General features: G+C 48.5%; 3 protein-coding genes, 1 long non-coding RNA gene and 2 pseudogenes across 11 annotated transcripts; 2 read left to right on the top strand and 4 right to left on the bottom strand.

Moving 5' to 3' along the window:
* Nucleotides 1–4,429: 4,429 nt before the first annotated feature.
* Nucleotides 4,430–11,164, bottom strand: EFCAB9 (EF-hand calcium binding domain 9; the record flags this gene model as incomplete). Its single annotated transcript, XM_079770293.1, has 4 exons — nucleotides 4,430–4,555; nucleotides 5,765–5,941; nucleotides 6,541–6,689; nucleotides 11,029–11,164. The coding sequence occupies 4 exons, from the start codon at nucleotides 11,162–11,164 to the stop codon at nucleotides 4,430–4,432; spliced, it is 588 nt and encodes a 195-aa protein (XP_079626419.1).
* A 4,723-nt stretch (nucleotides 11,165–15,887) lies between these two features.
* Nucleotides 15,888–99,247, top strand: STK10 (serine/threonine kinase 10). Its single transcript, XM_079771009.1, has 19 exons — nucleotides 15,888–16,370; nucleotides 38,082–38,246; nucleotides 57,890–57,938; nucleotides 59,195–59,344; nucleotides 65,139–65,211; nucleotides 66,158–66,352; nucleotides 66,833–66,914; nucleotides 69,646–69,780; nucleotides 71,571–72,110; nucleotides 74,337–74,467; nucleotides 77,955–78,078; nucleotides 78,532–78,711; nucleotides 82,544–82,636; nucleotides 85,673–85,802; nucleotides 87,724–87,848; nucleotides 88,791–88,979; nucleotides 89,507–89,632; nucleotides 93,358–93,471; nucleotides 96,966–99,247. Exons 1-19 carry the CDS (start codon nucleotides 16,215–16,217, stop codon nucleotides 97,104–97,106), a joined length of 2,898 nt encoding a protein of 965 aa, XP_079627135.1. The 5' UTR covers nucleotides 15,888–16,214; the 3' UTR covers nucleotides 97,107–99,247.
* On the bottom strand, nucleotides 93,454–103,932 carry LOC307099450. The gene is made up of 3 exons (XR_013813525.1): nucleotides 103,830–103,932; nucleotides 100,249–100,374; nucleotides 93,454–93,537 (listed from the first exon to the last, which is right to left on the bottom strand). It is a non-coding gene; the product is annotated as an uncharacterized lncRNA (long non-coding RNA).
* A 217-nt stretch (nucleotides 103,933–104,149) lies between these two features.
* Nucleotides 104,150–208,688, top strand: FBXW11 (F-box and WD repeat domain containing 11). Of its 6 annotated transcripts, none has more exons than XM_079771010.1 (14): nucleotides 104,150–104,469; nucleotides 144,476–144,577; nucleotides 169,510–169,572; nucleotides 172,963–173,188; nucleotides 181,658–181,844; nucleotides 182,751–182,841; nucleotides 188,920–189,057; nucleotides 191,672–191,790; nucleotides 193,433–193,682; nucleotides 198,080–198,198; nucleotides 200,376–200,486; nucleotides 201,306–201,384; nucleotides 202,405–202,590; nucleotides 206,221–208,688. In XM_079771010.1, exons 1-13 carry the CDS (start codon nucleotides 104,425–104,427, stop codon nucleotides 202,564–202,566), a joined length of 1,692 nt encoding a protein of 563 aa, XP_079627136.1. In that variant the 5' UTR covers nucleotides 104,150–104,424; the 3' UTR covers nucleotides 202,567–202,590; nucleotides 206,221–208,688. The 6 variants fall into 6 exon arrangements, with proteins under 6 accessions (XP_079627136.1, XP_079627137.1, XP_079627138.1 ...); XM_079771013.1 differs by lacking the exon at nucleotides 144,476–144,577 and adding an exon at nucleotides 114,551–114,711 and having other exon boundaries at nucleotides 104,154–104,469; XM_079771011.1 differs by lacking the exon at nucleotides 169,510–169,572 and having other exon boundaries at nucleotides 104,151–104,469.
* LOC307100276 (H/ACA ribonucleoprotein complex subunit 3-like) lies at nucleotides 173,220–175,649 on the bottom strand (annotated as a pseudogene). The gene is made up of 2 exons: nucleotides 175,639–175,649; nucleotides 173,220–174,485 (listed from the first exon to the last, which is right to left on the bottom strand). The product of its transcript is annotated as an H/ACA ribonucleoprotein complex subunit 3-like (transcript).
* LOC307099447 (homer protein homolog 3-like) lies at nucleotides 193,794–198,071 on the bottom strand (annotated as a pseudogene). The gene has a single exon. The product of its transcript is annotated as a homer protein homolog 3-like (transcript).
* Nucleotides 208,689–216,116: the final 7,428 nt, after the last annotated feature.

Raw genomic sequence — 216,116 nt, 5'->3', positions numbered from 1 at the left:
AACTTATTCTAATATCTCCCTGTATACCACATTAAGAGTAAAAACACTCTTAATACATTCTGTTGACACCGGCTTCTTTTGGCTTCAGGGGTACATTGTGCCAATAGTTGGTCTGTCAGTGATGACACAGCTTTCTTTCAGCTTCAGAACGTCATCAAAAACAACCAAATTCACTATCGACAATCACAGATCAAAACACACACTAGCAATTGGTGCCAGCAAGAGCTTTCTATGTATCTCGCATGTGCAAGTCGACGTTTATTTTTAAATTGCCAGTGCTGGGCAGTCAGACATGCATACGGTCAGTCAGCCTTTTATATATATACTAGAGGCCCGGTGCACGAGATTCGTGCACGGGAGTGTGTCCCTCAGCCCAGCCTGCACCCTCTCCAATCTGGGACATCCCTCACACAATCCAGGACTGCTGGCTCCCAACTGCTTGCCTGCCTGCCTTCCTGATTGCCCCTAACCACTTCTGCCTGCCAGCCTGATGACCCCCTAACCACTCCCCTGCCAGCCTGATTGATGCCTAACTTCCCTCCCTTGCAGGCCTGGTCCCTCCCAACTGCCCTCCCCTGCTGGCCTGACCCCTCCCAACTGCCCTCCCTTGCAGGCCTGGTCCCTCCCAACTGCCCTCCCCTGCTGGCCTGACCCCTCCCAACTGCCCTCCCTTGCTGGCCATCTTGTGGCGGCCATCATGTGTCCCACATGGGGGCAGCCATCTTGTGTGTGGGAGTGATGGTCAATTTGCATATTACTCTTTTATTAGATAGGATAGATAGGTGATACATAGGCATGGGGGAAAAATCCAAACACCAAAATGAGGAGTCTCTCACTTCTGCTCCTCTCCTATTTATTCTCCCAGAGGTAACACCTGTTACCAGTTTTCTGGGTATCTTTATTTTATTTTTTAATATATTTTATTGATTTTTTTATAGAGAGGGATATAGAGTTGGAAACATCGATGAGAGAGAAACATCGATCAGCCGCCTCCTGCACACCGCTACTGGGGATGTTCCCGCAACCAAGGTACATGCCCTTGACCGGAATCGAACCTGGGACCTTTCAGTCCGAAGGCCGACGCTCTATCCACTGATTCAAACCAGTTTCAGCTTTCTGGGTATCTTTAAAGATCCTCTAGCACTATGGTTCTGAAACTTGAGCATGCATTAGAATTACCTGGAAGGCTATTAAAACAGATTGCTCGACTCGTCCCCCAGACACTCAAGTCAGTAGGTCTGAAAGTTCCCAGTTGCTGCTGCTGCTGGTGTGATATGTATGAGTATATTCATCCACCTTACCCTGTTTTCTTCCATAAATACATGTCTGACTGCACCTTTGATTTTTTTTTTTAATGGTGACTAGTAGGTTGTCCATATAAGTAGAGTTAGATTTGCTCCGTTCCTCTCACAGCTGCAGTAGGGTTCCATTGTGGGGTACCATGGTGATTTCAGACACTTGGTTCTGGTGAGTGTGGCTGTTTCCAGTCGTTGGTCACTGCACTGTCTGCCATGAAAGTCCTTTTCTACACTACGTGTTTGTGACTGTACATCTTACTCCTGAGGAAGTTGAATGGCTAGATCAACGAGTATATACCTACAGGGAGTAGATGCTGACTTGCCCCCCAAATAGATTTGACCAATTTAATACTATAGCAGTATGACTGCTCTTATTTCCCTGACTGATCTTTTGGTCTTTGACAATCTAAGTGAAAACCTATGTCCTCTAGTTTTTAATTTGTGTTTTTTCCTTGGGTAAAGGTTAGCATTTTACTGTAAATTTTAAGGCCATTGGTATTTTTTCCTGTGAATTTCTCTTTTTGTTTGCCCATTTGCTAGTGCATTTTGGTCTTTATTCTCCTGATTTGCAAGAACTCTTTTTATATTAATGAAATTAGTCATTTTCTATCACATTGTTTTTTATTTTTATGTAATTTATCATGTGCAAATATTAAGTTTTTCATGGTCAGATCTATTAGTCTTACGTTTTATGACTTCTGGGTTTTCATACTTCTGGGTTTTCATAACTTCCAAAGGTCTTACCTGCTCTGAGATTATAACAGTTTTATTCCCATGTATTTATTTTATGGTTTTATTCTGGTGCAAGGAAGGAAGTAGCAACCCAGGTTTACTTTTTTTCCAGCTGCCTACCCTGCTTTTCCTGACACTACTTATTGAATAATGTTCATCTCTTTTTCCCATTGATGTTTAAAAAAATCACTCTTTATGCCAATTATTAAGACTACTATTTCAGTAGTCTTTTCTTGTTAATTAGTATATAAGTAAAATTAGTAATAGGACAAATTAGTAAATAATACCTGTGTCCACCTCCAACTCTCAAATGCTATGATTTGGTATTTTTACTTATGGAAAAAGAGAAGGGAAGAGCGCGGCTGTAGCCAGTCTCCCGTGATTTCTGTCCCCTGGCTCCGTCCGAGCTGCTCACCGTGGTGACTGCCCGTCTCAGCAGGGGTCAGCATAGTTGATTGGGCCTTTTCTAGTCTTTGTTTTTGGCATGGGCCACCCAACTGAGGACTAATCGAAGAGAAGTGATTTCACTTGGCTTAATTAGCTACCTCTAAAATGCTTTCCTTTTTGGGGCTGGTCCTGGGCTGAAACTAGTCATCTCCTCAGTCAAGCCTGCCATCCACCTGCCCCTGCAACTGCTGCCCCTTGCCACCCACTGCTCAGGCCCCTGAGCAAACTTGCTTTGTCGACCAAGGAATTCTAATGTAACTATAACATAGTCATAATACAGTATCACTACCCCCCAAAGCGTGTTAAAGGTACTTAGTCTGATAAGCTCTATCCTTAAAAGCACAGTGAGTTGACTCAATGTGAAAATAATGAAACTTATTTTAAGTATATCTACAAATACATTAAAAAAATTTTTTTTCATAGGTTGATACTCCGTGGTTGAGTGTTGCTGGCTCAATCCCCAGTGTGGGGTGTGCAGGAGGCAGCTGATCGGTGATTCTCATCATTGATGTTTCTATTTCTCTCTGTCCCTTCCTTTCTGAAATTAATAAAAATACCCTATGTAATAAAAGCCTAATATGCTAAGTGTCTGGTCATCCAGTCAGCCGTTCAACCAGTCAAAGCGTAATATGCTAATGATATGCTAAGGACACTCAACTGCTCGCCTAGAGGGCAGACGCTCTGACCAGTAGGTTAGCTTGCTGCTGTGGTCTGGCCGATCGGGACTGAACGAGACTGGCCGGACACACCCCGGAGCCTTCCCTCGGTCCCTCCCTGGCTGGCCAACCTCCCACGTCCTTCCCTGGCCCCGATCGTGCACCGATGGGGTCCCTCCACCTAGTCGGCACTCTCTCACAATCTAGGACCCCTCGGGGGATGTCACAGAGCCAGTTTGGGCCAGACGCTGGAACGACCAGTCACTGTGATGCACACTGACCACCAGGGGGCAGATGCTCAACACAGGAGTTGTCCCCTGGTGGTCAGTGCACTCACACAGGGGGAGCGCTGCTCAGCCAGAAGCCAGGCTCACAGCTGGTGAGTGCAGCAATGGGGTGGGAGCCTCTCCTGCCTCCGCAGCAGCACTAAGGATGTCTGACTGCCAGCTTAGGCACGCTCCCCACAGGGAGTGGGCCTAAGCCGTCATTTAGACATCCCCCAAGGGCTCCCGGACTGTGAGAGGGTGCAGGCTGGGCTGAGGGACCCCCCTCTCCCGAGTGCAAGAATTTCGTGCACCGGGCCTCTAGTATTTAAAAAATAAAAGAGAAACATCAACCATAAGCCTGCAACCCAGGCATGTGCCCCAACTGGGAATGGAGTTGTGAACTGGTTCAGTCGACATTCAACTACTGAGCCACACCAGCCGGGCTACCCAAGCAGATGTGATCCATTTGCTTAAGCACCTGACTCGGAGAGTAATTCAGATTCTAGGAAGAACACAGCCCCAGGATCCTTAAAAGTCAGTTCCCTTGTGGTTGGAGGCACTTCAACCATTTGCCATTTTGAAGTGTTGCATCCCGGTAGTTTTAGCCTAAGGATTGGGAGACTAGACAGGGTCTGGAAGTGTTGGACCACTAGGGCCTAATACTGGGGAAGCACGGCCTTCTTTCAACTGCTGAGCCCCAGGAAGTGTTGGTAATTATTTGGATACACAGAGACCTAATGAACAGGGTTGATCTGAAAAGCAGCAGCAGAATTGAGACATGTGGATGGACAAAGAGAGTGGTTGCTTCACATGACAGTCTTGTAGCGTATGTGAGGTCCATAGGTTATCAAAGTTATGAACTTTCTGTTTGAGGAACACTCATTTGGACCCTTCATATAACAAAGTGAATGTGGAGATACCACTTTGGTGTTCACATTTATTTTTAAACATGCTAACAGTCTTAATTACTTATATTGTATTTTCAGATTAATTTCTTTCAAGAAGTTTCTCTCTTGCCTTCCCATTAACTTTATGTGGCATGTTCTTCTGTGAGCAGAGCCTTCCGTTCCTCGTTCTCATTCTCTGCTTTCTGCCTCTCCTGGTACTTGTCCATGGTGGAGATAGTAAACAGCTTAAATTCCTTGTAATTCAGGTGCTTTTGTTGGGGGATAAAAAGAAAAATTATTTCAGGAAGGACTTGATACTTTGTTTCAGATGACAGCAGGATTATAAGCATTTGTCATTTGAAAACTTGGAAACTTAAAGAGGCTCGTAATTAGGACAAAATTATCGTCAGGTTGTAGTCTAGGAGCCAGGGACAGAGCGTCTATTGTAGACGCTAAAGTAACCGAGAGTCACTTTCTTTTACTTCAAGTCCAGATGCTTCAGGCTGGCATCTGAGGTTCAGATGTGATCCACCTTTCTCAGCCTCCCCTCCCCCTTGCTTCCCCATGGACTTCCTCGCTAAATAGGCAGAATTCACGGTCTTCACCACAGTGGTCTCTTAGGATTTTGCTCCTGTGTTCCCATCACAGAATTTCTTCTTTCTACTTACTTAGCTCTCTATGCCCTTCCCCAACACCAACTCCTGCCATATCCTATATAATAAAAGCCTAATATGCAAATAGACCGAACAGCGGAACGACCGGTTGCTATGACATTCACTGACCACCAGGGGGCAGATACTCAGCGCAGAAGCTGCCCCCAGCCCACAGGCCCCAGGCTGGCCAAGGCGGGTGCCAGCAGGGGGGGACCCGATCACCCTGCCAGTTGCCCCACAGATCAACCCTGATTGCTGGCCAGGCCTAGGGACCCTACCCGTGCACTAATTTCGTGCACCGGGCCTCTAGTTAATAAATATCCTTCTCTAAGCTTCTGTAATTTTATATCCATATTCTCCTATGTAGCACTTATTCAGTCCTCTCTCTCCCATGGGCCTATGAATCTCCAGTTTTTCTGATCCCAGTACCATGGCATGCTGGAGCAGGTTTTATTTATTTATTTATTTATTTATTTATTTATTTATTTTAATCTTCACCTGAGGATATTTTTCCCCTTGATTTTCAGAGAGAGGGAAAGACAGAAACACCAATGTGAGAGAAATACATCGATTGGTTGCCTCCTGCATGCACCCTGACCAGGACCCTGGCCAGGGAGGAGCCTGCAACCTAGGTATGTGCCCTTGACTGGAATCAAACCCGGGACCTTTCGGACCTCAGGCCAATGTTCTATCGACTGAGCCAAACCGGCTAGGTCTGGAGCAGGTTTTCTCACCTCCTCCTCACCTGTCTACTGGGTAGAAGGACATTGTCCTCCGCCTCAGGACAGGGAGGCGCCAGGCCACCCCTCAGGGATCTGCACTCACACAGTCACCGGTGATGTCAAAGTCGCGGTAGAACTCTCGGAGTTCGTGTTTTTTAATGTTGAAGAGAAAGTCGTACTTTTGGAAGCTCTCCGCCCCAATTCTCAGCTCCCCATCCAGGTCCAGCAGCTCAAACACCGGCCGGGAATGGCGGAAGATAAACTGCTCTTCCAAGTGGTTCTGTGCGGAGAGAAATGGGCCCGCCAAGTGAGAGCATTGTTGGTGCCGCTTCCGAAACTTGCCACGTCAAGACTCCTCCTCCGCTCCCTCGTCCATTCCCCAGAGAGCTACAGGCAAAAGGCGAGACCACAGGCGCTCAGGGCGGAAAGCTGCTGCGGTCAGTGCTTCAGGTCCAGCTTCGGCATCTGTCGTCAGGGGAACCGAGCCGCCTGTCCTGATCATTCCGGCTAGACAGACCCCTGGCCACTAGAACGCATTTCCTCACCTTGACCGAAGATAATGGAGGCACCGGTCCCTTTCCGCATGCAGTGGGAGGTGAACACACACCAGCAGTGTGTGCCGGTCAGGAGGGACCCCTCTCCATCCCCCATCCCTCCAGGAGATTCTCTGAGGAAGGGAGGTGGCAGGGGAGAGGCTGGGTAGCTGCTGGGAGTGCCTAGGTTATGGATGGGCCACTTGGGAGCCAGAAGGAGTTCTTCCCCACATTTCTTTCCTTCCCGTTTTGCGTGAAAGGGAAGAAAATGTTGGGTGTACTCTTAATTCAGGGCCTCATTTAGCAAGATGGTGGGAGCTGCCCCAGGGCCCGGCCCGCTACTTGCCTCGTGTGCCAGCAGTATGCACACCAGCATGTAGAACTGGTCAAAACCGATCTCGCCCACCGCCTCCCAGTCCAGCATGTTGAACACACTCATGATCTGTTTCCTCTTCCAGTTAGTCACGTGGTGAAGGAAGTGGTAGAACAGCACATCTGGTGGGGGGGGGGGGGTGAGAGGAGGAGATGGATTATTCAGAAACCGCTCCAAAGGCTAACGCACTGGGAGCCGCCTGGGTGGTACTGATGTTGGAAGCCTGTGACCTGGGAAAAGCAACGATTTTCTTTTTTTCAAAATTTTTTTAAAAAAAAACATATATATATATATATATTGATTTCAGAGGGGAAGGGAGAGGGAGAGAGAGATGGAAACATCAATGATGAGAGAAAATCACTGATCGGCTGCCTCCTGCACGCCCCCAATTGGGATCGAGCTCGCAACCCAGGCAAGTGCCCTTGACCAGAATCGAACCCAGGACCCTTCAGTCTGCAGGTGGACGACGCTCTATCCACTGAGCCAAACCAGCTAGGGCTCAAGATCTTTTTTTTCTTTTTCTTTTTTTAACGTTTTATTGATTTCAGAGAGGAAGAGAGAGAAACATCAATGATGTGAGAGAATCATTCACCGGCTGCCTCCTGCACGCCCCACACTGGGGATGGAACCCGCAACCTGGGCATGTGCCCTGACCAGGAACTGAACTGTGACCTCCTGGTTCAGAGGTCAACGCTCAACCACTGAGCCACGCCGGCAGGGCTAACAATGATACTATTTTGTTTCTGGCTTTGCCACCGCACCTCCCACGATTTCTTAAACCTTAATTGCCCTGAGCCGTGTGGAAAAGGATGCATCCGGAGGCTGGAGAGCGAGGGCGGAGGACTTGGTTCCTGACCCAGCTCACGCACTCCACGTGCGGACAGGCGTGTGGAGGTAACCAAAGGCACACGCTCCCCGTACGTGGAAGGAAGAGCTGATTCTCACTGGGGACCTCGGACACGTCCTTGGAGAAGCTGGCATTTCACCTGGGCCTTTCACTTGAGGAGACAATTAAAACAGGAGAAATTAAAAAATCATTCCTCTTCTGTGCCGCGCCAGCACGGCCAAGGGTGAGCCTGAGAGGGGGTGGTGAAGGATTGATGACAGACAGACAAGAGAAGAAAGCTGGGTCTCGGTGGGACGCTGCCTCTCTGATGGAGAGACAGCGCCAGCGCCCACAAGCCGTGTCTTTATTTTACAGCCGATGCCACCAGGCAAAGGAAGGGCGTGGTCAAGATGTTTACAACATTCTCATGGATTTCGATCCCACTCAACTACATGCACCTGAACTCTATCAAGCCCACATCACTCAGGCACGTGGGGCCACGTGTTCGGACCACAGGTTCAAGCTGACAACTCCAGCTGTTGGCTATCATTGTGCTGGGAGGGCTCTGCCCTCCAAGCTGGGACTTGCACGTGGCCACGAGACGACTGTGCCCTCTCATCAGTCCGAGGCTTGAACCTGTCCAAACGCTGTAGCCGCTCTCCACACTCTTCTACAAAAGCATCGACATGCCTTGTGCTCCTAGGAAAGCGAGTGCATTTGGCCACGAGGGGAAGGCGCAGCTGCTGGCGAAGCTCTTAGGGCTCAGCGCTGAAAGGCCGCCTCTCCTGGAAGGCTCAGCCCTGCGGGGAGAGTGGCATCACGCGCTTCCACAGGAGCCTCGGAGAGGAGCTGTCTATTTCAGCGCTGCTCGGACGGTGGTAACACCCTTCGCCAGAGGGTCTTGTGAAGCACAGACTCTGATGGGGAAACCGGTGTGGGACCCGGCGTGCCTTTCTGACCGGCTCCAGGTGATGCCGCGGCTGCTGACCACCCATAGGGGCCGCGCTGGGATCCGAACGGGGCCTGAGGCCACAGCCTGGCCGGTTCCAGGGTGGAGCCGTCGCCTTTGTACATTAGTTAAGGATATTCGGTCCTACAATCAGAGACAACAATCCTGTAATTTAAAGAACAGGGAAGGTTTGTGCTGAAATCCCACTCACTAATCATCCGTCTCGGCATCGAAGATGAAAGGAACAAGCCTGGGGATACGTTTATCCAGTGCCGGGCGGCTCTGCCGATCGCGGACACTCACCGCCCAGGGTCACGGAGGGAGTCACGGGTCGCTGTCTGCGTGCGGTTTCCCCGGGGCCACTGGCTACAGAGGCGTTCTCCTGCAGAAGACGGGGCTTCGCTACACCCACAGCACCTCCACTTTGGAGTCCAGTGCAAGCTCGCTACGGGCTCAGTGAGCCAGTCACACGTCCTGGTTCGGGGGCTCCTGATGGTCTCTTGATGATCCTTCCCAGGCCCCTCCAGGTATGAGCATGTGGGAGCAGCACACTATATACATGATCCTATATAAGAAAAGGCTAATATGCAAATAGAACGAATGGTGGAACAACCGAACAACCGGTCGCTATGACGTGTGCTGACCACCAGGGGGGCACGCGTGGAACATGGCAGGCGTCGGCCATGGTGGGATGGTGGAGCAGGTGAGCGGGGGCGCCAGGCCAAGGCAGGGTGCCAGTCATTGTCATCAGGGCGAGCCTCTGGTGGTAACTGAAAATTCTTTGCTCCCGTGCGCCGCAGTCCCACCCAGTGCTCGCACCTGCTTCTGGCGCCTGCTGCGGGCCCCACTCACTCAGTGCCATCAGCAGGTGAGTGGCGGCTGCCAGCCCCTGAGGGCTTCTCCACTTCCCCCTGCTCCTGAGGGGCAATCAGGGCAGCAGCTGACACTCGCACCTGCTGATGGCACTGGCCCCGATCTCTCTGCACTGTCAGCAGGTGTGAGTGGCAGCGGCAGGAACAGGGCAACCAGCAGACAGGGGACCAGGGGCTACGGTGGGAGGGGCCGGGCAGGGGTGCGGCCCACAGTTCCTTTCAAGGTGCACGAATTCATGCACTGGGCCCCTAGTATATATACTGTATATATCTCCAGTGATGTTTTGGTATGGGACTTAGTAGCTACTTAACAAATACTATTTTTCTTTCTTTTTAAAAAATATATTTTTTATTGATTTCAAAGAGAAAGGGAGAGAGAGAGAGATAGAAACATCATTGATGAGAGAGAATCTGATCAGCTGCCTGTTGCACACCCACTACCAGGGATTGAGCCCACAACCTGGCATGTGCCCTGACTGGGAATTCAATTGGGGATCTCTTGGTTCATGGGTTGATGCTCAACCGCAGAGCCACACTGACTAGGCAACAAATGCTGTTTTTACAGCAGCTGGCTCTGGCCCACTCAAGTCTCCAGGGCCTTAAGTCACACCTCCGGCCTGGAAGGCAGTGTCAGGGCTGTGTTGCACGCTTTCAGGTCACTACCCAATCCCCTGGTGACCAGAAGACACAGCCTGCCCCTCTCGGGTATTGCATCATCAGGGAGGGAGGGAGTTGCCAGGGAGACCAGACTCAGCAGACATTCCCGTGAGACTAAGAGTGGGCTTTGGAGTCAGAACCCCACGGGTTTCAGTGCCGGGCTTTCTGTTTACAGCTCGGTGCCCTGCAGCTGCGTTATCACGGACTGGGTTCTTGGGAAGAGTTGGTGACATACCCTGTGAAAACCTATGCGTAACGAGAGACACGGAGGCAGGAAATGATGAGAAAATGAAGGTGTCCTTTTATTATACTTTAAAGATTGAATGAACTCTTAAAAATCTTTATGGAAGAAACCCCTTATTCACAAAGGACCTTAATCTCTCTCAGGTCACAATGGATGGATAGGAAACCTTATTTATACTCAGTCCTCTAAAAACCCCTAAAGTCTTGTAACTAATCTTCTATTAGTTTGCGCACTCAAAGGCACGTGAGGATTGTCACTACTTGTTGGTCACTCACAATTACCAAGAATTAGAAGGAACCTTGTATATCATTTTTTTGACACAAACATCCCATTTGACAGATGAGAAGTCTTGCTGAGGGGGGCTTGACCCCCAGGAATAGTTACAATGACAGTGACACCAAGTCCTCACCAGGTGCTGTGCATTTTCCATACATCACCTGTTTAATTATCCTCTCCCCAACCACGACATGGACTCCATTATTAGAATCCTCATTTACAGACGAGGAAAGTGAGACTTAAACAGGGTGTTGAGCCCAGCCGCTGTGGCTCAGTGGTTGAGCGTTGACCTATGAACCAGGAGGTCCTGGTTCCATCCCCGGTCAGGGCGCAGGCCTGGATTGCGGGCTCGATCCCCGGTAGGGGATGTGCAGGAGGCAGCTGATGGATGATCCTCTCTCATCATTGATGCTTCTCTCTCTCTCTCCCTCTCCCTTCCTCTCTGAAATGGAAGAAAAAATAAATAATAAAGAGGGTGACGACGCCTCCAGATCTCCAAGGAGTCAGGGGTGGAGCTAGGATTTGAACCCAGAGCCTGCAGTCGTGACCTCCTCACTGAGCTGCCACCAGGCTTCAGGGTAAGTTGGTGACTAGACACCAGGGCACGACCCCAGGAGCCGGTTCTGACAGCACTGACCGTTCAGGGTGTGGTTGCGGTGTGCGTCCAGGAGGCGGAAGTACTCCACCAGGGCCTTGACGTTCCTCACGGACAGCAGGCAGTAGAGCTTGTCCAGGTACAGGCACCACAGAAACGACCCCGTCTTCAGCTTCATGGTGGAGCTCCTCATGCCCATGGCTCGGCAACCGGCACGGGAGCCGAGAACGCAGCCTCGGAACTAGAATGTTGGGCCCCGAGAAGCTCTGGTAGGAGAGTTCTTTCTGGATAAAACTATCAGAAACAGTCTAACCAGCCCGGCCGGCCTGGCTCAGTGGCTGAGCGTCGACCTAGGAACCAGGAGGTCACGGTTCGATTCCCGGCCAGGGCACAGGCCTGGGTTGCGGGCTCGATCCCCAGTGAGGGGCGTGCAGGAGGCAGCCAATCGATGATTCGCTCCCTCTCCTTCCTCTCTGAATTCAATAAAAATATATAGAATATTTAATGTCAACTGTAATTGGAAGAAAATAATTATGGCCCTAGCTGGTTTGGCTCAAGTATCCAGCATCTGCCTGCGGACTGAAGGATCCCAGGTTCGATTCCGGTCAAGGGCACATGCCCTGGTTGCTGGCTCGATCCCCAGTAGGGAGCCTGCAGGAGGCAGCTGATTAATGATCCTCTCTCATCATTTATGTTTCTATCTCTCTCTCCCTCTCCCTTCCTCTCTGAAATCAATAAAAATATATTTAAAAAAGAAAAATAAATTATGATGGCTTCCTCCCAGTTTTCCAGCCTTGCCCTCGCCTCCTGTTAACCTGATTATTCCTCCTTCACTAAAACATGACCAGTTCTAAACGGAAACCACACACTGGAGACGAACGAGAGATTGCACACATATGAAAACATGTTACACGGCCAGGGTGATTCTCAGAGGAATATTTATAGCCTAAATGTGTTCATTAGAAAACAAGGAGTGAAAAATACACATAATTCTAAAAGAATCTAGAAAAGTAAGTAAAATAAAACCCGAGAGAAGGAAATGTTTACAGAACAAAACACACATAAGTGAACCAGAAGACAAAGCAGTAAACTTGATTAGTATAATCGGGATCTTTCTTCTCCATGTTCTTTATAACAAAACATGTCCACCCTGTCCCGAAGCGGGTTAGTGTGATAAACCTACATGTAACCACCCGGCTTCAACAACCATCAACGCAGGGCCAATCTTGTTTCATCTATACCCCACCCACCCACTACCACCATCTCTGTGTTATTTGGAAGCAAATCTCAGCTATGACTTCTCATCTGTAAAAATTTGATTATTTCAGAAAGAGTGACTTTTGAAAAAGTATAACCATATACTTTTATACCTAAAAAGAAACAATGACCATTTCTTAATGTTATCAAATATCCAGTCAGCATGCAAATGTCCCTGTTTTTTAAAATGTTAAAATTTGTTTTTTGAAATATGATTGACATATAATATTAGATTCAGGTGCAGAACAGAGACTAGGTATTAATATACCTTTAAAAGATTTTTTTTTTATTGTTTAAAGTATTACATATGTCTCCTTTTTCCCCGATTGACACCCCTCTCCCCCCCCCCCCCCCCCCGCTTTTAAATTTTTAACCGATGAATTATTCAAGTCAGGACTCCAAACAGGTCTACACCTTACATTTAGACCGCTTCATCTTCATAAGTATCGTGAACTTCCCCTTTCTATCTTTCTTACTCTTTCTGAAATTTATTTGTTGGAGAATCCAGATTGTCATGTGGAGGAAAACACTCTGATTTTTGCAGGTTTTATCTCCAATGTGTTAACATGTCGTCCTGTCTCCCTATTTTCTATAAACTAGTAGTTAAAAAGCTGGTTTTAGGAAAAGATCAATAAGAACAGACAATTTTTTTGGCAAGTATGACAAGGAGGAAAAAGATTTAAAAAAAGTAAGAATGAAACCCTAGCCGGTTTTGCTCAATGGATAGAGCATCAGCCTGCTTTGGTCCCGGGTTCGATTCCAGTCAAGAACATGTACCTCGGTTGCAGGCTCCGCCCTGGCCCAGGCCTTTGGTCGGGGCTCATGCAGGAGGCAACCAATTGATGTGTTTTTCTCACATAGATATTTCTCTGAGTCTTTCCCTCTCTCTTCTACTCTTCCTAAAAATCAATGGAAAAATATCCTCGGGTGAGGATTAACAAAAACAAACAAACAACAAAAAAGTAATGAGAAAGGAAGCTATTGATAAGGAAGAGATTAAAAATATATATAAGAATACTATATACAACTCTATACCAATACTTTGAAAATCTAAATTAGCTCTACCCAATAAATATGTAACACAAGCTACAAATACATCACGTATGTAGTTTTCAATTTTCTGGTGTATACATTTAAAAAATGAAACCAGTTTTGATAATTTTATTTAATCCAATGTATCCAAAATATTTCAATTTGTAATCAATATATTTTAAAATTCGTTTACAATCCTTTTTTCCCAGCTTTATTGGGATATGATTGACATATAACATTGTGCAAGTTTAAGGTGTACAATGGGATCATTTGACATAGGTTCATATTGTGAAATGCTTGCCACAGTAAGGTTATGAACTGGTGAGAACTTTCCAGATCTATTCTTTTAGCATCTTTCGTGTGTACAATACAGTATTGTTAAGTGTAGTCACCATGCTGTATATTAGATGCCCAGAACTTATTCATCTTATAACTGGAAGTTGTACCTTTGACCACCTTCACCATTTCCCCAACCCTGGAAAGCAGTCTACTCTCTGAGTTCAGGTTTTTGCTTTTTTTTAAAGATTCCATAGATAAGTGAAATCATACAATCCATTTTATAGTAACTCTGAAACCCAGTGTATATTTTATACTTACAGCACATCTCTACGTATTTGGGCTAGTTACATATTGGGTGCTTTATTTTTTTTTAATTTTTAGTTTTTGTTAATCCTCACCCGAGGATATTTTTCCATTGATTTTTACAGAGAGTGGAAGGAGGGGGGGAGACAGAGAGAAACATGGATATTGATTGGTTGTCTCCTGCCAGGGATGGAGCCTGAAACCGAGGTAGGAGGTAGGTGCCCTTGACCGGAATCAAACCCAGGACCCTTGTCTGCTGGCCCTGGCTCTATCCACTGAACCAAACTGTCTAGAGCCATTTTGAATGCTTAAAGCCACACCTGGCTAGTGGTTACCATATTGGACAGCACAGACTTAGATAAATAGAATAATAATTTCATGAAAATTGACTTATGAAGGAGTTAAAAATGTGAATCAATCAATAACCATAACCAATAACCAGAAAGTAATCAATGATGAAACGCTAAGAAAAGATATCTGGCTCAGGTGGTTTTATGGGGAGGTTTCTCAAAACCATTAAGGAACAAGTCATTCTATGTTATATAAATGGTTTCAAAGCAGTTCTAATTTAGTAATACCGTAGGCAGCGTTATATGGATAAACTTCCTTACAACTGACGCATTCAGGGATACAATCATTGCAGCTCTGAAGAGCTGACCAAGGGGTCAGGCAGGAACCTGGAGGAATAACTGGTTTGCACTGAAGGTTGGGGGACAAGAGACCGCCTATGAGTGGAGTGGTTACCAGAGGGAGCGGGGGAGGGGGCAGGTAGCAGAGGGTGCGGGGGGATAAACGGTGACGGAAGGAGACCTGACTGGGGGTGGTAAACACACAGTACAATACAGATGGCGTATGATAGAACTGTACCCCTGAAGCACATCATTTTACTAGCCAATGTCACCCCACTAAATTCAACAAAGAGGCTAAAAAAAGATTGAGAACTTCTCCAAACTCACTTTCAAAGTACACATTTTTATTCACATTAACAAGGTATGAGCATGGCACTGAGCATTATCATTAAAAGAGAGAGGCCCTCGCAGGTGTGGCTCAGTGGATAGAGCCTCGTCCTGGGCACTGAAGGGTCCCAGGTTCAATTCCAGTCAAGGGCACATTTGCGGGCTCGATCCCCAGTAGGGGGCGTGCAGGAGGCAGCAGATGAGTGATTCTTTCGCATCATTGATATTTCTATCTCCCTCTCCTTTCCTCTCTGAAATCAATAAAATATGTTGAGAGAGAGAGAGAGAGAGTGAGTGAGAGAGAGAGAGAGAGAGAGAGAGAGAGAGAAGAAAATAGCCCAGTAAAAGCGGGGAGTGTAACGGAAAGCTCCCATGGAAGGAGCTGCATACAGGACACTTTATTTAAATCGGGAAATTAAGAACCAGAAGCTTTTAACTTAATATGCAAACACATCTGGAGGTCCACCATGAAGCCTGTGATGAGTCCCGGGGGGCTCTTTCTCCCAGGCTCCGACGCTGGCCGGCTCGGGGTCTGGGCCGGGAGCGCCTGGGAAGCAGGAAACGATCCGGGAAGCCGGGGCCTCCAGGGACCGGCCGCGGCCGCAGGGGCGCAGCATTGCGCGCGGCAGGAGGCAGCACCGCGCCGCGGAACCCGCCCCGCACCCGCCGGCGGACGTGCAGCCCCGGGCTGGTGCTTCCCCCGCCGGGCGCCGCCACCTGAACAGTGGGCGCGAGCAGCGCATCCAGGAGGGCGAGCTGGGGGCGGGTTCACCTTCTGGCCCTCGGACAGCAATCGGTGCGCGCTCACGAAAAGCCAGTTCGCTTCCCGTCTCGTTCGCAAAGAAATGTGGGGAGCCCCAGGGCGCGGCTGGTCTCCCCGACTCAGGACGATTCCGGCGACGGGGTCCCCAGGACCTCCCCAGTCCCCAGCCCTGAGCGCGCGGGCGGGCGGCGGACTACAGTCTCCAGAGTGCCCTGCGGCGACGGGCGGAGCCGGGAACGCCCGCAGCCAATTAGGGGGTCTGCGGGCGCAGCCGGGAGCGGCAGGTGGAGCCGGGCCGGTGGGCGGGCGCGGGCCGGGTCCCAGACCGCGTCCCACGGCTCGCGGGCAGGGTGTGGGCGCGGCGCGAGCGGGGCCGGCACGCGGGAGGCGTCCCCGGAGGCGGGAGCGAACGGGGCGGGGTCCGCGGCCGCCCGAGAGGTTCCGGGTGCTCCCGCCGCGCGCAGCCCCGGGCGCACTTGACCGGGATCGGGCTGCGGGGAAGGGCGGGTCTGGGGAGAACCCCCGAGCGCCGCGGCGTCCTCCAGCCCCTCCTCCTCGCGGCCGCCGAGCCACAGCCCGAGCCGGAGCCGGAGCCGGAGCCGGCGCCACCTCGCCCCCTGGCTCGCGCGCCCCGAGCCATGGCTTTCGCCAATTTCCGCCGCATCCTGCGCCTGTCTACCTTCGAGAAGAGAAAGTCCCGCGAATATGAGCACGTCCGGCGGGACCTGGATCCCAACGAAGTGTGGGAGATCGTGGGCGAGCTGGGCGACGGTGCCTTCGGCAAGGTCTACAAGGTGAGGGCGCGGGGGGCGGGGGGCCCGGGGACGAAGGGGCGCGGGCTCCGCTCAGCCGGCGTCACGGCTCGGGAGGGCGCAGCGAGGCTGCCCCGACATAAACTCGGGGTTCGGGGCTCCTGTCGTCGTCACCCTGGTTCTTTGGAGGGACCTTCGCTCAGCCCCGCCGAGTCCCTGCGCGCTGGGCGCCCCCTCTGGACACGGATCCCGCTCCCTCCCGGTTCAGTGAGCACTTCCTGTGCGTCTGGCACTGCGCTCGGCGCCGAAGGGGGAGACAAAGGGGCGCTTATGGGACCTCAGCATCCGAGGGGCCTCCCGCGGCGGATCGCAATGCTGTGAAGCGGGGAGACGTTAAGGAGCGCCCACACATGCTGTGGGAGTGAACGCCTGGGCGATGGGTTAGAGACTCGGCTGCGTCTGGAAGGGTTAGGACCCTGGAATTGGGGACACACCTGAGAGAGAGGAAACGGCGCGCGGGACGGGGCTGGGGGGGGGGGCGGTCTAGAGTGAGAGGTTAGGCTGGGAACAGCGAGCTGGGGCTGCCCTGCGGGGTCAAGTTGGATTCTGTGGATGAGTCACAGCCTCAGTCACCTTTCCCTTGGAGGGATACGGCGCCCAGAGCGTGTGCGCACCGTATGGGGGTTGGGGCCGAGCTGATTAATTCTAGACATGTTTGCAGCGGGACAGGGTCTGGTTCCCGCTCCCGTGAACCAGTTCCGAGTGGCCGAGTTGTATTGGGACCCAAACACTTAGGGCTTGAGGACCCCCTTTCCCTGCCGGGTCTCCCTTCCTCCAGGAAACTGGAGAGAATCCTCCAGGACGCGCCTCCTGTCAGCCGCCAGCCCCCTCCTCTGTAGCTTGTAGACCACTCGGACCCAGGACTGCCCTTTAGGAGGCTGGACCTCAGGAGGGGCCTCTCTTACCGCCCCCCTTCTCACCCAGATCCCCCTCAGAACCTGCTCTCTTTGCTTTGAAAGTGGCCTGGTTACCAAAGGGCGGTGCCTGGACCGGCAGCATGAGCATCGCCTGGGAGCCCGTGAGAGCCGCAGAAGCTCACCCTGCACCCACTAAATTAGCTCTTTTCAGGAGAACCCCAGGGGAGCCCTGCCGGGTACCTCTGTTGGTTAGGGTGTCGTCGGGATATGCCAAGGTTTCGGGTTCAGTCTCTTGTAGGCACAGGCAAGAATCAACCAATGAAGGTGTAAGTAAGTGGAACAACAAATCGATGTTTCTCTCTTCCTTCTCTCTCGAAAATCAATTAAAAAAAATCCCAGGTGGTAGCTAAGCACATCCGAGTTTGACAAGCACCGCTCTGGAGGCAGTTTTGAGGCCAGCGGGCCCATCTGGGCGCCTGTTTTGTTACCTCCCCAGTGGGCCGCACTTCCTGTTACAGGGTGGAACCCCCGTGGAGCAGGGGTTCTGTGGTTGCAGAGGCGGGCCTCTGTGCTGTCACTCACACTCCAGGCAGCCTTTGCTGCCCTCCGCTGCCCTCCCGCATTGTGTTTGAGGGCGGTGGGCACCTTCTCTGCTGGCAGGCACCCCTTTCCTTGACCCGTCTCAGAGCTGCATCTTCCTCCTAGTGGCACCAGCAAACTGTCCCGAGCCTGTGGCTCCCCCCCACCCCCCCGGCCCCCTGCCATCGTCCTGTCTTCAAATGCCCCCTGACGGCCAGGAGAGCAGCTGGACCCTCGGTCAGCGTGCCACACCCTTCACTTGCTCCCGAAGGCTGAAGGCTCCATTGGCGCTCTGGGCGCTTGCTGTCGGCTGTCAAGGATGTTCTTTTTTTTTTTTTTTTTTAATATTTTATTGATTTTTCACAGAGAAGAAGGGAGAGGGATAGAGAGCTAGAAACATCGATGAGAGAGAGACATCGACCAGCTGCCTCCTGCACACCCCCAACCGGGGGATGTGCCCGCAACCAAGGTACATGCCCTTGACCGGAATCGAACCTGGGACCTTCCAGTCCGCAGACCGACGCTCTATCCATTGAGCCACACCGGTTTCAGCAAGGATGTTCTTTTTCTCCGGGAGGGGCTGGCTGTCCACTGCCGTCTTGGCCCTCTCCCCCAGTGCACCCTGGCTTCCCAGCCTGGTTCATTTTCTTTCAAACCTAAATGCAGAACTTTGCTTTTGAGCCGCTAAGATTTCCCCTTGTGAGTTTCAGTTGTCATTTCCTCCTGCTTCCGCCCTGAGAAACTCCCCTGCTCCTCCGGAAGTTTCATACCAAGGGGCTCCTCTGACTGAGGGGTTCTTTTACCTCCTCCTGGCTCTTCAGAGCCCCTGGACCCCTTTCCAAGTGAGTCCAGTTCTCCAAGCTGTGCGCTGGCTGCAGCACCCCCCCCCCCCCCCCCCCCCATGATTTGCTCATCATTAAGACAAGGGAAAGCTAGACCATATGGGCTGTGTGATGGCTGACATACCCGGGCGATTTATCATATTACCTGCCGGACATGAGAGTGTGACCCTCTGATCTAACCCCACCTGGTGTTGTATGTGGGGATAGAGGGTCCAGAGAGAGGAAGGGACGAGAGCCCATGGCTCTGGGCTTCAGTTGAACACTGCCCTTGGTTGCCCGCTAAGGAAGACCCATCCTGGATCAGCAGTCCCCGTCCCTCGGGCCCCCAACCCTGGAAAGGTGCTGCTGGCTGAGCCCCTGGGAGCTGAGGTGGAAGCAGGTGCTGCTTTGCTAAGGGCGAACCCGGGGTCACAATTCCTTCCCACTTGGTTCTTTCCTGGCGTGGCCACCAGGGCGGCGCTGGGGAGAGGTTCCAGCTAGGAGTTAGGGCTGGGACCAGAACTTGCATTTTGACGTGGTGCCTGGGGAACCAGTTGGCCGGGAGCTGGGGAAGTGGTGGCTGGCACCATTTCTCTCCCTGGCATTGGCAGTCTGCACCCCCTTTTCTCCTCTTCTCCGGCGGCCTCGGGAGGACAAAGATGAGGGCAGCACTGATTTTTGAGCAAAGTCAAGCTCATTCTTACCTAATCCTCATGCAATTGCAAGCTAATTTCCAAAGAAAGTCATGTTCTAGTTCATTACTAGATACAAAGTAAAGGTCACAAGCTACAGGGTTTCAACATTCTTGCTCTTCAAAGTAGTCTTTCTTCTGAAGACATGAAAGGGGAGAGGAAAGTGTTTGGTGCTTGCTGTCATAGCAGCGGATGAAACAGATACACGCTCCCGTGCTGAACCCAGGCAGAGTGGGCCCACTCTAAGCTGGGTGAGCAGGCTGAGGTGACCTTTCTGCTTCTTGGAAATTGCTTGGGTTTGGGCCTCATGTTGTCTTTAAGATTTGAAAAGGTTTTTGAGTTAGCAATGTTGCGGGTGTACGAAAATAACAACCACTCCCTTCAATTGCTATGGACACGTTGGTTTATTTCCTTCCAGGCTTTATAGGTTTTTATGGTGATAAACATGTGAATGCAGGGTTGTAAGCATACACACCTAGGGTGTTTTATGCCATCCTTCATTCCTGAAGTCTCTTCCTGTATCCTAAGTGCTCACACATCCCTTCTGGGATGGCTCAGGGCCCTAGATCCTAATCTCATGAGATGTTTAAGTAAACCCTCTCGCTCGCTCTCGTTCTCCTTTTCAGTGTTAACAGGTTCAGGTTGATTCAGTGCTTATCACGGGCCAGGCGCTGTGCTGAGCACTTGACGTAACACAGTCACGTCTGCTGTAATCCTCACTTGTGCTCCTACGACTCCTGAGCTGTGCAGAGCCCCGCAGTGGAAACAGGGGCCTTGTTAGAAAATAGGGCTAAGGACACAACACCCAGGAGCCTCACGGGAGCATGTTTGATGTTTTTGTTTTTAAGAGTTTAAAATAAAAAATTTAATTTATTGATTTAAGAGAGAGAGTAAGGCCGAGAGACAGAGAGAGGGAAACATCGATGGGTTGTTCCACTTATTTATGCAGTCATTGCTTGATCCTTGTATGTGCCCTGACCTGGGGTCGAACCTGAACCTGAAACCTTGGCGTATCAGGACGATGCTCTAACCCCGTGGTCGGCAAACTGCGGCTCGCGAGCCACATGCGGCTCTTTAGCCCCTTGAGTGTGGCTCTTCCACAAAATACCACGGCCTGGGCGAGTCTATGTTGAAGAAGTGGCGTTAGAAGAAGTTTAAGTTTAAAGAATTTGGCTCTCCAAAGAAATTTCAATCGTTGTACTGTTGGTATTTGGCTCTGTTGACTAATGAGTTTGCCGACCACTGCTCTAACCAACGGAGCTACCTACCTGGCCAGGGTGAAGCACATTTGAAAAAAAAAAAGATAGGAACCTTAACAAACAGTTCTACAAGTGTTGTGGATAAGAAATTTAAAAAAATTACAACGAATACAGTTCCTGCGTACTGTGAGAAAGCCTGCAGGGTGCGTGTGGCGGTGGGCGAGGGGGGGTGCCGGGAGGAAGGAGGGAGGCAGGTGTGGATGGGTGTGGCCGGAGCGGCACCGGTGTGGGAGGTGCGCGTCCGCCTTTTGGGCCTCCTTCGCCGCTAGGTTCCGCTGAGCGCAGTTGTCCGCGTCCACCTTGTGTTTCTGGAAGACAGAACTGCACACCAGCAAGTGCCCGTTTAGTATTTGGGTGGCATTGTCCCCACCCCATCTTTCCCCCCCCCTCCCCCCCCCGTACACCCGTGGTGCTGGAGGGAACTGGGGTTTGCAGAGTTCGTGTTCTGGCCCCGGTGGCTGCCCTCCCGTGGGGGCCTCAGGTGCCCTCCAGCTGCTGTGAGTAACCCACATCCTGCCCCTTCAGACAAAGCAGAAGTGCAGCGCGGGGGAGGCCTCCCTCCCTGCAGGGCCCTCCCTCCACCTCCTCTCCTGCCTCCGAGCTTTCAAGGCCGGTTTCAGCCCAGGGCGCCCCCCCCCCTCCTCCGGAAAGAGATCTGGCCCCAGCCCGTAACCTTATTTCCGCTCAGCCTGGTGTTTTTAAACAGAAGTCCGTGCTATTGTGAGGGGGTTCCTGGCTCGGTCCTGAGACCAAGGTGGCCCGAGCTTCCTGGCGATGCCGCCTGCCAGGGGCTGGGCTTGGGTGCCAACAGGCTGCTCGGGCACTCGCCGCCCCAGACTGTCTGGCTGGCTCCGGGGCAGCCAGGGTGGAGGGAGTTACACTGCTCACGGGAGTCCCAGCCACACGCTCACCAGGGTGCCCCGGCCTCCTGAGTGCCCTGGGCTGGGGGAAATCCCCCGGGAACCTGGGCCAGGGAGAGATGGGCCCCAGGAAAAGCCCTGAGGGGCGCCCCCAGGCCCAGGCGAGGGCAGTGGAGCAGCAGAGTTAAGGGAAGGAATTTGGGGCTTAGTAAGATCTGGGTTTCAACCGCAAGCAAGTGGCCTCCCGCTCTGAGCCTCAGTCTCTTGACTAAATGGAGGAGAGACTTGGGAGGATCAGGGAGGGCTGAGGGGAGCTGGGGAGGTGATACACGGAGCACCTGACCTGCACCAAGAGGTGGGCAGGAGAGGAAGGCTTTAGGACCGTTGATGCGCTTGGTATCAAAAGGAGAAGGCCCCGGCCAGTTACTGCTAACGGGGCCAGGCACGAAGACTGATGTTTGTAGCTTGTTCCTTATCCCAGGCCTTCCCCACCTCGGCACTGTTTGGGGCAGGTGACCCTGACCCTGACCCTGACCCTAACTCTAACCCTGACCCTGACCCTGACCCTGACCCTAATCCTGTGCAATGTAGGATGTTAGCAGCATCCCTCCCTCTACCCACTAGAAGTACCACCAGTGCCAGCACCCCCTCTCCCTCCTCCTCTCCTGAGACAGCCAGGAATGTCTCCAGCGTGGCCACGTGTCCCCTGGGGGGCAACATCGCACCGGCCAGCGCCACAGCCTCAGACACATGAACGTGCCTCGATTCAGTTCAGCAGACCATGCTTGCTCACCTGTGTGTTGGTCCCTGGCTGTACGATCAGACTCGGGCCTGTGGCCAGACAGACCAGGGTTCGAATCCCCGCGGTCCCTCTCCGCAGCTCCGCGTGATGGCAGGCGAGTGGCTTGTCTCTGAGCCTCAGGGTCCTGGTGGGGGCGAGACTGCTGCTCACCCCACAGAGATGCTGTGAGAGTTAACCCAGCAACTCACACCAAGGGGGTAGAGATGGCCATAGGAGGTGTCGGGGTGCTCTGGCTGGGCCATCGGCCCCCCCCCCCCTGCTGCTCTCAGGGCCACGTCAGGGAGGACAGAGGAAGGTCAAAGTCAGCCGGGATGAGGGGTGTGTCGGACAGAGACAGGGCTTGCGGGGCAGGGGAGGCTTCCACTTGGCAGGGCGCGTGGGCTGGTGACAGAGCTGGGGAGAAGGAAGCCTGGCCAAGAGGGAGACGGGACGTGAGGCCGGAGGTTGCCGGTGGGTGGCCCTGGAGCGGGTGTGACCTGTGGCGGGTTTGGGTGGCTCCCAGGTGGCGGAACCAGGTTTGAAGGGACTGCCAGCATTTTGACATCAGGGGATTGCACATCCAGGCCCAGGTCTCTGTCTTCCCTGCAAAGGCCAGACCAGCTGGTACCCCCGGCCCGCGTGGCTGCGGCTGCCTCTGCCGGGACCAAGGAGCCGCCTTCCGGGCCGGCACTGTCCAGCGAAACAGAACACGAGCCTCACACACGTGCAGTTCACAGTTTTCTGTAGCCTCATGCCAGCCAGGAAAGGCACAGGAGAGACGGATTTCAGTGTATGCTGAGGTTAACTCAGGATGTCTCCAACAGTATCATTTTAGTATGTGACCGATACGGAATGCCAGAAATGTTGAATATTCTTGTTTTGTAGTAAGTCTTTGAAATCCGGCTGTGTGTTGCTGTTACGATACATCTTGGTCTGGACAAACCACTTTTCAGGGGCTCAAAAGGGACAGGTGGCCACTGTACCGGGCAGTGCAGATCCGGCCTCTACTGGTCGCCCCCACCTGTGCCCGCCCCCAAGCCCACTCTACACATTTCTGTTGCCTCCTCAAGCCCAGTGGTCAATGGGTGTGGGGCTGGGCTTGGCCTGGGGGGCTGGCCAGGTGCGGCCAGATCTAGAATAGTATTTGAGGGCCGAATGCCATCCGGGCATTTAGATGTAATAGTTTTAAGCTCCGCTAATGGCCTGCCTGCCCCAAGCCCCAGGCCTGATCAGGCTCTCTGCCGTCCCCCCCCCCCCCTCCCGGCCCCGTGGTGTTGGAGAGGAGCTCTCTTTGGGTGCTCACCAGAGGGAGGAGTGGCTTGCCCACATAACTGGAGGATGCCCAGGTTTCCTGGCTGCTCCAAGCATGGATGCGTGCGGCTGGGTCAGAGCGGATGTCCTGGTGGCTGGGGCGGACAGCGGTGGGGGGAAAGGCCGGAGCTGTGGTGGGGGCCCGAGTCTGAGCCCAGGGAGGGGAGGTGACTGATGGAAGGCCACCCGCCCGAGAGATGTGGTATGTGGGTGGGAGGCATGGGAGATTCTAGAGAGCTAGGCATGATACTCGGGGGAGGAAAGAAAGCGGAGAAGGTGAGGCGGGAAGGGAAGCTCACGGTGGTCAGGGTGGGATTGTGAGAAAACAGCTTACCCGTGCCTCAGTTTCCTCAGCTGTAAAATGGCTTTAGGGATGGTGCTGCTCATTGGGTTGTTGGAGGGTGAAATGACCCAGGTAAACCACTGGGTCCAAGGTGTTGGGAAAGCTCATGTAAGTGTTGGTCATTAGAATCACTAGTTGAGCACCTACTATGTGCCAGGCGCTGTGGGTTCCAGGGTGAGTGAGATACAGGAATAGGCAGTTGACTTTTGCTCCGTTCTCATCTGTTCACCGTTTTAAGTTCTCCCAGCCCCAGGAAAGGTAGGGGTGATAGTTCTCCCAGCCCCAGGAAAGGTAGGGGTGATAGTTCTCCCAGCCCCAGGAAAGGTAGGGGTGATAGTTCTCCCAGCCCCAGGAAAGGTAGGGGTGATAGTTCTCCCAGCCCCAGGAAAGGTAGGGGTGATAGTTCTCCCAGCCCCAGGAAGGGTAGGGGTGATAGGTCTCCCAGCCCCAGGAAGGGTAGGGGTTCGATCCTCACTTCCCGCCTGATGAAGCAGAGGTCCAGAGAGGGGCTGTGACTTGCAGAGGGACACACAGCTGTTCTGTGGCGAGGCTCGGACTTGAGCCAGATGTCTGTAGCCAGGAGCCCGGGCCTTTTCTATGGACAGAAGGGAGGGAAAGTCCTGCTGGGGCAGCTCAGTTGGTTGGAGCATCGTCCCCATACACCAAGGTTACAGGTTCGATCCCCCGTCTGGGCACATACAAGAATCAACCAAGGAATCCATAAATAAGTGGAACAACAAATGGACATCTCTCTCTCTCCCATAATAATAATAATAATAATAATAATAATAACACAGAGCGGAGGGAAGACGAAGGGCTTAGTGTGAGGAGAGGGTCCAGGTGGCTTCGCGTGGCGCCCCTCAGCGTGGTGTTGGTGTGCCCAGGATTGCACCCTTCCTGCCAGGCCGCGTGTGACAGCTCAGCCTGCTGAGCCCCTGGTGGCCAGGCGGCCTCTCAGGCGGAGGAAGTGGTGACAGTGCAGGCGGGCAGAGGAAGTGGCAGCGGGAGGGGCGGGCGCCCGGTGGGGACCTGGGTGCTCCTGGGGCCCTGGGGGGCGTGGGGCTGCTGGTGCTGCAGCCTCTGGGTGCTGAGCACTCCTGGGTGTGCCCGCAGGGCAGGGAGGAACAGACCCCACACAGCCTCCTCCTGCCTCCCCTTCCCACCCCTTCTCCATCCCTCCCTGCCCTCACCCTCCACTTCCTCCCTCTCGTCTTTCTCTTCTCCTTTCTCTCTGCTTTCCCCTTGGCTACATTTTCTTCTTCCTTCCTCCATAGCTCAGTATTTCTTCCTTACTAACAGGCTCTCCCAGAGACTCGAGGGTTAACCACTGTGCTGGTGACTGAAGAGTTAACTCTAACCAGCCTCGTCTGGTGGGGAAGGAGGAGAAGGGGGAAGAGGAGGGGGAGGAGGGGTCAAGGAAGCCCCGCCCCCTTCTGCCTGTCTTCTACCTGCCACTCTCTTCCTTCCGGTGACTCTGCACAGCTGGGGCTCAGCCCACAGGTCCCCTCCCCAGAGAGGCCTGCCCTGACCCTTTCCTGACCAGGGACAGCTCCGAGCGCATTTCCTTCGGAGCTCCTGTGCAGCCGGGGTTTCCTTGTGGGTCTCCTTGTTTATTTTCTTGCCTCTGTGCAGGAGGTAGGCCCCCCAGGGCGGCGAGGTATCAGCCTCCCATCTTTTGTGAATGAGGCCCTGCTCCTGGTGAAGCCCAGCGTTTCTGCTGAATGAGTAGAACGACGACTGAGTACATGCCAGACCCAGCTTCCTCCATGTGCCCAGTGCTGGTGCCCAGTGCTGCGTGCGGTCATGGGCCCCGGCCCTGGAGTCAGTTCTGAGCTTTCCCCTGGCTTCCCCGCTTACTTCCTGTGTGACCTTGGGGAAGTCACCTCACCTCTCTGAGCCACAGGATCTTTAGCTGTAAAATGAAGAGCAAAACGGTGTTTTCCTGCCCTGGCTGGTGTGCTCAGTGGTTAGAGCGCCGGCCCTGGCACCGGTGGGTCTCGGATTCGATTCCAGGTCAAGGGCACACACCTGGGTTGCAGGTTCAATCCCCAGCACCCATCAGGGTGCGTGCAGGAGGCAGCTGGTGGTTATATCTCTCTCACAGGGATAGTTTTTTTCTCTCTCCCTCCCCCCACTCCCACCCTCCTTCCTTCCCTCCCTTCCACTCTCTCTTAAAAATCAATGGAAAAATATCCTGGGGGAGGATTAACAAAAAAACAAACAATAAACAAAACAAAAACCCCCAGTGTTTTGTAAAGACAGGCCTGCAGGCAGCCTGGACGGGGCCCAGCACAGGGGAGGCCAAGGGATGTGACCGTGTCCTCGGTGACGGTGACGACTGATTTCGTCTGGGGCTTCCCGAGGGGTGGCAGGCAGGTCCCCAGGGCTGCTCCAGGGTAGGTGGGTAGATGCCTGTGTGTCTGTCGGGTTCCTGTGGGTCAGCCGAAGCTTCTCGAAGCTTCTCCCTCTCGCTGTGTGAGGGTGACCGTGATGGAGCCTGGGGAGGGCGGTCTCAGCTCTGTGCCCGCCCGCGGACGGCCAGTCCGGGGGTAGCCGGGCCCTGGAGGGAGACAGCTGGGGGTCTCGCTCCCCTCGCCCTTCCCTTCATCCTCCCTTCCCCTCACCCTTCCCTTCACTACCTCTCTTCCCTTCCCTCATCCTCCCTTCCCTTCTCCTTTCCCTTCCCTTCTCCTTTCCCTTCCCTCATCCTCCCTTCCCTTCATCCTCCTTTCCCTTCGCCCTTCCCTTCCCTTCATCCTCCCTCCCCTCCCCTCCCCTCCCCTCCCCTCCCCTCCCCTCCCCTCCCCTCCCCTCCCCTCCCCTCCCCTCCCCTCCCCTCCCCCCTTCCCTCCCCTTCATCCTCCCTTCCCTTTGCCCTTCCCTTCTCCACCTCCCTGGAAAGCTCCGGCCTGACTGTCTGGCAGCCCCGGCCCAGCCCTGGGTCCTTGCGGCCACCGCGTGAGCTGGCTTTGTCCCGCTGAGCGTGACCCTGAGCGTGACCCTGAGCGTGACCCTGAGCGTGACCCTGAGCGTGACCCGGCAGAGCTGGCAGGTGCCCCGTTGGTCCTGAGATGCCTCTGGCCCCGACTGGCCCCTCGGGGCGGGGGGGGGGGGGGGCGGGCCGGGGCCGCGCAGGGACGCCTGAGCTCTTTCAAGCCTCCCCCTTCCTCGGCACCCCACTAACCACCCCCATTTTGAGGTGATAGGAAACCCATCGCTGGGGAGGAGAGGCGACTGGTGTGCCTCCGTTCCTGAGGGACATGGGCCTGTGCCACTCTGACCTGCCGGGCCCGCCCTCCGTGGCCAGCACGGCGCCCTCAGCAGGTCCCCAAAGCGCCACACTGCCCACAGGCGTGTCCCCCCCGCCCCCCTCCCCCCCCCTGGCTCGGCGATGCTCAGCCGCGGTCTCTGCCGCATGGCCTTGGGCACGGGACGTCCCCCTTCTAGAGGGGCCTCGGTTTCCTCTTCTGCAAAATGGGGTAACAATAGCTCCCACAAGCGGGACATCAGTGTCTTTTTAAAAATTTTATTGTTTTAAAATTGAGTTTAGAGAGAGAGAGAGAGAGAGAGAGGGGAACATCGATCCATTGCTCCCCCTGTCCACGCACTCACTGGTTGCTTCTTGTGTGTGTCCTGACTGGGGATCGAACCCGCAACCTTGGTATATGGAGGCAACACTGCAACCAGCTGAGCTCCCGGGCCAGGGCCAGACCCCGGTGGCTTTCTCCTGCGGTCCCAGGAGGCCAGTGCCGCGGACACACAGCGGGGAGGCGGGAACAGGCCAGCGCAGCATCACCTCTAACTCACAGGCGCCAGCGAGGGCCCAGGGAGAGGGGACCCGCCCCATGACCCGCCAGGAGAGCCGTCTGGCACAGGCCAGTCAAGGTCCAGGCTTCTGGGCGCAGAACCACGTGACCAGTGTCGGGGCCCCACAGTGGGGCCCGGGGAGCTCCGTGGCGGACCCGCCGGTCGGGGCTCGGTCCGCGGCTGCGGCAGGCGGTGCTGCGGAGGTGCTGTGCCACAACTGCTGAGTAAAGGAAAACAAATCGGTGTGCACAGGTGATCCCCATTTTTAGCGTTTGGAGAGGACAAGAGTGAGCGAGCGATGGGGGGGCGCTCACTCTGGCCCAGCCCTGTTCTGGCATCTTCCACAGGTTCACTCAGCGAGGTTTTGCACCAGCCCTCGATGCAGCAACTGCTTGGGTCTTCATCGCACAAGGGAGGAAAGTCAGGGCCTGAGAGGTAACGTAGGTCCCCCTCGGTCAGACAGCTGGGACACGTAGGGCGGGGTTCCTGTACAGGTCTGGGTACGTCCACAGGAGGAATATTGGGAGCATTTACCTACCCATCATCCCACCCATCCATCCCCCATCCCCCCCACCCCACCTGTCCACCTATCCATCTGTCTATCCACCATCCTCCCACCCATCCATCCCCCCATCCCCCCACCCCACCTGTCCACCTATCCATCTGTCTATCCACCATCATCCCATCCCCCCATCCTCATATCCCCACGTGTCCACCTATCCATCTGTCTATCCACCATCCTCCCACCCACCCATCCCCCCATCCCCCACCCCACCTGTCCACCTATCCATCTGTCTATCCACCATCATCCATCCCCCCATCCTCATATCCCCACGTGTCCACCTATCCATCTGTCTATCCACCATCATCCCATCTACCATCCCCCCACCCCACCTGTCCACCTATCCATCTGTCTATCCACCATCCTCCCACCCATCCATCCCCCATCTCACCCACCCCACCTGTCCACCTATCCATCTATCCATCAGTCTATCCACCATCCTCCCACCCATCCATCCACCCATCCCCCCACCCCCACCTATCCATCTATCTGCCCACCATCATCCCATCCCCCCATCTACCCATCCTCCCACCCCACCTGTCCACCTATCCATCTGTCTACCCACCATCCTCCCACCATCCATCCACCCATCCCCCACCCCACCTGTCCACCTATCCATCTGTCTATCCACCATCATCCCATCCCCCCATCCTCACATCCTCACCTGTCCACCTATCCATCTGTCTATCCACCCATCATCCCATCCCCCCATCCTCATATCCCCACGTGTCCACCTATCCATCTGTCTATCCACCATGCTCCCACCCACCCATCCCCCCATCCCCCACCCCACCTGTCCACCTATCCATCTGTCTATCCACCATCATCCCATCCCCCCATCCTCATATCCCCACGTGTCCACCTATCCATCTGTCTATCCACCATCATCCCATCTACCCATCCCCCCACCCCACCTGTCCACCTATCTGTCTATCCACCATCATCCTATCCCCCCATCCCCACCTGTCCACCTATCCATCTGTCTATCCACCATCCTCCCACCCACCCATCCATTCCCCCATCCCCCACCCTACTGTCCACCTATCTATCTGTCTATCCACCATCATCCCATCCCCCCATCCTCACATCCCCACCTATCCATCTATCCATCTGTCTATCCACCATGCTCCCACCCACCCATCCACCCCACCTGTCCACCTATCCATCTGTCTATCCACCATCCTCCCACCCATCCCCCCATCCCCACCTATCCATCTATCCATCAGTCTATCCACCATCCTCTCACCCACCCACCCACCCCATCCCCACCTCCCCACCTGTCCACCTATCCATCTGTCTATCCACCGTCCTCCCACACATCCATCCTCCAACATGCAGACTCTTTTAATGAGTACATGTTGTTTTGTAGAACAATAAAAAACAGGACAGAAAGTACTGTTGATGGAAACACTGAGTAACCGTAATCCCTGAGGTCGGGACGGTCTGCGAGCAGGGCTGCCGAGATCCCTGCCCCAGTGGTGGGGAGGACTGGGGTGAGGCCCAGAGGTGCCTGGATGGTGCGGGGAGCAGAGGAGGCCTGGACCTGGGTGCTTCCTCCTCTCTGCCCTGGACCCCAGGCCGCCCTCCTGCCGCGATGACTGGGCGCCTTCCTCCGGCTGGGGGGCGCCTGGGGAAGGTGGGAGTGCGCTCTCACCTCCGTTATCAGGGATACGCAGGCTCGGGTTCCTCTCACTCTGGAAGAGCTGAGATCTGAGGCTCCCACGTCCCCGGCCAAGTTGCACAGGTTGTCCGGTTTTTCAGCCAAGGCCGGGACGCTATCTTTGGGGCCGGTCCTGCTTGGGTGTTCGTTTTTAGTTGCTGGCCCGAAGGTTCTGAGGCTGGCGTGTCCCCGCTGGGCCAGCGGGCGGGCAGGCTCCTCCCCGGGGAGAGAGTATTAAATGCCTGTCTTTGGAAGCCCCGTCACTCCTCTGCTTTTGTGCTTGGTCATCTCTGTCATCCTTAAGTGTCGCTTGTTCTGAAACTCAGCCTTCTCCTTTGTCCTGAGCTGAAACTTGGCCCTGGGGGTTCTTATCGGGTGGTTTCGTCCCTGGGCAGGCTGTTAACTGTGTGTGTCCTGGCCCGGCAAAGCCTTTGGCTTCTCCAAGATAAAGAGGGCCCGTCTTCCCAGGCTGGACAGCAGCTGGGGATGCAGGAACCCAGTGTGCTGCGGAGAAACAGACTTCGTGTCACGTTTCTTCCTCATCTCATGTGGAGGGCCTCGTTTCTCTCTGTCTGCAAGGAGGGACAAACCACTTCATTCATCCACTCACTATCTATCCACCCTCATCCACCCACCCATCGTCCCATCCCTCATCCACCATCCACCCACCTGTCTATCCCCCTCCCACCCTCTCATCCATCCATCTGCTTACCCAGCTGCCTGTCTGCCCACCCATTCTCCCATCTCCCCCTAGACCCCCCTCCCATGCCCCCCTCTACCCACTGGCTCTGTGCCGGGCTCTGTGGGGTACCCTAAAGTGAATGGGACATGGGCTTAGCCTTTCTGAGCTCACAGCCAGGTCAGAGAGAAAAATCTGAACTCAAAGGACCGTGGCCCCAGGTGGTCTGTGATAAAGGTGTGAAGCTAATGAAGTGTGAGGAAGTTCTGGTGGGGGTGGGGGGTGGGAAGGAGTGTGGGACCGACTCCTGGGGTCGGCTCTGTGGGTTAGACTCTGGGGGGGTGTTGAGCACAGGTGTGGGGTGGCAGTGCAGGTGGGGAGGGGGCATAAGGAAAGGCGGGAAGGAGGGCGCAGGAGGGCACACGTGGAGCGGGGAGGGGTGATGGTGGGGCGGGGGGCGTGGAGTCCCGGAAAGGTAGAGGTGGGCAGGGCGCCAGGCTGGGAGCTTGGTCTTTGCCGTGTCGGCAGCTGCGAACCGCTGGAAGCCAGTGCTCCTGGTGGGAGGCAGTGGAGGGAGAGCTGGGAGGGAGGACAGGCACGCGCAGCGTGTGGTGGGCAGGGGGCCCCTGGAGACACGCAGCGTGTGGAGGGCAGGGGGCCCCTGGAGACACGCAGCGTGTGGTGGGCAGGGGGCCCCTGAGATGCTTGTTCTCATGGGCTGCTGAGAGGAAGGAGCACGGGGCAGAGAGCCAGGCCTGAGTTCGAGGCCCGGCAGCCGCTTTTCAGCTGTGGGACGTGGGACAGGCCGCCTTCTCTGCCCGGGCCCTCGGTTTCCCTTCAGGAGGAGGAGATGGCAGGCGGTGCCTCGGCACGCCATGGATGGTGCTGGGTAAAGGCAGGTGCTCCTTGCTCTGCCCCAGAGGCCGCAGCGGCCCGGCAGGCCTGCGGGTCCTTGGCCCACAGGACTCGGGCCCGCGGAGGCCGGGCTGCGGCGCACACGCGGCTCCCTCCGTGCCTGCGGCGCCTGCCTGCCAGGGCGCCCCGGGGATCTGGGAATCTGAACCCCAGCCACATGGCCGCCCGCCCCGCTCTGTGCTGCCCTCACGCCACCCCGGGCGGTCAGTCTGTGTCGGTCTGCTGTGACCCGGTTCCCTCTGGGGCCAGATTTCCTCCTTCCTCAACAGTCCAAGCCTTTCCCGCAATTGTCACGGTGCGGGGACACCACCTCTGTATGTTTGGGGCGCAGACCAAGCCCCTGCCTGGTTCCAGTGGCCCGAACCGCACTTGACACATGCCTGGCACAGCCGCCCAGCGTCAAGAGGACGGGAAAACGGAAACCTTTAGCCCTGAAGGCTCCATTCTTTGGCTCCGACCCACACGCCCAGGCTGTGCAGCTGACAGGTCAGCTGGGAGCCGTCCCTCACGCGGGGTTGCTAGGAGACGTCCCTAGCAAGTGAACCCGCCTGAGCCTCCTCCTCCTCTCTGTCCCCAGTCTTTGCTTTTTCCCTGGAAAAGCAAGTCCTGGGGCTGGGGCTGGGGCTGGGGCTGGGGCTGGGGCTGGGGCTGAGGCTGTGGCTGTGGCTGTGGCTGTGGCTGTGGCTGAGGCTGGGGCTGGGGCTGGGGCTGGGGCTGGGGCTGGGGCTGGGGCTGGGGCTGAGGCTGAGGCTGGGGCTGGGGCTGAGGCTGAGGCTGTGGCTGTGGCTGAGGCTGAGGCTGAGGCTAGGGCTGGGGCTGGGGCTGGGGCTGGGGCTGGGGCTGGGGCTGGGGCACAGGAGCGGGTTCCAGACGCCCCCTTACCCTGTGAGAATGCGATTTCTGGCAGGTGCAGCTCGTGTGCAGAGCCTCCTCCCAGAGCTTCCGCAGGATGGAGGGTTCCGTCCCGGCTCTCTTCAGTGTGGTCGCCACCAACCACTCACGGGTGGTAAGCACTTGAAATGTGGCTGATGCAGCCGGGGAAGTCCGATGTTCACTTCAGGAGATTTAACGGCCACCGTGTGGCCTGTAGCTACCCCACTGGACAGCACGACTCAAGTGGGTTCCCGAGGGGACAGACGAGGTCAGGGTGAAGGGGCCACTTTCTGGGCACCAACCCAGTGTGTCCTCACGGGGACCCTGTGGGTACCGGCCAGATGGCACTGGGTGAAATGAACTCCTAAAAACACTCGCATTCCTGAGGCTGTGTTTTCAGCTCGTCCCTGTCCGTAGACGCAGGCGTTTTCTCAAAGTCGTAACGTAGCCGTAGTTTGATTGCCCCGCTTTGTTGACTTATTATTCTGGCTGAGTTATTTTTTCTCATTCCTGTGTCATCTTCCTGTTCATCATTTTAAGGGGTTGCTCCAGCACCCACCAAGTCAGTCCCACCCGTGTCTCACAGTGGAACATGAAGGTTCTTTCCACTTTTTTGCCATCATTACGGACGTGCGTGAACACGGCCCTAGTCCATGTCCTTTGTTGCCCTTTTTGCAGTCGTGTCCTGGCCTGAAATGATCAGGAATGAGGGCCAGATAACAGGCCTCAGAGGTATTTTCAAGCCTCTTACAGCCTATTTCCGTCTTGGAGCGATAATCGGTTTACACCCCTGCTGAGCACGGAGGTTGTCGCTGTTCCTTACGTTGTCGATTTAATAGGTGTAAAACGATCCCCTCTTTTCGGGAGGAAGATTCTTTTGTGGCCCGTTAGGGAGCGTCCTGGATTTTCACTCAGGCCCTCTGAGAGGCCCCAGGGGAGGGCACGTCCTAGGCCACGGCCCACATGGGAGGGAAGGAGCCCTTGTCACACCTTCTGCCCCGTGCTTCCGTAGAGAAGTACTTTTGTGGGTAATTGCAGAACACCGCCAAAGACGGGGAGTCATTTCCGTGTTGGTGGGCAGTGATCCGAGTCCAGAAAGGGGTTGATGGGCTCACATGACTGAGAAGTCCAAGGGCAGAGCGGCCTTCAGGAACAGCTGGCTCCAGGCGTTGGCAGACTCTCGGCATCTGCCCTCGTCCACGTGGGGGCTCTGCTCCCCTGTCCTGGCCTCGTCTTCAGGCAGGATCTCTGAAGGAGTGGCGGGACGGGCTGCATGACCCTCCGGCCTTCATCCTAATAGTGTAGCAACCCAAGAGAGAGAAAGCCTCTTTCCTGATAACTTCAGCAAAACCCCCCAGCTCCCCCAAACAAACCAAAGGACTAACAGGTGCAACAAGCCTGCTTGCCTGCCGTGCGTCACATGGCACGTCTGAGCCGCTGGCGGTGACCGAGAGGGTCCAGATTCAGTGGTTGGGCCTGGGCCGTGCACCTGGGCCAGGTGAGCTCAGCCCCTCAGGAATCCCTTGCACCCAGAGGGCGGGAGAGGTGGTTCCCTGAGGAACCTGGAGTGTGAGTCATCGAGGGGGATGGATGCTGCCCAGTCCCCCTGCGGCTTTCTTTGGACTCATCTCGGGGCGCCTCCACCAGCTCCCAGGACTGAAGTGCCCTGGGATCTGCCCCTGCGGGCTCTGGGCTCCTGTGTGCTAACTGCTTGGGCAGGTGGTGTTCTGTCCTGCAGATAAGACGGCCGCCACTGCTTGGACCCTGGTCCCTGCGTTCACCTTTGTGGACTCTGATTCCTCATCTGCAGAGCCGGGGTGGGGAGTTGGGCCTTAGGGGTGTGGCCAGTGTTCTTTCTGGCCCCTGAGTTCTGTGATCTCAGCTCTTTCCTTGGGGGAGGAGGCAGGGGACACGGTGATCAGCCTGCAGCCCGGAGGGGAGGGGAGGGGAGGGGAGGGGTGGGAGGGTCTGGGGCTGGCCCCTACCGTCTGCCTGCCTGCCACTGCTCTGCCTGCCCCTGCGGGTGACTTTCAGGAAGCCTCCAGCCCCTGGCTGGCTGGGCCCCTGGGTGGGGCAGGGCTCCCCGCAGGCAGGCTGTCCCCACCTCCTCCAGGCGGGGCCCCGAGCAGCACAGGGGGCGGATTGTTCCCACCGAGGTGCCTGGGCCAGAAAACACAAGTGGCCACTGTGTGTGCCCTCGAGGGTGTGGGCCGAGGCGCTCGTCACCGCTGGCCGGCAGTGGAGGGCTGGGTGCGAGCCCCCCCATCCTCCCCTGGACCCCAGCCCTGCCTCAGCCGGTGGGCGAGATGGACGTCAGAGGGCACAGACAGCCACTTGTTCTTTGGGCCTGTCCCCTCCCACGGGGCCCTGCCCACTCGGACCACCCTTAGCTCTCCAGGCCCACCCAGCCTCCACGATGCCCTCACATCAGACCGCGGAGGGCTTGGGCGTCACTTCCCCACCCCGTGCAGAGAGGGACACTGAGGCCCAGGGAGGACAGAGCAGTCAGGAATATGGGCTTGGAAGCCACACCGGCCTGAATTCAACCCCCAGTCCTGTGTGACCTCGGGCAAGTGACTTGACCTCTCTGAGCATCAGTTTTGTTAGGTGTTAGCTCTTAACAGCGGTACCTCCTTGGTGTGAAAACGAGGGGAAGGGCTCGGTGACCTCCCTGGGCTCCGTGGCTTCAGTTCATTCCCAGGCCCCCCTGGGGACCATCTCGGCCGGCCATCTCAGCCATCGTTCTAGGTTGCATTTCATTGGCTGACTTGATCACATCCCTGTCCCTGAGCCAGTCCCTGTGTTCTGATTGGCTGAGTCAGCCACCCACTTCCAGAGATAGGGGTGGAATTCCCTCTTCCCTCCCTTGCATCTTGGGGCCTGGGAATGTGGGCGGGTTCTCTCTGCTGCGGAAAAATCCGGGAAGGGCGAGTCCTGTTGTGGGAGGCCATGACTCTGACCCACAGAGACCCCTCAGGCAGACACTGCCTTGTTCACTAGCAAAGCCTCACACCAGCACGGGCTCAGTAAATCACGGCTGAGAGAGGGAATAGGGAATGAGCGAGCGCGGCAGTCTGATGCAGAGAGGACACGGGGCGGGGGCGGGGGGCAGGGGGCTGGGGCTCTGCATTAGGTCCATCCTGGGCGGGTCCGGTACCTCTCTGAGCCTTGGCCAGATGGCTCACACCTGCCCTAATGGCCTGTGGGCAGCTGCGTTCTGGCAGCCTGGTAGTCCCCAGCTGCCAGCTTGCTATTGGCCGTGGTTGTCATTTATCTTTAGCAAACGGAGCCGGAGCGGGAACTGGGCGCTGGCCAAGCAGGGCCTGTTGGGAAGTGATTCAGAGCTCAGGCAGCCTGTGTTTGGATCCAGCCGTCACCTCCCACTTGCTGGGTGACCTCCGGCCAATCTCCGTGCGTCTCTGAATCACAGTTGCCCCTCTGTCCGTGGGGAATGCCAGTGTTAGTCTCCGAGCACTGGACGACGGGGCGAGAGAGCCCGTGTCAGGCCTGCCCTGGCGCCCGGTGAGAGCGCAGAGGTAGCTGTGTTCACCACCAGCCGCGATTCCGTCCTCGGTGGCCTCGGGGGATGGATCGCTGCCTCAGCCAGGCTTTAAAAGACGTTCATTTGGGCCAGGCGCTGTGTGCCGTGGCTGCTGCTAACCCCTTCTTGGCAGGCGCCGGCCTCTGGAATCTGAGCCAGGTGCCGGGCAGCGCGGTCCCCCTGTGTGGACACAGCAGCCCTGGTGGCCCTGTGGTCAGTGCTGCCTTTCAGGGTGGCGGGTGAGCGGGTTTTGTGCAATCCTGGCCCCCCCCCCCCCCAGGAGAAAACTCCCCTTTAAGGAAACCCAGAAAAAGGAGGCAGGCGGCTTCCCGCACCAGGCCAGCCCTCGGGAGTGAAAGGTGATGGTGGAGGGTGGCCTTTGCCCAGCTCAGCCCGTGCTGCCCTCTGGCTGGAGGCTGGAGGCTGGAGGCTGGAGGCTGGAGGCTGGGAGAGCCTGGGAGAGCCTGGTCAGGGCCACCGCTGAGCCCTCCGCCTTCCTCTCTGAGAAGGAGCGTGTCTTACTGCTCCTCTGGGTTCGGAGAGGACTATGAACGTTGTGGAGGGATGTTTTGATGGTCCTCTGGAGGGAGGAGAAAATCAGAAAGAGATGAAAGGGCGGGTACATAATCAGTTAAGGGTGTGTGAGTGTGAGAGAGAGAGAGAGAGGGGGGGGGGGAATCTGACTGCTTAACTGATGGGGGTTTAAGGTGTTCTGAACAAGTTTTTAAAATCTGAATTAGGGGCGAGGACGCCACCCAGGTTGGGCCCAGGGAGCAGGGTGGGTGAATCTAGGACTAGGACTGAGCCCGGGGAGTGGCCCCACATGACATGCCAGTCCCTGAGCTGGGCGCCTGGCCAGGTGGGGAGGGTTCGGAGACTCTGTGACGGTCCCTGAGCTGGGCGCCTGGCCAGGTGGGGAGGGTTCGGGGACTCTGTGACGGAGGAGCACGGTGCCGCAGACCCAGGAGCAGGCCGGCCAGCATTCCAGGCTCGGCTTTGTCGCCAGGCGGTGTCCGCCTGCACGCGAGAGAGGAACAGCACCCATCGTAGGGCCGTGGAGGCGATACATGAAGTAGCCTGTGTTGAGGTGTAGACGAGGCCCGACGAGGCCCACGCAGAGTGGGTCCGTGATACATGTGGATTTTGCAGCTCGGTGAGCAGAAACACGCACCTAAACGGAGAATAAACTTACAGACGAGTGTAAGATTCGCCTATTGGCAGGACCCCCTTCTAGGAGGCTCCCTGGCGGGATTCAGCACCCCCGCCCAGGGCCCACTCCACCCCAGAAGTGCGCTGTCTCCCCGCTGGCCGAGAGGGTGGGCCTCTCTCCAGCTGGCCCCTGGGCTCCGGCTCTGAGCCTCGGGGGCCCCGTGCAGGGCTGGCCTGGGGCCGCTCGGAAGTGTCTGTCGGCGTCTGGTCCTGGAGAGGACGGAGCCCTCGTCTGGCAGGGAAAGTGCACAGCATCTTGGAAGCCAGAGGACCCAGATTCAAATTCTGATGCCTCTGCCTGGTTCCAGCCATGCCGCCTCGGCCTGGACTTGCCCGTCTGTAGAATGGGGACACTGCGGCGCTGGTTACCGTGGGGAGCACACGAGGTGACGTGCGTGCCGTCGTTGTCCTGGGGGCGCCAGGTGCACAGGGGGGCGTTGCCGGTGGATGGGGCTGCACAGCATCTGTCCGGCCAGAGAGAGCGAGAGCCCTCGGCCTCTCCCGCCGGGCTGCTCCCCGCCAGCTGTCAGGCAGCACCGTTCCAGGCCTTGACATGCGTGTGAGCGTTGATGAAAGTGTCTCTTTCTCCTTTTTCTTTGTATAAAAGCATCTGACCACATGTGTTCAGTGGCTTGGAGTTTTTACGGAACACTCACCCGTCTTCCACGTTGGTATTTGCAGAGCGATGCCAATCTGGCATTTTTATTGGTCTCATATGTGTTGGGCTTTTAAAATACACACGGTATGATTACGCTTAGAACACTGTTTCTCACGCATGCCGTGAGCCCTGGCCAAGGTCAAGGACGGCGTGGCTCCCGCTCCTGCCCTCCGTGCGCCCCGGACACCCGGCCTCTGTTTCCACGCCACGCGGCCTCGGAGCCGGCGGCCGGGGGTCGGTGTCCGCCGGGCACGCCTCGCTCACCTTCTGTGTCCCTGCTCTGCAGGCCAAGAACAAGGAGACGGGCGCCTTAGCCGCCGCCAAAGTCATCGAGACCAAGAGCGAGGAGGAGCTGGAGGACTACATCGTGGAGATTGAGATCCTGGCCACCTGCGACCACCCCTACATCGTGAAGCTCCTGGGCGCCTACTACTACGACGGCATGCTGTGGGTAAGCCGCCACCCGCACGGCCGCTCCGGAGGCCTCAGCGTGTTCTCAGCATCTGCCTGGAGGGCAAGGGCCAGGTGAAGGAGAAAGGGCAGTAGGGGGGTCTGGGTCCCCGGCCCCCCCCTTCTGCACAGCCTCCCCACTTTTCAGGGTGGCAACAGTAGTTCAGAGCAAGAAGGAACTATAGCCCTGGCCAGTGTGCTCAGTGGTTAGAGCGTTGGCCCCCCCCAGACTGAAGGGGCTCAGGTTCGATTCTTATTTTTTTTAAAATATATATTTCATTGATTTCAGAGAGGAAGGGAGAGGAAGAGAGAGGCAGAAACATCAACGATGAGAGGGAATCATTGATTGGCTGCCCCCTGCATGTTGGACCAAGCCCGCAACCCAGGCACGTGCCCCCGACTGGAATCGAACCCGGGACCCTTCCGTCGCAGGCCAACGCTCTATCCACTGAGCCAAACCGGCGAGGGCTCGGGTTCGATTCTTGGTCAAGGGCATGTACCTGGGTTGCAGGTTTGATCCCCGGCCCCGGTCAGGGTACGTGCAGGAGGCAGCCGGTCGATATGCCTCTCTCACATCAATGTTTCTCTCTCTCTCTCTCTCCCCTCCCTTCTCTCTCTCTCTCAAATCAATTTTTAAAAATGAGTCAACTGTGATATATATGATCATCAGAAAAAAATGAGAGTATGTAGAAAAGCAAAAGAGAAGAAAAGGTTAATACCATCCACATTGTTTATGCTAGAGGTAACCGCCAATAATGCTTGGAATGTGTTTTTCCTGGTTTTTTGTATATAAACACTCCCATTCCCACAGTTTTTTTTAAAAAGAGGAATTTGTACATACCTGTTCCTTTTTTTTTTTTTTTTTACCTTTACTCTACTTTTTCCATGTAAGCTAAAGTAAGAGGGGAATTCCTGCATCCTGGTGTTCTGTTCTGTAGAGCCCATCTTCTGACGGCTGTGCTCTGCTGATGAGTAGGTAGGCGTTCCTTGTGACTGTTCTGGTTATAAACACTCTGATGGACATCCCTGGATTTTTGTGTTATTGCCTGAGAACCTCTTTAGAAGGCTTTTAACCTTTTGCACTCGGATGTCGAGTGTGACCTGACATGGTTAGCATCGGTAGCAGGAATCGAGAAAAAAGCAAGCGAGTGCAAAGGGTTAAAGATTTTTAAGTGTCTGTTGCCAAACCGGCCTCACAGAGGCACGTTTGGTCATATACGGAGGTGTTTTCCCATGCATTGACCTGTCCATCCGTCCTGCTGTCCATCCACACAGTCTGGACGGGACTGCGGATCATGCACCCATTAAGGAAAACATCTTCTATGTGTCTGAGCCCATTGCTGATGGTGGCTGGGTCCCAAGTTCACTGCTTTCTCAGGGCAAAGACAATACAAGAACAGCCAGCCTTCACGGAGGGCGTCCTGTGTGCTAGGCCTTGGTGGGTCGTACTTGCATTGTGTCGTTGCTTGTTCAGGCTGCGGGGTTGTCCTCCGCACCTCACCGATGAAAATGAGACACGAAGAGGCTCAGGGCCTCGGCCCCCAAGGCCACGCTGCTGGGGAGGGGCGGAGCCGGAAACCCAGATGGAGAGAAAGCACGTTTCGTGACGAGGCTGTGGCTGTCTGAGGTTGTCCGAGTAGATACAGCAGAACTTTCTGTCCCCAAGTTGTCACTCTAGGCGGGTGTTTCTCATCCCGGGCTGCTGCTCTCGCCGCCCACCCGTTTCCTACCCTCCTGCTTTGTAGCCGCCCCACAGCCTACATTCTGCTACTTTGTAAACCTTGAAAGGTGCATCTCCTCATTTTGGGGACTTGGGTTTTAGACATGAACTCCAGGAGGAGGCTCTAGAACCGGGTGGATCGACGGGGACAGGGTTTCAGGCAGAAAGGACAGCAGGGGCGGTGGCGTGGAGGCAGGGGAGGATGAGGTGTTTGGGTGATGGGGGGTGGGGTAGGGTTCGGGCCGCATGTGGTGGAAGGCGAGGGCAGTGAAGGAAGTGGAGGCGGTGCTGTGCAGGGCCTCCTACCTGTTCTCCAAGTGCAGCCCGGACAGCAGCAGCACCTGGGGCCTTAGTAGAAATACAGAGTACCAGGCCCCAGCCCAGACCTGCTGCGTCAGGACCTCTGGGTGGGGCCCAGCCCTCCGAGGTCCAAGGCGCCTTCTGAGTGACTCTGATGCTTGCTTAGGTTTGAGAGCTACTGTTTCAGGGGGTGGGGACCCAGTGGCGCTTTTCCCAGGGGAGAGACACGCATTGTGTGTTTTAGAAAGAAATCACATTGGCGGGGGCAAGAGGAAAAGCATTGAGGCTGACAAGGAAGTGGTAAGGATGGACGGCCAGAAGCCCAGGGATGTGGGAACGTCAGTGGGTCAGGAGAGGCTCCAGAGGAAGGGTCATTTGAACTGGGTCTTGAAGGATGCATAGGAGTTCTCCCGAGGGAAAAGCGAAGGAAGAGAGGGCTAAGGAGAGGGACAGACGGCTGCCCAGCGTCCTGGGCCCCTCCCCAGCCATGGCATCCAGGACAGACTTTACCCCTGGATGGGCGAGGGCACTCACCGCCCCAAGGATTAAGTCCTTTTCCTCTAGGATTTGTAATCTTAGCACAGTCCTTCAGTGGTTTCTTGGGACCACTTCTGCTTCGGAATATCAAATGGTACAAAGGCGGGGGGGCCCCCAAATTATTCTAGACCATGTCACCCCATTGACACATAATGTGAGCCACATATGTAATTATACATGTTCTAATGGCCACATTAAAAAGAGCAAAAATAAACCGATGAAGTTAATTTAAATAATATATTTACTTAACCCAGTGTATAGAAATGTCATTGGCATGTAAAAATTATGAATGACATAATTTACTTTTTTTTTTTTCATTCTAAGCCTTCAAATCCAGTGTGTGTTTTACACTAACAGCACATCTCAATGCAGGAGCTAAATTTTCATCAGAAATCTTTGTTTATTCATTCATCCATTCCTTACCCAAGGACATGCTTAGAGAGAGAAAGGGGGAGGGGAGAGAGAGAAACATCGGTCGGTTGCCTCCCATACGTGCCCTGCCCAGGAATCGAACTGGCAACCTTTTGGTGCCCAAGATGACGTTCAACCCACGGAGCCACTCCGGCCGGGCAGAAATCTATATTTAGATGCCACGAAATTTACAGTGGTCATAAAATTGATCTATAATTAGATGTCATAAAATTTATAGTTGACAAAAGTGATTCATCTCCCCAGTGGTTCCAACATTCTTAACCGTTTCCCAGCAACAGAAGCTCGTGTCAGGTTTCAAGTAAGTTAATTAAACGTGAATAAAATGATCAATTTTCGACGCAGGCCCATTTCAAGGGCTCAGGAGCCACAGGTGGTTCGTGGCTGCTGTAGGGGCAGGGCCGGCAGGGCAGCTCGGGATGCGCACCCAGGCCCGGGAAGGGAGCGAGCGCTGAAACCCCGGCTGACCTCGCAGATCTGCCCCCAGCACCCCCCGGCCCCCGGCCCCCAGCCCCGAGCCCGACTCTGGTCTCTGGGAAAGTCTGGCAAGGGCTGGTGCCTTGTCCTACATGTGTGTGGGAGTGAGAGTAGCATGTATGGTACATGTTTCACAGTCCGCCCTCTGAGGACAGCCCTGGGTGATAGCATCTGCCAGTTTCTGAGCTGTAAGTGTCCCTCAGGCTGCAGAGGCGACGTCGCTCAGAGTGGGAAGGGGGTACCCTCCTTGATGGCCTGTTTCAGAAACGGTAGGTGTAAGTCACTCCAAGGGTATCCGTGACAGGGGACTGTGGTAAGTCATTAGGAGAGCGATGTGGTTTTGAGTATTGATCATCTTGGTATTTAATATGATTTTAAAAACGAAACTTCATTTGTAATAATGGCTGTATTTAACAACCGGCTTACAAAAATCCCTGAGGATTTCACATTGGCTCTCACAGGCCGGGGACCGATGTTTCCGGAGGCCAGGGAGCCAGACGGGGTGGGGGGGTGGGGGGGGTGGGGGGGGGAGCGTGGGCTGGCCCAGAGGGCTGCTGCTGGGTGTCACACAGCCAGCCCCGCGTTTGCAAAATGAGCCAGCTGGGTTCCAGAGAGGGTCTGGGGTTTACCCAAGGCCACACAGCAAATTCGTCACAAGGCCAGGGGCACAGAGGTCCTCAGCGACCGTGCAGGACAGACCTACTCGTGTCCACCGCCCGAAGGACGCCCCTCCACAGCTCGCTGCTGTTAGGAAAGAACGTCCAAGCCTGCAGGAAGTTCTTACTTATTGTTTTCTTGGTTAATCCTCACCCGAGAATGTGTTTTCCACTTACTTTTAGAGAGAGTAGAAGGGAGGGGGGCGGGGAGAGAGAGACAGAGACACAGAGACAGGCACAGGGATATCAATTGGTTGCCTCCCGGACACACCTGGATTGAACCTGCAACCCAGGGACGTGCCCTTGACCAGGAACTGAACCCAAGACCCTTCATGTGCGGGCCGATGCCCTACCACTGAGCCACACTGGCCAGTGCCCTACAGAAAGTTTTTATAAGAACTTATCTGAGCCAGCCCAGGCTGAGGGCGCCGGAGCCACCAGGCCTTTTGCTCAGTTTTTCCTCTTGCCCCCCTGCTCCCCGGTCTGTGCTTTCAAAGGGGACTCCATGCTGAGGTTGGGGACTCGGTGCTGAGGTTGGGGACTCCACACTGATATTACCTAAAAGCAGGGGCGGGGACCCTTTTTTCTGCCAACGGCCATTTGGATATTTATGACACCATTCGAGGGCCATGCAAAATTGTCACCTTAAAAATTAGCCGGCTATAGTTGGTCAAACATTTCATTCACTCATGCCTTAAGCCTTGGCAGGGCCAGACCAAATGATGTCCTGGGCCCTAGATGGCCCGAGGGCCGGACGTCCCCCACCCCTGGAAGCCGCAGGGAAAATGGTGGAAAATCCACCGAGTCCATTGCCGGAAAGAGCAATTTATGGCTTTGTTCATTTCTGAAGGTCCCAAGTTGGCTTCATACCGTATCTCGCGTGGGCAGTCTATCCCTGAGTCTTGGCTAAACTCCTGAGGCTTAACCTATTGGCCTCACAAGTATTGGGCAGTTGCATCGCCCGTCCGCCCTCACTAGGATAGTCTTCGGTGTGTCCTCTTATGTGGAGTGAACATGAAGGGGAAGGACCTCACCACCCAGCTCCATTCATCCAATCACAGGAACCGTGCTGAGCTTCAGCAGCAGCGGAAATGCCAAGCGGCCATGCCGGCATTAGCAGGTGGCCCTTCAGTGCAGTAACCAATGTTCCTGCTTACCGCCGGAGCCTCTGCTCCCAGAACGGAGCTGTGTGTAGACTGCCACCAAACATCCAGTGTGTGTCTTGACATCGTAAGTTTGGCCATAATTATCTCTCTTGTTAATACCCAGTGTTGAACCATTTTGAAAAATGTTAAGTTGAACATCTCTTAGATTAAGTTCTATTAATATTGTAAATGTCCTCAAATATTGGTCATCATGGACAGAATAAATAAAACACGGCATTACCATAAAAAAGAGATTTGCCCTGGCCAGTGTTGCTTAGTGGTTAGAGTGTTGCCCCCGCACACACAAAAGGGTCATGGGTTCAATTCCTGGTCAAGGGCATGCACCTGGGTTGCAGGCCCAATTCCTAGCTCTGGTTGGGAGGCAACCAATTCATGTGTGTCTCTCACATCAATGTTTTCTCTCTCCCATCTCTCCTTCCCCTGTACTCTCTCTAAAAAATATATATATAAAAATCAATAGAAAAAATACCCTCAGGTGAGGATTAACCAAAACAAAAAAAATCAACAAACAAAAAAGGAATTTATCTGAGCCAAAATTGTGAGGACATGCCCCAAAGCAAGAGATGAAGGGATTGAGAAAAATGCTGGGGAGAAGGGCAGGTTTATAGCTTATTTTATCTGTTAGAATCCAAGGAGAGAACCTCAGGAAGGTGCACGCAATCCATTGGTCGTAGAGTAAGGAGGCAGGAGAAAGCCAAGCGGGGGAACCTCTAGGCCTGGACATAAAGCGAATTGGAGGAACGCGTTCTTCTTGTACCTTGGTGGGTGCAGATGGCTAATAATGAACAGTCACCACCCCTAGCGATGGTGTGCGGGGAACAAGGCGACACTGAGGGGTTCTGTGGTCTCCTGCCCTGAGCCTTCCAGGGGCCTAGAAAAGAAAATCGCTCTGACATTCCCCGGATGTCATCCTAGATGCACAAGAACAATGGACAGAGCTCACCGAAGGTGAGACTGACCTTTGCTAAGGGACGTGACTAAGGCCTGGGACGTGACTGCCGCCAGGACCTGCCCCGCTGGGAATCTGTGGCCGGGCCCTCCCGTGTGGTCTGAGCGTGTGAGGCCTGCCGCGTAGCCTGCTGAGCCTGTGGCCTGCTCTGGCGCCCCTTTTGCTCCCGTGTCCTAGACCCGGTCCCTGGCACCAGGCTGGTCACCGCCTGCCGTCCTCACCTCCGGCCTCTTCTCCAGCTCTCCTGGGTCACGTGCGGGGACACCCCCAGGCAGCCCTCCCTGCTGGCATCTCCGCCTTTCCCCAGGCTTCGCTGTGAGCAGGGCACCCCCACAGGAAGACAGGTGACAGCAGGGGGGTGAGTGAGGGAAGGCCTGCCCTGGAGATGTGCACAGGTCAAAGGTCCCACCTTCAGGAAGTTTCTCTGCCCAGGAATCTCTTTGTTGGCGACCAAACAACAGCAAAGCAGGGACTCCATGGAATGCCCTCCCGCCACCCCCCCTCCCCCATGAATGTGCTGGTTTTGGTGCTGAATAGCCACCGTCTTCATTAATATAAAGACGCTGCCTCTCCCAAACCTCATTCATTCTGCTATCTCTCTCATAGTTAATATACTTCCTTTTAAATAAAGAAATTATGTATTTATTTAATCCTCACCTGAGGGTATTTTTCCGTCAATTTTTAGAGAAAGTGGAAGAGAGAGGGAAAGACAGAGAGAAATATCGATGTGAGAGAAACACATCGATTGGTTGCCTGGACCAGGGCCTCCTGGGCTGGGGAGGAGCCTGCAACCAAGGTACGTGCCCTTGACCAGAATCGAACCCGGGACCTTTCGGTCCACAGGCTGATGCTCTATCCACTGAGCCAAACTGGCTAGGGCAAGAAATGTTTTATTTAAAAGAGAACTATTTTTAATTAAAAGAAAACGTTAGTCTGACAACCCTAAATGGAAAACTAGGACCCACTGCCCTACAAAGAAATAAAATAAAAGACACCAGTCCGGTTAGTTCTAGCCCCGCCCCTCTGCCTTCAGCCTGAGCACCGCGCTCGCCCGCCTCCGCCCACCAGGTGCCAGTAGATGCCGCCTCCCCGCTCAGTGTGACAGCCAAAGCTGTCTCCAGGTGTTGCCAGGTGTCCCCGGAGGGGGGGGCGCGAGGAGGCGGGGGCAGAATTGCCCCGGGGTGGGAACCGCAGGTCTCTGCCACTCAGCCGTTGCTGTTGGGGGTGGGAGGGCGTCTCTCAGTCCAGGGCCAGCCCCCCCCCTCGCGCCCCCCCTCCTCCCCCGTGCAGTGAACCTGAGAGCAGGGCGCAGACTGGTGATCTCGGGCCAGGTTGGGCCCATGGACACGTTTTGTGGGCGTGTGTGATGCTTTTATAAATTTGTCGCTAGCGTTTGCCAGGAGATGCCACACAGAGTTCTGGCCTCTGCCTGTTCTTGAACAGCCAGGCTGCCTTCCTGCGTGGCCACAGTTGCCTGGCCTGAGCTGCAGCCGCCCCTCGACGTGTGCCCCCCTCGAGCCTCAGGCCTCACCACGCCCTATCGCACCCTGAGACGGGGGCTGCGTGCCATTGGCGGGTGGCGCTGCTTTTCTTAAAGGAGAATTGCGAGCAAGTGTTTCCCATCCCAGGTCTCTATCAGAACTGAAGAAAGTAAAGGTAACCGAGTTCCCGAAGTGTGTGAGGGGACACTGTTTCCATCAGCACAGCCTGCTTCGCTGCCCCGACGCTGCGGGCCTGTGACGCCAGGCCACCTGGCCCAGGGAGTCGAAAAATAGGCTTGTGGGGGGTCTGTGAGCTTCCTGGACACGTGTACCAAGCTGCGTGTGTGCGCGCGCGCGCGCGCGCGCGCGCGCGCGCGTGTGTGTGTGTGTGTGTGTGTGTGTGTGTGTGCGTGTGTGTGTGTGCGTGTGTGTGAGACCCTGACGGAGTGACCGAGGGCCTTTCGGGGTGTGGCTTCTTATCGGAAAGTGAACATTTAGGAAAGAGGAAGAGCAGGTCCCGGGTCACAGCAGGGTGTGGGCGGGCGGCCCGCTGGCCACACATGTCCATGTGACCGCATGTCACCCCCCAGGGTTTCTGTTGTCCCCGTGGGCTCGGAAGCCAGCTCTGGGCCACTGACAGAGATTGCATCTCCGCCCGGAAGAGGCCAGCGCTGGGAAGAGACTGGCGGTAGAAAGCAGCCGGCAAGCCTGGCCGGTGCGGCTCCGTGGGTGAGCGTCAGCCTATGAGCCAGGAGGTCACGGTTTGATTCCCGGTCAGGGCACGTGCCCGAGTTGTGGGCTTGATCCCTGGTGGGCAGCCCATCAATGATTCTCTCTTTCCCTTCTTCTCTTTGAAATCAATTAAAAACATTTAAAAAAAAAAAAAAGTAGCCGGCAACACGATGTGCGTTGTGAAAGCCCCCGTGTGCAGATGGGGCGCTGGGCGGGAGCCAGGAGACCCGTGCTCTCCCCGGATCTGGGGCTCACTGGCTGGGTGACCCCGGGCACAGTGACCCCGCCTGGTGCAGATGGTGGCCCCGGCTGGGAGCAGGCGGAGACCCACAGATGTGACAGGCAGGCTGGGTGAGCTGGGGTGTGCCTGGGACCTTGCCGTCGGAGTGGCCGCACTGGGGTCTCCGTGTCACGTTTACAGGAGCAGGGTGACTCTGTGGTCCGGCCACGTTCCCAAGCATCTCCGCGTGGGTTTAGTGAGCCTCCTGACCCCGTCCCCAGTGTCACCTGGCACACTCCTCCTGCTGTCACTCACATCCCAGTTGCTCACCACCTAGGAGGCAGGCCCTGCAGGTACACCCACTTGACGGGTGGGTAGACTGAGGCTCGGATCTCTGAGCGTGTCTCAGAGTTGTTCCGTTCGTGTCAGGAGAATGGGAGCCAGGCTGAGTGAATGCCTTATTTACGCAGATGTATTGGTCCCTTGGAGGCCTGTGCCCTCAGGGAATGAGTCGAGCTGTGCTGGGGGCTGCCCTAGGGGTGCAAAGGGCACGAACACCCACCCTGAGCCCCTTCCTGGCCCCGCTGCCACGCCCGTATCTCCACAGCGTCACCCCCTCCGTCTCTTCCCCATCAAATCCCGCTCGTCCCTCAGGGACCCTGTTAGCTGCCACAAACCTGGAACCGCTGAAGCTGAAAACGCCGCCTTGTTGCAGCGTGTGCATGCAGTTCCGTGACCCTGCTCATCCCTATGGATCCGCGTCCATCTCCCTGCCCCCTCCCTGGGTCCTGTCCCTCAGGGCAGCAGAGGGGCCAGCTCGAGCCTCGGCACAGCTGGCTGTGGGGAATGGTGGCTGGACAGACACGCGCAAACCGATCAAAAATGTGCGGCTACAGAGCTGCCCGGGGTCGAAAGGTCAGTCTGCATCTCCCTGGAGTCTGGTCTCAACCCTGACCGTGGTGTTGGCTGGGAGGTGGCGCGGTGAGGACACGGGGGGTGGCAGTGAGGACACGGGGATGGCGGCGAGGACACGGGCGTGGCGGTGAGGACACGGGGATGGTGGCGATTGCCAGGATGATGGCAGCGACTCTGCCTGTCCTGCTCAGGCTCAGTGTCCCCTCTGGCTAGGGGTCCCCTCTGGCTAGGAGTGTCTGTTGTGTTTACACACGCTGTCCCCCGAGACCCTCAGGATAGGAATGTGTTGTCCCCAGGTCACAGGTGAGGACATGGAGGCTCAGAGGTTAAGCACGTGCCCACAGTCACCAGGGGCAGCATTTGGACATGAGGTAGGCCAGTGGTCGGCAAACTCATTAGTCAGCAGAGCCAAATATCAACAGGACAACGATTGAAATTTCTTTTGAGAGCCACATTTTTTAAACTTAAACTTCTTCTAACACCACTTCTTCAAAATAGACTCGCCCAGGCCGTGGTATTTTGTGGAAGAGCCACACTCAAGGGGCCAAAGAGCCGCATGTGGCTCGTGAGCCGCAGTTTGCCGACCACGGAGGTAGGGAATGCTGACCCAGAGCCAGCGCTCCTGCCTCTGGGGAGACAGTGTCAGAGGAGGCAGGCAGCGGAATGTGAATCGCCTCAGGGCCACCCCAGAGATGCCCTGGGACTTGGGCCCTCCTTTCCCGTGGTGGGTGCTCAGCTCACACAGGCCCAGGGGAGCCCAGTGCCTGCCCCAGGCTTTCTGTGCCCATGTGGGCAGGGGGGGCGGGTGATGCGGAACCAGGCCAGCGTTCCTGGGCAGCCGGTGGGTGTGGGCAGCCCTCAATGGCCACATTGTTGGGACTGGAGCTCGGAGGCACGGAGGTCCAGGACTCCTCCTCCAGGGAAGGCTGCTGAGAGGCGGGGGCATTTCGGTGCTGACCGCTGTGTGTTTTGGTGGCTGGCTCCGACTCCTTCCTGCGGGCCTCTGTTGAGTAGCCCGGAGCCTGTCTCCCGGGCTGATGGGGGGGGCAGTGCTCTCTGGGGGCAGGCCTGCGGCGGACTGCAGCAGGTGCGGGCTCCCCCAGGAAGAAGCAGGCCCAGAGGGAAGGACTCTGCTCCAGGCTGCACGCCTGTGTCCTCGTGCCTTGGAGCCAGGCTGACCTGGGTGACCTGGGTTTGTCGCTTAGAAGCTGAGCGGCTTTGGGGGAGCCCTTTCCCCACCAAACCTGAGTTTGCCCCACAACGGCTCACAGGGGTGCGGAAGGAAGCGCTCAGAGAGTGCTGAGCACGGGGCCAGGCCTGCTTCAGTGCTCAGCGATGGCAGCCACGGTCTGTCTCGTGGGGGACGAGGAGGCGGGGCAGGCTTGCCGTGCCTGGCTGTCTGCAGAATCTGACCGTCAGCTCTGTGAGTCAGCTTCTGGCTGTTTTGCCCTGATTTCTGAGCATCTTAAGGTCACTGAAACGTTGCATTCATATTCATTCATTCATTCATTCATTCATTCATTCATCCACCCGTCCATCACACACTTATTGGTCATGTCCTGGGTCCCAGGCTCTGAGAGTGGGTGTGAATGGACTTTTATAAATATAAACTGCCCAGTCAGTGATAAAGTGACTTCAGTCACCTGGAACCCTCCAATGTCCTTGTTGCAAATGACTTTACAGCCGTGGGAAGCTTCCTGTTCCAGGTGGGGAAACTGAGGCTCCAGCAGGAAAGGGGCTGTGACCGGCCCGCAGAAGGACGGTGGCAGATCCGGGACCTTGTCCAGACCCCCCGGCTGCGCTTACTTCATTTAGTGCCAGGAGCGCTGCCCGCGTTGACTTACTGAGCACCTTCCGGTCCCCAGTGCCCCTGCGGCTTCAGGAAAGGCGGGGAGGGAGGGACCCGCCCCGGAGCACACGCGGGTCGCCAGGATGCTGACGCCTCACCGCCGGCTTGGCCGTGCCTCAGTGGCCTCTCGGGGACCGTGGCTGTGGCATTGGCTGACCCAGTTCTGCCGCGTGGCCCTGCGGCCTGTGGCCCGGAAAGCTTCTTGTCTGGATCCTGTGGGTGGCCGCAGGGCGCTGTTATCTGGGCCCGGACATCCCAGCTCCCTTATCTCCGGGCGAGCCAGCTCCCTTGGTATGTGTGAGCTGAGCAGGGCCCGGCGGGGTTGCAGGAAGGGGGCGGAGGGGCCCTCGCCGTCACCACCCCGGGGCTGTGTGCGACTCCAGCACTCTGCTTCCTCCTTGAGCCACAAGGAAGGCACGAGGGGGTCACTAGGTCCCTTTCATCAGGCAGAGGCCGGAGCCCGGGCTTGGCACCCAGATAGGCCCAGGTCAGATCCCGGCTCTGCCGTGTAGCGTTTGTGTAACCTTTTGAGCCTCAGTTTCCCCGTCTGTAAAATAGGAGCAAGGTGTCACCAAAAGCTGACAGTAATCTGTGACGTTTCTCAAGCAGTGACTTCCTGTGTGCCGGGTGCTGTCCTCATGCCCGGAACACATTATCCTGTTTCATCCTCACACCAAACCCCACGGGGTACAGGCAGTTTTTTAGGATACCCACCTCACATGGTGCGTGTGGGAGAATCCATGCAAAGCATGTGGTGTGGGGCCTGGCCCAGGGTTAAATGTCATGGGTGGGGAAACGGAGGCTGACCCTGGCGAAGCCACCTGGCCACTGCTTACCACGTGAGGAGGAGGAGGGCCTGGAGTGAGGCCAGAGGCGGAAAGCTGCCGCGTGGGGCTCTGTGTGTGACTGAGAAGGTGGATGCCAGCCGGGCGCAGCACCGGGGAGTCAGTGTTCAGTCCTGCGGGGTCCATCTGGTAGAGAGGAGAGACGTGACGTTCTGGGGCGTTGAGCTGGGTCCTCCTTTGCACAGTTCCAAAGGAGGGTTAGAGGGACCTGTCCCAGGGCCCGGGGCAGAGAGCGTGCTTCGTGAATGGAGCTGTGTGCTCAGTGCTTAGTCCCCATGGCTACTGCAGTGCAGGTCCGGGCAGGTGCGTGGGGAACCCACAAACGAATGAATGAATGAATGAATGAATGAATGAAGGAATGATCGGAGTGGTGATGTGGCCGCCAGGATCACACGCCAGGCCCTGTCCCTCAGGCTGCACTGACAGCTGCTTAGTCTAAACGGGCGGGCGGGGCTGGAGGCAAACACAGGTTTCCAGTTTCCTTTGGCCTCCAGCCGAGAGGAAAGCCAGGGAGTGCGGGCTGCCGCCTGTCTGCCGTCCGTCCCCGTCCGTCCCCCGTCCGGCACGTAAGAGCGTGTCTGTGGGCCGGGGTCTCCAGGGACACAGAGCTCCGAGGGCCGTGGTCTGACCAGGGGGCCGGGGAAAAGCCAGCCTCCCTTACCGAAACGCGCTTCCTGAGCCCGAGCTCAGGCCGACCCGCCTTGTTGTTTCTTCTAAGTTGCTTCTTGAAAAGCTCCATCTGTTGCAATCTGCCGTGTTTCCTAATGCAAATCCCTAAAGCCTCTTTGCCGCTGCCCAGGGCTTCTCGAACCACCGCTGCGGAAGGCTCAGTGGGGTGATCGCGGCTCTTGCCCCGGCCCCTCGCTCTTGGGTCAGCGGCGAGAAGTGAGGGGAGCAGCGATGAGGAAGTTGAGCTGTTTAATAAGGAGCACGAGAGACAGTCATCCGCCAGTGTGTCTCCAGGAGTCCTCTCTGCCCGCTGCATTGTGTTGTGTTAGCGGGAGGAGGGGTGTGCCCGGGCCAGGCCTTTGTGAATTCCTGTGAGCGGTGGTTCTCAAAGTGTGGTCCGGGGACCAGCAGCAGCACCCCTGGGTCATGGTTAGAAACACAGATTCGTGGGCTCCCCTCCAGACCCACCATAGCAGAAACCCTGGGGTGGGACCCATCTGTGTGTGTGTTTTTTAAAATTTATTTAATATTTTCATTGATTTCAGATTGGAAGTGCGGGGGCGGGGGGGAGAGACAGAGAGAGACAGAGAGAGACAGAGAGAGACACATCAGTGATGAGACAGAATCATTGATCGGCGGCCTCCTGCATGCCCCACACTAGGGATCAAGCCTGCAACCCGGGCAGGTGCCCTGACTAGGAATCGAATAGTGACCTCCTGGTTCACAGGTCGATGCTCGGCCACTGAGCCACGCGGGCCGGCCCGTCTGTGGTTTAACAAGCCCCCCAGGTGGTCCTGATGCCGGCCCAGGTTCAGAGCCCCTGGTGCAGTGCCTTCAGCGGGTCCCACCTAGAGGTTCCTGGGAAAGTCGCACTTGCCCCACGGGAGGGCGTCCTTGTCCTCCTCTCAGTGCCCTGATTCAGCCTCAGGATCTCTTGCCAAATGTGCGCGACTGGATACTTTCCCTAACGAGTACCAGGAAAGTGTCAGCTCAGACTAACTTGAACAACAGGAGACATTCACTGGCGTGCTGTCCTATTTGAAAAGTCCGGAGGGAGGTCAGGTTTGGGGGGAGCTGGAGCAGGGCCGTCACCCCGTGATTCTCTCTGCCCGCCTCTTTGTACCAGCTGTGTCTTCACACCGGCTTCCCTCTGGTTGCAAGGTGGCTGCCTGCACCCATCAGGGCCATGCGCTTCCTAGTCTCCTCCAGAGGGAGACATCACGGCATCCCACAACACCACGCAGAACTCGCCAGCTCGGCCCTGGCTGGTGTGGCTCAGTGGATAGAGCATCAGCCTGGGGGTTTGATTCTGGTCAAGGGCACATGCCTGGGTTGTGGGCTCGATCCCCAGTGTGGGGGTGTGCAGGAGGCAGCCGATCAATGATTCTCTCTCATCATTGATGTTTCTGTCTCTCTCCCTCTCCCTGCCTCTCCGAAATCAATAAAAATATATTTAACAAAACAAACAAACAAACAAACAAACCAAAAACCTCACCAGCTTTGCTGTGATCAGCCAGCCCCAAACCAGCCATCAGGGCAAAGGCTGAGAACCCCCCTGATGGGGGTGAGGGGCGGCCCATCCCGCTCTCATGGCTGTTTCAGGAAGGGAAAGTGTTGCTGTTTGCCCCAAACCCACTGCCCCCTGCTTTCCCAGCTCCCAGGTAGCACATCCGGGGTCTCCCTGCAGCAGGAACCGGCCTGCAGCACCCCTTGTTCGAACCCTTCGGTGCCTCTCCCCAGCCACACACACAGGGCTCTCGGGTACGGTTCGCGCCCTGGGATGTTCCAGTTCCAGGTCACCTTTGCAGCCTGCTCCCTTCCCATCCTTCCAGCCCCGTGGGACACTTCCCCCTCCCCCTTCCCTCACTCCACCCCCCTCCCCCTTCTACACGCCTCCAGGCGGCCCTGCCTCTGCACTTGCTGTGTTCTGCCTGGAATGTTGTTGTCTTTCTTCACCTGGTACATTTGCCCTTCAGAAACCAGCCCGGTGTCTCCTCCTCCGGGCAGCCCTCCAGGGTAGCTCCAGGCCTGGTTACCACTTCACCCATGGGCTTCTGTGAAATGCATCACCGCGTGCCTGTGCCATGCCTGTGCTGCTCCCCTCTGTGTCTGCCTCTGCCGGTGGCCTTGGGGCAGGGACCTGTCTGATTTGTCCGAGGTCCCCAGTCCCCAGGTTTGTCACAGACTAGCAGCGCAGATAGTGTTTGTTGACTGAATACTACTTTTATGGCCCCGCTGAGCCTAGCAATCCAGGGCCCCGGGTAGGCCCTGAGGGATAATTGTCCGTGGGTTGAGCTGCTCACAAGCCTCCCTTCTCCAGGTCCCGAGAAAACCCAGAGCCACACGCTACTGGCCGCCCTCTTGAGGGAGCAGGAAGCACCAGCCTCCGTGGGGTCGAGGAGTCGGTCCTTGGTACCGGGAGCCGTTGGAGTTGGGGCTTGCGGAGGGCTCGGAGGCCTGAGCTTTGCACCCAGGCACCCTGGATCCCCCGGAGCCTCTTTTCATCCCAGGACGCGGCGGGCACTGCGGCCGGGCTTTGATTACAGACGGCACAGGCACCCCGGCCCTCAGATGAATACACGCATCGGCAACCTGGGGTTATGTTAGGCGTGTTCTTTCCGAGTTTAAAAAAAAAAAAGTACACTTCTAATATAAAATTTTATTTTTTAAAAATAATATATTTTTCATTGATTTCAGAGAGGAAGGGAGAGGGAGAGAGAATCATTGATCGGCTGCCTCCTGCACGCCCCCTACTGGGGATGGAGCCCACAAGCTGGGCACGTGCCCTTGACCGGAATCGAACCCAGGACCCTTCAATCCACAGGCCGACACTCCATCCACTGAGCCAAACTGGCCGGGGCTCTAATATAAAAATTTATAACATGTTCATTGACTAAAATGTGGAGAATACAAGTACAGACCCCTTGTAATCCTTCCCTGGGTATTGATGTGTGTGCTTTCTCTCTCTTTTCTAAGCATGCATATTGAGTAACTTCCCAAGGCATTAAGATGACTATTTTATTTATTATTACTTATTGCGGTTATTATTTTGCTCATCAAATCCCTTGCATTTCTTTTCTTTTTTTAAAATATATTTTATTGATTTTTTACAGAGAGGAAGGGAGAGGGATAGAGAGTTAGAAACATCGATCAGCTGCCTCCTGCACACCTCCTACTGGGGAGGTGCCCGCAACCAAGGTACATGCCCTTGACTGGAATCGAACCTGGGACCTTTCAGTCCGCAGGCTGACGCTCTATCCACTGAGCCAAACCGGTTTCGGCAAATCCCCTGCATTTCTGAGAGTCCTGTCCCTGAGGAGCTGAGAGGTAGGTGTTAAGACCCATGTAACGGGCCTGGCCAGTGGCTCAGTTGGTTGAGCGTCGTCCTGTGCACCGAAGGGGTTGCTGGTGTGGTTCCTGGTCAGGGCACATGCCTGGGTTGGGGGCTAGATCCCCGGTGCGGTGTGTGTGGGGAGGGGGCAGCCTATCGTGCTTCACTCTCGCTTCGATGTTTCCCTTTCCCTTCCACTCTCTCTAAAAAAAAAAAAAAATTTTTTTTTTTTTAAAGATTCATCTAATGGTACTCAGTGAGAACAAAGTCATGAAAGGGTCATTTTTTTGTGCATCACTACAAAAGGCATGAAGCCTTGAAACATTTAAAGCTAACAGGAGGAACAAAAACCACTTTCCAAAAATGAAGAGCCCTAGCCGGTTTGGCTCAGTGGATAGAGCGTCAGCCTGTGGACTGAAAGGTCCCAGGTTCGATTCTGGTCAAGGGCATGTACCTTGGTTGTGAGCACATCCCCAGGAGGGGGTGTGCAGGAGGCAGCTGATGGATGTTTCTCTCTCATCGATGTTTCTAACTCTCTATCCCTCTCCTTTCCTCTGTGTGAAAAATCAATAAAATAAAAAAGAAAAGAAAGAAAGTATAACTTATAAAAAAGAAGAAGAAAAAGCGACCCATTTTGCTGGCAATGTTTACGAAAAGGTTGACAGAACGTGACTCTGACACATGCCCTGGTTCCGAGCGGGACTGCTGGGTCAGAAAGCTTCGAACTTTGTACGTGCGGGTGAGAGGGCAGCGATTTCCTAAAAGCATTGTGTCGCGGTCCGCACACAAGTTGCGGAATAGCGTGGGTTCAGCCCTGGCACACGGCCGAGAGCTGGTGCCTTTGTTTGTGGGAATAAAACAAAGCTAAGCGCAGGGCGTCCCAGCAGCCCAGGCGCAGAAGTGAAAGAAGAAAAGGGAAGCGGCAGGGGTCACGGAGCGCCGAAGAGGAAGCGAACCAGGCCGGTGGGAGCTGGGCTTTCCTGGCGGCACCCGGGGGAGGGCTGGTGTGCCGGCGGTTCCCCTGAACCAGGGGGAACCGCTGGGGTTGCCACGTCTCCCGCAGACTCGGGGGTAACTGGGTGTGTGGAGGAGCTCGTTCTCGGAGCATGTTTTTGTGGGAAGCTAAGGGACGTGTCTGAGTGTGACCCGTGAGGTGCTTCCTGGTGCCTCCGTTTGCTGGAGGTTTAACAAGTGCATGTGGCTGGTGTGTTGTTCACTTAGTCTTGGTGCTACTGGAGGTGGAGGTGATGAGGGAATTAGGCTCGGGGAGAGGCTGTGATGAGGGAATTAGGCTTGGGGAGAGGCTGTGGATTACCCAAGGGCACATTGCCCGTTAAGTGGCACTGCCAGGACGGGGCTCGTCTACCGCCTTTTCCTTTTCGACTGCGTCCTGTTAGACTCGGAGCTGTCGGCCCTTCTGACCGCCCCTCGGGCCGTGCGCCTGCCTCTGGGGTGGAGGGACTTCCCAACAGCAGGGCCAGGAGCCGCAGGTGGGAGAGATGCTGAGAGCGTCTTGACGTTTGGGTCACTTTCCACCCTTCCCACCACCTGAATCTGCACTGAAGCAACAAGAGAAAGCATGCTGGCACATCTGAGCCCAGAGGGGGTGAGAGTGAAGACGGGAGGAACCCAGAGGGGGAGCCTGTGTGGGTGCTCACGGCACTTTTTACTCTAATTGCCCTTTTCCGTTTCCTGCACTGGGCTGGAGCCCCTTGAGGGCTTGGGCCTCGTGGTTCTCCCAGGGCCTGCTCCCAGGGGGGTGTGTTGAATGAATGAAGGAAGGAAGGAAGGAATGAGTGAGTGAGTGAAGGAATGAGTGAAGGAATGAGTGAGTGAATGAGTGAGTGAATGAGTGAGTGAATGAGTGAGTGAATGAATGAGTGAATGAGTGAGTGAATGAGTGAATAAGTGAGTGAGTGAGTGAATGAGTGAGTGAGTGAGTGAATGAGTGAGTGAGTGAAGGAATGAGTGAGTGAATGAGTGAGTGAATGAGTGAATAAGTGAGTGAATAAATGAATGAGTGAGTGAATGAGTGAGTGAGTGAGTGAGTGAAGGAATGAGTGAGTGAATGAGTGAGTGAGTGAGTGAGTGAAGGAATGAGTGAGTGAATGAGTGAGTGAGTGAGTTAGTGAGTGAAGGAATGAGTGAGTGAGTGAGTGAGTGAAGGAATGAGTGAGTGAGTGAGTGAGTGAGTGAAGGAATGAGTGAGTGAGTGAGTGAGTGAGTGAAGGAATGAGTGAGTGAGTGAGTGAGTGAAGGAATGAGTGAGTGAATGAGTGAGTGAGTGAAGGAATGAGTGAGTGAGTGAGTGAAGGAATGAGTGAGTGAGTGAGTGAGTGAGTGAAGGAATGAGTGAGTGAGTGAGTGAATGAGTGAGTGAAGGAATGAGTGAGTGAGTGAGTGAGTGAGTGAGTGAGTGAAGGAATGAGTGAGTGAATGAGTGAGTGAGTGAGTGAGTGAGTGAAGGAATGAGTGAGTGAGTGAAGGAATGAGTGAGTGAGTGAGTGAGTGAGTGAGTGAGTGAGTGAAGGAATGAGTGAGTGAGTGAGTGAGTGAGTGAGTGAAGGAATGAGTGAGTGAATGAGTGAGTGAGTGAATGAGTGAGTGAGTGAGTGAAGGAATGAGTGAGTGAGTGAGTGAATGAGTGAGTGAGTGAGTGAGTGAGTGAATGAGTGAGTGAATGAGTGAATGAATGAGTGAGTGAGTGAGTGAAGGAATGAGTGAGTGAGTGAGTGAGTGAGTGAAGGAATGAGTGGATGAGTGAGTGAATGAGTGAGTGAGTGAATGAGTGAGTGAGTGAGTGAGTGAGTGAGTGAAGGAATGCTTGCCTGAGTAACCTGAGGGTTAGAAACCTGCTTTCCAGTCGGGGACCTGCCACTAACCGTCTGTGTCCTTGGTCAGCACATCCCCGTCCTGGGCCTTGGTTTCTCCCCGAGCTGCCCCTCCAGGCCCGAGGCAGCCGGAGCCCTGCTCTGGGAGATGAAGAGGCCGAGAGACAGGTGCTGGGGTCCCAGGGGGACGTGCACAGCTTGCCTGTGGGCTGGAGGTGTTCTCTGATACCCTGCTGTCACGCACAGAAAGTGGGGCAGCTGGGAGGCGGGAAGAGCGAGCCCCACAGGCTGGAGGGCGAAGGGAGGGTGTGGGCTTGGCGGGACCTGGGGTGCGCATGGCAACCTGGCTTTCCTTTTTCTGATAAATGAGGTGCCCCGCAGCTCCTCTGGGTGTGAGGGTTTGGGGTGGGGGTGGGGGTGGTACAGATGCACAGTCCCTGGGCAGGAGGAGGAGAGGCGGGAGCTGGGACCTCCCCGTCTTGTCAGCTGTGCGCCCTGCCCGCCCTGTTCACCCTGGCCTTGCTGTGTTCTCTGCAGATCATGATCGAGTTCTGTCCGGGGGGAGCTGTGGATGCCATCATGCTGGGTGAGTCTTCCTCGGTGCAGTGTGTGTGGGGGAGTCGGCTCTGTCCAGGGCAGGCGTTCTTCACGCCCACCTCCGTGATCACCTGACCTGTGAGCACCGCCCGCTCTGTCCCCTTTCGGGGCAGGGGTTAGGTTCACGGAGCGAAGCTGACACTGGTGGGAAGACCAAGCCATTCTGTTCCCTCGCCCCTGAGCCTTCTCGGCCATAAGACGGATGCGACGACTCCTTTGCCCAACCCCATAGCGCTCAGGAGGTGACAAGGGACGCCTGAGGGAAGTTCTTTGAGAAGTGGGGCTCCCCACCCGTTTTGTAAAAGCTGAATGGGGATGTTGTCTCTTTTTAAAATTTAAATTAAAAGATTTTTCTTACATGAGGATATGCTTTTTATTGATTTAGAGAGAGGAACGGAGGGAGAGAAAGAGGGAGAGGGAGGGGGAGGGAGAGAAACGTCAATGTGTGAGAGAAACACTGATTGGTTGCCTTCCGTATGCTCTCCATACCTGCCCCAGCCGACCAGGGATCAGACCTGCAACCCAGGCATGTATGTGCCCTGACTGGGAAGCGAACCCTCCACCTGTCAGTGAACGGGATGACGCTCCAACCCAGCCACGCCGGCCAGGGCTGTTGTCAAGTCTCTGTCTCTCTTTTTTTATGATTCTCCCTTGAGACTATTTTTCCATTGATTTTTAGAGAGAATGGAAGGGAGGGAGGGAGAGGGGAGAGAGAGAGAGAGACAGAGAGAGAGAGAAAGAGAGAGAGAGAGAGAGAAACATCAATGTGAGAGAGGCACATTTATTGGTTGGCCTCCTACACTCACCCAGACTGGGGCCAAGGATCGAACCCAGGTATGTGTTCTTGACCAGGAGTTGAACCCCTGAGCCTTCAGTGCGTGGGTCGACACTCTAACCACTGAGCCACCGGCCAGGGCTGTTGTCAAGTCTTGATGTCCCCAGCAAGCTTGGGCAATCACAAAAAAAAAATACAGTAGTAATCACCGCTGTTTTGAGACAGTGGTGTGACCTTGAGCAAGTGACCTGACCTCTCTGAGCCTCAGTTTCCTCCTCTGCAGAATGGGGAAATAACTGTGCCCGCTCCATAAGGGCACAGGTCACAGGGGGGGTGCTTAGAGGTGAGCCCGGCACACGGTGACTGCTCAGCAGTGCTGACGGCGTTTGATTTCTTGTGCCTGCTGTGGCCTGACCTGAGCCGCCCACCACGAGCGCTTGCTGAGCTGACCGCAGGCGTCTCTGTTCCAGAGCTGGACCGAGGCCTCACCGAGCCCCAGATTCAGGTGGTTTGTCGCCAGATGCTGGAAGCCCTCCGCTTCCTGCACGGCAAGAAGATCATCCACCGGGACCTGAAGGCCGGCAACGTGCTGATGACCCTGGAGGGCGACATCCGGCTGGGTAAGGGCGGCCGCGGGCGGGGTGGGGGCCGAGCCCCACGGCGTCGGCCTGGCCTCTGCGGGCAGGAGGGGCGAGTGTGGGCGCCTCGCTGCCAGGGCCAGCAGGAAGGGACAGCCCTCCTCCGCCGGCTCTGGACCCCAGGCACCTACCGTTCCCGTGGTTCTCGGGTGACGGTGATGTTGTCCCCCGGGGACGTCTGTGGTTGTCACACCAGGAGAGGGACCGGGCATCTGGTGTGTAGCGGTGGGGACGCTCCGCATCCTGGAGCGCACGGACGGCCCTCGGCCCCTCCAGACGGAGAGCGGCCCTGCCCCCAGGCCCACAGCGGGTGGGGGCTGGTCTCGCCCTTTGCTGTTGCGTCCAATGGCGAGAATTCCAGTGAGAGTGACCGGTGGAGGCCGGGCCTGCGTCCCTCCCAGAGAGAAAGGGGTACATCAGGCACATGTGTCGGACCTTGTTTGTTTATGTCTATTCTCTCACTGGATTTTTTAAACTGTGTATTTTATTGTTGATAGTATTACAGCTTTCTCCCATTTCCCCCCTTTACTCCCCTCCTCTCAGCCCTAGTCACCCCCCTCCCCAGGTCTCCACCCCCTTATTGCCCGTGTCCATGGGCAATATAGATGAGGACGTAAGTTCCTTGTTTATCTCCCCTCATCCCCCCAACCCCAGTCGAGCTGTGTCAGTCTGTTCCAGGCGTCTCTGCTTCGGGCCTTATTTTTGTTGGTCAGTTCATTCTGTTCATTAGATTCCACAAATAAGTGAGATCATGTGATATTAATCTTTCTCAGATTGGCTTGTTTCACTTGTCATAATACTACATTACACAAATAATGTAAATGCAAATAATGTACATAATTTAAATAATGTAAATAAGTACATCTGAGCCGTGGGCAGCAAACTCCTAAGTGTTTTATTTCCACCAGATTATGAAGACTTTGTAATCAGTTGAACATTGGAGTTTTCATAAGCGGTATTGCCTTGCCAATTAGGGAAAAATGTCTGTATAAGTGAGTATAGAGATGGCGTTTGGAATGGGTGGACCACCGAGAAGGAAGAGCTGGTTACAAGTTAGTCCCTAACTTCAGTTTTCTCATCTGTAAATTGGGTATAATAATTTTCCCTGCCCACAGTTCCCTAGATAGGATTGATATGCATAGGAATACATATGCAGATGTATGCAAATGACACACAGAGGCAGATATAAATGAGATGCATGAATCTCTTTGCATGGCACTGTACACCTAGTAAGGTCTCAATAAATACTAGCTTTTATTAGATAAATATGTATTTTTTTAGAAGTTGGGATTGTAGTGCATATTTAGTTTTTCAGTCTTTTTTTTTTCTAATTGAAGAATATCAGGATGTTTTCCCCTACACCTTAAATATTTCTCAGAAACAGATTCATGTTTTCCTTGCATTCGATCACACGCGTAAACCGTGATTTACCTATGATCACACGCGTAAACCGTGATTTACCTATGAAGCCCCTCACGTTGGATTTGTAGGTCTCTGCCCTCCTGTCTCCTCTAACAAATGCGGCGAGGAACGTGTCTGCTCGGGTCTGAGTCTTCGTGCGAACACCTTTAGGCGTTCTCAGAAGCCAATGTGGGTTTTGTGCGGCGTTTCAGGCTTTTGTTAAAACCTGGGCCGGGTGCCCTGCACACTGGTGGTACCAGTCAGTCCCTCCTCCTCCCCACCCCTCCCGGATGGAGGACTTCTTTCACCACATCCTGGCCCCCACTGGTTTTAAAAAAAGAAAAAACCAAAGTAAAGACCCATAAACTCCAAAATCTTGGCCATACGCATTTCAGCTTTTGAAACCATAAAAGTGATGTGTCCTCATTAAAGAGCCCAGCCGGTGTGGCTCAGTGGTTGAGAACTCGTGAACCAGGAGGTCCCTGGTCAAATCCTGGTCAGGACACATGCCCGGGTTGCAGGCTCGATCCCCAGTAGGGGTGTGCAGGAGGCAGCTGATCAATGGTTTCTCTCTCAGTGTTTCTATTTATCCCTTACCCTTCCTCTTTCTCTAAAAATCAATAAAAACACATTAAAAAGAAAAAAAATATAAAAGTTGATGAAGTAAAAATGTAAGGCCTCTCAGTGCACTCCCGGGGAGGTGTCACTATTGAGTGTTCGGTGCAACCTCAGACCCGTTTGCGGGTGCGTGGGCACTGGGCACATACGACATGCATGTGCCGTTCCTGGGGGTCCTTCTGGAACCGTGTGTCCATTGCGATGAGCGTTGGTCGGGCAGCAGCTTGTCAAGGAGAAACGCCCAGTTAGTATGTGCGGTCACGGCCTCATTCTTTTTCAGGGCTGCGTACCACTCCCCGGTCTGGGGCACCACAGTTTATCTTCCTGTTCCCAAACTGGTTCCAGAAGCGGCTGAGTTTATTTTCGGTTTTCCACTCTCTTGAATATTGCTTCGTATTATAAATCTGGTTTGGGGGATCTGTTTCTAGAAATAGAATTGCTGTCAAACTTGCTTAAGCCCAGTGCGTGGCCATGTTTTCCTGAAGGTTCGTGAGTAAAGGCATTCTAGCCAAGCCTGCGTTCCCTAACCCTGGCGTGCGGCACGGGCCAGCTGCATGCCCGGGCGCTGCCGACAGAGCGGGACTGGCCTCTTTCTTTGTTAAAATATATTTTTATTGATTTCAGGGAGGAAGGGAGAGGGAGGGAGAGAGAGAGAGAGAGAGAGAGAGAGAGAGAGAGAGAGAGAGAGAGAGAAACATCAATGATGAGAGCGAATCATGGATCGCTGGGAATCGAACCGTGATCTCCTGGTTCATAGGGCGACACGCAGCCGCTGAGTCACGCCGGCCGGCCGGCCGGCGGGCTGCTCTCTTCCTGCGGAAATGTTCGTTTATGAGGAGGGTCCCTCCCTGCCCGCTGCCTGTCTCTGATGCTTGTTTCCCGGTGGGAGGGGGAGGCGGTTTCATCAGAAGAGACTGCCTGGTGAACCCCCTTGGATTGTCCGAGGGCAGCCAGCCACCCAGCAGAGAGCAAACTGCATTCAGGGCGCAGACGGCTGGGGCCACCCTGGCTGCAGGGGGTGTGGGGGGGGCGCCCCACCTTCCTGCCTGGCCCCATCTTGTGGGACCGAAGGGGAAGTAGCAGCTACCCAAAAGCCAGAGGCACTTTTCTCTCGGGCTCTGGGGACCAAGTGGGTGTCATTGCGAAAGGTGGTTGGTGGTTTCTGCTTTTCTGTCCCTTCTTTGGAAGGGACTGGCAGGGCGTGTGTGTGTGTTGGGGTGTGTGTGTGTGTGTGTGTGTGTGTGTGTGTGTGTGTTGGTGTGTGTGTGTGTGTGTCGGGGGAGGGGGATGGCAGCTCCTCCAGGGGCCTCAGTCGTCTGCGAGAAAGATTTCCCGGGATGACGTGCCATCCATTGCGGTGTTTGCAGGGGAGCTGGGCCCGGGTGCACCCGGCGGGAAGGTGAGCCCCCTGCCCATTCCTCCCCAGGAGCCCCGAGGGGCAGTGAGTCACCGGGGCCACGGGGCGGGGAGCAGCAGAGCTGGGTCCTCGCCTGGGTTTGTACCTCCCCCTGCAGCAGCTGGGTGGTGACAGGGCCCAGCCCTGCTCCCTCTCATGCCAGACTGTCCCTGCCAGGGTCAAGGGTGGTCATCAGCTGAGCCACGACTGTCGGAGCAGCTGGGGTCAGAGACCAGCTCTCCTAACCTCAGCCTTGCCCCAGCCTACCAATCTCAGGCTCCTGGCTCGGGTGCCGGAGGCTACCAAGGGCTGGGCTTGGCGCCAAGTGCTTTCCCCGCGTCATCTCATCCTCACGACAACCTGACAGAGTAGTTCCACGGTGCCCAGTGTCACCTTCCCCGTCACAGGCCGAGAGACTGCGGGCCGCGGTTGGTAACTGCCCTGCTCCCTGCCCCCTGCCCCCTCCCGCTGTACCTGCTGCCCCGTGAAATGCAAGAGCCAAGCCCGGAGCCCCGCTGCCTCGTGCTCCGGCCCCCTCGGCATCATGCTCCCTCCTGGTTTGGAATGGTGGGGACTGAACGCAGCGGCTGTCACCTGCTGGGGTCAGGGGCCTGCTCACTCTGAGACTCAGGCGGAGGCCCCAGGAGCCGCTGCGGTTGTAACAACTTAGCAGTTTCTTGCGACAAAGCTACGCCGACCATGGCCCGCCCTCTCAGGGTGTTGCTTCCTCCTGAGGTTATTTTTTAATTGAGATGACACTTTGTCCCAAGGACCAGGGCGCTGGAGAAGACTCCCTGTGGCACTGGATTCTTCTCTGCACTGCGTGGCGTTGGGTGTGTGCTTAAAGAAAAACAGTTTTGCCCTGGCTGGTAGCTCAGTGGGTTAGACTAGGGCAGTGGTCGGCAAACTGCGGCTCTTGAGCCACATGCGGCTCTTTTGGCCCCTTGAGTGTGGCTCTTCCACAAAATACCACGTGCGGGCGCGCACATACGGTGCGATTGAAACTTCGTGGCCCATGCGCAGAAGTCGGTTTTCGGCTCTCAAAAGAAATTTCAATCATTGTGCTGTTGATATTTGGCTCTGTTGACTAATGAGTTTGCCGACCATTGGACTAGAGCATCTTCCCAATACACCAAGGTTTCAGGTTTGATCCCTGGTCAGGGTGCATATAAGAATCAACCAATGACTGCTTAATAGATGCTCCTCTCTTTCTCTCTCTCTTTCTCAAATCAATAAAAAACAAAACAAAAAGGTAAGTTATATTTATTTTTTGTTAGTCCTGAAAGTCATACATGTTCACCATAGCAGATGTAAGGAATTCAGAAAGATAGAAGAAACCTTGTCTAGTCTCACCACCTACAGACAACCATGTACACAGTTGGTTATTTCCTCCAAGTCAGTTCAATGTACATTTTGCCCTTTTTTGGGAGTTGGGGCATAATTTTGACCATACAATATATTCAACTGTGCACCTCCCCTTCCCCACCTAACTTATAAGTATGTACATAAAATATCTTCATGTTGTTAAATATTAAAGTATTTAACTACATGGCAAATATTAATATTAAATACATAGTAAATGTTTAGTATTGATATGTATTAATATATATAATTTATTATTAAAGTATGGAATAAAATACTTAAATACTAATTTTAAAGACTATAAAACACTCCATCATATGGGGTTTGTAATACTTTTCTTAACCTGATTGTTTACCATTTACCTTATATTACCTCTCCTAATTTCTCCATTTACACACGCTCATGTGTGTGTGTGTGTGTGTGTGTGTGTGTGAGAGAGAGAGAGAGAGAGAGAGAGACCATCTTAAATCCTTGTGGAAAACACAGCGTGTGTTCTATAGTGTATGTAAGACATTTAAAATTACTACCTAAGCTTGCTTAGTGACAGCACCATAGCTGTTGAGGTATACGCAAGGTGCTATCATCGCTAATTAAAACTGCTCCCTGAAAGCTATGCTTGCTTTTAATTTGTCCGCAACAGTAGCACTTTGATGGACATCAGTATGCACAGTTTTTGTTTTATGTAGGATGATTTCATTAGGGTAGATGTCGCGATTTGGAATTCATGGCTCAGAAGAGTCTGGGTATTTTGAAGATTCTTGTGATTTATTGTCAGACTGCTTTTCTGGAAGAAGGCTCTTCAGTTTACACTCTCATTAGCAAGTAGGAAGTTCACGTCGCTGTACATCCTGACGGGAGATGCATTTTAGTGATCGCTAGTTTGCGAGATAGAAGTTGGCATTTGGTGGCTGGTCAGGAGCGGCTGTCTGCGAATCCACACCCGGGCTGTGGGTGGAGGCACGCGCGCCGAACGCTCCATTGGAGGTTTTTGTCTTGCAGCCGACTTTGGTGTGTCTGCCAAGAATCTGAAAACCCTGCAGAAACGAGATTCCTTCATCGGAACGCCTTACTGGTGAGTCTGGTGGCTTCCGGAAAGGGAATGGTGGGCACAGTGTTCACCCTCAGACTCCCCAAGGTGACCTCTGGCTGGTGACCTCGGGACAGGAGGTCTGAGCCCAGTCCCCACCACGTACCCCTGCTGTGACCTTGGTCAGGTCGCTTAGCATCCCTGTGCCTCCGTTTGCTGATCTGTAAAATCGGACACACAACAGCACCCGCTTATTGAGTAATTGTGAGGATTAAATGGGACGGTGCACACAGGACATGCTCCATTAGTAGCACTGTGACTGGAATTCCTAAAAAAAAATGGCTCAGTTTGTGATTCGTTCAGCAAGTAGCGATTGAGTGCCAGGGCTGGGGCCAGAGGTGAATGATCCAGCTCATTTCCTGCCCCCGCGTGAAGTCTCCCTGGACTCCTCTAGTCCTTGGCGTTTCCTGCTTTTCCAAAACTATCCCTTTGGAAAAAACAGCACAGCTAACTACTTTCTGCTCTTCATGTGCGTGAATTCCCATGTGGAGTTAGGTTCCTTCTTGCTGGCTTATTACTCACCCTTTTATTCTCTCTCTCTCTGCCCTGTCATTCCTCTTCCTCCTTTTGTCTCCTGCCCCTTCTCTCCGGGCTGTTGTATTCTCTCCACTGCCCTTCCTGTCCTGTCTTTTCTTGGGCCCCTTCCCCTCTGCCCACCCCCCCCCCCCGCCCCGCCCCTCCCCTAACCCTCCCCAGGACTGTGTTCTGGATTGTTGCTGCCACCTTGTGGTAGGCATCGGGAACTGCAGCAGGCCGTGGCCGAGGAGCCGCTTGGAGGGCGTCTTTCTGTCTGAAGACATCTCAACAAGACAGTGGGCTGGACAATAATGCAAACTGTGACCCGGGAAGTGCTGGTCCTTGACCCCGAGTCTCCGAGAAGCGCCTGCGGAGGCCAGGTTCTTAGCCCCCTGTTGTCGCTTGGTTGGTTCAGGATGGCCCCCGAGGTGGTGATGTGTGAGACCATGAAGGACACCCCGTACGACTACAAAGCCGACATCTGGTCCTTGGGCATCACCCTGATCGAGATGGCCCAGATCGAGCCCCCGCACCACGAGCTCAACCCCATGCGGGTCCTGCTCAAGATCGCCAAGTCGGACCCCCCCACGCTGCTCACGCCCTCCAAGTGGTAAGGGGCAGGGGTGTGTGCTAGAGAGGCCAGCGGCCGGGAGCGGGGCAGCGGGGTGCGGGGAGGTGAGGGCCTGGGCCCCCGGGCCTCCTGGCCTCTTGCTTCCCTCTGTGCTCTCCCCACGGGCACAGAGCAGACTGTGACTCAGCGACACGGGTCCCACGGTGGGAAGAAGAGCCCAGCCCGGCCCAGCAGCCACCGGGCACGACCTTGGGCCAGGATGTGGGGCTCGGGCTTGAACCGAGTACGGCTGTGCCTTGCTCTGTGGCCTGAGGCAAGTCCCTGCGCCTCTGGTTCCCACGTCCCGTCTGCACAGTGACGTCCATGACGACAAGGTCATCGCGACGGCCCCGCCGCCTCCGCCCGATAGCCATGAAGGCGCCCTTTGTCCCTGGACGGGCGTGTTGGGGAAGCGCAGGACCCCGGGAGTGAGTCTGACACGGGGAGTCGCTCTGAGCTTACTGCTGCCCCTGCCCCCAGGTCCGCGGAGTTCCGAGACTTCCTGAAGACGGCGCTGGACAAGAACCCCGAGACCCGGCCCAGCGCTGCGCAGCTCCTGGAGGTGAGGCCTCTTCCCGGGGGGTGCCCTGCTGCCTGGCCTTCCTTTGGAGGCGACGGCAGAGACCGGCCATGACCTGGAAGCCGATGTCTTCCTCACCAGCCCAGGTGGCAGCGTGCACGCCACTCACTCGTCACCCCACGTTCCTGGGCGCCCCCTAAACGCCGGCTCCCGTGCGGGGAGGGCTTCCGGGAAGGGGGCCCCCAGCCCGGTCCTCACGGACCTGGTGTCCTGTGGGGGCGCCGGGCAGATGAGCAGAGATGTGCACTTGGCGGGGAGAAGGCTCTGGGGAAACAGCACAGGCGGAGGCGGCCCGGGGGTGGCTCCTGTGAAGGGAGGACACAGGGCTTTCTGTGTGAGCAGCACCAGACGCGGCGAGGGCCAGGCCAGCCGGAGGCCAAGGTCGGGGGGTGAGCACGCGTGGCACGAGCCGGGAAGAGCCAGGAGGCCTGGCGAGGGGCCGGGTGAGCGCGGGGGATTGGAGATGAGATTGGAGGGGGGTGTCCACCCGGGATCCGATGGTTCGTAAGAGGCCGCGCAGGACTCAGGGCGGCGTGCTCACCACCGCGACCTGTCACAGCAGAGGGAGGCGGAGAGAAGGCACGAGGGCGACCCCAGGCTCAGGCTGTCGGTCACACGGACACGCTGAGGTCCAGCGCACGCGTCTGGGTGGGCAGCGCCGTGAGAGTGTGTGCAGCGGAGGGGGAAGTCCTGGTTCACATCCCTTCCTGCTGTGCCTCCCGGGGCGAGTGGCCTGCCCTCTCTGACTTGGTTCTTGCTCTGAGCTGGGGATTGCAGCAATGTCCCCTTTGCCAGGTGGCTGTGAGGGTTAAGGGAGAAGGTTCTAGAAAGAGTGTGGCCTCACAATGAGGCACTAGGCTCGTGAATGTTTGCCGTGTTGAGTAGAATTACTAACAAAACGGAGAGACCAGGTGGGACACTGGGGCCTGTCTGTGGGAGGGTCTGCTGTCCCCGTGGGTCCCTGTGGGGTGTCTGAAGCGATGCCTGGGGACCCAGGGGCCTCCTTCCTGGTCCCGTGGGTCAGGGGGGGCAGTGCCGGGAGGAGGCGGGCGGTCCGGCCACAGGGGGTGGGCGGGCCTGTGTCACTCCAGCACAGGCGCTCCCGGCCGCTGGTGGCCAGTCGTGTCCTGTGAGCGGCACCCCCTGGCCCGCACCTCGGGCCTCCGGGACATGCCTCCGGGAAGGGCCAGCTGTCCTCCAGCCCCGCCGGGCAGACGCGGAGCCCGGACCCGAGCCGGGAATTTCCGTGCCACAGCGGGAAAGGGTCCTGCCAGAGGGACTCAGCGGGAGACGGAAAGGGCTGCGGGAGAAATGAGCGATCCTTGAGATAAACGAGACACCGTCGGAGCTTAGGCCGCCGTCGGCTCGCTGCCTGTGCCCGAGCGAGGGAGGGTGGGCACGTTCCCTGCCCCCGGGTGAGGACGCCCAGGGGCAGAGCAGGTGCGGAGGTCACCTGCCGTGGAGACTCAGAGGTAGTCTGTCCCGTGGCTTCCCAGCACCCCCTGCGGAGCTGGTGGTGCCCGCCCGCCCGCCCGCCTCGGGATTGAACGGCTGCTGAGGCCCAACAGCTCTGGTGTTTTGCACGGCCCGTGAGACGTGGCATTTCCGCGAGCGCCTCGGGGAGAAGGCACACGCTGCTCACGCTTTTGCAAACACACACGCCCCCCGCAGACATGTGCCAGCGTGTGCTCGGCAGCTTTACTCACAGGCACCCCAGACAGGAAGCAACGCCCACGCCCACCCGCAGCGGGACGCCTGCACGAACGAGCTGACATTCACGCAGTAAAAACACCGCACAGGCTACGAAAGGGACAGTTCGCCAGTACCCGCGACAAGGAGGGGAACCCGCGTTTCCGCCACAGGGGATGGCGTTCTGTCGGATGCTGTTCACGTGACGCTAAAGAGTGGGCGGGCAGGGCGCCCCTGAGCTGGGCAGGGGGTCTGGTGTTGACTGCCGGGGGGCACAGGGACCTTTTCCAGGTGATGGGCGTGTTCTCTCTGGGGCGGTGGTTACTCCAGGTCTTATGTATATGAATAATATGGGAAATATTGGCGATTTGTGAACCTAGCCCCTCTTTTTATTTATTTATTTATTTTATAAAAGATATAGATTGTTCTTTTTTTAAAAAATATATATTTTATTGATTTTTTTATAGAGAGAAAGGGAGAGGGATAGAGAGTTAGAAACATCGATGAGAGAGAAACATCGATCAGCTGCCTCCTGCACACCCCCCACTGGGGATGTGCCCGCAACCAAGGTACATGCCCTTGACCGGAATCGAACCTGGGACCCTTCAGTCTGCAGGCCGACGCTCTATCCACTGAGCCAAACCGGTTAGGGCCCTAGCCCCTCTTTTTAAAAGAAAATAAGCAATGTGCAGACAGACCGCCCCACGCATTGCTTCAGCTCCTGTTTCGGCCCCGCACCTCTGCAGGCGTTATCTTTTTAATCGTCATGACCTCCCGGTGGGTTTGGCATCATCGTCTCTGCCTCAGAGGTGAGGTGCCTGCAGCCCAGAGGGGGTGAGTGACACGCTCAGTGTCACAGCTGGTGATGGGCCGAGTCGGATTTGCCTCTTTCCGTCACACACAGGACTTTCCGAGCTTCCTCTGGGTCTCCCGTACCCAGGTCATGCCAGCCCAGCCTTTGCCTGCCCTCTCCCCCCCACCCCCCCCGCCAAGGTGTCTCTAATCCCGTGCCTTCTCCCCTCAGCATCCCTTCGTCAGCGGTGTCACCAGTAATAAGGCTCTGCGGGAGCTGGTGGCCGAGGCCAAGGCCGAGGTGATGGAGGAGATTGAAGACGGCCGGGATGAGGGGGAAGAGGAGGACGCTGTGGATGCCACCTCTGTAAGGCCCGGAAGAGTGGGTGCTGGGGAGGGACAGGCCCCCGCAGGCCTGGGCTCCTGTGAGGGGGCGCCCAGGGGAGCAGGAAGGGTTCCTTTCTGTGTCTCCCCAGCTTGGAGGTCGCAGGCTCCCATGCCACAGGTTACCTGAGCTGGCACGGGGCCAGGGCGTGCTGGCCGGATCCCGTACGTTTTCAGGGAAGACTGGGAATCTGCATTTTCACGTGGTCCCAATCTGTAGAAGCTGGTGGCTGGCTCTTTGCTTCCCAGCCTTTCCCCCGTCGTGGCTCGCACACACGACGAGCCTGTCTCGAGTGCCTGTGGGAGGAATCGGGTACAGGCTGCAGGCGATCAGAGGCGACAGGCCCGACAGGCCCGACAGGCCGAAGGGCTCCGGTCACCCAGGCCCAGCCCGGCTTCCCCGAGTGCCCAGGGGACCCGTGTCTGGGCACGTTGGTAACCCACCTGCAGCTTCAGCATTTGGCTGGATTTAAATGGAAAGGAAAGCTAATTGAAAAAAAACGTTAAAACCACGTGAGCCAGTGACGCATGCCTGTGGACTGCTGGTCTCGTCGGCTGGGGAGGGCCTCTCTGGGAGGGACGTTCGCTTCCCGGTCCAGACGGCGCCTCGGACTCGTGAGGCAGGGGCTGGGCCTTGGTGTGGGATGACAGGATCAGATCTGAGCTTCCGAGCCTTTGCTCTGGGTGTTGAAGAAGTTGGGTCAGAGTTGCTTCTGGAAGCTTCCATATCCAAGGTCAAAACAGCGGTTGTCAGGGCCCAAGGGAATCGTGAGTGCATCAATATCAAGTTTAAAAACAGGCCAACCGACCGACGGCACTTAGAGACTGAAGTCGGGACAGTGATTATGTCAGGGGAGGTGGACCCGGGCGGGCGGGGGGGTGTCTCTGGGTTGGGGCACGGATCCACCCCTGGCCTGGACGGTGGCTACGTGGTGCTCACTTGACTCATTAGGCTGAACATTTAGGTTTTATCTAGATAAATGAGTGTTCTGCTTCTGAATAGCAAAATCTCCAATACTTTCCACCCCCCAAAGTTCTAGAAATGAAACAAAACTTTAGTGGCTGGCCCGGCCAGTGTAGCTCAGTGGTTGAGCGTCAGCCCAGGAACCAAGAGGTCACAGGTTTGATTCCCAGTCAGGGCACATGCCTGGGTTGGGGGCTTGATCCCCAGTTGGGAGTGTGCAAGAGGCAGCCAATCTATGATTCTCATGGATGTTTCTATCACTCTCTCCCTCTCCCTTCCTCTCTCTGAAATCAAAAGGAAAAAAAAAAAAAAGTTAGTGGCTGGTAGGTGGAATCTAGTCTAGGGTCAGTTTATTTTGGATTTTATGCAATTGAAAAAAAGCCTTTAATGAGTTGCCATCTAAAAATCAGGAGGTGTCATGTAAAAGTCCAGATTCTGGCTTGTCCTGAAACACTTGGAGGGTCTGGCCATAGCGGCCCCATTTCCCCACATTGTCACGTTGGCGGGAGCCGAGTAGCCGCTGGCCACAGTTGCCTGCACTCCTAGGAAGAATAACAGGCATTAAACTAAGCTAAGATCAGAGACAACCAGGAGATTCCTATTCCTCAAAACAAGTAGTGATTTGGTTGCTGGTTAGGCAGTAGGGAGTGGTGAGGACTGTGGCTTGCTGGAAAGCGATACCTACTCTGTCTCCTTGGCCTTGGCCCACGCCACCCTGTCGGCGCCTGACTTCCCAGCCCCACCGTGTTTCTGGCTGTGGCCTTGTCCATGCAGTGGCATGGCCTTGACTCTCTTTTCTTTCCCCCCAGCCTCTGGCGAACCACACTCCCAACTCCTCTGACGTGAGTCAGGTGAGCCTCGATGCCAGCAAGCCTCTCAAGGAACCATCTGTCACTCCGGTGCCCCCCAGCCAGCCTCCGGACAGGGAGAATGGGCCCAGCCTGCCCTCGGGGGACAGTTCCCCCCAAACCACCAGGCCCCCGGATGTGGCCGCCGGGAATGAGAATGGCCTCCCGGTGCCTGTGCCTCTGCGCAAGTCCCGGCCAGTGTCGATGGGCGCCAGAATTCAGGTGTCTGAGGAGCAGCAGCTGGCCGACCAGCCTGGGGACCTCAGTCCGACAGCCAACCGGCCCCGGAAGACGAGCCAGAGCCGTCCCGTCAGCAGCGCTCTGGAGACCTTGGGCAGCGAGAAGCTGGCCAACGGCAGCCTGGAGCTCCCCGCCCCGGCCTCTCCTTCCAAGAGGGACTCGGACTATGGCAGCCTGTCCACCTCTGAGAGCATGGACTACGGCACCTCCCTGTCCGCTGACCTGTCCCTGAACAGAGAGACGGGCTCTCTGTCCATCAAGGTAACGCCCCGTGTTGCGCACAGGCTGGGAGCAGGGTGTTCGGCTCAGTTTGGGTGTCTGAAAGGAGTTGGTGGCTGCCTTTCGGTTCTAAGCTCACAAGGATTGCTCTCTTTTTTTAAAAATATATTTTTATTGCCTGGCTGGTGTGGCTCAGTGGTTGAGCGTCAACCTATGAACCAGGATTTCACAGTTCGATTCCGGGCAGGGCACGTGCCTGGGTTGCGGGCTCGATCCTCAGTGTGGGGTGTGCAGGAGGCAGCCGAGCGATGATTCTCTCTCGTCGTCGATGTTTGTCTCTCTCCCTGGAATGGGGCTTTTAGTTCGACTCAGTTTAATCTTCAGAATATCCAAGTTTATCTGGGGTTTAGTCATGGCAAACAGTTCGTTTGGGCTTACATTTCACTTTGGTTTTCCATTTAAATTGGGTTTGGTTAGAGGCCCTGGTGAAACTTGGGAGAGGATTCTACAAGTGGGAGTTCTCTCACTTGTGGGTCCGTCATGGGTCCCTCTGGTGGCGGTGGAGTCAGTGAGAGGGAGTGGGCTCGAGGCTGCCCCCAGCTCTGTGGCCTCTCTGGGAGGAACGCTGTGAAGGACGGGACCTCTGTGCCTGAGGGCCTGGCCCTGCAAAGTGCTTTTAAAAACCACAATACAGTGAAGGAGGCCCGTCATCAATGTACAGATGAGCAAACGGAGGCTTCGGTGGGCGCTGGGGAGCTGGGGAGTCCCCGCACTCTGGGCTCTGAGCCCCGCGTGCCATTCTGCCTTCCCAGTTGGGGCTGTGGCCTCGTCCTTGTCCTCCGGAGGCCGGAGGGCGGCTGCTCTGACAGCTCGGGGTGCTCTCGCCGTCACCGTCACCGCGGGTCACTTACCTGCCGGGCCACACTGAGGGCCCCACTCCCCACCGAGGCCGAGGTTCGGGAAGTTACCGTGTCTTTCTGGTTGTTCCTTTCGTTGTTCACTTGGGGAAAAACACACAGGAGGACGGGAAAAGCACTTGCTGATCGGAAGGGCCTGGAGCCGCCACTGGCACACGGGCCCTGCGCAGGGCTGAGGCCGCAGGACAATGGCCGGCGGCAGCCTGACGGGTAACTGCCTCGGGCCCGTCCTGGGACGGGGGCCTGTCTCTCCTCTTACAGGGACTGGGAGAGTGAAAAGAGCCATCCCCCAGAGGGGCCGCCCCTTCCCGCCGGCTGATGGCAGCGAGTCAGGGACACGGCTGCTCTGATGAGAGTCCACGGCTGCGCCAGCACCCGGCTGCCTTGCCTCAGACGGGCGGCCCTGTGGCCATCAGGAATGGAGTCCTAGGCCACGTGGGCTGGACACTGGGGAGAGGAGGGGGTGGCTGTTCAGTGTGATCATGGCCAGAGCCCATGGGCACCGGGACGGACCGAGGGGAACCACCCGGCCCTCCACTCCCCCTCTGGGCGGGGAGGCCCAGGGCAGGTTGGAAAGGCAGGGCTGGGCTGCCCCAGGAGGGGGCAGAAGCCCGCTGAGAGGTTAGAGGGGGCTGCCTTTCGGACTCCAGGGCAGGCGCAGGTCCTCACGGGACTCGGGGAGAGCTCGCCCAGGGCACCGAACAGCTCCCGGAGTCTGGGCTCTGGGCGGTGCTCTGCCTGCCTGTGAAATGCCGGTGATTCACAGGAAGAGATAAAGACTATGAATAGTTGGTGCCTCCAGACGGGTGTGGGCCAGTGGAGTGCAGGTCAGATCGGGCGTGGCTGCCAAATCACTATGAACTTGGTTTTCCGGGCTCTTGGGATTTTGGTGGTGAACACAGTGTGGCCTGCGATAATGTGTCAGAAACAAACACCGAGTGTTGCCCAGTTGCCAAGAGCCGGGCGCTGTGCTGTGTGCTGCCCCCGCATTTTCTCACTGAACCGCCCTGGGAGGCAAGCACTGTTTTTCTCCTCCGACGAGACGAGGAAGCTGAGGCTGAAGGGACAAGGGACCTGCCCAGGGTCATAGAGCCAGTAGGTGGTAGAGGATTAGAAACGTCCTGTGTCGGGGAGAGTGCTGGCCGCTAGGTGGGGACGGCATGGGGCAGTGTCTGAAGGCCAAGATCAGGGAGGGGAAGGGGGGTAATACGTTCAGACACACCCCCCTGGGTTGAGAAGCTTGAAGCAAAGGGGCCGTGGGCAGCCGCGTCCTCCCTGGGCGTGCAGCCACACCGCGTCCCATGGACTCTTAGCTGAAAGGCTGAGCTTTGCCTAATGATTCCCCCGCCAGGACTCCAGGCTGCACAACAAAACCCTCAAGAGGACACGCAAGTTTGTGGTGGACGGCGTGGAGGTGAGCATCACCACCTCCAAGATCATCAGCGAAGACGAGAAGAAGGATGAGGAGATGAGATTTCTCAGGCAAGCTTGGGAAGGAACGCTGCCGGAGCGAACTGGGTGGGGTGGGGCGGAGGGGTGGGCCTGGGGTGGGTCTTTTGGTGAGAGAGCTGTCTGCCGCATGAAGTCCAGGATCAACGAGACGAAAGGAAACTGCTGTTGCTTGAGATCTTGCACTCCCCAGCCCACCCATTCACTCACCCGTCTATCTATTCCACCCATCCACCCTCCTATCCATTCATCCATCCATCATCCGTCCACCCATCCACGTATCCACCCACCCACCAGGTTGGGGGACATGGAGATCCATATAGTTGAGGCTGTTGGCCAACACCCAACACACAAGGTAATTCCCAGTTGTGGTTCACGTGAAGGAAGTAACGGGTGAGGATAGTGAGCCGCCTGGGTTGGGGGAGGCTGCTCCGAGGGAACCCCCTGAACAGATCCTGAAGGGTGAGAGGAGCTGGCCACCAGCAGCCCGAGGACTGACCGCTCGGCTTGCTTGGGAGCTGAGAGGACAGGGCTGGGGTGTAGTCCCCGGAGTCCTCGGGGCCTGCGGGTCAGGGTGGGAGGGTGTGGCTGTGACCCCAGCTGGAGTGAAACAGCTGGAGAGTGACAGGTCTAATGCCCCTTTGGAAGGTGGCTCTGGCTGGGCGGTGAGGCTGGGCTGTAGAGGAGACCCCCTCAGGACAGCGGCCCGGAAGAGGTGGTCAGACTTCACATACGTTTTGGAGCAAAACCCATGGAACTGGTGTGGGGAGGAGGGTGTGCGGCAGAGCTGTCTGCTGGGAGCCACTTGGCACTTCTGAGGTGCTCCGGCCCTGAACAGCCTTCCTCCGGGAGACCCCGTTCTCACCGTTTTGTAAATGAGGAGGCTGCTTCTGGGCAGGTCAGTCACTGACCCCGGGCACCCAGGCGGGAGGGGCCGAGCTGAGGCTGCGGCCAGGCCTGTCGGAGGAGGACTCTGTAGGCTTCCGCTGGCTGCTGAGCAGGGGCCTAGCAGGCAGGTCCTGGAGCCCTCTTGGGGCCAGGCCTTTGTAGGTAAATTCACTTTAGATTTAGAGAACATTTCTAGACCATCAAACACATTCATATTTTTTAAAAGCACAAACAGCCCAAAGCCACACCCGAGCAGTTTGGGCTGCCTGGAGTCCCTTGTCCCTTGTAGGAAGCAGGAGACAGGAGGGGGGGGTGGGTGGGCAGACTTCACTGGGGCGTTTCTGTGGACACGCGCACACACACTTTGGTGTCATCTGTGTGGGCTGGGCCAGTGGGAGGGACCGGTTGCTGTCGGGATGCCACCACCTGTTAGAATGGTCCCTGGGAGGTGACTTGCACTCCTCCGGCTTCAGACCTCAGGGGCTGGCTTTCCGTCTCCCCTCCGGGAACTGTAGGTTTCTGGGGTTGAAATTGCAGACTCACCACCCCCATCTAGAAGCGATGCCGTGTGGCCCCCTGAGCAGAGGAGCTGTGTGCCGCTCAGGCTCGGAAGGGGAGGCTTGGCCGCGGCGGAGGAGCGGTGCTCACGGGCAACAAGGCTTTCCTGTTTGCCTGTGGTCCTGAGGTCTGAGCATCCTGCAAGCCCGGCCAGGCCGCCCGGCCCAGGGGTGAAGGCGCTGGTCATCCCCAGCTGGCCACAGCCCTCGTCACACCTGGGCCCTAGCGTTTCCAGGGGAACCGGGTCAGGCAGGCGTCAGAACCCTGGGACTGACTCACTCTCTCCCAGAATGAGGCTTCGAGGCCCGAGTTCTTTCTGTTTTCCCCGAAAACTGCGGGTGCTGGTTATTTCCTTCCCACGCCACCTGCCCGTCTGCCCCCTTCCCTGTGAGAGGGCGGGGCAGGAGCTAAGTAGAAGCTGCCTGTTGATCCCTTTGTCTTTTGGTCGGTTGTTCTGGAAGCCTGTTCTCTTGAGGCAAGGTTTCCATTTCTTCGCTAACACTCTCCAAGCTGCCTCCCGCCTTCTCCCTTCCCAGAGGGCAGAGGCTCAGCGGGCAGCTCCTTTACGGGGCTGTACAAAGTGCCTCTGCTTTTCCCAGAGACCAGGATGCCTTTGGCTCTGCTTCCTCATTGTCATTCCAGAAGTTACCACTTAGGAAGTGTTTGCTGTGTGCCAGGCAGGCAGTACAGGTGTTCCCCTCAGTTAACCCTCCAAGAACCTGAGAGGTAGACTATCTGCCCCATTTTACAGCCGCCTGCCGAGACTGAGTGAGCCTGAGGGTGTCCAGCTGCAGAGTCGGCAGAGCTGAGATTCAAACACGGTCCCTCTGGCCCCAGATGTGGCCTCTCCTCCTGCAGCTGTTGGCGGGCTCCCTGAGCAGCTCTACCCTCTCCGAGCTGCGAGGAAGGCAGCACGGTGGGGACCCCGGGGAGCAGCCTGCAGACCCTGGGCGAGAACAGGACACAGCTGCCGGAGAGCCCCATTCAGTCGCAGGCCCAAGCTCTTCCCCGTCATTTTAATTTCTTCTTCTTTTCTGATGATATAAACGACACCTACCAGTTTTCAATGGACTTGCTCAGAAAGAGCCACAGCAAACATTTTGGGGTTTATCCTGCCAGTGTTTTCTGTGAATATATACATTGGCAATATACAGGTTACAAATTAAGGTATCCATTGCAAATAGGAAATAAGATATGGTTCAAAACTCAAAAAAGAAAAAGAGGATCAACAGTGAAAAGGCTCCCTCGTTCACTTTTCTGCCAGGCACCCAGTCCCCTCCTGGTGTTACTGTTTTTTGCCCTAATTCTTCCAGAAACAGTGTTTAGATCGGAGAGTAAACACACACACACACCTGTGCACACACAGACGCTCTCTCTCCCCCACCCAGATGGTAGGGTTGCCTAATAGATCCACCTGTCAACGGAGAGACCATCCCATATCTGTCATAAAGAATTGTTGCATTTTTAATAGATGTTTTTCCACGTCATCATCTTCTAAAACCTGATTTTTAATTACATCCGATGGATACGTTTCCATTTAATTAGACCTATACTGATGGACTGTTACTGATATCCTTGTTCAATTTTATGGTGCATCTGTGAATGCTGCTTTAGAATATTATCCACAAGTGAAACTGTTATCCCAAAGGGCATAAACTTATGGCCAAATTGTCCTCCAGGAATGTTGTACCAATTTATACGTCAGCAGGTTACAAAAGCACCAATTTCCCCTATAATCTAACCTGTTTAATCAGAATGGTATTCCTTTTTAATTTACACTTCCTATCTATATCCGTTACTTAAAAATTTCTTGTCTTTTGTTTCATGTCTGTCCATGTTCGGTGTCACTTTTTGACTTTAGGATGTTCCTGTGTTACTGATTTGTAAGTACTCTTTACACATTAAGATTGTGAATGTTGTGCCCGCCCATGAATGTCAAATGGAGCCTGAGTTCTAACCCTGCCTCCGCCCCAGTGCGATGCTGCTCCACGCTCCGGCCTCCGGTGCCCCTCGCTGAGTTATGGGGTCTCGGAGGCCACTTTCTGACCGAGGTGTCACATCTTCCCACCCTCAGGCGCCAGGAACTCCGAGAGCTCCGGCTGCTCCAGAAGGAAGAGCATCGGAACCAGAACCAGCTGAGCAGGAAGCACGAGCTGCAGCTGGAGCAGATGCACAAACGCTTTGAACAAGAAGTCAACGTGAGTGCGGGGAAAGATGGGCCCCGATAGGGCTTCCTGCCTCCGTTTTTCTTTGAGCAGACGCTGCGGAGGGGGGGCGATTGCGCAGCAGAGAGCAACTCACAGCTGTGCAGTTCCTGGTTTCCTATCTCACGAGGCTTTAACTTGGGTAATAGCATTACATGCAGGCCACAGTGCTTCTGGGTCACACCGGAGCATCTCCAGAGGGAAACAATCGGTGCTGAGCACCATCCAAAACCTGCAAGGTGGATGGTCTGTCCTCCCTTTTGCACATGAGGAAATAGAGACTCAGAGAGGTGAGGTGACTTGTCTCAGCGCACACGGTGAAGAGGTGATGGAGCTGGGACTTAAGCCCAGGCCCGAGGACAAGTTCTGGGCTCTTCCCATCCGGCTCCCCGTCCTCCTCCCAGTGACTTGTAAAGTGACTTGGCTGAATTCTTCTGCTCCTTGCAGGCCAAGAAGAAGTTCTTTGACACGGAGCTGGAGAACCTGGAGCGTCAGCAAAAGCAGCAAGTAGAGAAGATGGAGCAAGACCACGCCGTGCGCCGCCGGGAGGAGGCCAAGCGGATCCGCCTGGAGCAGGAGCGGGACTACACCAAGTTCCAGGAGCAGCTCAAACTGATGAAGAAGGAGGTGAGTGTTGGGCAGAGGCCGGTTGTCTAGGCATACGAGGACCCTCTCAGTTACAAGCAATCGAAACCTTAGCTCAGCCTCACCTCAGCAACAGGGAATTTGGGGGAGCTCGTTTTCCTCAAAGCTCCCATCCAGGGATGTCTGGATCGACATGCTCCGGCTGCACCACGAGAAGCCACTCCTGTGTCACCGGGCTCTGCTCTCCTGTGTGTGGACTCGGCTCCCAGGCAGGCCCTCGCCTTGTGGTCTCGGGCAGTTTCCTATGCACCTCCAGCTTCCCAACTCCCAGCTGAAAGAGAGCAGGGGAGAAGGAAGGATGGTGGGCCCAGGGAATTTGAGATGCTGTCACCAGACGGGGGAGTGGGTGCTGGGTGGGCAAACACACGTGTCCTCCATGCCCGATGCTCTTTCCTCCCAGAATAGCAGTTCCTGAGTTTGGACCCATGCAACCTTCTCCCTTTCCCCCCACCCAACTGGAAGGGGGAGGTGGCCAAGAGGGAGATGGTCCTGAGACAAGGGGAGGGAGGAGGCTTTCAGCCTGCCCCGGGGTCCCAAAGAACAGCCCACCCCCCCACTCCCCTGGGTAAGCCAGACACCGGGAGCCTGGGACACTTGTGCTTTCCTAGACTCTCAGGAGGGGGGAGGGAGACAGGAGGTGGAAGCCACTGGGGTGGGCACACCAGTCCAGGCCATTCCCAATCTCCAGATGGGTGCAGTGGACAGCCTCTAGGGGAGGTCTACGGTGCGGGGGGCCTCAGAGCCCAGCTCCCAGACTTCACTGGGATGGGCATGGCATCTGGTGTTGCCAAGGGGCCTGTGGGAGCAGGGCTGGGCTGGGGTAACACCAGTGAGGCACTCACCGCAGGCACAACAGCTAAGAGGGTGCCAAAAAAACTCGGTAATCAAGGCATAATATTCTAATGCAATGGTTTAAAATAAAAATTCAAGCAACACATTCATAATGAACAGAATATCGACTATTTAAACTAAAAACAGGATTGGACAGGACCAGGATTAAGGTGAGGCAGTGAGGCTGAGTCCTACGAGTGTAGGGCTAGATCTTGTCTGCACTTAAAATTTTGACATGGTTTTTTGTCATGGATGTTGTTCATGGTTTTTTTGTCATGGATGTTGTTTGTAAAATGTTACTTACCTTGCTTACTGAGTGTTTTGGCGTTCCCTTCTGTGCCCGAGGCGAGTACCTTAGTCTCCTTACCCTGGAACGTGGGGGGTGGAGGGAGAAGCTGAGGCTAAGCATGTCCTCAGCTCCAGTGCTGGGGGCACAGGCTTGGCTTTAGTGAAAGCTTTGATAGCTTCTTTCAAGGAATTTGTCTATTTCATCTAAGTGGTTAAATTTATTGGCATAAAGCTATTCATAGTATTCCTTAGTATCCTTTTAATAGCTGTAGGATCTGTAGTGATGTTCTCTCTTTCATCCCCTTGCTGATAATTTGTGACCTAGTCTCTTCTTCCTCCTTCTCCTCCTCCCTCTTCTCTTTCTGTCCATCTGGCTAAAGGTTTATTTGTTTTATTGACCTTTTCCAAGAACCAGCTTTTAGTTTCATTGATTTTCTGTTTGCACTGTTACAGATTTCTGCTTTTATATCTGGTTTGGGTTTAAATTGCTCTTCTTTTTATAGTTTCTTAATGTTGAAGCTTAGATCATTGGTTTGAGACTATTCTTTTCTAATGTCAGCATGTAATGCTATATGTCCCTTTAAGCACTGCCTTAACCTCGTTCCACAAATTTTGATATGTTGCATCTTTTTTTATTCAATTTGATTAATATCTTAATTCCTATGTAACTTCCTCTTTGATCTGTGGGTTATTTAAAGGTTTGCTTCAAAGTTTAATTTTGAAATGTTTTTGGATTTTCCTATCTTTCTATTAATTATTTCTAGTTTAATTCCATTATCCTATATAATAAAGGGCTAATATGCAAATGGTCATCACACCATCACTCTGTAAAGGCTCAGACACTTAACACTGGGGAGAGAGGAATGGGGACCAGCCAGGCACAAATGAGCTCACGAGAGAGGGATGGGGACCAGTCAGGCTGCGGCCCAGGAGAGGGACAAGCCGCCTGCTCCGCGGTCCCGGGTGCCAGAGGCTGCGCCTGCGGCCCAGGAGAGGGACAAGCCGCCTGCCCCGCGGTCCCGGGTGCCAGAGGCTGTGGCCCATGCAAAGCCGCCCAGCCATGGTCCCCTGCGGCTGTGGCCGGCCCGGGCGAAGCCAGCCCGGGTCCTGGGTGCCTGTGGCCAGCCAGAGGGAGGGAAGCTTGGGTCTCGGGTGCCTGCGATCAGCTGGAGGAGGGAATCCTGGGTCCTGGTTGCGGGGTGATGAAGAGGTGGTTAGGGTTGATCAGGCCAGCAGGGGAGCAGTTAGGGGCGATCAGGCTGGTAGGGGAGCAGTTAGGGGTGATCAGGCAGGCAGGCAGAGGTGGTTAGGGGCGATCAGGCAGGCAGGCAGGCAGGCGAGCGGTTAGGAGCCAGTGGTCCCAGATTGCGAGAAGCAGTTGAACATCCCCCGAGGGGTTCCGGATTGGAGAGGGTGCAGGCCGGGCTGAGGGCCCCCTTCCCCTGCACAAATTTTGTGCACCAGGCCTCTAGTGATTAAATATTTTTTAAAATTTCAGTTTTTAAAAATGTACTCAGATTTGTTTTATGGCCCAGGGTGTGGTCTATGTCAATGAATATTCCATGTGCATTTGAGAAGGATGTATAGTCTGTTGCTGCTGGGTGGAGTGCTCCATAAATGTCCAGTAGGTCCAGCTGATTGACAGTGCTGTTCAGGCCTTCTACAGCCTTACTCATTTTCCATCCATCTGTTCTGATGGCTACTGAGGAAGGAGTGTAATGTCTCCCAACTATAATTGGGGATTTATCTATTTCTCCTTCAGTTTGGCCCTTTTTGTTTTTGAAGTTCTTTTGTTACTTAAAATTGTCTCTTTTGTTACTTAAAATTTTGTTACTGCTTAGTGAACTGACCTGTCCTTTTTATGTAATGTCCCTCTTTATTGCTGATAATACTCCATGTTCTGAAGTCTACTTTGTCTGATAGCCAGTCCTGCTTTCTGTTGATTGGTGTTTCAGTAGAATCTTTTCCCCGTCCTTTTAATTGAATCTGCCTATATGTTTAATGCCGGTTTCTTAGAGACAGCATATAGTTGGCATTGTTTCCTGGGGTTAATTTTTTCAGGCAGACCCCATCCAGGCCTACCTTGGCCTCCATCCTCCCAGCTTAGCAGTCCCAGAGGCCAGAGAGCAAGCAGCTTTCCTCTGATGGTTCCAGCAAACATCTTGAATCTCTCACTGGCCCAGAGAGGGCCACATGTTCACTCTGCACCATGCTGACTGACAGCTTAGATCGTATACCCAGCCTAGAGCCAGATGGGATGGGGTGTCAGCGCCACCTGCACCTGAGAGACTGAGGAGGGGGTACCTAAAGCATGCACTCTGCTGGGGTGATACCACTACCAAGGGAGTTAAAAACAGCTTCAGTATTATAATGGTTTAAGAGGTGGACAGTATATCTGTGGGGTTCGTATTTTGGGGGGTGGGTGTTTAGGAACAAGATGTCTAAAAGGGAAAAGGGTTGAGAAACGCTGCCCTCACGGAATCTGAGGTGCCCTCATCAGAAGGGGGATGAATACCAAGCAGCAAAAACAGCACCTGTCGACCCCGAGGGAGTCTGGAAACTGAGTCAGCAGTCAGGAATGTGAGTGGCTTGCAGGAGGGGGTGGGCAGTGCCTAGAAGGCTGAGCCTACTCTTCGGTGTCCCTGGCCCAGGTTAGGGAGTGTGAGGCGGTACCCTGACCCGCCACTCTCTGCAGGTCAAGAACGAGGTGGAGAAGCTCCCCAGGCAGCAGCGGAAGGAGAGCATGAAGCAGAAGATGGAGGAGCATGCGCAGAAAAAGCAGCATCTCGTGAGTCCTTGCCCCTCACTCAGGGAGTGGAGGGGCTCGGGAGTCCCAAGTTGAGACTCTGGACGGTGACCAGGTCCTCTCTGTTATGCCTATACCCTACCCCTCAAATACCCTCTATTATTCTGAATACCTATATGCAGCCCATCCTATTGCCATCCCTGTTATCACCTCTCCCCTGCAGTCTTCCTTAATTGCTGGACACGAGTTCTCCCATCTCTTGATACCCCAGCCCTTCACATCCATCTCTCCCAAAGCCTTAAGTGCCTCCTGCCTTGTTGTAGGGTTGTTTGTATGTCATAGCTCCTTGATCAACCCAGTACATCCTTCTGTCCACTTGGCATCTTGGAGTCTCAAAGACATCAAACCCACGATCTCCCGGACCTGGTCCTATTCTCATCTTTTGAGAGCGTACCATCCTGCACCTGGTTGTCAGGCCAGAAACCTGTAACTCCTGGCACCTCCTTTTCCTCCAGTCCCTCATCACCTCCTGAAACATGGTTTTCTTTTTTCAATCTCCAAACTCTGTCTGGAACCATCAACTTGTCCACATCTCTGCGACGCCCTAGCCATTGTCACCTTTTGCCTGAACTGCTACAGCCTCCTCCCAGCCAGTGTCCCTGCTTCCTCTCTGTCCCTCTGCAGCTTTGTCACCAGCAAGTGTGATCGTGTCACCCTCCCCCCACAGCCCTGTGCCTTGGGAACCTTCAGTGGCTCAGCCTTTGTCTGTAAGACCATGTGCTTACGAGGCCCTGCAGGTCTGGCCGCCCCCTGCCAGCCTCTCCCCCTTGACTCCATCCCTCGGCCCCAGCCTCACCAGCCTGTCGGTCATGCTCTCATTTTCTTTCTACATCCTGTCTCCTCTGCCCCCAAATGCAGAGAAAACTTAGTCAACATTGACAAAGGCTTTGTACATGGTCCGGTTTAGCTTCATCCTCCCTTTGCAGAAAAGGAATTAGAGGTGACACTGAAGAGTTAACAGTGGGGGCCGAGGCCCCAAACTCAGTCCGACTCCAGACTTCATGTTCTCTCCAGGACACCCTCACTTTCCCACAGCTGGGCCCCTGACGCCATGATGAGAAGAAATGCAGGGCTGGGGAGGGTGAGAGAGGCCTGTCCACAAAGGGACAGCAGATTGGCCCTTTCTTTGGGAGGACAATCTGGCCATTGTATCAAGAGCCTTGAAAATGTGCACATATCTGGCCTGGATTTTCTGCTTCCAGAGACTCATCCTGAGGATTAATCGTCAGAGGCTCACATTTAGCTACCAGTGTGAAGAGCAGCCCTAGCTAAAGTAGAGAAACCTGGAAACAGCCTGCTATATATTGGGCAAATAAGTTAGGGTATAGCCTTACCATAAAGTATTTCCAGCCACTAAAACTCATTTGAAAGAATAACATAGGTCTTCTAAAATTTTTTTGTGTGTGTTAAAATGAAATTTAAAAAAATTCTTTATCGTTTAAAGTATTACTTATGTCTCCTTTTTCCCGCATTGATCTCTCCCCGGCCACTCCCACCCCCCAGCACATGCCCTCACCCCCCTACTGTCTGTGTCCATGGGGTATGCTCTTATGCATGCATACAAGTCCTTTGGTTGATCTCTTGCCCCCTCCCCTCCTGTCTTCCCTCTGAGGTTGGATGGTCTGTTTGATGCTTCTTGTCTCTGGATCTATTTTTGTTCATCAGTTTATGTTGTTCATTATATTCCACAAATGAGTGAGATCATGTGATATTTATCTTTCTCCCACTGGCTTATTTCGCTTAGCTTAATGCTCTCCAGGTCCATCCATGCTGTTGCAAATGGTAAGAGTTCCTTCTTTTTTTACAGCAGTGTAGTATTCCATTGTGTAGATGTATCACAGTTTTTTTAATCCACTTGTCTGCTAATGGGCACTTAGGCTGTTTCCAAATCTTAGCTATTGTAAATTGTGCTGCTATGAACACAGGGTGCATATATCCTTTCTGATTGGTGTTTCTGATTCCTTGGGATATATTCCTAGAAGTGGGATTACTGGGTCAAATGAGAGTTCCATTTTCAGTTTTTTGAGGAAACTCCATACTGTTCTCCATAGTGGCTGCACCAGTCTGCATTCCCACCAGCAGTGCATGAGGGTTCCTTTTTCTTCCTGCCAGCATCCCCGCCAGCACTTGTCGTTTGTTGATGATAGCCATTCTGACAGGTGTGAGATGGTACCTCATTGTTGTTTTGATTTGCATCTCTCAGATGATTAGTGACTTTGAGCATTTTTTCATTAAAATTTTTTTAAAAACTCTGGTACAATAGACATAATGTATAGTTGCCATCTTAACTCTTTTCAAGTGTAGAGTTCATTGGCATTAAGCACATTCACACTGTTGTGCAACCAGCACCATCCTCTGCAGAACTCTCTCATCTTACAAAACTGAAACTCTGTACCCGTGAAACACTAACTTCCCATCCCGCCTCCCCAGCCTGGGCACCCACCACTCTACCTTCTCTCTCTACAAATTTAACCTCATCTAAGTGGAATGATACAGTATTTGTTCTTTTGTGACTGGCTTGTTTCACTTAACACAGTGTCCTCAAGATTCATTTATGTGGTAGCATGTGTCAGAATTTCCTTCCTTTCTAAAACTGAATAATAGTCCACATTTTATCCATTCATCTGTCTAAGGACACTAGAGATGTTTCCATCCATGGCTATTGTGAATAATGCTGCTACGAATATAAATCTCGTGTATCTCTAAAAAAAATAACCACAATACCATAAACACCCCCCAAATTTAAATATTTCACAAAAGTTGCTTAACATCCTTTGCAGTCAAGTCAGTATTCACATTCCCAGTTGTCTCAAACGCCCCTTTTCTTACTTGTTGTTTGAACCAGGGTCCATACAAAGCCCACACATCACCATTGGTTGCCCTGCTTCTAAGTCTAATTTCCCTGCTGCACATTCCCTAAGTTTTCTCTGGGGTCACGCTGACATTTCTCCTGTAATAAGAATAAAAGTTGAGGCACCAAAGCCGCTGAACGGAGGTCTGTCCGCCCCACGCCCACAGGACCGGGACTTCCTAGCCAAGCAGAAGGAGGACCTGGAGCTGGCGATGAAGAAGATCACGGCCGACAACAGGCGGGAGATCTGTGACAAGGAGCGCGAGTGCCTCACTCGGAAGCAGGAGCTCCTTCGAGGTGGGTGCAGGGAGCGGGAGGGGCCAGGGTGGCCCGGAATCTGTCAGTGGACATCCAGCCTTGGGTCTTCTCCATCCCAAAACTAACATCATGGTGAAGCGTGAGGAAAACCCCCACTGAAGTCAGGCGCGAGGCAGAGATACCAGTTATCATCAGCACTACTTGAAGGGTTCCAGAGGTCAAGGGGAAAACAAGGGGGTGATGTAGATGGGTGGAAACTAAGTGAGCTGGGTGCCTGGGGTGGCAGGGGGCGCGGACAGCACTGAGAACCTCCCAGGCCAGCCAGCCCATTTTCATACCTTACTCTCGCTGAATCCTCCCCTTACCCCCTACAAGGCACACAGGCAGGCCCACTTGCTCCCGTTTCATAGATGAGGAAATGGGCTGAGCGAGTGACTGTTCTTTGGCCGAGGGTGCAGCTCATGAGGGGTAGGGTTGGCCTTGAATGCAGATCTCACCTGGAAGCCAGCTCTTTACTGCTGTGCGCTGGCGTTTTGACAGGTTTGCATGCTGACAAATCCCTCGTAGCACGAGACCTTCCAGGGACAACTGTGTGGGTCCCAGACAGAGGGAGGGGGCAGGAGGACACCTTGGGAAGAGGGGTCCGGGACAGTGCGTGTGCTGGCTGATGCACTCAGCTCAGAGGGGGCGTCTGGTGTAGGGAGCTCTGAAGGGCAACAGGGCTCTTTCAGAACCATGGGTCTTACCTTTTCTTTCCGTGAGCAGAGGCTGGGTGCAGTTCTGTGGGGTATGCAAAGCAAGTGAGCTCTAAACGGCTAGAAATCTGTTATGTGAACTAATTTAAACAACTGGGGGATAAAAGTACGTTTGGAGCCTGTGGGCTTTTGTGAAGAAGCGCGCACAGTGCCATCTCTGGCTCATTTGCAGCGGGTGCCACAGCCGGGGCTCTGAGGGCTCGGCACTTGGTGTGGACCAGAAAGATGGTCCTTGATGTTCCGACATTCTGAGAGCCGCGGGTGTCTCCGGAAGCCCCACTTCCTTTGTTTGCCCCGTGATGGGCATGAGAACCGTGTTACCTGTGGGACAGCGGGCTGGACTGTTCCCATGTGCCCGTGCAGATTGGTTTCCCATGACAGGAGGGCAGTGAGCGGACGTCCATTTGCCGTGGGCTGAGCGCCACACGAAGTGCTCTGTTTGACACCAGCTCCCCGCCCTGTGGCTGAGCACAGTGTTGATGAACAGACTTCAGGGATAAAATGCCATGTTATTGCCCTCGTCATGCATATAATGGACAGGGAGGTCTCACCCATTTTCCCATGGAGGCCGTCCTCCAAGGGTTTTCTGTTTGCCTGTTAGGAGAGCAGAGGTGCTGTGCAGATGGAACATAAATGTCTCCCAAAGACAATTCTCCCTCTGTGGTATGGTTGTGCCCATTTGGCAGAGGGGGAAGCTGAGGCCTGGGGCAGTCTTTTTAAAAAATACTTATTTATTGATTTTTTTATAGAGAGGAAGGGAGAGGGATAGAGAGCTAGAAACATCGATGAGAGAGAAACATCGATCAGCTGCCTCCTGCACACCTCCCACTGGGGATGTGCCCGCAACCAAGGTACATGCCCTTGACCGAAATCGAACCTGGGACCTTTCAGTCCGCAGGCTGACGCTCTATCCACTGAGCCAAACCGGTTTCGTCCAGTCTTTTTACCTGTACTAAATCCCCGTGATGGAGCTGGGTTTCAGCCCACGTCTCGGTTTCTCAGGCTCCTGACTCCGAACACATCTTGCTGTAGCGAGCTCTCACCCCGTAGGTATTAAGGAAGTTTCCAGGAGTTGGCCCATCAACTCTCCCACGTAGTCTAATGAGGTGGCACAGTCTTCAGCTGGGCTGTGGGGAGGGGAGGGGAGGGCAGGGCACGGTGGGGCTCTGCCCTCAGCAGCTCACCAGGCAGCGTGTCCCCCGCAGACCGGGAGGCGGCCCTGTGGGACATGGAGGAGCATCACCTGCAGGAGAGGCACCAGCTGGTCAAGCAGCAGCTCAAGGACCAGTACTTCCTCCAGCGGCACGAGCTGGTGCGCAAGCACGAGAAGGTGAGGCTCCGGGTGGGCCGGGGACTGCCGCCAGGAGACCTGGCAGAGGGTGAGCCCGCACCGTGATGGGCACCACTCAGGTACCATCTGCTCTCAGGAGGAGTGAGGCTGGCCACGGGGAGGCCTGGGGAGGTTCTGGGAGAGGTCGTGCCTTGGCTCAAGGGGCCAGAAATGGGGGAGACCATGCAGGGCAGCGCTGGTCCAGGCAGCTCCCTCGCTGACTCTTGACACCCCATGTCCTTTTCATGCCCTTTTCTCTTTCCTCTCTCCTTTTGTCCCGCCTTTTTTCCTTTGTCTCTTCCCACGGATCCTTCAGAAAACTTTCAGGTATCAGCTTAAACATGTCCTCTGCCAGGAAGCCTTCCCTAACCTCCCCAGCCCCGGTGAGACCCAGCTCTGTGTGGCCAGTGCACCCTCTACGCCTGGGTCATCGTCTGTCTCGGTTTAGTCCCCTTAGTGGGGACACACACAGATAACAGGTCTGGCTGCACAGCTGGCGTGGGTAATTCCTAACCCACTGTGGCGGCTCCGAATAGGGGTGTTCAATCTGGCTAGAAGTCAGGGAGGCTTCTTGCAGGAGGTGACACTGATACCAAGTTTTGAAATACAAATACGTGTTAGGTGAAGGAATTTATCAAGACTTTTAAAAATAAGAATTGACACCTGCCATCAAAATGATAAACCATCTGTTTCAGTGTATGTTTTGCTTTGAGGTACGAGCTTTGACGGCAAGCTAGCATTGATTAGATGGCAGGGCATTTAGAAGAACCCACGTTATTAACCATTTTTAAAGTGAGAACAGAAAATGTTACTTAGCAGCAGATATAAAATGGTACAGCTTTGCTCTGCTGAGCATTCTGGGCCCGGTGGGCCCTGGGCTCCTGATGACACCCCGTGCCCGGAGCGCAGCTGACCCCGGCCCCCCTGCCTGTCCCCCTCCAGGAGCGGGAGCAGATGCAGCGCTACAACCAGCGCATGGTGGAGCAGCTGAAGGTGCGGCAGCAGCAGGAGAAGGCGCGGCTGCCCAAGATCCAGAGGAGCGAGGGCAAGACGCGCATGGCCATGTACAAGAAGAGCCTGCACATCAGTGGGGCGGGCAGCGCCGCCGAGCAGCGCGAGAAGATCAAGCAGGTAGGCCCCGGTGTAGCACAGGCAGGGTTACCTTACAGGGTTGGGGAACATAAAACAGAAGGTGCAGCAGAGGGTCCTGGAAAGAGGTGTGCAAGTCATACAGCTCGGAAGCCTCATAACCGCCCCGTGACCCCTCTGGTAGACAGAGGAAGCTTGGCAAGACTTGCTCCTGTTCCCTCACACTGCAGTGCTTCTGTCCGCAGCTTCCTCTGCTGCTAAACCCCTTCTTCTCATCCACCACGACCCCACTCGCATGTCACCGGTGTGGCTCAGAGACTGGGAGTCGCTCCTGTGGCTCCTGCGTGTACACACGCTGTCCTAGCACACGTCACGGCAGTGTCCTGTCCCCACCAGCCTCGAGGGCAGGGGCTGGGTCTCAGCTCAGAGGGAGAGCTTAAGACAGGAGGGGGCACAGCCTGAGTGGTGTGGGGTACTAGTCCCTCTGACAGGGCCTCCCTGGAATGGCCCGAGGTGGGCCCCCAGCCCAGCCTGAGATCTCTGAGGCACCCACCCTCTCTCTGTTGCAGTTTTCCCAGCAAGAGGAGAAGAGGCAGAAGGCAGAGCGGCTGCAGCAGCAGCAAAAACACGAGAACCAGATGCGGGACATGGCGGCACAGTGCGAGAGTAACATGAGTGAGCTGCAGCAGCTGCAGGTACCGACCTTCCGCTGCCCCCCACTGACTCAGACTCCCCCAAGGCAGTCAGCTCAGGGACAAAGACTCTGCTAAGAGGGAAGGCTTCTCATCTGATGACCCAGGGTGCTACATGTGTGGCCAAATCACTTCACCTTCCCAAGCCATAGTTCCCACATCCATAAAACGGGCGTGGGTGATAAGTCCTATTTTGCAGGATTGGAGTAAGCTTTGAAACGAGCTGAAAGTGCCTTGCCCAGGGCCTCACAGTGGGCATGCTGCTGGATTTCTCAGTCATCACTGTGTTTTGGGAAAGGGTGTCCTAATTACCTTAATACCAAAACCAGATACAGACAAGAAAGGAAAACGATAGACCGGTATCTCTCATGAACACAGATGCACAAATCCTCAACAAAATATTAGCAAACTGAATCCCAGAATTATACACCAGGCTGGTTCAACATCTGAAAATCAATTCATGTAATCCTTGACACCAACAGCCTAAAAACGAAAATTCACACGATCAGATGCAGGAAAAGCATTTGACAAACGCCAACACCTGTTCATGATAAATACACGCAGCAAACTAGGAATCAGAGGGACTTCCTCAGCCTGACCAAGAACATCTACAAAACCCTCCAGCTTGTCATCATCCTTATGGGGAGAAGCTCAGAGCTCTCCCACTAAGAACAGCACCAGGTGTCCTGGTCCTGCCAAGCCCTTTGGTGGCCCCTTTCCCTAGGGAGATCCCTGACACCCCCCACCCCCGGCTCCTGAGTTTACCCCACCCCAGGAGCTGGTACTTGGAGTCCCGTGTGTTGGAAGGAGGCATTGTTAGAGAGAGGGATGGGCCAATCCAAACCTCTGTGACCTCAGGACATTGCCCAGGCTATTGGCTCCATCTGGCAATTTCTGGAGAGCCAAGGAGGCATGGAGAAACATTATAGGCACTGAGGCTGCCGGGTTGGGGCTTTGCCCTTTGCTTCTATGTGAAGTTTAGCCAAGCCACCCACCTGCGTCTCTTTTCCCATCCCTGCCTCATGGGGTTACCGTGAGGACTAACTTGGAAAACCTATAGAGAATGCTGGAAGCCCGGATCCCAATAGGTCACAGTACTCAATGCTGCTGTGCGTATGATTCCCAACTAAACCAATTTCTAAACTCCTAGAACCCTTGAGCTTGAAACTTCAAAATAAAAATCCCCTCTAGGGAGACTTCTTAAATGTTGTGCTCACCTCCTTCCATGACCACATCAAAATTACAACTGAATTCTAGAACTATGATGGAAAACCACCTGAGGAGAGGCTGAACAGAAGTCCTAAAACTAGGATATAAAGAAGCCACATCGAGACTGTAGCATGGGTAGAGACATGGAGCAGGCAGGTCCCACACCCATGGTTTGGCAGTTAAGAATCAGAAGGGATGTCTCAGCTACAGAGGTCCCCCTGAGGAGAGAGGGGTTCTAGCTCCATAATGGGCTCCCAGCCCAGGCTTCAGTGCTGGGAAGAGGAGTCGGCATAATATCTGGCTGTGAAAACCAGCAGGGAGTGCATCTGAGTGTGGCGGAGGGCTGCTGAACACCAAAAAAAGCAACAACCCAATTAAAAAACGGGCAGAGGACCTGAATAAACATCTCCCTCCAGAGGACATACAGATGGCCACCAGACATATGAATACATGGCCACCATCACTAATCAGCAGGGAAATGCAAATCAAAACCACAATGAGATACCACATCACACCTGTAAGAATGGCTATCACCAATAAATCAATAGACAATAAGTTGTGGCGAGGATGTGGAGAAAAGGAAACCCTCGTGCACTGTTGGTGGAAAACAGTATGGAAGCTCCTAAAAATATTAAAAATTGAATGACCATATGACCAGCAATTGCACTTCTGGGTATTTAGCCAAAGAATCCCAAAACGCCAATTTGAAGATATATGCATCCCCATGTTCATTGCAGCATTACTTACAATAGCTAAGAATAGAAGCAATCTAAGTGTCCATCACCAGATGAATGGATAAAGAAGATGTAGTACACTTATATAATGGAATATGACTCAGCCATAATGAAGAATGAAATCTTACCATTTGTGACAACATGGTTGGACCTAAGAATATTATGCTAAGTGAAATAAGTCAGAGAAAGACAATACCATATGATTTCACTTATATGTGGAATCCAAAAAATCAAAAGAAATGAACAAGAAACAAACTCATAGATACAGAGAACTGATGGCTGCAAGACAAGAGGGGATGAGTGAAAAAGGTGAAGGGATTAAAAAGTGCAAATTAGCAGTTATAAAAATAGTCACAGCGATTTAAAGTACAGCACAGAAAATTAATCAGTCATAGTCTAATAACTATGGTATCAGGTGGGTGCAATACTTATGGAATGATCACTTCATAAGTTATGAATGTCTAATCACTATATTGTACACCTGAAACGAATATAATATTGTATGTCAACTCTAACTGAAAATTAAAAAAAAATATTTTTAAATCCCCCAACGGGTTCTACTCTTCCACCCTAATAGGGTTGAGGTATCTGTATTAAAGGCACTGTCCCCTGCTTTATAAGCTCCTTATAAACCACAAGATTGATTCCCTGTGAGGAATCAGACAACTTACTTCAGAGTGAAACAGTGAGGCTGGGAGAGCCTCAGCCAGGTCCATGGCCCTCACCCCTTGCCACAAAAATCTAACCTGAGGAAATAATATCCGATGCAGAAAAATATGTAATTTATGGAAATATAACTATCTGTGCATATTATCTTATCCAGTTATTGGCTCAGGCTGCTAAACAGAAGTTGTGTTTTCTTCCTGTTCTAGAGCCCGGAAGTCCAAGGCCAGCCTGCCAGCATGGCTGGAGTCTAGGGAAGCCTCTCTTCCTGGCTTGCAGATGGCCGCCTTCTTGCTGCATCCTGATAGGGAGGGAGAGAATGAGCAAGCCCTCTGGTGTCTCATCAGCAGGGCCCCATCCTCACAAACTCATGTAAACCTATCTCCCAATGGCCCCACTCCAAATACAATCACATTGAGGACTAGTGCTTCAACATCTGAATTTTGGGGACACACAACTCAGTCCCTAGATAGATGTTTAACACAATGCTAAAAAGTGAAAATTAAGAGCAACCTAAGTGGCCAAAAATAGGGAATGTTTAAGTTAATTTGATGGATCCATACTGTGGGAGAGTCTGTGGGCACTAAAAATGATGATTATGAAAACTTACTTCTTTTTAGAAACCTTTACATTATAATATTAAGTGGGGAGGGAAGTAGGTTTCAGAACTGTATATATAAGGTAAGCTAAACAATATACAGGATAGGGCCTGACAGGAAATAATAGATAATTTTTTGTAGTGGTTGCCTCAATTTCTTGACAATGACATTAGGGCACATGATCATATTGTTAGCTTTATTGTTTTGTTAAAATGACATGTTTGTGTTGAAAAATTCAAACAATGCACAACGTAGAAAGTTGCAAAATTACTGTAGATCCCACTACACAATAAGAAATATTAACATTCTGAAATATCCCTCCCCCCCCCCCCCCCCCCCCCCGCCGGCACCTCTTGGTGCATTATGTATTTACTTTTATGGAGTTTTCTAGAAAAGGGATTTATAATCAAGAAGAAACGAGGGGAGTGTGCTGGTGTCCCCGTGGCTACAGCACGAGGTATGTCTCAGCCCTCTGTCTCTGCCTTCTGAGTTTCTTACCTGTTCTGCCTGGAATTTGTTCCAGAATGAAAAGTGTCACCTCCTGGTAGAACATGAAACCCAGAAGCTGAAGGCCCTGGACGAGAGCCATAACCAGAACCTGAAGGAATGGCGGGACAGGCTTCGGCCACGCAAAAAGGTAACCACGTCTGGGCTGGTGGGCTCAGTAGGAGGCTGTGCTCCATGTTGTGCCACAGATGTCTGCCTAGGAGGTAGATACAGATAAGATACACATTTACAGATTTATTCTAAGGAACCGGTTCACACAGTTGTAGGGGCTGGTAAGTCTGAAGTCTGCAGGGCAGGTCGCATCAACCTAGGGAAGAGCTGATGTTGCAGACTTGAGCCCTAGAGTAGTCTGGAGGCAGAACTTCTTTTTCCTTATGGGGCCCTCAACTGATTGGATGAGGCCCATCCACGATATAGAGGGTAATCTGCTTTACTCAGATCTATGGAGTTAAATGTTAATCACATCTAAATAATTCCTTCACAACGACATCTAACCTGGTGTTTGACCAAACAACTGGGTACCATGGCCTCACCAGGTTGGCAAATAGATTAACCATGAGAGCCTCAGTGTGGTCACTTTAGATGTACGAAGTGAATACTGTACAGTGTTATGTGAAAAGTCACCAACCCATGGTACAGGCCAAGGATATACACATTTCCTTATACTCGCCTCATCTCTCTGAGGAGAGCGCTGCCCTGATTCTTTTTGGTGCCGTGTCCGGAAGCCCTGAGGTTTGTTCTGCCATCACACATCAACTCCGCTTGCTGTAACTGTGGTCTGGACAGGAGGCGGCTGCTCACCTCAGCTATGTAATGGCCTTGGAAGTCCTTGAGTGGAGGCCTCCCTCCCTGTGCTAATGGAGCTTTCTGGCTGGAAGCTGGCCAGGGTCCCAGCACTTGCTTTTAGCAGGCCCACGTGCATCAGTTTCTGTAACTACACCTGCTGAGACTTTCCATACTTGACACTCAAATCAGTAATGCTCCTGCATAGCTTGACTCTGGAAAGGAAATACATATTAACCTGCTTTCTTACCTGCGGGTTCTATATACCCTTGGCACATCCTGAGAAAGTTAGAAAAGGAATGGGTTACGTTGCCTCTAGCAACTGCCTCATATCCCAGATTGCTCCATGGGGATAGCTGGGCTTAGGGGAGACATTACAAGTGTGTTTGGGGAGCTGGCATTGCATTTTGCTGAGGGGGCTGCCTCTCCAGAATTCCCTCTAGAATTGTTCTGTCATTAGCGACCTGGGTTGCTGCTGGAACACTGACCCAGAGGTGATTTCCATTCTGGAATAAATGTTCTTTAACTCTCTTGCATTATAGTCAGTAGCCTTGAGATGCTGTCTGTGTATGGGTTCAGGGGGGATGATTGTGCATTGTGGAATATTTTTAAAAATTTAGATTTCTTTTGGTAAATACAGAATATCTTGTAGGGTCAATGAAGTGTTGCTTAGGTCCTAGTTAGAATGCGGCCTCAGACAAGTCAGGTCTTCCCTCCCGAACCCTGCTTTTTGGGGCTGTAAATGTGAATGACGTGTAGTTCCTAAAAGCAGGTGTTCATAAACTACTGCTCATGGGCCAAATCTAACCTACCACCTGTATTTGAAAGTAAGACTGTATTGGAACATAGCTATGCATGTTCATTGATATATTGTCTGTGGCTGATTTTGCATTATAACTGCAGTGAAGTTGTGCCAGAGAACTCACAGCCTGCCTACAACAAAGCCAAAAATATTTACAGTTTGGCCCCTTACAGATAGAGGGCTGACATCTCCCGCCTTAGGTTACATAGAGGAATAGATGTGGTTGGTAGAATAGAGTATTATGTAAGAGGCCTTGAAGTAAGAGCGACGTAGATAGAATAAAGTCCTGGCTCTCCCATTACTACCTGTGAGACCCTGGGTAAGTTACTTAACTCTCTGTGGTAGTTATTAGAATTAAGTTGGTATTCCTATAGCAGAGGTCCCAAACTGATGGCCTGTGGGCTAAAATTGGCTTACAGATGTCAGATTTGGCCAATACATAGCAGTTTAAATTTTTTTGAAAGTTACCAACTAAATTTTACATTAAAATCTGGATTTTGCCCTGAGTAGCTCAGTGGGATGGAGCAGTGGTCGGCAAACGGCGGCTCGCGAGCCACATGCGTCTCTTTGGCCCCTTGAGTGTGGCTCTTCCACAAAATACCACGGCCTGGGCGAGTCTATTTTGAAGAAGTGGCATTAGAAGAAGTTTAAGTTTAAAAAATTTGGCTCTCAAAAGAAATTTCAATCGTTGTCCTGTTGATATTTGGCTCTGCTGACTAATGAGTTTGCCGACCACTGGGTTAGAGCACTGACCCACTACGCCAAAGTTGTGGTTTCAATCCCTGGTCAGATACAAGAATCAACCAATGAATACATAAATAAGTGGAACAACAGATTGATGTTTCTCTCTTTCATCCCCCTTCCTCTTTCTCTAAAATCAATAAATAAAAATAAAAATCTGGACTTCCAGTTTCTTTTGAAAACCTAGGAGCTCTGGTAACACTGGATCCATCAAACCACATGACAGCCATCAGCTAGAACTGAAGACTGCCATTGTCAGACCCGGCTGGTGCTCTTCACCACAACACAGTCCCGGTTACTCCCTACTGTCTCACAGCCAGCTCTCCACTCATTTACTCATCTGGCTGGCTCCCGTGGGCACTGCGTTTTGTAACTTCTGTTACAGGAGCTTAAACAGTACTACTTTTATCTTGCATATATATTTGCTTGCCACAAACACTTTGATATTAATACATTCAGCAAAGGAGAACTTGAGCCAAGAGTCTGTGTGAATTACCAGAAATTTCAAATCACTCATGTCTGTAGCAGTTTTAACACGTGCGGGCCCATGTTCCCAAGTGAGCTAAGCCACGCCCCAGCTAAGTGCATTTGTTTACTTGCAGTGACTGGTGAATGCACACATTTACTAGACCTGTTTAGTATATGTAAAATTTCAGAAATACATATAGAAAACTTTCCTGTGAATTAAACTCTTCATACATGCTTAATTTTAATTATACATATGTGTCTACGTAAGTAAAAACAGGTAAACTAATTTGTCAATTTTTTTAACACGCATTCAGAAAACCTGCTTTATTATATAATGGATTTCTGGCTTTAACAGACACCCCTTCCCCTGAATTAGTTCACTATATCAAGGTTTTACTGTGTTTTGAAAACAACTCCTGGTGATTTCTGTGGGACAGGGCCCTGGCTAGGAACACTGTATAACGCAGACATTTCTGCTCCCCTGTTAAATCTCTCTCCCCATCTGTACCTCGGGCTTTTCTCCACTCCTTTGGCTGTTTGCCTGCCAGCAGATTTGCACCTGCTTTTCCCACACCCCATGTAGATGGGCACTGCCCCAAACTGTAGCCCTTAGCTCACAGGAAACTCCTATATGGCTGTGGCAGGAGGATGGAGGAGGTGGTGCTTGCTTTCTGGGTGATAAGCTCTAGGGAAGGAAAGAGGGAAGACCAAGTTACCCAGGCACCAAGGCCCAGGAGGGAAATTTCCAGAGAAGGCCACTTTGGTGGGGTTCCTGAGGTTGGAAGACCTGTGTCCTATGGAATCTGAGCTCCATCTACCCTCTCTCTTAGGCTCTGGAAGAAGATCTGAACCAGAAGAAGCGGGAGCAGGAGATGTTCTTCAAACTGAACGAGGAGACTGAATGCCCGAACCCCACCACCCCAAACAAGGCCACCAAGTTCTTTCCCTATAGCTCTGCTGATGCTTCCTAACAGCCGCTCGGGGCTGTGGCTGGCAGGCTGGTGGGCCTCTGGGCCCTCCCATTCTCTGTGAACAAGTAACTCAGGACCCCTTCCCTCTTGCTTCCACACCAGCTCGAATCCAGCCCCTTGCCCGAGTGACCCGTGTTCCTGACTTCTCGCTCATTCATGGAGGTTCGCCTAATTTTAATATATGTTCTCTTTGAACCCCAGGCCCCTTCAAGCAGTCAGTGATTTGGGTTGTGGGTGTGGTCAGGGTCTAAGAGGAATGAGTGTGCTGTAGCCTCGAGGCCCCTCCTGTTTGCCAAAACACCAGTTTTTGCTGTCTGTGGGTGCAGTGCTGCCACTGAAGTCACCATGGGCTCGTCCATATGCTGTAATTCTTGGTGGCTTTTCAGCCATGTCTGCAGTGTCAGACAAGAATCATGGCTCCTAACAGCCAGCTGCTCAGCGGGTGCCCTCATTTCTCCACTTCCCCAATTTGCTTTTCTCTTGAGGCCATGTCTACAATGGGAGAGAGCCAGAATTGTTCATTCTCCTGGTCCCAGGTCTTTCATGCCATCTTGTGTCCCCCACTTCCTGCACCCACACTCACACACACAAAGGGCTTGGGTCCCTGGGCCTCTTGTACCAGGTGGGTTGGAACACATTTGCTGCCTGAGCCACTGAGTATGTTAGGTGGAGCCACTGGTATGGGGCATGTTGGCACCAGAGGCACAAGATGGCACAGGGTGAACAGTCTGTGATTCCTTTTGGCCCCCATGTGGTACTGTAGTGTACCACATGGTACATTCAGGGACAAATGGGTGTGTTCACCACCCAACACTTTCACAGCCCAGTCTGTTTCCACCTCACATTTGCCCAGGTGAAATGGGAAGGCTGTTTCCCTCTGCCCTAGTTTAGGAGTCTGGCCTCACACTTCAGAGGTCTGGCAGTCTTCAGGAAGCAAAAGCATCAGAGAGAAACTAATGCTTTTTGCATCCCCCCCCACCCCCCCCGGAACATGGCAGAAGCAAAGCTTCTGTAGCTCAGACAGAATCCTGAACCTTTGGGTCATCAGTTGGCCTTCCAGATTCTGATCCCCAAGGCTGCAGTGTCCATAACCCAATGAAGGCAAATGCTCAAACTGGCGTTCGGCTTATTTACAAAGAAAACTTTTTTCACCATGATTTCTAACTTGAAACAAATATAAATGAATGGCTTCTTCAGGAAGATACCTGCTTTAAAGAAACAAGACAGAAAACTGAAGGTGATTTTGAGAAATCATATGGGCACATTGAGTCTGGGTGCTAATCGGCTAGTGATAGAGTTAATGCCGCGCCCCAGGAGGACTTTCTCCTTCTTGATTCTTTATGGTTAGGCTCGAAGCTTTGTCTTTCTAAAGCAAAGTCTTCTTAGCACTGACTGTAATCCTCCTCTCCTGGATCTTGCAAAGGGAGAGTCGCCATTCGAAAGAAGGGACTTGGGGTGCCCAAGTCTTACAGATGCATTAAAGATGCTCTGGAGGCCGTGGGAAGGCGATGGTTCTCTTAGGTTAGTGAGCATTCAGCTTGCCTGCTTCGGTATTTGACCCACATGGGACACTGGTCAGGTATCAACAAATGAGACAATTGTCCCTTTTGATTCTCTTGGTGCACAGGTGCTGGAAAGTGTGAGCCAGCAGCAGTGTAACTACAGAACGCAGACCCAGTTCTGCCAGAGGCCAGTACTGGCGAATGGTCAGGTAGGGCTGATTTGGGCTTTGTTTACAACACATTGCCTTTTACAGCCTGGGGTGTGAGAATGAGTATTAGGTTTTATGGCTCAGGCAAGTCTTTGGTCCTTCCCTTACGTGACTTGTCATTCATGTTGGAATCGTGTTCGAGTTGCTGTTTCCCTGCTCAGTGCCACCTGAGCCCTAACAGGTCGCTGTTCTTTCTGGACGGGGCCTGGTCGGGCCTTCCAGCCTCACAGTTGAGCCAGTGTGCACTGCCCGTCAGGGAGAAGGCCCCACACAGTGTTCCTCAGGCCTGAGCTAACGTTTCCTCTGAGGGACAGATGAAACTGTCCCTCATTTTCAGTCAACTTATGGCAGAGTATATATAACTAACTTATATGTTCCCTTTATGAAGGATAGAAGTTATTTTTATGTAGTTTACAAACTTTATACAAGGCTTTTGTAAAATGTTCTCTGCAAAGTTAACTGCAAGAATGTAAATATGCTTCTAATAAAATAACAAAGGGAGAAACTATTTGCCTTTGGGGTGTTCTCTTGGGCTGGAGTGGGAAAAGCAGGGCACACTTCTCCACATTTGCCAGACAAGAAAGGGCTTACCAGCTTCTGAGTGCACTGGTCATACAGCAGGTCTAACTTTAGGGTATTTGTTCTGAAAGTTACGCCTGGCTCTGTGTGTGCGTGTGTGTGTTTTCTCTCTACAGACATTAACTATTCTCATTCAACAACAACATTCAACCACCAAGAGTTTTCACATATTAACTTAATTGAATCCTTTCAACAAACCATGAGGAAGACACCGTCATTCCCATTTTATAGATGAGGAAATGGGAACTCAATCCAATCAACTTTGTTAAGAACAAAATATTGGGAACCACCTGACTACTAAAAGGATTTTTTATATTGTCACTGGAGAAACTCAGTTTCTCGGAGCATACCAAAGACTTTACCGAGATTTAAAAAATGAATATTAATCATACCTGTGTAGCAGAGATCATCCTATTTGTTCAGCGAATTCTACTTCGTTTCTTTTTTTAGTCACACAGGAGAGCACATCCTTTGGCAGCCCTTCCAGCCTCAGGACGGAGTGGTTGGGCACTGGCCAACAGCGAGCAGGAATGACTTTCTGAGATAAGGCAGTTAATAGTTAGTGAGCCTCCCCCTTTCCCATTAATACTGGAGACCACGCATTCTAGGTGGTCTAACTCAGATTGAGAGCTGGCTGACACTTTGGACTTCCCACGAACAGATACGTGTATTAAGGTGTGAAAACGTAGTAATGGGTCAGCTTGGCGAGGAAACTACATTTCCCTGAATTTCGTTCTTGTCTGTTTCTGATTAGGGTGGGCCACAGGCAGATTCCTGAGGGATTTGGGGGGTGGAAGTGAAACTGCAGTCATCTTGTGGCCCAAATACATCTCTGTTGCTCAGCTCACTCACCTCCGTGGTGTGAGGAGTGGCTGGTTCTGCAATGGCTCCACATTCCCTTAGACTAGAGCCTCCTTTCAGCTACTCTGAGTCCTGGGCCAGGTGTGGGTGTTCAGCTCTGTGACAGGGCTTCAGCCTCTGCAGGACATCCATAGCACCAAGGTCAGGGGCAATAAGCACTGACAGGTTTCAGTCTGACCCCAGTTCACCTATGCTTGCTCTCCCCAACCTTCCACCCATCTCCCCTTCCTGACTTGCTTGCCCCGTGGACTTTTAAGATCCACTATTACCCAGGAAGACAAGAGCCTTAGAGATTGCTTAAATAGTTTTGACAATTACATAACATCAACTCTTAGTAAAATATTCCTTAATTCACTCTTAGTGGTTCTGTTTACTTGATACACAGGATAATCTGCTCATATGGCATAGTGTATTCTATTCTGACTAACACAACTTTACTTTTTCAATTGCAGGTGTCTTATTTAACCTAAGTTTAAAAAGGGTAGGGGAAAATACAAATATTAATTTCAATACACTTGCCAATAAATGAATTGATGAATGTTTGTACTTATGTGCTTTAAATATATTTTCCACACAATCAGGGTACTAAAGAATTAACTAACCTAACAGCCCATTATTGGCAATGCCAATCCTATCGAACCAGTCAATCAAATTAGGCTGTCAGAAAGTCTGGCTTTTTCAATCCAAATAAATGTGCGAATATATAGTTCATACCTTTTTTTCCCGATAGATAGATAAGGCAGGAAGCCTGGTCATGTGGATAAAGTACAGAGCTGCTACCTTCAATACATCTTACTGACACTCTTATGATTTCGCAAGATTCTCCCTCAAAAGACCTGCCTTTTTTTGACATTAGTGGAAATGAGTTGCCACAATTTCCATGCGCTATCCTCCTAATGTATCTGAATGCAGGAAACTCATCATCACAGGTGAGAATACATCAATTGAAATGCCACAGGTGGGGGCTGGCAGCAGGAAATGCCTGCTGAGGTGCCACTGAACTCACAGGGAAGCCACCCTCTGGACATCCCAGCCACCGGTGTATGCGTGTCAGATACAGTTCTGCAAACTACTGCTGCTGCTGTGTGCCACTAAGGCAAGAAGGAAAAGGAAGTGTCCTCAAGCCACGAAGAGAAGTCCTTTCACTCAGCGGTGTCTCCTATGGTGCTCTATTGACAGTTAATCCCTGTGCCAGCTGGCAGAGCAGAAATAGTTACAGGGTCCCACTCCAGTCTTTTTTTTCCACAAGAGATTCTTTTATTTTCATCAATGTTTATTTTGTTGTTAATCCTCACCCAAGGATATTTGCCCATTGATTTTTAGGGAGAGTGGAGGAAGAGAGGGAAAGACAGAGAGAAGTATCAATGTGAGAGAAACACATTGATTGGTTGCCTCCTGCACGAGCCCCGACCAGGGCCTGGGCCAGGGAGGACCCTGCAACCAAAGTATGTGCCCTTGATTGGAATCAAACCCGGGACCCTTTGGTCCACAGGCCGACGCTCTATTCACTGAGCCAAACTGGCTAGGGCTCCCACTCCAGTCTTTAAAAAAAAAAAAAAATGTTTCCATTAATTTTAGAGAGAGGAAGGGAGAGGGAGAGAAACATTGATATGAGAGATAAACTTGGATCGGTTGCCTCCCGTACACACCCTGACTGGGGATCAAACCTGCAACCTGGGTATGCGCCCTGACCAAGAATCTGAACACTGACACTAACCGCCGGCCAGAACAGAGGGTTTAATTTTTGAGAGAAGCTGGAAATTCAGATTTTAAAATGTGAAAGTGTCAAATTTTAAAACAATAGAAAAGACAGTGTGATAAACATACATATTGAGGGGACATATTCAGCTTGTGACTCCTACCCTAACCCTACGTGCTAGGCCCTGTGGAAAGTGCCGGGACCTCAGAAGTCTGGCTGGCTGATACACTGGTGGCTCCCAATGAACCAGGACTCTGTCCCTTCCCACACTGACTCTGGGCTGAGCCATATGACATGCTTTGGCCAATGGGACATTAGCAAAGGCTTAATAAGCATTTGCTCATTGGGGTCATGTCCTCTAGAACAGCAGTCGCCAACCAATGAGGACCGAAAGGTTGGTGACTGCTGCTCTAGAATCTAGAGTCCAGATTCTAGAAAGCTAATTATCCTGCAGAGGCCTGATTGATGATAGCCCAGGTAGAAAGGCCCTAGAGGCTGTTTTGATGAGCTCCCAACTGATATCAGTCCCCCAAGTAATTGCAGCTTATACTATGTGGGCTCAGCTGAATCCAGTCAACCCACACAATGGTGAAAAATAATATAACATTTTAAGCTACTAAGTCTTGAGGGTGTTTTATTATGATGCAATAGGTCACTGAAACACGGGTCATTTATTGTAACCAATTTGTTTTACTAATGAATGTCCCATGGCCCAGACAGGGGAAGGGGTCCGATGAAATTCAGATAGCAGGTTAATGGCAATCACTTTCCAATCCTGTGCACTTTCTTCCTGTCGCTTTTCTTTCCGTTCCCTTGGTGGAAAGCATGAGGTAAGGATCATGGAACTTTAAACGCCAACGGCGAGGAGCTTACACGGTGTCCTGCGTGCACAAAAACAACTAATAACCTGGACCTTAGACATGGGGTTTCTAGCTCATTTAGTCAACTCACTGTACACGTGCAGAGATAGCCTCGCCTTCTTAGCTCGGCCTCGTGCTCCTGTGGAATCCAGTAATTTCACAGAGCACAGACACCTGACTAGGCCATTCTGTGACCATGCCAGATCAAGACAAAAACAAGACCGCTCCACCCTCACTAAAATGCGGGGCGGCTGCTTATGTGCCAATAATAGCTTTACCCTCAGTGTCCTAGCCCTCCCTTCCAGGTAAGATGTACTGAGATACCCAATCACAGAATCCCTCTTGCTTCCCGGCACCATCTAATCCAGGGAAAGCCTCACTTCCTCAAAGCCTCTCCCAGGTCACCTAACAGCTCTCACTGAGAGGTCCCAGCACACCTCATGGTGAGTGTCGTTCCTCACGGGGACCAGCAAAAAAACCAACTGGTTCAGCTACTGCTGTGTCCCTGGCGGTTTCTGATCGGAAGGCACTGACAAAGTTCACAGGGCCGGTGACAGGGTTCCCGAGGAGTCTCCAGGTCTCCAGCCGTGTTCTTCCTTAGCGCCTGGCACTCCTTTGGTTAAGGACACCCCCCCCGCCCCAGAATTAAGCTCCACGAGAACAGAGACCTTGTGTGTGATGTTCAGAGCTGACTCCCAGTGTCTAGAATGGTAACCGGAGGTGGCTGGAAGTTTAAAAAGTACTTTCTGAACGAATAAGTGAGTAAGAGGGCTCAGTATACACAGATTCCCTTTCATCTCTCGGCTCCTCCCAGGTCGTGGTGCATAGAGACAGCACCACGGCTCATCTCCACAAACCTCCTCTTCCCCACCTAAACCTCCAAACGCCTCACCGGATGCCCGAGAGGGATGCCCCTCGTCGACCCTGCTCCCTAGCCGAGCTTCTCTCGCCGGCCGGCCCTTTCCCCCACCTGAGCCCTAAGCCCATCCCCTTCTAAAGTACCTAGAACCCACCTGTCTCCAACACGTGTCCCTACCACCACACGCTCGCTGACCAGCCTAGCCGCTACCTAGGCGTCGAATGGGCGCCGCGGCCACTGACTGCGCATGTGCGGAAATGGGTCGCCTACGCAGAATCTCTGACAAGTGCATAGTGGCCTCGGACTTTCCGTTCCGGTCTGAGCGGCCTGTAGCTCCCAGGAAGTTAGGAGGAAGTAGCGGAAGGAGAACCCGCGCGCAGGGCTTTCTGGGACATGTAGTCATGGAACTCCCGAGGCTCTATCTGGAGGGAACCCTTAAGTCTGCACTTTTCGCAGTCACTACCCAGTGCTACTTCCGGCTCAGAATTCAGCTGCGAGCTGCCAGGAGAGGTCGGCTTCTCGTTCCCACAGCGCTCTGCGGAGCACGCGGCGCCTGTTGGGAGCTGTAGTTCTCGCTCTGCGTACTGCGTCCACCGAGGGGGAGGGCGGAGCTGCCGGCGGCCCGGGCGGGCTGGCAGCTAGTGTGGGTGCGATTACCGCCTCCGCCTCTGCCGCCTCCGCCGTCGCCTCCTCCGCACGGGCGGTTCGCTGCTGCGCGGGGAGAGCGAGGCGGGGCCGCCGGGGCCGCCATGGAGCCCGACTCGGTGATTGAGGACAAGACCATCGAGCTCATGGTGAGTGCGGCCCGCTGGACCGTCTGTTCTTCCGTCCGCCCGGCCCCGGGCGGGCCTGCCCATCTCAGCGTCCGGCCCCGGCCCTTCCCCGCCGCCTCGGCCCCCATTCCCCCTCCTCCCCCCCGCCTTCCCTGGCCTCGGGCCCGGCGCGGTTCCGTCGGATCCCTCGAGATCTCTGGCCGGAGGTGGCCCGGCCCCCTCCTGCCCCTCGGTTCTCCTCCCTCCCCCAGTCCTGTCTCCGGGCCCATCTCTCGAACGACCCTCGCTCGCTAATGCTGTGGCCTTAGCTCACACTCGCTCTGGCATCTCCTTCTCTTTGAGAAGTGGATTTATTTTTTCTCCTGTTTCTTCGGTCCAGGCCTGCACCGCTCTTGCAAGCCCCACTTAGGCCGAGTGAGATGGAGATGGGAGGGGGGACAGAGGAGATCGGTCCGGGCCTCGGGCCTCCGCGTCCGAGCAGGGGTCTCGGCACCTTCTCCCCAGCCTGGAGCTGTGTGGGTGCCGGGAGAGGCCCCACGGGGTGGAGGTGGGAAGCGCTGGGGTGTGAGGCTGGGACGGATTAAGGGCCTCTTTCCCGGACCTCAGTGATGTCCGGCTTCTTGGACAAAGGGCTTCCTACTGGGCCGAGAGGGATGTTTGCATAGCAAGGCCCCAGGTACTCCGGATTCCATCTCCCCGGAGTAACTTCACGTTTCCAGAGCTGCTTTAGGAAATTGGGGAGGAGGGGGGAAGGGTTGTCCTCATGACTGCCGCCCGCCAGTTCTTTCTTCTCCAAAAAAAAAAAAAAAAAAAAGAATCTTCAGTCCCTGGGGGAGCGATCACTCTTCTGTTAGAAACCATTTCTAGCCAGAGCAGACTTCCTCGTCCCCGCGGACACCCCAATCCCTTTCCCCCTTAGGACTTGGAGCCAGAAGGGTGTTTTGTGGTGTTTTTTTTTTAGAAACGGGACCATGAGAGATTGGCTACTTGGTGGATGATTGGGTGGGAGAAATAAAACATGGCAGCTATTACCTGCCAATTTGAACGTTAGGGAAACCACACTGGGCTGTGGAGGAAGTCAGAGCCTCAGCAAATGGACAAGCCCAGGGTTTCTTCCTGTGGAAATCTTGACAGTTTCTTTGTATCTCTCCTGACACGGTAACAGCTTCTGCCCAGGGTGGAGGGGAAAGGTGAGAGAGAATCTACTTCACCCAGCAAAATGTTTTCCCAGCCAGATTTTCTCCAGTGTGAAACATGTTTATTGAGTCAGTGATTCCACTGGGTAGGGTCGGTGACATCAGAGCCACTTCCCCCATTTAATGCTATAAATAATGAATGGTGACACTGAAAGTCTGATGGATAGCCGCATGGTTTCTGTGGACGATGGTATCTGGGGAGTCGAGAAGCATGTTTTAAAAATGGAAGTACAGTAGCGTAAATAGGGAGGCCGCTTAATATCTGCTGTCCTTTGCATAATTCACAGGGCTAGACTTCTCCAGCATTCTTGAGTACAGTACTATATATTAAAAAAAAAAAAAAGCTCTAGTAGTTTCTAATTTGTGTGTGTGTGCCCACACGTGTGGTTGCTTTTTAAGGGATCCTGTCAGTTGTGGATTTTTATTTGATTTTCATTTGTTAAGTAATTTTTTTCCTCCTCAGTATAATTTATTGAGCTATTGTAGTCAAGCCTTTGGCATTCTGCAACTTTGTAGATTACTTTGGTAAAATGTCTTAGTTAGAATTACAAATAGAGTACATATTCTTATGGGTGTCTTTACAGTACTTCATAATAGAAAACGTGGATCTTGGTACCTCTTTGACATTGGCTGTTCTGCGCTCCTTTCATTTCTAATGATTTGAAAAATAACTAAATGTCTTTCTTTTCAAAAGAATTATAAGAAACACAGTGTAATCTACTTAGTGTTTTCGGGTGTATGGTTAAAAAAGTCTCCAGCCTACATTTACTGTCTTTTTATGCTCATAACTTAAAAACGTTTTGATTTTACATGATTGTGCTTGTCTCTGCTCAGAAAAGATGTTTCAGCCTTTTAAAGACATTATAACCTGGGACTCTTAGAAAATTTAATAAAGAATTTAGTAGTTATCTAGATCAATTTTAAAATGGCTTTTTATACACAGATTTTGATATTCCCTCAAAGGGATAGCCGTTAAGATTTTTAGGCAATGCTTTTCATAAACATATATGTATATATTTCAGTGTAGTAGACAGCACAGCTACTTAACTGATTTAGTAAATCCAGGATCAGATGTAGGAATGATAAAGCCTTAAAATCTAATTGCATGTGGCTTTCTGTGTTCACCACATTTTAATTACCGTTTTCAGAAGTAGGTTCAAAATATTTTTTACATTGGGCCGAAACCGGTTTGGCTCAGTGGATAGAGCGTCGGCCTGCGGACTGAAAGGTCCCGGGTTCGATTCCGGTCAAGGGCATGTACCTTGGTTGTGGGCACATCCCCAGTGGGGGGTGTGCAGGAGGCAGCTGATCGATGTCTCTCTCTCATCAATGTTTCTAGCTCTCTGTCCCTCTCTCTTCCTCTCTGTGAAAAATCAATAAAATATATTAAAAAAATATTTTTTACATTGGCTTCAAAAGAACATGATTAAAGGAGGGGAAGGGGTTAAACTTACGCTATTTTGAAAGCCTAAAGTATGAAATATTTTTAGATTTTTATGAGTCAGCTTCAGTACTCAAATATTTGTGATTGTGCTGCCTGTACCAGTTTGGCACTTAATGGTTAACAGGATAACTTTCATTTGGTATTTCAGAGCGTGCTATATTAAAGTGAGGAAACAGACTTCTTGGGTATCTCCAACTTCTTAATCTTCATCCCTCTACTTTCTTTCTTTGTGACTCTCCTTTTTTTCTTGCACTTTTATTTATTTATTTATTTATTTATTTATTTATTTATTTTTAAAGAAATATATTATTATTGATTTCAGAGAGGAGGGGAGAGGGAGAGAGAGATAGAAACATCAATGATAAGAGAGAATCATTGATCGGCTGCCTCCTACACACCCCCTACTGGGGATTGAGCCTGCAATCCAGGCATGTTTCCTTGACTGTAATCGAACCCGGGACCCTTCAGTCCGTGGGCCAGTGCTCTATCCACTGGGCCAAACTGGCTAGGGCTCTTGCACTTTGTTGTTTACTCTGGTGACAGGGTAATTAAAATCTCCCAAATATAGCCCTGTTGCGATTTCCACCCCTGCCTGAGGCTGGGTCCACAAAGAATGCTTCTCCAACATACCTACCTCTTCAGGTTCAGTCTTTAATATTGACTATATACTCCTTTTTAAAAAAACGTTTTTAAAAAAATTGATTCTGGAGAGAGGAAGGGAGAGGGGGAGAGAGAAACATCAATGAGAGAAACATTGATTGGCTGCCTCCTGCACACCCCCTAGTGGAGATTGAGCCTGCAACCCGGGCATGTGCCCTGATCAGAATGGACCTGGAGACCTTTTGGTGCACAGGATGGCCCTCAACCAACTGAGTCGCACCGGCCAGGGCTCAACTATATACTCTTGAGACAATTGTATTTACAATTGCTGATGGTGAATAATTTAACCACCAAATAACTTTTATGACCTTATATTGGCCCAATACTATACCTTGTTTATGGGACTGTTTTTCAAACTTACAGATTTGGTAAAATCAGATTTATTATTATTAACTAGAGGCCCCATTGGTAGGGTCCCTAGCGGCTGCCTGCTGCCACCGGGGCCTCCCCCCCCCCCCCCCCCCCCCCGTCGCTGCCACTGCCAGCCTGGGCCTCCCTCCCTTCCCCTGGCCGGCCCCGCCCCCTGGCCGAACTCCCAGATGAACTCCTGGTCGAGGGGACAATTTGCATATTACACTTTTATTATATAGGACTAGAGGCCTGGTGCACGACATTCGTGCACTGGAGCGGGGGGTGGGGTCCTTCAGCCCGGCCTGCACCCTCTCCCAGTCCAGGACCCCCGGCAGTCAGACATCCCTCTCCTAGTCTGGGGCTCCTGCAGTCCGGGACCCCTTGCTCCTTACCACCCGCCTGCAGCAGAGGCGGGAGAGGCTCCCACTACCACCACTGCACTCACCAGCCATGAGCCCTGCTTCTGGCTGAGCGGTGCTCCTCCTGTGAGCATACTGACTAGCAGGGGCAGCTCCTACGTTGAGTGTCTGCCCCCTGGTGGTCAGTGCACGTCATAGTGACTGGTCGTGCCGCTGTTCGGTCGATTTGCATATTAGGGTTTTATTATATAGGATGAGGTAGAAAAATAGTAACCATTTTAAAATATAACAAATTCACCAGGCTATGTCTAGCACAGTGGACGTCACTGGAAAAAATGAGAGTTGTGTATTATGTATCACATGGTATTTATTATCGCTTGAGTTAGGATATGAGGCCCTCATTACTAGAAAGCACTCACAGAGCTGCTAACTGGAAGAGAAAGATGGATAATCTTCTATTAGAAGATGGCGGAAGTTGATGCTAAAAGATTAGGAAAGGTAATTTTGCCTCCTCTGTGGGTGTGAACTCATCCCTTCCCCAACCTTTACATCAATAACGGGCAGTTTTACTCTATTGTTAGCTGTTGAATGGTTCTCCTCTGTGCTAAGTGACCTTAAGTGAGCCATTTTCCTGTTATCGCTTGAATGTAGTAATATAAGTAAAATACATTGGTGTGGTATCAGTGCTATTTTTAGAGCTGTTGAAGAAAGGCCACAAGGCCATGGAGATGAAAGAAACAAGTGAAGATACTGGAAAATTTTTTTTTTCTTTTTGGATTTTCCCCCTTCCTATCATTGGCTTTCTAAGTAGAGTAAGTGGGTTGTTTAGTAACTCCTTTAAGGAATTGTATCCTAAGTCTAGCTGTGTGCTGATTTCCCAAATGCAGATTAAATAGACGAAGCAATGTTTAAGTAGGGTCCAAATGAAATAAACAATATACGCATTCCTAGACCTCATTGACCTGCCTCACGAGGCTATCGCTCAAATATATCATTTTTTGCCCCCGATTTTGAAGTAGGTAAGATGTCCATTCAGATTTGACAAAAACAAACCAACCAACCAACCATGATCCTGCACACAAGTCTTGGCACTGTTGACCCCTGATGCTATACCCTGAAAACTGAGAGCGCTGGCACAGGAGCGCATTACATAGGTTCACAGAATAGCACGTATGTCCCTCTGAGTCGTGCTGTTTGATTCTATGAATTCTAGAAACAAACTCTCTGTGCTGGGAGGTGTCTGGGATCCTGAGTTCCATCTGGTGATATTTCCACTTTTAAGGGAAAGAAAGCATTTCAAGTCCTATTAATTCCAGTTCCAGCTCCCTGCTGGCTTTTCTTCCCACATCCCTCACTCAGTCTATTTTCCAGCCAAAGCATGAAGGACTCTAGTTCTGATTGTGCTCACACTCTTTCCTTCGTCGGCACCAGTATGAACTGACCTAAGCCCATGTATTGACGGCTGCTATTATGGGAAGGACCTGATAGTTGGCTCTCTGGCGAAATGGGCTTAGGCCAGATGTCAGCAGTCCTCTCTTTTACCTATGCTAATAAAGTCCTGTCCCTTCAAAACAATTCAGATGTCACCTCTGATGTCAGTGTGTTATGGTGGCCGATACCACTTTGGTTTTTTACCTATAGCACTGCCTACATCAGCGGTCGCCAGCCTTTCGGACCTCCCAGACCACCAGTGGTCCGGTTGGCGACCGCTGGCCTACATGATAGTCATTATTAAATGGAATGAATAAATTCTGGTTCTGCATTTATTTTGTGGGACTTCACATATTCTGGGCTTGTATTATAGATTCCTGTTTGTGTCCTCTATTAAATGATAAACTCCCCACAGTGCCTTCTTGTAGTAGGTGTTTGGTAAATGTTACATTGAATTTTTGGTTGATTGTTTACATGCATTATTGCTGTCTGCCTATATCTTAACCGTTTTCTTTTCTGAAAATTCTCATCTATATCACTAATTCTCATAATAATCTGTTCCTAACTCTTACAATACTTATCATACCTTCCTGTTTATTATAAAAGCCTGTGATTGTGTTCGGCGCCTCTGTCCTATTGTCCTTTGAATACTTCATAATGCTTAGAACTTAGGGGTGTAGATGTTTTTTAATTTGAATTGTTAGGTGTGTTTTTTTAAAATATATTTTTATTGATTTTAGAGAGGAAGGGAGAGGGAGAGAGAGAAACATCAATGATGAGAGAGAATCATTGATTGGCTGCCTCCTGCACGCCCCACACTGGGGATCAAGCCTGCAACCCAGGCATGTGCCCTGACCTGGAATCAAACCGTGACCTCCTGCTTAATAGGTCAACACTCAACCACTGAGCCACGGGCAAGGTTAGGTTTTTGTTTGTTTTCTTCCTGTTGTGAAAGCTTTTTAAGATTTCCTTTTGATAACCTTAAGCCAAGGGTGGAGATGAATAGAGGAGAAAAGACGAAAGGGGAAGAGGAGGGTGTGTCACAGACTTCCATAGACATTTCACCATATTTACAGAATTGACACAGACACACATTGCTATCTGCACATCCCGAGTGTGATTGATAGCAGAGTATTGAGGAAACTCAGATTCCTTTCATATCTGTTGACGTGAACTCGCCCAACAGTCGATAAGTTCTAAGGGTTCTGTGACCTTAGGGAAGCGTGCTGTAGCAGAAAGGGTGTGGGCTTGAGAGTGAAACACTGATTTGTAGCCTGGCTCTTCTCTTGCCAGCTGTGTGACCTGAAGAACCTTAACCTCTCTGAGGTGTGATTTTATTATCTGGAAAAATAAGAAAATGTAGGCATTGTTTCGACTTATTGGGAGGATTGTATGAGATATGTGTGTGAGGCTTGTTTCTCAGCACCTGCCTGCCACACTAACATTCCCCACAAGTACAGGGACTGTATTTTGTAAAGGACAGTCAAGATAGTTGGTGTGCAGAGGTTTTCACCCCTCCCACCCCCCTCCCGCCGAGTTGTGCATCTTTTTATTTGTGAAGCTTTACAGAGGCCTAAAATTCAGTTGTTTTTAGCTATTTTTTGGGGGAAATGATGAAATCATACAGAATCAGTATTATCTCGGAAATCTGGGAAGCACTGTTGAAATTACTAAGAACTACCAATTAGACACAATTAGACCTGTACTCTAACTACAGAGAAATCCTGTTGGGTTTTCAGGTAGAAAGAGACTGGTGATTAGTCACATTGACAGCGAACATTGTGATTTACGTTTGAATGGTTTAGGATTTTTGATTCTTGTTTTAGCAAAGCTGATGATTTGACCTTTAGCAGACTAAGCAGTGAGTATCATACAAGGTTTCCTCCCGAGTTGCATTTGAGTTGTTCATTGAATTAGTTGACAAAGGGGGAAAACCTGTTGGTCAAGAACGTGCTTGTTTCCCTCAGTTAAGTTTCTGCTAATCACAATTGCCTAACAGGAAGTTTGTCTTTGTAGGCAAATGAGAGACACACCAGGGGCCTGACAGTCCAGTAGGGTATCTCTAACCTGGATCTTACTATTATTTTAACAAAATTCAAAGATTGCAGAGTTCTGTGATGTCTGCAGGAAGCATTTTCAGGACATTCCCTCTCGGGGTTAGTTAACAATGAACACTTTCGAGCTGTGAAGTAGAAACCGTGGGGCATTAACATGTAAAAGTCTCTGTGAGTAGAGAGATGTGCAAATATAAGTATAATGAATATAGGAACCATTCTCTTAATAGCAATCTTCTGATTCACAGAAGCAAAAGAAGAATTAAATGAGATTTCTACTGAGAAAAAAGGAACTTGAGTATTTTACATTTTTAAGAGTTAAATTGAGAACACCCACTTAGGAGAACTAATAATAAAATATATTTGGTTCTGTGAAATGGTCACTTGGGGACTTAAAGAGGAAGGGGCAGAGGACAGGGGACCCCAGTCTTTACACTCCTGGTCTGGCATCTGTTGATCTTTATGTCTCTAGCATAAGGTCTTCCCCCACTTAGGCATTCAGTAAATGTTCATTTGAAGGGAAGAGGGGAAAATGAACTCACTAACACAGGGAAAAGGCCTGACAATTCTAGAGGTTCAGAAATGGGTTCGTTAGTCAAATTGTTCTGGTTGTGTTTTGCTACAGTTGTTCAGCATTTTTTGTTGTAGCACTAAGTTATACTTTGAAAAGCAGACTCTTATTATATTGCCTTAGTTGTTAGTTGCTAACCATATCTCACTATAGCTGCTCTTATCAAAACTGGGTTGCTATTATATTCTTTGGCTCCAGGGTAATGTCACTTAATGGGAAAAACTTGAGCACTCATTCTCTACTTGAGATTTTACTTACTAGTATGTGATATCTTTTAAGTTTTGGGTATTAAGGTATTTCCATCTGATTATTCTGGGGAGGTTAATCATTGACTGGTATTTCAGTCACTTCAGTTGCTTTGCCTACAATCTGAAAAATCCAAACATCTTTAGTCATTGCCTATGATTTATTAAAAACCTGGGAATTTAAAAATTCTTCAGTTTCAACTAGATTTGAGATTCTCGGTCAGAGACACAGCCTTTGCTTATAAACAAAGACTAGTTGGGCAGCATTGCACTGTTTTATTTTAACATTAATATTGTAGGCCTTAGAATTACATGGCTCTTTCCTAATGAAATGCTTTCTTAAGTGGCAAGATCTAGGGAATTAGCTGTTCAGGATGGCTCATCTGGTTCAGTTGTATTTTTGTTCAGCTACCAGTGGTCGGCAAACTGCGGCTCGCGAGCCACATGCAGCTCTTTGGCCCCTTGAGTGTGGCTCTTCCACAAAATACCACGTACCCTAATTAAGTTAATAACCATGTACCTACCTATATAGTTTAAGTGTAAAAAATTTGGCTCTCAAAAGACATTTCAATCGTTGTACTGTTGATATTTGGCTCTGTTGACTAATGAGTTTGCCGACCACTGAGCTAGGCTGAAATATTTCCTCTTCTATACTGTTTTAGTTCTCCATTGATGTTGATTAACGTAGGGACCGTTGAGAGTAAATCTTGGTTTCATCTGCTCCGGAATCTTGGCCTTTCTAATCCTTGGACTTGGGTGCAGCTGTGCTCTGTGAAAAGGGCTTCGGCCATACTACCTGGTAGATATGGGAGTTTGGGCAACTTATTTCTTCTCATCTTTTTTGAGAATTAAATGAGTAATGACTGTAAAGGGCTTGGCCCATTAGTAGTCCTTCCATAAAGCTAGGTATTTTAATTACTGCACGGATATTTTGGCAATAGTGTGGCAATTGAAGACGAAGAAAACTTATGTGCAATAAGTTCACAGTCTTTGATTTTTAAGTGTTTATCTATGTCCTTCTGTTGAATGCCTTTCTCTTTCTCCCTTACAGTTTGTTTAGAATTTCCAGTCTAATGGAAAAGTTGGTGTGGTAGTAAAAGAATGTTCATAAAATGTGGACTGGGCTTATGTTTTGAAAGGTGTCAGCTAGTAAATTATTTATTAGTGTTCTTTACTGTTTCCCTTAGTTTACTCAATGACTGGCTATTGTAGGGATTGACCTTTATTGAATCAAAAGTACACTCTTAAAATTATGCCATGTGTTTTAAAAAGTCCATATTTTATTTGAGGGTTGAAGATTTGGGTAATGTGTAGATTTGATGTCTTATATGTAGCAAACCAAAAGATTTCTTGTTAGGTTCTTAAATACGTATCTTTAATGGGAGGCATTTGAGCCCTCCCTGATCGTTAGTTTTGGCTGACAAACTTTGTAATGGTGGAGGCGCTGTCTTAGAAAATGGAGAAAGAAGTTCATTGTAGCTGAATGGTCTGGAACAATTTCTGTGGATAAGAGTGTAACCTGTTAGCTGCTCTCATTTGGAAATTGCATGCTATTTATGGGAGTGAATATTAATATTAGGGATGTAAGCCTTTGGCATGTAGAATTTCTTACCCTTCTCTCAGCAGAGGCGAGGGATGCTACTGCAGACCTTTTATACCAAACAGCTTACTCAGGGGTTGTAACTGAGCCTCAGATCCACCACTCCATTACCCTTCCTTCCATTTCCTGGTGGCTGTCCTTTGCCACTGGTGCCATGGTGGGTGTATGGATTGCTTTCTGTCTTTCAACAGTTACCGAAGTGCATGTTTGGGATTTTGTTGAAGAAAGCTGGATACAGTAAACGGAAAGAATCTTGGAAGCTGCTTGACTGCTGTCTTTTCTCAGACTAGTCTGAAAGGGAACCCCCCATTCATTCTGGATTGGTGGATCTGAAGTACAAAATATTGTCCAGGTAAGCCATTACCCTGTATTGTTTTGTTTTGTGGAACTCAACTTCCTGAAAGAAACTTAAAAACAAAAGTTTTTACTTTTTGCATTCCTAGGGAAAGGAAGAAATGTTAGCTACGTGTGCTTAGTGCCCGTGTTTGGATGTGGATTAGTGAAGGTGCATGTGGCAGAAGCGCTAGTAAAAACTCTGCAGTGTAAGAAGTGCAGTTATTTTTATTATAGGCTTGAATGTTTATGGTAATGGTCCTACAGGGAATTTTGTTTGAGGAATAGCTTGTATAATATGGACAAGAAGTAATAATTTTGAGGCATTATCTCATAATTTATAGTTAATACCTGGTCAAAATAGTTTTTGTAGTTAACCACGTAAAGTAGTCTTTTATTCTCAGGACTCTTGGAGGCTCTTCTCAGGAAGATTTATTAACTGGGACAACTGTTTATTGAGCATCTGCTAAGTGCCAGGTACTGTTGTAGGCTCTTGACAACAATGTGCTATTTCTTATTCAACTGGCACATGCTGTACCCATATTTTACAGATAGTGACGTGAAGCTCATAAGCATTAAGTGCAGGTAGCCCAGGGTCAGACAGCAAGTGAATGGCAGAGCCAAGCTTTAAGCTTGGGTCTGTATGTGTCTCCGAAGATCTGCCTCCGCCTGACTCCATTTGCTGAAGTGTGTACTTCAGCTTTGGGTTTTCAAATTGCCTATCTGCAAGAGCAAGGTTCCACAACCGGTTTCCACTAGAAAGAACACAGGGTAGGTCATTGTGTGGGAAGGTATTTCCATTATATCTGATGCTCTCCCCGCTTAATGAGAAAATTAGAAAATCTCCAGTCAGTTCATCAAGCAAACACAAAGGTAACTTAGGGAGTATAAGGGAGGCAATGAATTTAAACGTCAAAACAGTTCTATACAGGGAAGTATCATTTGGTCCAGTGAACTCCAACTTGTTTTTATTTCAGTTCCTCTTTAGTTGTTATTGGTTATCTAAATAGCTCAGTAGCTTATTATGCAGACTTCTTTTGGACCTCTGGTTTGTTAGCCTTACAAGTAAGACATTGTCAGGCAGCTCTCTTGACAACATGAGTTTTTTTGGTACTTAATATTCTCTCCAGGTTACTTTAATCTTTAAAAAGTTATTTTTATTGTAAGCGGACACTCTGACTTTGTGATCCTTCTTCTAGTTTAATTCTTTATATTTGCTAGTATTTCTCCTAGATGAGCATTTTTATCACTTGTCATTTGAAGAGCTGATCAGGGTGGTGGTGGTGGTAGAAACAAGAGCAGTTAATACTTACTGGGCACTGACTCTGTATTGAGCACAATTCTAGACACTTTCTATGTCTAAACTCATTTTATTTTCATAGTAACCCAGTGAGGTGGGTACCATTATTTGTATTTACTGATGAGGAAACTGACGCATAGAGAAGTTAAACATGTTCAAGGTCACACATGTAGTAAGAGACAAAGATGAATATGTATCCAGGCAGTCTGGCTTCAGAGAATATGCTTCTAACCTCTGCTATCCTGCCTCTAGTTTAGACTATCATCCAGCAATAAAAAGGGGCACAAATTCTGAAGTCTAAACTGTACATTCTGACGTGAAGAAATCATTGCAGAGGGAAAGGAAACAATGGTTGCTGAGTATCTCTTACCTTCTCTAGCACTCCGATTCTGTTAGCCATCCGGGACTAGCCTGCCGTCTCCCGAGAGGGCTCCCAGTCGGGGGTTTCAGGTTACCTTCCAGAGCAGTGCTGTCCAAGAGAACTTTTGGTGACTGGTGGTGTTCAGTGCCTGTGCTGTTCAGTATGGTAGCCGACTAGCCACATTGGGCTATTCGGAAATGTGTTTCTATATCTGCGGAACTGAGTTTTTAATTTAATTTAATTTTTTATTTCTTTTTTTATATTTTATTGATTTTTTTACAGAGAGGAAGGGAGAGGGATAGAGAGCTAGAAACATCGATCAGCTGCCTCCTGCACACCCCCTACCGGGGATGTGCCCGCAACCAATGTACATGCCCTTGACTGGAATCGAACCTGGGACCTTTCAGTCCGCAGACCGACGCTCTGTCTACTGAGCCAAACTGGTTTCGGCTTTTTAATTTTAATTTACATTTAAAAAGCCACATGTACAGTTTAGAATTTACCTTCATCTTAGGTCCAGTCCTTGGTTTAACATCCTTAGAAATCTGATCTGGTCAGCATGCTCAAAGCGGCTCTCATCCAGAGGTGGGCTTACATTAACCAGCTGTGCAAGACTGATGTGGAAAGCCAGAATTCCAGTTTATTATTTTATAATGATATGTGCTTGTTGGCAACTTAAACTTTTCTGATAAGTAGATTTGCTTACTTGGTTCTAATTAATATTCCGGCTTAATTTTTTCGACTAAGAAACAAGTGATAGAGGTACCTGAGACTCAAGCCAAATGACTGGAATATTCTCTCTTCATGAAGGTAGAAGATCATAGTCAAGTAGCTCAGTTAGCGTGGACTCACCAGGGAAGTGAGACATTGCTGGACGGGGACCGAGACAGCCTCATGCAGCTCCTTTAGGGACGGATGGTTGTTCCCGGTGGCAGAACCTCTTCTTTCAGCCGCCCTGCTTGCTTTTACTTTCCAGAATCTTCTGATTAGGCATTCGTTTTTAGACCTGTTAATAAATTCAACTTGAATGCACTCTTGACTTCTGAGTCTGGGAAGCCTTTTGTTCTCCCTACGGTGCCTTTATCACTGCTATGGTCCGTTTTGTGTTTATTTGGGACTTAAGGCAGCTGAATTTTCCTTGCTTCCCTGTGGCCTCTTTCTATCGAAACACGCGTATTAGCTTATTTAATTTGGTCCTGCGGTATGGGGTAGAATAGGAACGTACTCATAAAAAGTACACCTGGTGATACATTCTCTTTGTGTTACGTCATGTTATTAAATGTGCTTGTTTTCAGTTTACTACATCATTACTTTGGGACTTGTTCTTGCTCCTTCTGTTCTCAAAGTAGAAAGAGTAACAAAACTGAATTTGTATTTGACCGTTAACTTTTCAGGTGTATGCAAGATGGATGGAGGAGACCAAGGCAGTGAGACCAGTTAGTTCAAATGATCAATGATGAAGGTGAACCAAAGCATTGACAGTGGGCATGATGGGGGTGGGTGGACTTAAAAGAGGTGTAGATGGTAGGATCTGCAGAACTTGGAGATTGCTTGTAAGAGTAGGGCACAGATGCAATAAAGTATAAATTGTAGATTTTGGCTTGGGCACCATGATGTATGTTTTTCTCTTTTCCAAGATAGGGAATACTAGAACGGCAGATTGGGGGCCAGGGGGCAGAGAAAGAATGAATTCGGTTTATAATGAATTTGAGTTGCCTAATGGTGAATCCTCTAGGAGAAGAAGTATCTAGTAGGAATATGGATCTGGAATTCACCAGAGACAGCAGGGATAGAAAGATGTGAGAGTTTTTATTTAGCCTCAGTGGTAGCTGAGTTTACCTAGAGTTATAAGGTTACTCAGAGCACAGCTTGAGGAATCTATGTATTGTGGTATGGGAATGCCACTTTAAAGGAATGGGCTGCAACTAAGGTCATGTTTCCTTATAAGATCATATTTGATGTTGGTCAAGGGGTTGATTATCACTCTCTTCTTTCCATCTTGACCAGGGAATTCTGGTCAACCTGTTTCCAGTCAGCAAGTGAGTCCATTTTGCTTGGGTTATGATTTTCTTTTCCACTGTAATGGTTTGTTTAATTGATAGAGGTACTGTTTTTGAAATGGTTGTTTTTTTTAAATTCCACGTTGCAGCTATACATCTTCATCTTCTGTGCATTTATGCAAATTCAATTCTCTGCATCTGGTGATAAAAACAGGGGGAAAAGAACCTAAACAGTGAAGGCTCTGGATTAAGAGTGAGGGAGAAATGGAAATCTGCTCTTCCCTCAGCCTCTCCGTTCCCCAGTGCTTCTCATTGAGCTGTGATGAGTGTGTGTATGGTATTTTAAAGACACACATTTTTCAACATCACATGAGGCCTGAGTGCTAGCCAGATATTTTATCCACTAGTCAGTGGGAGAAACAGTGAACTGTTATGTGCTGGAGTGAAGATTAGCCGTGTTGGAATTTTTGAGATGGTGTGCGGGTCCAGTGTGGCATATATTTAAAGGATTTTTAAGGCCAATTTTTACTATGTGCTATTTTCACCGTATGTGCTGACTGCATCCCCTAATTCCCAGGTGACTTGTAATTCTACTGTAATTAGGTTTTGGTAATGAAAGCATGAAGATATGAAGAGTTCATTACAGCTACAGTCAATCATTACTTGAGAAATTTTTGGAATACATTCTGTATGTCTACGGTACAGAATTCATGAGGTACAGGCAGAAGTACATAGGGAAAAAAGTCTCCCATTCCTTGTATCTCCAGCTACTCAACCACAGTATTCTGCACCTTGATTTTTAAAAAAATGTAAATTATGACATGGTCATCTTTCATATCAGTTCCCAAAGAGCGCTCATACTTCTTGAGTAGATCATTTAAGATGCATGCTGATTTATTATATATACTGTAATTTGTGAAACCAATCGGACTGATACACATATGTATAGGCTGTTTCCAGTGTTTCGCTATTACATGTAATGCTGTAAAGAATAATGTAGTGTATATGTTATTTCACATGGAGGGGGGTATTCAGGACAGAATCCTACCAGTAAGCATCCCTGGATAGGCGTTCTTCAAAATCTGATAGATGTTGCCACATTGCCCTCCTGTCACAGAGCAACAATTTTCACCATCACAGGCTTTGCTTGCCAGTGCTCATATCCTGACCCTCTCGTGATGTTATATCACTGTTAAGCTAAATGCTTTCTAAATGGTATTCTCTCTTATCCCCCATAACTTTTATTATTAAAAATTTCATACATGTTGAATTGGGGGGGAAAAACTCCAGTACAACAAACACTATACTATACTCTCCATGGAGATTCAGTAATTGTTAACATTTTGCCATATTTGGATCTTTTATCTGCTTCTCCCTCCCTCCCTCCCTCCCTCCCTCCCTCCCTCCCTCCCTCCCTCCCTCCCCATACCTCCTTCCCTCCTTTCTTTCTTTATTTATTTACTTTTCTTTATTGACTAAGGTATTACATATGTGTCCTTATCCGCCCATTGCCCCTCCCACCGCCCCCCCCCCCACTCATGCCCTCACCCCCCTGGTGTCTGTGTCCATTGGTTAGGCTTATATTCATGCATACAGGTCCTTTGGTTGATCTCTCCCCTTTACCCCCACCCTCCCCTACCTTCCCTCTGAGGTTTGACAGTCTGATTGATGCTTCTCTGTCTCTGGATCTGTTTTGTTCATCAGTTTATGTCGTTCATTATATTCCACAAATGAGTGAGATCATGTGATATTTATCTTTCTCTGACTGGCTTATTTCGCTTAGCACCGTGGTCGGCAAACTGCGGCTCTCGAGCCTCATGCGGCTCTTTGGCCCCTTGAGTGTGGCTCTTCCACAAAATACCACGGCCTGGGCGAGTCTATTTTGAAGAAGTGGCGTTAGAAGAAGTTTAAGTTTAAAAAATTTGGCTCTCAAAAGAAACTTCAATTGTTGTACTGTTGATATTTGGCTCTGTTGACTAATGAGTTTGCCGACCACTGGCTTAGCATAATGCTCTCCAGTTCCATCCATGCAGTTGCAAATGGTAAGAATTTCTTCTTTTTTATCGCAGCATAGTATTCTATTGTGTAGATGTACCACAGTTTTCTAATCCACTCATCTGCTGATGGGCACTTAGGCTGTTTCCAAATCTTAGCTATTGTAAATTGTGCTGCTATGAACACAGGGGTGCATATATCCTTTCTGATTGGTGTTTCTAGTTTCTTGGGATATATTCCTAGAAGTGGGATCACTGGGTCAAATGGGAGTTCCATTTTTAGTTTTTTTGAGGAAACTCCATACAGTGGCTGCACCCCACCAGCAGTGCAAGAGGGTTCCTTTTTCTCCGCATCCTCACCAGCACTTATCATTTGTTGATTTGTTGATGATAGCCATTCTGACAGGTGTGAGATGGTACCTCATTGTCATTTTGATTTGCATCTTTCGGATGATTAGTGACTTTGAGCATATTTTCATAAGTCTCTTAGCCTTCCTTATGTCCTCATTCGAAAAGTATCTATTTAGGTTTGTTGCCCATTTTTTGATTGGGTTGTTTATCTTCCTTTTGTTAAGTTGTAGGAGTTCCCTGTAAATTGGAGATTAAACCCTTATCTGTGATAACATTGGCAAATGCAGTGGGCTTTCTTGTTGTTTTGTTGATGGTTTCTTTTGCTGTGCAGAAGCTTTTTATTTTGACTTAGTCCCATTTGTTTATTTTCTCTTTAGTTTCCATTGCCCTAGGAGCTGTATCGGTGAAGATACTGCTTCAGAATATGTAGAGATTTTGCTGCCTGTGGATTCCTCTAGTATTTTTATGGTTTCCTGTCTTATGTTTAAGTCCTTGATCCATTTTGAGTTTATTTTTGTGAATGGTGTAAGTTGGTGATCTAGTTTCATTTTTTTGCATGTATCTGTCCAATTTTCCAACACCATTTATTGAAGAGACTGTCTTGACTCCATTGTATGTTCTTGCCTCCTTTGTCAAATATTAATTGAGCATAGTGGTTTGGGTCGATATCTGGGTTCTCTATTCTATTCCATTGGTCTATATGTCTGTTCTTGTGCCAGTACCAGGCTGTTTTGAGAACAGTGGCTTTGTAATATAGCTCGATATCTGGTATTGAGATCCCTCCTACTTTGTTCTTTCTCAGGATTGCTGCAGCTATTTGGGGTCTTTTTTTTATTCCAGATAAATTTTTGGAGGTTTTAGGTCTGTGAAACATGCTGTTGGTATTTCCTTCCCTCCTTTCTTTCCCATCCTTCCTACCCCTCCTGTCTTTCTCTCTCCAAATATATACCCTTTTTTTGTTGTTAAAAATTTGAAAGTAGTCCTAGGTGGTTTGGCTCAGTGGATAGAGTATCGGCCTGCGGACTGAAGGTTCCTAGGTTCGATTCCCGTCAAGGGCACATGCCCAGGTTGTGGGCTCGAACCCCAGTGTGGGGTATGCAGGAGGCAGCTGATCTGATTCTCTCATCCCGATCTATTAAAAAAAAATTTTTTTTTGAAAGTAAGTTGAAAACATATCTCCTAAGAATAAGGACAGTATCTGTCTGTTTCTCTCAAACCACACACACACACACATACACACTCACACAGCCATAAATATATCTCTTCATATAGTACATATAGTCATATTTTTATACACATATAAAACCACAGTACTATTTTTACATCTAAGAAAATGAAAGTAATTCCATAATACAATATCAGATATTCAGTTAAATTTAAATTTTCCAAATTGTCCCAAGAATGTCTTTTCTAGTATCTCTCTCCCCCTTTAATACAAACAAACCACTAGGAACCAAACAAAACACGCCCTTTGTGTTTGGTTGTTTCTTTAATAGAACAGTCCCTCTGCCCTTTTCCTCCTTCTCCTGGCATTGATTTTCTTTTTCTTTTTTTGTTTTGTTTTGTGTTTTGAAGAGTCCAGCTCAGTTGGTTGTCCTGTAGGATGTGCAACATTCTTACTTGTTTGAGTATTTCCTCATGGTATCATTTAACTTGTTTCTCTAACTCCTGCACTTCCTGTAAACTAGAAATTAGGCGAGAGGCTTGATTGCAACTAGGTTAAACATTTTGACTAGAATGCTTCATCAGAGATGAAGGGTACCTCGCTTCAAGTCACATTGGGAGACCTTAATGACAGGTTATTTCATCCTCCATTATAATGTACAGTTTTATTCTGTGCTATTAGAAAGGAATCTATGGGATGGCTTGGCACCTTGTAAATATGCTGCTCCATTGCAGCCTTTCACCCAGTGGTTTCCGCATCCAATCTTGGAATCCATTATTACAGTAGGAGTTACAAAATTGTGGTTTTTCTGTCATTCCATCTACATTTCTTAGCTAGCATTCACAGAGCCGATCACCCTTTCTCTTCCCGCCTTTTGTGTATCACCATACTCTGATGAACTTTTATTTATTGAGTGTGTTAACAGTCCATTATAGTCTTTATTGATGCTCAGATTGTCCAGATTTGGCTAATGAGAACCCCTTCAGGAGCTCCTGCTTCCTTTTGAATGATCCCATCAGTATTTGTGTGTCTCTTGGCCTGCAAATCAGGAATCAACCATTTCTCCAAGAAGCTTTGATTTGTTCCTTTTAGTGGGGAATAGTGTTTTAGAAACCAAAATGGTTGCGGTTGGTTATCATTGCACCTTTACAGTGCACAGAGCTAAGAAGTATATTTAAAAAGAGTCAGGAGTTGCCCTGGCTGGGTGGCTCAGTTGGTTGCAGTGTCAGGGTTGTGGATTTGATTCTGCAGTCAGGGCACATATAAGAATCAACCAATGAATGCATAAATAAGTGGAACAACAAGTCTCTCATTCATTTTCTCTCCCTCTCCCCCTTCCTCTCTTAAAAAAACCCAGTAAAACAAAACAAAAAAACAAAACCAGGAGTTCATGTCAGTTCTGATTCAAATTTAATATTACAAGGATATTTTTCTAACCCTGTTAGCCTTTTGATTTTCAAAATATAAGGGACAATATCAGTGTGATGGCCATCTAATGAAGATACAAGTTGTTATGTAAATAGGCAGATAAATGGCTTTATTCACTCATCATTGAGCATGTACTCAAATAGGTACTATTTGGGAATGGGGGATACAGAATCAGATGTGTACCTTGCTTCCAGAGGCTTGCAGTCTTTCACATAAAAAAGTACAGGATAATATAAAAACTCTTAAGGATCATGAGAGGAGTGTGTAGGAATTAAGAAATTTCATAAGGGACATTTTAAAAAAAGTTATCCTTTGAGGACAGCAGAAATGAGACATGGATGTGGATGTTTTGGGTCAGAGGCGGCTTTCATAGCAAAGGTAACTGGTGAACAATGGCTGGCAGGCAGTACTGTGGATTATCTTTCAGGAGGGTTGGTAGGTAAGTAGTTCTTTGCATTGTTGGAGGTAGCTTGTGTGAGGGGATTGAGGTAGATACATTTGCAAAGATATCAAATCTTGGACTTATCCTTTAGGTCATAAGTTACAAACTAGAAGCCGTGGATAGATAGAGCTCCACAGATACGTTATTTAGTGTGCATAGATTTTAAAAATTGAGACATTTCATATCAAAATACTTAATTTCTGGTTTCACCTGAAAATTGGAGCTAAGCCATGGCTGGCTGCCTTTTTGAGTCAGGGCGTGCCCTTGTAAGTCCATCTTTATCTCCTTTGCTGAGCGATCCCTGCAGGGACTGGAGGAAGGGTTGAGGATGGAGGGTATGCTTTGAGAAGAGAGGTGGCTATGGAAGTTTGAGCAGGATCTGTGCTTTCGTCAGTTTGGAGGGTTGCATTGCTGCAGGGAGACCAGTCAGTAGACTATTAGAATATTCCAGGGAAGAAAAGACAAGATAGTAACAGACGATGTGAAGATGAGGAAATGAGACATTATAAATACAGAATGGATAGATTGTTTTGATAGATATGAGTGTGTGTATGTATTGACAAGAATATAAATCAGACTAAAAGCATGAAGTTCTATTTCTAAAAAGTTTTGTAGTCATAAATCAGTTTCTAGATGTTAACCACACACTTTTGTATTTTATTGGTTAATTTTGGAAGACAGTAGTCATATTTCATGGTTGTCATTGTGTAAAGTTTAGTTTTGTAATATGCAAATAACATGCTTTGACAAAAAGACTAACTCTGACAGTTTTATTTCTGAAAGTTGTGTATAAAGTGAAAATTTATCGTGATTAAAAAATCACTTTTCTTATGCAGTCATGCACTGCATAACAACGTTTCAGTTAATGATGACTACATATATGATGATGGTGCCATCTATACTAATACTAGAGGAATATGCAAATTGTCCGTGACACCGTCACAGTAACAGTAATGACCGAACAGCAGGCTGCGTGGGGCGACAAGGCCAGCAGGGGGGTTAGTGAGGGACGACCAAACGACTGAACAGCAGGCTGTGTGGGGCAACCAGGCCGGCGGTGGGGGCAATTGGGGGCGACCAGGCCGGCAGGGGGGCAGTTGGGGGCGACCAGGCAGGCAGGCAGTTAGGAGCCAGTGGTCCCAGATTGTGAGAGGGATGTCTGACTGTCAGTTTAGGCCTGATCCCCGGGATCGGCCCTAAACCGGCCGTTGGACATCCCCCGAGGGGTCCTGGATTAGAGAGGGTGCCGGCTGGGCTGAGGGGACCCCCCTCCCCGTGCACGAATTTTGTGCACCAGGCCTCTAGTTAGATTATAATGGAGTTGGGAAATTCCTGTCACCTAGTGACGTAGCCCATGTAATGTATTACAATATATTACACAAATACTATGTGTTAAAATTACCTACAGTATTCAGTACAGTAACATGCTGAACAGGTTTGTAGCTTAGGAGCTGTAGGGGAACAGAATTTGTCACCCCAAAATATGTTTATTTGGCATAAGTTTACTTTCGGCTGATTAATTTCAAGAAGCACCTCTGAAAACCAAATAGAAGTTACCTTTTGTAAAAGACATTTACGTTTGTAAGGGTGTCTCCATGGCCTTACCTGGAAGATGGGGTTGATTTTATCTGTAGAAAGTCTTAGCAGCAGAGGACAACGACTTAAATCTGCTTAATATCCTTACCTTGGTTTACTGTGCTCTCCTGGTAAACTTCCCCTACTCCCAACATTTTTTGTCTTCCGATGAAGATGGTACTGTATTTTATTTAAGGTGTGGCTTCAGACATTTTGGTGAGTTACTCAGTTTTCCTGAGTTTTTCCCATTATGTAGGAAGTATATATGTTATTAAACTTTCATTTTTCTCCTGTTAATCTGCCTTTTATTTCAGGATGTCTCTGGCCAAGAACCCAGAAGGGTAGAGGAAAATTTTCCTCCCCTACAGAGCAGTAGGTTATACCATACAGCCTAGGTGTGTGTGGATCCATATACCATCTAGGATTCAGTGATGGGCAACCTTTTGAGCTTGGTGTTTCAAACTTGGCCAAAAAACTGAGCATAACTTGGGTAGTGTGTCCCATTGAGGAAAAAACATTATTTCGTGATATTTATAGTTTAAATAACATAAATGTTTCATCCTCGGCATGCGGCCGCCTCAGCGGCCGCGTGTCATCAGAAATGGCACTGACACGCGTGTCAGAGGTTCGCCATCACTAGGTTTTTGTAATACACTCCATGATGTTCACACAACGATGAAATCGCCTAATGATGCATTTCTCAGAATATGTCCCCCTCATTAAGCAGCACACGACTGTAATTATGAATTAACTTTTTAAGCAAAAGTATTAGCAACACTATATACTTATTTTCAAGGAACTGGCTTCTTGTATTTAATGCTTCCTACAGTCTCTGCATGAAGTTAAATAAACAAGATAGTGAGTTGACAAGGGACTGTCCCATACATTTAAAATTATACCTACATTAAGACTATTTGTATTGTTAATAAGTACTTTGGAAATCTTCCCTGTCTGGTTGGGGCATGACTTTATCCAGTCCCATTGTCAGTGCCATTACTCCAGATATTTAGTAGTGTCACCAGCTCAGACAGTCGGAGAGTCATGAAGAACATGTATATGACTAGACCGAGAGTGACTCACTGACAGAAGCCGCACCTGGATACTGTATAATCAGCTTTCAGTTTCGAGGGATGAACAAAGATTGATTAAAGGGCATTTGTGTGTGTGTGTGTGTGTGTGTGTGTGTGTGTGTGTGTGTGTGTGTGTAACTTACATACAGTATAGAACATATAGTATGTGTATACCACACTGTTTAACTACTACTCAAATAAAGATATAGGACATTTCCAGAGCCTCTTAAGGGTTTCCTCATGTCTGTCTGTGCCTCACTCAGTCAGTAACCCCTCCCAGAGATCTATTCTGGCCTCTTTCACTATAGGTTAGTTATGGCTGTTTTTGGATTTTATATAAATGGAATCATACAGCACATACTCTTATGTATACCCCTCCTCCAGTTCATTGTTATATCTGTGAAATTCATTTATTTGGTAACTAGTTTCCCCCTATGTATTATCCCATTATGGATATAGTCCATGGTTTGTTTAGGTTACTGTTGATGAATTAGTTGGGTTGTTTCCAACTTTTGGCTGCTGTTAGGAGTAACACTTGCAATTTTTGGCTGCTGTTAGGGAGAAACATCAAGGTGAGAACGAGCCATCAATTGGCTGCCTTCTGCATGTCCCCCACCAGGGATCAAGCCCACAACCTGCCATGTGCCCTGACATAAGCAGAGTGGAATTACTGGGTCATAGGATAGGCATGTTTAGCTTCAGTAGATACTTCTAAACAGTTTTCCAGGTGCTTGTGCCTATTCACACTGCCTCTGCTGTGGAGAGTTCTGTCATCACTTGTTTGGCCAGTCCTTTTAATTTCAGCCATTCTGATGGGGTGTAGTAGTATCTATATTGTGGTTTTGTTCTTTCAGCTTCATTGAGGTACTGTTTATATGCAATAAACTGCACTCGTTTAAGTGTTCTGTTTGAGTTTTGAGAACTATATATACACTCATATAACCACTACCACAATCAAGAGCGAACATTTCTACTGCCCCAAACTTCCCACACTCTCTTTTACAGTCCCCACCCCACCCTGGCCTCAAGCAACCTGCTTCCTATAACTAGAGATTTGTTTTGCGTGTTCTGGAATCTCATATAGATGGATTGTACAGCATGCTTATACTGCATGTACTCTTATTATGTTTGGCTTATTTTGCCCAGCATAATGTTTTGAAATTCATTCTTGTCGTATCAGTTGCTCGTTCCTTTTCATTGCTTAGCAGTGTTACTTTACACAAGTATACACCAGTTTTGTTTATCCATTCTTCTGCTCATGAATATTTGGGTTGTTTCCAATGTTCAACTATTAGTAATAAAGCTTGCATGAACATCTGTATTCAGTTTTTTTTAATTGATTTTTTTTTTTAGAGACAGAGGAAGGGATAGGGAGAGGGAGAGAAACATCCATGTGAGAAAGACATAAATTGGCTGCCTTCTGCATGTCCCCTACCAGGGATTGAGCCCACAACCTGCCATGTGCCCTGACCAGGAATAGAACTGGCAACCTGTCGGTACGCAGGATGATGCCCAACAGACTGAGGCACACCGGTTGGGGCTGTGTTCAGTTTTTGTTTAGACTCTTGGGTATACCTCTTCCCGGAAAGGGGACCTGGCCCTGAGCAGGTCTGCCTAGGGCCGGCTGGCAGTGTGTGGGCTCTTGACTTCTTGCAGGAAAGGTTTCACAACACGAGCCCAGGTGGTTTTTGAGGACGTTTATTGAAGGCGGGACAGTGAAACTAGGAGGAGCCTAGGATAGAAGAAACAAGGGAGAGAGACCGGTAGGCAGTGAGCCTAGGCTGGGCTGCTTTGGCTCACTAAGAAGTGAAAGGGGGTCTTGGGGACAGGGTCAGGGGCTTAGCCTGGGTTAAGCTGCCACTTCCATTGCTCCCCGGTTGCAAGCCTCATGGGGTCCCTTAGAGTTTAGGAGATGCGTGCCTGTGGGAGAAGGAAAGGGCTCAGGCGTGCTCCTGGGAGGAGGAGCGGACACTAGGACCTTAGTTTTTGAGGATCTCAATAGAATATTCATCAGTTTTATGCTGATAGGTCAAAGTGAGATTTATTCCCTTAACTTCATCTGTCCTTGGGTGTGGTTGGCAAATGGCACTAGTTGGATTCCTGCTCTCTCTCGCCCTGACTAGGGTGATTTAAGCTATTTTCCCTCTGGTTGGGGAGAAGTGTAAACCGTTTCTCTTAAGGTCCTTGGTTTAGGGAAGATAGGATTTTGCGGTTTACTAGATGACTGTAAACTGCTTGGCCTTTTAACTATGTCTCAGTTCCCCTATTCTTTTTTTTTTTTAAATCTCCTTGATGTTGATCATGGCAATGATTTTTTTTTTAAAATATATTTTATTGATTTTTTACAGAGAGGAAGAGAGAGGGATAGAGAGTTAGAAACATCGATCAGCTGCCTCTTGCACATCCCCTACTGGAGATGTGCCCGCAACCAAGGTACATGCCCTTAACCGGAATCGAACCTGGGACCCTTGAGTCCGCAGGCCGACGCTCTATCCACTGAGCCAAACCGGTCTCGGCTCAGTTCCCCTATTCTGCTTGTCCTGGCTTATTAGCCTGTCTCAGACCTTGGAGGGGAATTCTGGGATCGAGTGTAGATGTATGCTTACTTTTTCAAGAAACTACCAGATCTTTCCCCACTGTGGTTGTGCATTCCTATAGTTCCTTCCACAGTATATCACCATTCCAGTTGCTATACATCCTCATCAACACTTGGCACTGTCATTCAGTCTTAGCCATTCAGATAGGTATGAGGTAGTATCTTATTCTGTTTCCCTGGTGACTAGTGATGAGCATTTTTTTCATGTGCCTATTGGCCATTTAGATATTGTCTTTAGAGAAGTGTCTGCCAAATCTTTTGATCCTTAAAAAAAAAATAGTTGTCTTTTTCTTACTGATTTGTGGGAGTTCTTCATTATAATCTGGAAATGCATTCTTTGTCAGATACACATATTCGATTTCATTGTCTTGATACTGTCTTTTGATAGACAGATGGTCTTCATACTAATGAAGCCTAATTAATCAATACTTTACAGTTATTGTTTTTTGTGTCCTATTAAAATTTTTTTGCTTACCCTAAGGTCTTGAAGATACTCTGTTTTCAACAGTTTTTTGACATATGTGTAAATAATAGTACCAGGCGCAAGATTCATTTATCCCCCCATATGGTTGTCCAGTTAGCCTAGTACAGTGGTCGGCAAACCGCGGCTCGAGAGCCACCTGCGGCTCTTTGGCCCCTTGAGTGTGGCTCTTCCACAAAATACCACATGCGGGCGTGCACGGACAGTGCGATTGAAACTTCGTGGCCCATGCGCAGAAGTCGGTTTTCGGCCTGGGCGAGTCTATTTTGAAGAAGTGACGTTAGAACACTCAAGGGGCCAAAGAGCCGCATGTGGCTTGCGAGCCGCGGTTTGCCGACCACTAGCCTAGTACTATTTGCACATATGCTAAAAAGTTATTGAAAATTGTTGAATAAGAAATTTATATTTTCTTTTTACAGAAGTAATCCATGTTTACTATAGAAAAATTAAAAATAATGTAAGAAAAAAGAATAAAAGGTTCTCCTGATGACTTAATATTTGGTGTACTTCTCCTTCATATACATATTTTTCTTTCATGTATACTTAATATGTTTTTTACACCTAACATTGTTTTGCAAACTGCTTTCAAAACTCACCAATATTTGTGGCATCTTTCGAATCATTATATATTTCTTTATAATATTTTGAAGGGATGCCTAATATATATGAATGTGCAGATGGCTAACTAGTTAAACTCCGTTATTAGACATTTTAAGTTATCTGTAAATTATAGCAACTTAAAGCTGGGTTGTTCTTTCTTGTAATTTTATCTTTGAAAGCATCCTTGGGAGAAGTTCTAAGAGGTGGACTTGTTGGGTTGAAAGGTGTATACATTTTTAAGAGCATGTGTATTTTATTGACTTATTTTTTATTGATTTCAGAGAGGAAGGGAGAGGGAGAGAGAGATAGAAACATCATTGATGATTGGGGAAGATAAGAGATCAGCCAAAGGACTTGTATCATGCATATAAACATAACCAATGGACGCAAAACTCTGGGGGGTGAGGGCATATATGGGAGTGGGGTGGGGGGGGCAATGGTAAGATATGTACACATATAATACCTTAATAAAAAAAATTGGGGGAAAAAAAAAAAGAGAATCATTGATCGGCTGCCTCCTGCACGCCCCCTACTGTGGATCAAGCCCGCAACCCGGGCATGTGCCCTTGACCGGAATCGAACCTGGGACCCTTCAGTCCGCAGGCCGATGCTCTATCCATTGAGCCAAACCGGCTAGGGTAAGCATGTGTATTTTATATAGCCAAAGCTTTTACCCACTTTCTATTACCTGTATGAACATGACATGGCAGACCACATATTCTCTATGAAAGTGCTGTTTTCTTCATTTTTATGCCAGTTTAGGGTATTAATATTTAAAATCCCAATTTGGCTAAACAAATTAAAAATTTGTTTAATTTGCTAGTGTTATTGGGCATATTTCTCTTATGTTTGTGGTTATTTGTATTTCTTTTGTGAAAAAGGGACATGTTGAGATTAGCTGGGGTTCTGCTCTGCTGATTCTAGATCCAGGTGCATTTGGGGAGCGAGGTGGAAGGAAGTCCCAGGGGGAGGAACTAATGAGTTTGTTGTGGCGGGGCAGGGCCGCCCGTTAGTGATGGAGTGGCCGTTTCTGTTAGCGGCGGCCGCACAGGGACCTGCTGTGCTCGCACATCCAGACCAGCTTCAGCCCCGCGCTGGCTGGGCCCTGGCTCCGAGGCCCGAGGAAGCACTCGGGCACGGAGGGCCTGGCTGGCTGCCTCAAGGGCACTCACTCCTCTGGCCTTTGTGGCTTGAGCTCGGAGGTGAGGCTCCGGTGGGAATGCCTGCACTTTTTAGGTAGGCTTTTTGTTTTGTTCACTTGCAGCGAACCCTATTTCCAGTCCGGGAGGGTACCCTTGTCAGGTTTCCGGTGCCAGCATAGATGGCCTTCTATTTTGATAGTCCTTGGATGATTTTAGTTGCACCGGTCAGAAACCCCTACCTTGACACCTCTGTTTTCTTCCTGAGTCTTGTCTGTTTTTGCTTTTTTCACCCTAGTTTTTTGTTCTTCACTCTCAGAGATCCCCTCCCCCCCCCTCCTCCAGTGCACCAGATACTGTCATGACCTAACAAGCATCATCATTATTTGTTATCAGGGTGGCTTCACCCTTTCCTCCTTTCTTACCTGTTAACCTCTGCATGTCCTTTAGAGGTTCGCTCAAGCCTGAATTCCTCAGAGGTTGTGTCTGGGGTCCCTGAGTCCCCCTACAGGTTAGATTCCTTGGTCATATTCTTATAACACTCAGTTCGTTTTCTTTACAGCTGTTAACATAATTACAATTGATACATGTATGGCATAAAACCTCACTGAACAGTCAGTTCCCTTATTAGAAGGTAATCTCCGTGGGGACAAAGATCATGTCTGTCATGTCATATTTAGTTCTTAGCATATTCTCAGCATCTGGCACAGTGTATGCCAACTGTTGCTCAATTAAATGAGGGAATAAATTTGGAAGGGCAAATGAGAATTACCATCTTGTATCAGAAGTTTGTATGTGATTGTAAAGTGAATACATTCACCCTTTAAACTCTTGGTACTATTTTTCAGTATCATCTCTTAATTTTAAAAGGATTTGATCCTGAAAATTAAGCTTTGGCATTAGAAACTCCTTTCAGATCAAAAAACATACTTTCTTTCTAACCCTAAACCAGATTTAATCTGTGGCTCTCACTAATGCTTTTACTGTCCTTTTGATGGAGTTGACGCTGCTAATCTTTCTTTTGTTTTCTCCTTCCCTCTCCCCTCTCTCCCTCCCTTCTTTCATCTTCTCCCCCACCCCCCTTAAATGAATATTGGGCCTTTACATCATGACTTCATTACTTCCTTTGTGTGGACGTTCCGGAGGGTTGTAGTCTGAACCTTGTAGTTGACTTGGTTGCAGCATGTATTTAGCAGTAATTGTCTGCTGTTGAGATTAGGTGCTTTCAAGGGGATACATCCCACCAACGCCATGTGAGAGATGTAGAGGACCTGGTCTAGAAAGACATTTTAAGAAGATGGACAAAATGCCTGGTAGGGTCCCTTTCAGCTCCAGAATTTAATGAAATCTCTGGCTTCAAGCGGTGAGAAAACTCCACTTACCAGTTGCCTGCAGGAGACAGACAATGTGAAGGGAATCAAAGCGTCCTCGCTGTGCAGCCAGCAGCGGGGCCCTTCGGCAGCCGCGGCCCTGGCTGAAAGACAGGCGCATTCATCTGCTCTCAGAGCCCCGTGGATTGTGAGCGCACAACTTCGCTCTCTTTTGAAAACAAGGTCAGCTTAGGATACAGGAACAGTGGACTACAAGAGAAAGTAGAACAAGTGTAAAGTTTACTCTAAGTGTAATTGAGGGATGATAAAATGTGCCCTTTATATCTTAGCATTGACAACTGACTTTTTCATGCTATTCCTACTTAATGAAGCAAAATTTTGATTACCACTGTTTTCTACCCGCCCCTCTTCCCCGCCACCGTGTGTGTGTGTGTGTGTGTGTGTGTGTGTGTGTGTGTGTAATTTTAAACATTGAGGCTCTACCAACTTAGAATAAGTGTTTCTCTGGGATAGGTTTGGTTAAGTCTCTGAAAATGAATATGTATTGGAAATGAGCAATGTTTAGAAAATAGTTGAGGGCTTGTTTAAATGTTAGCGTAAAAAAAGATTTTTTTTACCCAGACCAACTTTCATTCCTCAGATGCTTATTAGAGACCGTTATGAGATGGAAGTTTTGCAAGTCTGGAAGTGGTTTTTACTAGTAAAATACCATTAGTTAAGTTTACATTTTAACACTCTTGAAAACAGTGACACTGCATTTTAAAAAATATTTTATACTTTTTAGGAACTTATTCATCTTTCTCCCTTTAGTGAACCAGGAAATAATACAGCTTTATTTCCTGAAATAATTTTTAATAGCAGAAAATTTGGTTTTGGGAATTCTTGTGTTATCTATTGAAGCATTTAGTGTACTGACATGTTCAGTAAGCTTTTGAATGAATAAGCAGCTTAAAATGATGAAGTTAAAATAGGATTATGTGCTCTGATTCTAATTGAGTCAAACCTAATTAAGCGTAGATCCTATATAACAATCCTATAGAACAAAAGGCTAATATGCAAATCGACCAAATGGTGGAACGACCGGTTGTTATGACACGCACTGACCACCAGGGGGCAGACGCTTAACACAGGTGCTGCCCCCTGGTGGTCAGTGCGCTCCCACAGGGGGAGCACTGCTCAGCTAGAAGCAGCGCTAAGGATGTCCGACTGCCAGCTTATTAGGCTGTCATTTGGACATCTATCTCCCAAGGGCTCCCGGACTGTGAGAGGACACAGGCCGCGCTGAGGCACACCCTCCACCACCCCTCCGAGAGTGCACGAATTTCGTGTACCGGGCCTCTAGTGTAATAATATTCCAGAAATCATCTTCCTGAAAGTGATATCTCTTCCTAGAAAAAATGAGAATGTTTTCACTATGTTGGAGGAAAAAAAGTTTTCACTATGTTCTGATGCTCTTTTTAAAACACAGTACACTGCCGAAACTGGTTTGGCTCAGTGGATAGAGCGTCGGCCTGCGGACTGAAGGGTCCCAGGTTCGATTCCGGTCAAGGGCATGTACCTTGGTTGCGGGCACATCCCCAGTGGGGGGTGTGCAGGAGGCAGCTGATCGATGTTTCTCTCTCATCGATGTTTCTAGCTCTCTATCCCTCTCCCTTCCTCTCTGTAAAAAAATCAATAAAAAAAACACAAAACAACAACAACAACAACAAAAAATAAAACACGGTACACTGCACTCTCTTACCTGAAAGTAGGGTAAGGATTTGGCTCAGTATATTATAGGGCAATGAGATCTTGTACAGACACTTCAGAAATTCTGCCCACAGTGTTTTTGGCTGGTGAGAATGGGTAAGAGGACTAGGAAGGTTTGCAGTCGGCACCTGTGCTGGAATGGTAAGGAAAGCGAAGTCCGACTACCTCAGAGGGGCCAGGAGCCCTGGCTGGATAATGAGAGCAGGTGTCCCTTTGTCCTCAGCTCATGCCTAAGAAACAAGGTGAGTTTTTAGTTGTCGCCTGGAAGTCCTCTCAGGTGTCATGCAGTGTGGCATATGGATTGTCAGATACTTAGAAGCTGTAGCCTCATGAGACAGGACGCCATTGGTTAAGAGCTTTTGGCTAGGTACCGTCCGTTAGCTATCTGGAAGCCACGGGCATTGAAATGAATTTGGGTAGTGTCTTTGTCACTTCAGAGTGCAAGCAGACTTTGAACAACACTGAAAAATGGCCTGGAGTCCAGGGGCAAGGCGCTATGAGCAGGCCCCCAGGAACAGTGGAAATGCCCGCTCCTGTGGAGGCGGCCTGGCGAAGAGGGGTTGGGAAACCTGAGTGCTGTATGCCAGTTGTGTACTGGCTGCATATGGAAGGACACGGTGCACACAGAATCAATAAAAAAGCACCTGTATTGAATTCTAGCTATTTCGCATGTGTTTTTTAGTAAGTAAAATGGGATTATGGTATAAGTCCTGGTTTGTAGCCTTTATTTCATTTAACGTTTTTTGAACTATTCCAGTGCATTGTAACTTTCTTTCTACATATTGTAAACTTCCTTTGGGTCAATAAATGTACTGATTCTACAACCCTGATTTTTTATTTGGTGGACACATAATATTCTGTCTTCTGGATAATCTGGGATTTATTTAACCAGCCCCTATTGTTGGGCAGTTTTTCCTTTCTATTATGACAGTGATAAATGTCTTAGCTATATTTTTGTATGCATCTATTTTTTCCCTTAGTATACTTTTCTACACATGAAATTGCTGAGGCAAATGAAGTGCCTGTTGTTCAAGTCTTGAATATGTATTGAAGAGGATGCATGCAAGAGGTTGTACCAATTACACTTCAATCTGCAGTATAGATGAGTGACAAGCACATCAAATTTGAAAGTAAACAGAGGAAATTGCTGCTTTGGGGAGTTTAATGTCAAGCGAAGGAAGTGACAGGCAGTGTAGTGCAGGGAAGAATGTAGGGATTTGGAGTCAGAATTGCTAATCTGCCACTTTTGACCTCTGCAAGTTAATTGGCCCTCAGTTCCTTCCTTTGTAAAATTAAGGTGCCCGTCTGGCCAGAGGTGGTGTGAACGTTCATGAGGTCACGATAGCTGTCCAGTGTCTGGCACCTCGTTGGCACTCTGAAAATATCAATTTGCACCCCCTTCCAATTCATCCTTTTTTTGAAAATTTTCATTTAGGTTTACCATTTTCATTGAAAATGAGGTTAAACTTACAGTTAAGTGGTCTCCCCTAGTCCTGAACAGCATTCCTAATTGGACCACAGATGTTAACTGACAAAGGCTCAGATGTACTTAATTGAACTGTTGTTTAATTCTCTCCAGTCTCAGGATTTGTGGATCTTGGATAAATCCCATTGGAATTGGGTTCAAACTGATCTGACCTGGGGTTTGCTGGGGGAATCTGTTCCTTCTTGGCAACTGACCCTTAGGTTGATTCTAGTACAACTGAGGATCCTTGTGTCTATGTCAGAAATAGATTATTTTGTTACATTCTGTTCTCTGTGGTGTTGCTTAGAATAGAGATTCTGCTTCTCCCCCATACCTCTAAATCCTTCCTCTCTCCCGCTTCTCTGGAACTCTGAAAAACCTGGTGACATTTTTGATGGTAATGGTGAAATGGACAAGGATTTTTTTTTTTTTTACCTCTTTGGAATTACTCAGGAACAAGCTGTTATTGTTTTGATCTTCACTGCTATTTCTGAGGGTTACTAGGTAAAATAATTTTCTAGCATCCAGCGTTTTAACACCTTTAAACTACAGATGTTTATATAATCCTATCTAATAATAGACAAATATGCAAATTGACCATACTTCTGACACACTCACAAGCCACACCCACCATCCAATCAGAGCGAGTATGCAAATTAACCCAAACCAAGATGGCTACAGCCACAGAGAGCAAGGTTTCCTAGGTAACAGAGGAAGCCAAGCTTTCTGCCAGCCGTTGCAGGCCTAAGCCTCCACTCAAGCTACAAAGTTTCAATTATAGAAGGTAAACAAATTCAAACAAATGGCGGCAGAATGGAGCTTGAGAGAGCAGGCCAGGGTTGCCGCCGGCAACAGGGGAAGCAAAGCTTTCTGCACACCCTGGCTGGGCCCACCCGCTTAAGGCAACAAAGTTTCAATTATAACCCCAACACAAATAGCTGCGGGCCTTGGAGGGAGCCCCAGGCTTGGCTCCGCTCCAGGCTACAAAGTTTCAACTGTAGAAGGAAAATAAATTCCAGATACCAGGGCCTCCGCTTGCGTTGCCAGGGGGCGTGGCCGGCCTGCAAACCACCACAGGCCCCTCGCTCAGGCCGCCCCACACCCCAAGGGAACCCCACCCTGATCAGGGACACCCTTCAGGGCAAACCAGCTGGTCCCCACCCCTGTACCAGGCCTCTATCCTATCTAATAAAAGAGTGCTATGCAGATTGATCATCACTGCAACACACAATATAGCTGCCCCCATGTGGTCAAAGATCCTGCCCCCATGTGGACACAAGATGGCCACCACAAGATGGCCAGCAGGAGAGGGCAGTTGGGAGGCACCCGGCCTGCAAGGGAGGGCAGTTGAGAAGGACCAGGCCTGCAAGGGAGGGCAGTTGGAGGTGATCAACCCTGCAGGAGAGGGCAGTTAGGGGTAACCAGGCTGGCAGAGGAGGGAAGTTGGGGGCAAACAGGCTGGCAGCGGAGTGGTTAGGGGGTGATCAGGCTGGCAGGCAGAAGCGGTTAGGGGCAATCAGGAAGGCAGGCAGGCAAGCAGTTGAGAGCCAGCAGTCCTGGATTGTGAGAGGGATGTCCGACTGCCCGTTTAGGCCCGATCCCTTGAGGGGTCCCATATTGGAGAGGGTACAGGCTGGGCTGAGGGACAACCCCCCTCCGTGCACGAATTTCGTGCACCGGGCCTCTAGTTAGTTATATAATTAAACAAAATAAAGCATCACTTAAAATCACACAAGGTAGTATTAAAATATTAACCATACCATGTTCATTTGAAAAAAATCAGATAATATGGATGAATAAAAATTTAAAAAGAAAACTTACCCTTCATCCTTTTACCAAAGATAACTTAACTCCACAGATCCATTTTAATTTTGTTAACTTTTGGGTTCTGGAATTTTATCATAGATAATCATTCCAGATAAGATTGATTGGAATTTAAAAGTTTTGTTAATTGTAGGGTTTAATGAAAATTTGGGCTCTGGCTTTGAGTTCATAATTTCTGTTTGGCTGTGTTTGAATCTCTAAAACTTGACAGATAGTAAACTTCAGTTTTCCTCATTCCTCATTACCCTTTTTTTCTCCTCCTTCCACTGCCTTCTTCTCCCCCTGCCCTTTCTTCCTTTAACATATATTCTAGCCTGAAAATACCCTGTGTTGAATTATCTATAACTTAGTCCTATAGTACAGTTGCTAAGAATTAAAGCATAGTTCCTTTCTTAGTTTATGTCACATGGTTACTGTCAAATACTTTACAATAAAATACCGTTATAAGGAAGAGAAAGTCATTTATAATTAAGGCAGGGGGCCACTAGTCAGTTCTTTAAATGGCTTTGGGAGATGCCTTTAAATTGTGAATTAACTTTTATTTTACAACCTGATTACTGTATTATGATTCTTTTAGTTTTAAAAAACAAAATAGTAATTTTGGTGAGAGTTTGCTTTCTTATAGGTTGCCATCAAGCATTTAAACAGCAGAAACCTACGTTCTGAATCTTTTTAGAGTTTTGTGGCCCTATTTTCAGTACCTTTTGTACCTTTTGCTACTTTTTGAAAAGCAAGTCTGAGAATTCCGACACAATAGGACAATCCCTGATTTGGATTAACTTGAATGCTTTATTTGCTTGGAGCTGAGGACAGCCTCCAGTAGAAAGAAAATAGGTGTTCTGTTGCTTTCACACCTAGGATTAGAGAGCTGCCTTTATATAACCTCCTGAGCCCCCCTGCTGTGTGATTCTTCAGGACCACATCCCCGGTCCTGGATAGGGATTCCCAGTGCAGAGGGTGTAAGCCCAGTGGTTGCCATAAAATGGACCTTTGATGTCACTCCCTCCGTATTCAGTAGCCCCCATTTCAAGATCATGGTGTTTTTTGTTGGGAGTGTTACTGGCAAACAGAACCTAGGCTGAGTGTAAAAATGGCCTCCAGGCATGTGCTTCCCAAGGTGAGTGCCGGCACTCAGGTCTGCTCTCTGTAGCCCAGCTTAAAGAAGTTTGCATTGGTTGTAAAACAGAAACAAGACTGTTTTGTAGTTCCTCTAAGAGACTGACCTCCTCTTTAACATGCTCCACTCCAGCTGCCAAGGGTCACTCCTCTGCCTAAAACAGTTTAATAGTTGTCTCCTCATTGCCTCTAGCAGTGGTTTGAATTTAAAAGTGTTTGATGTCTCACTTGAAGGCGTTAAAAGATTCCAAACACTTTATTTCACACTATCTGTAACAGCATACATGGTTATTGTACTACTTACTTCCCCTCTTGATCATGGGATTACTGTTGAGCAGACCTCTTTTCTCTCTGTTCTGGCATGTGGCAGGTTTTCCCCACATGTCCTAGGAAACATGGGGTCTGATAGTAAGCTTTACGCCCTACCTTAGTCAAAAAACCTCACCTCCACCCTTGCCAGAGTGCTGCAGCGCCTCCTGCTATCCCTCTGACAGCTGTTGTTGGAACGGTATGTATGCTGAGTTGCAGGAATGAAAGTCTTGTACACGTTGATAAAATATTGACCGCACACCGGGGAGGGATTGGCTGTTGACTGGTGAGCAATAGCATGCTTTGTAAGAGCTGTTGTCCTGCAGGATGAAGTCCCAAGTTCGATAGAATGGTTGGTACAGGAAAGACCTCTGTGATTTGGCTTCTCTCTCTCTCTCTCTCTCTCTCTCTCTCTCTCTCTCTCTCTCTCTCTCTCTCAACTTTTCCTCATCTCACATTCAAATACCTTAGTAATGCTAAATTCTTTGCACATCCTTGAACAGGATGCCATTTCTTAGCTCTTTGGCTTTGCTTATGCTATTTATTCCGCCTGAAATGTCTTTCTCTTTTTCCCCTGGCTGCCTCCTACTCATCCTTGATGGCTTAGTTCAGGCATCCTATCCTTTGGGTGGGCTAAGTCTATTTGTATGCAAGCCTGTGTGTGTGTGTGTGTGTGTGTATTTACACTGTGCATTCTTAAGATTCCCTCCTCTGAGCTGGGCAGGAGAGAGAATGGAGAGAATGTCTTATTTGCTTTTCTGTCTACAGATAGATGTTAAGTTCAGATACATTTTTTGTTGAATGGGATAGTATTAAACCATTCAACTTGGTTATCTCAGGCATGATGAGAAGAGTTAGAAGAGGCTGGTACTGATTCTGTGGGAAGTGGTTTAAAGAAAAAAATTCATGGGGTTTGTAGAAAACCTACAATAAGACATTTCTAAATCAGAGTGATATTAGAGAGACAACATAAAATACCTCTTTGGTTAGCTTTTAAAAGAATTGCCTCTTTGAGAAGCAATCAGGGCAGAATATTCAAAACAGTCCATCTAGAAACAGACCAGCATTAGCTTTTTTGAGTTCTTCTTCAAGCCAGCCAATCAGAAGACAAGGTGCCTGCAAGCACATTTTCCTTTTGATTTGTGGTTCCTATGGCAATATGAAGAGAACCTAGAGCATTCCTCTCCCACCTCTTTTAGTAACCGTTTGCTTTCGAAAAATGCCAGACGTTCTTCTTCTTCTTGTCCAGAATGACTGACAGTGTTTCTCAGCATTGTGGCCCATTTTGGCTTTTGGTTATATAGTAGATATGACAAAATGAATAAACTCCTAGTTTCCTTAACTAATGTGATAGTCCTTGGCTATAGAACCTATAAATATAGTCTGTCTAATTGGATGTTTGCTAATATTAGGACCCCATGTGAATTGTTTCCTGTTCGCTGTGAACAATCCTAAGACAGAATACTGGTCATTACAAGTAGCTAAATGTGAAATTATTATACTATTATTATTTAAATATATATTTTTTATTGATTTCAGAGAGGAAGGGAGAGGGATAGAGAGACAGAAACATCAATGATGAGAGAGAATCATTGATTGGCCACTTCCTGCACACCCCCTACTGGGGATCAAGCCTGCAACCCAGCCATGTGCTCTTGATCGGAATCGAACCCGGGACCCTTCAGTCCACAGGCCGACGCTCTATCCACTGAGCCAAACCAGCTAGGGCTAAATGTGAAATTATAACAAACATTTCCTAGGGGCTCTACCCATGAAAGGCCTCCCTTAAGTATGTCCATTGTGATCTCCCTGGGTTTCTCTTGAGCTTGAGGCTGAAGTTTTGAAAGAGGCTTAGTTTGTGTTATTGTTAGCTTAATAAGTAGGTCAATAAGTATTTGTTAAAATTGGGACACACCCAAGGTATCGGGTAAGTTTTTTAGACATATTTAACAATGAGATAGTGTTCTAGACGTTTAAATATAAACTACTTTAAAAATTAGCTTTGAGAGAGAGAGAGAGAGAGAGAGAGAGAGAGAGAGAGAGAGAGAGAGAGAGAGAATCGTATACATTGTAAATATAGCCATTATGAAGAAGTCTTTACATTATTCAGTTAAAGAATGATGGATAATAGTTATTCTGTAATAGTCAACATGGGTTTCCAACTAGGTCTCTAAATTTAAAATTAGAAGCTTCAAGAATCAATTACTGCTGTGGTCCTAGTTGCATTTTAATGCTCTTAGGTTGATAAATGTGGAACTTTTATTTTTACCCTTAATTTTCAAATTAAATCCAACGTTCTGTTGGGTTATTAGACCTAAGAGAACTCTTGTTCAGACTAGCAGTATGGCCTTCCTTATTAAAAGATGGGTGAGTGGCGTTTCCTATTGAAGACTGTTTTCAGCGCTGTGGTTGGTCACTTAGCTGCAAGGTAATGGAGTGTGAAAGTAGGGCAGTGCCAGTACCTTTTATAAATACTGCACCGCTCTCTGTCCCGCAGTGTTTTCCATGGATAACAGAAAGATAAATTCTTGGAAATTAGACCCTCAAAGCGTCCTTTAAAATTTTTTTCCTGAAGTTCAATACCAAGCTTTAAAAAACCCTTGTAATAAACAGTTAATGTATGTTTTTTTGGAAGAAATTTTTATTTAACACTAAAGGGAAGAGAGAGGAGAGGGAGCAAGCAAAGATAGGTAGGATTGGCGAGAGAGAGAGTCAGGCCCAGTGTCTAGACTTGGCATGAAAATGAGGAGACAAGAGAACTTGGTGTTCAACAGCACCCACATGGCCCTGCTGGAGGGAGACTGCAGCCCCGTGCCCACAGGTCACAGCGTCTACCTCAGTGAAGTACTTGTCAGCGCCTTGGTTATAACAGTTAATGTTTTGAGATTAAATTCTTAGAACTTTCTTAAGTCTCAAAATTTTCTTTATTAATTGCTTTCCATATTTTTGTACGCATTGGTTAGATCATTAGATGGTTAGAAAACCTGGGGAAGATCATTATTTTCCTTTGCACTTTGGTGTCTTCACTTCTAATATCAGGGGTGGAAGTTTGGACTAATAGTCTTCCTGTTTTCATAGTTTATGATTCTTTGATTTATTGAATGAAAATTTACCGACTTTTTTTAAAAAGTTTTGGATCCCAAGTTATTAGCAGAATCTAATCAGGGTACTGTATCTTATGCCTTCATGGTTTTTAACCTTTGAAGCAAACATTTTTAAAAATTTATATTTATTAATTTTAGAGAGAGAGAGAGATTGGAAGGGGTGGGGGGAGAGAAACATCAATTTTGTTGTTCCATCTGTCCATGCATTCACTTGTTGAGTCTTGTATGTGCCCCGACTGGGGATCAAACCTTGGTATATCCGGATGATGCTCTAACCAACTGAGCTACCCCACAAGGGTCAAGGCAAATATAGTAAACCTTGCAGAGGGCACCTGACTGTTTTTACTGAATAAATGAACATTGATTTGTAGGTGACTTTGGTGTTAACTTGGAATTAGTTCCCCCCCCAAAATTGAAATTGAACTATGAGGATGTTGGGAGTTTATTTAAATCAAGTAATTTGTATAATCTATGTATAGCTATGTGTTGGTTTGGGGCCTTTTCTCTGCCTGTTTACTTGTGATTTGTGTTGATGTAAGTATTCTTTTAATAAGCATTTGCTACACATCTCTGGATAGAGTTTGTTGTAGTGGGAAGAAAACAAGTTTGCTTAGAGTCAGACAGGATTAATTAACTAATTCTGCCATCAGTTAGCTCTTGTTCTCTTGCACTTTGGACAAGTTGCTACTTCAACAAATCAAGCTCTCCTGACCCTCAGTTTCCTCTTCTGTAAAGTGCATAATACCTGTCTTACAAGCGTTTGTGAGGGTTTACTATGTCAGCTGTCCAGCATATTACAAGAGCTTGATAAATGGCAGCTGTTTTCATTATACAAGCATTTATGCAGCATCTTTTGTGACACTCTATTGAAAGTGTTGGGGTGACAGAATATGTCTGCCTGGAGTATCAGTGATGCACTTCTAATATATTGGCTATGGTAAGCTTTGGAATAAAGGCACACATTGGAAACGTATGGCATTTTCATTGTTACCAAAAAAAGCTGCTTCGTTTTTTTAAAAATTCCATTTGATTCCTCAGTTTTGTATTCTTAACTGCCTTTTCAAAATAATCTCAATATTCTAGTTACACTGTGGGTGAGATGTCACTAGTAAGTGGCAGATGCTGGATAGGAGGAACCAGGTGTATCTGCTTTCAAGCATAGCAGTCTTTGTATGTTACCTTTGGGGTAACCATAGAATTTATCTACCAAACCAGAACAAAACGTGAAAATTATGCTGGAATAACAAGTAGAAACCTGGACTTGTTTATAGTACATGAGGATGTTTGATGCTCCTAATTATAGCTAGGATAAACAGTTTATGAGGTCGGCTCTAAGACTTCTGGAGTATAGTTAAACCCAAATACCCACCTTCAAATTTTTTTGCGTGATTATTGATTTTGCCATAGTAAATTAATTGACCTTAGATCTGAAAAAGCACTTTGAATACCATAAGTAATCCAGTGGTTTTAAAATACTAATCATAATGCATGTTTATTTTTATATTTTATCTTTTTTCTTATTTCCCTGAAAACCAGCAAGCTTTTCAAAGAGAATGGAATAGGTAAATGAATAAGCTTTTAATTCTTGCTCATGTCCAATGAACTTTGTAAACAAAGTCCAAGGTGAAAATCATGATATTCCCAAGTTTTTTCTTTGGGAAGGCAAAATGTGGATGACACCAAAAATCAGATGTGTTTTTAATTAGCTCTTTTTAATTGCTTGTCTCTATCAATCTATCACTCATCTTTCTTGTTCCTATTGCTTAATGTCTCTAGGTTTCCTGTGATTTTATTTAGGGAAGTGCAAAACTAACCACATGATAAAAATTCAGGTGACCAAAGTTCTTACAAAAGAGGCACCAGTCTTATGGAATGAATATGGGTTTTAATAACAGACAAACCAGGGTTTGAAATTCTGGCTCTCCCCTCTGCTGTGTGCCCTTGCAAATGACTTAACCTCTGAGCCTCAGTTTCCTTACTCTGTGGTGTGGGAATTAGAGAACACATTTAAGGTGCCCGTATTGATGGCAATTATATGACATAAACTTACTTTTATGAAGTTGTAGTCAAAATCTCACCACTAATCTCGTTTTGCATTCAAACTTTCACAGTTCCCTTTAATGGGTTTTCATTTAATCGCTCTCTTTCCCTCTTGATTCAACCGTGTCTAAAGGATTAGTGGTTGGCAGCAGGAACCTCTTAATAGGACAGAAAGTGGGCCCTCTCCCAAGGTTTCAGTAAGTTGCCTATCACCGCCATCCCTGACCTCCAAACTGCCAAGGGTGCACCCCCGCTAACTAACATTCAAGTTGCCTGTGTGAAGGAGTGATTTGTTGCGGCCTCTAACTGCTTCTTCTCTTCCTTCCTTTTTGTCATCCTGCAGTGTTCTGTGCCAAGGTCTTTGTGGCTAGGCTGCGCCAACCTGGTAGAGAGCATGTGCGCACTGAGTTGCCTGCAGAGCATGCCCAGTGTCAGATGTCTCCAGGTGCCTCTCTTCTTTCTTGTTGTAAATGTGTTTTTACGTATGCCATGAACATTTGTTGAAACTTGCAGTAGTGTGTTTAATCCAATGTTAAGTCTGCTGAATGTTCTGTGTAACCCTCTGCTTTCCTCCAGCCTGGGGGCCCACGTGGCGGAGTTAGGACCAGGAGGGGCCCTTCTGAGCAAACGGGTCTTCGGCTGGGCCCTGTTCTGCTCCTCTTTTTCTGCTCCTGCTTTTAATTCTTACCCCGTCCCTGGAAGTTGTGATTCTCATGTTTAATAGTGTGCATGTGCCCCAAAACCCTGACATTTTCCATTTGGCTACTTTTAACAGCTCTCTGTTCAATCGGGAGGGTTTTATAATTAAAACGGTGGTTTTTCTATTTTGAAACTCATCCTTTTGGCTTGCTTTCTCTCCCTCCTTCAGAAAAGGAGTGGGGGAGAGAATCCCCAAGGGTAGAAAGCCTCAAATTGAAGTTTACAAAGATCACAGCTTCATGCTGCCAACAACTGTCCGTTTGGGCCACTTCCCGAAGGCCAGACCTGACACCTGTCCTCTGGGTCCACCCAGCTTCCAGGCCGAGGCCGGCAGAGAATTCCACAGATAAAAGTAAAACTTTTGGGGGGAGTGGGGAGGGGCTGCTCAGGAAAAACAAACTGTTTGCAGGAGTGCAGGTGGACTGAACTCGCCATTGGGACGGATTCTCAGAGTGCCAGGCAGAAGACATTGTGGCGTCCCTGGGGAAGCTCTGGTTAGAGAAAGCATGTATTTAATTAAGTGTGGTTTCAATGGCAGTATTCTGTTTTCATCACTGCATATTCCAGACAGTTTGATATATCTTTAAAAAGCATTATTAAATTCCTGGCATCCTGGTGAGACTGCCCCGTTGCAGGGAAAGAGTAAAATCAGGAAGTGAGCCAGAGGGATATGATTAGTGGCAGGGGTGACTTGACTGTTCTCAAGGTTATCTTTCTATTCACGTTCCGGTCTTTAAATGGAACTGGGCAGCCAGGAAGGAGGAACACTTCCTTCATATTGGGATTGTGCATTTTATGTGCTTGTTGGCAAACATTCTGATTAGCATTTGTGTGGTTATTGATTCAAATTGCTTTCTGTAGAAAGTGGTACCGTAATTTCACTAATACATTAACTGGAGAGTGGATTCAGTATAAGATCCAGTTGTCTTAGAGTCTACATAAAAAGGTGGGCTATAACTCGTGGGGGCCAGAGACTGGGTGTTTCAGTGAGGCTGCGTGGTAATGAGTATTCTCTGTGGAAAAGCAGCCTCTGCATGCGCTGTCACTTGAACAGCAATGTTCTTAAGTGGCCGGAGTAGTGCATGAATAATGGTTATTTGCATTATAGTAATAGTGTACCTCTTTGTCTCTATTTTTCTGAAAAACGCTTATTGAATGTTACAATTGCTTTTTAGTCGGGGTAGAAGTTTCAGAAGGGGAGAATTGTGAGGTTTGGAAGTGCAGAAACTTTTTTTGCACTCAGTTAAAAGTAATTGACCAGTGAGTGGAAAGGCATCACTCAGTATATTTTGAACAGTGTTGGGAATTCACAAGGTGGGGTGAGTGGGTGGAAGTATGGGTTCCTACCTTGTGGAAATGGAAACTGAAATGTGTTAAAAGTTTGTCTTTGACTCATCTCTCCCAGTGAAAATCATTTAAGAGAAAAAATGGAAACTTTGCCTTGATTGGACTTTGAAATAAAGTGAAATATTGAATGATAGATACTCACTAAAATGTGAGTGGAGCAAATATTGTCTTTCCCGGTGCAGAGGGGGTTTTGTTAGGTTTTGTTTGCTTTAGTGTATAGAATGAAATGTGTACTCAGCTGATTGAAAGGAGGACATCATCACTCCGTTTTGTTCCATTTGTGATGAAAAGTAAACATGTTATTAAGCTGGGAGACTGCCTTTCTCTTTCTCATTGGTCTGACGTATCATTTTAATACCAGTACTTCCTCTCCATTTCCGGTCTCCAACCGGTGCTAAAATGTAGTGACGGAATTTGGGTTTGAGCTTTCAGAGAATGCCTGTTGCTTATGTGCTGTATGTTTGGTTTATCACAAAGATGACTTGCTTGACATTGCACAGCAAGTCCAGGTGAGCAGGATCAGGCCACCCGGAGAGCCTGGTTGACTTGGCTTGTGCTCCTGAGTTGCATGAAAGGGTCCCCCTTAAAATGATCACACGGGACCTATTGACAGCTTAACTTTAGCCAATTAGCCTATTTATATGACTGAATGAAAGAATTTTCTGAAAAGCAAGAGTAAAGATGTAGATATCGTTAGGCCTAATGCAATCCCTCTAGTTTTTTCTGTAGATGAGAATGGAAAAGGCATAAAAAAATAAAAATCACTTACCTCAATAAACCTGTTTTAAAAAAATCACTTCCCACCAGCTTGGTGCTTCACAGGCATCAGCTTGGTGATAATCGTGTGAGGTAGGCCTTATCATCCCCATTTTTCAGTGTGGAAGGTGAGTCTCAGAGGTGATGTGTGTGATTGGACCAAGTTAATAGCTGTGAAGTGATGGGGCTGGCATTTGAGCTCCAGATTTATCTGATTCTACAATTTTACACTGGAATGTTACTATTTCTAGAGTTTTCCATCTTCATTTTGTCCATGAAAACTTGACTATTGATATCTGGTGTATAACTTGTGTAGTCATTATTTCAGAATAAAAAATGAAATGCCTGCCAGATGTCTGTAGGAGGGGAAATTGCATTCCCTTTGCCAAAATGAGCTCTCTGAACCTGAAAGCTAGTGAGATTCCTCAGTGGCGTTTCTGTAGTTGAATTCCATGGCTGTTGACTGACATTTGGTATGTGCAGGGCCTGCCCTGGACTGGGCATATAGAGATGAACAGCACAGACTTGTTACCTGCTCTCAAGAAGCCTGTTGTAGAAAGGAGACCTGTGAACACAAGTCCAGACTGAACCACAGTGTCCAGTGTGTATGCGTAATAAAACTCGGAAGTTAGCCAGACCTGTCTGTGGGAACCAGTTTAAACTAGGACCAAACCCTCAGCATTCTTTAGGATAGTTGAACTGGAATATCTAGATGTACGTGAACCAAGCTGAACTGCATTGCTGTTTTAGTTGGTTCAGATAGCCAGATTCAACCAGTTGATTGTTAACATCAGATACTCGAGAGTTCAGACCATGTAGGATGTTTTCTAAGACTCCAAGACTTCTGTGGCACAAGAGTGACGCCAGTGTTAATACTGGTACAGTATTGGTCATTTATTTTCCACCTCCTCCTGGCTATGTCGGGCTACAGGCACAAGGTTATCTCATTTAATCCTTTATGGGGAAGTTGTCTATCATGCCTCTTTTGTATATGAAGTTGAATTGAATCGCCTAAGGCTACACATTTATTTTAAGTGGCAGAACTGAGTAATAAACCGAGGTCTGGTAACTGCAAAGCTAATATTTTAGTCAGCATGCTGTAGTGACATCAACTTGGCAACTGCCATTTTTAGGTTGAAACTCTTTATTTTTAGTGTTAAAAGCCTAAAGCTAATGGACTCGAATGTAGAGGTTCAATGTTAGTGGGCGGACAGCTTTTCTTGGGAACGCCATCGGCAGCTCCCACTGGAGCGGGTGTGAAGAGCTTTCTGCAGGGGTAGGACAGGTTACGTGGAATGACAGCGTGGATCACGAGAATCAAGTTTAGTGCCTCCTTCCTAGCTCCAGTGGAGATAGTGTGGGACAGGAATATACCTTCTTGGCAGCTGCTTTGCTTGTTTCTCTTCTTGGGATTCGTACAGTGAGCCACAGCGGTCTGAGAACACCGCAGTCGGAACTTACAGCTGCCACCTGAGAGGATACGTTTTAGAGAAGGGAGACAGCTTGGTAGAAAGAATCCTGCCTCTGGAGCATACAAACCTGAATTCTACTCTTGAATTCTATTCTGCTGCTCCATAGCTCTGACACTAGGCACATTATTGCCTTCCTGACCTCAGTTTCCTTATCCCCCCAAATGGAGGCAGTTTTATCTACTGCAGAGTTCTGTGAAGTAGAGGAAGGTAACAGCAACCTCTCTTGCTGATTGCCTACTCTTTTGGGGACAAAAATCTATTTCTTTTCCTGGCTCCCTACTCAAGAAGTGAGAATTCCAGTCTTAGAGTCTTAGATCCAGGGCAGGGTAAGGATAAGAAAATTAAGACCGTGCACCTGATGTGGCCCCTGCTGTCAGGTGTTCTCCTTTGGTTACCAAAAAAAAATAAAAAATAAAAAATCCATTGGTAATCTCACCACTCATCACCACCCAGAGGGACATTTGGTCTGTCTTCTCTCTGCCCGTTGGGCAGGGAAGAATCCATCAAATCATGCAGGTTCTCTGTGTTGTTATGGTGATGATAATGATTATAAACATGGTTTTTTAAATGCCCAGAATAACTCTGCATTTATCTGTTTTATATAGCAGAGCTCTTAGAATTTTTTACATAAAATCTTCACTCCTATGGAAATTTTCACACACACACAAATAAAGAGAAACATTCAAATCAACCTTGAACAAATTTTTAAATTGTAAACTGTTCTTCAACTCTTTCCTTCTCCAACTTTGAGCAAATCTTAGAAGGCTTAAATAAAAAAGGAGTTTGACAAATCACTGTTTTATGTCAGCATTCAAAAATTTTTAAACAAGCTTCAAAGATTTAAAAATAATGCAGTTGTACTGAAGGTTATAAAAGATGTGTAAAGTTTCCTTCGATCCCAGGTCTCACTTGCCAAAGTATCCCTTACTGGTTTCCCATTATTTCAGAAAAAAAGCTTTAAAAAATACAAACAGAACCATACTACATATTTTTTATTTTTTATTAATAACTTTTTTAATTAATAATATGCATTGATCATTTTTTCATATCAGCATATAAAACCCTACTGTTTTATAGCTATGTAATAGTATTTTATCATATGGCTTTGTAATTTAAAAAAATTATATTTTTATTGATTTCAGAGAGGAGGGGAGAGGGAAAGATAGATAGAAATATTAATAATGAGAATCATTGATTGGCTGCCTCCTGCACACCCCACACTGGGGATTGAGCCCGCAACCCGAGCATGTGCCCTGACCGGGAATTGAGCCATGACCTCCTGGCTCATAGGTTGATGCTCAACTACTGAGCCACGCCAGCCGGGCTGTAAATTTTTTTATTTTTTGTATTACTATAGCCAGTTCCTTATTTGAGGAACTTGAGGCTTTAGTGTGTGTGTGTGTGTGTGTGTGTGTGTGTGACAGCACTTTACTAATTTCATTGAACATATATTTTTTGGCTTGCATGATTATGTCTGTAGAATAAATTCCTAGAAGTATAATTGCTTGGTCAAGGACTATCAGTATTTTATTAAGTTATCTGTATGCAGACAAGTTAAATAATCTTTCCCACCCACCCCAACAGATGAAAGGGGTTGTTGTCTGCCTTTCTTTGCATATTTGTTCTCTTTGTTCATGGGAGGATATGTAACTACAATTACAGGGAGTCCTCCCGCCCCCTTTGGGCTCACCCTACAATAAGCAGAATGCAGCTTTCTTTATTTCCTCATTTTTTTTTATTGCTTTGAGAGAGAGAGAAACATCAATTTGTTGTTCCATTTATTTATGCAATCATTGGTTGATTCTTGTATGTGCCCTGACCAAGGATTGAGCCTGCGACCTTGGTGTATGGGGACTACACTCTAGCCAACTGAGCTACCTGACCAGGGCCTTTTTCCTTAATATTGTATTGCAGACCTGTCCCAGATTCACAAAGTCTGTAAGTCTTCCACTAATGGCACCTTTATCATTTGTAGGTTGGGAAGGGTGAAGGAGAGGACTGTTATTTTTCTTTTTTGAATTACAGCATATTATAGAAAAGTGCAGAATCTTAAGTGTATAGCTTAGTGATTTATCACAAAGTGGGCAGTGCTTCATTTATGGCTAAATTGTTTTCATGGAGGGTAGACCAGTTTAGTTCAGTCATTGTCATAGCTCTGGATAGCTTTAAAAATATTTAAGTTTTGCTTTTAAAATATGATTAAAAATAACCTGCACTTGTTTAAATTTCAACTAATAATAAAAAATGATATATTAACATGATGCATTAAGACTTTCTACCATCATTTTAAATCACTGCATAACACTCCCCTTAATAGATATATTACTGATTTTAAGAAACCCTCTCTTTTGTATAAAGACTGCTTTACTTTTTGAAACATTTTAAGTCATATTGAGTAGATCATTTTTATACCTAAATATACTTATTTCTTAGGTGAAAGAGTGTGCACAATTAAAACACTTTAGGTTGCTAAATTATACTTTTGAGAGGCTGGCTCAAAAACAAAAAACAGCCCTACCTGGTTTGGCTCAGTGGATAGAGCCTCAGCCTGCAGACTGAGGGGGTCCCAGGTTCGATTCCGGTCGGGGGCACATGCCTGGGTTGTGGGCTTGATCCCCATTAGGGGACGTGCAGGAGCCAGCCGATCAATGATTCTCATCATTGATGTTTCTGTCTCTCTTTCCCTCTCCCTTCCTCTCTGAAATCAATAAAGATATATTTAAAAAAATATTAAAAAAAGAGGGGCTGGCTCAAGTTATATTCCTAAAAGCAATGGATGGGAGTCCACTCATCCTTTTCATATGCCCTAAGTAGCATTGGGTATTTTAATCTTGTGTGTCTTTGCCATAGTGATGAATGAAAATGTAAAAATAATATAATGTCATAATGTACATTTGTTTGCTTGCTAGTGAGGTGGAATGTACATACATATTTATTTAAAGTATGATTTGCAGGAAATCTTATTGCAAATATTTCCTCCAGTTTGACACTTGCCTTTCAGTTTTGCTTATAATGCTTTTTACCCTGAAACAAGTTTTGAAAGAAATTTTACTTTTTATGTAATCACTAGAGGCCCGATGCACAAAGATTCGTGCAAGAATAGGCCTTCCTTCCCCTGGATGCTGGCACTGGCTTCCCTCCGGCACCCGGGATCCGGGCTGCTTCGCTCCGGCTGCTGCCAGGCTCCCGGGACCTGGGCTGCTTCGCTCTGGCTGCCACCGCCACCCACCGGGGGTGTGCTCCGAGCTGCGCTGTGGCCGCTCGGAGCACATCTCCACCCCTGGTGCGTGTCCGCTGGGGCTAGGGGTGGCATGCAGCCTCCTCCTGAGCTGGCCATGACAGTTACGGCATCCTGGCCTAATTTGCATATCACCTCTTTATATATATATATAGATACTCCTTTGCCATTCCTTTACTGGTTTATGTCTTTATGTTTTGCATGTAATTCTTTCAGTTTCTCTGTCATTTATATTGGTGTATGCTATCTATTAGGGATCCACATTCTTTCTAAATGGCCAACCTGTTTTCTGATACAGATTTTCTCCAATTGATTTGAAATCATATGCTCAGGTTTCACTTCCTTGTACCCAGTGACGCCCACTCACAGAAGTCTTTCAAGCTCTGGCTGTTCTTGCTTTCCTTAGGATCATCAGTCACCAACCTCTGCAGGCCCGTGGCCCCACGCTCTGCTTTTACATATAGTCCTAGCTTCAGAGTGTCTTGTTAATGGTGATGAGCTTTGAAAGTTTAGTGCCAAACAAAGATTCGTTTTAACATTTTTCTAAAAGAATTATTTTTATCTGTTCTTGTTTTAATTGGAAATTTTAAAAAAATTGTTTCCACGTCCTATTTTCTGAAGTCAGGGTGACTTGGTGATCAGCAAGTAAATTCCTATCTTGCTGAAAGTTCTGATGGTGCCACCATGCCTGACTAGCATCCAAGAAATCACATGCATTTTTCTATGGAAGAGAGCCTCTGCTGTGAGAAAATTAACACTAAAACTGGTTTTACTAATGGTTTTAATTTATGGTTTCCAGAACAATGGGTATGATGGATAAGGTTTAACAGTATAATTTGAGGATAGGGAAGTGGGTAAATGGGGTTCAGACCACATTAAAAGATGTCTTTTTACATTTTTCAACAAAAATGTGTTATGCCTCATACTACTCAAACTACTCCAGTTGTTTGTAAAACAAATGCTGGTTTTATGTATTTCTATGGATTTACATTGTTTTGTTTATGAGAGTACCCCTTTTTCATTGGTATAATCTCACTTCATTTTAGTGTCTTTTTGTTGTTGTTGTTTTGTTAATCCTCACCCAAGGATATTTTTCCATGGATTTTTAGAGGGAGTGGAAGGGAGGGGGAGAGACACAGAGAGAAACATGAGCAAATTCAGATAGAGAGAAAGAGAGCTTGTGGCTTGCCTAAGGGTACACACCTACTAAGGCTTTAAACCTAGTCTCTATTCCATTATACCTTACTGCTTCTTAAAGTAGAAACTATTCTCATAGAGATGATTATTTTAAGTTGTAAACAGAGTTTTCTCAATCTTAAAACAATTACACAATAGGAATGCAATTTACTATACCTGTAGCTTACATAAGCAAATACCTTTTTTTAGAGGCCTTCTCTAACCACCCAATCTAAAATAACTCTCCTTTTCACTCAGTGCCTTCTCCCTGCTTTATTTATTTTTTCTTCATAGCACTTAGCACTGCCTGAAATTATATTCCACGTTTGTTTTTTCTCTCCTGTCTTCTCCCTCACCAGTTCTCTGAGTTCTTTGAGTTTACATATTCATGTGAGTTGAAAGAATACCTTGAGTATAAATTGTTTGCTTTGAAGACTAGCTTGTATTTTCATTTTGCTTAAAAAATACTCTTTCTGGTTATACAGTGCATGCATATTGTTGAATGTTGGGGTAAAGGAAAATGACAAGTAATTTTCAATTTAGGGAGTACCACTCAATATTTTGGCAAAGCTTTAGTTTTTAATCTGTGCATATGTTTTATTTTGTTTTTACGATCTTTAAGATAACTTTAAAAAAACCTATGTTTTTATTGATTTTAGAGAGAGAGGAAGGGAGAGGGATAGAGAGATAGAAACATTGATCGGCTGCCTCCTGCATGCCCCTTATTGGGAATTGAGCCTGCAACTGGGGCACGTGCCCTGACCAGGAATTGAACTGGTGGCCTCTTGGTTCAATGGTTGATGCTCAACCACTGAACTACACAAGCCAGCATATGTTTTACAAGTGGAGATTATTTTATATATATTTTATATATTTTGATATGTACACATGGACACACATACATATTGTGACCCTTGAACAACATAGGTTTTCATTGCACAGGTCCACCTTTACATGGATTCCCCCCACCCACCCCCCAATAAATACTGTTTTCTCTCCATGGTTTGGAGTTTGCTGATACACAGGGTCAACTGTATACATTGATCTACACCATTTTCTGTTTGAATCTTGAGCATCCTCGGATTTGATATTCGAGGAGGTCCTGGAATCAGTCCCCTGTGAATACTGAGGGACAACTAAGTTTTTGGGGAGTCAGAAGTTATACATGGACTTTTGACTGTGCCAGGGGGACAGCGCCCCTACCACCTGCATTTTCCAAGGGTCAGCTGTAATTTTATGTGCTATATTTTATACTTTATATGCTTTGTGCACTTGTTCAGGATGGTTACGTTAATGTTCTATTATTAAAAATTTCTCATAACATAATTTGAAAGTACTATATAATGTATTTTACAAATATCCAAAAATGTGTCATTTTTCTGATTGCTTAGAATCTTCATTTTTTACTATTAAAAAACTAATCACCATCCTTGTGCACAAAATTTTCGCCTGCATTTTTGAACTGCGTAGGCTATATTATAGGAGATATGCTGTATATCTCTTGTCAAACTGCTTTCCAGAGGGTTTACATCTCATTGTACTCTCACTAGGATTGACCATTATTATTTTGGAAAAGTTTAACAAGCCTTTTAAAAAAGTGATTCAGTAGTATATTCTAAATTCACAAGCCTCTTTACAAATGGCAACTCTCCTCTCTGAGCAATTTGAGTATATGTTGAGTCAGCTAAGGCCTGGCCTACTAAAAGAAGATCTCATACTATTGGATTGCTTGGCCAAGAAATAGAACTCCAGACACAACAGCTGTGCCAGCCTATGCTGTCCTATTGAATTGCCTGGGTGCTCTGACTAGAGTTCAAAATCAAGATCATTCCGTTAGAGGTTATTCCGAAAATACTTAACGCATAGAATCACTCATACATCTTATACAAATTTCTGACTACCAACTATGTGCCATGCATTCTGTTAATAAAAACCAGCTGCCAACCTTTGTAGGTAGATTGCATGTGAAGACTCATTTCCCTATCATAAGGAACCTTCCTTCTACCTCATCCTCCACTTAGAAAACCAGGCGTCACTTGGAGTAAAAGGCAAATGATAAATCCTTCATCTTTAAGAGCACAGGAAATGAAAAATTAGGATTAGAGTAATGGTAGGCAGAAGAAACGGTCCCCTAATTAATTCCAAGAAAAGACTTGGCCAAAAGCAGCATTGCTCAGGGGCCGGAAGGGGTGTGTGTCATCTAGTAGGGAACGGCCTGGGGAGACACGGGGCCCTGTGGCGTCCGAGGTCAGTACCGGGAGATGTTGACTATCACCTGATGGTGGTGGTGAAAGGGGCACAAAAGATTGCAGCACACTTTTCCTATGGACCTGATCCCGTAATCTGAAGTGTTGGGTGTTAATGTGAACTATCTATTGAAAGATGGCTTTTTATTTATTTTGAGGCAGTGTCAAGCTTAGTTGTAAGTTACAATACAAAGTGGATTGAATGCTTCTCATGCTCTAATGTTTCAGTGTGTATTTCCTCCAAAGGAGGGTATTTTCCATAATCCTAACATGAGAGTCGACTCAGTAAATTAACATCGATACATTACTGCCATCCAGTCCTCAGTCTCTGCTCAGTTACATCTGAGGTCCCAGTAATGTCCATTATAGCAACGGTATCAGTTCAGCATGACATGTTGCTTTTACCTGTCAGACTTCTTTAGTTTCTTTCAGTCTGGGAGAGCTCCTTCTCAGTCTTTGCTGGACTTTTGTGATCTAGATACTTGATTACAGATCATTATTTTGTAGCATGCCTGCCAATTTGGATTTGTCTATTGTTTTCTTATCATTAGGTTTAGGTTATTCATCTTCGATAGAAACACCACAAAAGTAATGCTGGGTGGTGCATGGTTTTGATTTATCTCATTACTAATGGTGGTCATCTTGATTCCTGGAGCTAGGTGGTATCTAGCAGCTTTCTTCACTGTAAACTTACGTCTTTTCCCTTTTGTGGTTAAGTGTTTTGTTTTTGTGGAGAGGTACTTTGAAATGGTGTAAATGTTCTCTTTTCATGAAAATTTCGTTTTATTCATTTGGTGTGTCTGTGTAGACTTGTGGTTTCCTGTTTCATTCAGTGAGATAGCATCTGTTGTTATTTTATTTTGATGGTCCACGTTTGTCCAGTGAGTGCCCTGGACAAACACAAAGCTGGCTCCTGTGTTCTCGTGATCTGTCCTCCTAATTCCTGGAGCACTTCCTTTCTGCTGCAACAAAAACTTCCAGGCTCATCTTGTATTTCCCCACACTCAGCCTTGGAATCAGTCACTTCTCCAAGGGTCCCTGATTCTTTTAGTGAAGAATGGGATTGAGATCTGGGTCGTATGTGTGTTAGTGTGCTATTTTGGATGTCATTGCTTCCAGGCCCTCTTAGCCAGTTGTGCTTGGTAATGTATGTATAACTCCGTCTCTCTATATTAAAAAAAGACTCCCTCCTTTTCTATGTATTAACAACCAAGTTCACAATGATGTCTCCAGTCTAGCCTTCTATAAGGTAATAACCCTTTTCATATTCATAACTCTCCTTTTTCTAACAGTGAGAAATGTTGGCTCCTATTTTCCACAGCATATATAATTGAGCAGTTCTGGAATGCATATTAAATAGTTTTAGAATTGCTCAACTATATCACTGAAAAATAAATGTACTAACCACACTGAGTTTCTTTACAGTTGTAACATGTTTGTGGCTATATAGTCTAGCTCAGGGGTCCTCAAACTACGGCCCGCGGGCCACATGCGGGTGTTTTTGCTGTTTTGTTTTTTTACTTCAAAATAAGATATGTGCAGTGTGCATAGGAATTTGTTCATATTTTTTTTTAAACTATAGTCCGGCCCTCCAACAGTCTGAGGGACAGTGAACTGGCCCCCTGTTTAAAAAGTTTGAGGGGACCCCTGGTCTAGCTATTAAGTTCAAGAGTCACTTGGATTAGTTTTCTTCTACCTTTAAGTGTGTTTATGTTACTCATTTGAAATATATTTAGGTTCATTTATTTCTGCTGATATCCCATCTCTCCCAGTCCTTGTTGATTTTAATTTTATTTGAGTATATAACGCATTTAATGTAGGTCTCAGAATTAAGTCAACACAAAAAGTAATTCATTCTGTCATTTCCCCTTCTTCTATTCTTTCCATCCTATTTCCACTTAGTAACCAATTTCATTAGTTTCTGGTTTATCCTTTCTGGGTTGTTTTTTAAAATATATTTTTATTGATTTCATAGAGGAAGGGAGAGGGAGAGAGAGATAGACACATCAATGATGAGAGAGAATCATTGATTGACTGCCTTCTGCACTCCCCCTACGGGGGGATTGAGTCACAACTCAGGCATGTGCCCTGACCAGGAATCAAATTGTGACCTCCTGGTTCATAGGTCGGTGCTCAGCCACTGAGCAACACCAGCTGGGTCTTTCTGGGTTTTTTAATGCAATAATGAACAGATATACTCTTTCACACTTTACTTTTTTCACCTAAAAATATACGCTGAAAATTACTCTATTTCAGTCCATAGAGGCCTTACTTATTCTTGCTTCAGGCTACATAGTTCTCTATTATTTTGATACCATAGTTTACTCAGCCAGTATCTAATGTATGACCATGTGGTTTGTTTGCAGTGTTGTTGTTTTGTTTGTTTGTTTTTTAATTACAACCAGTGTTCTAGTGAATAACCTTGTGCATATGTATTTTCATATTGTTTGTTACCTAACTATAGTGTAACTTCAGGGAAAATTCCTGGAAGTGGGGTTGCTGGATCATAAGGTAAATGCAGGATCAAAGGTAGTGCTGGATCAAAGTTTAAAACTACTTATGTAGTTTTGTTGAATATTGCCAAATTCTCCTCTGGGCATGCCTGTTTCCTCCCTGTTCAACAGACAGGGAATTTGCCAGTGTTAGGTGAGAAATGTGTGCATCCTTTTAATTACAAGTATGAACAGTTTTTATTTAAGAGTTTTTTATATCTATTAAAAGGTCTGTTTATATCTTTTCCTCATTTCCTATTGGGACTTTGGTAATTTTGACCCCTTCAATTAAAAAGAAAAATTTTTAGGCATCTAAGTCCTTTTATCTGTGATATACATTACAAATATTTCCAGTTTTTCACTTACCTTTTGACTTTGTTCATAGTGTTTTTAAAGATATTGCTATGTAAAAGTTTAATATTTTATCTAGCCAAATCTTTCTATCTTTTATTACATCTGAATTTTGACTCATAGTTAAATAACATTTCCCTTCACCCAGGTTTTAAAGAAATTCACATACCTTTTCCCAGTACTTACAGTTTCACTCTCTAAATTTCTGATCAATTTGGAGTCTATTCATGTATATTGTGTTAAGTGTGGATCTAATTTTATCTTTTTCCAAATGGCTAACCATTTGCCCTAGAACTTCTTATTAAAAGGTTCCCATGATCAGAGATGTCACTTTTATCATGTACTAAATCTCCATATGTACTTAGATCTATTTATGGACATTCTGTTCCATTTGACCAGGATTTGGCCAACTATAGTCTGCTGGCCAAACCCAGCCCTGTCTTTGTAAATAACGTTCAATTGGAGCCTGTCCACACTCATTCATCTACATACTGCCTCTGGCTGCTTTTGTGCTGCAACAGAAGAGCTGAGTAGTTGTGGCAGAAACTGGAGGCTTTTCACAGCCTACAGTATTTACCCTCTGAATGCAGAAGAGGCTTGCCCGACCCCTACGTTGAAGTAATTGTGTATTTACCTACCATAAAAGTACCTCATTTTTAGTTCGAGTGTCTTACAGTGCATTTTAATGTCTTGTGGGGCTTAATTTCCCCTTGTAGCTTTTCTTTCTCCATGTTGTGTTTTTTTTCTCTGAGTAGTCTTACAAGTTTATTTTTTCCATGTGAACTTGAGTATCAACTTGTCTTTTTCCATAAGGAGCTTTTTGTGTGATTGTTGGGCATGTGTGACATTTATAAATTAGGGTGAACTGTCATTTTTATAATATTGAGCTGTCTTGCTGAAGAACAAATTATGAAGAAAATAATAGAGAAACTTATCCAAGAACTAACCAATCCACAACATGCATCAAACCAACCAGTTTCACAGGGGAGTTGTAGCAAATCTTCAGAGGACACTCAGCCAGAGCTTCATAAATTGTTCCACAGTATTGATTTTGAAGGAACACTTTAATTCTTTTTATAGGAATTATTTCTAGTTTATTATCTTTTGATCAGAGACCATTATTAGTTGACTTTTCTCCTTTATGAAAGTTACTAGTTCTTTGTGAAATACCTGACCAGTTTTAATAAATTTTTCATGTGTGTGTGAAAAGCAGGTTTAGTCTCTGTTAATGCTTGAAGGTTGACATGTTTAAGATCTGCCTACCTTCTTAATTATATTTATTCTTCTGAACTTTATTTCTTGTTCTCTTGATCTGTCTTATTGGGAGTAGCCTATTAGTATATTTTTAGTCCATGTCATTTTGCATATCCTTTGGTTTCTTTTCAGGGTGTGTTTTCTTTGCTCTTTTTATTTTTGAAATTTCTTTTGAAAATTAGGAAGGTTTGTATTTTTGTTCTATGGATTAGTCTTTACTTAATAATTTTTTTAAATGCCTCTAATTATTGGTTTTTTATTTAATGTCTTAACAACTTTATCTATCTTTAATGGTATTCTTTACTTGTCACCTATTTCCTATGCAATAATCAGAGTTTATTTTTATTTCTTCTTTCTGATGCCTTCTTTCAATTTTTAAGTTGCATTATTTGTACTTTATTAGAATGTATGAAATATTCTTCTGCCCTCATTTTCATCTTTGCTTTATTCTTAAGTCCATAATTATCTTAAATGTGTATCATTAAATTTTTTGCTAAAGTTTTCCAAGTCTTCTTTTTGTTACTCAAGAAGGGCTCAATAGATACAAAATTCCCTGCCCTGTTACTTATTAAAGACTATTTTCTATTGCCTTTGGATATAAAATCACTGCTTTACACTTTGTTTACTACAGTTTTTACAGCATGCTGCTCCACTAATGCCTTGCTTTGAATGTTGTTTTCAAGTAGTTTGATGCCAGTATAACTCATTCTCATTCTCATTCTCATTCTCATTCTCATTCTCATTCTCATTCTCATTCTCATTCTCATTCTCATTCTCATTCTCATTTTCTCTCCCTTAATTTACTTGGGACTGGAGACTGTGAGAAGTTTTTTCTTTATCTTTAAAATCTAATTTTCCTAGGCTATCTCTTGGAGTTTAATACTGTAGCCAATTTTTTCTTAGTATCTGGAGACCCTTTTTACATACAGTCTGGTTTTAAAGATATTACAGCTTTATTGAGATATAATTTACATATCAAACAACTTAGACACTTGAAGTATACAATTCATTGATTTTTAGTGTATTCACAGAATTGTGCAACTATCAGTGCAATCAATTTAGAGCATTTTCATTACCCCAAAATGAAACCTTTTTAGTTGTCACTCCTCATTTCCTCTCATTCAACCCTTGGTAACCACTTGGATTATAATTCTAAATGTCATTTCTGTTTATTTTAGCGTGTGTGTGTGTGTGTGTGTGTGTGTGTGTGTGTGTTTAGAAACTCCAATTATACATAGGATCTTCTTTGTCTTCCATGTCAACTACTTTATCTCTGTCCCATTTTGCTTTATCTCATTTTTATTCTCTTACATTATTTTCCTGCTTTTTGTCAATGCCTTGTTACATTTTTCATTTGAATTTATCATTCTTGGGCATTGTAATTTATTTTCATTTATTTTGTAACTAGAGGCCTGATGCACGAAATTCGTGCACAGGTAGGGTCTCTAGGCCTGATTGGCGATGAGGGCTGATCAGGGCCTTCCTTCGTTCCGTGCTGCCCCCTGGTGGTCATTGCACGTCATAGCGAGCACTTGAACTCCCGGTCTCCTGGTCGAACTCCTGAGGGGACACTTTGCATATTAGCCTTTTATATATATAGATCTTTTAATTATTTATTTGAGCTAAACCTTTTTTCCCCCATTTCTTTTTGCAAATTTTGGAACATTTCTGCTCTTATGTTTTGAGTATATGATTCAAGACATATATATTTCCCTCCTATATTAGAGAGAGGTAATATGCAAATTGACCATCACACCATCACAAGATGGTGGTGCCCACAGCAGGGGTGGGGCCGGCTGCTTTGCACGCTTGCTGCCAGAGTCCTGTCAGCCCTGCTGGGGGCCTCGGGTCCTCCTGCACCCCCCACTGACTGATCAGGCAAGCAGGGCCGGCTGAGGCACAGACAAGCCTCAGATGGTGGCTGCCCAGCTGCCCAGGGCCGGCCCGAGGCGCAGGTAATCAGGGCCGGCCAAGGCTTGCATTGCCGGCAGTGGCAGCAGCAGAGGTGTTATGGGGGGCGTCACCTTCCTCTGATCACTGGTCGCCTTTTGCCCCTGAGGGCTCCCAGACTGTGAGAGGGGGCAGGCTGGGCTGAGGGACCACCCCCCTCCAGTGCATGAATTTTCATGCAATGGGCCTCTAGTATATATATAAAAGGCTAATATGCTAAGTGTCCCTCTGACCATCTGACTGGCTGCTATGATGTGGACTGACCACCACGGGGCAGACACTCAATGCAGGAGCTGCCGTGACACGCACTGGCCATTTACAAAGAAACAGGACCGCGGACTTGGCACTGACAAAGCAACACTTGGCTTCCCCCAAGTGGGACACAGGTCCCACCACCACCCCGGAGCGACACCCCACCAAATCGCAGCCAATGCTGCCAAGACCCTTTGGCGCAAAATGTGGCCCACTGCCCAGCCCAGCTCGGAAATGGTGGCTGTGGGCGCCGGGTAATGATGTCACGTAGCAACACCTGGCTTCCTCTCCCTAGGTAGATTAGAGACTCAGTAGAATCCTATATTCTTTTCATTAGCCAGAAAACGGAGATTTAGAAAGTTTAGAAAACTTGACCAAACTTAAAAGAAGTAAGAAATGGTGGGACTTGAAATTGACTTCAGGTTTTCTCACTGCACAAAATATAATCAAACACTGCTGCAGTTAAATATTTTACCCTTTGTTCTCCCTGTGTGATCTATAATAATAATCTGCTTCGTGTTGATATTTACTGCTGTGTTGCTGACATCTACCTGAAAGAGAAGTTGGGGTGCTTCTCTGGGCTGGGAAAGTTGAGCTAAATTAGAAAGCAGGTTTATCTAATTAAGCAAGTTTATCTAAATATATATAAAGCTCTTGCTGGTGCCAATTGCACACATGTTTTTCGATTTGTCATTGTCGATCATGAATTTGGTTGACACTTCTATTATAGAAAAAGGGCGAATAGTGATATTAAAATATTTCTTTTAATTAATTTCCTTTCAATGTGCACAAATTTGTGCACCAGGCTTCTAGTTTAAAAATAACATTGAATGCTTGCTGGAGCATATTTAATTCAGTTTGGAGTAACTCTTTTTGATCAGATTCAATAAAAGCAGAATGTCATGATGCACTAAGGCATACATTGTATACAATAAGATCACTTCTCTCATACAGAACTAGCATGATAGCATCTTATGTACTGTCCTTAGGAAAATTAAGGAAATAGTTACCGAAGTCCTCTTATTATCTTGCTGCTACATGATTTTTTATAATGGATTTAAATGTAATAATTTTTTATTTTTATTACATTGTAGAAAGAAAACTGTTTTTCTCCCCTATAATAGTATTAGTGTGGAGGGAGGAGAAGAGAAGATTTCTTTTTTTTTTTTTTTTTGAGAAGAGAAGATTTCTAATGAAGTTTAGTGGTAGCCAGAGTTATTGTATTAAAAAGTCAGGTGTTCATAGATGCATTCATGGCTTTCTTCCTTCTTGAGTTGCAAGATTAGTATTAGAGCTAGGGGCTGCTTTTTTGTCTAAGCTTGTCCCTTCTTTTTCCAAATGAATGCTTTGGCTTTCCAATGATCTCATTTGTCTCAGCAATGTGTTGGTAAGGTTTAGTTGTAAGGGGAAAGAATTTTAGGCTAGATTAGGGGCCTTGGTGGAATTAATAAGAACAAAACAAAGGTGTTTGCTTTGCCTCTGCCAGTCATTATTCTATGTACTTATCTTTGGCAGTTATGGCAAGTTGTAATTGGCAAACTGGATTTAGACTTTTCTGCTTCGCCTGATCTTAAATATATAATAATCTCTACCTGACTTCTAATTATATTTGAGATTTTCCTCTGTATCCTAGGATGCTCTATCAGTTTTTAAAAAAACGGTCCATGGAAAATCAGATGGTTTGGTCTACTTGATTAGTCAAATATGAAAAAGATGTTAAAAATTTTTTTTTCTTGATATACTGTGTGGTGTTTTATTCAGTACATAAAAGCACACATTATCCTTTTTATACATTTTGCCTTCTAGTGATTCTAAATCACTTTTTAGGTTCTTTATTCAATGGTTTGACTTGAATAAGGTTCTCCTTGCAATGATGACTGCTTTCCTTTTACTTTGAATTTTCCCGTTATATTTTTGCTCATTCCTTTTAGCCTTTTGGTGTGATTTGTCTTATGCTTATCTTTGTGGGCAGGGGAATGCCCAGATTCAATTTCATTTTATTTAAAAATGTTGGTTGCCGCCTACTAAATTGATTTCGTAGGCTAGAGCCAGGAGTTGGAAAACACCTAGATGTATTTTTCTATATGGAAAGTACAGTGAGTTCTGAGTCGAACCAACCTAGAGCTTGAGTGTCATGTCTCTCATTTACTAACTGTGTGACTCTTAACTAGTTACTTACTTCTCTGTTCCTGTTTCTTCTGTAAATTTGGAATATTTACTTATATATATTTTCTGAAGATTAAAGACAATGTATTAAACAAGCCTAGTACAGATACTCAACAGAGTTAGCTAATAGCATTTTTTATTATGTATCTGCCATCCTTAATGTCTTAAATCCCCAAATTTAAAAACACATAGGAAAATGGCAGAATGCCTCAATGGCTTCCAGATCCTTTGTAGGTTTCTTTCTGCTTCCTCTCAGGAGTAAAGAAGCTTTGTGTATGAAAAATTTTACATTTATATGCATTTCTCATCATGAAACTCAAAATACAGACTTTGTAGCACTGTGAAAGTAGGAAATGTATTCCTCTTACCTAGCTCTTCAAGTACATAATTTTCTAAATGAAATGTAGTCTGTGTTAGTTGGTGGCACCTACTGGCAGAGATAGATCACTGCTTAGAGCTGTTCTGCCTACATGCACACTAACCCACATAGCAGCCCGGGAAGGATGATGGGGAATAGGAAAGAGATAGCTGGTATTTACCCACAGTGGGCGTTTCCTTTGTCTCCCAGAGTATTTATTTGTCTGGTTAAGTGGGAGGAGGGAGGAATTCTACCATGCTGCTGCCCTAGTCCAGTGTTTGCCAGTATGTGCTGAGCTGAGATATTATTAGAGGGGGGTGTCCATATCCAACAAACTTGGGAAAGCTAGGCTCAGCCAACTTAACCTGACTTTAATTATGAGATGTTACAGAGCCTTTGCTGTCTTAGTGAGAAGTATATTATAAATGGGGTGGGGATGGGGCTTGGTCAGGGGTGGGGAGACCACTCAACCAGCACACAGCATTTGTCAAACTTAATTAGACCCTGGGACCCTTTTTCCTCTGAACATTTCTGTGTTACCTGGAATTCCTTTGGAAACGCTCCTCTGATCAGTGTAGCTCGAGAGCAGCATTTCCCATTGGCATCTTCTGAAGGCTCTGGAAGAGAAGGAGCAGGCATTAGTTCTCGTGGGATTTGGTAGTTCTTAAGTATCATGCATTGGATGGAGTCTGTGGTTATGGTACCAGTGCGGATTCCTTACTTAGGATGATGCACTACATGGACCACATCATCTGGTCATAGTAGTGATTTTAAAATAGATACACATAGATTTCCTGGGGAACTTAAAAAACAGCAGCAGGCATGCCTGGGCTCTGTCCACTCAGGTCCGCTATTTGGTCAAAGACATGCTTTGCTATCTTACTGCATTTGGAACACCTTTGAGAATCTAATGGAAGCTCTGGATTGTCTTTCTGGAGGCATGTAAACACACCAACTTTTGTTCATGACTTCATGATATTTATAGCCCTCACCCACACCCCAGGCCCATGGATCTCTAGTAAGAACTCCTGAATTAAATTTCCCCAAATATGAATTTAATGGCAAGCAGGACTTTAGCCCAGAATTTAGATATCTGTGTACTCGGTGCATTGCTTGGCCATGGTGAGATCAGACTGTATTTGAAGAAATTGCATACTGTCACAGGCCAGAGAAGCCTGGAGAGAGAGAAAGGCCAGTCCTGAGATGGGGGTGATTTAGTGTATCTTCCCAAGGAGGCAAGTTAAGGAGCTGATACCCTTAGAGCAGTGGCTCTCAAGGGAAGGGGGCAAGTTCCACCCCCCTCCCACCCCTCCCCTGACATTTGTCAACTAGAGACATTTTTGGTTGTCACCATTAGGGTGGGGGCAGGGTGGCTAGCTTCTTGTAGGTAGAAGCCAGGGATGCTGCTAAACATCCTGCAGTGCATATGAGAGCCCCCACACAACAAAGAATGATCTGGTGCCAGTGTCAGTAGTACTAAGGTCGATCTGCCTTAGAGTCTAGCTGCTTCCTCCCAGACTGTACCTTTCATCGGTAGTAGTGTCAGAATAGGAAGGGCTGCATTTTTATTTACATGTGATGCTTCTTGGTAGAGATGCAGGAGGAAAGAGATGATAATGAGATGGGTAGGAAGTGAATAAGCCAGGTTGGTTTTTCAAAGAACTTTCCTTTCCCAGAAGTGTTGGAGACTTAAAGAGCATGTCAACTCTCAGATTGGCTTACCTCATGGCTCCATGTGAGAATTTGGATGTAGGAAACCACCTTTTTTTTGCATGGGAAGTTTATTGTTTTCTCTTATCTCACTCTTGACCTGTGACCTTTTGTCAGTTATACCTGTAAGGAATAAATGCCAAAGGGATTTTTAAAAGTGTGGCTTCTCTAAGGGAATTTTTTATTTTTGCCACTTCTTCTTATTCCCACAACCTCAAATAGCAATTTGGGAAAGATGATGGGGATAGAAAAGGTATATATTTTATTTACCAAAGGTGGGCTTTTCTTTTGTTTTCCAGACGTATTTGTCCTGTGAAGTGGGAGGAGGAAGGAATTCTGCCCTGCTATTGCCACTGTAGGATGTTTAGCAGCATCCTTGGCTTCTACCTACAAGAAGCTACCCACCCTGCCCCCACCCTAATGGTGACAACATTTGTTATCCAGTGTTGGCCAATATATGCTGAGCTATTATTAAGAGATCCTATCTAATAAAGAGGGAATATGCTAATTGACCCTCACACCATCGCAAAGATGGTGGTGCCCACAGCCAATAAGGAGGGAATATGCTAATTTACTGCCACGCCCTCAAAGATGGTGGTGCCCAGTCCCCTTAGCCCCACCGGGACGGCAGGCACCCAGCCGCTCCGCGCACCTGCCTCCGGAGTCCCCCAGTCCCCTTAGCCCCCCAGCCGCCCAGGGCAGGCCCGAGGTGCAGGCAAGCCTCGGATGGCGGCTGCCCAGCTGCCCAGGCCCGCCCGAGGCTCAGGTAACCAGGGCCGGCTGAGGCTTGCGCTGCCAGCAGTGGCAGCAGCAGAGTTGTGATGGGGCGTCGCCTTCCCCTGATTGCCGGGTCACCTCCCGCCCCTGAGGGTTCCCGGACTGTGAGAGGAGGCAGGCCGGGCTGAGGGACCCCCCCCCCCCCCCTCCAATGCATGAATTTTCATGCACCGGGCCTCTAGTATTATTATAAAAGGAGGGTCCATAGCCAACACTCAGGAAAGCTAGGTTCAACTAACTGGAGCTGATTTTTAAACTATGAGACTTCCAGAACCTTTAGCATCTTAATGAAGTGTATTGGGGGGCATGGGAGAGGGGCATGCACTTAAGTACATGGCATTTCCTAATTGTAATTAGACCTTTTTTTTCTTTGAGCATCTCTTGTGTCACCCGGAGTTCTGTGTGGAGATGATGCTCTGATCAGTGTCACTTGAGAGCAGCATTTCCCTGTGGCATCTTCTCCTGAAGGCTCTGTTAAGAGAAGCTGAAAGATAGATATGGTGAAGGAACTCTTCCAGCCCCCACAGGGCTTTATTAAATACAATTTTATTACATTGTATATCTTTAGCCCTGGCCGGTTTGGCTCAGTGGTTAGAGTGTTGGCCTCCGGCACGAAGGGTTTTAGGCTCGATTACCGGTCATGGACCCACACCTTGGTTGCAGGTTCCCCATCCCTGGTCAGGGCACATGCAGGAGGCAGCCAATCGATGTCTCTCACATGGATGTTTCTCTCTCTCTCTTCCCCCTTCCTCACTCCTTCCCCCTCTCTCTAGAAATCAATGGGAAAAATATCCTTGGGTGAGGATTTTTTAAAAAATTGCATATATTTATCCACTTTTATCAAGTCTTACCTAAATAGTTGCAGTTTTGTTTTTTTATCAGAGGGGTTGTTTCCGTCTCCACTATATAAATAAAAACCATTAATCTGTTTTGGAATGAATGAGAGGAAGAACTAAATTTTCTTACGGCAAAAACAGTTGTTTCTTGTGTAGTCTATAGGGACTTCTGACTTTTTTTGTTTTCTCCCTGAGGAAATTATTAAGGTGGCTTAGGTTAGAATTGCTCTGGCTTATTCAGGCTCCTGTTTCAGAAGTTTTTAGTTGAAAACATTATACATGTATACATATATCTTGTACATTTCTTGGGGTGCCTGGCGACATGGGGGCAGGACCTTCTCACACTTCTTCCACTTGACATGCTCAGCTCTTCATGTCTAGCCATTCTTTCTTCAGGCCACTCTCTTAGAACCCAGGACATTGTGACATTGCAAGGATGGCATTGTAACTGCCAGTCAGCCTGAGGAGCTGATGTACTGAGTCACCGTCCCTCTTGATTCATTTCCATAATGAAACCTGCCAGCTTCATTAATCTCTGGATCCTTCAAGCTAGCAGTAAAAGGAAAATTACATGGAGAGAGAAATACTACGTCTGTTACCCTAGTCTCCACCTCCTTCTCATTCAGGATCATTTCTTGCTGCCACCGCTCTAGACCCGTTTTGGACACTTGGACACACTGCCTTCCTCACTAGCTCATGGTTGGTTTCACATATGGAGCCCTGCTCTCCTGCCCCCGCCCCCACTGCAGACCTTGGTGCTTTGGGCTTATACTAGTAAGTACTTATTGAGGAAGTAGTGGGTTTTCTCTATTGACAGCCATCTGGAGGGAGCCATTCTGTCCAAGTGTGAGGTTAGAAAAGCATTAGAAGGTACCACTTGGGGGAAAGTAGCATCTTCAGAGCAGGGCATGACCAGATTTAATACCTGTTCAACATACCAGCTCTGTGCTGGGTATCCTCAGCCACCACAACAACTCTGTGGTGTTTGTCCATGGCTAACACAACTTGCTCAGGATCCCCCCCCCCTCCTTCCTCTCTCTCTCTCTCTCTCTCTCTCTCTCTCTCTCTCATATGCAGGCGCGCGCGCGCACACACACACACACACACACACACACACACACACACACATGGAGTGAGTGACCAGATCTACCTTCTCTCTGGTTTTCAAAGCCTTTGGCCTTCCCTTGATCTTGAACTCCATTCCTGCTCAGAACCAGCTGTGTGGCCTGCAGAGCAGAGCACCAGTTTTCAGTGTGGACTCTGCCATTCCTTGCACTGGGCAAGTTTGGAAATACTGTATGGGTCCAATCATTTTACAACTTGAACATAGAGGGAAAATCTCAGCTATAGGCTTCTCCCCTAAAGGCAGTAGTAAACAGGATCCTGTAAATATTGATAACTTAAACAGATCTATAGGATCCCTTTGAATAATACGATGGTGCAGATATTGTAGTTTAAATGTTATACCCCAATCTTCTAATTTGAGGTTTTGAAAGGGATCTTAGAGGGTTGCACCTATAAATGAGTTGTTACTCCTTTCTGAGCACAACTCTCCCATTTCCCCATCTCATTAAGTTTCCATTTAGCTATTAGATAGGAGCTTCAAAAGGAAAATCCAATCATGGATAATCTCCAGTTAATGGGCATCTATTGAGCGACTAGGTCACCAGAAAGAATAATTACACAGTGCCTCTTTGTGCAGTAAACACAAAATCAAAAGCTAATGCATTCCTAAGGCAAGCCAGATTGTTATTGGCTCGCTGCAGCCTCCCTTCAGGGAAAAGGTTGGGGCACCCACCATGCTTGCTAGGGGAGATTGCAAAGCCATTCCAGAAAAATACGGCCATCAGGGGAGGAAAGAGAAAGGCTGGGGGCTGGGGCACCTCCAGGGCTTTGTCAGTTCTAATTGCTCGTGTTGGGGTGGGTTAGTGAATAGCAACGTTCTAGTGAATGTTTTGTGCAGCCATCAGGAACTGAGTGGGTCTCTGGGGCTTCTAGCCGCCAGTAAAGAATAACAGTGATGACGGAGGTGGAGCTTCAGCCACTGCCATAAGTCAGCCTGTCTTCTCCGTAGGCCCTCCTTCATCTAAGGAAGACCTCATGCTTACTTTTCTGCATTGATTTAGGAAAGATGAGCACAGCCTTGGCCCCAAATAGTACATTAGCCACAAGCCACACTAGCTCTTGGGTTTGTGTTGGTACACTCTAGTTTGGGTTTTCAAAATTATATTTTGGTGTAGTTATTTAGGATTTGCAAAACTTGGCATAATTCAAATACTCTGTTTTTCCCCCCTTAGAACACTTCAGTTATGGAGGATCAAAATGAAGATGAGTCCCCCAAGAAAAATACTCTTTGGCAGGTAGGAATGACTGCGCACAGATAAGAGAGCAGTTGACTTACTCTAGACAAGATGCCCCCCTCAGCTCATGACCTCATGAAAACAAGAGCCAAGCAGTTTTGTGTTTGTTGCATGTAATTTTACTAGTTTCAGAACTCACTCTAATTTATCTTCTGATCCTTAGGGAAGTGTCATTATGAATAGTAAAGATTTTGGAATTTTCACAAAGATTCTGAAGTGACTGTAGCCTACAATGTTCTATGTCCACTGTCTAAGTCGAAGGTGGACAGTGGTGGTATTTTTTGTCACCAGAATGGCACCATACCACACACCAATTTATATGCAGTGATGCCTGTTTCTCCCTAGCCCATCCTTCTTCCTCATTTCTTGTTGGTTTGCCCTTTCCTTTTTAACTCGGTTTCCTTCTCTCCTGGCTCTATCGTAGTTTGCCATTTTTCCTCTCAATCCGCATAGTTTTTTGTGGTGGAGTAAAGGGGGCGGGGCATGTAAAGTTTCATGATTTGATGATTTCATCGGTCATTATGGTACAAATCATTTTTCCCTTCATGAGGACACAAAGGCACAACAAATCTAAATCTGAAGAGAATAATGTTTACAAAATTCTCAGGGTTCATTTGATTTGAAACAAAAGGGTAGATTAGTTAGGAAGAGTGAAGTACCCCCAACACATTTAAGATGAAATGAAACAAAATAAAACAATGCCAGGAAGCTCTTTCTGGGCCCGCAGGTGTTAGGAGTCTGGCCGCTGTTTGGGGAACTGTGTGCAGACTGCCTTCTGTTTCCTCCTCCACATCTGTGTCTGCAATAGGATTATCTTCACTTATCATGGACTTTGCAATTCAGTGTTAACACTGGCTTTCAGTTTTTCGTTTATCTGTCTTTTAGTCAACTAGTTAATGGTATACCAATGCTAGGGAGGGTAGATGGTTGGGAGCCTTTCTATAAATGAAATAATAACCCGTTTGCTTATCAAATGAGATAACGGGTATGGAAGAATTTTGTAAAGTATAAAGCAGTATATAAGTGCATTTCATTACCATCCTTATATTTAACCTGTTGTGAAAGCAATTATTTGGCAAGTTATTATGAAAAAATATAGTAAAGGAGGGGAAAGAAAACATGTATAGCTTTCTTTCTCAAGATTAGGCACTTTTAACATATTTGAAATATTCTTAACTCTGCCCTGGTGTGTTCCCCTTCACATAAATTATTGTGATTATGCTATATAAAATTCTGCATCTCATCTTTTGTTCCTTAATATTATTTATAAAAGTGTTCTCTTGTTATTAAAATCTTACTTTATAAACTTAATTTTAATGGCTACCTTATAGCACTTTATGTAGATGTATTATAATTTGCTTAAACCTGTTGCCTGTAATTGGGCAGTTCTAATTTTTCTGTGTTATAAACATTATGGTGAACACCCTTATGCGTAAAAGTATCAAAGATGCTCCTTATACCAGTCAATATTGACCACAGCGAAGAATTTTCACTTCATTTGATCGTTTTTGAGTGTTGATTTTTTTTGTTCTGAATGTCTTACTAAAAGCAACATCAAAAACTTCTGTTTAATGCTGCCCTCTGGTGGTGCCCGGTGTCAGTGAGCTATCCCGCACCCAGTTTACAAGGGAAAAGCATTCCTAGATGAGGAGGTGGTTAAGATAAATGAGATGGGAGATAAATGCCTTCCGACTTCATACCTCTGAATGTGGACATAAGAACTTTCTTATTACAGGAAAGGTTTCTAAGATTTTATCAAGGAAGGCCAGAGACTCCTTTGGAAGTTTACAGAGGATGTCTTTCTGGAATGGGATCAGTGGACTTTCTTTTAGGGAACAAATTGTAACAAAAGCTCTTGCTTCTTTCTATGAAAGACTTCTGAGAGAAGCTCCTAATGGCATGATGGGTGTTGGTAATGCAGCTCTTCAATTTTCAAGGTTCTCATATGTTATTCCTTCCGGTAGTACACATGAAGGCGGCCATCAGAGGAGTGATGGGCAGATAGCTTGGTCAATGTCTGATAGAAGCGTTGAGGTTACTTTGTTTTTAAACAGGGAAGTTACTGAGCCTCATAGATCAGTAGCAGTTGTGGCTTCTTTCTAGGGATTTAGATTTTTTTATGCTATTGTCCGGATGCATTGTATTTAATTTCAATTTTTAAAAAACATACTCGTTTTTCACCCTAGCCGGTTTGGTGGTTCAGTGGGTAGAGCGTTGGCCTGCGGACTGAAGGGTTCAGTTCTGGTCGAGGGCACATGCCCGGTTTGTGGGCTCCATCCCCAGTAGGGGGCATGCAGGAGGCAGCCATCATTGATGTTTCTATCTTTCTCCCTCTCCCTTCTTCTCTGAAATCAATAAAAATATATTTAAAAAAATACTGGTTTTATACTAGGACTGTGTAGATTTGATGAGAAATGCAGTTAGTGTAGGAGTATGGGATATCCATAAACCTACTATATAATTATATAAGGCCAATTATATTCAGGCCTCCAGGGTTTACCTTGGGCCACCTTCTGAGTAGGTGAACAAAAGAAGGGAGTGAAAGTCTAAAGTTTTGCCAGCAGTTTTTAGTCCTGGCAACAATATGGAGATCCAAACTGTTTGGTAGAACAAAGCTTTTTAACCTTGTATGCATATATGCATAACCCATGGACACAGACAAGAGGGTAGTGAAGGCCGGGGTGGGGGCGGGGCGGGCTGGAGGGGGTTAATGGGGGGAGAAGGGGGACATATGTAATACTTTGAACAATAAAAATGAAAACAAAGTAAATAAAAGGAAGCTTTTTAGGTGCCATTGTTTCCTGTTTCTCCGTTGGCTAGACAGTGGTTTTCAAAGTGTGGTCCTCAGCATCAGCATCGCTGGGAGCTTGTTAGCAATGCAGATGCTTGGGCTCCGCCGCAGACCTGGAGTCGGAACGTCTCTGCTAACAAGCCCTTCGTTACTCTGATGAACGCCCAAGCGCAGGAACCTTTGGCGTAGACCAATCACGCATTAACTTTCAGCTTCGAGGAAGTAAAACTATTAATAGTCAATCAGTTGCCACTTCGCCAAGTTGAGCAGTTTTCCTAAAATGGTCATCTCTGACATTAGTTATCTGATAACAGCATGGTTTGGGAATAAGCATTAGAAAATGATGATTTAAGACACCATTAAGCTTTAGCAGTGGCTGTAACTTTGGCATTTACCTTTGAGACTCATTAGAGGATATGGGCTCTGAATACAGTTTTAATTATTTTCTGAATGAATTAATAAAGGATTGAGTGGCTTTAGGGTAAAACTGGCATTTTAAGATTAAATACCCAGAGTGAAAAATGTTTCTAATGAAATACCAATTAAATTTCTTTTCCTTGTCAAACTAATTATGTTTTTTGTGTGTATTTCTAAAATAGATAAGTAATGGAACATCGTCTGTGATCGTCTCCAGAAAGAGGCCATCGGAAGGAAACTATCAAAAAGAAAAAGACTTGTGTATTAAATATTTTGACCAGTGGTCTGAATCAGATCAAGTGGAATTTGTGGAGCACCTTATTTCCCGAATGTGTCATTACCAGCATGGACATATTAACTCGTACCTGAAGCCCATGTTGCAGCGGGACTTCATTACCGCATTACCAGGTAACCACCTGTCTTCCCCAAAGCTGGGCAGCGGAAGGGTGCCCAGCCCAGGAGCCTGAGAGGGTGGAAGAGGACAGTGCGAGGCAGCCTCTGGGACGCTGTGTGTCCCTGTATGGCAGTTTGAAGACCAGTTCAGCTTTAGCGCCTCTGGGAAATGAAGGCAGTTTCTGTGATGAATGGTGTGGGTCATGGTCAGCATGATGTTTCATTGAACTTGTCTAGTGATTAATGCTGTGATATTTATTTTGATGTAGTCTATATATAATCTTCATTTTGTCTTTATAACTAAATTTTTTTTAAAGGAACAATTTGTCCTATATTCTTTGTGTTTGGGAAGTTTAGGATGTTCATTGGTATCTAAAGTGACACTTAGGGCCCTGGCCAGTGTGGCTCAGTTGGTTTGAACATTGTCTAGGACGCAGAAAGGTCATGGATTTCATTCCTAGTCAGGGCACGTACTCACATACTCAGGTTGCAGGTTCGATCCCAGGCGTGGACAGCTGATCGATGTTTCTCTCTCTCATTGGTCTCTCTCTCTCTCTCTCTCTCTCTCTCTCTCTCTCTCTCTCTCTCTCTCTCTCTCTCTCTCCTTTCCCCCTTCCCTTCCTTTTCCTCTCTCTAAAATCAATAAAAGCATGTCCTCGGGTGAGTATTAAAAATAAACGAATAAAGTAACACGTAGGGAATGGCAAACACATATTGGGAAAACTGATAGCATGTCTTCATTACATTTCTCAAAACTTATTTCTGCATCCTCCCTCAATACCCTGCTTGCTTGCGTGCACGCTCCCTACCCCCACTCTTCCGGTTAAGTTTACTTTGAATTTTTTAGAAATAGACTACTTTTTTTTTTTTTTAAATAAGAGCTCTTTCAAATCATTGTAATAACGTGGCAGTCAAAATATGAAAAGCAGACAAACAAACTTGTTCCCTTTAAGGGGGGTGCTGCCATTATTGCTTCACAGAAGTGTGATGAAAGGTAATGACACCGATTCCAAAGAGCAAGGGTGGTAAGAAGGCTTCAAGGCTCACGGACTGAAAAGCTTGGGTTTCGGAAAGTCTCAGGGGTCACAGGTGGCAGGAGAGACAGGAAATTTAAGGGACCTTCACAGTACGGGGCGCGGTTGCTGGGTCATCAGCACCTTGAAATGTTTCTTGATGGTGATTTGATGTCGAGAGTGTTTGTCATCTGGGGAGGATGGCCCAGTAGGTCTGTTGTCCAATAGGATCAAACTTCTTCAGGGTGTAGACCCGCTCTCCCTGTCCATTGAGGTGATGCTGGAGAAACACGATCTCGCTGAAGCAGGAGGTGCTAACCCCATCTGCACCTCAGTCTACTGAGGGCCTCCAGAAATAGACTGCTTTTTAGGATAGTTTCAGGTCCTTGTATCTTCAACCCACATTACCACCCCCCCACCCCACCCCCACACCCCCTGCGCGCGCGCGCGCGCGCGCACACACACACACACACACACACACACACACACACCCTTCCCCACTGTCAGCATCCCATGCCATCCTGTGCCATAGTAGTACATTTGTTACAATACAGGGACCTACACTAGCACATCATTGTCACCCACAGTCCATACTTTACGTTAGGATTTACTCTTAGTGTTTTAATTGGGTGGGTTTTGATAAATGTTTACTGCCTTGTATCTACCATTATAGTATCATACAAAACAGTTTCAGTGCTCTGAAAATCGCTCTCTGCCTATTTATCCCCCTTTGATTTTCTATTTCTCACTCATTCATTCGTTTCTATTTCTTTTTCTCTCTCCATCTCTTTCTCTCTTCTTCATCATCTTCATCTTCATTTTTAAATTTATGTCTGGCTAGGTAAGATAGAAATATTTCATTCCCGAAGAGAATGCTGGCCAGAGCGTTTTTGTAGTGCTCCTCTGCCATGGTCATTGTTGTCTGGAAGTTACAACTGCCATGCCAGGGCAGGTCTAGAAACCGCCAGGGTTAGCCAGTGCCATTGCCACCACTTCTGCCCTGTCAGAGCTTCCGGATGGCCCCTCAGGGAGCAGCTCCTTGCTTAGCCTGTCTGTGGTGTGCAGTGCATCCGACTCCATGTTCCAGGCGTTGTCCCAGCAAACAGGACCTGGGCTCAGGTCTCAGACCTGACACCTGGGGCTGCACGTTGGCAGGCCAGCTTCTGATTTCTAATCCCTCTCCCAAAGCTTATACAGTGGGCGTGTTTAAGGGTAAGGGGAGTGAGCTTACAGAATTTTGACTCTGTTGTTTTTATGCTGAAATATAGCACTGTTTGCCCCATTTCATTCATTAGTATTTCTGTAAAGCAAAATATGATCCCTCTCTTTCTAGAATTGTAATACTTAATAGTAGAAAGGAATCCTAGCCATCACTTAGTCCCCTTTCTCATTGTGTAGACTAGGAAGCCAAGGATCAGAGAAAATGGGTGAAATGCCCAGGATCTTACTTACATCTTGGTCATTGCGGTGAGTGTGCAGGTCGGTCCTAAAGTTAGTGCAAAGGCTGAAATAATTTATAGCTGAGGTTACTTCGGAAACTTCCTTAAATTGGCCTAAAGTATAGAATACAACACAATTCAGTCATACTTATCGTTTATTATGGGAGAGAAAGAAAAAGGTAAGCCTTGAATTGTACGGGACGGAGGGAATTGAGTATTCCAGGCGGGTTTAGGTAAGATGAGTGGACCTGTGACACAGGTCTCTGTATAGGCAGTGCCAGATCGCAGAACCGCCGTCGTCCAAGCCTTCCTACTGACGCAGGCTGCTGCTCACAGCAAGCAAAGTCAGGGGGACTCTAAAGTTGGTGATTGTGCTTATTCCTCAGAAGTGCTTTCAGCTAAACGAAGCTATGCCTCCGTTTTTCTTAAGCAAATCTGTTTATTGATTATTTTTTGTTTGCTTTCTACTGGTTGGGTCTTACTTTCTTTTGCCCTGGAATTTACTTCTCAGACATGTTTACAGAATATCCACGAGGTGGCACTGTTGTTCTCCTGACTTGTAGAGTGTAGTTCAGAGGCGGCTCCTTTCCTTGAGGAGTGTGCAGTCTTGGAGAAGAGACAGAACAGATGAACATGTGTTATGTATATAACTATGGTTAGTATAATTGCACACGATCTAGTTTTCATTACAGCGAATTTTAAGGTATTGTCCATATTTCTGTTAAAGTGGAATTTTGTGGTATTGAATATTACATGAAATGAATGGACCATTGGCTAGGACATGGAAATATTTTTGTTAAAATACTATTTGTTTTCGTTTTAACAGGATTTGATCTGAACATATATACATATGTCAGTATATATCATACGTAGGACTCTAATAGCTGGGGACAAGCTGGCCCAGTAGATTGTGTTAGTTAGTGTCTAGTAGACTTGAATTAAACCTGGCATTAGTTCCTTAACACAGACCCAAACTTAAGAGCATTGGGCGAGAAACAGGTCCACGCGTGTGTTCATACTTGGATTTAATAATGTGTGGAGCAACTTATCATTATTCTACTTTGGTGTTTCACTTTTACTGTAGATGATTTTGAGTTTTAATTTTTACTCTGCTGAAATTGACAGTCAACTTAAGACTTCTTTTGATTGTCAGAATTCTGTAAAAATTGTCTATCATTTTAACTTTTTGATGCTTATGTGAATAGCATACCTGTTAGTATAGAGAAAATGGAAAAATGTTTGTGGTCTCTGGCTCCTTTTGGTTCAGTGGAAAAAGTGATAATTATGATATGCTTTTCTAAAAATCATGGTAAATGTTTAGTCTGCAATGTCAATTTCTGCAGGCTAAGTTTGTGGTTTGTAAAAACTGTTGTTAAAGGGGAATTTTATACCGTTTGAAGTAGAGGCAGATTGTACTTAAAGGATGATAAGCATTGGTGATCCCTTTGGTGAGGTGTCTAAGCAATTAAGACTTTTGAAACATTTCACTTTTGAAACATTTCACTTCTTGGCTGTGGTTTGTTCATTTGTTTTGTCCCCAAGTAAGGATGATAAATCCGTGTGGACTAGAAGTGTGACAGAGACTAGATCAAAGGTCTCTGGGGATGTGGGAGAACCAGAGGGAAGCTAAGGCTTTGGGCTGGATGCAGGGCCAGAGACCCAGCCCAACCCAGTGAGACAGCTGTGGTCATTGGCTTGAGAATCACTTCATAGGTGTGTGAGCCCACTTGTCAGAACCTCAGTTTCCTTATCTGTGTGGGAATAATCCTCCTGTATAGTAAAAGCCTAATATGCTAAGTGTCCGACCATTCATTCGACCAGTCGCTATGACGCACACTGACCACCAGGGGGCAGACGCTCAGACCGGTAGGTTAGCTTGCTGCTGGGGTCCGGCAATCGGGACTGGGTGAGATGGGCCGGATATGCCCTGGAGTCCTCCCGCGGTCCCTCCCCTGCCCTGATCGTGCACTGGGCCTCTGGTAATAGTAATAACAATAATACTTTACTTTATGGGATATTGTGAAGATGAAAGAATGTATATAATATGCCTGGCATCTGGTGGGTATTCTGAGGATGGCAGCTTGAAAAAAATAGAAAAAGAAAAAGTCCAGAGACAGGAAACACCTGCTTCTCTGGTAATAAGATTTATTGCCAGGAAGTTCTAATTATTCACCCACTAATTTCCGTGTTGATTCATCCTGACATCATCTAGGTAGGTGTGTGTGGCACTTTGTTGAAACAACAGAATGTTGGACTTTGTGACCTGAGCATAATTTCTCTTCGTTTCTGCCTGGATCCTTAGGTCACTGTATTCCAGGTTAAAGGCTCCCAGTGACGGACTGCTCTTAGCAGTTGCATTGATGTTTTTGTTTTGGTTTGTAGCTCCCGATTTCACAAGGATGAAGAACTGTGATTGGGAAGGGGGAAGGGACAGCAGGGGTGGGTGGGGACCGAGCTTCTTTGCAGCTGTTCTTTGAAATGCGTTTCTAAAATAATGAAAGTTTCTGTAATTGTATGATCTAAGCAGCTGTGTTAGAACTGGCCGTAGTCAAGGGCATTGAACTGACAGTACACATTTGAGTCTCATGTTGATACAGTGTTATTTATACATTGAGCTTTGAAATTTGTGCCTTTTAATTGTTTTAATTTATTGTTGAAATTTTTCCAGACCTTCATCTGGTGCCTATAATTAGCCACAGCAGCACTTCTTCAGCGTTGTGAGCGCAGCGCTCTGGCCTTACTCTCTGGGGCCCGAATGTGTTGTTGCCTCGGAAAGGGGGTGGTGGTGGGAGATGGGAAGTCTCAGCAAGATCGGGCAAAGGAGCGGCAGACAGTGTAGCAGAGAATGCTGAGCTAACACCGCCTTACTCACCTGAATAGACTTGGAACCAGAAAGGGACAGGGTCTGCATGGCTGCTGGGGTGGCCAGGGTATTAGAGGGGGCTTAGCACTTTGCTGGAGGGGATGTGTAGTATTTTCTCTCAGAAAATAACAAAGAAGGGAACACTGCTTAGCTTCCTTGACCAACAATATCAGCCTCGTAAGCCTTTGGGGACTTGGGGGCGAGAGAAGGATAACAGTCTGACACTTATTGAGTACCTGTTCTGTATCTGGCTCCTTAATAACCTCTTATTAGCCTTCCCAACCAAAGTTTATTAGCCCATGGGTCAAGATTCTAAAAGAAAACATGGTTAAAGCTGGCTAAGAGATTCTGATGAATACACTGTTAGTCCTATAAGTGAAGAGACACGAGGAGAAGCCCATGTGATTACCCGTGGGTTTATGTCCCTGATTATAAACAAACTAGAGGCCCAATGCACGAAAATTCGTGCAAGAGTAGGCCTTCCTTCCCCCGGCTGCCGGCACCGGCTTCCCTCTGGCACCTGGAACCTGGGACCCGGCACCCGGGCTTCACTCTGGCCACCGCCTGCAGGCGCCCGGGACCCGGGCTGCTTCCCTCTGGCCACCGCTGGCAGGCGCCCGGGATCCTGGCTGCTTCCCTCTGGCCGCCGCCGGCAGGTGCCCGGGATCCTGGCTACTTCCCTCTGGCCACCGCTGGCAGGCGCCCGGGACCCGGGCTGCTTCCCTCTGGCCACCGCCGGCAGGCGCCCGGGATCCTGGCTGCTTCCCTTTGGCCGCTGCCGGCAGGCACCCAGGACCCGGGCTTCACTCGGCCCCGGCTTCGTCCGTTTGATCTGATTAGCATATTACCTTTTTATTATTATAGATGTGGTCAGAAAGATGGAAAAAAGGGACACAGTCACAAAAAAGGTAGCCAGAACCTTTGAGAATGGTATCAAGAAGGCAAAAACCCTGAATAATGTAAAATTGTCCAAAATGGTTAAGTAACCTGGGAGAGTTGAAACAAACAAAATTAAGTATTTGGAGCATCAGTATGAAGAACGAAGGGACTGTCTGTCTCCTTGGGGTAGATTGTGTAGTAAAAATACAGCATATTTTCACTTACCTTTTTTTCTTCCCCACTAAGAATAATGGATTTGAAACCGAAAGGATAGAAAAACTGTAGTCCAAGAAAGCCAGGAAGATATTTAGGAAACATAGGGCTCCTATAAACAAGCCGACCAAAGACTCGTCAGGAGAGGGGCAGAGCCTGGGGTTTGGCCCTCAGAATTGTAGGACAGTGAGAACCACGGGGGAGCGCCTGGGCAGAGCTGTGCCCCTTCAGCTTGTCAGCTGTGTTTGGTAATCCTGCATGGTTGCACTCTGAAGTGATTGATGTGCCGAGTGCCTGGTTTTAAGAACTGGAGAAGGTGTATTTGGGGGCTATGGACGGATAAATTTGCTGTAATACTCTAGCAGAATTCTTAAATGGATTATCAAATGTTAATTAGCACCTGAGAAGACTGTAGGTTTGTGTAAGCCTAGAAGGATGTACACAGAATGTTAAAAGCTGTTGTCTCTGATAGGTGGGATTTAGAGATTTAAATGTTTACAATATTTCCGAAATGAACTTGGTATCCTTCCTATGTAATATGCAAATCAACTGAATGGCAGAACGACTGGTTGCTATGATGCACACTGACCACCAGGGTGCAGATGCTCAATGCAGGAGCTGCCCCCTGGTGGTCAGTGTGCTCCCACAGGGGGAGCACCGCTCAGCCAGAAGCCGGGCTCATGCTGGCGAGCATAGCGGTGGTGGCGGGAGCCTCTCCTGCCTCCACTGCAGGCAGGTGGTAAGGAGTAAGGGGTCCCGGACTGTGAGAGGGATGTCTGACTGCTGGCTTAGGCCCGATCCCTGGAGGCATTGGGCCTAAGCCGGCAGGTGGACATCCCCTGAGGGGTCCGGGACTATGAGAGGGTGCAGGCTGGGCTGAGGGACTCCCTCCCACCCCCCACCCCCTCAAGTGCATGAATGTCGTGCACCTTGCCTCTAGTTGTTATATATGTTAAAAAGGGACACAAATCAGCTAGTGCCAACTTGTAAACAAAAAATGCAATCCCAACTTTATGTGGTAAGCATCAGCAAGGGAACACAGGGTAACCATACCAAAGTCACCTATTTCCTTTTTGGATAAGGATTTACCAGACTAATAGTGCAGAAAAAATGATGTAGAGGTGGTAGTGTCGTCATGGGGCAGAGTTTCTCCAAATATCCCTGAAGACTAAATAGAGAGATGTGGACTAGACAGTAGTACATCCAGGAGGTTCTAATGTCTCAGTGTGGGTACCTTGTGAGAGTTTAACAACTGCGTCAAGGACAGCCTGGAGGGAAATAGGTAGACTTCTGGGTGCTGTCCTTGGTTCTGACCCATAAACATGGTCGCCCACCAACTTGAGGTAAAGACTTACTACGTTTGCCCATCATGCAGATCTGGTGCGGAACACCCACTCTTCTTGGTTGCCTTTAAGAGGACCCTTGCATTGTATGGGATAAACCTCTTCAGATTCTAGAATTTGTAGACATGTGGCTCTTTTGAGAATTTTACCTCCACCAGAAGGAGATGAAGAAATCATTGACAAAAAATACATCTAAGTTCAACCGACTTTAAGCTTCTTAAGCTGTCAGCATTTTACCTTTTTGTCTCCTTAGTTCCAAGGGCTTCACATAAATTGTGGATTAATAGGATGGTAGGTACAAGAGAAGAAATCAGAGGGGCAAGAACACAAGCTTTGGAGAAAGAGCTCGGAGTGCCCGTCTTGGCTCTACTGTGTGGTTGTGAAACCTTGAGTGCTGGACCTCTCTGCGCCTCATCTGTAAAGTTTGCAGAGTCGTCATCCCATAGTGGTTTTAAAATTTCAGTTATGTCCAAGTAGTTTGTCATATTATCTGACAGAGAATTGTCCAGGTTCAGCTTTTACACCCAGTAACTGTTGCCCTGAATTGCTTTATCTTAAAAAAGTCAGAACCAAAAGGAAGTGTGTGTGTTTGTGTGCACATGTGTATCTGCAGAACTACTGATGTTCCTCAAGCGTGTGGCCTGGCTCAGGTCTCTTTACCCCTCTCATCCTACGGAAGGATGGTCCCTGTCCATTTCCCTTCCCACCTCTTCACTGCCTTTTCTGTTTTGTAGAGCAAGGCTTAGATCACATAGCAGAAAACATCCTTTCCTACCTGGATGCCAGGTCTCTGTGTGCGGCAGAGCTGGTCTGTAAAGAATGGCAGCGCGTCATCTCCGAAGGGATGCTGTGGAAGAAGCTGATTGAGCGAATGGTGCGCACTGACCCTCTGTGGAAGGGACTTTCCGAAAGAAGAGGGTGGTGAGTACTGGGGTTGCTTGTTCCCTGGAAAAAGGGGTCTTGGACCTGGGGTCACTTTGATGACTCAAGAAAGCAGTTATACTTGCCAAATGCATTGGCCTATTTTAAGGACGAGTGGTCAGGAGTTGGATGGGGGAGTTAAAGCTGTTAGAATTTTTCCTTCTGAGATGTACATGAATTTTTCCTTCTGAGATATACATTTTCTTTGTATTTATTAACTGTTAGGAAGTTTGTATTGTTTGAGTGATTTGGCTTTTCAAAGCTTGTATGTATGTTTTTCCTTTCACATTTTTCTTAAGTGATAATACCATTACCAAGAGATAGATAAGAAAAAAGAAAATATGAGAAAATCGAACAATGCCACTTTGCTGTTGGTTATTGTTCCAGATGCAAGATAATGGGAAGCACAGCAGGCGTGTTTTTAGTTTTTTTGTTTTGTTGTTTTTTTAGAGGAAACTCATTAACTGAAACACAGCTCTGTTGCCTAGTACTCATCAGGAGCCTGGCCCAGTGAGCACAGAGAGAGCTACAGATGCAGGACGGGTGGCGGTGGTGTGAGCGAGGGTCAGGCTGTGTTTTCTTTATGGGAGGAAGTTTGATGTGGACCAAGTTAGGTTTCTCACAAAGCGACATCAGCACTTTTTTTGTTAAACTATAGACTGAAAGGCTAGATTATTGTGCGTTGGGTATTCAGAAACTAAAAGTGCAGGATCATGTTAGAGAGCTGTAAATCGAAATAAACTTGTGTTGAACACATTCAGACTCAGAAATCCTGCTTTTGAACTGTTAAAGCTCGATGCATGTCAGAAGACTTGAATGATACAATATCTTTGTAAGCACCAGGTTTAAATAAAATTCACCCTCTTATGTGCAAACATGTAACCTCTGTTTGTTTTTATTTGCCAGGGATCAGTACCTGTTTAAAAACAGACCCACAGACGGCCCTCCCAATGCATTTTATAGGTCCTTATACCCAAAGATTATCCAGGACATAGAGGTAACTTCATGATTTATCTCTTTTATGGGCTCTCTGTGTCTTGTTCTCAACTTTTTTATGTTGTCTCAGTGTTCTGTTGATCTAAAATCATGGGACAAGTAATTTTTTTTAAGTTGAACTCTTAGAGCAAATGTGTCACACTCAATGTAGAATCTGTAGCTTTCTTCAGAATATGTCAGGTCTTCTTATAAAAAAGTTCTGACTTTTCTTAGCCCTGAAACGCTTCTGCAGGGCTGCCATCATTAAAACCACAATCCAAAGTCAATTTTTCATTCTAATTTGTTAAAATTTCCAAAACCCAAGGCCCAGATTTTTAGGCAAGCAGTTTTATATTTTTGAGCCACATCTTGAGAACTAGAGAGGGCACAGTCTCAGTTTCCTCTGTAAATTTCCCATATTTTTTCATAAAAAGGACTCAAAATATGATTGTGAGCAACAATTAAGTGAGTTTTATAGAGCAAATTGTGCTGCTGGACCATTTGTACGTGAGTGGGACTTCACCAGACCAGTAAAACTCTGTAAACTTGACGAGCACCACTGGAGGCGTTTGATATTGTTCATGTGTTCTAATTGGTTCAGTTTTATTATTTAGCCCTTTTCCTTGAACCAGGAAAGACACGCACAGGCATTTCTCATTAACTCTTTCACATGTGTTCTTGGCAGGTCCTGGTTACTTCACTGTTTCCTCCTTGGCAGAAAGCTTTAGCTTTCTCTGGGCAGTGCTGTATCACCCATAAAGTTATACTCGGTTTCCCCAACGTGAAGTAATCCTCTCCCCCAGGTGATAGACATAAAAGTTATTGTGCCAAAATTCATTAATGGAGAAACATGTGCTTTTTTGGAGACACCCCCCACCCCCTTTTTGAGGCAGATGTGAACTAATGGAATCACTCAGTTAATGGTAAATCTGAATGTGACTGGAATGTCATTATTTAAAGCACAAACCCTTGTCTTGAGTATTCTCCCTAAAATGAGCTATAAAGTAACCTTTTAGGGAGGCTTAAATAATTTCAAACTGCTGCTGGACAATCAAAGTGTTTAGGAATTAATTGATCCATTGGCAGAACTTAGAACAAATTGCCCCTACAGTGTTAGTAGCTGAGACAGTGTGAACTTGAATCTTAGGTTGGTGTGTGTTCAAGGGAGAGGGGCTGTCTCTTACCCTTAGATACTTACGCTAAGACATTGCTTTTTCAAACATTTTGTGAACTATATTACTTTTTGCCCCCTCCCAATTATTCTTTACAAAGTAGCTCTGAATTTCCTTGAATAATTTAGTAAATCCTTTATTATGAGAAGCATGATGTTTAAGGTCTATCATTGATAAGTAGGAATTTTGGAAGAACTGTGATCAGGTTGAAGATTTGGTGACATGGATTATTTTATTTACCCCCCATGAGTACTATTGTAATTGACAGTATGAACTTAATAGTCTGTGGCATGACAATATGTGACACCACCTAGCATATCCATTTCCTCGGGCTGAAATAACATTTTTAAGTTAGTAGAGGAGGCAGATGTGAGGGAAAATAGAGCTATGGGGGAAAACCCTATTTGACACAAAACCTCCATCATGGTGGTCTGCCCAGTGGTTCTTAAAGTGTGGTTTGGAAAAATCCACTGGTTGGCCACAAGGGTCTCCTCCAGATTTTTGTGGGCTAGATCTCTTAGTGTAAGGGACAATGTTTTATACTGGTATATTCACTAATAGTAATAATAATAAAAATAATACTTGTGCTAGATCCTTTGTTAAGCATTTAACACTGGACAATACCTGAAAGTAGTGAGTAGCTGTGATCAGCCATACATTCTGCATTTCATACAACTTTCTGTACTAACGCCATCAAAACAGAGTTCTTTACCTCTCTTTGGGGAGGATATTTAATTCTGTTCAGATGGACACACAGGCAGAGCGTTTTGTCTGTGATCCATGGATCAAACAAATGAGAGACTCACAGGCTTGGCTCTTGCCCATATGGTTGATATGAAACCCCCACAAGCAGAATATAATAGTTACACGTACCTTTTTTGATTGAGCCCTTGCCGTGTACTGCAAACTACGTTGTGTGACTTACATAGGTTATTGCATTTAATTTCTACAAGGTACATATCCCCGTCTGTAATAAGGGGGAAACTGAGACTAAGAGAAATTTTAGAACTTGCTACCTAATTACGTAGGAGAGGTGGGCTTAGTGTTGTCATTTCCAACTGGAAAACTCAAGAAGTGAAGGAGGAAGATGTGTGTTGTTACATACCTACAGACTTCAGGGTGAACTCGTCTTCCTCCAGTTGTGTGAGTGCTCAGTGTCCTGGACTGTCTTGAAGGAGGGCAGGAGTAGGACAGGATTAGTTGGCCTGTTGTAGTCGTCACATTGTGGTGTCCTGAACTGGGATTTGTCTCCTGCATCTCAGGAGGGGCTGGATTAAGGCCTTTGAAGCGCTCTCCTTGGAACGGCCCTCTGGTGAAATGATGGTGTGTCGGGTCGCACCTTTTCATAAACCGCATTTTATTCAGGGAAAGTGGGAGCTTTTTTGTGGTTTGCAAACTTGATATTAACATTGTCCTGACCAGAGAATGCTGAAACTTGCCCACCCACCCAGTTGTGTTTAGGCTTCTAAAAATAATGTTATCCCTCCATACTCAGACATCTGTTTTCACTCTATTGCCAATTTAAATGCCGCTGTATACTCTGTGTATCATGGCTACTTTCCCAGTATTTTGAAAATTTGCACAGGGTAAGGGGATTTTACAAGTTCTCAGAAACACGAAATATTCCTCTACAGTAGCCACACCACATGGTGTCCGAGTGACAGGGCAGGTACCTGCATGATGGAAGAGTGCACCTGCGTGTGTCCTGTACGGCCGCTGCGGAAACGGAGGAGTTGAATCGCATTAGAAGGCTGAGCCCCCTTCCTGGGTGTGGTTGGGCGGGGCTCAGGGTTATCGGGGTTAACTAGCAGCCTAGATTGAGACCACCAATCCTGGCAATTGGGGGGGGGAGATTTTTTGGGTCAGAGCCTACTCCTCTTGGCCTGTGTTCTGCGCAGACGAGGAAGAGGGTCGCCGCTGCTATTTGCAGGCCCTGTGGCGACCCCTGCCCGTGTCATCTCTTTCGATCCTCTCAGCAGTTTGGAGGAAGTAGATACTATTTTCGCCTTTTTTACAGAGGAGCAGACTGCAGCTCAGACAGCCCAAGTCACTTGCCAAGGCTGCTAATTGACCTAGGTATTTTCTACCACAGTGGCTGCCGTCTGTTTCTGAGGGTCTAGTTTTTCTAAAAAGACCTGGCTCATAAGCATTCTAGTAAGAGTTGAGGTTGTCAAATAAGGTGCAGGCAGTATTTGGGCGGCACAGTCAGCAGGATGTGCTGCCTGCTTCTGTGGGTGGCCTCGGGCCTGCGGAGCGGCATTAGCATCAGGGCGGCTCAGCCGGGCACCCCCACTCCCTGGGCTGCTTCCGCGGCGCTGTGCTGGCATTTTGAAACAAACACTTGTTTGGGGATTAAGAAACCTAATAATTTTGGAAACAGCTCTAAGTGGGGCTTCCTAAAATGATCCACCAAGAATTATTTGGCAGACTTTTTCTCTTAAAATTCAGCTGTGTGGGTTCGAAAACGAGGCTGTCTCTAAGCATTGAGCAGCAGGCCATTTTCTGACTTGCATTCGGCCTAGAACGGGAGCTTCCGCGAGGCCTGGCGTCGGCCTCTTGTCTGCGGGTCGGAGATGGAGAGCGTGGCTCAGCCTCCCTGTCGCGTGTGCTCTGTCCAGGCGAAGGCTGACCGCACAGCCTCACCCCAGCTCCTCTCTGCGGTGTGGCTTTAGGTACAAAGATTATAATCAAGTCACCCAGTTTTAGAAAACATTGTAGAGTAAAGGGAGACCATAACATGCAGGAAATTCTTTTTGGTTTGAGGAGCCCCCCACTCTTTTTTGTTTTTTTAATTGATTTCAGAGAGGAAGGGGGGGGGGGGAGAGAGAGAGAGAGAGAGAGAGAGAGAGAGAGAGAAACATCAATGAGGAGAGAGAATCCTGGATCAGTTGCCTCCTGCAGGCCCCCTACTGGAGATCGAGCCCGCAACCCAGGCACACTCAACCACGGAGCCACGCTGGCCGGGCCCCCACTCCCTCTTTAAAAAAATTTTTTCCAGCCCTAACCGGTTTGGCTCAGTGGATAGAGCATCAGCCTGCGGACTGAAGGGTCCCAGGTTCGATTCTGGTCAAGGGCATGTACCTTGGTTGTGGGCACATCCCCAGTGGGGGGTGTGCAGGAGGCAGCTGATCGATGTTTCTCATCGATGTTTCCAACTCTCTATCCCTCTCCCTTCCTCTCTGTAAAAAAATCAATAAAATATATAAAAAAAATTTTTTTTCCCCCCAAACTCCCATGTGATGGTAAATGTGCCTTTTCATTCATTGAAATATAGAACAAAGCTACTTATTGATTCAATAATATTTTAAAAATAATTGTGTATATTTTGAACTAAGAACAGCTATATAAATTTTTAAAATAACACCTGGTATATGTGTGTGTGTGTGTGTGAGAGAGAGAGAGAGACAGAGAGACAGAGAGACAGAGAGAGACACAGAGACAGAGAGAGGTAGATATAGGTTACATATTCATCTCTAGAATACTTTAGGTTCATATGGAGTAATGCATTCTGCCGCAGCTCTGAGCCCATGGGGTGTAGCCTGAACACGGTAACTACTGCTGAGAGTCACTGGCCATGAATAAGACTTGTTGCCAGTACACCTGCCTGCTAGTCAGCATTTCCCTGGTCTACTTTAGCATGCCGAGGTGGCTCAGTCACCTCTGAAAAGACACGATTTCTCTAAGTGATTCCACGCACTGAGTTCAGGGTAAGAAATTCTTTATATTCTGGACCCCTTTTTAAAAGCGTTGCTTACACAGACAGAACTGTTGTCTACCTTGATAGCAGTGGCGGAAGTAGTGCACACTAGTTTGGTTTGGGCATGTGCTCTTATGTCTGACACTTTACAAACTCACTAGAGGTGATGCTGCCGGCTCAGGATTGGTTGCCTCCTGCATGCACTCCTACCAGGGCTGGGGAACCTTCGACTGAGGTATGTGCCCTTGATCAGGAATCGAACCCACGATCCTTTGGTCTGCAGGCTGACACTCTAACCACTGAGCCAAACCGGCCAGGGCTGCATATCTTAGCGGGAAAAGCATGGACTTAGAGTCAGGAAGGATGGGTGTGATTTCCAGCTCATCCCATTACTAGTTTTATGGGCTCAAGCAAATTAAACTCCTTCCTTGTTTAAAAAAGGGAAATAATAAGAATTTCCTTCCAAGGCCAATTCGTGGGTCCTTTAACCAAATAAACATGTTTGGAGTATACCCAGTTCCAGATACTGTGTGCCCAGATACTGAGCGGTGCCGCTCTTGAAAGCAGTATGCTTCCTGTTGATCATTTAGTGTCTAGGGCCTAGCACAGCTAGTACCTGGAATACACTGGCATATTGGGAAGTGTTGCGTGAATGATGAAAGATGAGAGCCCAGGGCTGCAATGTGCCGTGCTTGTTTTAAAGGAGCTTCAGTCTGGTGGAAGATTAAAAAAATGGATAACATACAATTTTTTCTATAATAGTTGGCCTGTAGTAGTTTTCAATATCTTTTCTCAATGATCAAGACAATGCTTTGGATGGATACACAGATTTCTCAGTATAAGCTTAATATTGTTGGGGGTCTTCCGCCAACTATTTTAATCGGTATTAGAGAGGGACCCAATGAGTTACTATTTATTTGTATGTTTTGGATGCAAATGGCATTCTTGAAACATTCTGAGTTCTGTCTAGGCCTTTTTCTTTTTTTTTAAATCCAACCCAAACTCATTGGAAATCCTGTGATAGTTGCCAGAAGGGCAGGGAACATTTGAGAAAAAACATTGTTGGGCTAATGTCTTACTTGGAAAAGAACATGATTCCTATCCACAGACAGTTACGCAAACCAAGATGGGGTAGCGGTGGCATGCCGTTTCTGGAAGCAATGCCAGGGTCTGAAGCCTAATAGAATAGTTGATTCACAAAAACTCATTTGTTGCTTCCTTTCTCCCCCAGACTATAGAATCTAACTGGCGGTGTGGACGACACAACTTGCAGAGGATTCAGTGCCGCTCTGAAAATAGTAAAGGTGTCTACTGTTTACAGTACGATGATGAAAAGATTATCAGTGGGCTACGAGACAATTCTATTAAGGTGAATAACTATTTTGTATGTATTATCTTTAGAACTGTGGTTACACGTTAGACACTGTAAGTGACAATCTCTTCATTTATTCCAGACTGTGGTTCTAGAGAACCAGAGGCAGAGCATTTTCCTGCTCTCACACTAGACCCCTGGGTTCTCTCACTTCCTACCCTTCTTTAAGCACATGTATGTTCTATATTCCGTATTAGGGCACCTGGGAAAAAGACCTCCATAGTCCAGGGCTCTTGATGACTTTGTGTGCTGGTGCAGGTGTGCTGATTTGCCTGGAAATCAGTCATTACCTTTTATGACTTCTGAGAAAGGCTCAGATGATAACACAGAAGAATGACAGAGCAATTTAGATTGCTTTTCCATAGTAGATAAACTGGGTTATTTCTGTGTTTAATGTTTGGCAGCTGATCTGACAGATTTTGTTTTACATTGTTTATAGCTTATTTTCTCATTTAAGAAAACACTGCAGGGTTGTTGGGTGTTGTTTTTAGTTATAACTTATATACAGGAAAATGCACTTGTTTTGGTGTAAAGCTGTATGAATTTTGACAGCAGAAATAATTGTGTAACCACAGCAATACGCAAGATACAGAACAGTGTCATCATCCCCAAAGTTCCCTGTCCTGCCCCTTTGTGTTCGACTTCCCATTCTTCCCCCTCGGCACTGGCCACCGTTGGTTTTCCTGTCCCTGTAATTTTGTCTTTTCAGGAATAGCCTGTAAGTGGACTACACGGTGTGTAACCTTTTGAGTGTGGCTTCTTACACTTAGCATAGTGCATTGGAGTTTCATCTGTGCTGCTGCACTTAGCAATGGTTGATTCCTTTTTATTGCTGGGTAGTGTTCCATTTTGTGGCTTATCACAGTGTGCTTATCCATTTACTTGGTGAAGGACATTTGTGTGTCTCGTTTCTCACAATTATGAGTAAAGTCACCGTAAACATGCATGTAAGTTTTTGTGAGAGCATAAGTTTTCACTTCATTTAAGTAAAAACCCAGGAGTAAGATTGCTGACTCAGATGCGAAGTGTGATGTTTTACTTGCTAAGGAACTGCTAAGCAATGCCATTGCACGTTCCAGTCAGCAAAGTGGGAGCGTTCCTTTGCTCTGCCTCCTGTTGGCACTTGATAGTCTTGCTTTTTGACATTAGCCATTCTCATAGGTATGTGGATCGGCCTCATTTTACTTGCCCAGTGGCTGCCTTATCGGTGCTTGTTTACCATCTATCGATTCATTGGTAAAGTTTCTGTTCAGATCTTTTCTCTCTCTTTTAAATGTTTTTTTTAAATTTCATATTGAGTTTTGAGAGTTCTTTACATATTCTGCATGCACGTCCTTTGTTAGATATATTTTGCAAATATTTTCTTACAGTCAGGGACTTATCTTTTTATTTTCTTAATGGTAGATTTTAATTTTGATGAAATCCAGTTTTATCATTTTTTTTTCTCTTATGAATCGTGCTAAGAAGTCTTCCACTGAGCTTTTTGAATCTGTAAATTTATATCTTTCAGCCACTAAATTTCAGAAGTTGTTGGCTCTTAACTTTTCAAATATCTTTTCTTCACCAGTAGTTTGTTTCTTTGCTGAGAGCGTCTCTCTTGTCATTCACATCGAGCATGTTATCTGTACCTCATGAGAAGAGTTACAGTAGCTGCTTGGAAGTTTTGGCCATGACATCTGGGTGATCTCCAGCCTGTTGTGTGTGGTTGATTGTCTCTTCCCCTGAGAATCAGTCACTTTTCTTGGTGTTTGTAAGATACTAATTTTGGATCGTAGCTTGGACAGTATGTGTTTTACATCATGAAGACTTTTCAGCCTGTTTTAAGCCTCTGGAAAAAATTTCAGTGTGTTTTAAGCAGGTGGTTAACCTAGTCAGCTTCAGAACATGAATTTCCATTTCGTTGTGACTTCAGCAGAGCGGGAGTTAGAAGGTTGGGAAGGATTCAGATCTCTTCTCTGCTTCTCAACGCCTTTAACACTTACCACTGGGGTCTGCCTTGGGCTGACACTCCCCAGAGCGTGGTCTGAGACGTCAGCAGCAGTTTACTATCAGTTCACTTCTCACAGCCTTGCTGCGCTGTTCAGTCTGTCCTGTGTGTGCACAGCTCCGTCGTGTGTGGTGGATTAAAGGGCCCTTTCTTTCCAGATCTCTTCTCTTTTGGATTTCCCTATCTCTTCTGCCCACAGGGATCCTTTTTACCTTTCACTCTGGCTAGAAAACGGGGTTTCTCTTGGAATTTTAGTTATCTGTGCCACTGCTCTGGGGTGCGTCTTCATGACTGGGGCCTGTTCTTGAAGCAAAGCCACGTGAGAGGAGGGGAGAATGGGGCCCTCCACACATGCTTTGGGCCCCAGGGATCCCTTTCCCCAGTCCTCTGTCCCGAAAGAATGGTTTACCTCCATTTTAACCGCCTCTGCTGCTAGTTCCCGTGCAGCCCCTGACGCAGGGAAGTTGTTCAGCGCTGCCTCTGTCCCTCCTGCATGTCCCCCCGTTTGATCGTTAGCTCCCTTATTTGCTGTGGTTTGTTTTATTTTATTTCCCAGGTTTGTTTTACTTTATGATTCAAGAAATAAGGTGAGACAGAAACACTGATCTGATCTTATCTCCATAGATTTGGGACAAAACCAGCCTGGAATGTTTGAAAGTGTTGACGGGGCACACGGGCTCCGTCCTTTGTCTGCAGTACGATGAACGTGTCATTGTGACCGGCTCCTCGGACTCCACAGTGCGGTGAGTGCGTGGCTCAGCGGTCTGAGCTTGAGCTCCTCCGAGGAGGAGACCGAGAGCCGCACCTCCTCTCCGTATGCGTGTGTGCTGTAGTTCAGCAGCACTTCGGGTGTGGGTGTAGCTGCATTTTGTGAAGTAGGTCCTGTCCCCATTGCCATGTAGTATAGAGATGGCATCATGCTTTCCTACAGAGCACTCTGCCTGCCACAGGCCGGCTGCCCCCGGGGCCGCACTCCAGAGCAGAGAGGAGGCTGGTGCTCTCCGAGTGGGCTGTGGTGGGCATAGCCTACAAAGTCTGAAGAATCAGCAACAGCTGTTCGCGGAACCTTTCCAGGGCCACAGAGAGTGCTAGGTGTTTTGTGGAATCTTATCCTATTGAATTCTCACATCAACCTTCCTAGTAGGTAGATACTGTCCTCTTTTTTTGTAGACGTAGAAGGAAACAGATCAGAGAGGTTAAGCAGTTTGCTCAGAGTCACATAGTTAATCTGAACTTGGAATTTATAGCATTCAAGACTCTCTTCCTATTGCGTAGACTTTCCAGTAATGGCAACACTTATTTTCAGATGCCACCCCCGGGCAGAGTGATGAGGCTGGAAATGGCCGTGTTCCCTCTCAGAAGGGAAGTGGTGGCTGCTGGTTGGAAGTTGGGAGAGTAGAAAGGAAACGTGTTGGGATCCTCTCCTACACCACTGGGACAAGGACATTTCCCACACCCGCTGGCTGTGGTCTGGGTGTGGTGGGGAGTTCATCAGGGCCTGGGGTCACGGGCAAAGCCCTGGCTGCTGCTGGTGGCTGGGGAAGCATGTCCTCTGAGGGGCGGGCACACCTCTCCCATGGACTGGAAGTCATGCCGTCTCATCAGTCCCACACCCATCTGTTCACCCAGCAACTCTGAGTCAGAGACTGGAAGAGGATGTGCCACAGGGACCCCATGCGCCTGGAGCAGTCGCCTGGTGCCTAGTGTCCTTTCCCCGGCCCGGTGCTTCCAGGCCCCTGGTTCTGCTGTAGGTCACGTCTCAGCCTGCGAAGCCCAAGTTTTCCCTCCTCTGCTCTGCATCAGCTTGACCTCTGGGGAGACCGTGGCTACAGAAAAGCTATGATGTGAAAGGGCTGCCCCTAAGCATCCATATCTCAAGGGTGAACCAACTGGGAGACACTGGCTTTGTCCATAAAGCCACTGGGTGAATAGATGGTTGTGAGATTGCTGAGACTTCATGACTTACAGTTCCTTAGGTTCCAGGCCTCTCAAAGGTCAAAAAGAACCTTAACTGTCCTCAGTTCTCCATCCACCAAGCCCTTTCCCCGTCATCTCAGACTCACTGCAACGCCCACTGACTTGAAGAGTCATTTTTTTTTTTTACCATCCATACAAACCTGCAGGCACAATCCATAAACACCCGACTGTTACATAAACCTACACCTGAGCAGAGCCAGACTTGGCCGCCTTCTTTTGAAACACTTCTCAGCAAACAGTGAAATTGCTCCTTTTAAGCTTGTACTTAGGTGTCAGGTCCCAATCACCAAATACAAGTCAAGCTCACACTCCGCAGCCTGCCACAAAGAATGGGCCCAGCGCACGGATGCCACGCTCTCTCCTGGTTGTCTCCGTAGGTAAGCATTGTGCTGTTCTGTTCTCATCTAGAGTCTGGGATGTGAACACGGGCGAGGTTCTGAACACGTTGATCCACCACAATGAGGCTGTCCTGCACTTACGCTTCAGCAATGGACTGATGGTGACCTGCTCCAAGGACCGCTCCATCGCGGTGTGGGACATGGCTTCTGCCACCGACATCACTTTACGCCGGGTCCTGGTGGGCCACCGTGCTGCTGTCAATGTCGTAGACTTTGATGATAAGTACATCGTGTCTGCCTCTGGTGACAGAACCATCAAAGTAAGTGTATCTGCTTCCTCCTGTCTCTTAGAATGGAGAGAAAGCAGGAGTGGCTGTCCCAGCCGGGTACTTCTCAAGATCTTTATTCTCCTCCATTGCGCTTAGCAGCCCCTGATTTATTCTCCATTGCGCTTAGCAGCCCCTGATTTATTCTCCTCCATTGTGCTTAGCAGCCCCTGAAGCCATCCCATTCTACATGCTCCTTCAGTTATAGGCACGGGAGGAGGAAAGGGTCATGTGACCAGGAAAGAGAGCAGTCCTCTATTTCATGAAGTCACTTTGCCGGTGGCCTTTCTAAGGGGACAAGAACTAACCTACTGAACATGTCCCATGTGCTCGGAGCTTGTGCGTTACCACCGCGCCCTCCTGGCACACTGTTGAGTAGGTGTCGCCTGCATTGTACACATGTGGCTCAGTGAGGGAAGAACTACACCGGAGACCACACAGCTAGCTAGTGGCAGAGCTGAGATTGGATTTAGTCACCTGATTTTGACAGCCAAGCCTGTCATGCCGCAGACCCTGGGCTGGCTGCTCGAGATGTGATGCGGAACAACACGTGTCCCTGTCTCCAGGAAGCTTGGCATGTGGACAGCAGACATGTGACAAGCAGTTGCTGTAGTCTAGGGTGACCCACAGGATCGATATCCATTTAATTTTAAAAAAATTTAGCTTTCTTATGTTTTTATAACAACTTTATTAAAATAATTCACATACCATGGGATTCATAATTTTAAAGCACACAGTTCAGTGGCCTTCAGTATACATACAGTGTTGTGTACCCCTAACTAGTTCCAGGACGTTTCAGTCCCCCTCCAAAAGAGCTCAGACCCATTAGCAGTCAGTCCCTCTTCCCCTGGTCCCCGGCAGTCCCGAGTCTACTTTCCATCCATGATTTGCCTGTCTGGACATGTCTTACAAATGGAATCATACAATATGGGGCCTTTTGTATCCGGCTTCTTTCAGTTAGTGTATTGTTATCAAGGTCCAGCCATAGACACTGTAGCATGTGACAGTATTCATTTCTTCTAATGACTGAATACAATTTCTTTGGGTGGATGTGCCGCATTTTGTTTATCCATTCATCAGTAGATGGGCATTTTGGTTGTTTATACATTTATCTATTATGAATAATGCTGCCATAAACATTTGTGCGGACATATATTTTCAACTCTCTTGGGATGATAACTCTGTGTTAAGTTTTGCCAAACTGTTTTCCAAAATGGCTACACCAGTTTACAGTCTCACCAGCAATATATGAATATTTGAAATTGGCTAAAAAAAAAAAAAACACCCTTCTTTTTATGCCCTGCACTAAACAGCATTCTAGTATCACACATCACAGACTAGGTTGCATCATACGTTAGACTGTGTGAACAGCTAGGATTTGTATGAGGTAATTCACTCACTGCTCAGCTACACCATTATACAAGACCAGTGCCTGGAAGTCAAGAGGGCCTGGGCCTTAACCAGCTCTTGCATAATTGCTGCCTGGAGAAATTCTCCATATCCTTGGCAACACTTGGTATTGTCTGTCTTTTTATTACAGTTATCCTAGTGCAGTGGTCAGCAAACCATGGCTCGCGAGCTACGTGCGTCCGACATCCCCACTTCTTCTAACGCCACTTCGAAAACCGACTTCTGCGCATGGGCCACGAAGTTTCAATTGCACTGTACATGCGCACCCGCGCGTGGTATTTTGTGGATGAGCCACACTCAAGGGGCCAAAGAGCCGCATGTGGCTCGCGAGCCGCGGTTTGCCAACCACTGTCCTAGTGGGTGTGTGGTGGTATCTGTTAATTTTGTTTTCCATTTCCCTAATGCCTAATGATGTTGAGCATCTTTTCATGTGTTTGTTGGCCTTTTTTTTTTTTTTTTTTCATGCTTAGAAATGTAATCTGGGCACCAGCACGTGCCCTGGTGGAGAGTCTAGAAATCTTATACAATGAAAAGCCCCCAACAGCCCCTAAGCTGTAAGCATCCAGGCCCTCCACTGGCTGTCAGCCCTGGTCCCTGCCAGGGCAAGTGGCCTGCTGGGCCGCCTGCGGCCAGCCCATGCCCCAAATGGGTAGCATTTGTGTAGAACCTGCTCCCATCGGCTCCAGCTCCTACAAGGACTGGGGGCCAGGCCAGGCTCAGGGAGCACCCTCGGCTAAGCGGGCCAGGCCCTCCTGCAGCTCACTCAGCTCGAACAGCCTGACGTCCAGCAGCTGTGCAGCCCGGCCCACCTCAGCCCTTGCCAGTTCCCGCTCAGCCCGAGCCTCCTCCAGGCTGCGCTCTGTCACCCGCAGCTGGTGCTCCAACTCCACGTTGCGGGTTTCCAGGTCCTGCACCTTCTGTTGCGTCTCCTCCCGATCCACTGCATCAGGGGCCTCGCGGGGCCCACCAGCCTGGCTCTTGAGCGTCTGGATCTCCTGGTCCTTGGTTTGCACTAAGGACTCCAGCTGCTCCAGCGCCTGGCCTGGCCCCTCTTTCTGACTGGGGTCGGCTCTGTGGCTGCCTGGGCCTCCAGTTCATTCACCCGCTCGGCCTCTGCGCGCTGTGCCTCTAACTGCTGCCTCCACTGGGCGGCGGCCGCGTTGGCCTCTCTCAAGGCGCTCGCCAACTTGTTGTTGCTGTCCTGCAGCGCGAAGAACTTGGCCTCCCATTGTACCTCGCCCACGGAGCCCTCTGACAGCATCTTCTTGAGCCGCTCTCGCTCGGCGGGGCCAGGGGCTTCCGCGCTCTGGCTGCGGAACAGTTTCTCGTCGCTGGGGGGACCATTGGTGCTAATGAGGGGGCTGGGGGCACCTGGTGAGTGGAGAGCCCCAGGGCTGGACTGGTGAGCTGCCCCCCATCCTGAGATTTCTCCCTTGCCAGCCTTGCTGCTTCCTTCACTTCCTGGAACTTCTCAGCAAACTGGGTTAGATGCTGTTCAGAAGCAAAGCCAAGGCCGTAGACAGTGTTGGCACGACTGTCTGCCCATTGTCCGAACTTCTGGGAGGTTTTGGTAAAGGTCATGTTGGGGCTGACAGTACTATTGATAATGGCCTTGGCACCCCCAATGCTGATGATTCAGTAGACGTTGCGGGTGGCATCGTAGAAGTAGGAGACAGTGAGTGTGTGCTTGCCCGCAGGGATCCAGTTCCGCTTGGTAGCTGGGTCGATCTGGAACACATGTGCCCTTGTGCTGAAGATGGGCTGCTCCCTGGCTGTGGACATTGGTCAGGCTGGGCTAGGTGGACATTGGGCAGCCAGAGAGGTGGCAGGAGCTGCTGGTTCGGCCTCCTGCCGGCTGGGCTCCCCGTGAGTGGTGAGTGTCCCGGCGGAGTCGGGTGTGGCCCGCGGCAATGACTCCCCGCGCCACCCGCGCCTTTGTCTGCGCTGCCGCTGCCGCCTGCGCCGCCTCTGTTGGCCATTTTTATGTCTTTGGAGAAACATCTATTTAAATCTTTTGTTCATTTAACAAATTGGATTATTTGTCTTTCTGTTGTTTAGTTGCAATAGTTCTTTTTATGCTCTGATAATAAGGTCCTTAGATAAATATTTGCAAATATTTTCTTTAATCTTGTGGGTTGTTTTCACTTTCCTTTTTTTAATGGTTTTACTTTCTTGATAGTTGTTTTTGAAACATAGAACTATTTTAATTTTGTTGAAGTACATTTTATCGATTTTTTTTTTCTTTTGTTGCTTGTGTTACACCTAAGAAACCATTGCCTAATCCAATGTCACCAAGATTTACTCCTGTGTTTTCTTCTAAGAGCTTTATAGTTTGGGTCCTTACATTTCAGTCTTGGATCCATTTTGAATTAAATTTTTATATATAGTGTGAGGTAGGGATTCGCCCTCATTCTTTGCACGTGGCTATCTAGTTAACTCATTCAACTACAAGTGCAGCTGGTAAAATAATCCAGGCACTGTGTTCGCTGTGTGTCTCCTTATTTGGCTGGTAATAAATTGTGTGGCTGTGAACATCTAAGTCTTGCAGATGGTTTCTCAAAAGAGGGATTACTTATTGCACACTCATCATGTCAGGAGTGATGTGTCGGAACAAATGGAGCTGTTCAAGAAGCTGTGCTGAGAAGAGGCAGGTGTGAAAGGTGAAGCTTGCCCAGATCTGTTGGGTTTGACATGTCACTGGTATAAACCATAAAACCTGGGCTGCTGAGCGTATGACCCTCCAGGAGATGTTCTCTTTGTGAAGATCGCAAGGCTCAGAGACTTCACCGCCTCCCTTTGTATTGGATTCCAGTTTTATCACTCAGCAGCCGGGAAAGCTTTATTCTGTCTAATGTCCCCCCAGCCTCCCAACCGTATTTCATAATCAAGTATTTTGATCCTTCCTAGAAGCTCTGACTTTTTGAGAAAGGTATGTTGTGAGGGGACTTGTCTGTATTCATTCTGTTGCTAATATGTTACAGGTGTGGAGTACGAGTACCTGTGAATTTGTTCGCACTCTGAATGGGCACAAGCGAGGGATTGCCTGTCTGCAGTACAGGGACCGGCTGGTTGTTAGTGGATCATCAGATAATACCATCAGGTGGGTAGAAGCTCGGTGCCAACAGGGCAGGCAGGTTGGTTTCTGCCATAGTGTTGACTCATCTCCCACTCCTAAGGCTCCAGAGACGCAGAGGCTTTGGGGATGCTTCAGATAAGAAAACTTTAGGTAACTTTTTATTCATCTGTTTGGCTCTGCTTAACTGAAGTGGGTAAAACTACGTTCTTCCAAGATTCCCCCACTACACAGGGCTTTATGACCTTAGCTCTACAAGATCACTTAATACCAGAACGCTCAGAACAGAGCATGCTCCATCCAGCCTGGCTCTGCTTGCCCTTGCCTCTGAGCGCCTGCCTCCCTCCCTGACATGTGGGCGGGTACCTTACTGTCTCTCCCAGGACTTCGATATAGAACCATCTACTCCTGTTGGGTCATCTATTTCATTTTCTTTTTTCTTCCCAACACTCAGTGTCCTTGCTTTCTAATAAATCTGACCATCCTTAAACACTTTATATCTTATTAGGGCTTGTCTTAAATATCTATTTAAGTAACCCAAGTCATTTCCCCCCACCGCAGTTTATGATATATATATTAGATAATTTGGATATATATATATATGTGTGTGTGTGTGTATATATATATATATATATATATGTGTGTGTGTGTGTATATATATATATATATATATATGTGTGTGTGTGTGTGTGTATATGTATATATGTATATATGTATATGTGTATACGTATATATGTATATATATGTACATATATATGTTTACATATATCCAAATTATCTAATGTTTGGGCAAAATAAAGATTGGGCTCAATTATTTGAGAAAGTGAGTGAGGGAAGGGAGAAAGGGTGGGGCTCTGACTGCTATCAGTTTTTTTTAAAGATTTTTTAAAAAATTGATTTTTACAGAAAGAGGAAGGGAGGGGTGGGAGAGAGGGGGTGGGAGAGACATCATTGTGAGAGCAGAACATGTCTCCTGCATGCACCCTACTGGGGGGAGGGGGAGAGAGAGAGAGAGAGAGAGAGAGAGAGAGAGAGAGAGAGAGAAATCAATGTGAGAACAGAACATGTTTCCTGCATGCACCCTACTGGGGGGAGGGAGGGAGGGAGGGAGGGGGGGAGGGGGAGAGAGAGAGAGAGAAATGTGAGAACAGAACATGTCTCCTGCATGCACCCTACTGGGGATTGAGCCTGCAACCCGGGCATGTGCCCTGACCAGGAACCAAACTGGCAACCTTTTAGTGCATTGGACAAAGCCCAAGCAACTGAGCCACACGGCCAGGGCTGCTAAAAGTCTTCTTTTAAGTTTTAAGATGTCATAAAAGTCACTTTAGTACTTGAATCTTGGTTCTGCTGTATTAATTGTGCTTTCTATTAGTATTTCAGCAGTAAACAATCCTTAGCTTCCTCACTGGAATCTCTGAGGTTTTACAAAATAACAGTGTGTATTGCACTACAGTTCATGGCAGGGAACCACTTTGGACTTGGTGGCAGTGCTCAGTGGCTGCTCACAATAGGTTAGAGACGCCATCTCACTGACACTGATGGGGAGATTGGCTGAGGGTGGCTGTGGTGAAACGGTCACTAGGAGTTCATTACAGAATTTGCTTGCTACCTTTGTTTTGTGTGTGTTCCATTGCTGTGATTTATTTTTGCAAATAATGCAGAAAAATCAATGATAATAGAAACAAATTTTATTTCCAGAACTGTTGTATAATTCATATACAGAAAAAAAAGGCTGTGTATGTTTATATACTGGGTTTATATTTCCAAGGCACTGCATATACTCATGAGTCTCCCACTTTGACCTTGAACCTGGGCAGCCCCAGGATGCAGCACATATTGAGAAGGGGTCCCTGAGCCGCGTCAGGAGACAGAGACCACCATGCTGGTGCGCGCCTCCCTGGGCCTCGCGGACTCCGGGCTGGAAGTGCCTGGGGGGGAATTCTCTTATTTGTTTAGTAATATACGCATGTGGTTTTAAAGTTTCAAACTGTGTAAAAGGAAATACAATGAAAAGTAAGGCTTCCTCCCAAGTTAGTGCTTAAAAACACACAAGTGGCGTAAGTGTGCATTCATGTGTAAGTGTGGGCTGGGAGTGAGAGAGAAATAAAGAATTGCAGAGGAGGGAAAGTCCTCGGACAGATACGAAGACCGGGAGGCGGTGCGATCACTGCGAGGGTTTCACAGAGCTCTCTTTCCTCCAGGCTGTGGGACATTGAATGTGGCGCCTGCTTAAGAGTCCTAGAGGGACATGAAGAGCTGGTGCGGTGCATCCGGTTTGACAACAAGAGGATTGTCAGCGGGGCCTATGACGGGTGGGTATTGCACATTGCGATGCTCTGCTGTGCCTGCGTCGGGGGGGAAAGGCCTGCCCTCACGCAGCTGTGTGTGCAGGTCCCGTGCGGGGCAGGTTCTGTGTACGGGTGGAGGCAGGTGTTACTACACCACTTGGTCAGGTGTGGCCACTCAGGCCCCAAAGCTCACAGAGGCGCCTAAACGGATGCCTTTCACCGTTACTGTAAACCAAACCGGGAGCAGCTTAGGTTGTGCAGGAATCCCGTTCTTTGCCTTAGCCCTTAAACCAGCGTGGGTCCTCTCCCCTCCCTCCCAGTTCAGGGAGACATTTCTTTTGCCCTTTTGGTGAATTGAACAGATCCTCTTTTAAAAGCGTCACGACTTTTTAAGTGAGCAAATGGCAACTGTAAACCTTTCAAGATGGCCTTCTGTGTACTTCACAAGCGGGTCAGGCGGTCTGTTGACACTCCTGTGATTAACTTGGAGCATTTGCCTCGTTGGGAGAAAGGCATCCTTGGAATGTCACAGAGAGCCCCCGCTCTGTCCGCAGCACCCACTCAGCCCGGAGAGCTGGGTAAGCCTTTGCTGACAGAGAGGATCAGGTCAGGGGCTGAATTGAGATAACTGGAAGTTGTTTCTTGCCTCTCTTAAAAGAATACTTCTGTGCCATTCCAGCAAGTCTGGGACCGGGTGGCGGTGTGAATAACTTGTAAGCACAGAAGCTTGCTCCCCATTAACGTTTCTGTTGGGCAGTTCAAAGGCACTCCCCTGTCGAGGAAACGCTTGATGGTATTTAAAATGTTCACTTGTCCACTCATCGCAATCTCTGTCCTTTCCAGGAAAATTAAAGTTTGGGACTTGCAAGCTGCTCTCGACCCGCGAGCCCCAGCAAGCACGCTGTGTTTGCGCACATTGGTGGTACGTGACCTGTCGGAACGGGAAGTGGTTCCCGGAGCGGGGGGATGGCCGCCTGCACAGAAGCCGCCTGGCGTAGCGCTGGGAAGCTGTGTCTTCGGAGGAAGGCGCCGTTCTGTTCGTTTGGTCCGGCCAACAGCAGAGACTGACGTTTCCGTGACAGTGAGCCTCCCCTAAGGAGCTTGACTCCGGCTTGCGCAGTGAAAGCAGGTTCCTCCTTTACGGGTGGACTGACCTCCTCGCAGAGCAAACCTAGTTCCTCCCTGTAGGTGTGGGGGGCGTTAATGTGGGTACTTGGTTATGTTACACTTTTCCCACAGCACATTTTTGTACTGTTATGATGGAATGCCCCTCAGTCTACATTCTACGGATTATTGCCTTGACTTATAAGGGTACTTTATTTTTATATGTTAATCTTATTTTTGCAGCTTTACCAAGCACATTATTTCTCATCGTCTGCTCGCCTTGGTTGTATTTTTTGAGAGATAGTTGCTTGAAAATACTGATATTTTTCTTATTTTCAATAGTTCTCCCTTTTATTTTTGTATCTTCACTCCCGGCATTGACTAGAACATGCAGAACTGTAGTTATGGCCATTCTCATCTTCTTGGTTTTCACGGGAATGCTTCTAATATTTCATCATCAATCCTGATGTTGGCTGTGGTTTGAGATACTCTTGGTCCCGTTCAAACCACTCTCCTGGTCCCAGTTTGCACCATGTCTCAAGAATGGGCATTGCACATTATTGCTTACCGTCCTGACCTTTCTCAGACCCGCTGTGGCTCCATCACAGTTTTTGTCTGACGTACTCATGGGCCAGGACCTGGCATACAGAGTCCGGTTAAAGAAAAGGCCGAGAAGGGGGAGCGGAGAGTGTGCCGAGGGCGAAGGACTGCACTCCGTGGGCTCCGGAGACTTCCAGAAGCCGGGATACGGGGCTGCCTTTCCACCTGTGCCGTCCCTGCGGGTGGGGTCCGAGGGTGGGAAGGCCTCACGTTCCTCATCCGGTGTTCTCTCTCTCAGGAACATTCTGGACGTGTGTTTCGGCTACAGTTTGATGAATTTCAGATCATCAGCAGCTCTCACGATGACACTATTTTGATTTGGGATTTCTTAAATGTGCCTCCCAGTGCCCAGAATGAGACCCGTTCTCCCTCCAGAACATACACTTACATCTCCAGATAACAGTCTGCACTTTACCCGTTTCAGGTGAGTGCTCTCCAGGTAATTCTGCTGATTGGAATCACCGTATTGGGGCGGGGGGTGGGGGTGGTAGCGGGAGGGGAGAGAATTGCTACCTTGGTTCCTTTCTCAGTGACGGGAACCAAGGCGAGATGCCAGTGAATGCATGTAGTCGCTTCGGCAAACAAAGACAAAACTCGGTAAGCAATCGGAACGAACTGCCCAAACGGGCACAGTCAGCCACGACACCTGTCTCCCTCCCCAGGCAGATGCCAGGGTGCACGTCTCCCTCGCCCGGCCCCTTGCACCTGCGATCCGCCTCTCGTGGGTTTTTAATGAAGTTTACTGGGTGTAGAATAGATTGTACTGTTTGACAAGTTCTTACAAATGTGCACATTTCTGCAGCTACCTCCACAATCGAGATAAAAACGTTCCTATGACCCAGAGAGGTCCCTGTGTCCTTCGTTGTCAGAGCCTGACCCCGCCCCAGACTTAGCCAACGCTGGCCTGCTCTGTCACTAGCCACAGCTCTCGAAATGTAGCCAGGACGACTTGGGAACGGAATTTTTAATTATATTTTAATTGGATTTTTAATTCTATTTAATTATACTTTATTTAAACTCATATTTAAATAGTTACATGTAGCTAGTGACTGTTTTTGGACCAGTGTAGTTTTATGTTTAACTTTTACATTTAGGTTTTTGTTCCATTTAGAGTTAGTATTTGTGTGTGGTGGGAGGTAAGAAGCTCGTTGTTCTTGTTTTATGCACTTAGCTAGCTGTTCAGCGCTCTCTGAGGAAAGGCTTTCCTCTTCCCGTCGAATTGCTTTGGCACCTTGGTCACAAAATCAGGTCACCACTTATTTGTACCCCTGTTCCTGGACTCTGTTCTCCTGTGTGGCTGTCCTTTTGCCAATACCATACTATGTCATATATCTCCCAACTTTAAAAAAAACTTTTAACTCTTCTAGGTCCTGTAGGTTTTCACATTCAATTTTGAATTAGATTGTCAAATCCTATGAAAATGGCTGCTGGGGTTTTGATTAGGACTGCATTGAATCTAAAGATCATTTTGGGGGAGAATTTTCATCTTAACACTTTATTGAGTCTTCCAATCCATAACATGGTATAGCTCTATTACTTGGGTCTTTTTCAGTTTCCTTAAGCAGTGTTCTGCAGTTTGTTTGTGAGGGTCTTGCACATATTTTGTTAAACTTACTCCATTCTTTCTTTTTCTCCTGTAAGCTGTGCATTCCCCCCAGGCATTGCTGTAGCTGCAGCCAGCCTCTGCTGGTTTTTCTCATGAAGTAGAACATGGTCAGCAGTAGCTGTAGCTGAGTTTCTGCAGTGGATAGACTCAGGCGAGTAGGGGTGTCATAGAACAGCCTCAGGGCGCCTCTGTTGTATCTTGGATACATGTTTAAAGAGGCACATGATAAAATTCAAGACACCCCTAGTAGTTCTCTCACCCCCTTCACCCCCTCCCGGCATATTTAATTGATGTAGAACATAGTAGACATTCATAAGTTGGACAACTTTTACATCTCACGTAAAAGGGTCCTCAACCAGATTCCTTTGGTTGGGGGATGAATAATGATCAGCGGTGCGGTCTCTCATTGGCCGAGGCGGAAAGGAAACTGGTGGGACTGCTCCCAGGCCCTCCTCCCACGCCCTTTTAGGGAACTAAGAGCAGCTGCCTTGTTAGGATCCACAATTATAAATCAATGGAAAAATCTTATCTGCTTTTTAAGCAGCACAAGCAGTGAAACCTCAAATGTGTTTGTCTCTTCAAAGTGAATTACTTTTGACAACCTTGGCAGTCAACTTCATGGTTTTTATTGCTCTTTTCCAAATTCTTTTCACTTATTGTAACATGAAAAAAATTATTACCATGTGATATTGTAAGATTTATGCATAATAAGAAACACTACCCTAATGATGATTTAACCTTGCAGTAAAATATTCACCCCTAAAACATTAGGTAAGAGTATTTCTATGTCAGGAAAGCTAGCAATAGATTTATTTGCCGAGTCATTTTTAAAAATTACTAACTCATTAGAGCTGAAGATGCAATAGCTCTCGTTTCTCTTATAACAAGACAACATAAGATCATTTAAGAAATTAAAAAGCACACAGGTCAACCAAAAGAAGAAAATAAAACCCTACTCATGGTTCACCATTGTTAACTCCTCTGTGTACATAACCGCACATGTTTTTAAAAGCTGTTTTTCTCTTTGTTGTGAAGTTATTGCATGCCTGAATTATCATTCATAATGGCAAAATAATATTTAATTATCTGGATAGGTCGTGCTCCCCACCCCCACCCCCACCCCTTTAGCTTTTAGCCATTATAAAACAAAACACATTACTGATTTTTTTTTGGGGGGGGGGCTTAATCTTTGCCCATCCCTTATTACCTTTGGATATAATTCTAGAAAAGTCTAGAGTGTCTGGATTAGAAGGTGTGACATTTAAAGGCTTCGGGTACGTACAGTCGTGTTGCCCTCCAGAAGAGTTCAGGCATTTACATCCCCCCAGGAGCGTTTGAGAGGGCCTGCTTATCTCTGGGCGTTCCTACAAAACGAATCCAGGGACTCCTAAATATCCTTCGTGGGAAGATAGTGGCAAATGAATCTTGAATTCATTGAGAAAACTTACTTGAGTTCTTGATCTTTATGAAAATTGACAACCTTTTAGGGAAGTTTCCTTTAAAAAAGCAGACAAGCTAAAGAAACAACACTTACATTCTCTCCCTCCCTCCTTCTTTCTTTCTCTCCATGTACATGTACATGTACCTCTCCCTCTCCCTCTCCCTCCCCAATAGAATTTTAGACCTAAAGGAGACTTTTAGATCTTCTAACCAATAGTTTAGTGCAGTGTTTGGAAAGGGTTGTGACGCAGTAGTGATTGTGAAATCATTTTAATGGGATTTGACTTTGACGAAATTTTGAATAGAAAATGTCAGCCTGCATTGTACACACTAATGATAAGCCTTGTTTCATGAATGTTCTGCTTTGGGGTGTGTGGGTGGGTGTGTATATCATTTATATACATGGATGAATGTAAAGGTTATGATTGAAATGTGTACCTGACTCAAAATCATGGTCAAAACAGTATGGACCATTCAGTAGTCTTTTCCTCTACGCTGTTGTCCTTTGTTAATGATTATTTCACAAAGAGTACTTTCTGATGATCAGCATTCTACTTAGAACCCTTACCTTATTTACTAGCTTTGCACATTTTGTTTCCCAATGATAGTGCCTTCAGGAGGGCACGTGACAGGCCCTTGTAGGTTCTGGATGTCATAAAAGATTATGCTAAATATAAAATCTGACATTAGCATATTTTGTGATAGGCATACTTTCTAGCAGGAGCACTGAAAGATGATGGGTTGTAGGGTCAGGTGTCCCTTTGAATCCCCACTCACTTAATGACTAATGCGTGGAACTGAGCCTTGGCGGTCCGACGGGACGTGGGTATAAGTGCATAGGATACCTGGTATGTAAGTACGCTCAAAACAGCTTGCAGCTTGTTGCTCATTTGAAAATCAGTCATGTGTTGCGTGTGTACAAGTGTGTGTCTGGAGGGCTGTGCTGCATCAGCTCCACATGTAACCAGTGTATCCATCCACACTCGCTTGTGTTTGTTTTCTTTTCAGGGTTTCCTATTCTTGAACTACTGGCTACATGGCTCCCAAATGCCTAAGGAGTTCTTCACAGCTGAGTTATGAAGCTGGAATTGGTTCTAGACGCTGGGTAGATGCAAAGCAGCCTAACTCAAGTACCGACATTTCTCACCTCCGGTTCCGGCCTCCGCTCTGAGAAGGATACCTTAGCTTCACCGACTTCAAGTAGGACAGAAGCCCGTTTCCCCCCCACCAGTGAACAGATCTCATGCTTCCAATGTAAATCGGTCATATAAAAGGAGCATCCAGTCTGTTTTCCAGAAGTAAATCGACAGTCAAGAGAAGACTTGGCCTCTAATTTATATTGCTTTGCACTTTGGTCTGATACTAAGAAACAGCATTCTTTGGTGAAATTTTGGGTGCCAAACACCTACCCAGAATGCCCAGGCTTTCCTTTGCAGAAGTTTCCTTTTGACTGTCCACGTCATTCTGAATTCTGACTTGTATTAGGAATATGTTGGACAATGGAAAAATTTCTCTGGATTGTTTTAGTAATATTTTTTGGATTCTACTTCCTTTCTGTATCATTTCTCTTAATTTAAAGAACTGTAAGCCGGGTTTATTATCTCCCGACAGGTAATATCGCCCTTTTCTTTTAGTAACCGTTCTTTGTATCCCAACCAGCTCCTGATGTTTGGTAGAGGAACACCTTTACACATGTGCTTGCCTCCTAATTTAAATACTGTATCCGCATGTAGATATAATGTACAGAACAGTTTAACCTCAAGGTTGCTGGACTCGGCCCCGTGCCTGAGACACTAATACAGAGTGTGTTCCCACTTAGCCATGGGGTGGGCTCAAGAACCTGATGCCAGGGTTAATGTGGATTACCTAGAACCCTTCCTTCAGTATTCATATGGTGTTTTTATTTTGTCATTGTCGTGTGTGTGTGTGTGTGTGTGTGTGTGTGTGTGTGTGTGGTGTTTTTAATGGGAATCTTGTTTTAAAATGTAATTTCTAAAGTTTAACACAGAATGTTTTATTTGTTGTGTAGCATATACAATAGAGAGGTACCTGAGGATTTTTTGTTCTTTTCCTCATAAGAACTGAGTACTAGTGGTCCCTTCCCATAGTGTTCATTTGACTTCACTGTCAAAACCCAGGATTCTGTGCGTTAGTAACCCCGGGGAGGGAAGAATGGGAAGGCCCTCCTGACTGGTCCTGGAAACCACGCACCTGGCTTGCGGGGACGGTAGCAGGCCCTGCGTGCGAGCTGGCGCCCGGGCACCAGGTCAGGCTGGTGCCGAGGCCGGTCTGAGCGGAAGGGTACGCCTGCCTGGTGCAAAGCCTCAGACTCACGCATCCCACCCGTCGCCTCCGGGGTCCTTTGCTGCCGTGGCCCCACAGGTTCACAAACTCCCGCGTGCTCGGCAGCCGACTGTGCGAGTGGCTCTATCATGCTGACTGCGTGGGAAGGACTCGAGCGTCCAGCTGTCACTCCTTTCCCTTGCTCAATATTAGGTTTCGATTTGCCCCTCGCCATTGTGTCCAAAGATCAAGGAACGTCAGTGACATTAAAGGACCAATAGAACCTCCTGGTGACGAAACCTCTTCCCGTGGAAGCACTACGACGGCAGAAGGTTCCCGGGCTGGCTCTGTGTCGTCTTCGCGTGGGGAGCGGTGCGGGGATCAATGCGTGTGATTTGTTTATCGGGTTGGCTTGGCTTTTTCCTTTTCTTAATACATCCTTCCCTCCCACATGACTAAATTTCTGTTTTTGAGAAATTGAGCCTCAAAGTGTAAAAAAATTGCCTCCGTTCATAAGGTGGATGTTGTAAGCTTGACAGAGGTTGTGAAAGTGATGTAACTTTTACAAACGCTCTTCATCTTACAGCGCTCCTAGCCCACCGGCCAGGGGAGCCCGGGGCGGGGGCGGGGTGGGAGGAGGCAGTTGTGAACGAATGGACTTGCTGTTGTTTTTGCATGTTTAATATAAAAGCTCTTGTTCCTTGGGAGATCATGGCCTTTGAATATGCACACCACCTTTGAATTGTGCCTACCAAATTATAGCAGGGACTTCGGCACCCAAGGAATCCTGACTTTCTGGGAGTATAGTCCTAATTCCCAGCCGTACTCCGGACTTTATTTTGCTAACCCATAATTGAGCAACTGTAAATTACTGCTATATTAATGTTTTAAAGCACTGGGATAGTCTAATTCTAACTTGTAATTAATTATGTTTGCCAATTATCTGTTGGAAATAAATTTGTGTCTGGACAGCTATTGAAACTGTTAAATTGTACAGATATTATTCATGACAGCTTTGTACTGTGGAATGTGCTTAATAAAAAACAAAAAGTTGACCTTTGTCCAATAAATTGCTAAGTAATGTCAATAAATCAAGTATGAGTATTATGCAGTACATCTAACCTGGCTTCATGCAATTGTTACTTCAGCTACTAATTCAAAGCCAATACTCTTAATAAAGTGTTGCAATGCTCTGATGTTCTGTTAAGAAATTTTTCAAAAAAAACACACACACAAAAAGCAAACCTGTCATGTGCTGTATTAGTAACTCAGTGACATACAATTAAAGTTTGTAGATTTAAAGAATCATCTGCTCTGTAAAATGAGGTTGAAAGCAAATTGCTTTTGGCCTGAGAACATGGATGACATCAGACCAGCCCGTGCCGTGGGGGCTGTGCTGAGAGCTGTCGGGAACCTCAGGAGCTGGGGCTGGTTCCGACTCCTCCCCAGCTGTCTGCTTCCCACAGTGCTCACCGCTTCCCAACTTACTGAAAAGTGGAGAGGTGTCCCCGCCGTGTCCCCGGTGCCTCTCTGTGGGTGGTGGATCTCTGGTTTCCAAAGAAGGGGGTGGAGGTCTGAGAAGGACACTTACAGCAGCAGCATCGGACACGCAATCGTGCAGTTTTTCTGTTGGCAGATGCACACATCGCTGCTCGAGTTCTGAATCGGGAAGAATACCGCCAGTACCTGCAGGTTCTGCTCAGAAGGTCCTGAGAAGTAGCAAGAGCTCTCGGGGTAACTAGCTCTCCCCCCATTAGTCAACTGAATTGGTACTAGAGTATTAGTACCATTAGTCAACTGAATTGGCATTAGAGTATTTCTATACAGTAGTGCCCCCACCCATTTTTTTAAAAGTTTTTAAAATTGATTTTAGAGATAGAAGAAGGGGAGAGTGAAAGAGAAACATTGATTTGTTCCACTTATTTATTCATTCATTAACTGCTTCTTGTATGTGCCCTGACTGGGGATTGAACCCGCAACCTTGGTGTATCGGGACAATGCTCTAACCAACTGAGCTACCTGGCCAGGGGCCCACCCATGTTTTTGTAAAAAATGTTTAAGAAACGTAACATGCATATGGTTAAGAAAACCAACCAATTTACTAGTATACACCATAACAAGATGGATAAAAAGTGATTCTCTTTTTTGCCCTTGACGCTCAGTCCTCGATCATTGTTAAGCAGTTGCTTGCATGTCCTGCACCGAATGTTACTCCGCATGGAAGAGTTGGTGTCTGTGTGTGGAGGTGGAGGCCTGCATGCTCAGAACTTGATTTGGGCTAATGCTCCACTTGGCTGCTGGGTGGGAGGACTCTCAGGGGGGGCTGGGCCTTCGTCTCTCCCATCGGCTCCTCCCCTCACATAGTGGGTGTTCAGTAAATGCTAGTTATCTTCCTCGATACGGGAGGTGTTAACTGCAAGGAATTCACAGCTCTGAATGCATCCCATAATAATGATGGAGGTTCCAAGAGAGGTTTTGTAGAACTTGGATGTATAATCAGAGACCGTGGTGCTTTGCCATGTCGGCCTATTTGTTTTCCCGTTGCTAAGGAGAAAGGAAGTTGGACCGTCTGGCTGATACTCCTGTTACTAATTAGCTGTGGGCAATAACCCCAGTTGGGTCTGAATCTTCCAGGTTTCACTGGTTCAGTCCTGGAGGGCACAGGCCATCTGCTGCCGTGCAGGAATGCGGGCCCAGCGAGGTCTGCGTTTTCAAGAAAAGGTGGATTTCCCACATTAGGTAGATCCCCAGTTTAGAAAAGTTGGGATTTAAAAAAATGAATCGCTGGGGCACCAGTGTGCCATCTCTGAACTAATGCGATCAGAGCATTTCTAGTAGTGACCTGTTGAAGCCTCGTGCCCGAGTTTGGTGACTGGGCTCTTGAAGGACCGAAGAGATTCCAGAGAAATGGATCAAGTGATACGCCTTGTGATAAAGTGGCCAGCGAAGTTGACCTAAAAGGGGAGGTGTTTTGAGAAGGAGCAGGAGCCAGGCGCTGGCGGCCCTGTGCGCAGTCGCAGAGGGTTCAGCCCAGCTGCCTGCTATTGTGGGAATTGACCTCTCGTTGGAGCAAGGCAGGAGTTGGGCCTGACAGCGACCAGGTCTTCCGGCTGCAGGGAACGCTGGGAGCTCCGACCGCTGAGGGCCAGCTTGTTTCTTGCACAAAGCTGGGTCTGACACCTTCTCGATAACCAACAGACACCGTGGGGTGACGGAGCAGGTGACCATCCAGGTGTTTCCCTGCTGGTGGACCCCGCACACCAGACGCACCGTTTTTCTCCGGGAGGTATGTTCATGTGGGGCTGGGAGAGCCTGGGAGCAGCAAAGCCAAAGACGCTCGGCAGCGGGAAGGCCTCAGGAGCAGCATGAAGCGGTGTCTGCTGAGATCTGAGTGAGGACAGCTGAGGCTCCCTCCGCCCTTCACCTCTGTCTTCTATCCAAGGGCCTCTCCGTTCTCAGGGGCTGTTTCACTCCCAACACTCTGCAGCTGGGGGGGCGGGGCGTGGGAAGGAACGCTCTCAGATCACCGCAGCCTTTGTGTCTTGGGTGAGACCATCGCAGGGGCCCCTGGTCTGCTGGATGGCAGCGAGGAAAGAGATGAGCATTGGGGCCCGCCAACTTAGCTCAGGATTGGGCTCGGCCAGCTGGTGGGCAGCAGGCCCCACGGGCAAGGGCATTCCCGCCCTGAATTGAGCTCCCTCATCTAGGAAGTGGAGCCCATGTCTTAAGATCAATGTAAGGATTACGAGTAAATGGCATAATCGACATCGCCTAGCACACAGCCCGCACTTGGTGGCATTAGAACAGATGGAACAGAACGTCCTGAGCAGAGAAAGTTAGTAGGGTTCGGGGGTGTGTGAGATGAGACAACCTGAGGCTTGTCAGCTTCTCCAGGGAAAATACAGGAGCAGACACCCCAGGGAGGACTCGGGTTAGTAACCGGGGCCTGGGCTGCTCAGTGGGAGGAACAGAGGGAGATGGACCCGGTGAAGAGTGTTTTTACTTTTTACTGAGTTATTTTTGTTAATTTGTTAAGAATGATTCAGTTTTAAAAGCAGTCAACCAATCATATCCCCAAGGGGAGTTTCTGGGAAGGGAATGAGACCTCAGCATGCCAGGAGAGACATTCATGTCCTCGGGGTGTGTGTAGGTGGCGGGTGGGGCGGGGGCGTGGGGGGCGGATGGTGCAGGGAAGAGGATGATGCAGGGAAGAGGGCGGTGCCCTCACCTCCATGCTCCATGGGCATCATGATGCCAGCAGGCTCCCTGAGGAGCCAGGCCTCACGCTGGACCGTCCCCTGGCGTGAACAGTCCCTGGGCACATCTCCTTCTCCCGCTGGCGTCCGTTCTTCGGTCATTAACGAATGCACATGGTATGCCTTCTGCAATGCACACAGCGGCCAAGGTCGGGCGCCTGGGACCGCCCGCGGCCCCCCCTGCGGGAGGCGTGGGGGCTCCTCTGGCAGGTTTCCAGCTGGGAGTGACCAGGTAGGAAGCTGGTGTGCAGATTCAGGGGAGAAATGTTGAGGTCCGGGTAAGGCGGGAGCCCCGTGGTTCTGAGGGGTGCTGCTGGAGGGCCCAGGGGGTTGGGTTCAGCGTGAGTCTCCCACGCACCACTAGGCGGGGCTGTGGGGGGAGGGCTCCCGGCCCTGCTCTCAGGACGCTTCCATTCCCGCAGAAACAGGTGATGCCCGCACACCCAGGTGCGCCCAGGCGCCACGCATCCGCAGGATAAACACACTGGGACACGGGCTGCGAGGACAGCGGCCTGGGGGCCGTTTGTGCCAAGGCCGCGCCGATAAGCAGAAGCCGGCCGTGCGGTCCCAGGCGGTGGGGGACGGAGGCACAGAGGCCTTGAGGTGGGGATGCCCTGGCCCACAGTGGCCGGAGGGCGCTTGGTCTCCCCTCCCCCCGCCCCAATGGGGGGAAGGAGGGTGGGTTGCAGCGGTGGACGGTGATGCGTGGGGATTGGACCTTGCAGGTGCCCGGGAGGCCGTCCAGTGGCGCTGACGGGCCTGCTGCTGAGTGAGGCCAGAAGGACGTCGAGGGCCCAGGGCCGCAGCCTGCGCCGAGGGAGGCGAGCAGCCGCCGGAAAGGTAGGGACGCGATCGCCTGCAGACTTGGCGGGGCCGCGGGGCGCTCCCAGAACTCGGAAAACCGTCCTTTCCAAACACTTGCCTCCCAGCTGCCGGGGCCTCCCGGGGAACAATGCGTGTCCACTCATCGGCCGCAGGACACCTCACCCGCTCCCACGCCCCTTCCCAGCCAGCGCCGCCCCCCCTCGCCGCACCCCTGCCCCTGCCCCTCCGTCCTTGGGCGCGCTCCCTGCAGCCCATCTGCACAAACAGACCGGGGCCAGGTCTGCGCCTCAGGAATGAGGAGATAAAAGGGACCATCGGGGCTTTTTCCACCAAAGGCGAAAGCATTTTATAGAACGGGCTGCGAGTTTTTGTTTCAGGAAATTTCATCATGTCTCCAAGAAGGGGAGGGGTAACGGAGAGGGGTGGGGGGAGGGAGGGAGGGGGCGAGCGAGGCGGGTAATTGGCCTCAGGTTTTCTCACTCCCTTTTCATGTCGGTAACAGGAGGCGGCCCAGGTCAGCCCCAGGTCAGCCACGCTTGGGCTCTTGAGTGCCCCTCTGTGAATACCTCGGTTCTGTAATAGTTTTTCCTTTAAAAACAGCTCTGCCTCCTTTGGCAGATGGTGACATTCCATTAGCATATGGAATATTTTTCAAAACACATCCGAAAGCATGTCTCTTACGGAGGAGACTGGGCAGCCGCGAACGAATGTTTGAAAAGTCTGTTGGGAGCAACTCAACATTTAACAGAAGGCTCCCACTCCGACGCCCCCACCTGCCCCGCCTTATCTCCCTGCCCGGATTGTAACTCACCAGGAGGAGAGGGTTTCCCCCAGAGCGGGTTCTCCTGGCTCTGCTCTGACCATCAGAGCACGCACGGGGGGAGCTGGAGCCTGAACCTATTTCTTGGCCTGAAGCAGCCCATGATGAACAGATTCGAACCCTGGAGCCCTTTGTGGGTGTAGCATCGGGACTCGTGGTGGGTGCCTCTTGTTCACGGAACACCTGTTGTGTGCCCGATGCTGGGTGTGACAGGCATTGTCCTTCCTGCTGAAATCCATCTACCGCACGGCGGGCAGGGAGATGTCTTGAACACATCAATCAGATCGTATCACTCCAATAGTTGCCCGTTGTGCTTAGTTAAGTCAAGTTCAAACTCCTTGCTGTTGTTTGCAGTGATCTAGCCCCTGTCTGCCTCTCCAACGTCATTTTGTATCTTGCGTCCCTCTGTCACCGCCACGCCAGCTAGCTGGCTTTCTTTTCAGTCTTTATTTCTGCCCCAGGACCTTTGCATGTGCTACCCTCTGCCCCTAGAATGCACCGCCCCAGCTATTTGCATGGCTGTTTCCTCCTCATGCAGGTCTCAGCTCTGATTGGCCAGGCCCAGGTCACATAGCCACCACCCCACACAAAACACATGAGAAGAGAAGGGAGGTAGACCCCCAAAGGAAGATCAGGGTGCTGAGGTCCACAAAGAAGAGGAATGGAGACTGGGAAGACAAAACCCAGTGTGCACTGCTCCTGTCACCAGACATGCCTTTTCCCGGTGGGAAATGACTCATTTTGCGTATTCTCTGAGACGTAGTCCCAGCGTCACCTCCTCCTTGATCCCCTGAGCAGGTGCTAAATCCGCCAGCTCCTCCCACGCCTCATCACCCTTCCTCAGTGTTGTAGCTCTTAGTGTGCGCATTTGAGGACCCCCAGGTGGAGAGGGTAAAAAAGCCCGCCTTTGGGGTCAGAGGGTTTGGGTTCAAATCCCATCTCTGCTCTTCATTGGTCGGGTAACCACAGACAAGGCACTTCTTTCTAACCCTTTGCACTCGCTCTTTTCTCGATTCCTTTATTCTACTCGGGATTTAATTTTTTAAATGCCCCAGGTTTTACAAAGTGCGGCAGTAGAATAAAAAACTGGAGTTTCTTTTCATACAAACTTATTTATTTGGATTTTTTTATATTTCAAATTATTGATACATTCAATAACCGTCACACTCGACATCCGAGTGCAAAAGGCTAATCATTGCTCCCTCCTGGGCCTGCTCTGAGCGTGAAGTGAGATAGGACCTACCCCTTCACGGCAGTCAGGTTCCAAGGCCCGCACTTCAGTAAAAACCCATCGAGTCACAGACTCGTGAAAACCTTGGACGTGTGAATGGAGTGCAGGACACAAGGTGTGTGCCCCCTGACCCAGCGCTGCATTCCCTCACCCATTCAGCGTTTGAGAACCACCCAGCTGGCCACGCCGAAACGCACACACGTGGTCATGCCAACGATGCTGCTCTTTAACGATCGGAAGGTGAGAGGGAAGGAGGAGAAGAGAGAACGGTAGATTCTGAATTTCCAGTTGCCTGCAAGGTTCACTCCGTTCTGGCTTCGTATGCAGCCTTCTCTACAATTTTAACATGTGTCAGGAGACTCGTTGGTTACGGGAGAACGAATGCGATCCTATCGTAAGGGCCGCGGACAGTATGTAGCACGGAGTGGGGCTCCGTGCGTGTGGGGGATGGGACCCGCGTCTTGCTCGGTGGTCTGACAGACGCGATTCCCTGGGCTGCTGTGCCGGAGGTCTGGCCTGCTGCCTCCGTCTCCCCGTGTCAGCTGCACAAACGGCCTCGCACACTCAGGGCCCAACGCTGATCGCTGACGCGCAGGCCCCGAAGCCTGGGGTGCGATTCAAGGGCATGCGATGTGGTTGTGCTGCTCCCTGTTGGCTGCAGGACAGAATTCAGGCACGTGAACTTGACCTTGGCCTCTTTTTCCTGAGTCTTGGTTAGCATGATTTCATTTTCAAGACAAGTACATAGCCTTGACCATCCCTTCTCCCTCTCCCCCCCAAAAGCCTCCCAATCCTAAACTGAGAGCACTGCAGCATTGTTATTTCAGGAGGAAGGTTTTGTATATTGTCTTTTTTATAAAAAATACTTTTTATTGATTTCAGAGAGGAAGGGAGAGGGAGAGAGAGAAACATCAATGATGAGAGAGAATATTGATCGGCTGCCTCCTGCATGTCCTTTACTGGGGACTCAGCCCACAACCCAGGCATGTGCCCTTGACTAGAATTGAACCCGGGACCCTTCAGTCCACAGGCTTGACGCTCTGTCCACTGAGCCAAACTGGCTAGGGCTGTATATTGCTTTTGCAGTACCCTCCGTATGATTCCTGGGACAGTCATGTCAAACCCCTGGGGGGTAACTTAGCTATAATGTGTCATGACTGCAGAGTCTCTCTCTCTTTCTTTTTTATTAATCCTCACCCATTTTTTCCCCCATTGATATTTTTTTAGAGAGAGTGGAAGGGAGCGGGGAGAGGGAGGAAGAGAGAGAGAAGAACATCCACATGAGACAGACACATTGATTGGTTGCCTCCCGCACGTGCCAGGGATCGAACTTGCAACTCAGGTATGTGTACTTGACTGGGAATCAAACTGGAGATGGCTGCTCCCCCTACCCTCCCCCCCACGCCAGCGGACACTCTAACCATTGAACCACACTGGGCAGAGGAAAGAAAGGAAAAAAGACATTCAAATGGTCCTAGACTCCAAAGGT

The sequence above is a fragment of the Cnephaeus nilssonii genome (genome assembly GCF_951640355.1).
Source record: "Cnephaeus nilssonii genome assembly, chromosome: 5".
In the NCBI taxonomy this organism is placed as follows: Eukaryota; Metazoa; Chordata; class Mammalia; order Chiroptera; family Vespertilionidae; genus Cnephaeus; species Cnephaeus nilssonii.
This window is presented reverse-complemented; position numbering and strand designations above follow the sequence as displayed.

Coding starts and splice junctions, on each gene's coding strand:
- FBXW11 (XM_079771010.1), top strand. CDS start 104,425: ATGGAGCCCGACTCGGTGATTGAGGACAAGACCATCGAGCTCATG. Junction 191,791..193,432: donor TCCTCGGACTCCACAGTGCG/GTGAGTGCGTGG, acceptor GTTCTCATCTAG/AGTCTGGGATGTGAACACGG. Junction 193,683..198,079: donor CTGGTGACAGAACCATCAAA/GTAAGTGTATCT, acceptor AATATGTTACAG/GTGTGGAGTACGAGTACCTG.
- STK10 (XM_079771009.1), top strand. CDS start 16,215: ATGGCTTTCGCCAATTTCCGCCGCATCCTGCGCCTGTCTACCTTCGAG. Junction 59,345..65,138: donor GGAGGGCGACATCCGGCTGG/GTAAGGGCGGCC, acceptor TTTGTCTTGCAG/CCGACTTTGGTGTGTCTGCC. Junction 93,472..96,965: donor GGCTTCGGCCACGCAAAAAG/GTAACCACGTCT, acceptor CCTCTCTCTTAG/GCTCTGGAAGAAGATCTGAA.